Genomic DNA, 287609 nt, shown 5'->3' on the forward strand with positions numbered 1-287609 from the left:
AACAAGGAGTGTAACATGTTGGTTTGTTTTTAAAACGCTATTTTGATGACAAAAGACATAGCAGCATTACTCCTGCAGGTGGACAAACCGTGAGCCCAGGGACACTCTAGGGCAATTTCAGCGATTTTAAGAGGAGCAGAGAGAAAAGTGGGGTGTTCCCCATTCCCACATCAAAACAAGTGTTTGGGAACGTTCTTGAAGCCCACATCTCCGTCTTCAGTGAGGAAACGTTTACAGACTAGTATTAAGTCAAAGTATCGCTGGAGATCTGACAAAGGAGCGATTTCTGTGCTTTCTGTCACTGGGTGAAACCTCTGCTTTCAAATATTAAGTGCCTGCTTTACACTTGACATTTAATCAGATTTAAATAACATCATAGTATGGAATAGTTTATAAATGTTTATTAAACGCCCGTAATTTTTACAAAGCAAATATTAATAGCAAGAGGCAAAATTTTTGCAAAATATGTACAAAAGTAAAAAGCCTGGATGACTAGCAACTCATTTTATCAAATCAAACCATTCTTTCCACTTTCAGACCTCCTGTAGAAATAATTTATTGCCAATCCTGAACTAAAGCACTGACAGAAAAAAAATTTACAACAGTATCAGATAATGTGCTCAGTTCTGGGAAAGTTATAAAAAGATATATGTATAAAAAATCCTAAGCCACAAATACTTTCATACAGAGCTAATACAAATCATGTTTTGTTAGGTACAGTATCTATGAGGTTGTTACGAAATAGACTTTTTGATAAGGCTTCCGTGGTAAATGAGCTCCACCTTTAGACTAGTAAAGCCATTTAAACATTTTGCGATTCTGCTTTCAAGTAAGAGGTAAAGAAAGGGTAAATGGTATCGTCTGTTGCACTGTTACATATACTTTCCAAGAATTAACCCCTACCTGCCCCCTCTGTTTTTTTCCTAGAGCCATCAAATAGGCATGATTTGAGAACAAATGCAGCCCTTTTACTATGGCAAGAAATATTATAAACAAGCTTTCCAAAGACAAACCCAAATCAGAGAACAAGTAAGTAGCATACTTCTATCATGACCTTCACTGATTGATAATGTATGCATACTGGGTCCCTACTTCCATCCATCTGGACATTTTCATCATTATCAAAGGTAATGTGGTTTTGGAAAGGTCGCAGAATCTCTTATCAACCCAGAAATTACTGCCCTATCATTAACACTTTTTTGTTCCATACGAGCTCTGGCATTTGAAATCAGATGGTTAGACCTCGATGTCACAAGAATGAACAGAGTTATTTAAATGCTAACTATACATTCAAGTACAGACAGAAGAATGCTAGTGGTACAAACACTGGTACTTCAGATTATGTTAATAATCACTTATCAGCCTAAGGCTAGTATCAACTCGATGGTACTTGAAAAGGCCATAAAGTTCAACTTGTTTAAAATGTTCTGGCTTAGACTTATACTTTAATCTCTCTATAAATTTATTAAGCCCTAACCTCGTACCATAAAATAATGGGTATGTACTATCACTTGCTTTATTTGGAACAGGGGGACATGTACACACCACTCACGTACAAGTCCCTCCCTTCCTCATGTTTACTACACTGAAAAGCCAACCTGTGTCCTATCACTAAAAAAAAGAAAAAAAAAACACAGTACTTTTTGTCCAGCAGCACAAACACATGGACAGATCATCTGTAATTAATGTAACTTTATGTACTGAAATGATGGGAAAGAGAGATAAAGTCAGACTTCCAACTGAAAAAAGACATGCAAAATTTATTCTCGATCCCTCAATTAAAACTAAAAGAAATGAAAAGGTAACAGAGTGACTGTCTCTAGATTTATTAGGGAGTTTATTACAAATGTTTGACTGAGCTTTACAGGCACGATTTCATGGATTCAAACAAGAAATTAAGAGTTAACACTGGTATTTAGCCTTCTCATTACATATACAGAAATAACATTGCTACAAATTGCAATGAAGAGAATCTTGTTTCAAATGGCTTGGTTTGGGGTTTTGTCTAAATGTATCATTATATAATGAAAGCACCAATTTGAGGGTTTCTCAAATAGTGATTTGAGTTTCAGAACATAACTTGGTAACTTTATTCTTCACATAAATAAGGCATAACACCGGATATGTGTACTAATGCTGAAAATACATTTTACCAAAAGCATAAATACAAGTATTGGGATATACATTGGAAGTTCAGATTTACTCATTCCCGCTTACAAACAATTCTGGGGCATATGATTTTTGTGAGTCTGAACCAACTCTTCTAATCACTTCTGGTATTAAGGGAATCTTCCTTTCTTCTGCTTTATACTGACCACTGCCAACAAATGAACAAGGGACCTCCCTCAACAACCTCCCTTGGGAGTTTAACCAGAGGACCTTTACCATGTAAAACACGTCAGTGCAGCTTCAAACCAAACCAAACCAAACCAAACCAAACCAAGCCAAACCAAGCCAAATCATGTTCACTCCACGATGCCTTCTTTGGTTGCTGCTGTGATCTAGCTGTCAAATGCCCTTTCCAGACAATACAATTGAAAAGAAGATTTCAATGCAATAAAATATTTGGCAGCAAGCAATGATACGGGTTATTAAAAATATCTGACAGAGGCATTAAATTATTTGGATCTTCAGAAAAACGTTTGACAAAACCTCTTCCCTATAAAATAATCAAGGCAAAAACCTGTGCTGTTCTTTGATTTATAAGGCAACTCTGTATACTATAAATTTCTTCAAGATCAATGAAGACACTTGTGTGACATTTCTTAAGAATTAATAAGCAAGAAGACATTCAGACTTAAGAGGAGAATGTAATAGAGAATTGGGCACATTTTATTCCAAATCATAACCATGAAGACTTAGAAAATCAAACACACTGAACAGCTTTAAATCCAAATTACATTTTTAGAGACTGGGGGGACACTGGCATAGGAAAAAACTATGAGCTCCCTTTCAGCTTTGTCACTGAATCTCATCTTCCTCTTCACACAGTGGTGTTTCAAAAGGGTCTGGTTTTCATGCTGTAGGTATAGGACTCCTTCAAACGGTTTAAAAGTACAGTATATAAAACATGTGGACTGAAGCCTTCAGATTGGAACTTAAAGTTCCACTGAGTGTCTAAACCAGCCTGCCATTAATGTAAGTAATTTACTGCCTCAAAATATAGGCTAGGTTTTATTTTAAAAGAAAGCTGACTTTGAGACTTCACACACGTCAGGAAAGGAAATCTCAAATGCCCAAAGTAATATCCTATCTATTTGGTGTTTTAACATTTCTTTGTGGTAGTCAAAATGGTGCTTTGTCAGGCAGTATTTATGGTTCATATCATATATTTCAGATCTGAAATATAACTTAACTGAGAGTAACCTTCCTCTTTATACGTACACTGGAGTGAAATGATGCTTTGGCCATTCAATAGGACCATTTGCTAAATTTACACACAGACTTTCCACCCAAAGTCTCCACGTTACCGTGCACATACTCAGATACTCCTCGGCCCTGAAATGGTTCTAACTCTGTGGATTAAACAATGCACTCTTTTTGGTAAGAAGCACTATAGACATAGAACTATTCCGACGTGCGTGAACTCTGCTGTACTATGGACGCCTGCATCAGGATGTAGGGCTACATGTCAATAGCTCAGGTGTTACCAAGACACGAAAACACTGGCAGTTATGGGTGTAATGATGGTGGAGTTTCAAATGCAAGAAAAGTCAGGTACATTGAGAACAATCCCTGGTCAGTTCACTGCAAAGCCCTATTCTTACTAGACAGCAAGACAGACCCAGAGCCACTGTCTTAGAAAGGCTGGGTGATCCAGAACGTTGACCAATCTTTCAAGGACTTTCTAGCCAATAAAATACCTGAGAACACAGTCAGCTATACAGTAAAGTGAAAGATATCACAGTCTTAATCACAATTTTCAGGAAAGGAAGAAAAGCCATCAGACTCTCCAAACTGTCACCAGTCTTGTCCATCTGTGTCTCTAATCCAATTCTGGCACTACACATAACCTACAGGGCAGTATTTTTAGTACTGCAGACCAGCCACTCTGATGAGCTCACTGTGGATGTATCTGTAATTGCAAAGCTACTTCATGGGTACATTTTAATTTGGTAAGTGGTGGAGGAGGTCAAATGTAATCACCTTTCAGTATGAACTAAAAAAATTACTACTTATTCTTGAAAGTATCCTTGAAACCTTCAAAATGTACCTCAAGAAAGCTGGAATTTCTTAAACAATAATGTTGCAAACCCATACATACTCTTTCAGAGACACACCAAGAATGAATAAGGATCTCAAATAAAAGTGAATAGTGTGACAGGAAAATACTGCCCTTGGCAAGCTCCAAAAAACAAAAAAAATCCCACCGTCTGGAGTTGATGGGAACAGACAGGAGAGCGAAAGAACAATGTTTGTGATGGTGCAGCAGTGATCCCACCGTAAGGACCCACATCAGCTGAGACAGGATTTCAAAGTCTGAGAGTAAAACACATAATATTCTTGGGAAAGGGTGTATTTATTTAGAAAGTTCTATTATCAGGTTCTTGCACTTTTTTAGTTGCTGCTATGGCCAGAAGGTCTCCCGTATGGCACAATGATTACATGATATTTAAATATGAAAAGGGCAAATGACATTTCACTCATGACTTTTAATCAAAACACTACGGATGGCATGCGCCTGCCTTGTGCTCCCCTGGACCATTTGTGAGCGTTCATTACCATCAGACCAGAGATCCTCATGTAAACTTTAAACACACCAGAATATTGCCTTCAGAAACCACAGAAATTTAAAAAACAAAACAACTGTTGTGTATATAGGCAATCAGAAAACCGTGAAGGCTAAATCTGGGTGAAGCTACAGAACGCCATTCCTTAGATCACACATCTTTCCAGTGGCCCTTTCAAAACAGGTCACCATAAAGCTGGGCAAAAGTGTGGCTGCTACCTGTAGGGCGAACAAACGGTATCTTACTCGTTCTAGAACTGAACATATCAACCTCAGACCTACAAATATTAAGGACACCTTCTATACTTGGCACTACAGGAGAATTCAGTTTGAAAAGTGGAAGAATTTAAAGCCTGAGGGATGCCTTGTCTGAGGTCTGGCAGGAAATGACTCCACTCCAATGGAAGCCGGAGTGAAAGAGATCAAAGCCAAGCCTCAGCAGATATTGGCCCCGTGTTACTCAGCGGCTCTCAGCCACAACCAAAGGCCGCAGAAGAACGACTAAGATTTCCAAGAAGTTAAACACAGAATCAAGATTTTTCTGATTCCTGTTGTAAACTTCTATTTTAAAAAGACAAAACAAACCGAAAACAATCAAAAAGACAAAAAGGTGCGCAGACAGCAAGTGTCCTGTGCGTCACTGGAGCATGAGCTGCTTGAGGTTGTCGTGAAGGATGGTGTCCTTCACGTCACGGAAGACGAGGCGGATGTTCTCCGTGTTGATGGCTGTGGTGAAGTGGTGGTACAGGGGCTTCTGCTGCTGGTCCCGCCGCTTGTTCCGGAAACACTCCACCAGGAATTTTTGGACGTCTCTTAAGCAGTGGGGATCCCCTTCGAATTCTAAGAAATAGTCTTTGATGCTCACAATTTGCACTTTCTCCTCAAGCAAATCTGTCTTGTTCAAGAAGAGAATTATGGAGACGTTGCTGAAAACCCGGTTATTGACGATGGTTTCAAAAATGTTCAGAGACTCTGTCAGGCGATTGGTCAGACGATCTTCCATAAGCACCTGGTCAAACTCACTTGAGGAAACAAGGAAAAGTATTGATGTCACGCTGTCGAAGCATTCAAACCAACGTTTTCTTTCTGATCTCTGACCACCTACATCAACCATTTTGAAAGGAACATTTTTAATTTCAAAGTCGTACTCGTGAATGCCTTTGGTGGGTCTTCTGGCTAGCAGAATGTCTTGCTGTGATGGAATGTAATCCTGGAAAAGAAAAAAAATCGTTTCCTACTCAGTAATCCAGGAGTAATGAGAATATTTAACATACTACTAACTGGGCTAGTGAATGGATACGTAAACAAAAGTATCTTTTAAATGACAATCCCCTGGTAACATTAAAGCATCAACGCTATTCTGATTCTCATCATAAAACAGCAAGATACGCTGCAATGTGAGCGTCCGCACTGGTTCGAAATTCGCTGCAAATGAAGGCGTCTATGATTTTTTCAGCCTGCCGGACGACCCGAGTGCCCATCCACGCGTGACGCCCACCGTGCCAGCAGCCACCCGCCGCTGCGTGTCCACGGCCACAGTCACGGCTCCTCGCCCCTCTGTCAACAGCGGCGGGGCCCCAAGTCAAGGTTCTCCGCCCCCCCGCGGCCCCTGCTCTGCGCCCCCGCCTGCAGGACCGAAAGCTCTACCCGGGTCGCCTATGTTCTCACGGCGGCAACGCGGCCTCTGCTCTGCCCCCTTGACGGAGCTCACTCTGCGGGGCTTCCCGGCTGTTGGCTGGGGGGCCGTTTCCGTGGCAGGACCCCAGCTTTTCTCCTCTGCGGGCACCCGTGCCCGGACACATTGGTGCCTCGGAGGGAGGGTACACCAAGACCCTGGACAGATGGATGGACGGACGGACGGAAGCTGCTGGCCTCCCGAGCCCCTGGCTGTGGCCGACAGTGAGTGCCCCTGGGCAGTGAAACCGGTTCTTTCTTCTCAGCTTAGTATTTTTCCAGAACTTTGATGGAGCTTTTTGCCAATACTGAACAGGAAGGCTTTAAATGCTCATCACCAAGGTCACAATTTTTTTAAATCAAGGCAAGGTTTTAAAACAATGCCAACTGTTACTCACAGTGCTGCATTTTATACCTTTCCAAATACTATGATTTTGAAATTTCATTACAGTGTGAATACTTATCTCCTTAAAATAGTGTAGCAAGAATCAAAAAAAAAGAAAAAAACCAGCAGTTCTCAGTTGTCTGCAACCCACAGCGATGTATAAAGTGCCCACAGGGCTCTAATGAAACACGCTGGGGTTCGCACGTGTCCCCCCAGCTCCCGCAGACACACACGCACCTGCCTCACCTGTAATCAGCACCACCCCGATTCTCTGCCCGGCCCCGGCTTTTGGCTGAGCATTTAATCATGAACTGTTTCACATGCTGATACGGTTGTATTTCATTTTAAAAGAGCATAACATACATCAAACAGATCAATGTGCTGTCATTTACATAAATATTCCCCTACTAGTGGTCATTTAGGTTGGTTCCAATTTTTTGCGTAATATAAATGCTGCAATTAAAATTCTCATGCACATCCTTCTTTCCCCCCCTTTTGGGCTGTTTCCTGAAACCGAATAACCAGGAATAAGATGGTGACGCAGCCGAGGCTTGTGAAGACTTTCACGACTGGGACTTAATGTCCACCTGCTCTCCAGAAAGGTGGGGCTGGTTCACGGCACTCGTGCGTGCCAGCCGCCTCAGAAACAGGCCAGCCCCGAGGGGCAATTTTTAATTTTCTAATTTCATAGAAATAAAAAGTTCTTTATTATTGCCTTAGTTAGGAGCTCAGGGCTAATTCACATAAAGCGCAAACACAGGACGAGGTAATCAAGTTCTCAAGGGTCTGGCAGAGTCATGGGGATTAGGACTGTGGATTCTAGAGCCAGCTGCCCACAGACCACCTGGGTGACCCGGGACAAGTCATCACTTAACCTCTCTGCGTCTCAGTTTTCTCACCTGTGAAAAACACAGACAACAGCACCCACGGGGTGCTGTGAGGACTAAACACGGCAAGTGGGTGAAGCGCTTAGGAACCGGGTTCGGCACACGGCCCGTGTGTTCCTGTCTAGCGGTTCCCACTGTCACCACTTCTGCCAAGAGAGGGAAACCAAGGCAGCGACGGCCCCCCTACTCGTGTGCACCTGACAGCCCTCCACGGATGCAGCCTCTTCAGTCCCAACACTCACCGTCTTCGTCCCCAGCCCCGTCCACCAGGACGCTCTCCTGCCCACGGCCTGCCCCTCACGGTGGACCTTCTCCATCACCTCCCACTTTATATCAAATCCCGCTGCTCCTTCTTTGAACCTTCCTCACCTTTTCTTTCCCCTCTTTATTTTCACCGCCCCCGTTTTTTTTTTTTTTTTTTTTTTTTTATGCGTTACGCGGGCCTCTCACTGTTGTGGCCTCTCCCGTTGCGGAGAACAGGCTCCGGACGCGCAGGCTCAGCGGCCATGGCTCACGGGCCCAGCCGCTCCGCGGCACGTGGGATCCTCCCGGACCGGGGCACGAACCCGTGTCCCCTGCATCGGCAGGCGGACTCTCAACCACTGCGCCACCAGGGAAGCCCCCGCCCCCGTTTTTTAACGTCTCAGCCTGGATTACCATCTTGCCCCTTGGTCCTCCGCACCTCCTGGGTCCACCTCTAAGCCCCCAGAGACCACCCCTCCTGCACCATGCCCTCAGAGCTGGCGGTGAGGCCCCTCCCTGCAGCAGACCGGACCTCGCTGACCCGGCTTCCATGACCCTCCTTATTCCTTGTTTTCCGGAACCGGCAGACTCTGCCCCACCTCGTCAGGCTCCCCAGAGCCCAGCGTGGAGAGCTGCACGAGCCTCACATCCTGAGACCGCCGCGTGTCCAGTCAGCGTGATGCGTGACTGTGCGACGAACGGCGCATCCAGACCCTGGTGACTGCCTTCCTGAAATCTGTTCTTGTACGTTAGAGCCAAGCACTTCTGTCAGACAGATGTGCCTCCTGGCCCCAGGCACGGCCCGCCGTGCGCGTCCCCTCGTCCCCCCAGCCGCCCAGGCTCACGTCCTCTCAAGGGCTAGCTCCAGCTTCTCCATCCATGAACTAACACCATCTTCACCATCAGTCTCATTTACTCGTCCTCTGCTTGTTTTATGTATGTTAGTTTTGTCTCTGACTAGAATGAGTTCCTTAAACATGGAGGTCAAAGAACCAAACAGCTAACGACGAGCAGATATTACAATTGCAAGGCACCAATCTGAACACCTCACTGGGTGCCATGGATTGAACTGCGTCCCGGCACCGTCCCCGCACACCCCGCCTGCATTCATGTGCTGAAGCCCTAACCCTCAGTGTGATTGTCTTTGGGGACAGGGCTTTTAGGAGGCGACCAAGGTTAAATGAAGTCATATGGGTGGTGTCCTAATCAGGTAAGTGTTGGTGGCCTTAAAAAGAAGAGGCCATACACTTCTTGCACGTGTGTGTGCTGAGCAAAGGCCACGTCAAGGCACAGCGAGAAGGCCACAGCCTACAAGCCAGGAAGAGTCCTCACGAGAAACCGGCCATGCTAGCAACTTGACCTTGGACTTCTAGCTTCAAAAACTGCAAGAAATAAAGGTCTGTTATTTAAGCCACCCAGTATGTGGTATTTCGTTATGGCAGCCTGAGCAGACTTTTGAGACATGGGGTTTATTTCATGTAACCGCCCCCGAGCCCGACGGGGATGGTTCTCTTACTATGCCCATGACGTGGATGAAGAAACTAACGTCTAGAGATGCCTAAGGCCACACAGCCAGTCTGCGGTGGAACTGGGATTGGAACTCTGGGGGTCTGGCTGCAGAGCCCTGTCCTTGACCCTGTGGTTCCATCTCCCAGAGGGTCATGGGGCTTGGCACATGGCGGGGATTCAACGGTCCCAGAACTTCAGTCAGAGATGGCGAAGCAAACGCAATCCCGTGAGCTGTCTGACGTGTACAGAGTGGGCGGCCAGTCTGCAGCACACCCACGTTTATTCTCCTCGCCTTGACAACTACCTACTGATCACAAAAACACTTTTTTGTTTTTATTCCAGATGTGGCCTCAAAACTGTTCTCAACGTAAGGCTCTAAGCAGCCAGTACAAACTGACTGGGGCTGGCTCCGAGTCACTCGTTCCGACGCTATTTGTTGAGTGCCTACGAGGCACCAGGCACTGTCACCGGGCAGCAAGAACTCAGCCCTTCACAACCAAGACCCGAGGTCCTTGCCCTCAGGGAAAGAGGCGGGGGAAAGACCAGCAAAACCTGTAAGCGAAGAGGCCAACTGTAAGAAGGACAATGGAGCCTGAGAAGCGCCAGTGCCGATGCTGGAGACAGCGGAGGGGACCCGCCTCGAATGGCTGCTCAAGGAAGGCCTGTCCGAAAAGGCAGACTGAGAAGAACGGGGCGAATGCGCACTCCTGGGATCAGAAAACGTGAAATAACTCTCAAAGAATTAGTTTACCTACTAAAGCTTCTCTCCATTTGGCTTATACGGAACTTTTTTTTTAAGGCTTATTGCAATCTGACCACACGGAAAAGTGACAATGAAATAAGTCTTAATACAAAGTCTCACTGATGTGGATTGAGTGAACAAAAACAGACAAATACAGAGACCCTAACTTCTAGAGCACCTGTGTCTACGAAACAGGTGGGAGAAACACATACTGACTGAACGGCAGACAAGTGTAATTTAGCAAAATACAAAAAAAGAAGGGAAAATGCAAAACAGCGTTCTAGACACACACATGCTACTTTCCTACTTGCCACAGGTTTCATTTTGTGCTTTCCTTCTGTTTTATTTTTAAAGTTAAACATCTCAAAGAACCCATAAAACCACATTAAACTTTACAACAGAAATCTGGTTTAAGAGGCGGCATACGAAGCTATACTCAATTGAATGGGTCACCACTGACGCTAGGGCAATGGTTTTCGAGCATTTTCTAAGCAGCACAAAGCTTCCTTCCAGTGAAGTCTCTGCACAAGTCCAACACGGAGAGCGGCCAGCACCAGCCCTCACCAGTCGGCCATGGCCTCAAGGGACGCACTACAGGACAGTCTGATGGTCCAGCTCCTTTGCAAGGGCGACTCCTCCCACATCACGGCCTTGAGAATCCAGCCTCCTACGCTCCAACCCAACACACGGGGGTCCTGAACTGGAAAATACCATTTGCTGAAAAGTTCTGAAATCAATCAGCCCACCGCGTTCTTTCAGTTTCCACTTACAGAAAAGCAAAAGACACTGACGTAGGCTAGTTAATGTGCCATCTCATTTTCAAGCATAAACTTCTTTCCATAAAGAGTTTTACTTTCACAAAATAGTGGGCAGGGCATTCCTCAAGGAACTGGCAGAGGTCAGGACAGGAGAGGGAGAAAACATGAAGCAGGAACAGTCGGCATACTGCCACTAGGAAAAAGGATACAGCTTAATACATCATTTTTCTAAGTTTCCTTATCCTAACTACTGCTTTCAAATGGCAATAAACACAAACATTCAGTCTGAAAACTTACTGGTTCTCCAAGTTTATCCAAGTTATCCAGGAAATATTTTACAGATTCACCCTGAAAACAAGAAGAAAATAAATAGTTATTAGGGCTTAGAAATGGAAGACTTTGTTACAACAGTTTATATTAAACTGTCCGGTTGTACACTTAATCCAAACCCAAACATACTTCGTTTAGTCACCAATTTCAGACTGAGCAGCTAACCCCACTAAAGACGCATAAAATGTCTGCCTCTGTCAAAGTGCTACAGCCTGGTGAGGCTCACAGAGTCTTTACAGAAGCGATACCCCAAGCACTCATCCATTCGGACAGGATCACATGTACGTGTTCCGATATATCTGTGTATCCAAAGGGAAGATGTAATTAAAAGGTGAAAACTGCTTTTGCTATACACATACAACTACAATTCAGGTGGGATTATTTCTGTCTACATTTTCCAATCACGTTTATATCAAAAGCGAAGCAGGGATGAGGTGAGAACACCTAACAGGCAAGTGCCTAGACAGACACGCCTTTTTGCTCCTGAACCCTGAATAATGCTGCAGGCTTCACCTCTCCAATCCAGGCTTCACCTCTCTTCCCTACCTGAGTGATCAGTCTACTCTCTCTGAGCCCAGACTTCTATCAGACCTCAGGCAATTTCCAACATCTAAAGTGCAGGAGAATACATTCCTAAGAGGAAATACTCGAACAAAGGACAGGCAGGGCTGTGCCTTGGAGTCTCCCAGCGTCCTCCCTGTCCTGCTGGGTTTCTACCAGTGCAGCACTTGTCCTGCCCGAGCTCCAGAAGGCAGTGCTTCTTTCACACAGAAGAGAATCCCCTGAAGACCTTGTCTGACTGCAGGTTCTGAGGGGGCATCTGAGGGGGCAGGGGCGGGCACGTAATTCCTGCAATTCAGGTCATTTCTGGGACCACAGTTTGAGTCACGAGGCCTTAAAGCAGCAGTTCTCAAAACTTTAGTCTCTGGATCCCTTCATACATCTTAAAATTCTTCAGGATCCCAAAAAGACGTTGTTTAAGTGGGTTATAGCTACCAATACTTACCACATTAGAAAGTGAAACTGAGACATTGTAACATATTTATTAATTCATTTAAAAATATCAATAATAAACCCATTCACGTTAACATATTTTAGTGTAGCTTCATAAAAGCCAGTGAGACACTTCTGCTTCTGCATCTGAACTGCTACTACAGGTCGTTTCCGCTGTAGCATATGAAGATCTGGCCTCACAAAGAATGCTGATTGGAAAAGGGAGCATTTTGATAACCTTTGTAACTGTAGATATTTTTGTTTCTACACCAGAATTTGACAAATGGTAGTTTCTTAAAAGTGATGTCCCTGTGGAATGGAAAGCCTACTGATGAACTTTTTGCACTTTTGTTACAAACACTAAAATTCGCTGGTCTATCTTGTACTTTGAATGGGTCTTTCACCCACCCACAATTTTGTAACACCAAGCGCTGATCACACGGAACATGGTGGGCAATTAAGTATACAGATCTTCCAAATGTTGGCATGTTTCATGACATAATATTAAGAAATCATATTCATTAATATCATAATGATCTCATAAGAAGCCTTAAGGCTTGGGAAGTTGACAACCTCACAGTGGTGGGCAGATACAAGTTTTCCTAAATTCTGATTTTCACTGGAAAGCTCAAATTTTATCAATGGCAACAAATACTGTTACTTTCCTTGAACTGGCAGGCTCAACTTCATTCATTTTCTAAAAAAATGCCTGTCAAATGCCCAAGTCTGAGTAAGTTGATTGTTTCTTTCCAGTAGAAATGATGTTCCACAAAAGATACAGTTAGTTCAGCTCACGTCACAACCAGTCACAAAAGTACTTTCCCTGGAGACCACGGTCCTGGGGCAGGAGCGTTTTCAGGGTGCCGCCCAAGCCATCATACAGCGTAGTACAGAGCTGCTGAAACTGAGATCTAAAACAATCTTTACTGCTTAATCAAGGATCTCTTCGGCGAACCTGGTGTGTGTGTCTTAAACTGCAGATGTAGAGCGGTGATGAATACACCAACTAGTGGTGTGTTTGGGGCTGATACCCCATCTGCGCTCAGGCACTGGCTGGCAGCTGCAGCCCTGCTGTTCTGTTCTCTCGGTGCGAGTGTCAGCTTAATGAAGGGAAAGAACATCTTAAGTGACACTCTCAGGAGTGCTGAACATGAAAGCTCCTTTTAAGGGTTCCTGGGATCCCCAGTGGTCCACGGACCGCACTTGAGAACTGCTGCCTTAAAGCACATGGTGGCGAGCGCGTACACGGGTGTGCGCTGTGGTGGGCGCGCTGGGGTGGGAGGCCTGGCTGCGATCTCCTTGTGACGCAAAGGAGCAGCGGCAGAGGAGTCTGCTTTCTTCTGGACCTGGAATATTCGTACAGTGTCTACAGCACCTAAAGATGATTTTTAAGAGAAGGGAAAAGAAAAAGCTTCCAAAAAATTCATTCTGGGGTAATGAAGAGATTATTTGGTCAAGCCTGTACAGGTACTTTGCGTTATTTCATCCATTTTAATGAAAAACATAATATTTTTGTTTTTATGATGGACAACATATATAGGCCAAAGGGAATTTGGGCTTAATCTTTAAATAACATCAATATTTACTTATTGAGTTGTCTGTACAACCCAAATGAGGCTATATATTTAAAGTACTTTAAAAAGTAAAATTCAAACGAATATTACCAATCCTGTTACACTGAAGTATACACGGTAGAGTCTCTTGGACAAATGTGATAAAAGGTAGTCACTCTGTTTCTGTATGAGTAAGACTTACAGAACTGCTACCCTTTCAGTAATGTGCATATTGAATACTTACATAATGTTAAATACCTTAAATGAAATTTAAAACATTTCAAAAAGGTGTTTTTTTGTTTTGGTTTTGGTTTTTTTTTTGCGGTACGCGGGCCTCTCACTGCTGTGGCCTCTCCCGTTGCGGAGCACAGGCTCCGGACGCACAGGCTCAGCGGCCATGGCTCACGGGCCCACCTGCTCCGCAGCATGTAGGATCCTCCCGGACCGGGGCACGAACCCGTGTCCCCTGCATCCGCAGGCGGACTCCCAAGCACTGCGCCACCAGGGAAGCCCCCAAAAGGTGTTTTTTGACTGGTGTTACATGTTGCATTAATTGACTTTCCCTGATTTTAGAATTAGTAAAATTCACTGTGGAAAACTTGAAAATTAGAAAAAGGAACAAAGAAGGAAAGAGGCAATAATCATTAATTCCATCGCTCAGAAACAACTACAGTTAACGCTTGAAGAGATTGCCTTCCAATCACTTTTTGTATATTTAACACTGTTGAAATAATATAGACAAATCTGCATCCTTATTTTTCACTTACGTAACTGTAAGTACATTTTAATGGTCAAAATAATTCCCAGTATTTATATGCTAAAAAGTTAACTAAAACCGCTAATCTAATGTTGGATATTTGAGTTATTTCCACCTCTTAAATAAGGTTTTAATATTTTAAAAATAATGTTGTGTAAACAGCTTTATGCGCTCTTGAATTACATTCTTAGTGATCTCAGAAGAATCACTAAAGGCAAAGAGATCCAACATTTTTAATACGCCTACTACTCACTGACACACAGGTCCTACTGATTCTCTCCTACACGACAGTTACAACACTGAGTAGATGAATAGTGAAACTATGAGGACGAAAAATAAGCCAAGATCACAGGAGAGTGTCCTACAGATGCTTCTGTACTAAGCTAGAAAGCAGCCTCCCAGCGGCCCCACACTGCTGCTGCTCATCACTTTAGGGACCCCAGAGCAAAGGAGCTCTGTGTAAAAGAGAAAAGAACACGCTCCATATCCACACTGACGATAAAGGTTCAACTACACAAAACTCTACTTCAATTAATGTTGCTGTTTAACTAATGGTCAGATAAACGAAGGTTAAAGTAACCCTAAGATGAACATGTTATCGAAAGCAGCAAGCCTCTTTCCCCCCTTTAAGAACTAAATGCTTACGCCGAACCCATCATTTCTGAGGGTATCGGGAAATTGGTATACTCATTCTAGCGACCTTGCAAATTCACAAACTTTTTAGAGAGTTACAAGTAGTACACTTCATAAAGCTTTTAATGAACTTTTGCACATTCTAAGGAATCTACTGAACATAAAACAACACAAACAAAACGATATTTTACTTGATGCTGCCTATAATAGCAAGATCCGGAAGTTTATTTTTCCACTTATTACGGGAATGAGTTAATACGTTTTGGCACACTAACGTAACAACATCGTATAAGTCATCAGGTAACAATTATTTCGATATAATCGCTACATGTGAAATATGTATGCCATTAAGAGCTAAATTAAAGCAGGGGCTGACAAAGCTAAGCTCCGCAACCCCTTACCCGACCCACACGCTGCTTGTATGCTCACCCCTACACTCACTTGGCAGCAAAACCTGACCTCAGGTGGCTGAGGCTCTTTATATAGTCTTTATTTCTCCCACTTGGTGAAACTGTTCAAACGTTTTGCTGCAAAAGAAGTGTGGAGGGACTTCTCTGCTGGTCCAGCGGTAAAGAGTCCGCCTTGCAATGAATGCAGGGGACGCGGGGAACTAAGATCCCACATGCCGCGGGGCAACTAAGCCCGCGTGCCAGAACTACTGAGCTCGCGTGCTTCAACTAGAGCCTGTGTGCCGCAAACAACAGGGCCCACGCACCCTGGAACCCATGCACCACAGATACAGAGCCCAGGCGCCATGGAGCCTGTGCAGCACAGCTAGAGAGAAGCCCGCGCACCACAACGAAGAGCCCGCGCACCGCAATGAAAGATCCCACGTGCCGCAACTAAGACCCGATGCAGCCAAAAAATTATAATAAAAAGTAATAATAAGTAAATAAATAGAAAAACAAAAGAAGTGTGGAGATTATGTAATAAACAGCACATGCATTATATTATCTATCTGTAATCCAAAAAATGTTTAATGCCATTAATAAATGTGGACTCGGGGATTTATGATAAGAATAGTTCTGCATTACATATGCTTTGATTTTCGCTATTTAAAATATGGACAAGGTAACTTTGCACTTCTGTGAGTGACTATATTCTCTTTTCAAAAAAGTAAAAAAGGAAAAATCATCCCTATTTGTTCTTCTCTTGGTATTACAATACAAATATAAAAAAGTATTTAGAAAGTTCTTTTCACTGAAGCTTCCTGATTTAACTGCATTCCCTAAGAGGGAAACTTAGATCTTTGGGGTTCAAATTATTACATACCTTTGTTTATTAGGAATTCATCATCTCACCAAAATCAAATAATATATAACACAAATATGCACGTGCTCCTGTTACTAAGTTTCAGCTTCTACTGAAGAAAGTTTCATCAGTGTAATTTACAAAGTCCTTTGTGCACCTGAGACTGTATAAAATCTAAATAAAAACATTTTAATACATTTCACACATTTAAATGCGTGGATTATCCCTAATATTTTAAGTCCTAAATAAAGTCCCCTTTGCCTTCTCCCCCATCACCCGGCCAGGACTCAAGGATTATAAATGCTTTAAAATATTATTCCTAAGAAAAACACATGTTGGTTTAAAATAACTCCTCAAAAAAAAGCTATTTACATCATAGGTGATACTACTAATCCTTGCATTAGTGAGGAAACTGAAAGTGGGAGACATAAGAATAATCTTAATCATCTTTTAATGCACGTGGTGGTAACTCTTACTGTTGAGAGATGAAGTTCTGAAACAAAACAGTTTTAAACACACGCATGCAAACGCACACGTGCATATGTGAACACACACATGCTATAAAAGGATGAATACTTTTCTGAATTAGGTAATTTAAGGGAAATTTCTTTTTTTTTTTTTGCTGTACGCGGGCCTCTCACTGTTGTGGCCTCTCCCGATGCGGAGCACAGGCTCCGGACGCGCAGGCTCAGCGGCCATGGCTCACGGGCCCAGCCGCTCCGCGGCATGTGGGATCTTCCCGGACCGGGGCACGAACCCGCGTCCCCTGGATCGGCCGGCGGACCCTCAACCACTGCGCCACCAGGGAAGCCCTAAGGGAAATTTCTTACAGTAGCTTTAAAGACCTTTTACTGGAAAATAAAAAAAAAAAAGAGAGAGAGAGAGAGAGAGAGAGAGAGAGAGCGAGAAATCTTTCACAACCTCAAAAAACAAAAACCCCCCACCAAACTAAAAAATATAAAATGTGTGTTATTTGCATCTGAACCATGAAGGACACAGAAAGTGAATAACGGCATCTCTGTTCTCAGTAACCGAGAGCTTCGGCCCTGGCCTTTTGTCTGAGCGTTAGGCCCTCATGCAAATCGGATACCTCGCTCAGTGCCTGGCACCTGGCGGCCTGGCTCCCTCCCCCCCAAGTGTCTGGTGAATGAAGTGTGAATAACCAGGGGGTGATTCCCCTCAAATCCTTTTCCCTAACCGGTTCAGAGGTGATCGAAAGTCTTCTGGTTGTCTAATATTAACACTAAATCTAGTCCTTTCCCTAACACTGAGCCATCTGCAAGTCTCTAGACTTGTCTGGGCCACAATTTAACCGTCAGTAAAACGAGGAAGTCGCGTGGTTCAACGCATAGTCACCAGAGCTCTGTCTGCCCTAGGCAACAATTTCAGTTTGTACAATTGATTTAAGTTCTTCTTTCCTTTATCTACGTGCCTGTCACCCTTAAAGTCACTTTTGTTGTGACTCATCATTCAGGTTGTGTTGCTTAGTCTCCTGGCTAACACAGAAGTAAACAATTTCATGTATCAGGCAAGAAAGACCACGGGTTTAAGACTCACTCTTCGTTGGTTATGACTTGAGAGCTATTGTAACTCTCCACAGTATGCTTTATGTTACGGAAGGGAATTTTTAATAAAATTCTAAAGAAAAGCCATTTCGCACTTACGACTTTTTAAGTTTAAGATGTTTTAGGTCATCCCTTAGTTCTTTTTCTCTGTTTGAAATACTGAGATAACTTTCTAGGTTACCGAAGCAAGGCTGAAGAGTCCACAGTGGCGCGGCACTCCTAAAGTTTCCATATTTCCTTAACCTGTGGATATTTGGGTTCTGCCTAAACAAGGGCAGAGCAGCCAGTGGGCCTGGGTTCTACTCGCAAGACAGGCTCTTCTATTGACAAAGCCAGGGAACCCTGGTGAAGTTAACGCAAGGATAAAATAAAATGACAGATGAAATTAATTTGTGTCAGCTTTACAGAGCTGAGCCTAAACTAGGAATGGCTTCAATGTCCTCCCCATTTACAAGAGTCATGTGTTAGAAAGACCGTCTTTGCTTGCAGAGACAAAACGGGTCAGGGGCCCTGAGTTTGAAGGTAACAGAAGAGCTGAGAACACGAATTAGAAAATAACTTCTATTCAACAAATGTGTAATTATAGGGATACCTGGCAGTTTATTGGCCCAGTTATCAAACAAGCGACAGATTTATTCAACACCCTCTTCTGCACGGCTAAAATATATACAGGACAGGATTTAGAATGCACTACTTTAAAAGGATGTGGGGGGGCTGCCCTGGTGGCGCAGTGGTTAAGAATCCGCCTGCCAGTGCAGGGGACACGGCTTTGAGCCCTGGACTGGGAAGATCCCACATGCTGTGGAGCAACTAATCCCGTGCACCACAACTACTGAGCCTGCGTGCCACACCTACTGAAGCCCTTGCGCCTAGAGCCCGTGCTCCGCAACAAGAGAAGCCACCGCAATGAGAAGCCCGCGCATCACAACGAAGGGTAGCCCCCGCTCGCCGCAACTAGAGAAAGCCCGTGCGCAGCAACAAAGACCCAAAGCAGCCAAAAATAAATAAATAAATTTTTTAAAAAAAGGATGTGGAATTTCAGCTAGATAGCCAAAGAATACACAAGAAGAAATTATCTGCTTTTTAAGAAGAATATACTCATTTACTGGCAGCTTTATAGCAACAGGAAGGGGACAACTCTACCTAAACAATATAGGTACAATCTAGAGGAGATTTTAACTTCAAAGTCTTATTTAGATTTCCAAAGTCTATAGAGATAAGGATCAACTTCAGATATTTTAAAAGCAAGGCATACATATTCTAGAAAGCAGTTTGGTAATCTGTAACAGGGGCTTTAGAAACGGCCCAGGCCCCAGAGCTGCCGGAATAGCACAGGAGCGGAGCGGATGCCACTGCGGCAGAGGGGGAGTCACTGGGGCGCCCCCTTCTTGTGTTTCATACATTCTAGACCAGGATCCTCCAACCATGACCTGTAGGCCAGACCCAGCCCACTGTCTGTGTTTGTGTGGCCCATCTAAGGAGTTTGGAAAAAAAAAAAAAATTAAAAGACTACTTCATGACAACTGAAAATGATATGAAATTCCAATTTCAGTGTCCATAAATAACACCGCATTGGAGCACAGCCGTGCTCATCGGTTTATGTCCTTACTGTCTACAGCTGCTTCCTGGCCGCCGCCAGGAGAGCAGTCGTGACAGGCCACGCGTGGTGCTCTTCACTCTGCACCACGAACTGCACGGACACAGTTATAACGTGAAAATGTTTCAAGTGTCATCAGTAGTGCAATACCACGACTTTTTGTTTTTTATTATTACTAGTGCACGTCCACCAAAACAAGCAGAAAAGAAGAGGACTTTCTGTGTCGCGCTTTCAAGGCACAATGGAATGTGGATCATTTTGATATCAAATGAGACGGCAAAGCCCTGTGTTTATTATGCAATGACCCCACAACTGCGCTAAAAGTACACACGGACATCAATACTACCAGACAAGCACTCTACAAAATAATGCCAACTCCTACAGAAAAGCAACAGTCAGAAAAATTACAAAATTTTAAATGGAATAGCTTATCACAGAATTTCTTCACAAGAGGAAAGAAATGAAAATGAGACTGCAGCTGATAGCTGACAAGTTTCCAAGGAGTTCGCATTTGTTAGCCAAGCAAGGACTGCCACGGACTGCTCAGCGGTTGTGTACTCAAGGGATCAATGCCAAGGGTGAAGTGACTGAAGAATAAGCCTGTATGAATAGGCTGTGTGGAAGAACTACAGATGAGGGTATTTTCAAGGAAGCTGAGCAAACACTAAATCAGCACAACCTGAACTGGGATGTGTACTACAACTGATGGTGGTAAAAATGTGTGGAGAAGAAAAAGGACAAATTTATGAAGACTGTGAAGATGGTTACATCACGTATTCTTCACCAGCAGGGACTCTGTAGGAAATCCATTAAATCTATATTGTTACTGAACCAGTATTGTTAACGACGAATTTAGTTCACTCTCGTGGACTTGACCATCACCAGTTCGTGAATTTCTGTCAGAAACAGAAGCTAAATATGCTGGTTTGCCCTATTACACCAGTTCGATGTCTTGGCAGAGGTAAGGTTTTACTGAGATATTTTGAACTAATGGATGAAATCGAATTTTTTCCGAACGAGAACCACCTTCAACTGCTAATGCAGAACACTGAATGGCTTTTCAAAATCAGCTTTAGGGAAGACTTGATTACATTTCATAATGAATTCAATCCAAAACTAACAGGCAAAACAGTTTTTTGCAAACTTTATACTGCGGTAAAATCATGTTGACAACTAGTGTCACTGGAATCATAAGCAATGTCCAACTGCTTTATACCCTTTCTTTGCTGTCAAGTTAAAACAGTAGGCCTCCATTCTCATGCAAACGTGCAGCAGATATACATTTCTAAAGTCAAACTATAGTTCCGGCAACATCTTTCAGACCGTAATACAAGTGTAAAAAAAAATCCATACTTCAAAATCCATTTAACTGTGCAACGACTGGAAATGGTAAACCTGCAATGTAAATGACATGCCCAGAGGCAAACACCAGGAACAAGCTAACAGAATTCTCTAAATGTCTTCCAAGCAAAGTCTATGCTCAATTAAAACCAAATGCTTGGGTTTCCCTGGTGGCGTAGTGGCTAAGAATCCACCTGCCAATGTAGGGGACACGGGTTTGAGCCCTGGTCCGGGAAGATCCCACATGCCACGGAGCAACGAAGCCCCGTGCGCCACAACTACTGAGCCTGTACTCTAGAGCCCTCGAGCCACAACTACTGGGCCCACGGGCCACAACTACTGAAGCCTGCACACCTAGAGCCTGTGCTCCGCAACAGGAGAAGCCACTGCGATGAGAAGCCCGCGCACTGCAACGAAGAGTAGCCCCCGCTCGCCGCAACTAGAGAAAGCCTGCGCGCAGCAACGAAGACCCAACATAGCCAAAAATAAATAAATTAAAAAAATTAAAATTAAAAACAAAACAAAACAAAAAACTCCCCCAAATGCTCACTTGGCAGTACCCATCTGTGTGCAAAGACACTTCCAAGGGTGGAACGTGTAAAATCGTTAATGGATGAACATTTGCACCTGATTGTGATAATAGGGAACACCAAAACCCTGAACCCTACTTAAGCAAAATGTTATCCCCTTCCAAAAGAATCCAATTCTTCTCATTAGTAAACCTATACTACAAAAAACCGTAGACAACTTTATTATGTTCTGAATTGCGTCAATAAAAAAATCTGTGCAAACTAGAATTCTCTCCTGTTACACTGATTTTGTCTCTTGGCATGTGACGTCTAAAATATCATACCACCTAGCCCTTTACAGAAAGTTTTCTTACTCCTGTGCTAGCCAAGCGGTCCTTAATCTTGGCAGTGCATCAGAACCACCTAACGTGCTCCTTAAAGACAAAGATCCCCAGGCCCACCACAATTCCACCAAACCAAACTTTTCCGAAGGCCCACGAGACATGGTTTTGAGGGGCCGGCTCTAGCATCAGCTCAGATCTGCACAGACAGCAGATTTTATTCAAAACTGGATTTTATATTAATTTTACCTTTTGATACTGATTATATCAAATCAGCTAGGGTTTTTTTTAAAAAGCTTTGTAAAAATGTCAAGAATATTAAGAATCCAGATCAGAAACTTATTTAGCTTCATCTTATTACAAAAGTAGGTTTCAAGCAATATTTACTTGAGTTCAACTAGGTCTCACATGAAGAGCATCAGGCCTCCATTTGACATATTTGAATTGTGACATAAACAACAGAATTAAGTCTAGAAGTAGCTTTCTTTCTCTCTCTCTCTCTCTTTTTTTTTTTTTTGTGGTACACGGGCCTCTCACCGTTGTGGCCTCTCCCGTGGCGGAGCAGAGGCTCCGGACGCGCAGGCTCAGCGGCCATGGCTCACGGGCCCAGCCGCTCCGCGGCATGTGGGATCTTCCCGGACCGGGGCACGAACCCGCGTCCCCTGCATCGGCAGGCGGACTCTCAACCACTGCGCCACCAGGGAAGCCCTCTTTCTCTTTTTTAAAAACTGATTTGGTGATTCAGACACACTTTATTTCCTGTGTTACTACAGTTCTAGCAGCCTTCCTCTCCATATTCCTAGAGCCCATTTTCAAATGTCCAACAGCCTTCAAAGCTGAACTCCCAGAGATGTTTGTGGTTAAACAGTAATGCACGTGGTAGTCCAGCTGTAACAGTGTTAAGCAGCTAAAAGCCGCACGAATGAGAACAAGTATGAGAACTGCCACTATATTCTAGCAACAGGGCCCTAACGGACGTAAGACCTCAATTAATCTTATAAAGTGATTCTGCTTCTGCAACAGACACTGAAACTTTGCATGACAGGTAAATAAAGCAATGCAAAGTGTTTAATAAGGAGCACTATCTTTTTACCTGGTAAACAGGTGAAAATTACACTGTGGAATGAAAAGAGGTAACAGAATTCAATCAAATGCAAACTATAAGTAATGCAGTGGATTTCAGTTTGCTACTAAAATGAACTACTGTTGCTTAATCTTGTAAAATGTCTGGAATTTAACTGCAGGCTTATTAGGTATGTCTATAAATGGCAGAAAATCCACTGTGAAGAAATAAGTCAATTAGAAAGAAATAAGTGAATTAAAAAGCATCCCGGGCTTCCCTGGTGGCACAGTGGTTAAGAATCCACCTGCCAATGCAGGGGACACGGGTTCGAGCCCTGGTCCGGGAAGATCCCATGTGCCGCGGAGCAGCTAAGCCCGTGCGCCACAACTACTGAGCCTGCGCTCTAGAGCCCGCTAGTCACAACTACAGAAGCCTACACACCTAGAGCCCGTGTTCTGCAACAAGAGAAGCCACCGCAATGAGAAACCTGCGCGGCACAACGAAGAGTAGACCCCACTCGCCGCAACTAGAGAAAGCCCGCGCGCATCAACGAAGACCCAATGCAGCCAAAAAAAGAAAAAAAAGCATCCCATTTTTATGTGTGGAGGCCCTTTTAGTTGTGAGATTAGCATTACCTAAAATAGTTTTTTAAGAGTAAACATATTTCTTGAGAGTATAAGAAATATTAAAATTCAAAGAAAATCTATATTACCAAGACAATTAAGCAGTGAGAAATCTTCTTTTGAAATCTAAGTATACATGTGATTCTGAAAATGATGGCATAACTCGAAGTTAATATCCAGTTTCTCTTTATATAGAGAAGCAACCACTAGCCAAGTACTACAAACAACAAACACTTCCTGAAGTACTAGTAAACTACAGAACAGAGGTCTGTGTTCTAAAATAGCCAAATGCAACGGTTTAAAGTGGTTCACACCCTTGCCATGCACTTTAAGTCCTTCCATTTGCAAGTCTGGAATATTCAAAGAGGAAAAGGAATCAAGACATAAAATTACAAATCTGTTTACTCTTTAAACTGGTTACAACTGTGAACTCAACTGCCGTATGGTGCTGCCTTGATCGCCGCAGCAAGGTTTCTGTATGCCTGTAACATGCCTTTAATTTTCATCAGTCTTATAATCCCAAAACGAAGCCAGGGAGAAATGTTCTCTGAATGTTCATTAGGCAGGCTTCACTATGCATATATTTGGAGAACATCTATTCAACAGGAAACTAATTAACTTGCCTTTAAAAGTGACCTAGAAGTACGGTTGTTGTTTTTTTTTAATCAATAATTCGTATTTTGTATACACTTGTAATTTCAGCCCTGCAAATATCCTGGTGAAGCCACATCTAAATAAGGAGGCTTTAAATATTCTATGAATAGACTCTGTGTAATATAAGCCTTTCCATCTAGCATTTACTTATATATAAGGTTTACAGCAAAAATTAAATGCCAAATAAGTAAGGTACAAAATGGAAATATTTGAGGTCAAAGCTGGTTAATGAATCAAGACTCCTCATTTCAATAAGGACGTGGCTAGTAATAAAGACAGAAGGTAATACTTCTTACTGGATGGGTTCTGGGTCTTTTTTCCTCCTTCGTTTTTATTTCAAAATAAACTACAATGGAGCGGCTGGCGAGCCCACACACAGGGTAGGCATGAGACTCTCCTGGTGCTCAGGCCCTCGCCACGAACAGCCTCACTTCTGCGTTCATCCGCCTGCCCTTCCAACATTCTTGTTTTGCCTGGTCTTCACAAAGGACCCATTTTACTATTTCTTATCTTTGAGATGACCTACCTTTTTTTTTTTTTTTTTTAAATGACTTTCTCTATTCATTTTTCTCTGGACAAAAACATTGTAAGGTATTGAAGTGACACGCAGCACATGTTTAATAAGGGGATACTGTCATCTTTATCACTGAAGCATAAAGTACTACCACTCATGCCTGTTCTTTGGTTCACAAGGAGAAAGACAGTATTTACTTCTATTCAAAGAAATACAAGCTATTTTCTTTTGCTCTGTAGATAGGTCAAAATTAAGTAGACTCCAACTGAATGCACTTCCAAATTTCTTGCTGGCATTTTCTATGTACATCACTCACAACTCCCAAAAGAGCCAAAATTAGTCAGTTACGTTAAAAACCATCCAAACATTTGAAAGTATTTTTCAAATTAAATACCTCTCCAAACGAAGATAGCTTACAACAGCCTAAACAGAACTTCAGAAAGAATACCTCTGAACAGTTAGTTTCCGATTTTTCTTGCATTTAAGCCGTAAAAAACAAACTAGTGCACAGTAGTAATGAGAAATCTCTGGAAGGAAGCTAGCACTTTATTTCGTAAATTGCCGTTTTCTTGCCACCGCTCACAAATTAATAAATTCCTTTTTATATCAAGTTTTCTAATTAGACTTATCACCAAAATGATTTAAAGCTAATGGTCCTAGTTTTCTAAGAGTGCTCCAGTAGTCCCACCAAATTCCAGTTGACACACAACACAAAAGGTAAATGCAGTTTAATAATTCTACTACGGATGTCACAAGAAAGAAGGCCTTTATTTTATTAAAATGCTTCATCCTGAAGAGACAGAAAAAAGAGTTTGGCCATATGTCTAATAAGCATTTATAGGTGTTTATGTCTTACACTTATATGCTGTTCAACTTTGTTATCTTAAAGTATCAATTATTTTCAAAACCCTATATAAGAATTACAGCCGCTTCTTTAAAATACAGGTTTCAGAGTGGCAGTCAGCATTTTATAAAATCTTATTCCCTGAAAAATCAGATACACATTTTAAGTGTGAGGAAGGAGCTGAACACCGCAGAGGCGGGCTAGCTCTGACATGGTGTACGGTGCCGCTCACTACGGCAGCAACGTGGCATGATTTACCGAATTATTTATTCCATGTTACTATTTACCACCCTACTATTCATAAATACGTATATGTGAAAGAATTTTCCATATAAGTCAAAAACGCACATCCATTTCTAGAAGAATGCCTTATCAGTCCTCTGAGAAAAATCACCTCCTCCAAGAAATGCTAATGGCACAACATTAAATGAACAGGATAGAAAATTGTACAGAAACTACAGAAAAGTTTAACTCAACAGCCAATATTGTATTCAAATACTGGAAGAAAATACACCCAACTGTCAACACAGATGTCTTGGTGTGGAGGTATGGTGGCTAACTAGATGATATTCTACAATGGGCATACACATGTTTCAAAATCTCAATTTAAAAAAAAAAAGCTAATTTAGATTCTGGAGCCCATTTCAAATCAAAAAACAAAAACAACTTCCCTGTTTTTCAGTTTTCACATAATGATAACACTAAAAAGCTTAGAGTTTTGAACCCTTAAAAATTCCTCAAAGTTAAAATACTTTTTTGAAAAGGGTCAATCATACACAATCCCAACAGCATATAAAGAAATGTCTCAAATTCTAAAAGAAATGACCTCAATTGTTAAAAAAAAAAAAAATGTGCAGTTTCCCAACATAAGATATAACTTCCCAAATATAGTTTCAATTCCCCTGCTATCTAAATAGAGGGGCTCATACAAGCACTTTTTAACACCCAGAAGTCCTTGTGAACAGACACCAGATGGAAAGCTCTGCTCTGGGCTGATGTGCTGCAATGCATCTTGAAATCCCCACAACTCAAACATTACGCAATAATCCACGTTAATTAACAAAGTAATTCTATGCCTAAGATCACACAGCAGGTGACAGGAAAACCCAGACTTCGATGGATTTCACAGTCAAGCCATCACCCCAAACTCTTGGCGGCAGCGAAGCTCCACACGCCACCCCTCACCTCCGATCAATCAGGTCAGACAGCAAAGACACATGCAGCCTGTGAATGTTTTACATGTTGATGAATGTGGGTAACAGCTTGTAACGTGTGCTGGAGTATCAATTCCTGTTTCTAAGTCACTACGGGGCTAAGTGTGTTATTAAGGGACACAGGGAAGCACAGCAGTAATTATGACTGTCACACCCAAACTAGCTACGACCTTAACCTTGATGGACTTGGGTTTTATGTACAAAGCGAAGCGAACTGGCCTACCTGCCCTCCTAGGCCTCTTCTCAGTCAGTGAACACTTGCTGATTCTGCAAACTCTCGGAAGAGAGGTTACCGATGCAGCACTCCACACCGTTTATTGTATCATTTGCGCTCCTCACTGGATCGAGAGCCTCCGTGAAGGCAGGCCAGCCAGGCAGCTCCTGAGTCCCAGGGCCTGCTCATCCCAGAACATGGTGTGGGCAGATGCTCAGCACACGCTTGCTGAAGGAGGGAAGGAGCAGCGCTGCTAAGTTACCGCCCTCACTGCATAAGCAATGGTCTCAAGTAAACATTATTTGTGTTTGCCTGGCCCAACAGATTAACACTATCATTAACTGATATTAACTCTTCTCTGAGAGTGAGATTCAAAGAAATTGGTTAATATAAATACAATATACTCTTAGACTTTAAAAAGGCTTGAAAAAACCCAACCTAGTACGTCAGGTGGGCTGAACGCGCTGCAAAAGGGAAATGAGAAGAGTAAGCTGGACTTCAAGAGAACGTCTCCACTTCCTCACATCACCTGCCAGCCAGCAGTAACCTTCCTGCTGTCCGGCATCAACGGACACGTCCGTCTTCACCTCACGAGACCTCTCAGGGGCACGTGGCGCTCCTGACCATTTATTCTTCTTTAAAACCCTCTCCCGGCCCCCATGGCATTACACGTTCCTGAACGTCTTCTACCTTTCTGGCCATCTCCACTAGCATCTCCTCCTCTGAACAGTCTCAAACAGTCTGAAGGCTCCTTAAGACTCTTTCCTGAGCCCTAACTGATTTTACGCCCTTTCCCTGAGTAACTGTACGCGTTCTAAAGACTTTAAATATCATCTGAACACAAACAGCTCTGAAATTTCTCCCTCTAGCACGAAGCTCTGTTCTAGATTCCAGACATATATACCCAACTGTCTACCTGATTCCTCCTGTATGTCTCAGAGAGCTCAAAACCCAATAAACCCAAACTAAAGCCGTACTCTTCCCCCTCAAATTTCCTTCTCACAGGGTCTTTTCATTTCAGCAAAAAGCATCACTGCCCACCTGGTTGTCAAACCAGAAATCCAAGTTCCTCTTTACTCATGCTTTTCTCCCTCCCCTCAGTCAATCCATCGGCAGCCCCGTGACTCCCCTACCAAGTGTCCCTGATGCATCTCCATGGCGACCACCTGACAAGGAGGGCTCCTTGTGCAGAAGCCTCCCAGCTCTGGGGCTGCTCAGCCCCCAGGACAGCCCAAAGGCTCTCCTCCTTCCCTCGGATTCCCGCACTCAGGCGAGCCCTGGCCCGCTGCAGGCCCTGCACACGTGGTGTTCCTTCTGCCTGTCCAACTCTCCCCTCTCCTGGCCTGGCCGACCCTTTCCCACCCCTGGGGTCTCAACTTCAGTGTCACCTCCTCTGACAGCCCTCTCGTTGCTTCCTCCTCTTCTCCTCCAGAGCATTTATCACAGGTGGGATTATTTACTTGTTTGCATCCAAGATCAACGAGAACAAAGATTACTCTCATGTGGTTTGCCAGCAAGTACCCAGCCTGCAGAAAAGCACCTGACTCATTAACAGGTGGCAGGTAACATGTCCCTGAACAGCTGCTGAAAGCTGCCAGGTACCATGATTTCACTAAGGCTTAACTCTTGTTAAAGAGGAATACGTCTCCTGAAATGTGCTACCCAAGGCCTTCTTGTTCTTTTACACTTGCTCTTCAGTTTTCACATTTGAGAAGAAAAGAATTCACATTATCATGATGAAAAACGGATACTTCTGAAGTAATGCCCTAAACCTTAATATCTGCACATAGTATAAAATACAGTTACATATAAAAATATCAAATGGATATGTATATATATTCCTATCAAAAGAATAAAGTTCTACAGAATGATTTTTTTTTAAAATAAAGCACCTTTTTCAAAAGAAAGCTATCTTACATTAAGGCCAAATGTGCAAAATACAAGAGATGGGAACCTTGGTTTCTTACTAGATTGTAAGGCCATCTTAAAACTGATTGTAGCATTTGATCATAACATAACAGTTTAAAAAGTCAAGAAAAAAGTTAAGTATAATTCTCTTTACCCTAGCCTAAGAGTTGAAGTGTATATAATCTATATGACGATTCAATGTCCCCACCATTTTTGAAGCTGTAGCTAATAAAGGCAGTTTTACTGCAAATGTGGCAAGTCAGTATCAGTTAAAAATGGGAAATCATTTGTACTGCAATATTTAACTCAGTAGGCTAAATCACATCACTCTTTTAAACATATTTCAACTAGGATATATGGTATTTGCAGCTTTGTGAATATGAAGCATTTAATTATTTAGGTTTTTAAAAAAATCACTAAAAATGAATTTAAGAGACCATCGGACATTTGAACAGCAGACAAGTTTACCTGTCTGAAGCACAGGTGTGTGTGCACCCTCTCAGCTGTGAGGCCTCGCGGAGCCAAGCTGGCCAGGAAACCCCTTGTGAGCAAGTCGCTAGCGACCTGGAGAAGCTAGAGCCACTGCTCACTGCCAGCGGCTTCCGTGAGTGTTTCTTTTACTTAATATCAATAAATGGAAACCACCACACTACACAGCGTGAAGCCTAAATGCAAGTCACATGATATAGGAGGACAGACTCTCTATACATTTCTATTGAGGAAGTTCATTCTATCTAACAGGAAAATAATTTTTAAAAGATTACCCAGGGATCAAAAAATGGTAACCAGGATATTGAAAAGGAAAGCGAAAGTCTCTCACCCCCATGACAGTACTCATTATCCCAGCACTTCTTGTTTAACCTCTCTAGAAGGGAGAAGAGAAATGTCCTATTAACAGACTAAATGTAGCTGCACTGGTTGGAAGAACCCAAAGACACTGGGTTATTTTGGGGGACGGGGGTGACAATACAAGAGTTTTGTTTGCTGGCTAACATTGTTTTTAAATGGCAAAATTAAAATTTCGGGGCTTCCCTGGTGGCGCAGTGGTTGAGAGTCCGCCTGCCAATGCAGGGGACACGGGTTCGTGCCCCGGTCCGGAAAGATCCCACATGCCGCGGAGCGGCTGGGCCCGTGAGCCATGGCCGCTGAGCCTGCGCGTCTGGAGCCTGTGCTCCGCGAGGGGAGAGGCCACAGCAGTGAGAGGCCCACGTACCAAAAAAAAAAAAAAAAAAAAAAAAAAAAGAAATTAAAATTTCATTTTCTTTAGGGGAGCAAAATTAAAATTTGTTTATTTTGCTCCATTATTCTTTTAGGCTAATGAAAGTTGGTTTTTTTTTTTTTAACAAAGTGGTCAGTAGCCCTAAAATCTCACAAAAAGTAACATGAAATCTTAAAAAAAAAAAGATTCAGTATTTTATGAATATAAGGAATTTTTTAGGTTGGAAAAGAAGTCCAAATACCCTCCTCAACGTTGAGTCCACACAACACCTCTGCCAGGCCACAGGCACAGGAAACGGCAAAAAGGGAAAGAGGATACATGTGTGCAGGGGGAAGGGCGCCAGAAACAACCGAGCAGGGAGAGGGAAAGACAGAAAGCGGCACATTTGGCGAGAGTCACAGAGCACCTGCGCCCATGCTGCGGTGACCTCACGACGCCGCTGGCAGGAAGACAACTTTGGCTAATTCAGACCACACATCTGAAGCGTCTCAGGAGCACGTTCTCCACATTAAATACTTCTGGCTAGAAATCTCACGGTGCAAATGGGAAAGATCAGTACTGGTGAGTTTTATCATACATCTATACACTGCCTTATTTTCAAAGCATTTTAATTATCATTATTACATTTGATTCCTTAGAATTGTGTTTTAAAAATCATTTACAACTATATACAAGGACTAACCATAAAGATATAGACCTGTCATTTATAAAATGTTTTTTGTTTAAAATAAATAAATAAGCAAAGGGCTTTCCGAACGGACATTGCTATAGCTGTCAGGAAGACAGATTAAGCAACATTTTTTAAAAGTTTGCATATCTGTCAAGGAAATGGAAACTATACAGTCAATACAGTGAAAGGTAAGGTAAAATTAGCTAATCTGGGTCAGTATGGTAATTTATGTACGAGAAAAACAGTCAAAATAAAATAAGTAGAGAGAAGACTTTCAAACGGACGTCGCGCTGGGTGGGATGCTTGGGGTTAATGTTTCTAATGTTAAAAGTTGAGAACATATCATCCCCATTTTCACAAAATGTTAAAAAGGTACTATGAAGAAATGAAGAGCCACATCATGAATTTTCGATCTGGAAACAAAGCACAGTGACGCTGGAAAGGAAACAAGAACTGACGTAGCAATGAAAACCTCAAACCTCTCCCTGGTGCTGCCTTCATCAGAGATACCAAATGGTCTAATGAGACTGTAAGTCATATTCTGCACTGTTTACAAGTCAGGATTTCTATACGTGAAATCAAGTTCACAGAGTTAATCAAATCAAAGTTTACAGCACTCTTAACTCGTAGGAAACTACTTATGGCTTGTGGATATGGCATATACTAGGGCTGTTAATGGTTAACGATAAGAAAATGATTAATGTGTGCCAGGCACTGTGTCAAAGGCTTTACGTGAATTACCTCATGTAATCCCTACGACGACTAACAAAGGTAGTTGAATCATCCCCATTCCACAGTCGCAGAAAGAGAAAGAGAGCCTGGGGGACTCGCTCAGTCTCACACAGTGAGAGGCAGAACCGACATGAGTTCCGTCCGGCCACCTAGTTCGCACAGCACAGCAGAAAACCACATCACATTTTAAGGTCCCCACGTTAAAACCATTTGTAATAATATTTTACAATATGGAAAATAAATGAATAGATTTGAACATGGTTATTTTCTAATTTGTTTGGAAGATACAAAGTAAAGTTCCATGTAGCAAAACCAAGTATACAAGTCTTATGACTTAGACCAAAAACCAAAATAAATCAGAGAAGGGTAATTCTACTAGAGTATTCTGCTTCTATTGTAGACTAGTTGTGTATGAAAAAGTTCACCCACTGCAGTGATTTAAAAATCTTTTTTATTCGTTTTGCCAAAAGAAGAGAGATTAAATTTGAAAGATTAAGACAAACAACTACCATCGCTGAAAGAGACTGGTAAATGTAGCCAAGGCCACTAAAGTCCAGTTTCCTTGATCCGTATCAGCTCATTCTAATAATGCTCTGCTAATGTGGATGTAACAAAATCTCTTTAAAAAAAGGCATCTCGTAAAAAAATAAAATGTTCACAACAAAGACTGAAGTGAATTGTATCATACAGCTAGAAAAAAACCAAAATACTTTCAAAAAAGGAAATAAAAATCACTGCTAATTTCCAGAAATAGGTACTTTCTAACTGGAACAAAAACTTGCAACAAACTACAATCTGGAATGCTCATAAGCAGAATGAAATATGTGACAACTACATGAGAAACACTGCAAAGGAATTCATAAGAATAACGAAGACCGCTCTGATTATCTCCTCCAAACCAAGAACAAATCTGGGCAACTGTATACCAGATACGTGCCCATTTCAAAACGTCACTTTCCTACAAAAAATATATGGCTGCTTTTCAGATAACTGGTTGCCATTAAACTTCTATGCTTCAGGGTACGTGAAAAACCATGTTGACTGATGAAACATCAGTTGAGGGTCACTAGCAGTTAGTTTTCAAGGAGGTGAACATTCAAACAGCCTTCACCCTAATGCAAGGTGGTTAGGATAAACCGTACCTCTCTAACTTAGTAAATTTACCATTACATTTAAGATTATTACCATTACCATTGTAACTATAATCTGAGTTCATAAAGTAAAAAAGGAATGGCACAAGGAAACTATGGAAAGTTCGGAATATTAAAAACAACTGTGTGCGTACCGGTGCAGTGCTATGTATCTGTAAGAAAACCTTACATATGTTTAAAATAACATGCTGGAACTTAACTAGGGGAGTGTTAACTATCAGTGCAGGGTGTTGCTCAGAAGAGGAAAGAGCCCTGGAGGGCTTGCAAAATGGGGCTCTGTGCACGGGCAGTCAGCAGGCTGAGGCTCCAGGGTCTATCCTGTCATCGCTGACTACCTCTGTGAGTTGAAGGAACCTCTCTGTCTCTGAATTTTTTAATCTGTGAAATGAGGACAACAGCCCACATTCCCTTTGTTTTCTTCTACTTAAGGATTAAATGATAGTGTATGTGGTAGAAATAATTAATGTACTCTGAAAAGTACAAAGCAATTTTTGTAAAACATAAGGTATTAAAAAGTGATGTAATTAATTATCAGCACTTGAGGTAATTTTCTGGAGAGAGAAGCTGGCACCTGTCTGGGGTTAACATGACAAGATACGGCAGACTGGATGCGCTGCTGCTTATCTGTGACAGACGAACAGGGACTGTGCAACGCACCAAGTCCTTGGGCCGTTATGCTTTTCTTAAAAGCAAGCTCCCAAGTCTCTCTCCTGAGTTAGGTCCACACTCTAGTAAAGAAGAGCAATAAAAGGTAATATAAAAAGCAGCACAAGGAGGTCCCTGGTGGCGCAGTGGTTGGGAGTCCCCCTGCCAATGCAGGGGACACAGGTTCGAGCCCTGGTCTGGGAAGATCCCACATGCCACAGAGCAACTAAGCCTGTGCGCCACAACTACTGAGCCTGCGCTCTACAGTCCACGAGCCACACCTACTAAAGCCCACGTGCCTAGAGCCTGTGCTCCGCAACAAGAGAAGCCACCGTAGTCGGAAGCCTGTGCACAGCAATGAAGAGCAGCCCCTGCCCACCGCAACTAGAGAAAGCCCGTGCGCAGCAACGAAGAAGACCTGATGCAGCCATAAATAAATAAATTAATTAATTAAAAAAAAAAGCAGCACAGTATTTTAGAATCCCTCTTCAGCACCCAGGGTTCGGACATCCCACAGCTGGTCAAGTTTCTACCAAAATAAAATCATGTAAACATGAACACACCAACTCGATATAACAAATCAAGAGATCTACTTAGGTGTGCATGTATATGTGTTACACACGTGCACACACACAAAATCTCACCGAGTTATAGTAAAACTATAAGCACAGGCCAAAGCAACCTCTTTGTCCTCAATGTAAACAGTAGTACAGCTCTGGGTTCCCAAGGCTTGGATAACACAAAACCATTGTGACACTGGATCAAGTTTACCAAAACCAAATTCTATAGACCTAAATGTAAAAAACTCTACAATTCCTAATGTAACATATAATCCTTGTTATATAGGCTGAATATTTCATCCTAAGCCTAGAATCAGGAGGTTTTTAGCAACTTGAAGTCAAAGTCCTTCTTTGATTTTATTCATAAAGAAAATGGACAAAACCCTTCTTCCAACAGAAAACTGAAAATAGTTTTACAACTGAAAGTAGTGATTCACCCTTTAAAGCAAATCCTATCTAGCGTTAAAGAACAAACAAATGCCTCTAACTCTACAGTATTTCAAATCCATACTGCAGTGCAAACAAAGAAGCGAATCCCTCGGCCCAAAGGGAAGTTCCTATTCTACTGAGCGCTCAGCTCCTTTTTGCAGGCCGCTGCGTGAGGCTAAATAGGTACTTTGTTACACAGACTGAAGGAAGAGCTGCTTAATGAAAAAACTAGCTCATCAGCTTGGAGAAGTGTAACTATCCTCAAGCACAAACTGTACTACTTGAGTAAGAAAAATTAAGTCTAACCCAAGGTACCACGATAACAAAGAAAATGGTTTCAGTGGCAGGAATTGCAAAGAAAAGCCCGGTCATCACAGGAAGCTGTATTAACGCCGACACCGTTACAGTATGTACAGACGCAGCAGTGCTCCTCCCAGAGTCACACACCTTCTTGTCCTGTGTAACCAGGTCTATGCGTTCTGCTTACATTCCTGAATAAGTAACTGTGTTACACAGTCCAGAACAATCTAACTGGCAGTGACTCCTGCTACATGTCCCCAGTTGCATCGCTTCCCAGCCATCTCTTTAGTCCTCTAAGTTAGCAAATTCCCTAGTTACAGTCACGTGAGTTTTTCTAAAGAGAGGGTATCTCCTCAGTACAGGGGCAGGCTATGGTGAATGTACAGCCAAGGCAGAGCATTACAGACATTTAATTGAGACCTAGAAGAGACCACTTCTTAGGATATACTGTCCTCAGTGTGCTAGCTTATACGAACGAGAAAGGCACCATAAGCTGTAACAACAACTTGAGTCTTTAGACTTTTCTTTTTCCACAGTAAGCTATTTAGCTTACCCACAATGAGACTAACCAGAAAAGGAAATGTTTGCCTTTGGGAACTAGGGAAAGAAAACATTCATGTTTGCACCCAAAGTTATTCCTAACAAACGAACAGCCTGCTAAAAACTAAAAACCAAAGCTGTGATATCACTACCCTACCCTCGTCCCCAAAACTGATTAAAGGGCTGTCATTCATCTTAAGCAAAAAAGCCGTAGGGAGGCTTAAAAACTGCCCCCATTTTTTTGCATTTGAATTTGCATTAATAAATTTAATAATCAAGGGTTAGTTGAAACCAAAAAGGCTAATTTTTCTTATTTTATCTGCTAACTCCTCTCATTTCCCCCATGACTACTTTTTCTATCCAAGATTCAAGAATATACTACATTGTTAAACATAACAAAAAAGAAAAATTGATTCTGTAATACAAGAACTTCCCATCTCCTGGAAAATTAACAAACTAGCATACAGAAACACTCATGTTTCCCAGGAAAAAAATGAGGACTGTTTCTTTTTTTCTAGAAGAATATTGTAATTCAGATCGTCTAAAAAAAATGAGGAAATGAAATGTGTCAGGCCCTATGTTAATGAGAGAAAAAGACCAAAAAAAGGCAGACCAAAGGAGATTCTGCTTTAGAGGGAGATGAAAACACAAACCAAAGAGCTGGAACACCAGGTGAGGCACCAGATGGGGGTCGAAACGCAGGCAGGCAGGCAGGCAGGCAGGCTAAGGAAAGGCATCCCCGTCCAGCGCGAGGCCCAGGGAAGGCTCCCCGCAAGAGAGGTCGGGCACGGTGGCCCCGGAGCAAACCCACCCCACGGCCTACGGCCTGCCACAGATACAAACCACGGGGCTCCTCCCAGGCTCCCCAGGCAAGGAAGGGAGTTGAGGAAACTGTTCTGTTCTGGTTAAGCAATGATTCCAGCTGACTCTGCTGCAAGGGGCCCATGGACCACATGCAGTCACATTAAAATCTGGTTGGCGCTGTTCTAAGTGAAGGGGGAGACCTAGTAACCAGCTACGGGCCTGAAGAACTCTGGCAGAGGGACTCTGTGAAGACGGCCACGGATGCAGAAGCCCAGGGCACGTGGGATTTGAGAGGTCGTAGGGTATGTGATGTGGTCTAATGACAGTGGAATCCTACTAGGCAAGCCAGTTAGAGTCCGGACTCACACGGAGAGGTTGCACTCTGTTCCAGAAGCTGTGGAGAACAAGCAGAGCTTTCTGAGCAGACCTGGCCGTGTCTGGACAAGATCACCTGGGAGTCCAAGCAGGAGGTACCAGGACATGGAAAGGTGGAAAGGAGGGACTGATGCAAGAGACTTTTGGGGGCAGAAAAGACAGGACTCGGGGCTTTGTGTGTGTGGGCGGGAGAAGGAACCAAAGAGGACCCCGAGGAAAAGTTGAAGTAGGCAAAAGTGCCTCCCCAGGGTCAACAGCACGCCGAGCACCACGCAGCATCCTGAAGTCTGAGAGCCACTGATCCAGCGCACTCACTGAGCACCTACCACCTGTGTCAGGTATACCATTAACAATGCCGAGGAGACACACGGGAAAAAATCCCTGTCCTCCAGGAGTTAAAACTAGATCTCTCCCTGCTCCTCTTTCCCTGTGTCTCTACCTTTCATCAGAAAAGAAGTATTTCTGGAACTCGTCTCTCCTTGCCTGTGAGGCCTTCTCTGCTCTGAAAGCATCAGCTGGCTCAAGTCAAGAACCTGGAGGTCCTCGGCCTGAGTGGTTTTACCCATTCGTTCTTAATGGCGAATAAATCCTCAGGAATGCCTTCTCCACAGCGATGGCCATGAGACTGTAAGATGTGAACGTTCAAATTCAATAAGTGTCACTGAGGTCCAACTTTAATTAAATGGACTTATGGAACTTTCCCACAGAGAACTTTACAGCACAGCCATTTGTTTCTTCACTGAATCAATATGTAGTGTGTGCTATTACAGATGGATGCTTTTTCCCTGACCTGGAAGGACGAATAACATCCTGAGAAAATTCATAGTGAAAAGTGTGGTTTGTTGAGAAAATGAATTTAGAAGAGAATAAGCAGCACTTAAAAACAGGACGGAGGGGCTTCCCTGGTGGCGCAGTGGTTGAGAGTCCACCTGCCGATGCAGGGGACACGGGTTCGTGCCCCGGTCCAGGAGGATCCCACATGCCGCGGAGCAGCTGGGCCCGTGAGCCATGGCCGCTGAGCCTGCGCGTCCGGAGCCTGTGCTCCGCAACGGGAGAGGCCACAGCAGTGAGAGGCCCGCGTACCGCAAAAAAAAAAACCCAAAAAAAGCAGGAGGGAGGGTAAAGGGAGATGAGAAGGGGTGTGTGGAAGACAAAAATTAACCCCAAGTCTGAGAATTGGATGGAGGTCACTTGTCAAGTTAATTCATAATTTTCAACATATAATGCTGCCAGCTACTCAGTTTTAACAATTATGTGAGATTGCCCTTGTCTCTCATTAATGGATAAATTAACAGACAACATACACACACTAAAGAAGAGAACTATACCAGACAACACATAATCAAGTGCTAGGCTGTATGTTACACACCAGGGCCATAATTCAGAGAAAGTAAAGATTCAGGTCTCAGTTTTATCAAGAGACAACGAGAACACTTTTCTAGAACTTTTCATTGCCAAGACTGCTGCTGAGTACAAACTGTAACAGCAAGGACTGCTGGCTGCACATCATTTTGCAGCCACACCCAGAAATGAGAATCGCTTTAATGCCAGTGACATCATCAAACAACGTTCTAAGCAGTTTTACTTTTAACTGTCACTTTATTTTGATCACATTACAGTAAAACACTTCAGATCTGAACTCCCTCCAAACTGCATACAGTCTAGATGGCTATCATTCCTGGGACCTTTCCGGTCTTTGGCAAATAAAACCCCGAATACAATCAAAGCATTCACAATTAAATTATAAAACACTTGATTAAAAAAATCTATTTCAATCATTATTTTTGTATCTTTAACCTAGATCAGATCCTTTTCCACTTTCTCTTCAATGTTGTATAATAGCTACAAAGTCTTACGGGAGTCTCGTTTAAGACAAAGTAGATATAATAAATATAAAATAAATTCTAGGTGCTTCCCATGTGAAACAGAGGTATAAAAAATAACAGATTATTTTTGTTTTTTAAGAAGGAACATTTTGTAAAACGTGCTTAGAAGCCTTAAAAAAACACAGCATGCAAATATACAAGAAGCATGACTGTTAAACATTATTAAGGACTTTAACCTCTTTACAGATTAAATTAATCTGAATCATGAAATAAATACCTCTAAAGACTAAAGATAAAGAGCACATCTGAACAATCAGGTTACTGAACTCTTAATCCAAGAGTAAAAGGTCAGTTTTTAGAAAGATCAGTATTGTTGCTGGAATTGAGAGATTACTTCTAAAAGGAGAAAAAAATTAATAATTTGAAAGTGCCTGAGAAAATCATTATGATCTTACTTTCAAAAAGGAAAAATGACCAACTAATTATAACAAATTCACCAAACCTATGGGGTTTACCTTACTTTTATCTTGCTCAGTTTAAAAAGTTCATCTATAGAGCAATCCAAGTTTCTGAGGCTAAAATTCTGGATAGATACATTATATTGTGGAAGTCAGTGAAAAAGGTGTGTTAGAATCAGATGTTAATAAATGCCGTTAAAATAAAATCACAACATTAAAAAAAAACCAAATCTCTTACCAATTGAAATTCTCGACGCCGGTCATAGGCATTCTGTATACCACTGTCTGCCCATAATGCTCTTATAGCAGGAAGATACTGTAAAAAAACTCGAGTTTCCACGATTCCCTGGGCCGTCAAGGGGGTCCGTGTATCAAACGCCATCAGCTTGTCTCCATTGAGGTGGTTTGAGGTATCCCCCCAAGGAATGTGAAGCTTCTCTCGAGCATCTACCAGCACCCTCATACCTTTGTTTAAAAAAAAAAAAAAAGTGTGATGGGAGTCATTAGATATTCTCAGAGATTTGATTCTAGTATTATTTCCTTAAACTTCTTAAGTACTCCAGGCCTGGTGCCTCCAAAACTGGAGACCAACGTCAAGACAAACAGGAGTAACTTCTCAGAGTGTAAAAAAAAAAAACTAACAGCTGTTCACAATCATAAAATTAGAGCCTTGAAAAGCAAATACAATTAACACAAGTGCTCCTCCTGAAGGGCTTTAACACGTTCTAATTTATAAAATAACTCCTGGGTAGAACGCCGTCACAAGAGAACCAAAACTAGCAAAGGAAAAAGAAATCAAGCTGCATAGCCAGAGGTCCAGGCCCCGAAGAAAGATCTGCAGGCAAGATTTTACGAGTCTCTCAAAGAGACGTCTATTTATGAGACGTCAAGAACCAAACTTATCACCCTGTGATCTGCTTGGTCCCTGAGCACCCTGCTTAACCCTGAGTCTTCCAGGATCACATTCAAAGCTCAGAAACTTCTCCCATCTCAAGCTTCAAATCAGTGTAACGCAGAGAGTGGAGTCAGACCTCCCTAGAAGGAGGAAGACCAACTGCAAAAAAGACGTAGAAGCTGAGATTTCAACTCACAGAGATTAAATCAAACCCATTATTTCTAACACTAGACTGTTACCTTTAGTCCCTCTTAACAATCACAGGACTATTAGGTCATCTGTTTGGTTAACTGAAAAACCGTTTTGCTGTCAATTTTCTGATCACGCCAACTCAAAAAATGCAGATGGCTAGTGACTGCATCTCATCATCAAAGCTCGAAGTAGGTCACACGTAGGAGCCCGTGCACATGAAGAACCAGGTGTTTACCTGGCTGACTATCAGTTAACATGCTGGCTCTATGCATTGACAGAATCCCTTCCGTTCAGCTGCATCGTTCAGCTGCATGGGGATACAAAGGTACCTTCGGTTAAGGACTGGCTAAGCAGTCTTCGGCCTTGAAAGAGACCTTAATTAGTTTGGTTCTAAACTTGAAGACAGGATAAATACAACCACTTTTTACAGCTTAACTTCAGAGGTACTAGGGCTGGCTGTGGTCTGTGAGCTCCTGGCCTAGTGCCCTTCCCCCCCCCCAAGCAGTTTTCCTCTACTCAATCCCGGGAGAAAAAAAGTGTCACCAAAGAGTGACTTAGGTACTTTCTGAACAACAACAAAAAAACCCTTAAAAAAAACGATGCTTGGAAAGGCCTGAAATCTATAACCAGCTCCTATATAACTGCTACCCAGATGCAATAGAGAACCCTCATGCACCTGAAGTACCAGGCTCTGTATCTCAACTCTGCCAAAATGCCTTTTATATAAAGTACAAAATAGGTGCTAGTAAGAAAAATGAGTGCTAATTATCGCTCCAATGACAAAAATAAAATACCCTCTTATGTAATTCTTTGAAAGCCCAGAACTAAAATTCTTGTGTGTTTTTCACCTGAGAACAAAGCTCACTCTCAATTTTAAAAATACCCACGAACAGCAGCAGAGCCTATGGTCTAAGCCAACACTAATTCATTGACTCAACCTGTACAGGCTCCGCATCACATTTAGGCTGAAGATTCTTTGTATCAACACACGATTTCATTTAAGTAGTAGAAACAAGTGTGGTACCCCCTCCCTCCCGCCCCCAATTATTAAGCAAAAGAAGAGTGGAACGTGCTGCATGGTGATTACAGGCAAACATCCTGCCCGACCGTGACACTGGGGCGAAAAACCACCGCTAACTTTTTTAGGCTGACTGTATGGTGTACTCTTTCCTGATAACAGCACAGTAAATAGGACACCCTCAAGTTTCATGTCCTTGCCCCAAAGAGCCCAAGAGCTGTCACACTTCGCCCTTGACCAGGGTCTCGGGCACAAGTTTCCTGACTGCGGCGGTTCCAGAACTCCCCGGCTCAGGAGTTGGGAGCAGCCCCGACCCCATGTGACTCGGGTCACCCACCAACCGGGGTGGCGAGGCTGGGCGGGCAGCGCCCCGGCGTGGAGTGAGGATGGACGGTCTGGGTTTGGCTCGTCCGGAGGGAGGACAGGAGAGGTCACCCCACGCTCCGGAGCACCCGGCTCGCCTCACTTCCCTCTCGCAGGGGGCGAGGCCAGCGGCGGGGTTGGGGGTGGGGGACCCGCCGCGCCCCCTGGCCGGGCGGCAAGGCGGGGAACGGGTCGCCCCCGGGCATCCTCTCCCCCGGGCCGCGCCCCCTTCCCGCCCGCCGGGCCCGGTCCTTCGCCAGGGACCGAGCGAACGAGGGCGGTGCCCGGCCCCGCGCCGCGGCCCGAGGCCAGGCCCAGCGACCCACCGGCCCCCGGCCCCCCGGGCCCGGGATCCCCGGCACCTTTGATCACGTTGCTGTAGATGGTGGGGCGGAACTCCTCGCGCGCGCGCTGGTCGAAGTCCTGCCCGTGGATGATGCGCATCTGCTTGAGGAAGGTGGACTTGCCGCTCTCGCCCGCGCCCAGCAGCAGGATCTTCACGAGCCGCTTCACGTAGGTCTTCTCCCGCGACAGGCATTTGTCGATCTCCTTGGACTTGCGCTGCTGCTCGGCCTCGCCGCTCGTCAGCACGCAGCCCGGGAAGCACACGGACAGCACGGACCGCGACGGCAGGAAGTCCGCCATCTTGCCGCCGCCGCCGCCTCGGCGGGCCCCTCCGGCTCCTCCGCCTCCTCCGCGGGCGGCGGGCGGCTCCGGCTCGGCGGCTCGAGGGCGCGGAGCGCTGCGGCGGCCCGAGCGCGCTGGGGGAGGGAGGGAGCCAGCGGACAGACTCGCAGGGCGGGCCGGGCAGGGCGGGCCAGGCTGGCCGGGGAGGGAGGGAAGGAGGGCGGGCCCGGGAGGGGCGGTGGCCCCGGGGCGTGCGCGCGCCCGCAGCCTCCCGGGGGCGCGCGCGCACGCCGCGGCCGCTCCCCCGACTCGCGCCCCGGGCCGGAGACTCACGTTCTCTCGCGAGCCCGCGACCGCCGCCGGGCGCGCGCGGGGAGGTGTCGGCTGGGCGGAGTCTTGTGGTCACGTGACCTCCATCGGGGCCGGGCGTCTCCGCCCGGGGCAGGCACCTGGGGAGCCGGACTTTCGGTTGCCCTTGAATTGGCTGCACCCACTTAGGTGCAGAAGGGCTACTTCCGATGGCCCGGGCGGCCGGAGACCAGGTCGCGGGCGCTGCCCTTTGGGCTCCCCAGCCGTTTCCGCCGTTCTTACTCCTGGTTACTCCCCGACGCCGGCTGTCACCTAATTTCGAAGTCTTTGGTTCGAAGTTATACAAACAGCGAGCGCGAGCTTGGGAAGTTTTTGGTGCATTTTCTTAAAGTGGGTTCCTTGACATCCTGCTTTCCCAAGCCCAGAACTGTGACCAGACGTCATCCATCCTCCTCCAGTCCCACCCGCAGCTCCCTTTGTCATTCTCAGACCTTGCCGTTCCTCTGAGATGTGCCAGGAGCGATTGTTGATGTTTCGTTGATGTGGGTTTCCACCCGAGCTGCCGCGCTGAAATCTGGACAGTAGCTGCCGGAGGGTGAGGTCATGGTGAAAATCCCCCTTGACCGGACACTGTGATACAGGCTCTTCCCTAGAAGGAAGCAGATAAGCAAACAGACCGAGGACAAGAGCCGGCAAATTTTAGGTTTCCTGCCAGATTGCAGAGGATATGACCAGCCAAGGGACTTTTTTTTCTATCTTAGTAGCGGATTCAGGCCAGGACACCTGAAGGGCTGCCAGGAGACAAGCGACAAGTGACAGCTGGCTTGGCAGAGAGACTGCATCGCAAGGACCCCGGAAGCCGACTTCTTCTCTCTTAGTATTCTAGTTTCAAGTGGAAAAAGGCATTTGGGTCGGTCTCTGTTTACGGCAGTGCAGCCCTAATGCTCCTCGATTGGGGCTTCTGGGGCTCAGAAACTTCTGTGTCAGGCACTGAGGTGAGAAGGAGGTCAGCAGTCTGAGAGGCTCATGAACACGTTTAAATTTAAAAATCAGTGCTAATCAGTTTACTGGCCGGGTTGGGTTAATGGCTGAGGAGCCTCATGACTTGGTAAATTGGCTGCAGTAAACAATACCTACAGTAGGATTATCTCCTGTTGTCCTGGCCGAGCCCACAGGGGTGGATAAGCTACAATATACAAAGTAGGGTCAGTTCAACTCCAGTATCTGTGGATTGATAGGGTCAGAATCACTAGGCCATGCCTTCAGGCAAAATCGATGGTAAAAGTCCACCCGGGATGCAAGATCTCTCTGTAGCCTCAGCTAGTGTTTGGGAAGTTCTGTTCTCCAACCATGAAAGGACAGACCTCTGCCCAGGACAGGGATATAGCATTGGCCCCCAAACACCCATTTCTACGTGGACTTCAGATGCTAATTTGAATTCTACAAAAGCAGGAAGAGAGAAGCCTATCAGTTAGTTAACATCTTTTTTTCTTTTTCCAGTAGTGTGTGCTACATAATTGGAGAACCAAGGATCCCTAGGAGGCAGGAAGGTATTCCCGCCCTGCCAATTCATGTTGTGACATTTAGACCAGCAGAGAAAGCTGTTCCAAGCCCTGCCTGTAACCTTCTGTTGGAACAAGCTTGGCTCAGATCAAGCCCAGCTGCTCTAATCAGTGTTTCCGAAAAAAAGAGACCTCTTTGGGCCCAGCCTGGAGTCTGGCTGCAGCTGTCCAACTGCTTCTAACTGTTTGGTCATCAAGCCACCTTGAAAACATGAGCATTAAAATGAGCTAGAGGTTTGGTGACTCCTCGGAAAGTTAAACGTAACAATTGCCCCATGACCCAGCAATTCCACTCCCAGGTATATACCCAAAAGAAATGAAAACGGGCGTTCAAAGAAAAAAATGTACACCTGTGTTCATGGCAGCACTATTCAGAAGAGCCCAAAGGGGTGAACAACTCATAGATCCATCGATGGATGGATGGATAAACAAAATGCAGTGTACCCATGCAACGCAATTATTCAGCCATAAAAGCAAATGAAGTACTAACACGTGCTACAATGTGGATGAACCCTGAAAACATTATGCTACATGAAAAAGCCGGTCACAAAAGGCCACACAGGTAAGGCTCCATTGATATGAAATGCCCAGAATAGACAAATCCATAGAAACAGCAGATTAGTAGTTGCCAGGGGCAGGGGGAGGGGGGAACAGGGAGTGACTACTTAATGGGTGTATGGGCTTTCCTTTTGGGGTGATGAAGATGTTTAGGAACTAGATAGCGGTGATGGTTCATTCACAGAACATTGGGAATGTACTAAATGCCCCCAAATTGTGCACTTTAAAATGGTCAAATGATGAATTTAATGATATGTAAATTTCACCACAATAAAAAAAATGAAGTAGGGAAAACAATAGTTTCCATAAAAGTCTTTGGATTCATTTAACATTGTGCAATATTCAGTGAATAGAAGTGTGATTATGGTTTTGGGTTTTTTTTTTTTTTTTTTGGCCATGCAGCTTGTGGAATCTTAGTTCCCTGACCAGGGATTGAACCTGAGCCCTCGGCAGTGAAAGCACAGAGTCCTAACCACTGGACGGCCAGTGAATTCCCTGATGATGATTATTTTAAAGTAGTGCTAACAGTTTAAATTATTTGTACCAGAAGCAAATCCACTCTAGCTGTTGCTTCAGGTTACGTTATAATGATATTAGTGATATTCTAATTTTCAGATAGTTTCATAACCAAAAATAAATTCTGAACTTTTTAAGGGAATATAGAGTTTGTTGGTTGGAATTGGATTGGCTGGCTACTCCATTTTCAATAGACCCAGATGTGAATTCATTGGAAACATCTGTATTAGCCAGTTAATCCATATGCAAATGAGGAGTTCAGATGCCCAGAGGAGCTGTGATAAAATGATTAAACAGTTAATTAGTTGCAGTGCTCTTTTCTTTCTGGAAACTCTAAGTCTAGTGGCAAACAGTCTTGCTAGATAAATAATGAAGGTGTGACTAAAATTGTAGAAATGCTTTTCCAGATGGCTTTTCTACTCTAATGTGGGCACCTTATGAAGGATCCTTTCTAGCAATACTGTCGATTCCTGAAATCTACTATTTGTGTTTTTTTTTGTTTTTTTTTTTGGCTGTGCTGCTTGGCTTGCAGATCTCAGCTCCCCAACCAGGGGTTGAGCCGTGCCCCCTAGAGTGGAAGCACGGAGTCCTAACCACTGGACCACCAGGGAACTCCAACCATTTGTAACTTGCTATGGGAACTGAAAGAAAGTTTTCCTATCTTATAGTCACAGTTTTTTAAAAAGTGGCATTACTTAGCCCGTTTACCAAACTCCATGCCAAATAACTTCGGGCTGTTTACAAAAATCAGTATTTTCCACAAAGGACAAAAATTTGTCACCCTCAGACATGTTCGAAAGAATGTGCCAGAGGCTCTAGGAACAATTCCAAAAGAAGAGTTAAAAACAAAAATTTTTTTTTTTGGAACGATGGGACATATAATTTAAATAAGTGTTTCACCTGCCAAGGCGACTACTCCCTACTCAGGACAGGACCCCACCCATTTAAATATGTTTATTTAAAAATCAGTCACATTACTGGATGGTGAAACCATGTGTTAATTTTCTAATAAGGATGACGACATATCCATGGTTCTCGTTACTGTACCGTCTTCTGTCTCATTATCAGTGTTACAAATAGGTGGGTTCTAGTTCTTTCTTACAGGTAAAACAGGCATGGGTTTTTCATATCTTCCTTTCTGTCCCAGGAAAGGAAGGGAATTCCCTAGTCCTCCCATAATACAAATCCCTTACAGGTGTGTGTGTGTGTGTGTGTGTGTGTGTGTAATGTTTTAACTGCCGCAAAGCACTTTGACCTACTTGATCTCATTCTCTGCTCACAATAGCCTGACAGGAACACCCAGCATTAAGGTCACTCCCAGAGCAGGAGGAAACTGAGGGAAGAAAGGTCTGAGTGATGTGCTACTCACAGCCTCCCTCAGCCTGGCTACTTGCGGAGCCAGAACTAAGAAATCCCCCCTTTTGATTCTGAACTCAGGGCTCTTTCTGATATGCCGAAAAGCGGTAGTTCCCCGAGTGCCCAAGTGTATGAAGATCAAATTTAAGGAACAAACAGTTAAATTTGTTTGTTTATTTGTTGGGTGGTTACTTGGTCTGTTTTTCCAGCCCCTTTCGGGCTAACTGCCACCTCAAAGTTTACCAGCTTTTAGGCTGATTCTACTAAGATGTTCTCTGATGAAGTTCAGGCTCTGGTTTGTAAAATGTTCCAGGTGGTTGATGTAGAAATAAGAAAAGAGGAAAAAAAAAAAAAAAAAGAAAAGAGGAGCCACGCTTCTGGCAATATTTACATGGTGGCGGAAGCCCCAGATGTTCCCTTAACGTGCGTTCCATATGAAAAGGCAACTTTTTTTGTTATGAAATGCAATGGTGCCCCTACCAGAATCAGCCTCTCATGGGGAAAGTTTTGTATGAAACGCGGCACGTGGAATTGCATTGTCAGTGGGTTTTGTTGCTGTTGTTATTAAAGGAGAACATGATTTTAATTACTGGTTGTATTTTTCTCAGCCTCCGAGAAAGATCCGTGAGCTGGTGTTGACAAGCTGTGAGCTCACTCAGCTTCTCCAAAGTCAAAAGCCTGTGTCTGAAAGACACACACCAGCTCTCGTAGAAACGCTTACACCTTGCTTACTGCATCGGACGCATTTATGGGCAGTCTATTTATATAACACTCAACACAAGGCTTTGGTTGGAAATCTGAAGCTCTTTCTGGGAAACTCAAAACATCCTAGCTCAATCTCTCACCTTTCTTTTCCCTTACAGCTTTTCAAGGTGAGGATGACTTTTTATGTTTTATTGCCTGTAAATGGGCTGCCCCTTGCCAGTAACAGGTAAAGGTCCTCTAACATAAGCTCTGTTTCTCCAAAGAAGTTTAAGTGTGCAAAATCTCAGCTGATTCCTCTAAATTAACATCCTCTGCCCCCAGTCCAGCTGCTGCATTGTTTTTTTTTTTCCCCTCGGAACATGGAGTAGCAGGAACCACGATCCTGGCTAGCTGGCTAGCCGGGCATCATCACACGTCATGGCCTATAGACCTAGCATTTGCCTCAGTATAAATGCCAGGACGTGTTGACCATCGTGCAGTAAGGGCCCACCCAGGGGCACTGAGAAACAGTCCACGTTGCCTTTGTCAGACTATGACAGCCTGGCTCTCGCTGGAGCAAATAATGTCATCGACGTATCTGTCTCCAAACTCCTGTGTCAGCTGCTAAGGAAAAGGAGGGCTAGCTCAGGGCAGGACTCAGGGAAAGGAACCCACTGCTGAATCAGAATCACAGTCAGAGGTCTGGAAAATGAGCGCCGGCCCCAGAGGTCCTTCCCTCGCTTCAGCTGCTGCCTGTACCCTGGCCGTGGGAGGGTTATGCCAGACCCACACACGAGAAGATGGAGAGGAGATAAAAGCAAGAGGGAGCATCTCTTTGTGTGGCAAGCAGTTTTGTACTGTGATTCCTTTCCCTTTTTCCGCTAATACACAGAATGGTAATAGGAAAAAGTCCCTCAAGCAGCAAGTTGAGGTCATCTGCTTTTCCGGTTAAACCATACGAAGCACATCAGATTGTTTGCTAGTCGTTTCGTTTCCCAGAGAGGGTGCAGGGTACGGGAACTTGGGGAGAACTCAGTTAACGTATCCGAGCCTTGCCTCTCCTATCTGTAAAATGGGAGTATTGATACCTAAAGATATGTCCTGAGGATTAACGTATAGAACAAATGCACTCCATCTCAGCCCATACATGAGAGATTCAGTTTTAGATTATTTGAGGACGAAGGTACCAAACTTCTTTAAAAACCTTCTGAAAGTTTAGCAATATTGTGCTGGTCAGAACGTCGTCCCAGGTATTTCCTGAGCTCTCCCTTCTATGGTTGAAACGTCTCTCTTCTAGAGAACCATATTCAATATCCTATGATAAACCATAATGGAAAAGAATATATGTAAAAAAAGAATGTATATATATGTATAACTGAGTCACTTTGCTGTAGAGCAGTAACTAACACAACATTGTAAACCAACTGCACTTCAATAAAAGGAAAAAAGAAAGAAAGAAAGAAGAAAACAAAAAAAAAGTCTCTTCTCTTTCCCGTGCTCAGATTCACTCACAGACGCTGATGTCTCTCTTCCCCAACAGGGTCTGTTGATAACAACAGTGAGAAAAATACATGCATATTGGATGTTGTCCCCCAAATCTGAACTCTGAAGTAGGGCGGGGTTTATTCGTTTTCAACAGCACCAGGAGTGTCAGGTAAGGAATCACCTCAACCAGAGGGCAGAGGTTCAAGTGGAGATGTCAGCACAGTGCATTCAGAGTATGGGCTCTGTCTTCTAATCTGTAAAGTGGGTGCAGTGATCTCAGAGTATTTGGGGGGAGTTATATAAAATGACAGAGCAGGCTTTTAGCCTGTGTCACCATGTTTCCTTCAGTCAAAAGTATTTGCTTGTCCAACTGATAAAGCAACAGCTGCGTCATCAAGGTCATGGGGAGCCCACACACCATGCTCTGTGCACACCCCTCCCTACAGCCTCCATTGGACACCCCTTGCCCTAGGGGTGGGTGCATTTGATGTGGGGGGAGCACAGGCTATGGGTGGGTCCCTTGGCCTCACCCTGTGAGTAGGGACTGCAGCAGAAGAGCGTCTGAGCAGGACCTTCTACAGCACAGGTCGGGGGCAAGGGCGCTTCTCTTGCCTGGAGCTAGGGCAGTACTGGCTGGGAGGGTATGATGAGATACCATCTAAATTGCCCCATTTTACAGACATGGGGCCTAAACTAGACCTCAAAAACCTCCAACTCCCCAGGCCCTTGAACTGGGTCCCCACGGGGAAACTTATGAATGCTCGGCCGAAACACTGCGTAGACGTCATCCCTTAGCCAGTCCCTGACCGGGGACTTCTGCTCCTCTGGCAGAAGCTGCCAAGGTTCTGGGGCATCGCCGTCCTTCCCAAGGTCACCCTGGGCAAGAGATCAAAGAGTGCTCTGTAGAACAGCAGACACACCGCGCGCTTTGGCCCAAACCTCAGTTATTCCCTTACCCTGGATTTCTGCTCAGGGCCTGAGGGGAAGCAAAGGAAGTGACCCCAAGTTAAACCCAGCTCCAAGGGGACATGGGGTTCCGTGGGACCACCTCAGGCAGGATGTGAGGCCCTTCAAGCAAAACTCATCCTCTGTAATTTAGGAGCTCTGTGTGTGCTTTTTGGAGGGCAGAAAGGGCGAAGTGCTCAGATATTAAAAGACTGACACCTCTTGCCGTAGATGCTTCTCTCAGTAAGAATCCTGGAGATCACAGAGACATTTGGATAATTTGTTATAATCCCAATTAAGGAATTGGGATTGGGGAGCTATTTAACTCCCCAGGGAAAGCACAGTGAGTTCTGTTGTACGTCCATTTATGTCTTGGGTTCCCAAAAGATTTGGCCCGCCCTGGCCCTATTCTTAACTATGTAATCTTCTCCGTAAACCAGGGAACAAATAGTAGCGGGCACTTTATCAATAGCCAGGAACTAAGGGGTGTTTCTGAAAAGCCTTCCCGCCGTCTCCCAGCATAATCCTCTCATGGAATAATGGCATTTTCTTAGGGAGATGTTTCTTCTGACAAATTACTCTCTGGGTGAATTTCATGCCCATCCCAAACCAGTGCCAGCCATTTTTCTCGATTGGCCGGCAGTGGGAGAAAACACCCAAAGTTCTCCCTGTTTTGCTTCGCAGCCTGTCTTCCTCTATCTCAGCTCTTTTCCTTCCCCTGCTCCCTCTTTTCCCCTGTCCTCTGTCCCCGGCCCATTATTTCCTTCCTCTCTCCCTCCCTCTCTCCCTCTCGCCCTCCCTCCTTTCCTCCCTCCCTCCTTTCCTCCCTCCCTCCCTTCCTTCCTCCTTCCTTTCCTCCCTCCCTTCCTCCCTCCCTTCCTTCCTTCCTTCCTCCCTCCCTTAACCCTCCCTCGCCCCCCCCCTTCCTTCCCTTCTCAGTCTCTCCGGGCTGATCGAGGTACCTGGCCTCTGAGGTCCTACAGCAACCTCACCCACCATCCCCATCCCAGCCTTGGTCCCAGTGAACTGTAACTGTCCCCTCCCTCACCCACTGCACCGGAATGTGGCCCCGAGACAAGGGACACAGCCAGCTTCCCTGGTACCCTCACGTCTAGCATGTGGTATGGTGAAGGCTCCCTAGAAGGAGGTGATTTAAGTCAGTAGAGGCACAACCTGCTGCTCCCAGATTGTTTCCCCGCATTTCTGAGGGCTGCCAGCTGGACTTGCAGCCCTCCAGGACTGGAGGGTCGTGTGCAGCGACTAGAGGGACTCATGGCTCAGCCCTGCTTGTCAGAAGCAGGGTCCCAGATCGCGCTACATGCTCTAACTTGGCACTGCCAGACACTACCACATTATGAGTTGTTAAGCGACTTGAACTAGCTGAACGGTGCGCATGGCGTGGGGTGATTGGGACACACCATCACGCTCTGCACTTCGATCACGTGGCCTGCTCACAGCCGGCAAGCAGGATGGCGGGTTTGCCTGTGTGGGCCAGGAGAAACTAGAACTTGAGCCCTCACCCTTCGCAGCAGCAGATCCTTCGTGGCTGCCCACTCCTATCAGTCATGAGCTGGGGCCGCAAAGAGCAGCGGCGAGAGGCAGGCAGGGGTGGGATCAAATCCCAGCTTTGCTGCTTCACGCGTCTGCCATGAGAATCCTGGCAAAACCCACCTAAACTCTCGGAGCTTCATTTTTGTTATCTGAAAAATGGAGCTAATTATGCCCACACCTCACGGAGTTGCTGAGAGGGCTCAGTATGATGGTAACATGTAAAGCACCTGACGGAGTGCCTTGCCCACACAGGTGTCAGACAATGTAGCGTTGGCTGCTAGGTGTTGGGGATTGAAGGTGGTCAATGATTTTGTTATACAAATATGGAGATTTAAAAAAAATACAAAGTTGTGTATGCTAAGTTTTAAATGTACTCTACTGATCACTGCTTCAGGAATCTAGAGTTTTGAACGTGGCTGTTTGATAAAAATATAATGCAAGGCACAGACGTAATTTTAAACTTTCTAGTAGCCACATTAGAAAAAGAAAGTGAAATTGATTTTCACGATAGAGTTTATTGAACCCACTATATCCAAAATATTTCAATACGTAATCGACATAAGGATTATTACAGACATATCTTACATTCTTATTTATTGGACTAAGTCTTCAAAATCCAGTGTATGTTTTTACATTTGCAGCGATCTCAACTCAGATGCTAATTTTTCATTGAGGACATCTGGCCTGTATTTAGACTTCATACAATTTACAGTTGAAAAAATAGAGTCACAAAACCAAATTGTTCCCAACAGACTTAAACATTTCCCACTACCTGAGTCGAATTTCTTTTCAGTCTTTCCGTTTAAATTAATTAAAATTTAAATAAAATTTAAAATTAAGTTCCTCGGTGTCACGAGCCACATTTGAAGTGTTCAAAAGCTACTTGGAGCTAGTGGCTGTTTCCTGGGCCAAACCATGGGAGGTGGACGGAAGCCTGGAATGATTGTTTGCAGAGGAAGGAAGGGCATTGCAGGCAGGTGCCCGGCATGTGCCCAGGACACCGTGGGAGCCGTCGGTTTGATCAGAATCAGCCAGGTTAGGTTGACGAGGCATGGTGATGTCAGGGCACAATGCTGAGATTTTATTCCGTCGCTGAGTAGAAAGCACAGTAACACTCTTGAGCGGGGGCGGGCGCCACGTGCAGTTTTAGTCTGATGCACCTGGCGCTGGTGCCCGTGAGGGGACGAGAGAGAGGGGGCCCAAGCCAGGAAGAGCAGCTTGGAGGTGGCTGCAGTAATTCAGGTGTGTAGCGACAGTACCTGGCTGGCGTGAGAGCGAACAGAACCGTCCGGAGTCTCCTCAGAGGCAGCCTCCACAGGACTTGGAAAGCCACGAGCCTCTTTAGTGTGAGGGCAAGGACAGAGGCAGAGATGCTAGGAGGCTTGGGGAGCGCGTGCCTGCTTGGGAGACTGGCTTGACCCTGAGAGGTTTAAGGAACCAGGGTGTTTCTGCCCGTCAGAAAGCAACTGCCCAAGACAGATGCCTGAGCCCAGGCCCAGGAGACTGTTGTTCTTTTTTTTTTTTATGGTTTTTTTTTTTTTAAGCAAATATATAATTTATAGCATCCACTCCACCCTCTGAATCACACGTTGACCCTGGACTTTGCCCAGAGTCTCTGAGATTGTGAAAGACACTCCTTAATTCTAGGAACTCCTTGAGGTGCTGGGTCCAGGCTGGAGCTGAATTAAAGACTTCAGAAGTTGGAGGAAAAGTCGAGGCTGCAACGGCTCCCTGGCTAGTTTTTCACCCCCCTCACACCCTCCCTGGGAAAGCATGACTTGTTTTTTGGGGTTTTTTTTACATCTTTATTGGAGTATAATTGCTTTACAATGGTGTGTTAGTTTCTGCTTTATAACAAAGTGAATCAGTTATACATATACATATGTTCCCATATCACTTCCCTCTTGCGTCTCCCTCCCTCCCACCCTCCCTATCCCACCCCTCCAGGCTGTCACAGAGCACCGAGCTGATCTCCCTGTGCTATGCGGCTGCTTCCCACTAGCTATCTGTTTTACGTTTGGTAGTGTATATATGTCCATGCCTCTCTCTCGCTTTGTCACAGCTTACCCTTCCCCCTCCCCATATCCTCAAGTCCATTCTCTAGTAGGTCTGTGTCTTTATTCCTGTCTTACCCCTAGGTTCTTCATGATATTTTTTTTTCTTAAATTCCATATATATATGTGTTAGCATACGGTATTTGTCTTTCTCTTTCTGACTTACTTCACTCTGTATGACAGACTCTAGGTCCATCCACCTCATTACAAATAGCTCAATTTCGTTTCTTTTTACGGCTGAGTAATATTCCATTGTATATATGTGCCACATCTTCTTTATCCATTCATCCGATGATGGACACTTAGGTTGTTTCCATCTCTGAGCTATTGTAAATAGAGCTGCAATGAACATTTTGGTACATGACTCTTTTTGAATTATGGTTTTCTCAGGGTATATGCCCAGTAGTGGGATTGCTGTAGTAGTTCTATTTGTAGTTTTTTTTTTGTTTGTTTTTGTTTTTGTTTTTGTGGTACGCGGGCCTCTCACTGTTGTGCCTCTCCCGTTGCGGAGCACAGACTCCGGATGCGCAGGCTCAGCGGCCATGGCTCACGGGCCCAGCCGCTCCGCGGCATGTGGGATCTTCCCGGACCGGGGCACGAACCCGTGTCCCCTGCATCGGCAGGTGGACTCTCAACCACTGCGCCACCAGGGAAGCCCTGTTTGTAGTTTTTTCAGGAACCTCCATACTGTTCTCCATAGTGGCTGTACCAATTCACATTCACACCAGCAGTGCAAGAGTGTTCCCTTTTCTCCACACTCTCTCCAGCATTTATTGTTTCTAGATTTTTTGATGATGGCCATTCTGACTGGTGTGAGATGATATCTCATTGTAGTTTTGATTTGCATTTCTCTAATGATTAATGATGTTGAGCATTCTTTCATGTGTTTGTTGGCAGTCTGTATATCTTCTCTGGAGAAATGTCTATTTAGGTCTTCTGCCCATTTTTGGATTGGGTTGTTTGGTTTTTTGTTACTGAGCTGCCTGAGCTGCTTATAAATTTTGGAGATTAACCCTTTGTCAGTTGCTTCATTTGCAAATATTTTCTCCCATTCTGAGGGTTGTCTTTTGGTCTTGTTTATGATTTCCTTTGCTGTGCCAAAGCTTTGAAGTTTCATTAGGTCCCATTTGTTTATTTTTGTTTTTATTTCCATTTCTCTAGGAGGTGGGTCAAAAAGGATCTTGCTGTGATTTATGTCATAGAGTGTTCTGCCTATGTTTTCCTCTAAGAGTTTGATAGTTTCTGGCCTTACATTTAGGTCTTTAATCCATTTTGAGCTTATTTTTGTGTATGGTGTTAGTATGCAGAAAATTATAAGACACTGATGAAAGAAATTAAAGATGATACAAATAGACGGAGAGATATACCATGTTCTTGGATTGGAAGAATCAACATTGTGAAAATGACTCTCCTACCCAAAGCAATCTACAGATTCAATGCAACCCCTATCAAACTACCACTGGCGTTTTTCACAGAACTAGAACAAAAAATTTCACAATTTGTATGGAAACGCAAAAGGCCCCGAATAGCCAAAGCAATCTTGAGAACGAAAAATGGAGCTGGAGGAATCAGGCTCCCTGACTTCAACTATACTACAAAGCTACAGTAATCAAAACAGTATGGTACTGGCACAAAAACAGAAAGATAGGTCAGTGGAACAGGATAGAAAGCCCAGAGATAAACCCACGCACATATGGTCACCTTATCTTTGAAAGCATGACTTCTAACGTGACTTTAGGCTTTGCTGTGTTGTAAGGGAAAGGACAGTTCCCCGACCTAACCACGCCCCCTCCACGCCCTCCTCCACGCTCCGCCCCCCCACCTCCACGCCCCCCGGGCTCCTCTAATCCTCCTGTGGCCTGAGTCACCGTGATGTCCAGTCTCCTCCTGCGATGGTCCAGGTCAAAAGCAAGCCTGTGGCTGCTGGCACACAGGGAGGGACTGACCTATAGAGGGTGAAGCCAGCCCAGCACTGCCTGGTCTGGACACGTGGGGAGCGTCTGCATGGGCCGGGCACTGTTCCGCGTGTTGTGGGGTACGAAGGGGAGGGCGTTTACGGGAAGGTTGCAGTGGGCGAGGCCAAGTGGCCAGCTAGCCAACTAGCCATGACAGTGCTAAGTGGGGAACAGGGACAGCTGATGTGTTAGAGCACATCTACCAGCCTGGGAGCTCGGCTGGGGCCTCGGAAAGCAGGTGAATGGGATCTGCATTGTTTTGAAAGAAGGGAAAGGGAAGAGGGAGAACGGGAAGGTGGGCGTTCTGAGCTTTTCTTGTTGTCCTGATGAATGAACCTAACTGGAGGGGCTGCAGGTAGTTCTGTGCGGGACACAAAGGGGACACGTGCGCGACCGTCATGGCCCCAGTGTGTGCAGAGCGGTCCTCTTCCCCAGGCGCGTCCAAGCAGCTTTGCACTCACGGGCTGGTTGGGGCTGGGCAGGCAGTTCCTCCAGGCACTGGCTGGGCACCAGATGTGGGTTCTTCTAGGTCAGGCGGCTCGAGGATGCAGTTTGTGTAAACTGCAGGCATGGCCCGAGCGCTGTGTAAACATAGACTATCTCCCACTCCAGTGTTTCCTTTGGGGAGGCTCCCTCTCCAGCTGGGATGCTCGATTCCAACTTTCTTATCAACTTGCGCTTCCTACCCTGATATAAGGAAGCTATTAAAGTCTGGTTCCTGGTATTGCCTTGACCCCCCAGGCCATGCTTGCATTGAAGTGAATGTCCCCTTAGAGGAGAACATTCTTCACCTTTGAAAATTCTTTAGCCTCAAATGTCCCACATCAAACAAGCCTGCAAGCATTTTGAAAACGTTTCTCCAAAGCCTTATGCCCTTAACGTTTACTTTCTACTCCAGCTAGTTTATGCCTATTTACTTGGCTTTTGCGACTCTCCTTGGCAAAAGGCAGCCCAGGCTGCCTCTCTCACCCTATTTCTGGAGTTTTTTCCTTCCCAATGTTAGTCTCCTTTTTACTATCCCTTAAATAAATCCCGTTCACCTCTTTTAAAATTTTCCTCCTACTTCCCCTGTCTCCCCTTTGCCCTTCTGATTATCAAAGTCCTACCCTCCTCTCTGTCCAAGTGCCACAGAAACGAGGAATTTGAGGAAAAAGAAGTGGCGACGGACACCCCTCAAGATCTAGCTGTAAAAACTCCACGCGTTGCCTAAGCCCTCTTACCTTCATTTTTCTCCCTCTCATCTGAACTCCTATGGAAGTTACAGTCTCTGCCACACAATTTAGGACGTGGTGGTGGTCAGCCTCCAATGCGTCTCTACTCCCGGTGTTCACACCCTTGTGTAGCCCCTCCCAAAATGAACAGGGTCACAACCCCCATAGCTAGTAGGTTATTGTGGCTCAATAGAAAACCATAAGAGACACTGTGGCTTCTGCCTCTCTTGGATTATTTTGCAGGCAAGGATCCAGCTGCCATATTGTGAGGACTCTCAAGCAGCGCCATGCAGGGGTCCACGTGGGAAAGAACTGAGGCCACTGCCAAAGGCCAGCACCAACTTGCCAGCCTCGTGAGTGAGCCATCCGGGAAGCAGATCCTAGTCAAGCCCCAGGTAATGGCTTGTCTGCAGCCTCTTGACAGATCCTGAGTTAGGACCAGGCAGCTGTAAGTGGCTGCCGAATTCCTGACCCACAGAGACTAAGAGTAAGTGAGATAATAAATGTTTCTTGTTGTATTAAGCTGCTAAGTTCTGGAGTGATTTGTTATACAGACATAGAAAACTAATTCAGAACGTAAAAATAAAAATGATAGTAATCATAATAGTAATAGCAATTAATATGACTGAGTGTTTCATAAATGCCAGGCACTGCTTAGCACTTTATACATAATATCTCACTTAACAGTGTAGTCAATCATAATCATCACCACCACAGTTAACACTGGTGAAGTGCTGCATGCATAGTCTATTCAGTCAATGAAGTGGGTACGGTGGTTAGTATCATTCCCATCTTACTTTTAAAGAACTTGAGACACAGAGAGGTTGAGTATGTGTCCAGGGCACACACAGCTTGGATGTGGCAGAGCTGGGACTGGAACCCAGTCTGGCTCTAAAGCCTGCGCCCCCAACCCCTCTTCCCTACACCGTTTGTGCTGGTCTGTGTGAGTCTTGGTTCTCTGATACAAGCTGACTCTTTTTTTAGTGACTGTGCCTTTTGCCTTTGATTCCCCACCACAGTGTGCAGATAATAAGGGCTCAATAAATGCATAAGGATCTATGGGATCCCCACTCAGCCCTCAGTCATTCAACCAGTCGGTGGTGGCTCTTACCACTTGTAAATACGGCAACGAACTTATCACATGTAAATACGGTAACGTCCTTATCACATGTAAATACGGTAAAGCTTTTTCCAGGCGGGAGCACAACTGCTGTCACACGGAGAGACCAAGACAAGGGCTCTGTATGGCCCGTGTGGGGATGTGACCTGAGGCCACTCATGTTCCTCGACCCTCCACGCTTCTGTCCCACCCATTGGGGTACTTTGCCCCGACTGTGGCCCTGGGAACATGGAAAGCATCTTGCATTTACCTGTCAGACGCTGGCTTGGAGAAGCTCTGACAGCCAACAGGTCACTTGAAAGCGCAGTTGCTCATGTCCCACATCAACATCCGTCCCCTCCGGCCCCGCCTTGGGTCTGGGAGTCCGGGAGGTGAGAGCTTGGGAGAAAAGAGGCTGTGGGCCTCCTGCAAAACTGTGGGATCCTTTGTTATCACACGGCTACTGCCAGGGGCTGCTGGCAGGAGCCTGATAGAACAGGTGGCTGGAAACCCTCCCCAGAGTAAAGGTCCTTTGTGTCATGTTGCTCCAACGTGGACCTGACGGATGACTCAACAACTGCTTTACAAATTCATTTTACCAAACACCTGGGGAGCTCCTCCTAGGAGCAGAGCCCCAGACCAGAAAGATGAATACGACAGGGTCCCTGCTTCCCAAGTGCTAACAGCGAGCGAGGAACACTGACTCAATATATAATTCAGACCTCTTTCAAGGCCTGGGGGGGAGGGACGGTGGGGAGATGGTGGGGAGATAGGGGGATGGGGAATTGGGGTTGGGAGGAGGCCAGTTGCCAGGCCCCAGTTTTCACATGAGGACATCGTGCTCAGGCCTGCTTAAATGTTAACCTGCTGGCCTGCCCAGCCTCTTGCCTCTGGAAGCAAGATGCCAGGCTGGATGGAAAGAGCTGTTTCTACATCTGTTCCAAGGGCTTCCTGGAAACACAGAAGAAAGGAAAAGAAAGCCCAGGCCCTTGAGTCCCAGCCTGCTTCTCTCCAGGGAGCTGTGAGTCACGCTTGGGAAATAGTGTGAAGAGCCCACCAGCGCATCCCGAACCTTTACCTGGCGGTCTTGACCGTGTCATGGCCTCCCCAGCTGTCTGACCTTCCCAGGGCTGCTGCTGTAACAAAGTACCAACACTGGGTGACTTCAAACAATGGAAATGCACTGTCTCCATTCTGGGGGCTACGCGTCCTAATTCAAGTGTGGCCAGGGCCACGCTCTCTCTGGCAGCTCTAGGGGAGGATCCTTCTTTGCTTCTTCCAGCATCTGGTGTTTGCCAGCACTCTGGGCCCCCCTTGCTTGTACACGCATCACTCCGCTCCCATGGCCATCGTCTTCCTTCCGTCCAAATTTCCCCTTTTTATAAAGACGCCAGTCAGATTGGGTTAGGGTCCATCTGACCTCATTTTAATTTGATTTTCTCTGGACAGACCGTGTTTCCTAATAAGGTCACATTCTCAAGTAGTGGGTGTCAGGACTTGGGCATATCTTTTCTTTTTTTTTAATATGCTCAATGTGATTCTTTTTTAAAAAATTAATTAATTTTATTTATTTTCGGCTGTGTTAGGTGTTCGTTGCTGCGCACGAGCTTTTTTTCTTTTCTCTGGTTGCGGCGAGCAGGGGCTACTCTTCGTTGCAGTGCACAGGCTTCTCACTGCAGTGGCTTCTCTCGTTGGGAGCATGGGCTCTAGGCGCGCGGGCTTCAGTAGTTGTGGCACGCGGGCTCAGTAGTTGCGGCGCACAGGCTTAGTTGCTCCGCGGCATGTGGGATCTTCCTGGACCAGCGCTTGAACCCGTGTCCCCTGCGTTGGCAGGCGGATTCTTAACCACTGTGCCACCAGGGAAGCCCTTGGGCATAACTTCTTTGGGGACACAATTGGAATCATATCACTGGTCTCACCAGGCTATTCTTGGCAAGCCCAGTAGCCAAGGGAGAAGGGGACAGGGAGACAGGGACAGAGACAGACAGGATGGAGCAGACAAGAAGGAGATAGCAGGAAACAGACTCAAGTGCACACACATGACCTATATGGGAATAGAATCTAAAAGAGAGTGGGTATATATGTACAGGCATAGCTGATTCACCGTGCTGTAGAGCAGAAACTGACGCAACATTGTAAATCAACTCTACTCCAATAAAAACTAATTTAAAAGAAAAAGAGCACACACAGCTGGAGGTGGTGGCCTTGAACAGGAGAAATGACCCCTTACCCTCTGGCAGAATCCTCCAGCCGCGTTGCCTACAGAAACGGGTGGAGGTCTGGTCGGACACTGGGGAAGAGCGCTAGCGGGGGGGGAAGGGTAGCAGAGGGATCCGCCAAGTTCAAGGGGGGACGTGTAGTTTGAGGACTCAAGTGAGCTGGCAGCCTCGGTGACAAGGCTGACGGGTGTCACAGCCGGGCTTTCCTCAGGTTCCCTTATGCTCTTGCATGTAGGTTTCCGCTCGCCTGGGGGGATGTGCAGGCACGTCTGTGGGCGGCAGGGCCCACGAGGCTCTGAGAAGTCAGTTCACCTGCTGACCTGGGGTCCCGTGAAGGAGGTGGGAAGCGTGGCCGCCGGGGCCCGATGACCCGAGGGGATGGGCGGGGCGTGCCCTGGCCTTTCCGGGCCTGGAGAGGGGAGCGAAGAAGGCAGAGCCGGAGGGCCCGGAAGCCGGCTCGCAGGGCCAGAAGCTGGAATCCAGGATATGGAGGCAAAACATTTCTGGGTGAGGACAAGGTCCAGGGTGTGGCTTTGCGGGGGGGTGGCCGGAACGAAGGGGCAGCAGGGGTCCTTGGGGGTCTGTGAGGTGGAGAAGTGCGATGGGTCACCCAGGGGCCTGAGCACAAGAGGCTGGACACAGGGAAGACACCTGGCGGCCATGCCTGGTACCTGCGTGGCTGGAAAGAGGCGGAGCTGGGTGGCGCGCGCCCCCGAGGAGAGGGGCCTGTACGTCTGAGCGCGGGCGTGTCCGGCGAAGCTAGGAGGGGCCTCTGGGCCGGGCTGGGCCGGGCAGGTGGGGAACCCCTAGGGAGTGGCCCCTCGAGGGCTGCTGCCTTTCAGGATGGAGTTCTGGGGGGCGGAGGGCAGTGTGTTTAGGAAGGGGGTCCCATGGGGGCGCGGGTGGAGAGTGTGCGATGCCGGGGCACGATGAGGGGTCTCGGGAAGCTGTCCCAGAGGGGCCAGGGTGCCCCGGGAAGCTGTGTGTCACATGCAGGCACGAGCCAGTCCCAGCGAAGAGGAAGGAAGCGTGGCTCCGACCGGGGCGCAGGGGGCTTCGGGGCCGCAGCAGCGGTCAAAGATGTGGACGTGCGGGCGGGGATTCAGGCCGAGGAGGAGGAAACCAGTTCAGCCAGGTAACTGGTTCGACGAGTGCCCAGGACAAAGCCGGCCGCCTGCAATGACCAAAGAACAGTGTGTTCGGGAGGGTGAGGGAGCAGCAATGGCTGGAAAACTAGCGCAGATCCCGGGATGGCCACGAGGGGGCGCCGGCTTCCTCCCGGAGGCACGGGATGCTAGCAGCCCCCGCGGAAGATAACTTCTGAGTTTGGATCGAAAAAGAGAAAAAAGTTTGGTGTCTGCAGGGCAGCCTTGGCGTTGATCCTGGAAAAGCTGCCTACCCAAGAAGAGAAAGGAGACCAAAGGGTAGGACTACTGCTTCCAAGGTCAAGGTGCCCACTACTGTCACTGGGGAAAGAGAGAGAAGGGGTGGAGAAGGGGGGAGAAGAGGGCAGGAACGGGAGGGAGGGAGAGAAGCGGTGCTGAGATCCACACGGGGAGCAAAGAGAAGTAAGGGCGAGGGAGGCGGGGGCTGAAACTCCGCGTCTAAAGAAAGAAAGTGAAACTGGTGGATGTTGAACGGAATCCTCGCAGGTGCCTCTGCTTTCATTTCCTTCGCTCTCCTGCATCAGTCAGCTTCCTGAGCCCTACCAGAGGGGCTCTTCCCAGGAAAGTCAGAGCCCGAAGGCAGCCGGGTGGGAACTGGAAAATCCCTGACTTGGGAAAGTCACAGTTGGAAGGACGTGGAAATAACACTTTTCTTTCTGATAGGGGCTAAGTTGGAGACCTGAGCTTCGTCTGAGGGTCAAACGGGCCCGCGGAAGCCACAGCGAGACAGGATCTCCCACCTGGTCCAGGGCAGGGCTCCTCAGGGTGGGCAACGCAAAAGAGATGCCGCCTGGATGGGGAGGCGCGGGGCGGGGGGGGGGCGGAGGGCGGGGCCGGGGAGCAGCAGCCCGGAGGGGAGAGGAGCCTTCTCCGTTCAGCTTCGCCTCGCCTCCTGCATCTTTATTCCACAGACATTTACGCCACACTTCACGAGGCGGGGGGTGGTGGTGGTGGTGGGGTGCCAGGCCTCACGGGGCCTCTAGGTTCTCCCCTGAACGGTGGGCAGGGTATCCAGTTGACATGAAGATTGTCTTTAAAAAACACACCAGTGCCGGGCTCACGATGGCTTGGCCCTATGAGTTTTGTTGTCATTACCATTACTATCATCTGCAAGGTTTCCAGGGGGGGTTCCGGCACTCCAGGAACAGAAAGGGCCTTGTGCCACCTTATGTAAAATGATTGCAATGACATGTCCGTGCATCCAAGGACAGGCAGCAGAATCAGTGGGCCTGTGAGAGCCGAAGAGACAGAAACTGAGACTCCTGGGCCCCGGGATCCCTCATTTCTGTTCTCTGTGAGTCTTTCTGAATCTCCTTCTTCTCTCACATATTGACTAAAAGCCTCCTCTACCCCAAGTGCTGGAAATAGCATGTGGATAAGAGAATCAGGTCCCTGCCCTCATGGGGCTGAGGGTCCAGTTAGGAAGACAGACGGTACCGAGAGACTCACATAATGATCAACCATGTTGGAGCACTTGCCAGATTTTCTTCCTTTTGAAGGCTGAATAATATTCCATTATATGCACGTATTACATTTTATTGACGCATTCATCCATTGATGGACGTTTGGGTTGTTTCCACCTTTGGGCAACTGTGACTGACACTACTATGAAAGTTGGGTGTGGGGGCCTTGCCTGGTGGCGCAGCGGTTGAGAGTCTGCCTGCCGATGCAGGGGACACGGGTTCGAGCCCTGGTCTGGGAGGATCCCACATGCCACGGAGTAACTGGGCCCGTGAGCCACAACTACTGAGCCTGCGCGTCTGGAGCCTGCGCTCCACAACAAGAGAGGCCGCGATAGTGAGAGGCCCGCGCACCGCGATGAAGAGTGGCCCTCGCTCGCCGCAACTAGAGAAAGCCCTCGCACAGAAACGAAGACCCAACACAGCCATAAATAAATAAATAATAAAGATAAAGAAATTCCCTTAAAAAAAGAAAAAAAGTTGGGTGTGCAAAGCCAACCTTTTCCTTTTACAAGTGAAAAGAATTATAGTTGTGGAAAGTTGACCAAGAAGAGGCAGAGTTGAAGGACCTAACCCAGTCTGGGGAGGGAGTCAGGGAAGGTTTTCGGCTGAGGAAGTGACATTTTGGCTGGAACCCCAAACATGAGAAGTTAGCCAGGTGAGAAAGTAAATGAAGAAGAGTTTTGGCCACATGTGACAGCCCTGGGACAGAAGGAGGCTTGGGTTGTTCTAGGAATGGAAAGGGGGTCGGTGTGCCAGGGGCATAGTGAAGAAGGGGGCGATGGGCGGGGTGCACCTGAGGGGCCTTGCAGCACTCATTACAGACGGGCTTTTTCCTAAGAGCCTGGTGGACAACAGAAGCCCTCGAAGCAGAGGAGTAAAATGTCCAGATATGGAGTTAAAACAAAAAATGGCTCCTGTCGCAGTGGGAGGAGTGGATTGGAGTTTGGCCAGGTAAGGGGTCAGGAGATAGCACCACCCCCTTAGACAGCGTCATAGTTGCCCAGGCAAGCAGCGCTGGTGGCCCCAGTCCGCCCTTTTCCGTCCTACCTCCCCAGTCACTCACACTTCTTTTCCCAGATTAGCTATTATCAAAATTTAAAAAATTCACTTCTCTCTATTCCCAGATTTTCAGTAGTGAGCATATATTTATAGTGGGAGAAAGAGACTTGTAAAAGCAAAGGCGTCAATATTATGAAGCAGAATCCACCTGACTCCTGTATAAGGGAGGTAGAATGTGATTTCTTATGGGGGACAGAGGCTGGGACAGTATGGCCCTATTTGTTAGCATCTAGCAAGTGTTTCCGGGAAATTTCCGCCCTGGACTCACTGCAGGGACTCTACTCCTTAGGATGGCGAGGATGGAGGGAAACATTCCTTATTAGGGGGGGATGAGCTGGGGGTGAATAGGAGGTCTCACTTAGCTCAGATGATTCTGTGTGAAATTCCTGCAGTCCTGGCAGCCAGCCACCTCCCTCCATTCCTCCCCGCTTCCTCCTTCCCTCCCTTGCTCAGCATCTCACCTGGAAGTTGTGTGGATGCAGGGGGGAGAGAGGAGATCTCAAGTTGCAGGAATGAGACATCCTTTTACTTCCCAGCCGAGCTGATCAATTTAGATGGACAGGCGTGATCTAATCAATTGTCTTGTAAGGAAAGCAAGGTGTTCATCAAATTCGAATACATTCTCACCACACCGTTCTCCCTCTCGCACGTTATCTTGGGCTCAAATTAAACAGTGTAGATTGGACAAATATTTGGATAAATACAGTCACTTATCTTGAAGACCCTTGAGATTGCACACTTCTTTCCTTTCTCCCCCACCTTGTCTCTCCCACTCATTACTCAGATACAATTTATGTAATTAATTTATATCCCAAGTCATTCCAAAAAGGAGTTGTTGTGGCTTACCAAATGACAAAACCCAGATAATAAAACCGATGATATATGAACTCAAATAGGAGAACAGATTGGAGAAAAACATTAAAAACCAAAAGTTCATTCCAGTTACTCCAAGGGACCCTAATGCCAGATTTGAAGTGTTTTGCTGATCAGGGTGAAAAAGGAAACTGGATACACATCTCTCTTGATCAGAGAAAAGGATACATTGTGATTTTCTTTTTCAGGAGAGACTTAGCTTTTCTTGGTGCTAAACTTGGAAAGAAATTTCTCCTACGGTACCTGGTAGAGAGACAGAATGGACACTATCTTGACAACCGTTTGGGGTCAAGTCAGAATTTTTTTCTGAAAGAAATTCATATGACTTATTCCAATAACGACTTTTGGTAAATAGTCAAAAACCCTAACGCTGCAGATTTACCCAGAGATGCTGATTCAGTGCGGGCATTTAAAAGCACACTGGAGGAAGCTCAGACTGCCAAAAATTTTTGGAGGCAAAGGCTATTTTCTAATGTATTAGCCATTCTTTTATTTTGCATCTTTGAAAATGTAAACATTGTGTCACCAGTGTTGTCATCCAAATCATTATGATTTTTAATAGGATGCAAGTTTGGGTAAATCCTGTGACATGCAACTATAGACCTATCTCCATGATTAAGGAAGAACTGGGGATTTGGTCATTCAGACACGAGTCCACTTAAGCTAATTCTCATCTGAACGATGTATTCATTTATACCATGTCTCTTTTCACAGTTGGGCCAATGGGGCATACAGGAGATGCGTAATATAAAATGGTCAGCTATAAATTAAAAATCAAGGCAAGGGAAACATTAACTATGGAGTCAAGACCAGGGTGGGTATAGGGTGAGGTTGGACAGAGGGCAGATATGATGGCAATACAATCCTACTGTTGCTACAGATTGGTTGCAAATTTGTTTTGGGCTTCAGGGGTCGGGCAGTGATAAGGTTCACTTTTCCCCTGTGGACCACAAACGTCTTGCTGAAACACAACTATACTGTATCTCCATCATTCTGATCTGTAGCCCATTACCTCCACGAAAAACTAACTAGAGACAGTGCAATTTGCTCTTTGCCAACAAGGCCCCCCGGGGCCTTCACTTACGTTTGTGAGAGCTCTTGGGGTCTCTCTGTCTTGCTCTGTGCTGCTGTTCCATTCTCACTTCTACCCCAGGCTTCCTTCCACTGCTCAGACTTTGTCCCCCCCCCACCCCCCCCGACTTTAGCTCATCTATGGCTTTGCCCCACCATGGGCCTGATTCCACCTCAGGGCTTCTTTTCAGATCTGGCCGCCTCTACCACTGGCTCACGTGGTTCCTCCAAGAGTGAAAATCTGGTTGGTTCAGTTCATCATTTGACGCTTGGCCGTGTTACAGGTTGTTGGCCTTTCTATGGACGGGTGGCCTGGGTCAGGTGCTCCAGTGCCCCCAGTCCAGTTAGCCATGGGTCAAGTCACATGGTCAAGAATATGAGCCAGGGAGTGGGGGGAAGGGATGTGGAGGGACCTGTAGGTGAAAGCATTTTCCTCGACGTTCAAGTCCTGCAGGCAATCAAAGACCCGCCCCGCCAGGTGGGCTGGCTCTGAACTCGGATTCGCCACTCACTCTTCCATCTCCAGCTAGTTGTGGAACCTTTTCCCCATCTTATCAATGAGGATACTGCACCCTCCTTGTGCTTCTTCTTTGGCGGGGGGTGGGGGGGTTGGTTTTGGTTTTAAGATTACTGAGCTACTACATATGATCTCACTTATAGGTGGAATCTAAAAAAGTGACACAAATGAACTTATTTAGAGAACAGAAACAGACTCACAGACACAGAAAACAAACTTGTGGTTACCAAAGGGAAAAGGGGTGGGGATAAATTAGGAGTTTGGGATTAACAGATACACAAGGCTATATATAAAACAGACAATCAACCAGGACCTACTGGATAGCACAGGGAACTCTACTTGATATTCTGTAATAACCTATATGGGAAAAGAATCTGAAAAAGAATGGCTATATGTATACGTATAACTGAATCACTTTGCTGTACACCTGAAACTAACACAACATTGTAAATCAACTATACTCCAACATAAAATAAAAAAATTTTTAAAAGCACTGAGAACCATGACTGACAAGTGTCCTAGATGAGGGAGACATTGTAGGGTGGGGGACACGAATATGACTGGGACTCGGGACACCTGGATTCTGATCCCAAATCCATTGCTGATCCACTGGGGGACGTCAGGCAAGGCACAGGTGACACAAAGTGATACAGGTGGACACTCTAGATATCTAAAGTTCTTTTCTAGTTTACAGAGCCCTCTCACATCTGTTAAGTAACTTACACAGCATAAATATCCAATGACTAGATGATCTTAAAGTTCTAGCTTTTCAATAAAATCCGATTCTCCAGTAAACACACACACACACATACACACACAATCTCATAATAGACAAATCACCATCTAACTTAATTGAGAAAAAAGAGAGAAAGCCCAAATCAACAAGATAAGAGAATGGGGAAACAATTACAGACACACATCAATTTAAAATGATTCTGAAATTACTTTGCCTGTCCTGATGAATTTGGGAACCTGGATGAAATGGGCGGTTTCTCGCCCTCTGTCACGCACCATCGCGGCGGCCTCGCCAGGGAGAGCGTTGCATCTCATTGCTTTCTGGCAAGTCATTTCCCTGTGAATCAACCAGACCTCAGAGTCTGGTTTCTGAAACGCTTATACTAGCACTTTAACCCAGAGCTAAGATGTCAGAGTGGCGTGGCAGGAACTCGGCTCTTCCACTGGGATGGGAACCTGATTAGCAGAAGACTTGTTTGCTGACTGCCCCTCTGACGGCAACTGCCCACCCGCCCTCTTCTGACGTCAGCGTTATCTGCCACGCTCGGGCGCCCAGCTCTACAAGGAAAAACAGTCAAGTCCCTGGTCCTGAGAATCCTGCCTGTTAGACCTGGGAGGTCTCACCCTGTCGGAGACTGGTTAGCTCTAGTCCCTCCTTTATAGATGAATAAAGTGAGGACAAGGGGAATGATGCAGTTGTCAAGTTGAGACCATTTTCATTCGTTTTGTGCTCTTTCTATTACACTATCTTTAATGATACTAATATTAATAATAGTAACAACTGATATCTATTGATTTGTGTACTCCTTTATCTCCCCTTAACAACCCTGTTATGTAGGCGGTCATTGTGCCATTCCCATTTTACAGAAACTGAAGCACAGAGGGATTAAGGAACTTGCCCAAAGTCACACAGTTTGTTCATTAGTAAATAGCAGAGTTGAGATTTGATCCCACGTAATCTGACTCCAGAGTCTGTACTCTTACCTCCATTGACTACTCCAAGACTTCTTGTATTATTCTGAGATAACGTAGGTCTCGGACTATGGGTATAAAGAAGACACTGGGAATGGTAATTTTTAAGAATCCCAAGAGACATAGGAGAAACTATGGTTTCTTTGACATTCACCGTGTGTCAGTCACGGTTCTGTTTTTTTTTTAATTTAATTTTTATTTTATATTGGAGTATAGTTGATTTACAACGTTGTGTTAGTTTCAGGTGTACAACAAAGTGATTCCGTTATACAGATACATATATCCACTCTTTTTCAGGTTCTTTTCCCATATAGGTTATTACAGGATATTGAGTAGAGTTCCCTGTGCTACCCAGTAGGTCCTTGTTGACCATCTCTTTTGTTAATATGTATAGCAGTGTGTATATGTTAATCCCAACCTCCTAATTTATCCCCACCCCTTTCCCTTTGGTAACCGTAAGTCTGTTTTCTGTGTCTGTGAGTCTGTTCCTGTTTTGTAAATAAATTCATTTGTATCATTTTTTTTAGATTCCACCTATAAGTGAGATCATATGATATTGTCTAAGTGCTTTTTACATGTATTAGCTCAGTAATGTTAAATCCAAATCAACCCCCCCACACACATAAAGAAAGAGCACAGGGAGTGTGCACCGTCCTCATTGACAAGATGGGGGAAAGGTTCCGTAACTGGCTTGAAACCGCACAGCCAGTGGAAATTCCGGGTTCGGAGCCAGCCCATCTGAGGAGCCGGGGCAGCATTCCTCCCCGCCAACCACACTCCACTGCCGGTTGGCCCGGTTACTCATTCCGTCCTCATAGTACCTGACACACAGGTGTCCCTTCCAACCCACTCACTTGCCTTTCTCCCGTGAGAAGAGGAGACCGACGCTCTTACGCAGTTTGCTAAGGCCCATGCAGGGAGCTGGTGGCAGCCCAGCCAGGGGGCCAAGGCCCGTGATGCACCGTTTTCGCTCCCCGGGCTTTGGTGCTGCGGCCCAAGCTCAGCCCCTGGCGCAGAGCCTCCCACGCGGGCCCCGGGCGCGCGGGGCTCACCTGCGGCTCCGCGGGCCCCGGCGGAGCCTGACACCGCCCCCTGGCGGCGGGTGGGCGCCGGCGCAGAGCACTCCCGGCCCGCGGCGCGGCGCGCTGATTGGCCGGCGCGGATTCGGGCAGCTTCCCGGGGGCGCCGCAGGCCGCACCACCCAGCCCTCGCACGGGGACGCCGGCGCGCTCTCCGGGGGCTTCCTTTTCCCTCCGGTGGTGTCCACGTTCTGCGTCCGCCAGGGTCCAGGATGACAATCCGACACCAAGGTCAGCAGTACAGGCCGAGGATGGCATTTCTGCGGAAGGTGAGCGCGGCCCCATCACCTGGGCCCGGGAGGGGCGCGGGGACCAACTCCGGGAAGTGCCGGCGGCGATGTGGGCAGGGGCGGGGGGCAGCCCTTGTGGTCTTAATAACCACAGGATCTCAGTTTCCAGGCTGCCTCTTGGTCCATGTAGGGCGGTGAGGAGCCCGTTACCAGAAGCTTCCTCCCCACTGGGGCCGCACTGTCCTGGGGGTGTTCTGCCCTCCATGCTCTTGTTCCCAGAGGCTCCCTGTAACCCCAGTGACCCACGGAGGGAGGGGGAGCCTGCACACCTGCACAGGAATGCACGGGGTATTGCCCTTCGTTCTTTCCCCGGCTCCCTTTCCAACCCCTACGGCCACTTCCGGGAGTCAGTCCTCCCATTGACACTACAGCGGTAGGTTTGACAGTGATCCCCATTTTACAGGTAAGGAAACTGAGGCGAGTAAGGACCAGCGCTGGAAGAACGGTCGGTGTGATACAGTGAAGCTGGTCTCGCTACGCTTCTAGGAACATAAAGTACAGAGTCTAGTGGGCAGGGGCTTCGGATTCTACTCCAGGAGCCGGGGAGGCCCAGCAGACCCTTGAATCTAAGACTGAAAGATGCTGCATCGGGGCTTCTGCTGGGCCCAGAAGAGGCGGAAGGAAGACCCAGGCGGCAGGAGCAGCGTGCGCCAGAGCAGAGGTGTGTGCGAGTCTGGTGTGTTTAACGCAAGTTGTTCCTTGTTGCTGAGATTTTTATACACGGGGAGTGTGAGGTCAGGCAGGCAGGCAAAGATACATGGTAAAAATCTCCTGTGCCTTTCAAAGGTGTCTGATTTTTTCCCAAAAGAAGCCGCGGAGGAATTTGGAGCAGGCAAGCAATGTCAGATTCAAGTTCAAAAGACCACTCGGCTGTGAGCCAGAGGAATGGATGGGGTCACTTTTCCCTGAGCTTAGAGAGTTTGCTCAGGGTCCTCCGGTGTCCACTCCAAGTCCAGCTGCTTAGGAAATGACAGGCTTGTGACAGGGCTGGGGGGAACGGTGCTGGTCAGAAGGGCCCTTCTTTCTCCTGTGGCTCCCAGGCTGCCCTCTCGGGCCCAGTGCCACCCCTACGTGGTCGTGACCACCAGCCCCACGTCTGATTTCTTTTTGCACAGCCTGGTGATGGGCGCCCACCACGGAGGGTCCTGGGCTTGTTTAAGATGTGGCAGAAAGAGGTGGGGCATCCAAAGCCAGGAGCTTCACCTGGTGGAGTAGCTGATGACACACAGTGTCCGAAGAATGTGGCCTCCGGCACCTTCAGGGCTCTGTTCCCGGCCCAGGCTGTCATTTCCTGTGTCCCGGCAGCCCTGACCATCTAGGGGGAGGTGGGAAAAAACTTGCTGCAGCCCTCCGAAAAGCTTTCCTCTTGATTTAGGGAAACAGGTGGTCCTCGGCGAGGACTGCAAGGAATAGGGGTCATAATGAGGCTTTTGGGCTGATTTATTTATTTACTTATTGAAGTGCAGGTGATTTCTAATGTTGTGTTAGTTTCAGGTGTACAGAACAGTGGTACATACATATAATATATATGTGCATATATATACACATGTGGCCTTTCTCCGAGCCCCCCATCATCTCTGTGTTCTGTGTGCATCCCTCCTGCGGGTCTCCTTTCATCAGACACAGGAAAGAACCCCTGGTCCTTTCCCAACACACAGACACACAGACACACACACACACACACACACACACACACCGAATTGACCCTGCTTTTTCAGATTCTTTTCCCTTACTCTGTAAAATACTGAGTAGAGTTTCCTATGCTGTGCAGTAGGTCCTTGTTGGTTAGCTCTTTTATATACAGTAGTGTGTATATGTTAATCCTAGACTCCTAATTTATCCTTCCCCCCCTTTCCCCTTTGGTGACCACAAATTTTTTTTCTATGTCTGTGGGTCTATTTCTGTTTTGTGAATAAGTTCATTTGTATCTTTTTCTTTATTTAAGTTTCCGTGTATAAGCGATATCATATACTTGTCTTTCTCTGTCTGACTTACTTCACTTAGTATTATCATCTCTAGGTCCATCCATGTTGCTGCAAATGGCACAATTTCATTCGTTTTTATGGCTGAGTAATAGTCCATAGTATATACATACACATATGTATACATGTACCACATCTTCTTTATCCGTTCCTGTGTCGATGAGCATTTAGGTTGCGTCCATGTCTTGGCTGTTGTGAACAGTGCCGCTATGCACGTTGGTGTGCATGTATCTTTTCAAATTATAGTATAGGGCTGGGCTGATTTAGAATTGCTGGTATGATTTATACAATCCTCCCACAACAAGCATTTATTAAGCACCTACTATGTGTCAGACATCGTTAGATGCTGGATAACAAAGACAGTGGGGCCGTGGTCCCTGTCCTCAAGTGGCTTCTAGTCTAGTAGTGGGAGGCGGTCACGTACACCAACTCTGTGGCACATCACAGGTGCAATGGCAAATGCCTGGAGGGTAGAGCAAGTGCCCTTGCAGGCATTCACCTTATCCTGGGTGGAGTGTCACAGAAGCGTTCTGGAAGATTTGGTGGTGGCTTAGCTGGAGCTTGGAGGATGTTCTTGAGGCCGGAAGAGGACCAGGACACAGGAGGGACGTGCATAGCGCCGTGGATCTGTGGCCTGTGTGTTGTTGACTGGGGCCCAATGGTGATGGCCAACAGGCAGTTCTGTTTCTAGAGGGAGGCTCTGGAAGACTTGACAGTGGTTCTCAGTGGTTATTGGGGATGTAACAAAAGTTATATCGAGGCTGGATGCAGCTAAGAGGCCACATGGTGGGGGGCTTGGGCATTCGGGCTGTGGACGGCAGCACTATAGTTGGGACACGAGCCCTTATGAGGAAAGAAAGATCACTGCTTACAGCTTTGCACAGCAAAGGGCGTGATGAGTCTTGTCGGCAGGGAGCCCTCTCTGGTTTATGGGAGCTCCGCTCGCTGAGATCTCGTGGAGAGTGACAGCCACGTAATGTGAGGAGAAACCATGACTGTGGGCAGACGGATGTTGAAGCCATGGCTTCTGATACTTTTAGTGACTGGGTTCCTTGAAATGCTTGATGTCATACCTCAGTGAGCTGGAATCTGAGAGTGGAGACGCTAGGCCTACTGTGGGGTCTGACAGGCCAGCGATGACCTCTTGTTACAGCCGGGAAGCTGAGGCTGTGGTCTGGTCAACTGTGTGTGTGTGTGTATGTGTGTCTGTGTGTCTGTGTGTTGGGAAAGGGCCAGGAGGTCTTCCCTGTGTCTGATGAAAGGAGACCCGCAGGAGGGATGCACACAGAACACAGAGATGATGGGGGGCTCGGAGAAAGGCCACAGCATCCTCCTTTCTGAAGAGCTTTAAAATCAAGGCAGGTTTTCTGTTGTTGGTGGACAGAGTTTCTGCTTAAGAAAAGGAGGTAGCTGAGGTTGCCTCTCTGAGAGCCTAGGGGTCAGTCATATTTTTTTTTTTTGCACTTTACATTTATTATAACTTTTTAAAAGGGAACCACTTAAGTGAATTTACCGAGGAAAATTATTCTGTGCCCTAACGGGAAGACTCCTGTCTGAGTCCATTGGAGCTGCTGTAACAAAATACCACAACCTGGGTAGCTTCCAAACAACAGAAATTTATTTCTCCCTCTTCTGGAGGCTGGAGGTCTGAGATCAGGGTGCCAGCAAGCAGGGTTGGGCTCTGGTGAGGACCCTCTTCCTGGTCGCAGACTCCTGGCTGTGTTCTCACATGGTAGAAGGGGCGAGGGAGCTTCCGGGTCTGCTTTTTACGGGCACTAATCCCACACATGAGGATTCCACCCTTGTCACCCCACCTACTGTGGGAGATGATTGCTTTGGGGGTTAGGTTGAATCTGCGGGGGACACAAACGTTCAGACCATGGTAACTCCCTAAGAACGTACATGGTGCACACATGTTCCCCTCTTCCTGGCAAACCCTTTGTGCAAAGTGGGCCCTCCCTGCTGGAAAGAAATTTGTCTTTGTTGGGTTTTTGAAAATAGCTCTTGTTAATCCCCTTTGAAGGGTTTCAAATTCTTTGTAGATTGGTTTTTTTTTAACACAAAGGGAAAGGAATGAGCCTGCTGTTTTTTTGTTTTTCATCAGAGGCGTTTACATTTCTAACTGGCAGAGCAGGTAAAACACCTAACTAGCTCCCCCTGATTCTCTGCTCAGAAGCTGGGGGCTTCACCCAACGAAGTACAGGATTTTCAGGAAGAGTTGCGTATAACTTGCAAAGCTGTGAGGGAGAGGATGGAGCTCTAAGCCCTGTCATCAGAAATGAGCGTAACAGGTGTGTGTGCGTGTGCGTGTGTGTGTGTTGGGGAAGGAGTGACCCCCGCCGCCCCTCGGTCCCCGCCCGCGTCCGGGGGAAGCAGCCGCCCTCCGGCCACCTCCTGGGGTGTCCCGCGCCCCCTTCTCCGCTGGGAGCCGCTCGGTGCCCCCGTGGCCCGAGACGCCCCCAGGCCCCGACCTTGCAGGAGGCCAAGCGCTGCAGCTCCGAGTGGAGCGGAAACGCGTCATTTCCGTTCCAGAAGGATCCCGCGAGCCGAGAGCGCGTCTGTGCGGACGGGCTCACGCTGGGTCTTGCACGAGGAGCCCCGGGCGGCCCTGGGCCCGGAGCGGCCGTGACCTTTGCCCCTGATCTCGGCCGCTTCTCGGGATTGTGGTTCAGCTCCCGGTGCCGGTTTTAGCAGGCAGGTGGAAATAGGACAGCCCTAGCCCTCGGGCGCTGACCTGGGGACGTCGTGGTCCCCCCTCCTCCCGCCCTGGGGGACGTGGGGGGGACTGCCAGCATCCGGGTTGGCGGGTGGCGTGTCTCCAGTTGGGGTCCCCGCTCTTTTGGCTTGTAGGCATCTGCCACCTCTCTGTGAGTTCCCAGAGAGAGAGAGAGAGGGAGAGAGCAAGCTCTCTGGTCTCTCTCCTCCTGAGCTCTACTTCTATCAGATCCAGGCCCCTCCCTTATGACCTCATTTCTCGTTAATAACTTCCGAGAGGCGCCACCTCCAAATACAGTCACATCGGGTGTTAGGGCTTCGATATATGAATTTGGGGAAGATGCCAACATTCAATCTGTAACAGAGGTAAAGCCTTTAAAGAGGTGATTAAGGTCAAATGATGCCATTCATTTGGGCCCTAATCCAATTTGTCTGGTATCCTAATGAGAGGAGATTAAGACACACGGAGAGACACCAGGGGCACGTGGGCAGAGGGATGTCCGTCTGCAAGCCAAGGAGAGAGGCCTCAGGAGGGAAAACAACATTGCTGGTACCCCGACCTCAGACTTTCCGGCCTCCAGAACTGTGAGAACATACATTTCCGAAGTTTAAGCCCCACGGTCTGTGGTATTTTGTTACGGCAGCCCGAGCAAACTAATACACCTATGAAATGATCGTCCAGGCCTGTTGGGTCCTAGGTCTCTTTGCTCTTACGTTGCATACCATGCATTTTTATCCTCTCATGCCTTTGCACATGTTTGCTCCTCAGTCTGGAACGCCCCTTTTCTCAGTGGCAGAGGCAAAAAATTCTCACCCAATATCCCATGTGCTGTCTTAGAGCCAACAGGCTACAAGCAGTAGTGATACGTGTGGTTTCCAGGCTAAAAGCATTGAAAGGCAGGTGCAAATTCTCCACTTTTGGTGTCTTCCCTGCACCGTGCTCGTGAAGGCATGTGGACCATGGATGGTAGCAGCCTGCATCCCTGAGTCATGGTGTTGAGGGAGTGCCCTGGACATTGCCAGGACAATGAATTAGCATTTGCATAAGAGAAACAAATCTTTGTTGTGTTAAGCCTTTGTTACTGCAGCATAACTCAGTCTGTCCTGACTAACACACCTTCATTCACTGCTGGTTAAAATTGTCGTCTTCTAAGTTCCAGTTTAAATGCTGCTTCTTTCTTTAAAGCTCTTCTAAACCAACCTACCCCCAGTCACATCAATCTCTTTCCTTTACACTTTCACAGCGTGTGTAACTCATGTCAATTTGACACTTAGAGCTTAGTGATCCACACATAGCGTTAGTGACACAGAATGAATAAGACTGTGAATTCGGGAGCCAGACTGACTGCGTTCATATCTCAGCCCTGCCATGTATCAGCAGTGGGACTTTTGATGAGTTACTTAATCTTCCAGGACCTTGATTGATATTTGTTTTTCTAGGACCTGCCAGAGCACCTGGTACAATAATTAATTGTTCAATAGTACCAGCTTGCTAGCCTCCTTCTGTTTTGTCTTGCAGACTGAAGCATCAGTAAAAGACATGCAGAACCAGAGATGGGGCTCAAAATGCAAAGCCAGAGGGTCCTGTAATCAGGGGTCCTTGTGACTTAACAGGTGATACAGCCTGTAGCTCAGGCCAGGCCAGGCCTGGAACAGACTGCAGTTTTCTCCTACAAATTAACTCAGACTGGAGGGGTAGGACTCAGAGTGAGGAAGGAAAGATGCATCTGATCTTACTTCTGGAAACCACTTTCCCTGAGGTCACCGTTTTTAGGTGTGCACCAACATGGTTGATGATTGTTTTTTCTACTAATGTGATGACTTACCTTGACTCACTTTAGTATATCGCATCACTTGCATTCCTGAAATAAACCCTAGCTGGATGCTTGATTTTATTTGCTAGTAATTTATTTAGGATTTTGTATCTAATATTCACAAGTGAGGTTTTTTTCCCCCTCCTGACACCAACCAGTTCTCTAATTCTCTGACACCAACTGGGTGTCTAACAATTCAGCTCAATTTTGACACTGTCGACTGAAAGGAAAAAACGCACAACCTAAAAGTTGTGAGTTATGTTTTATTCTGGGACCTTACTGAGGACTATGGCCTGGGAGACAGCCTCTCACATAGCTCTGGAGAACATTCCAAAGAGGCAAGGAAGGAGTCAGGATATAGAGGAGTTTTTGCTGAAAAAAAAATTGTGTAGTCAAATGTCAAAAGATTACTGCTAATCACAAAAAAACAGATGCGTCAAGTAAATGATTTTAGTCCTTTTCTATGTATGGGAAGATGCAAGGGTCTGGGCTCATTGAAATTCCTTAGATCTGCATCTTAACCCTCTGGGGCCAGTAGCCTGTTTTTCTGCATCCGGTGTTCCCCTCAGGGCAAACCACCAGGGTGGCGGCAGTGCCGCAGTGGCTGACGACTTGGCCGCGGGCACCATTCTTTGCTTGCTGAAATGGCCGGCCACTTTTTTTTTGTCTGAAATACTAATTACCTGGAGTTAGGTGTAGGGGGCTCAGTCCCACAAGACCACCCCCACTTCAGACACCAGTCCCAGGCTCAGGTCGCCAGTACTTCTGACCAACTGGCCGTAAACTGGGGGCTTCCACATACCTGCCCTCCACCCCACCCACCAAGTTTAGATGTTTCGTCAAACAACTCACGGAACTCAGGGAAGTGCTTTACTTACTGCTACTGGTTTATTGTAAATGATAGGGTTCTGTAATAGGCAAATGGAAGAGAGGCATAGAGCAAGATATGGGGGTGAGGTAATGCTTGGAGCCTCCATGCTGTCACCGGGCAAGTCACCCTGCTGGTACCTTGATGTGCTCACCAACCCAGAAGCACTCTGAACCCTGTCGTGTAGGAGTTTTTATGGAGGTCTCATGATGAAGACACGATCGATTGAATCTTTGGCCGTCGGTGATTAGCTCAATCTCCATCCCTCTTCCCTCCCTACAGTTTAGGGGGCTGGGCTGGAAGTTTCAATCCTCATCAGGCCTCTTTCTTTCTGGTGACCAGCCCGAAGGGCCTCCAGGCACCAGCCACCCCATCAGCATACAAGAGACTCGTGTTACCCTGAGATTCCAAGGGGTTCAGAGCTGTGTGCCAGGAACCTGGACAAAGGCCAAATATTTATTTTTTATTATATCACAACGTGAGTGACCTGGCCAGTGATTTTTCCTTCTTGTAAGATTCTAGTCCAATTTTCTATCAAGGTTATGTTGGCCACATAAAGAGTTGGGAAATATACTCTGTTTTTCTGTTCCCGGGAAGAGTTTGTGCAAGATTCGTGTTATTTAAATATTTGCGAGAACTAACTGGTGAAGCCATGTATGCTTGGAGTTTTCTTTGTGGGAAGTTCTTGAATAACTTCAATTTATTTATTAGATATTAGATATTAAAATGTTCATTTTCTTCAGTGGGCTTTGGAAAGCTGCATTTTTCAAGAAAATTTTCCTTTTCGTCTGAAATTTCAAAATTTTAGTGTGAAGTTTAAAAAATAATATGTTTATTAATCCTTTTGATGTCTGTAGGCTCTGTAGTAACATTCTTTTTCATTTCTAATATTGGGAATTTGTTTTGTTTTTGTAGGACGGTATTGTTAGTTTACCATTTAACGATATTTTCAAAGAGCCAACTTTTGATTTTGTTGATTTTCTCCGTTGTATATTTGTGTTCTACTTCACTGTTTATCATCTTTCTCATTTACTTCCTTCTATTTTCCTTATATTTAATTTGCTGTTCTTTTAATACATTCTTGAAATAGAAGAATAAATCACTGATTTCCAGCCTACCATTTTTCTAACGTGTACATTTTTTTTTGATGTCTTTCTTCCAATGAATTTTTTTTTTTTTAATATTTATTTGGTGGCACCAGGTCTTAGTTGCAGTTCTTGGGCTCCTTAGTCGTGGCATGTGAACTCTTAGTTGCAGCATGCATGTGAGATCTAGTTTCCTGACCAGGGATGGAACCTGGGCCCCCTACATTGGGAGTGTGGAGTCTTATCCACTGCGCCACCAGGGAAGTCCCTCTAATGTGTACATTTTTAAGGTTATAAGTTTCTCTCTGTGCCCTGCATTAGCTGAATCTTGTGAGTTTTTATATAAGTTATATCTTTATTATCATTCAATTAAAAATATTTTCTAATATCTGGGGGTTTTCTTTAGTTTATGAATTATTTAGGAATATATTTTAAAATTTCCAGACAATGCATATTATCTTTTTATTACTGATTTCTAAGCTTAATTCCACTGTGGTCAAATAACATTCTCTGAATGATTTCAATGTTTTGAAATTGGTTGAGGCTTTCTTTATAATCCACTATATGGTCAATTCTGGTATATGTTTCACTTACACTTAAAAATGTAAATTCTGTCATTGTTGAGTACAGAATTCTACATATAGCCACCAGGTCAAGTTTGTTAATTGTGTGTTTTATCTTCTATATCCTGATTGGTCTTTTATCTGCTGGTTGTATAAGCTATTGAGGAAAGTGTGTTAGTTTTTCGCTATGATTGTGGATTTGTTTCTTCTTTAATTTTTGCTGTATGTATTTTGAAGTTATGTCATTGAATATGTACAGATTTGTGACTTGTTATCTTCTTGTTGGATTGACCCGTTATGATATTTCTTTAGTTCTAGTAATGCTTCTTGCCTTAAAGTCTTATTTGATACTGGTATAGATACACTTGATATGTTTTTGCTAGGGTTTGTGTAATCTATCTTTTCCCGTCCTTCTACTTTAATCATTCTGTCTCTGTATATTTAAAGTGTCTCTCTTAGAAGTTACATGTTTTCTTTTTCTTTATCCCATCTGACAATCTTAGTCTTTTTCTTGTATTATTTAGTCCATTTACATATAAATAACTGCTGATATAGTTGGATTTATTCCTACTTTCTATTTTTTTTTTCTATTTGGCTAATCTGTTTTATGTTCCATTTTTCTTTTTTCTTGCCTTCTTGTGGATTAATACAATATTATCTCTTACTCTGTTCCCCACCCCAAACTTGTAGGTTATATGTTCTGTTATTATACATTATTTTCTTTTAGTTGTTATCCTAGAGATTAGACAATATGTAATCTTGTCTTATTTCTGTCTAATACAATTTATTACTTTTACCAGTTTCCCAGTACTGCTAGAACCTTAGACAACTTTAGCTTTCCTAAAAGTTTCTCCCTTTCCTCTTTTTGTGTTGTTTCATACATTTTTAGTTCTACACATAAATTTAACTCCACAAGACATGATAATTATTGGGTTGACATTTAATATTTATTACTAATTCCCCATATTTTTATCCTTTCTGGTATTTTTCATTCCTTCCTGCATTTCCATGTTTCTGACTAGGATGATTCTTTTTTTTTTTTTTTTAATGATTTTATTTATTTTTGGCTGTGTTGGGTCTTCGTTTGCTACGCACGGGCTTTCTCTAGTTGCGGTGAACGGGGGCTACTCTTCGTTGCGGTGCACAGGCTTCTTATTGTGGTGGCTTATCTTGTTGCGGAGCAGGGGCTCTAGGCGCGCAGGCTCAGTAGTTGCAGCACGCAGGCTCAATAGTTGTGGCGCATGGGCTTAGTTGCTCCACAGCATGTGGGATCTTCCCGGACCAGGGATCGAACCTGTGTCCTCTGCGTCGGTAGGTGGATTCTTAACCACTGCGCCAGCAGGGAAGTCCCAAGGATGATTCATTTTCATTCTGCAGACCTATTGACAATGAATTCTCTCTTGCCTGTTGTGACCAGGAAATTATTTTTAAAATCTTTGCTGGTTGTTCTATGAAATTAATTAGCAGAAAAATTATATTTGGCCTTTCTCTTATGCCCCTTCCCTATTCAGACCGTTCTCAATCATAAAATTGGGGAACACTGTAATGCCTCTTATGGGGTGAAGGTCAAGGGCCTGAAAAACATCAATTGAGAATATATCAACAGATTGAAGGTGAGGGAGATCTCAGTAAAACGCATTTTGATTAGCATGTTATATGTACGTATATTTTAATCGAAATGTAATATTCACTTAGAAAAGACAACATATACAGATCTTTCGAACATGTTTTCACAACCATGATTTTCACGGACAGAATGTGGTGCATATACTTTAAATCATTAAATTCTGTTTAAAGAAGCAGAATTTCGCATCGCAGGCACACGTTACTCACTGTTCAAGCAGATGGCTTCCGGAAGAAACCTGTGTGACTTTGCACTATGTGGCCCTCTCCATCAGACCTCCCTGACGGCCCCAGCTGTGATCTTGCTTCTTGTCAAGGTGCCCTCCACAATCCAGTTCACCTGTGCTTCAGGCAGACAGAGACAGGGTCTCCCAAGCAACCTTCTGGCTTCCTCTGCCCCCAGGGAGGAAAGTCTCTGTGTGACCACGCAGTAGCCTATCTTTCTGCCCCAGGTGCAACTTCACGGAGGTCCAGCTGGATGGCGGCTGTAAACAGAAAAGATTGAACCAAGTCAGTTGCGTTTGTACTCCAGCTCGAGAAAGAATATGGGGCGAGCATCTCTGAAAGAGATGTTCAAAGAGATAAAATGGTTTATCTTGTCTCTAGCACCATGGATGAGAGTGCTTTTACCCAGGAAAATGAAGATCTAGCTAACCTGACAGGTACATCTGTAGGGTGAAGACACCCAATGCCATTCAACTTGGGTATCATTCTTGTTCTGATTCCATGCCATGTGTCTCCTATGTGATATACCCATAGTATATGAATCTGGACTCCCATGTAGATCTTCTTTCAAGAAGGAACACACTGTTGGTGAATAAAGTTTGCCAGCTGCCTGATAGTTACATTTTTCACTAGAAAGGAATTACCTTACACGCCGGGCTTATACATTGGTCCCTTTTGAGTTTGGTTAGCATTAGTGTGTCCTCTGGAGCCTGGTTATCTCTGTGCGGACGGTGTAGGTTTCTGGCCCAACAGGACGGAGGACCAGACACTGGAACAAGGACACTGTAATGTCTTGTTACTGTTATGCTTAGGCGGGTCCTGCTTGAAACTGCAGGTTTAGTAACATACTAGTAAGTCACTTCAAAGCTCCCCTTGATAGAGGTTTGCACCAAACCCATGAAATTGCCTTAAGAGCTTCTGTTGTTACTTCAGCAGCTCAGTCATCGTGAACAAAGCTGAAGACAGTCCCTGTACTCAATTTTATTCTATAATGTTAGGGCAAGTTTCACGTGAACGTCACTTCATATATACATACAACATACTTAAGCGTTTCTTAGCTACATTCTATTTACAGCAGGAAATGTTAATCATGTTTTACTCAAGTAGGTCCTTCAACAAATGTCCAAGGTTTGTCATTCAGAAGCCCTGAATTGTAGAATTTCCACTTGGAACGATCTGTGTTTTTCAAAGTAATTATTCCTATTGCTTTATGAATAATATGCTGACAACACGCTGATAATACTGGCGCAGTGATGTTAAGATGTTATTTACTGTCCGTGATGTATGGAGGAGGAAGGGTGAGGAAGGTTCACTTCCTTTTCCAAATGTTAACAGCTTGTAGTACTTCATTATTTATGGACCAATTTCTCCAATGTCTGTAAAACTGAAACTATCCTTACTGAAATCCAGTCAGGTGATTTCCAAAAAGTTCTGAAATGTCTTTTGAGAAGTGAGAGTGACTCTTGCACAGGTCTGTGCTCACGTGAATGATTTATGTCAGCGTCTCCCAAAAATGTGTTCTGGTGAAAACCGCGCTGGGGAGATATTAATAGGGTGTTACTCAAGTTTCTGTGGTCAAATGCTTGAGAAACGCCCGCCTAAACAGAGCTAGGTGAGTTCCATTACTGCAACGCTTCAGAACAATGTAATATTCTATCAGTAACTGTGGCAAGAGACCGCAGTTCAAATCCCAAACTTGTCCATCTTTTATTTTCCCCTCAGGAACACACTGCGGTGAAAGTTTCTTTCTATGAAACATTCCCGCAACACAATCTTATAGTGTCAGAGAAGGTAAATCCGGTTCACTGAAGAACATATGCCACAGTAGTCACACACAGTAGGACAGGATCACATATGGTAGGACAGGATCACACAGTAGGATGGGATCCCACCCAGTAGGACAGGATCACACACAGTAGCATAAGATGATACATAGTAGGACAGGATCCCCCCCTGCAGGGCAGGATCCCACAGTAGAACAGGATGGCCGATACCATCCTCACTTTAAAATCGAGGGCACTGAAGTCAAAAAGTCTAGGCAGTCAGCACCTGTAGCGAGCGCGGTCCTGAAGAGGAAGAACCGCGGCCCATGCTCCGCAGGGATCGAATCGCCAGGCCCACTTCCGGGCGAGAGCTCGGTTCTGAGCCTCACCCACCCCGTCCCCCGCCCGGGGGAGGCCGTGCCGACCTTCCGGGCCGCCTTGTCCCCCGGCGCCCCGCTCCTTCCAGGGCGCAGGGCCAAGTCAGGCGCCCCAAGTCGTCCCCCCGCATCTGTACACGACGAAACACGAAGACACACTTCTTTGTTTTAGCTACTTGGCTGTTTTTCACACAGGCAGCCGGTCGTTCTCTCAGATACACCAAGACAAGCCTAAATCACGTATTTTTAGGGCGGGTTTCACCACGGCTCAAGGAATTATAACGAGGAAACAAGTCCACAGCGCTGGGGGTTCGAGGGGCCGACCCCGATGCCCCACTTCGGGGAAGGGGCCCCAAACTTCCGGGGTCCGCGCCCCCCACCAGCTCCCCGTAGGAAACCCACACCCAGCTGGCAGCCGGGCCCGGAGGGGCGGGTTCGGGAATGGCCGCCGGCGGAAGTCCGCCTCCGGGAGCCTGCGCTTCCTCCCTAGGACTTTGGAGGTATCCGCGCCTCTATGGTCTGGGCCGGGCCCGGCCCCTCTGCGGGAAGGGAGGGGGCGCTGGGGACCGCGGAACCCTTGACTGCCCTTTCGTGTCTGTGCGCACCTGGCAGCACCGCTAGCAGAGCGGCGGAAATTCCCCTTATCACGATGTTTAAAAATGGAGATGCAGGAGCACAGTAGGGTACCCCCAAACTCCCCATCAGTTTTCTAGCCGGTTTTTTTTACCAGTGCAGGTGCACATCCGTTTTTTAATGACGTGAAGTCTAGCTTTTATGCAATCACACGGCTGAAATGACGCTAAATAATTTTTTTAAAAAAAGGTTTTACACTGAAGTGCCTTTTGAACGTGAACCCCAGCCTGGGTGCTGGACCTGCGGCTCTTGTTTTCTTCTCCCAAACGCAGCCCTCTTCACCCCTAAAACAGCAGGGATGAACGGGCACACCTGTCCTTCCCTCCCACTGGGGCCCCCTCTGGCTCACCTGTGGATTCAGAGGGTCACCTTAACAACTTTGAGATAGTACCCTCTTATTTGGATGTTCTGGTCTAAAAAGGGAAAGCTATGCACGTACAAATACAGAATCTAGGAAAAATTAGAACTGTCTAGGTATAAGATATGTAATAGCACCCAACACAAACAAGGGCGTGATGAAATTAGTTCATTCTGGGCAAACGGAATGTAAATATGCAATCCTGCTGAAAAACTGCTTGGCCCTCTGTGTCAGAAGCCATTGAAGAAGTAAGTTCAGACTCTGACACATGAGATAACCATCTGTGGAAAACTCATCCCAGGCCAACAATCCGAGAGAGAGGAAAAGCTGCATTTCTGAAGTGACTACCATGGACAGCTGTTGATTTTGCTTGCCCAGCACCCAGTTTTCTCTGTTTCTGGTTTTAACACCATGACTTTTCTGTGGGAAACCAGCTAGCTCTCAGTGCACGACTGAGGCGGGCACAGGACGCAGTTCCTGGCTGATCCGAGGACCCTGGCATTGCATGGAGGTGAGGTGTGAAGTCAGAGGCCAGGCTGCCTGGGTCCCAGTCCTGCTCTGCTCTTAATGGGGCAGAAACTTCAGCTTGTTATTTTTTCTCTTTACTCATTTAAAAAATTTTTTAAAAATTTTATATTGGAGTAGAGTTGACTTTACAAGTGAGTCATATATGTACCTCTATTCTTTTTCAGATTCTTTTCCCATATAGGTTATTACAGAGTATTGAGTAGTGTTCCCTGTGCTGTATAGTAGGTCCTTGTTGCTTATCTACTTTATATACAGTATGTGCGTGTTAATCCCAATCTCTTAATTTATCTCCCTCCCCGCCTTTCCCCTCTCTTTACTCATTTGTTGCCTGGGGGTCTTAATAATAGACAGCTATTCCTAGGTTGTTGCGAGCCCTCAGTGAATGGGCAGGTACACTAAGGCCTGTTACGCGAAACTATTATGATTTCATCTGAGCAGGCTCTTACCACCTTTTCTGTTCTTTTCCTTTTCTTTTTTTGCCTTCCACATACTCCCACACCATCCACTGCACTATCCCAGAATTATATTTTATGTCTTTCTTTTCTACTGGAGACATCTTCAAGGCAGGACCGTGTCTTATTCACCTTTATACCATGGGTGCTTGACATGGTTCCCAGCCCAGAAACGGTGCTCAGTCAAGGTTTGTTGAACAAAACTGAATACTCCCTGACACAGAGCAGAGAATGCTGGAACAATGAGTGAAAATGTCATGAATCCTAGAGGAGAAACAAAAGGGAAATGGCAAAAACCACATGAAACTAGAACAGTTTTCTTAACAAAAGAGGTGTGATCCCTGGAGATGCAGACTCCATTTCTTCCTGGCCCTGGACTTGCTCTCTTATGGTGGGCAGGTGAGTTCCAGCAATAGACTGGTACCCAAGACTGACTTTCTGAATTCCTGCTTCTTTTTTTCTGCCTTAGAACCTATTTCTTCCCTTGGCGACTGGCAGGCGAAATAACCACCGCCTTCGAGGAAATCAAATCTACCCGCAAGATATCAGATACCACCCTGCAAGCCCAACATTCATGCGTAAAACTTCACACATACGATGCAGAGTGAAGAGTGTGCTTAAAAGGGCAGGCTTCCTTAGGTGCATGGAAGAGGTGGATCGGGGCAGCCAGAAAGCCCTTTCTAAGGGGTGATTGCCCGGCCTCTGAAGGTGATATTGGTTGAGTGATACCAGCCATACAAGACTCCCTTGGCACCACACCCATCTGAGACTCAATAATTCTCAGAGTCGGAAGAGATGCAACCACTGAGTGTAGTGTAGGTCTTGTCTACAACATCCTAGATTATGGCCTCTTAAGTGGCAAATATTCCAATGACTCCCCGTTCCCTGGTCCATGAGATTACCTCTGAAGTTTCTGGAACAGTTTTAGTTGCTATAAAGTTTTTTTGTTGTTGGTGGTGGTTTTTTTTGTTTGTTTGTTTTTGCGGTACGCGGGCCTCTCACTGTTGTGGCCTCTCCCGCTGCAGAGCACAGGTTCTGGACGCGCAGGCTCAGTGGCCATGGCTCATGGGCCCAGCCACGCCGCGGCATGTGGGGTCTTCCCGGACTGGGGCACGAACCCGTGTCCCCTGCATCGGCAGGCGGACTCTCCACCACTGCGCCACCAGGGAAGCCCCTAGTTGCTATAAAGTTTTCTGCTCAGTCTTTATGTAACGATGCTCCAGTTCAGGTTTTGCTAATCCTTAGCAGTTTTTGGTGCCGCCAAATGCATCCAACAGATACAGAAGGATCTGCACCTCCCGTCCAGTGATTCTGTGGTCACTGATGTCACATGTAAATAAGGAGTATTTACACCTCAGAAATTGGCAGTGCCACAGTCAGATCTACCCCCGCCAGAACCCAAACCCAAACCCAGAGACCGCTGCTCACAAGCTGCTGGCTGACCTTATTCTTGGTGAAACTCATCGATTAGCAGGGGATGTAAGATGTTCACCAATGATGTCCCACCCAAATTTGTGCGTGAAAAAATGCCACGGGGATGGCACCAACTCAGTGGTGAAGGAATGGGGAGGAGGGAGGTGTCAGCAGAACACCTGGTGGGAAAGACCTGGGGGGAGAAAATCCACCGCAGGCTGGTGAAAAAGCAGACTTCAAGGCTGGCGAGAGAAAGAAACTCCATGTTGAGGGGCAGTGACACTGCAGGTGACAGTTCACATCGGGCCAGACTGGGAGAGAATTAATTTTATTAGGGAGGCGATAGGGAGCCGCTGAAGATTTTTGAGAAAGAGAGGGGGCCTCATAATAGCAAAACCTGGGGAAAATTATTTCTCTGAGCTTGCGCTTTAGAAAACTGAGGTATAATTCCCATACCGTTACAGTTCACCGTTTTCAAGTGCACACTTCAGTCCTTTTAGTCTATTCACAAGGTCGTGCAACCATCACCACTGTCTAATTCCAGAACATTTTATTATCCCCAAGAAGCAACTCCATACTCATTAGCAGTCACTCCTTCCTCCCCTAAAGGTTTGCACTTTTTACAAAACACCAAATTTGGTTGTCTGTAAGGTGACTTGAGTTTGACCCCAGGAGGGCTGTGTACCAAACATAAAGAGGGAAAGGGAAAGAGCAGGACTGGCTTTTCTAAGGTTCAGGTGATGTAACCAGACATTATCTATCTATCTATCTATCTATCTATCTATCTATCTATCTATCTATCTATCTACCTACCTACCTAGAAAGAGAAGAGAGAGAGAAGAGAGAGCAGTATTAGACCCACACATGGGAGCCAAGAGCATGGGTGAAGTTGATCTTCAAATGCAGCATCTGGGTGATGTGGAAGCAATGGATATCAGAAGAAAATTCTTTTTTTTTTTTAACATCTTTATTGGAGTATAATTGCTTTACAGTGGCGTGTTAGTTTCTGCTCTATAACAAAGTGAAATCAGTTATACATATGCATATGTTCCCATATCTCTTTCAGAGAAACTTCTGTAGTAACGAAATATAGAAATGATCCCTGAAAGTATAGTCTTAGAAGAAAATTCTTGCATGGGCTAATATTTTTATTTCCTTGGCATCTCCTGTAGCATTCATCTTCCTGTACCCTTCCAGACATTGCTGTTCTGGGGAAACCAAGGGAAAGAGCAGAAAGTGCAGGAGCTTTGGAAAATCCCTTGCTTTGGAAAGCCCTAAGAAAGGCACTTGCTCTCCGTGGACAGAGGTGGCTGCTGGGGGCAGGACGAGGGGCTGGGAACCCAGGGTTTTGGAGGCTGAGCCACCCCACCGGCAGGGGGAGCACCTGAGCATCAGTAGAGGGCCCTCGCTGGCACGCTTTGGGTTTAAAAATCCTTCGCAGGATGGGCATGTTTGACAGAAGAGAAGGATTTCAGTGCGATTGATACAGATGGGGTGCACGAAGTGATACATTTTCCTGGGGTCTCTTCTCCTAAGGTGGGTCCCTCTTGCCCCTCTCCCCCAACCCCCCCCGATCACGTGTGGCAGGAATGGTTGGGGGCACGTCCATGGTGGCACCCAGCTCTTCGGCTCTTTTGAATGTCTGCCACGTGGGATCCCGTTTTGGGGTGGCTGGTCTAAGTCCAGAGAGGCCTCGCTTTGTAGGGAGCGCTAACTCCCAGCCTGCTAGGGCTTCTCTGGTGGCGCAGTGGTTGTGAGTCTGCTTGACGATGCGGGGGGACACGGGTTCGTGCCCCGGTCCGGGAGGATCCCGCTGGGCCCATGAGCAATGGCCGCTGAGCCTGCGCGTCTGGAGCCTGTGCTTCGCAACGGGAGAGGCCACAACAGTGAGAGGCCCGCGTACTGCAAAAAACAAACAAACAAACAAAAATCCCACCTTGCCAGCCTTGAGGCTGATTGAGCTGTGTATTTATTTATGTTCACTTATTAAAGTCATGTGACTTTCAAATTGGAGGGAAATTTTGAATTCATCAAGTCGGGCTCTTTCTTATTACTACTGAGAAAGTAGAGACTTGGAGAGATTAGGTAACTTGATCAGATTCACCCCTCCCACTAATTCAGGGCGACAGAAAGCAGGTCGGGGGTTGCCTGGGGACAGCGGGGGGCGGGGATCACAAAGGACATAAGGAAACTTCAGGGGGTAACAGATGTGCTCCCCGTCTTGACCGTGGGTGTAGTTTCACGGGGGTATACATGTATCGAAACTCATCAAATTGTGCACTTCAGATACATGCAGTTTAGTGTATGTCAGTTATCCCTCAACAAAGCTGTTATACAAAGTCTCACATCCGGTGAGAGGCTGAGCAGGGACCAGAGCACAGCCTGGAGGCCTTCACACTTCCCCTGAAGCCCTCAGCTGTCTTAAAACGAAAGCCTATTGCAAGTTGTGAAAACGCCTTTTCCCATAATGCCATTTTTCCTTTTTTGAATTAAAATTTTTTTTTTAAAAATTGAAGTATAGTTGCTGTACGATATTATGTAAGTTACAGGTGTACAATGTAGTGATTCACAATTTTTAAAGGTTATACACCATTCATTGGTAGTTATTATAACATTTTGGCTATTATAAAGTATTCCCCATATTGTACAATGTATCCTTATAGTTTGTTTGATACCTAATAGTTTGTACCTCTTAATCCCCTACCCATATTGCCCCTCCCCTCATACCCCTCCCCACTAGTAGTCACTAGTTTGTTCTCTGTATCTGTGCGTCTGCTTCTTTTTTGTTACATTTACTAGTTTGTTGTAGTTTTCAGATTCCACATATAAGTGATATCACACGGTATTTTTCTGTCTTTGTCTGACTTATTTCACTAAGCATAATGCCCTCCATGCCCATCCATGTCGCTGCCAATGGCAAAATTTCATTCGTTTTTAATGGCTGAGTAATATTCCATTGTACATATGTACCACATCTTCTCTATCCATTCCTCTGTCGATGGACATTTAGGTTGCTTCCATATCTTGGCTATTGTAAATAGAGCTGCTCTGAACGTAGCGGTGCTTGTATCTTTTCGAATTAGTGGTTGTTTTTCTTTTGGATAAATACCCAGGAGTGGAATTGTTGGGTCATATGGTAGTTCTGTTTTTAGTTTTTCTTTAATTGAAGCAGAGTTGATTTACAAAGTTGCAGCAATCTCTGCGGTACAGTAAAGTGACTCAGTTACACACATATCTGCATTCGTTTTTTAAATGTTCTTTCCCATTATGGTCTATCCCAGGAGATTGGATGTAGTTCCCTGTGTTATATAGTAGGACCTTGTTCTCCATTCTAAATGTAATAGTTTGCATCTACCGACCCCAAACTCCCAGTCCATCCCTCTCCCTCCCCCCTCCCCCTTGGCAACCACAAGTCTGTTCTCTCTGTCTGTGAGTTTGTTTCTGTTTTGTAGACAGGTGCATTTGTGTCATATTCTCGATTCCACATGTAAGTGATATCATATGGTATTTGTCTTTTTCTTTCTGTCTTAGTATGATAATCTTTAGGTCCATCCATGTTGCTACAAATGGCACTTCATTCTTTTTTATGGCTGGGTAGTATTCCATTGACTACATAAACCACATCTTCTTTGTCCATTCATCTGTCTTGGTTATTGTAAATAGTGCTGCTATGAACATAGGGTGCATGTATCTTTTAGAATTAGGGTTTTTTTTGGGTTTTATCTTTTTGTTTTTCTTTTTTGGATAAATACCCAGGAGTAGAATTGCTGGGTCCTATGGTAGTTCTGTTTTTAGTTTCCTGAGAAACCTCTATACTATTTTCCATGGCAGCTGTACCAATTTACATAATTGTCATTTTTAAAAGATCCATAGCTCCAAATTTTCTATAATGAAAAACAGTACTGCCCTGAACAAAAAAAGTTACAGATGCCATTTACTAGTTCCAGCCTGACCTGCTCCACAGGTAGACAGAAGTGCACCCCACGGAGTTGGGAAGAGGGTGGGGCCAGAGGGAGGCGTGATCTTGTTCTGTTTTCCTGTGTTTATCTCTAGCCATGCTTGTGAAAAGTATCACCTCTGGGTGCATCCAATTCATTTAATTTAGGAGAAAAAAGATAAGGATGGGATTTTTATTCCGGACTGTACTTGGTGGTGGTACCTGGTAGCCCCTGCTGGGCCAAAGTAGTTTCCGAACAATCCCCAGTTGATGAAGAAGCAGGAAACCTTCCAGAAAAGTTCCCCAAAGTTCCTCTTTTTCTCCCTCTCTCCCAGGTCAAGCACTCAGAGCCACACCAGGTGCGGTCAGCTTCTGAGGGTCTCAAGTAGCTTCTTGCGGAGAAGGTGAAAGGCAGGGAGAAGCGTAGGTGTGGGCTACGTAGGGCTCCACCTACACTTCCTTCCCTCTATTGCTGAATTGGTGCTGACCAGTGGGCGTGCAGAGAGGGTCTGTCTGCGGGCCCAGTGTGCTCACTGCGTGGAAATTAAGGCCCTCTGAGTTCCCTCCCAGAATATGTTTTCATGAGCTATTGCCTCTCTCAGCGGAGCTAGGAAGAAACATTCATGCATCTAAGATTTTTTTGTATATATATGACTTTTTAGAATCGCCAGCGTAATACACACTTGTGACAAAATGCAAACGAGACAGAATTATATGAAATGCAAACATGGCCCAGAGCACGAGCAGTGGCCCAGGGAGTCAGGTGAATTCAACTTGACTTCTGTCTGAGTCAAGGAGACGTCTGTGCGGGCTGGGTGGTGCCGTCACCGAGCTGTCCCGAGTGCTTGGCGACACAGAATCAACTCCAAGATCTGTGCTCTGGGCTTCCACGCTATCGAAGACATTTAACCCATGGTGCTGCTTCTTCACGATTTGCCTCCCCTAAGTCCTTCCCACCCCCAACCCTTTGCCCTTCTCTGCCTGGCTGTGTGCCCTGGAAGGCTGATCCGGACAGGCTGCATCCCCGGGCCTCTATCACCCTCTGGCTTCCGGTCAGGACCGACAAACGGGAAGCACTCAGAGGAGAGTCAGGGTATTTATTCCGCCAGCACCCTTTCTAGCCATGGCTGTGTCCCTCCAGGATGACAGCCCCTGCATGACAGCCCCCCACCAGGGCTCCGGCTCACCATCCCTCGGGCCTGGGTGAGGGCAGTGGTGTCCCACGGTTGCTCTAACCCTGACCCCTCTAAGAAAGTCTCTGCCTGCAGGCAGTCTGAGGCATCCATCATGGAGAGATGAACTGTGGATGATTCTGCCCCTCCTCCCAGTCTGGGAGGAGGGCACAAGGGCTGAGAGCAGGACGTTTTAAGTTTTATCTCCCGAGCACTAAGCACAGTGGACTGAACTTAATTGTTGAGTTGACCAGAGGTGTTGGGACATTTTCCTGGGAGGTGACCTTGGAACTGGGGTTTAAAGGGCACTGCTGTGTAAATGACCATATCATTGTGCTTGGATGAGGTTTATCCTACAGGGGCCAGGCTCATGGAGATCCCATTGTATGGTATCCAGGGCAGCTGGACCCCCATATAGGTCCTGAATCACACGTCTGTGTTGATGAAGGGGAGGCTGCAGATGACCATAGTGGTGACGATGGTGATGGTGGTGATGATGATTAGATGTCCACTTACCTGACCGAGTCACAGGAGAATTTCATTTTAGCACGATGTCCCTCTGCCGTCTTGCAAGACAATACTTGCTTTTTTGGGTCAGTCTTTTTATTGAGGTATAGTTTACAGACGATCTCATGCTCCAATTTTAAGAGTACGGTTGGATGAGTTTTGACAAACATGATTACCTGTGTATAACCATCACTCCCATCCAGATATAGAGCATCTTAAACAACAAGGATTTACTGTATAGCACAGGGAACTATATTCGATCTCTTGTAATAACGTATAACAGAAAAGAAACTGAAAATATAGACCAGGCAGCTGGCCCAGCAGGGACTTCAACTTTCCTTCTTTATTCTTCACGTCCTTTCTTTTGTTAACCAACATCTTACCAATTCCACGTAGAATTTGCTTTTCCCCTAAACACTTCTAAACATTTTTTAAAATTTTAATTTTTTTATTGGAGTGTAGTTGAGTTACAATGTTGTGTTAGTTTCAGGTGTACAGCAAAGTGATTCAGTTATACAGATACATGTACTACCTATTCTTTTTCAAATTCTCTTCCCATTTAGGTTATTACAGAATATTAAGCAAAGTTCCCTGTGCTGTACAGCAGGTCTTTCAGGATTATCTATTTTACTTTATTTTTGCCATAAATGTCCTTTTTCTAAAAAATAATTTTTACTGGAGTATAGTCGTTTTATCTATTTTAAATATAGTGGTGTATATATGTTAATCCCAAACGCCGAAACTATCCCTTCCCTCCCTTTCCCGTGCCTGTCGCCCTTCCTAACCGAAGTCCCATCCTCCTTAAGGGCTCGCCCTCGGCCACAGACCCTCCCACGCGGGTCCCAGCCGCGCGGGGCTCACCTGCGGCTCCGCGGGCCCCGGCGGAGCCTGACACCGCCCCCTGGCGGCAGGTGGGCGCCGGCGCGGAGCACGCCCGGCCCGCGGCGCGGCGCGCTGATTGGCCGGCGCGGATTCGGGCAGCTTCCCGAGGGCGCGGGCGCGCGGGTCGGGGGCGCCGCGAGCAGCACAACCCAGCCCGGGCACGGGGACGTCGGCTCGCTCTCCGAGGACTTCCTCTTCCCTCCGGTTGTGTCCAGGTTCTGCGTCCGCCAGGGTCCAGGATGACAATCCGACACCAAGGTCAGCAGTACAGGCCGAGGATGGCATTTCTGCGGAAGGTGAGCGCGGCCCCATCACCTGGGCCCGGGAGGGGCGCGGGGACCAACTCCGGGAAGTGCCGGCGGCGATGTGGGCAGGGGCGGGGGGCAGCCCTTGTGGTCGGTTAGCGCCGCTTGATGTCATTAAGTGACTTATTTGCCTTGTGTTTCCGTCTGTCCGTCTTTTAAAGACTCTAACGATTAGGTTTCCTTGTTACCTGTTTATAGTGGAGAATCCGCAGGCGAGGGCGACTGCCGGCTGGAGGCTGAAAACAACCTGTTACTTGGGAGAGCAGGCGCAGGAAGGCAGTTCAGCGAGGCCGGGTTAGATTTGAGACAGTCTCCTGATACTATTAGAGGCTCCCAGATGTTAAATTACCATGTTTGCTGTTTTTCTGATTCAACACTGCAGTATTTTAAAGCGTGTGTGTGTGGTGAGTGTGTACACATAGACCGTGAAAGCGGTGTGATTTGCAGGCTAAAGGGACACCCCACCTGCAGCGCTCCTAGATTCCTTATTCAAGTGTGTGTATCTGTGGATCTCAGGTCTCTCTGTGCACAGCGGAAGTCAGGACCCTCCCCATGCAAAGGCTTTCTCAGAGCAAGTGGCTGGGCTCGGGGGTGTCCATACTGGGGACTTGTGCGGGGTGGAACGCACCTTGTGTGGTGGTGTATTTGGGGATGAAATGGCTCATTTTGTTCTAGGCTTTTGAGATGACCGGTATCAGAAGGGGTCAGCAGAGGATTAGGTCCTGGGTCACTTGCCCGCCCTTCCTCCCACTTGCAGCCACTTTTCACAGTGTGGTGTCCACCGTCTTAGGCTTGTCTTGAGTAGAATTAGCTGAATGCTTTGTGACAGTAAGAGCCCTGCCCTGAGCCCTTGGAGCTCAGCAAATTGGCGTAGTCAAGACTGTCCTGATTTGTCTAAGACTTTCCATGCTAAAACCTGGACAGTCCTGGGCACGCTGGGACAGTTGGTCACCCTTGGTCCACCTACTTCAGTAAGCTTGTGCGTATCCAGGTGGTAGAGGTGTGAGGATATAAAAAGAGAGGTGGAGTGTTGTCTCACTGGGAAGGAACCCTGAGAGCCTGTACCGCAGACACCACCTCCTAGAATCAGAGAAAACTGCCCAGACGGGATCTCTGAGAGCCATCAGTCATCTTCCAGGATTTCCCAGGACTGCCTCCTTCTCCCAGACAGGGCAGCTCGGGCGCTGAGGCTCTGAGAGCAATTGTCTGGAGACATTCTGTTTGTTTTTGAGCCTCAGACATCGTGTTTCATCATGACTGTTATGTGGTAGACATTCCTGTCTTTACCCGGGCCTTCTGACTGGTGTGTTGGTCTCCAGCCCATTCTCCTCCACCGCTGCCTCCTCTCTTCCACCCCGGACTCCTGTCTTCCACCCCACCTGCCGGCCTCCACAATACCATTCGTCGGCATGTTGGGTTTCTTTCGCAAACTGACACGGATCCCCTCGCCCTGAAACCCTCCGCTGGTTTCCCCCGTGCACAGGGTGACGTCCAGCCTTCCCAGCCCGGCCACTGAGGACCCTGCTCCCACTCACCCCTCCGGCTTGACCTCCCACTGGCCTCCCACACCTGCCCTGCAGGGACACAGAACAGAGCAGCCCCCCTCACTCAGGGGGGCTCTGGCCTCAGCGACCTCCTTGTCTTTCCAGGAACCCTGTGCCCTTCAAGCCTCAGATCCCGACACTGGGAAAGCCCTTCTTCCCCTTCTCACCAGCCGAGCCCTCGTCCCCCCCACTCCCGGGCCCAGCTCGGGAGCCCCTCCGCTGTGACGGCCGGCTCTCCCCAACCCCCCTGCCCTGCCCGCACCTCAGCGCTGCTCTCTCCCTTTGCCTTGTTGGATGGGGGGAGATCCCCGTCTGTCTGTGTCTTCCGAGGTCCTCGGTCAGATCACAGAGCGGGTCCCAAGAGCCTGTGCCAGGGGGCCCTCAACCGTGAAGCAGCTGAACGAGGTGCCCAGCCTTTGGAGAGGGACCCAGGCCTAAGGAATGTGGACTTGGGTGCAACTGTCACCCACCACTCAATGGATATTTTTGAAGTAGTCTGTGTCCCCAGTGGGGCCCTTACGTGCGTGTTCTCAACTATTCCATGAGACAGAGTTATCATCACCATTTTACAGAGCGGGAAGCTCAGAGAGGTGAAGTCACTCGCCCCAGTCGTAGCCGCTAAGTGGTGGAACCAGGAAAATACAGGTTGTCGCCAAACGTGATCCAGTGCTGTAAGCTTTCCTGTGATGTTGGGGGCAGGAGAGGCCGTTGGAAAGGCCTGCCCGAAGGTGCCTGGGGGACGCGGAGCTGAGAACTGAAGGATAAATGGGGGTTCTAGGCAGAGAGAAAGAAGGCTGTTCCAGGCAGAGGAATGGCGTGTGCTAAGTGTGTGCGCCAAGTGCGTGTGTGTGTGTGGGATGCCGCACAGCGGACCGCCTCCCGTGGCCCCTGTGAGCTCCTGTCCTAGTGCTAGCCCGTCCCCACTCCATCCCCCCCTCCCCCGTGACGTCCAGATCTCCATACCAGCCAGGAACAGCTGTTGCTGCGCTTGGGATGCGCCTCAGGTCTGACTGTCTTGGTGCCTCGTGGAGAAGCCTCGAGTGCTTTGCTTTCCCGTGTGGCGTCCGGCATCTCCTTTTGCTGCGGGGCAAGGGGGTGCGGAAACAAAAGGGAGGAGACCCGGGCAGAGCACGGGATCTTTCGCTTGTATCATTCTTTCATTCAACACGTGCACAGGGTCGTGTGCATCTGTGCTGGGCGCTGTGCCTGATGCTGGGGACACTGTGGGATTGGGACACAGCCCCTTCCTCCTGGAGCTTAGGGTCTAATAGAGAAGGACCGCTGTAGAAGTAAGAAGAATGTTCTGTAGGTCGTGGGAGACGTCATTAGAGGAGATGCACGTATATAAAACGCAGAGCAGGGAGTGGTCAGTGCCATCTGGGTTGGGGACCAACAGCCTTCACAGGAGGGCTTGTAACTGAGTGAAGGTGTGAAAAATTAGTAGGTGTTTTTTTTTTTTTGCCAGGAGGACGGGAAGATGAGTGGCATTTGGGGGAATGCAGAGCTTGGAAGTGTGGAATAGCGTTGTGCCGTGGGAGAGTCTTCAGGGGTTGGGGTAGCTGGCCGGGGGGCAGGGGTGGGCAGGAAGTTGGTGATGGAAAGGCTGGTAGTGAAGGAGGCTCCAGAACTGGGGGCTTCGCACATCCAGCCGGGGGTCTGACGCTTTCTGTGTTCGCTGAGAAGCCATTTGACGTTTTAAAATCGGGTACGAATAAAACGAGTTGGTTCCCATGTTAGAAAGATGATTCTGATTAGAGGGTAGGAGTGCTTCTCCACCCTGGCTGCACTTTAAAAAACATTGTTATCAGGGCACCTTCCTTAGAGTTTCTCATTTACGTAGGAGATAATTAAGTAGTCAAGTCAGATGGAGTCCAAACATTGGTTTTTTTTTTTTTTTTTTTAATTAATTAATTTATTTGGCCACACCGGGTCTTAGCTGCGGCATGCGGGCTCTAGTTCCCTGACCAGGGATCGAACCCCCTGCATTGGGAGTGTGGAGTCTTAACCACTGGGCCACCACGGAAGTCCCAAAACATTGGTGTTTTCAAAGAAAAGCTTCCCACGGACTTCCCTGGCGGTCCAGTAGTTAAGACTCTGCACTTCCACTGCAGTGGGCAAAGTTTCCGTCCCTGATCAGTGAACTAAAATCCCACATGCTGTGCGGTGCGACCAAAAAGCAATATATATATATATATATATATATATATATATATATAAAATCAAATACAGAAAAGCTTCCCAGGTGATTTGAATGCACAGCCCAGAGGAAAGCCCCAGGACATTTGGTGACATCTGGAGACATCTGGGGTTGTCCCAGCTAGGGAGGGGGCTGCCCCTGGCAGCTGGAGGGAAGAGGCAGGAACGCTGCTAGACACCTACCGTGCACAGGACAGCCGGCCCCAAATGTCAACAGCACCACCACTGGAGGGCGCCCTGGAGGCTGGGGACCTGCCAGGCCCAAGGCAGAGGCCGGGTGGGCCGAGCCAGATGGTCCAGGAGGGACGTGAGACGTGCCACAGAGGCCTGTTAGGAGACAGGTCAGAAACAAAAGCAGAGTCCGCAGAAGCTGACCGGGGTCGTGGAGGATGCTTCCTGGGCTTCTGGCTGGGGTGGCCTAAGCGCCGATCAGAGCGTGTGTGGTGCCCCCGAGGGTCCGAGAGGCTTCGGGGTGAGATGGCCCAGGGGTCCGCTGGCCTCTGGGCGGACAGGCTCCTTAGTGGGAGCCCCTTCTGTTTGCCAGACAACCCCGTGGTTCCAGGTCAGAAAAGTACTGATTATTATCATCCCCCTGGGGGACCTTCTCCGGCTCAGAGGAAAATCCCAGCCCGAGCTCTTGCACAGGGAGTGACAGCGAGGGGCAGCGTGGGCATGGAAGGTGGGATGTCGAGGCCTTCGGAGCCGTCGTTCCTGTTCCTTGGTGACACGCCTGCAGTCACGCAGAGGCACGTGGCATCTGACGCCCCCATCCCGCCCCCAGCTCGGCGTCACCCGGGGTTCAGCACCGCCTGGTTACCCCGCCGTCCTCGTGTGGCCCGGGATCGCGGGGATCTGAGTGTGGGAGACGGGAGGGTGTCTGACGTTTGGGGCGGGGGTGGCCGTGCCTCCCTGTCTCCGGGGGGATGCCCACCAGGCACGAGGAGGAGGGCGTGAGAGTTGGCAGCGGTTGGGAGCAGAAAGGCAAGGGCTTCTCACCCTCTGGGGACCTGGGGACACAACTCGGGTTGTCCCCTGTCTGTGGTGGGCAGAGGGGCTCTTCTGCTGGAAGCAGAGCTGGAGCCCAGAGCCTGTATGACTGGGCTGGGGCCGCCACGGCAGAGCACCGCCGGCCCAGGCACGGTGTGCGCAGCGTGCTTTCCGGCGGCCTCTCTCCGGGGCCTGCAGACGCCGCCTTCTCCGCGTGTCCCCACGTGCTCGCCCCCCGTGGTGTCTGTGTCCTCATCTCCTCTTCTTCAAAGGACACCAGTCACACTGTCACAGGGCCACCCTAGTGCCCTCCTTTTAACTCAGTTAAAACAGAGACGGGACCAGCAGCCAGAGTCCTACGGTTTCCTTGTTGGGTGCTTGGGGAGACCCCTCAGAGGAACTGATACAAGGAAAGTTCTGAGGAAACTGGATCCAAACCCCAATGGGCCGAACGCTCTCAGAATGTTCTCGAGGTCCCTGTGGTGTTCCCTGCTGCCCCCAGCCCTTCTCTTCTGTGAAGGTGACACACCTGCCAGAAAGAAATCTGACTCCCCTCATTGTGTTTTTAAAATAACTCTCATTATTCCTCCTCTGAAGGTTATTTTCAAACTCTTTATAACTAGATTTTTTTTTTTTTCTAATGCAGAGAGAAGGAATCAAACCCCCTGACTTTCTATTGGAGAAGCTCAGGTTTCTAACTCAGAGCGGGGGTTTCTCTTTCTTCTCCAGTATATGGGCGCCCTGACGCCATGAAATGCTGCTGTTTCAGCTGATAAAAGTTCTGGAGCAAATGTGGGCTTTCCTCCGGCAGTTACCCTGGGAAAGGGGAGGCCCGGGCTCCCACGTCAGAATGGCGGGCACTTCTGGGAGGAGCAGGTGAATCCCAGGCTCACGGTCAGCCAAGAATTCCAGAAAAGCATAACGGGAGAGGATGTGTATAAAAAAGAATGTCTGTATGTGTGTAACTGAGTCACCTTTTTTCACAGCAGAGGCCGGCACAACACTGCAAATCCACTGTGCTTCAGGTAGAAAAAACAACTCCAGAAAAGGTGACCCCTGCCGCCCGTGGCCCCTCGGTCCCCGCCCGCGTCCGGGGGAAGCAGCCGCCCTCCGGCCACCTCCTGGGGTGTCCCGCGCCCCCTTCTCCGCTGGGAGCCGCTCGGTGCCCCCGTGGCCCGAGACGCCCCCAGGCCCCGACCTTGCAGGAGGCCAAGCGCTGCAGCTCCGAGTGGAGCGGAAACGCGTCATTTCCGTTCCAGAAGGATCCCGCGAGCCGAGAGCGCGTCTGTGCGGACGGGCTCACGCTGGGTCTTGCACGAGGAGCCCCGGGCGGCCCTGGGCCCGGAGCGGCCGTGACCTTTGCCCCTGACCTCGGCCGCTTCTCGGGATTGTGGTTCAGCTCCCGGTGCCGGTTTAGCAGCAGGTGGAAATAGGACAGCCCAGCCCTCGGCGCTGACCTGGGACGTCGTGTGTCCCCCCTCCTCCCGCCCTGGGGACGTGGGGGGCCTGCCAGCCTCCGGAGTGGCGGGTGGCGCGTCTCCAGTTCGGGGCTCCCCGCCTGACCTTTCACCTCCAGCGCAGCCAGGTCATCTCTCGCGCACGCGCTCTCTCTCTTCTAAAAAAATATTCTGTTTTATTGTGGTGAGAACACATCACACAAGAAACTACCCTCCTACATTTCTCTAAGTGTATAATTCACAATGTTGTTAATTATAGAAACAATAATGCAGGGCAGGTTTCTAGAACTTACTTCATCTTCTTGACTGTAACCTCATGCCCAGTGATTGCATCTCCCTGTCTCCCCCTCCCCCAGGCCCTGGCAACTGCCCTTCCACTGGTTCCGTGAATTAGCCGATTTTAGGTAGTGGAATCGTGCAGTCCTTCCGAGACCGGCTTATTCACTTAGCATAACGTCCTTCAGGTTCATCCAGGCTGTCGGAGATTCCAGAATTTCCTTCCTTTCTTTAGGGCTAAGTCATAATCCCTGGATGTGCCACATTTTCTTTACCTGTTCATCCACCAGTGGACACTTAGGTGGTTCCACACCTTGGCTGTTGACCACGGCGCTGCTGTGAACCCGGAAGTGTCCGTATCTCTTCGCCATCCTGATTTTGATTCTTTTCGATAAATACCCAGAAATAGGATATCTGGATCATCTGGTAGTTCTGTCACTGACCAGGGTTCTTGGCCTCCTTGAGCAATAGAAATTGACTAGAGACCAGACAAGAGATTCAGGCAAGGCTTTCCTGGGGCCGCTGCGGCAGCAGGGGGAGCGAGAACAAACAACAGGTCCCAGCCTGTCTCAGTTCTATTTTTCACTTTGGGAGGAACCTGCATACGTTTTGCATTCCCACCAACCGTGCCCGAGGGTTCCAAATTCAGCCTCTCACTTTCCTGCGTCAGGCAGCGCGGGGGCCCTCGCCCCGTCCCTCCCTTGCAGTACGGTGGCCGGCTGGGAAAATCCTTCTCACTCTGTGTGATGTCTGGGGATCATCTCAGCCGTCCTCTTCTCCTCCTGGCTCTTACTCCCATCCCTGCTTTCCCTAGTTTTTGGTGCATAATTCAGTCTGCAGTTGTTGTCTAATAAATTCTTTGCGCACCGCATGGTATTAGGTGCTTTCGCTGCTTCATCTCCTTTGATCTTCACAACGTCCGTCTGACAACGTCGGTACTGTGCTCATCTCTGCTTTACAGGGGATGAGCCTTAGTGAAGTTTAGTGATTTACCTCGCCTGCTCATTGGAGGATGATTTGAACTGAACTTTATTCGCACCCAGATCCCTAGTGTTTACCTTAGTTCATTTGTTTATCTTCGTACCATATCTTCCCAACTCTCTGAGGCCCGGGAGGCTGTCTTTTATCTTCCTGTACCAGCCCCCCTGCCAGGGCTGGGCACCTAATACATGCTCAGTAAATATCTATATTTGGATGATTGGTAGAGCAGGGTTTTTATTCCCAGGCATCTAAAGACAGCTCTGCATGCAAAATTTTAAAGATGCACTGATTATACGAACACTACTGACGTTAATGATTCTAACCCACAAACACTAACAAATATCTCTCCTTGTAAAGTATATATCTTTTTTTGTTATCATGCTTTATTATTTGACCTACATGTTATTTATGATTGTATTGATTAATTTTAAATTCTTTTCCTTTTTTCTTTTTTAAACCCCACATTTGTTTATTTATTTATTTTTTGGCTGCGTTGGGTCTTCGTTTCTGTGAGAGGGCTTTCTCTAGTTGCGGCGAGCGGGGGCCACTCTTCATCGCGGTGCGCGGGCCTCTCACTATCGTGGCCTCTCACGTTGCGGAGCACAGGCTCCAGACGAGCAGGCTCAGTGGTTGTGGCTCATGGGCCTAGTTGCTCCGTGGCATGTGGGATCTTCCCAGACCAGATCTCGAACCCGTGTCCCCTGCATTGGCAGGCAGATTCTCAACCACTGCGCAAAGTATATATACCACTCAACAAAGCCCAAGTATATATCTTTCTGCTTATATATCTTTATATATCTGTCCTTACAAAGCATTTTTGCACAATTACTTAGATTCTAAGAGGTAACAAAATGCTATCAATTGTGAATATACAGTCATTTTATGGTAGAGGAAGGGAATTCAGAGAGGTTGAGTGGACTCCTGCAGCTAAGAGAGAACCTTGAGGACATGAGAATCTTGGGTTCCTTTTCTTTGGGCCACAAGCACACGCAAACTCTAAAAGGACTTTGGAAATTGTAAAGGGCTGTACAGTGTGAGGATGAGTTATTTTATGAAGCAGCAGGAGAGAAAGGATCATGTAACCAAGCTAGTTAAACCGGGGGAAGCAGTGGCGCAGTGAGCCGTTTTGCTTTGGGTCGTGGTTGGGACGTGGACAGGTTGGGTTTGAGGGGAGACCCTCCGTGAGCATCTGTCCAGCCGTGCGCAGCTGCCCTGACCTCAGGAGAGGGCTTCCAGCCGGAGGAGGACAGGAGAGGTCTTTGTTTCCACTTACTCGTTCGTATTCTGTGTTTCTGCTTTTGCTGCTCACTGAGCCTTAGGGTCCTCGCCTGCCATCCTTTGCCCTTTCTGCCTCCTCATTCCTGTTCGTCTTTTTATGACCACTCGAGGAGTGCCTCTCCCGGCCACCTCCCCCCTGGTACAGGTGTGTTGTCAGGACACTGTGGCCTCACCCTGGTCACTGTACTTCCCGTATCGTCCTGTAATATCCTTGCACTGGACGGTGAACTCCTTACGCTCAGGGACCAGAGCTCTTTATCTTTGGTTCCCTGAGTCCACCATGGCTGCCTGGTTGTTGAATGACAGACTGATCGTTTGCAGGCACCTGGGGGGGCTGGGGGTGTGCACGGTTTTCCCCTCGCGAGGAGTTTCCTGGAGCATGAACTTTGAAGCGTCTGCACGTGAGGCTTTGTCGATGCCTGTCATCAGCGTTGACCAGAGAAGTGCTTGGGTGTCTTTTTTCAATTGTGCCAATCCATCCAGTTTGTTTTAAAATATCCTTCAGTTATTTTACTCCTATTAATTTTTTCAAGTGGAAAAATGTTTTGTATTCATCAATGTTAAAAAAAATACTCTAACGACAATCAGGGCTGTCCTTGTGGGTGTCTTCCTGCAGTTCCAGCTTCCTCCGATGGTTCGTGGATTCTCTCTGGTGTCAACTCTCTCGTCGATGTTCATGAATCGAGTTCTTATCTCTGACTGTGGTGTCCTTTGAAGTTGGGACATTTCGTTTCCAATCCCCTTCCAGACGTCGTGGCTATCTCAGCAGCCCTTCGCAGTCAGCATTCCAAAAGCAGAAGTGTCTGCTCTCTCAAAGCGCTCCTCCTTTTGAAATTTCTATTTTTGTAACTGGCAACTCCGATCGTCTAAGTTATAAACTTTGCCGTTATTCTCTGCCACCCTCACTGCACCAGTCAGTCACTTGCACGCACGGTTAATCCTAGGTAATTAGAGTCAGAACGAGGGCTCTGAAAGCCATGCCTTCTTGTTATCTCCTCTGCCCCTGCCTTTATTTATTTATTAATTCATGCGCCGGCTGTTTACTGGGTACCGTCCACGTGCTGGGCGCTGTTCCCGGCAGTCAGAATACAGCAGCAGACAGCAACAGACAAAAGATTTGCCCTCGGGGCTTCCCTGGCGGCCCAGTGGTCAAGATTCTGTGCTTCCGCTGCAGGGGATGCGGGTTTGATCCCTGGTCGGGGAACTAAGAGCTCACATGCTGTGCAGTGCGGCCAAAAAATTTTTAAAAAAAAAGGAAGATTTGCTCTTGAAGAACTTACTTTCTAGGAGTGAGGGGGACACATGGCAGACGTTATGATCAGCAGGTAGATTACTGAGGACGTTGGAAGGTGAGTGCTATAGGAATGGTGGGGGGGAGTTCGAGGTTGCAGCACGAGGAAGGATGCAGCTGGGCGTGGCTCCTGAGCCTATTAGGGGGAGAGTCGGGGGGAAGTGATCCCAGCCATGTAGACCAGTAGGAGAACTTGGCCACTGACTGAGTGGAATGGCCCTTGCGGAGTTTCAAGCGGAGGAGAGATACAGCCTAAAATAATTGAAAGTCTCGCACGGGCTGCCCTGCTGAGGACAGACCGAGGGGCGGAAGTGGGAGGGGTGGAAACCCCATCTTCTCGTGCCCCGACGGTCGCAGTAGTGGTGAACAGGCCCCTGCTTTTCTCTGTTGGGGCGGGTTTCTTCATGCTTCGATGCTCCTCTCTCAGGTGCGGGCCCGATGACACCGCTCCCCAGCCAGAGCTGCTGGGACAGAGCCCACCCTCTGTGGCCCCCCGAGACCCGGCCCCTCCCCTACCCCAGTCCCGCTCCCACCCTGGGCGCTGTCGTTCTCCCGTGCCTTGTAGCTCTCTCACTTTCTATCCAACAAAACCCTTTTTTTGGCCAAGTCCCATCTTCTCCTAAAAGCCTCTGCAGCATCTCCTTGGCAGAATGAATCCGTCCGAGCTGTCACACCTGGGGAGGTGTTTGTGCCTCTGATGTGCGTGTTTAGTTCTCAGCTGCGTGCTGCCCACCTAGGCGGTGGGCTCCTGGTTATAAGGGCCCCGTGTTCCTCTTTGCATCTTTTGCTCCCTCGGTGCTGCCAGAAGGGCCTCACTCAGCCTTCGAGATGGTTCTGCTTAGCCAGCTTTGGCGGTTCTGTCTTGCAGATTGAAGCCCTCGTCAAGGACATGCAGGACCCAGAGATGGGGGTCAGAGTGCAGAACCAGAAGGTCACGGTCATCAGCGTCCCTCACGCCATGACGGGTAATGTATCTTGTGATTTGGTCTTGGCCTGGAACAGACCGTACACAGAGGTTGGCAGACTATAGCTCGTGGGCCAAATGCGCCCCGTGTTCTGTATCTGTGAATAAAGTTTTATTGGAACAGATACACATCCTCATTTATGTATTGCCTGTGGCTGCTTTTACTCTGCAATGGCAGAGTTAAGTAGCTGTGCAGAGACCGTGACGTGGCCCACAAAGCCGCATATACTTACTGCTTACTTGCCCATTCATGCTCCACAGGCTCCTTCTGGGCAAGGAGTCAGAAAGGAAAGAGAAAAGAATCCAGTACATCCCCTTGTGAAGCCATTCCTCCTCCCCAGGAGGTCATTTTAAAAACCTTTACAGTTGTTTTTTATTTGATTGTCTTGTTTGATTTGTTTTAATAAAATCAAGTAGCAGAAAAAATACTATTTGGCAAAAAAAAAAAAAAAGAATTGGCCTTTGTTTTCTCCATCCTTTCCTGTCTTCTAATTAACATTCAGACCCTTCTTGACTCCCCCAAGGGCAGGGCACCTTAGTCTCCTTTCTCTGGGGGTGGGATAAAGGGCGTCATTTCAGGATATCGGCAGAAGGGGCTGGACCCCCAAATAAGAATGCATTTTGATCCGTGCGTTGCGATGATTTTGTGATTTGGGTAAAATCTGTGCGTTGCGTTTGTTTGGTGATTTTTGCAGTAAGGAGTCCCTTTCCCACCGAGTCGTGTTGTTGGCAGAGGGGGCCAGCTTCTCAGAGCGCGAGCCTGGGACTCGCCGCTGTGCTGAGTCCCCTGTGAGCCCTCGCTCTTGACCCCATCCATGACCTGAGTATTCGTCACTCAAGGCACTGGGGTCTCTGCAGAGGCAAAGCCGGCCAGAAGGAGGCGCGTCCCAGCCAGCGCGGCGTCTCTCGGGCTCCCTGAGTGTGACAGAAGGCCAGCTCCGGCTGGTGGGAGCAGCAGAGGAATGATTGGCATGCGACAGGCTAGCTCGCAGAAGAAAAGAAAACTCCAGTGGTCTAGACTTGGGAAAGACTAGGACCCAGAGCAGCCTGGGCGCCCCAGGACGTTGCAGGCTGCCTCTGACCCCTGACCCCACCCCCTCCCGGCTCCTGGTTGTCATGAATTCTGGTTGAATTCTCCACTGGATTGGGCAACCCTCGAGGGGAGAGATCTCGTCTAGCTCATCTGAGTAACCCCTGTGCTTAGTGCAGCCGGGGGTCAGGGTGGAAGTTTAACAAAAGTTTATTGAGTGTATGAATCAATCCTGGTCTCAAACTGTCCAAAGGGCGCTGGACGTTGAGTCAGGCACCCTGGGATTGAATCCTTTGGGTGCCTTTTTTTTTTTTTTTTTTTTTTTTTTTTGCCGTGTAGCCCTAGTCTCCATTTCCTCATTTGACAAGCAGAAGTAGTGATCCCTGCCCCAGGGGATGCCTGCAGGAACCAGACAAGGCTCTAGTGTGCGCGTGGCCGGTGCTCAGTGATGCTCCACGGGGCCCATAGCTGGCTGTGTCCCGCACTGTGTCACCCACGATAAGCGTAGGGAGAGATGTGACCCCCCCAGCCCTTTCTTGCAGCCGGGGACACGGAGACGCAGAGTTCCAGCATCTTGTCCCCAGGTCACTAAATGCATACAGGGCTGAGCGTGGGCTTGAGCCCAGCTACACCGCTCCAGTGTCCATGCTCTCATTCCCTGTCCGGGATTGCAAGCTGCTTTCCTTCCCGGCAGGTGGGGCCCCTGGTTCCCTGGATTTGGTGCGGGGCCGCCCATCCAGCCACGTGCTGCCTTGTTCATCCTACTCAGGTGAGTCCCAGCTGCCGTCGGAGCCCAGGAGGAGCCCTGTCCTGCAGTATCGGCCCTAATCAAAGCAAACGGGATCAGTGCCACCCGACTCCTCAGAGGGCAGGTGACTCAGGACTTAAGGGGACGACGGTGGCCGACGTGGGCTCTGAGCAGCCTGTGGTGCTGTCGGCACAGATCACGTGGTGGACACACCGGGGCCCCCATAACCTCATTCGACCTATTTCAGGAAGCGGTCAAGTGGATGAGAAAACCTTCAGCCCCTTGGTGGGGAGCGCTAACCTGTCTGCTCTCCGCCGGGGGCTCTCTTTCCTGGTCTGCACACCACCGTGTAGAGACTTGGGGTGGAAAGTCTAAAACACCCAGTCCTGGGATTTTTAAGTAGGGGTTTAGGTGAAGAATCTTGCTTTTGAATAAGCAAAGCGCTGACTAAAGCCAGGAGCCACAGGGGAGCCTCTGAAAGCCATTGCGGTGGGCACATGGGCGTGGAGAGCTGATAGCTGGATATCTGTGGCCCGGGGTGTGCGCAGGAAGGGCAGTTACAGGGGGTCCACCCTCAGCCACACTGTGGGCAGCTCCTTCAGCCCAGAGAGTGGGGGAGGGGTCCTAAGCCCTCCCCCCCCCCCCCCCCCGCGGGTGTCAGAAGAAACGCCCCTTGGCCACCCCCAAGCAAGCGAGGAAGTGTCCTTTGCGACAGTCCAGCTACAAGGACACAGGCAGCGGGGTTTCAGACGCTGACCCTCCTCCTTGGTGTGTTTTGTGGGCTGGTTTCCACGCAGGCAGGGGACCCAGCTCGGCCTCTGGAAAGCAGTCCGGGGTGGCTGGAAAATATGGTTGTTGGCATTTGCAAGATGACGTCGGAGTTGGGGTGCATCTTTCTCCCGAGATGATCCCGCCCGCCTCCTGCGAGGAGTGTGTTCTGCCAATGGGGCCAGAGGGCCCGGGCTGAGTGGGAGGCCACAGCTTCCCTGGGGTCCTGCATCAGCTGTGGACTTGGTATAGGGACCAGGCTTGCCTTGGCCCTTAGATCAATCTGAACACTTGCTGGGGGCGGAGGGGTGCACGTTCCCTCCTGCTCTTGTCCCCGTGTGCCTCCCCTGGTTTCTTCCACGCCGGCCTGCAGTCTGTGTTGCTCCCAGGCCAGCCCCTCGGCCTCGCAGTGCCCAGGGCGAGAGGGCGCACGGAGCCCGCATTCCACCGTCTGAAGTGGTATATCACCCCACAAAGTGTTCCTTAAAAAGCGGCTCATCTTAACCGCTTTGACAAAATCGTCTTTACAACGACCTGGAAAGCCAGGTTTCGCTTTAGAATTCTCTAAACTCTCTCAGAGTTCTGCCTGGGAACTTGGGGGTGTGGGAGAACCAGCCCTGCCCTTGGCGCACCCCTTTCGCCTCCCGTCCCTGGCTCTGATTTACTCCCCTGGGTCCGGGCTCCATCCAGAGTTCCACGGACAGCTTGCTTTGGGTCTGTTTTGTTTTTTTTCATTGTTAAGTCTTAGTCTGTTTACTTCCTACTCGGTGAATGACGTCCAGGCACCAATTATCGTAAGGAAAGAGAATAAGTATCACAAGAGAGGTGAAGCCTGAAGGGTGTAGGGGATGTTAGGCTGGAAACCTGGCCAGAGGCGGAGCATGGACGGCCCTGAGTTATGGGCTGCAGGGTTCGGACTGAACTTTGCTGGGGGGAGTGGGGCGGGGCATCCCTGAAGCTTTTGAGCAGAAGAAGGACGAGATCACGGCTGAACAGGGAGGAGGCCGGCTGGGCGACCGCGTGGAGGGGGGCGTGGAGGTCGGGGAGGCTCTGACGGTGGCCAAATGCTTCTGCTTTGCAGGGAGTGATGTTCTCCAGTGGATCACCCAGCGGCTGTGGGTCTCCAGTCTGGGTGAGAGCTCGTCTTTTCCTCCGAGACCAAGGGCTGCTGTATGCGCGTCACCCTGGGGGCATCTCTGGAGGGTAGAAGCTAAACGGGGGCTCAGCCCGCGTCTCTGAGAAATTGACATTTTAATTGGAGAGATGAGAACTTCATGGGTAATCAAGAAAGACTTCCTGGAGGGAGTGATGCATACGTGCCCTTGGTCCCCAAACAAGCGATGCCCGTGAATCCTGGAGGGAAGCTCAGAGGGTCTGTCTTCCCAGCCGGGAAATTAGCAAAGACGTAAACATGGAATGAATGAGGAATGGAGTGGTAACAGGGGAAATGGGGAGCAGTGACTTCAGCTGGGTGTGGAGGGCAGTGGACGGGTGGGGTGCACCTGGTACATTCTTGGATTCCAAATTTTATCTGGGAGAGAGGCAGTGTAACCCATGGAGGGTTTTGCAGCGTGGTGGTGTGTACAGTAATCAGGTTTAAGCTGGGATGTTAGGCAACAGTCTGAAGGATGGATTGGAGCAGAAAGCCTCGGGGACCTGACTTGCTGCTAGCGAAAAGGCTGTTGGTACAACGAGGGTCTGGTCTCTGATAGAGGGAGGGAGATATGAGGAGGGAGGGTGGGGAGGAAGCCTCCCCGCTCCTGGGAGGCTGAGCTGTGGGATAGGATGTGGGTTGGGTCGTTGGGCCTGCAGGATGGGAGGGCTGGGATTCTCTATGGTAGAAAGACACCTGCTCTCACTGGTGCCTCTGAGAATGGACCAGGACAGTTATCCTTTAATCGATGCAAATCTAGAACCAAGACTGTGTTTCTGAGCAGACTGGAGGCGGGTGGGAGTTGAAGGGACGTGGGGAGGAGCCTGGGATCTGGACCCAGGGTGCAGGCAGAGCTGAGCTTGGGGTAGAAGTTGACCATAAACACAGCCTCACCTTTCTGCCCCTCTCGGGATGAAGAGATGTCTGTTGGTCAAGCAGAGACGTTCTCTCCCTGCTCCTCTGGACTTCTCCAGACCCAAAGGGCCCAGCGATCCTCCTCCAGTATTTCCCCGCCTGTCACCCCAAACGCCTGCAGTGGATGACCTGTGGCACCGTCAACAGTGGGGTCACTGACTGCCCTTCAGACTTACTGAGTTGTCATTCGGGGGTTGGGCAGGGGGACCCTCCTTTTAGCCTTGGCTACCCAGTTGATACCTGTCTGCAACTAAGTTCAGGAACCACTGTCCCCACTTCTCGGCTGAAGTGCTGTTAGGATGGGGGTACCTGACCTGAGTTTGGGGTGCTCTGCGGGGGCGGGGCCGTGAGATTCTGCCCTTGGCCCCTGCTCTTAACTGCCTTGTCTCAACCGCTTCTCCCCAGAGGCACAGAACTTGGGCAACTTTATTGTCAAGTACGGCTACATCTACCCCCTGCAAGACCCCAAGAACCTCGTTCTCAAGCCTGACAACAGCCTCTATCGATTTCAGGTGAGCCTTGGCCTTGACCTTCGGTGTTAACGGGGTTAGTGTCATCTGAAAAGATAATTGGTTGGCTTCACATCCTCACAGATCTTTAGAAACCGTGGGGGGGCTAAGGCAGCTTTATGTTTTAAGCTAGAGGGCTGGGCGCCGGGGGTTCACAGCCCAGCGTGTAAGCCTGGTTCCCTGGTTTCTCTTGTAGACACCGTATTTCTGGCCCACCCAGCAGTGGCCCGCTGAAGACACAGACTATGGTAAAGCTCCGCCCCTCCTCCTATGCCCTGGGGAGGGCTTACCATGCCGCTTATTTACTTGCTGCGTTTTGGTGACACTTGTCTTGCTGTCATCACGACCTTTATGTCAGTTCTCATCTGTATTGGGAGTGATTCCCAGGGGAGGGACTGGGTCAGCTGAGTGTTCTCTTCACTAAGCTGAGCACGACAGTCTCACGCATAGAGGGGTTTTGAAATATGAGGATGATGGGAAATGTCATTGTTTTCTTTTCCAGCCATCTATCTGGCCAAGAGAAATATCAAGAAGAAAGGGATTTTAGAAGAATATGAAAAGGTATAGAGATGCTGTCAAGTATAGGTTCTTATAATTGAGTGGAATATAGTCTTGAGCTATTTTCCCCTGTTCCCCCCATCAATCGATTCATATGTACCCTCATCATCCATCCATCCCTCCATCCCTCATCCATCCATCCCTCCCTCATCCATCCCTCCGTCCCTCATCCATCCATCCATCCCTCATTCATCCCTCCATCCCTCATCCCTCCATCCCTCATTCACCTCTCCATCCCTCATCCATCCCTCCATCCCTCATCCATCCATCCCTCATTCATCCCTCCATCCCTCATCCATCCTTCCATCCCTCCATCCCTCATCCATCCATCCCTCATCCATCCCTCCGTCCCTCATCCATCCATCCATCCCTCATCCATCCCTCCATCCCTCATCCATCCATCTGTCATCTGTCTGTTGATCCCTCATCCATCCCTCCATCCATCCCTCATCCATCCATATATTTAGAAGCAGCCGGCTGAAGTGAATTCTCCTCCATGTTGAGGTTCAGCTTCTCCTGCTGTAACTTAAGCCCTTGCCTCAGTAACTACTGGGCACACAGTAGCTACCACTTTCCTTTTGCTGTCCCAAAATAATAGGACTTCATTAATATGTGTGATACTGCATATTACGGGATGGACACATCTGAACTTGAGTTTGAGATGGGGAGACACGAGTGCAGACTTTTGTTTTAGGCAGGATGAGTCATACTTCTCAAGGAGCACGCCCTAACCCTCACAAGGCTAGACTTCTGGGCAGAGAGCAACGATCTTGCTGTTTTTTTGCCTTTTACAAACATGTTTGCAGAAAGCCAGCATCACAGCAACGTTAGGGCTTAGCTTTGTGGATTTGTTGTGCTCTGTGGTTGAATATTAAGTTCCCGTATTCTCCTGCACACTACCCCCTCTTCCTTATCAGATTTGGGATACACTTATTAAAAAAAAAAAAAACCAAGCCAACTTGTGGCTTCTGTTGTGAAGGCTTGTGGAGAATTCGGTGCTACCCTTTGAATGACTGCCTTTGCACAGCTGGGCTGGGAGACCGTCTGGCTGGGTCTCGTTGTTGACTTAAGGCTTCCTGCCCTCTGCACACAGCATAGGTTGTGGGGCTCAGTGTTCTCATTTTGTTTTCCTCCTCTAGGAAAATTATAATTTCTTGAACAAAAAAATTAACTACAAGTGGGACTTTGTCATCATGCAGGCCAAAGAGCAGTACCGGTGAGTCAAAGATCTTGTTGGTCCCCTGGTTGTCTCTCCTCCCCCCTTCCTTCTTTGTTTCTTTTTAATAAAATAAACTTTTATTGAGTGTGTATGTGTTAAACAGTGGGTGAGGCATAGGGAAGGTAGAGGCGTTGTCTAGGGAGCCCGGCAGGCAAGCAGACAGGCCATGATGCCTCAGTGAGTCGAGAGCCCCACGTCGGGGTTTGGAGAAGGAGCTGCAGAAACAGCATTGAATCTGGAGGCTGCAGAGGGTGTATCCAGGTGAGGGATGGTGGTGGTGGATGGAGAGGAGAGAAGAGGAGAGGTGAGAGGGACGCTGCTCTAAGCAGACAACCAGAGTCTGGGGGCATGGCAGTGCCCGCCTGATGCCGTCCCTTGGAGCTGGCACAGAGAGTGCAAAGCCCCAAACTGGCGGAAGTGAGGCTGGATGTGTTAGCAGGAGCGGATCGGGAGAAGGTTTTGTGCTCAGGGCTGTGGGGAGCCATGGAAGGATCTTAAACATGGGAGAGCTGTCATCAGAGTCACCTGTTAGAGCCCACTCACCGCTCGCCCTCATTTACCGGTTCAAAACTGGACCTGAAGTTCCCCCTGGGGGCCCTGCCTTGTCTGTAAGGGCCAGCTGTACGTGTTGGGGAGCGTGTATCGGTCAGGACGAGGTTAGGCTGGCGTAACAAACGTCACCCAGCAATCAGAGGCATGAAACCACAAGGCTCATTTCTTGCTCGTGTCACGTGTCCACCGTGGGTCAGCTGGGGCCCTGACATGCTTGCAGCCACTCCAGGGCTCACGTCACTTCTGCTCACAATTCACTAGCCAAGGCAGCTCATGTGGTTATGCCTGCTTCAAAGGAGGGTGCACGGGGTGTGCAGTCCTCCTGTGTGTCTGAGATGCAGGAGAGTCAGGAATATCTGGGGACCAGTACCAGTGATCACCAGAACAGTGAGTCCGGCCGGCCCGGCCTCACTCACCCCGGCAGGTCCAGACCCCAGGAGGTCTAGAGTGGCTGGCACATGGTTGGGCTGGATGGTGGAGACCCCGTCCTCCTGAAGCAGCCCTGGAAGAAGAGTAGTGGTGGGTGAGTCACGGTTCTCCAGAGAAACAGAATCTCTGTGTATTGATCTAGCTAGAGAGGAGGTGGGGGAGGGGAAGGAGTGGGGAGAGAGAGTAGAGAGATTGAGATTTGTTACAAGGAATTAGGTCACACAGTTATGGAGGCTGAGCCGTCCCAGCACCTGCAGTCGGCCAGCTGGACCCCCAGGAGAGCTGGTGTTTCAGCTGGAGCCTGAGGGCAGGAAGAGACCAATGTCCCAGCTCGAGGCCACCAGGCAGAGGGCACTTCCCCTTATTTGCAGGAGGGTCAACCTTTTTGTTCTATTCAGGTCTTCAACTGAAAGCACCCCCATCCGAGGACATCCTCACAGGCACCCCCAGAATAATGCTGACCAATCACCTGGGCACCCCTGGGCCCATAAAATTAGCCATACCAAGCGGTGAGCGCCGTACACGGGAGTGCCGTCCGGGCAGACAGGAATCCGGAAGGCAGGATGGCTTTATTGCTCACGGTGGGGGGGGGGTGGTATTTGTTCTCAGGCCTGAATTCATGAAGAGGTGCATTATGGGGAGAGCTGGCTCTGCCCTTTCACCACGAAGGTGCCTCTGCCTGGGTGTTTTTCAGACAGAGCGGGGGCGGGGGGCAGTTTGCTAACCTTTTGTCACGTGCACTTGTGTGTGAGGCTCCACTGGGTGGGTTCCGTGCACTGTCTCATCCCACGCCGGGGAGAGGAAATGCCGGGAGCAGTAATTCTTGTCGCCTCTCACATCTGCAACTGGGGAAGCGGAGGCTTAGAGGGGTCAGAATACTTGGCCAAGGTCACTTGGTGAGGTCGTGGTCCAGCCTGCCCTAGTGTTACTTCCACTCAGTGGGCGGTTTTTAGTGCCTGCTGGGTTCCAGCACTGGGCCGGGCCCCAGGGACACAGAGCTGACTGGGACGTGCCCCCGCCCCGCCCCTGACCCCTCTGCAGCTTCCTCTGCCTCCTCTGCTCCAAACAGGATGAGCCCGTGACCCAGAGGACTCTGGACCCCCGAGCTGCCTTGCAGCACAGAGGTACCCCCAGTGGCCCCCGCAAGCCCCACCACTCGGGCCTTGGCCTCAGCCTGGGTAAAGCTCTGAGCTGCCCACATCATGGGGCAGCCCCTTGGCCATTCGCGTCTAGACGCCTTGGGATGAGCACTTCCTGAAAGCCACTGTCCTCCTGGGATGCTGGCTTTTCCCCACTGATTCTGTTGCTTCCCTCAAAGGCTGCCTCAGATTTCAGGTTTAGGATCTGTGATGGTTAATCTTATGTGTCCGCTTGGCTGGGCCACGGTGCCTAGAGAGTTGGTCCAGTACCCATCTCAGATGTCACTGTGAAGGTGTTTTTTAGGTGAGATTAGTATTGAATCAATAGACTTTAAGTAAAGCGGATGACTCCCCCCAGTGTGGGTGGGCCTCATCCAAACAGTTGAAAGCGTTACGAGACTGAGGTTCCCAGAGGAAGAAGCAATTCTGCCTCTAGACGGGCTTGGACTTGAGCTGCCGCACCAGCTCTTCCCTAGTCCTCCAGCCTGCTGGCGTGTCCTGCAGAATTTGGACTTGCTAACCTCCCCAGTCGTGTGAGCGAATTCCTTGAAATAGATAAATTCTGTCTCTGTCTCTCTCTATTTATCCTCCTACTGCTTCTGTTTCTCTGGAGAAGCCTAACTAATACAAGTACAGGATCTCACCACAAAATCAGGTGGCCGTGTAGTCTGGCTCACGAGGCACCCATTTTGTTCCCCCGAGTCTCTGCGCACAGACCTCTCTCCTGAATCCCAGACTCAGCATCTCAGCTAGAAACTCAACATCTCACGTTGACATCACACCTCAGCCTAACTTTGTCCATACTTGAATGTTTTCCCCTCGCTCCCCAAGCCTTCTCTCCCTTCAGCGTTACGCGTATGAGTACAACGAACCCCCATTCACCTCTCCCCGACCCATGTCCTGTGTTCAGTCATCCAGTCCCGCTGGTACTGCTGGCAGAATCCCTTCTGCCACACCTGTCCACTTCTGTCTGCTTCCATCACCAACCTCACTGTCAGCTGGGCCACGGCAGCATCCCCTGCTCCCATATGCCCCCAGTTTTGAAACACAAACAGGATCCGGTCCCACCCTTTCGAGAGAGAACCCTCAGTTCAAATGTCATGTGCTCAAAGAAGCTTTTCTTTCTTTTTTTTTTGTTTAATTTTTATTGTGGTATAGTTGGTTTACAATGTTTAGCTAGTTTCAGGTGTATAGCAAAGTGAATCAGTTAGACATAGACATATATACAATCTTTTTTAGGTTCTTTTCCCATCTAGGTCATTACGGAGAACTGAGCAGAGTTCCCTGTGCTGTACAGTAGGGCTTTATTAGTTAGCTAGTTTATATACAGAAGTGTGTGTGTATCAGTCCCAATCAAATAAGCTCTTCTGATTAGCTGTAATTCTGCACACAATCATCCTGAAACTCCATGGGCTCAGAGTGGCAACAGTATTTTATTATCTCTCAAGGGTTCTGTGGGTCTGGAGTTTGGGACGGCTGGGCTGAGCAGTTGTGGATCAGAGCCTCTCAAGTGCTTGCAGCCAGAGGGCTGGAAGGTCTGCCCTGGGCTTCCTCACAGCACCAGGCATATGACACTGCCTACAGGTGGTTGGAAGCCCCAAGGGCAAATACTTCACTGAGGAGGGTGGCAGCTGCCCCACCTTCGATAGCCCAACCTCAGAAATCACACAGTGCCATTTGTGATATACTCAGTTGGTCAACACAGCCACAAACCCCCCTGGTCTCAGTGGGGGAAGACATAGACCCACCTGGCAGTGGAAGGAGGGTCACAGGACTGTAGACATACTATTTAAAAAGTACCACACTGGCCATCCCTGATTCTGCACTATGGTACACTGAATGTGTCCTCAGAGCTCACGACACAATTTGTAATTTTATATTTACTTCTTGACTATTTGTGGAATGTTTAGACCTAAAGGTACTCAGGGAAGGGCAGGACGTATGTCTGTGTGTCAGTCTGCTCAGGCTGCCGTATCAGAGCATCGTAGACTGGGTGTCTTAAACAACAGACATGTATTTTCTCAGAGGTCTGGAGCGGGGGAAGTTCAAGGTCAAGGTTGTGGCAGGGTTTGGTTTCTGATGAAGGCTCTCATCTCAGCTTGCAGACAGCTGCCTTTTTGTTGTGCTCTCACATGGGGGAGAGAGATGGACAGAGAGCCTCTTCTGTTATCTCCTATTACCAGGGCACTAGTCCTGTCGTACGTGCCCCACTCTCAGGACCTCATCTAATTACTTCTAAACCCTAATTCCTTCTTAAAGGCCCCATCTCCAGATACTGTCGCACTGGGAGTTAGGGCTTCAACGTGTGAGTTTTGGGGGGATGCAAACGTTCAGTCCATTACAGTCTATTTGGTTCGCTATAAAGATCACAACATGACAAACTAAGATAATTCTTTGTTTACTGGTTCTCTTGAACGCCATTCATCACCACTCTCCTCCGGTAACCTCTGTCACACAAGAGCAAAGCCAGAAAGGGCATTGCAGTAAATTAGCGATCAACTCTATTGCCAAGGTGGTCCAGCATTATGGAAAGTCCACAGTGCCTCAGGCCACCTGCGGCCCATCTTCCTGAGGACACGGGGTAGTTAACCCGGTAGAAAATCCATTTCAGTTGGCAAGGGGGAAGTTGGAGTGACGGTGTTTATAGTTAATTTCCAGAGGATGTTGCCAAACACCCCCCTGGAAGGGCACGCTCCACCCACCTGGCTCTCTGGATATTATGTTATTCACAATACACGAGCTGGCACGTAAATCCGCCGGCTCTGTCTCGAGGAGGGCGTGTGCGTCATCCTGCCTTGCCTGGGCAAACAGGCATCGCCGAGCGGAGCGCACGTCGCCGTGGCAATGGCGCCGGACGGGGTATGATAATGAACACTCCCTCACCCCTGTCATTTCCTGCCTGTAGTGGGAAAGAGGGAGACTGAATAACCTTTCACAGAAATCAGCTGGGCTCAGAGAAACCCTGACTTGCTGCGAACTCTTTGAAGTGACAGAGTGGCACTGACGGCTAGAGAGAAACCAGAACTCCCCGGGGCCCGCGTTTTCCCCATCCCAGGCTGTGGCATTGCCGTTGCCTCCTGACTCCGCTGTTGATTATGTTGTTTATCAGAGCAGGGAAACATCCGGAAGCCAGGTGGGCCGAGAATGTCACCCACGCTCACTCCAGTGGAGACGCTGGGGGAGACGGTCTGATCCTCGGGCTGGTCGTGGTGGCACGATCGCATGACACGCTGGTGCTCTCGGGGGGAGCTGGACTCCGGGACCAGATCCCTGGTTCGGGTCCCACGTCTGCCCCCTGGTGACAGCACGACCCTCAGTGGGACATTCAACCTCTCTTTGCTTCAGCCCCTGAACTGCAAATTGAGAATTGCTCACTGGGAGGGTTCGGGTTAATATGTATAAAAGTATGTTGCAGGGTATCTAGCACATAAGGATGATATTAATGTTCGCTATTTTCATTATTCTCATTATGGCAAAAGCACAGATTACTTGGGCAGATTGGGAGAGTGGTCCGGAATGGGGTTCGGCAGGAAGGGGGTCCATCCGTGAGCAACAGACGCAAAACCTTACTGGCCTTTAACGTGGGTTTTGGCTTTTCAGGGCTGAAAAGGAAAGGAATAAAGCGGACAGGTACGCGCTGGATCGCCAGGAGAAGGCGTACTGGCTGGTGCACCGATGCCCCGTGAGTGCCACATCCCCCCTGGTTTCACCCGTCTCTTCCTGAGCCCGACCACTCCCAACCTTGCTCCCCATCCCCCTTTTGTGGCTCATCTCTGCCTGGAACTAGAATTGAATCTGCAGGAGCTGTTGCTCGCTGTTGAGTAACATCCACGGGCCTCTGGCTGCAAGAGGAAATTCACCGTCTGGATGGAGTCCGCCCGTGGCCCATCCGTTGCTGTTAGGACTGGGTGCATTTCCATAGCGGAGGGACCTGAATGAGTCTGCCTCGTGTGAGGGCTAGGACTCGATGCCTTAGAAGAGGAATGTAAGAAGGAAAAGGTAGGACACAGGCTCCACGGAAGGAAAAATCACACGTGTAGGGAACCGGAGCCGGCCTCGCCACGGCCGTGCCGTGTGTCTCTTGCTGCTGTCCTTTTCCTCTCTGGATCCGGTCCCTGGCAGAGATGGGGGCCGGGGGTAAATGTGTGCTCAGCCTCATGGCTTAGAACATGTGGCGTCTCTGGCTTTGGGACGTCAGGTGGCCTAGAGGCACAAGCTGGACATACGAGATGCGACTTGTAGCAGCTCGTTACCTGGGAGGGAAGTCGCATGCCCAGCGCGGAGAAGCAGGCTGTAACCGCCACCCACCGCGGGCGCCTCTGCCGCCTCGGTTCCCTCCCGCGTCAGCCCCGTGTGCTGCCTGCCGAGCACTGGAGGTGGGAGAAGCGGAAGGAATTCTGCGAAGTAGAGCATTCGGAACACACGTTCCTCGTCTTCCTCCTTTAGTTTTCTTGCCTGACCGGGAACCAAGTTCTCAGAACCGGAGAGTGAACTGCGTCCTCACGGGGCCAAAGCTTCTGGAGTTTTGAACTTGGAGCCCATCAGACTTGGGCCGTTTTGCTACTTTTCTTTCTGCATCCAAGACAGGCAGCCCGTAAGGTGTTCCAGCTGCGAGGACTTTGGTTCCGATGCCTTGTTGCCGGGGTTGAGGCGTGTTTGGTTTTGCTGTTTCAGGGCACCTCCTCCAGTTAGACCACTTGGCCGATGCCTGGCCCAGGTCCCCGGGGGCCTGAGCGGAAGGCTGCTTGACCGAGCACAGGGTCCTGGAGGTCAGAGCCCACACCCGCCGTCCCGCGGGTAGCGCAGGAGTGAGATCTTTGTGTGAGAGGGAGGCAGGCCGTGCTCAGCCCATATTGTCATCTGATCCTGAAGCCGGGGGGGACCCTTGGTGAGGAGAATGGCGAATGGTGGATAAGCCTCTCAGGTGGGAAGAGGCGCTGGTGCCCCGTGGCACCCGTGACCGAGGCGGTCCTGCTCCTTGCAGGGTGGAAAACGGCCTCTGTATCCCGTGTGGAGACTCCGTGCTGTGGGACGCCCGTGTGCCTGCATCCCCTGCCAGGTGACAGAGTCTGACTGTGCACGCGAGCTGCCCTGGGACCCTCTCCTCCCCTCTGTCCCTGCAGCCAGGAGGTCTACCGGGACACGACGAGAAGCAGCTTCTCCACGTTGTTCCCAGGCCTCCTGGGGCAGCTCTCGGCCCCGACGCCGGGCAGGTGGCCGAGTGGCTCTTCCCTGTGTGATACAGAAGCACAGACGTTCAACAGTGTGTCCCTGACAGTGGCTTCTACCACCACCTCCCTCACGGTCCCCACTTCCTCCACCTCCATCACCTGCGCTGTCACGGTCACCGTCACCGCAGACCTGAGTGGAGAACCTGCAGTGCCCCGGGCTGTGCGCCAAGCATCGTTCTGCACGCGCTTTCTCGTTCCATCTCTGCAGCCCTACCTGAGAGGCTACGTGATTAGTCCCGTTTTGCTGGTGAGGAAGCAGAGGCCCAGGGCTGCTGCTGACTTGCCAGTGACAGCCAGTGAGCGAGCATCGGGGGACCTGGACCCACAGACTGCAGAGCCTTCCCTCCCGGTCTCCACGCTCCTTTGCCCCCGGTGACAGTGTCACGTGATGCTGTTGTGCGTTCAAGGCCTTTTGTCACCTCCTTGGTCACTAGAGCATCACATGGTTTGCTGCCACTCTCGTGCACGTGGTGCTGGGTTCAGAGGTGCCTGTCCCTCACTGGCGGCACTGGGGGGCCACGTGCAGAAGGAAGCCTGCTGTGCTTGGAGCAGACATGAAGCTCCCCGGACACAAAACCTCTCTCCCCGCCCCGGCCCTCTCACTGCCGATCCCCTCGCCCCAAACCGGACCAGGAGTCGGGGCCGGGGCCGGGTGGCCCGGGCTCCTTCTCTCCCTGACTTTCGTAAAGCCTTCAGCCTCTCAGTGGCCCAAGAGCGTCAGGAAGACGGATGCGTCCCATTTGAAGAGCATCCAGTTTGAAGTCTGTCTCGGCTGGAAACTGAGCAATCTGACCGACAACGCAGCAGCCATCAGACTGTCCCCAGGGGCCCCAGACACACTGTCAACTGGGTGGGAAGGAGCCAGCCGGGCATACAAAGCATTTGGCTGGGTGGGGTGACTGTAGCCAACTGCCGTACTTCCTGAGCACGTTCATCCCCGTTCGTTTGTCTGTCCCTGGATTCGCGAAACCTTCCCGGGGCCCTGAGTCTGCACCAGCCGGGGAGCCGGGCGCCGGGCGTGATGTAACAGCCGAAGGCCGCTGAGCACCTGCCACACGCCTGGGTTAAGCCCCAGGCCTGGCTGATCCCAGGGACCTGACGGAAATGCTGTGCCATAGGGGTGTCATTGCCCCGTCGTTCAGGTGGGGAGATCGAGCCTCAGGAGGCCGCGGCGGCCTGGGCAGCGCCGGGACGTGAGCACACCTCTGTCTGACATGCTGCCATGGGAGGTGCGCCCACGGGTGGCCCTCTCTCAGCTCAGGCAGCTCCAAGTGCAAACTGCTGACACTGGAGAGCCATGTTCCTCTCACACTTTTCCCCAGCGGAACAGGGTACAGATCTGGGCACGATGCAAACGAAGGTTCATTGTGTAAACGGACAGAAGGAGAAACGGTTCCTTTAGAAAAGTCATCTCGGGGCCTCCCGTGCATTGTTGCTGTGCCATCTGTGGCATCCGTGTCTCCCCAGGATACAGGCCGCTGACACATGGACCATGGGTACAAGGAGGATGTGGTCTGGGGACAGAGGCGGCCTGTGGCACATGTGCTCTAAGGCAGGCGGTTGCTGGTCTGAGCGTCGAGATAAACGGCCTTTGTTTCAACCACAAGTGCAGACACTCACCCGAGAGGATGTCTGTCCTCCACTTCCTGCTGAGGGTGGACTGAATGTCCAGAGAGGGCAAAGTAAATTAAGTTATAGCTCCATGACCGAACACTGTGACACTATGAAAATAGTATTTTCAAAGGCCATTTATGAACCTAGGAAAGGGGTCTGACATACAACATTTTACCATTAAAACAGGATGGGAGAGTCCATCGACTCTGATCCAGATTAAGAAAAAAAGCCCCAAACATCTGTTCTGTGAGTTTCCACCCTGTGCCAGGGGCCTAGGAGGCAAAGGGGGTCTCTCCACTGGGAACCGAGACAGACGTGGCCCTCAGGGAGCTTACAGTCTGGTGGAGGGGCTGAGACTGGAACACACAGATGAATGTGCCCTGCACGGACGCGGGGACAGCTGTGAGGGCCGGGGTCCTGCTTCAGACCAGGGGTCTGGGGCCAGCTGTCCGCGGAAGTAACGTTCACGCCAAGATCAGGCTCCCCCAGCCCTTCCCTCGAATTCTGTGTCTCCCTGCGTCAACCTTATCTCTCTCTCTGTCCCCTGTTTTGTTTGGTTTTTAAAACCATCTGGTGTTTTATTTGTTCTTTGTTTTCTGTGCCGCGCACCAAAAAGGTCCAAACTGTACGTCAGGGGAGAGAGCAATGGTGAGAAGAGGGGAGAACAAGACAAGGGACGGGAGGGATGCGGTGCAGCCACGTGTCACCGGGACGTGGCACCAGCGCCCACCCCGGCCCTGCTCCGGATGCCGGCTCTGGGACTGTCCCCTCCTCGTGGGCAGCCCTTGGGGGTACGAGGGTCCTTTCCTAACCTGAGTTAAGGAGCCGTTAGCAAACTGTCTCTTCGGCTTTTGCGTCAGGGATGTTGTCGGGCACCACGCCTTGGCGCTCATACTTCCTCCGGCTGGAGGGGCTGGTGGTGGGCTTGGCGTCTCTGGGCAGGCGGGGCTTCCTGCACTTGGCCCGGGCTGCACGCGGCTGCACGGCTCCCTGTCTGCTGACAGCCCACCGCCAGGCCACCGTGGCCCTTGCGTCCTGTGCGCTGACGGTCAGCTCTGCGGTATCTGCGTTCCAGCTGCCTCTTGCATCCCAGAAACTGTGTCAGCGGTGGCTCTGGTGACTGTCGTGGAGAACAGAGACCCCCATGCTACCTGGTGAATGAGTGAGTGCGTGAGTGAATGCAGCCTGGGAGCCTCCCAAAACAGCAGCAGGAGAAAGGCAGCCCCGTGGAGAGTTCTGAAGGCAGGGCCCCGGGGCGGGACCGCAGCTCGATGGGAGCAGCTGAGGGGTGGGGAGGGCCGGCGGGGACCGGCCGCAGAACAAGGCCCGCGGGCGGCTCCAGCTCAGGGTCCTGCGCCGGGTACACAGGTGCACCATGGAGCAGCTGAACTCACGTCAGAGTGGATCAAGTTCAGAGCCCAGAGTCGGAGAAGGGGTCCAAGACACGAGCAGACGACTGCACGGAAGCCCCTGAGGCTGGAGGGCCTGCTGGGGGGCAGCGTGTGTGTGTGCGTGTGCGTGTGTGCGTGTGGCTGTGCCGGTACGTGCGTGTGTGAGCCGCAGATGTGAGCACGTGTGGCTGCGTTCGGGTGTGAGTGCATACCTGTGAGAGTGCGAAAGAGTGATGATGTGAGCTGTGAGTGGGCGGGGGTGTGCGCACGTGAGCGAGTCCTTGAGTGTGAGAGTGAGTGTGTACATGTGAGTAGTGTGGGAGTATGCGAGTGTGTGTGTGTGTGTGTGTGATGTCTGTCTTCCGTCACCCTGGGGGGATTTCTTTGTACCAGACGGGTGCCCGTACCAAACAGAGGAGGTGGAAGACTCGAATCGCTGGCCTCGAGGGGCTGAGAGACCGAGCAGGGCTGGCTGGGGAGGCCTGATGGAGACAGGCAGACACTGAGGCCAGCTTTGGGCCAGGTGTTCACACACGCGCCCTTACGATGCACACAGCCTTTGCTCGGTAACAGTGACGCTCTGCTGACAGCTTCATACTCCATCGTGTGCTAAACCCTCACAGGAACCTGACAGGCAGGAGGGATCGTCTGCAGTTCCCAGGGGTGGGAAGGGCAGAGGGGAGAAGTAGTTTCCAAGACCTTCCTCACAGCTGGGAAGTGGCAGAACCGGGATTGGAACCTCTGGGTGCCTGACGGAAGCCTGGACTCTCCAACACAATGAACTGTAGAGCGGGAAGGGAGTCAGGAGTCCCACGTGCCAATCCCAGTGAACTCTGAGTTTGCAGGTTGTTTATCCATCTGTGCACCCACCCTCTCATTCATCCATCCACCTACCCACCCCTCATCCATCCATCCATCCATCCATCCATCCATCCATCACATATCCATCCATTCATCTGTCCACCTACCCACCCCTCATCCATCCATCCATCCATCCATCCATCCATCTGTCCACCTACCCACCCTCCATCCATCCATCTGTCCACCTACCCACCCTCCATCCATCCATCCATCCATCCATCACTTATCCATCCATCCATCCGTCCACCTACCCACCCTCCATCCATCCATCACTTATCCATCCATCCATCCATCCATCCATCCATCTATCCATCCATCCATCACTTATCCATCCATCCATCCGTCCACCTACCCATGCTCCCTCCCTCCATCCCTCTCTCCATCCCTCTGTTTTAGGTTCTGGGAATGCTGTGGTGGTGCAGTAGCCCCATGAAACTCACCAGCTCGCCTGGAGAACCGTGCGCACCCCTGTAGCCCCCCACAGGCTGGGCCACGCCCCTCAGCTTCGCCTCACGGTTGGCAGCTTGACCAAGGTCCAGAGTTAATCAGAAACCGGAGACTCTCCCAGCAGCGGTTCTTATGTTGTTTTTCTTTTTGTTTCCCCACTCAGCCGGGAATGAATGACGTGCTGGACTATGGCCTGGACCGAGTGACCGATCCAAGTGAAGTTCAGGTAAAACAGGTAGGTCTCTGCTGCATATGCTGGGCGGGGCCTAGGTCAGGGTCTCAGGCTGGGAAGGTGTCCACATGTCTGTTGTCTGTTTGTGTCTGTGGGGCACTGGTACCTCCCCTTTGAGACTGCCAAAGAGGGGAGGCCTATGGGCTGTGTGGTATCAGAGCAGGGAGGCCACGGCAGGGCTTCTAGTCAAGAGAGACCGGAGTCGGCAGCGTGCAGGTCAGAGCCAATGGGATCTAGATGGCTGGTTTTCAGACTTTTCTGAGTCACTTCCCCCTTTGAAAACCTGATGGAAGTTATGAGCCCATTTCACCCAGGGGTGTGCAGACAGGCATTTCAAACACAATTTCTGCCAGTCCCCCCTCCCCCGCCCCGAAGTCTATAGGCCCCAGGCTCACAACCCTTGAATCAACTTTGGGTTTAAACCTTAATCCGTGTGACAGGACCTGGACTGTCCCACTTTCTTTTGCATCTCGTTGGGTGGGATCTTTGCAAAGATTCTCCTGTGCTTTTTATTTTAAAAGGACCCTTTCCCCCCAGTAGGCCACCATTGATGATGGATGGCTGATTTCCTAAGATGGGTTTTTATTTAAAGAAAGATGGTGCAGAAGCCGCTGAAAGAGTGGGCATCCCGGTTAGGGTTTCCCGACCATAGCACCGTTACTTGGGGCCAGACCGTGCTCTGGGGGCTGTCCTGTGCATTGTGGACTGTTCAGCAGCTCCCTGGCCTGAACCCCCTGGATGCCAGTAGCTCCGAGCCTTTCCCTGCCTGCCCCTCAGTCCCAACTATCAAAATTGTCTCCAGACTTTGTCCGGTGCCCCCCGGCGGGGCTGAGAACCACAGATGCCAGTATACCAGCCTAAGCCCACGTAAACTGGTGGTAGGTGGTTTCCTTGCTTTCTGTCTACCGTTGTCTTTGGGCAGCAAGGGGTCAGGGGCCTTGTTAGCCTAGTGTGTCATCCGTGAGCCAGTGCCTAAAGCCCTGGGCGGGAGCCGGGCGGGTGAGCCCGGAAAGGAGGAGGAAGGACGTCGAGGGGCAAGAGGAGGGCGCAGGCCAAAGCTGGCCAGGAGGCTCTGACTCGTGTGTGCTGCCCACCGGGACCTGGAACTCAGGATGGCTTTAGGAACCCCCCCAGTGTGTGGGCCGGAGGCCCCGGTTTCGGCTGGAGTCCACCTGGAGGGGACGTCGCGTCCCCAGAGGGCATCCCCCGGGGCCGTTGCTGGGACCCTCATCTGTAATTCAGAGTCACCCTTCCTTTGATGCACGCTTGGCACTGTCAGCCTTCAGCGGCCTTTCCTACGTTCCTCTCGTCAGATAACAGATCATTGCCAGGGCCTTGTCAGGCTCGGTTACCAAGGAAACAGAGTCATCAAGGAAAATACTGAACCCGGCTGGAAGATTTGCAGTTATTATGAATCAGGCAGCTGTGGAAACCTCTGTGGTGTGGCGGAGGGGGAAGGCCCATCGCTCGCTCGGACCAGGCGCTGCTCTGTGTGTGTGTGTATGTGTATCTGTGTGTATATGTGTGTGTGTCTGTCTATGTGTGTGCGTGCGTATGTGTGTATATGTATGTGTCTGTGTACGTGTTTGTATGTGTCTCTGTGTATGTGTATTCGTGTGTGTATGTATATGTGTGTGTGCATTTGTGTGTGTATGTATGTATGTGTGTGTGTCTCTGTGTGTGTCTGTGTGTGTCTGTGTGTCTGTGTGTGCGTGTCTGTGTGTGTACGGATGTATATGTGTATGCGTCTGTGTACGTGTGTGTATGTGTCTGTGCGCGTCTGTGCGCGTACGTATGTGTGTGCGTCTGTGTACATGCGTGTGTGTGTGCGCGTCGTATGCATGTGTCTGTGTGTGCGCGTCTGTCGTCTGTGTACGTGTGTGTGTGCGTCTGTGTATGTATGTATGTGTATGCGTCTGTGTACATGCGTGTGTGTGCGTTGTATGCATGTGTGTGTGTGCGCGTCTGTGTGTCGTACGCGTGTGTCTGTGTGCGCCTGTGCACGTGTGCATGGGGCGGGATCTCTAGCTTCAGCCCTGGCAGGACAGCACAGACGCTGAGTGAGCTGCTTCCTCTCGGGCACCATCTGGGGTGCTTTCCCAGGAGGGCGGCCAGGCCCCTCCACTGAGGAAGTGTATCCAGGCTCCCTGGCGGGCAGGCTCGGGGCCGAGATGCTCTCAGCCCGGAGTCCGCGCAGGGGCGGGGGGTGAGGCTGCGGCCGTGGCGCTGTGTGGCCGGGGCGCTGTCACTGCCGTTTACTCTCTGCCTTCTGTGTCTCTCTCCCACCAGCTCTCTTTCTCCTGTCTGCGCTCTGGCTGCCCTGGTGCATTAAGAAGAACAAAGAACCGTAATCCTCGTGCGCACGGGGCCCCTGCGTCCTCCCCTCGGCCAGTGCGGGTCACAGCCAGCTGTTAGGGGCTGGGCTTTACCTGTGTGACCTTCCCCACAGTGGGACCCAGTGTCCCCTGTTTATCTGGCCTGAGAGGAGAGGGTCCAGAGGACGGGGTGTGTGTCCAGGAGGCCTTGGGGGTGCAGAGGTGTCGGACTGCTGCCTCGTTCAGAGAAGATCTCTCGGTGCCGGTTTGAAGAGATGACCCATTTCCGAGAATTTGTAAATTCTTGAAAAGATCTCTTTTTTCCTTAAACAGGGGCAAATGATCCAAGAGCCATAAACACCATCGAGCACAGGAAGGAGGCTGTGGGGTTGGCAGGTGTCCACGATCCTGGGTGACCCACTTCCTCAGGCTGATGGCCGCTGGCCGCTGGGGCACCCAGCCCTGGGAGGAGCCCGCCAGAGCCAGGGTGACACATAGGGAGCGTGTCCTCTCTCAGTCCTGATGCCTGGAGGTGGGGGGCCACCTTCCCGTTATCTCAGAGGATTTGGCCCTGCAGGGAGGGGCTGAGTGGTGGCCGGGCCCCAGCCTGCTGTGGGCAGCAGTGCCCGGGGCCGGCCCTCCCTCCCCGACCCCGACAGGGTCACCAGGGTCGTTTTGTGACGAGGGCCAGTGCCTTGTGCTCGAGGGAGCTCTGACACCAGAGTGACTACAGCTCCGCCACCCCCTGGAGCTGTGACCTTGGACAAGCTCTTGAGCTCAAGGTCTCAGTTTCCTCATCTATAAAATGGGAATAAGAGTAGTTCCTTCTTCAGGGGCCTCAGCCAGGTCATTTATGTGAAGGGTCTAGAACGGGATCCGATGTGTACCCTGCAGCTTTCACTGTCATTACAACTGTCTCCCTGCTGCCAGAGAGCGTTGATGGGGTCTGGAGGCCCTCGACCCTGCTTGCGGGCTGTCCCTCGAGCGTTGATGGGGTCTGGAGGCCCTCGACCCTGCTCGGGGGCTGTCCCTCGAGCGTTGATGGGGTCTGGCGGCCCTCGACCCTGCCTGGGGGCTGTCCCTCGCCAGTTTCCTTCTTGTCCTTGTCTCTTCTCATCCTTCTGCCCTGGCTGGGGGCTGGGGGGGAGGCAGGCACACACCAGTGTCCACACCCCTGCCTGGTGCCTCCAGCGGCTGCTGAGAGCAGCACTGTTTACACTGGCGGCCACACCGGCCTTTGGGCGAAGGACAGAAGTGTGGCTGCCCAGTATTAAGTACTGTGCACGGCACAGCCCCCGCCCGGAGCCCTCCGTGAGCAATAACCCCTCCCGCCATGTATTCCCCCAGCTGGGGAAACGGCTGTCTTCCTGGGGCTCCTGCGTGACCGGTGGTAGCAGGGGGAGGGCTGAGGCTTGCCCACAGCTCCCTGTGTGCCGGCCACGGGGCCGGCCGCCTCACCCCCGGTCGGGGCTCTGTGCAAATTCAGCAGCTCATGAGGCAGAAGCTTTAGCATCTCTGCTCCACAGTTGAGACAGGCCGAGGGGCCAGGCAACGCATCCGAGTCACACGTCTCAGAGATTGTGAAGCTGGGGTTTGGCCCCTGAGCCCACTCCGTGTCCTGCTGACGGGCCCTGATGTCCATCACGCAGCTTCTAGAAGCTTTGCTGGATTTTATTACCTTCTCCCAGCAGCTTGGGAAGTGAGGCTCATATAAGTTCCCGTTTTCAGAGGACAAAACGGAAACAGACAGATTGAGCCGTTTGCCCAGGCTGAGCCAGCCAGGGGGACGTTTCGGTCCTCCGGGTACCACCTCTGCTCCCCGACCGCACCCTTCGGTCCTGCACCCAGGGCCCCTTTCAGGAGCAGACGGCCTGTGCTTGGGCCCCCAGCTCCACGCTCAGCAGCCCCGCACCTGCCTTGACGTTCTGCTGGCTTAGAATTCTTACTGCTTTTTCGGACCAGGGGCTGGGCGCTTTCATCTTGCCTTGGGCCCTAGAAGCTGTGTGGTCATTCCCCCCGGGCCTGATCGGGAAGGACATGGCAGGACAGACCTCGTTCGGAGGCTCACAGCCTCGGATTCTCGGCTCCTTGGCCGGCCGGCTGCCCCCATCTCTTTCCTGTGTCTGCTTTGCGTTAACGGCCTCCGTTCCCGGATTTCCTGGTTTCTGGCCTTTGACCCGTTCTCTGCTCTCCAGGCCTGTGTTCCCCGGTTCCCTGTGGTTCTCCCCGCCTTGCGTTTCACTCCATGGCTTGCTGGGCTCTCAGCCCTGTTTGCACAGATTCCCGCCTGACTGCCTGGCCCCTGTCTGGGGCTCCCGTGCCGCCTCTGTCCACTGTCACCCCAGGGTCTCCCAGGGCACGGCCTTGAGCCCTCCTGCCCTGTGACAGTCGTCTGCAGCCTGCATCTGGGTTTCAGGGCCGGCAGGAGCTGTGTAAACAAGATCTGGATGCGTCCCTATTTGGGCAACTCTGCGAGTGAAAAGTCCGAAGTCAGTACCCCAAGAATGCAGAGTATTTGACAGTCCCTTAGGCGAGTGTTCCTGTTGTAGCGACACCACGTGTCACTGGGATGAAGGATAGAGAAGTGAGTTCATCCCAGGTGGACCAGCTGCCAAGAAAGCCGGGGTTGTGCGTGCCTTCCACGGTGCGACAAACGCTTATTTCTTCTTTTACCATGAGGTGGCTTTCTTTGAATCGCTTAGAAGTGTGTGTGTGTGTATTTTTTTTTTTTTTTTTTGCGGTACGCCGGCCTCTCACTGTTGTGGCCCCTCCCATTGCGGAGCACAGGCTCCGGACGCGCAGGCTCAGCGGCCACGGCTCACGGGCCCAGCCGCTCCGCGGCATGTGGGATCTTCCCGGACCGGGGCACGAACCCGCGTCCCCTGCATCGGCAGGCGGACTCTCCACCACTGCGCCACCAGGCAAGCCCGTGTATTTTTTAATAACTGCACTTCAATGTTTCTTATGGCCTTTGGCTAGGTAATAATCATATTGAAAGTAGGTTGTGCGGTTTAGCAAGGAAGATACAGGATGCCCAGTTCAGTTTAAATTTCACGTAAGCAGCGAATAACTTGTTGGCATGAATATGTCCCCAGTATTGCCTGGGCATCCTGTATTTTATCCTGTAACTGGGGCTAATGCATACCCCGAATCTTCTCAGTATCTGAACCCTGATCGGTAGCCAGGGTACGTCGAGTCCCGCCTTATGCCAGTCACTTAAGGATTCTGTCATTTAATCCCCCCTTTTCTCTTCACTTTTACGAATGAGAAAACAGAGGCTTTGAGATGCCAAATAAGTCATCCAAAGTCGATTAGTGACAGAACAGGGATTTTGACCTTTCTGACCCCAAAGTCTATACTCTTTCTTACAAGGACTCCCACCCCATCAAATTCTCTCTCCGTCTTTCAGAAAAGTCCCGAACCCTCTCCCTCACTTCCCAGATACACATGCACTCTCTTTTTTTATTTTATTTTATTTTATTTTATTTTATTTTATTTTTTTTTATTTTTTTAACACATGCACTCTTAAAAGCACAGAGATACCCTATATGTCAATCCACAGGAGTCAGACCCTATGTACAGCTTTTTTCTTTTTTTTAGTATTTATTTATTTATTTGGTTGCACTGGGTCTTTAGTTGCAGCAGGTGGGCTCCTTAGTCATGGCTCGTGGGCTCCTTAGTTGTAGCATGCGAACTCTTAGTTGAGGCATGCGTGTGGGATCTAGTTCCCTGACCAGGGATCGAACCCAGGCCCCCTTCATGGGGAGTGCGGAGTCTTAACCACCGCACTACCAGGGAAGTCCCTGGACGGCTGTTTTTAGAAATGCTGAAATCCACACGGACAATCCAGGGTGGAGGTGGGCAAACTCTTAGACTCAATCAAATCCACTGCAGTCTGATTCCCAGGAGATAGCTGGTAATTTGGGGACCCAGAAAACCCACAGCAAACCACACCTTCGACACAGAGCCCTAAAAGGACAGCAAAGTCAAGAAGGGAATTAAAATATAAAAAATTTTAAACCCTGAAGCTTGAGATAATGACCCCAGAAATAAAGGTATTAAGCCGAAGTCAGATCACGCTAAGTAGACTAGAAATGGGTGTGCTGGTGACCGGTTTGCAAGGACAGCTCCCCGGGGAGCCCGGAGACCATCGGACAGGCTGAGAGTCTGCCTGTCTTGTCTGTGTTCGTCCACGCAGGGTCCCCGAGGCCAGAGGCCAGTGACCCACAGGACGGCTCATCCTGGGGCCTGGGCGCTTCAAAGGAGGGTGTTTATGGTGGTGCCTGCTCTATAGTACCAGCGCTCGTGCTTCCGGACTCCAGCTTCATGGAAGTATCGTTGGCGCATAACATATGTAGGTTTCAGGTGTACAGTGTGTGACTGGATGCATGTAGATATTGCAGGATGATTACCGCCGATAAGGTGAGGTAACACCTCCATCCCTTGACGTAACTGCGATTTTTGTGGTGATAACAGTTAAGCTCTACTTTCTGGCCAACTCACAAGTATCGTTAATTATAGTCACCGTGCTGTGCTTTAGGTCCCCAGATCTTAGTTCCCTTCTAGCTGGGAGTGTGTTTTACCATCACTAGTGTTAATTACTAGTGTCTTCTATGTGTGTGCGTCCTCTTGTGATTGGGGCCCCTAGCACTCTTTTTTGTTTTAATTTTAAACTAAATGGCCGGACAGAGAAGACATTTCATTCGGCGGCACCCTCAGCTTCAGGGCAAGGAGGAAGGCATTGGTGAAGAGAGCAGATCATTTTCTGTCTTTCCTGGATCACTCCTCGGCTTTGCAAAGGGCAGATCTGGGTTTGAATCCTGCCTCAGCCAGTTACTGACCAGGAGATGTCAGGGCCTTGGTTTCCTCAGCTGAAAATCAGAAAAATAAAACCTTCCTCCCTCAAACTCTGTAAGGGCTCAGAGAGGTGTAAACTGCTTTGTACTATTGCTTGGTGGTTATTGTTACACAAAAGTCCAGCTTCCCTACTCTGACCCCAGGGTTCTTTTCTACCTGAAACATGTGTCTTCTAAAACAGCCCTATGTTAGGGCTGTTAGAAAATTGGAACAGATAATCAGTGTGATTGCCAAAATATTTGGGGAGTGTTCTCAGTTTTTTAAGTGGAAAAATATTCTGTTAACCTTAAAATACATCTCCATTTTTCTAGGCCTCCAAGTACACTGCAGTCATCATTTGTTTGGCATTTAATGAGCATCTACTCTGTACCATACATTATGCTCAGGAAGATAAACATGGTCTTCCTGCTCTTAATGGTGCTTAATGGGTGATACATAGATTAAACAAAGAGTCACACAAACAAATATCTAATTATACTTGTGATCAGCGCTATGAAGAAGGAAGTTTGGGAAGGGGTGGCAGATTAGAGAGGCCTACCTGAGCATTACCTTTCTGAGTTAACTCTCCCTACCCCACCCAGGAAGAAGGATTTCCTGCAAAAAGCAAGCACATAAAAACAATCTAACGATGCAAAATGAAACCCAGCGTGGATTAGAAAGGAGAGACTTGCGTATGACGTTCCAGATCAGACCTTCCTTCGTTCCTCGTTAATGGGCTCTGGTCCAGTACTTATTTTACTAACTGGCTAAGGGAGATCGTGTCCTCCTTGGACTTCTGACTCTATTTCAAGCGCAAACCTGGCTGCACTCAGCAGCGTGGGTTTTAGCAGCCAGCAATTAGATGCTCAGCTTGAAGTGTAAGAGTCAGCACCAGGCAGCCCCTGGACCAGACCTAGGAAAGCTGAATTGGCATCACCCCCCATGCCCAGCCTCCAAGATTTGCATGGGGCAGACAAGTGGTACCAGGGAAGCATGTCAGATGGTAGGAGAGTTTAGTAGGAGACAGGTCTGAATGGTTTCCAGGAGCTTCCAAGACCCTAAACATGGCATCCCTCTCGGAGCCATCCTTCCTCGGCTATGACTCGAAAAGTCCAGAGAGGGGACGCGAACTTGCTTCAGCGGCTGCAGAGAGGATAGGGCCCGGTGTGAGCTCTTCCATGTTACAGCTCAGCTCTTGGACTCAGCTTGCAGTGGAGGCTTCTCTTGACTCTTTTAATTGTGTGCTTTGTTTTTGACAGGGTGGCTTTCCCCCTGCAACATATGGTATTGGTCAAGTCGCTAGTTTCTCCCCCCCCCCCCCCCCGCCCCCCGTTCCATTTCAGACGTTCTGTAGGCGCTACACTGGGTTGGGAGCAATCCCGAGCTTAGTCTTGAATTCATCTTGGCTTTTCGGAGAGTAGGATAAAGTTACAGTGGTAAAGCATCCCCTTCTTAGCCGGTCTTATTCTCTAGAAGTTGTGTAGAATAGGGTGGAAGGGCTGGTGATGGGGAAATTCTATCCTTTAAGTCAAAAGAGATGGGCAGTTTTCTCTTGGGGAAGGGTTTTTGTTTTTCAAATGGGTAATTGGACTGTAATGATTTCATGACATCTGTTTAATGGTTTTTGCTTCTTTGTTTTACAGAAACAAACGGTGGTTTCTGTCAGAAAAGAGGTAATTAGTCTCCCAGTTTCAAGGGAATCTGATTTTTAATCCTCTTACAAATCATATGTACTTTGGCTTCATGCTCTGCCCTCAGTGATGAAATGAAAACCACGTGTAACGTTCAAACAGCTGTTTCCCAATTAACGGACGGCACAGAAGCCAAAGCATCTCATGTAAGATCTGGCTGGGGCTGACGCTGAGGCTCAGGGTGCGAAATGCCCTCCGAAGGCACAGAACTGGGGGGCGTGGAGCGGATGCATCCACCCTGGTCCCTGCTGCTACAGTTACAGGGCCGCTCAGCATCTGTCCAGGGTGACAAGCGACCTGTGTTGGCAAATCTTGTATCCGGGGTGCGAGACAGAGAGCCCTGGGAAGTGCTGGCCGTGAGGTTAGTTAGATCTGCTTCTGTGAGTCAGAGGCATTTGGGGGAAAAGTTAAGCTTCTGTGTCTATCCCATGTCTCACTTTAACGCACCTTAGAACTTTTTTTCCCCCAGTTGGTGCCTTTTCCAACACTAACACACAATGAGATGAGTGAAGGAGGCTCCTTATTTGGAGTTGGGGGCCACCCATCTGCTGCAGACCTGAGCCCTGCTGGTCCTGGGGTGGCCGGCTTGAGGGAACGGAATGGGGTGCTTTGATGGGGACATGGCTCCTGGTTTGGAGCCATACGTATGTGTCGGCATTGGCGACACCCCCGTGGGGCAGTTGGACATCTAACGACTGTTTCTCTTCCAGATCATGTATTACCGACAGGCCTTAATGAGGTCCACGGTGAAGTCTTCCGTGTCCCTTGGCGGGTACGTCCCTGCTTTGTTGGTCTTGGTGAGGTTTGCACAATAGTTAGGAGGGGAACTGCTTCAAGGCGAACTTGACAAGTCATAGGTTGACGTAAGAGCCTGAAGGACTCACGGGGACAAAAGCAGTCTCTTGGGGGTTTAGTTCCTGGTTCTTCGCTCAGTGCTAGTCTTCAGGCCTCGGGCTAGGCAAAATCAGGGTTGGGTGAGGCCCTAGACAAGCCTGTCTGTGTGGATGGGAAAGTGGGAAGAGTCAGAAGTTCACCGGCTGGATTCTGTGTTCAATGTACTGATAAGTGTCCGTTGTTAATGTTTGATTTAAAATCCCGTTGGGAGAAACTGGAAATTTATGTTTGATTCTTGAACGTTCAGGCTACTTTGATCCAGTCTCCCAGAGGGCATTATTTGGAAGACATGAAAAGGTTTAGTGCCCCCCAAATGTAAGCAATTACCCTTTCAAAATGTGGAATTCCTTTGAGGCTCACCTTTCTAGCTCTGCAATTTTTTTGCACACTTGAAAATGGACTTGGCTGATTTCTGGGGACACACGACATGACTAGTCATTTATTCTGCCCACAGGTACCGATCGGGGTGGGAGATACTGTGTTTTGTCCAGTGCCTTTCTTCCAGGGCGGTTAGGGTTAGGCTCTTGTCAAAATCTCCAAATATCTTTTGACATCCTCCCAAACCCATAGTTTGCAAAACTACCACCTGCCCGAAAATACGTGCCCTGACCTCACCCACCTTTTGCAGTGACTTCTGTCTGCGGCTGCCGAGTCACAGGTGGGGCTGCACGCCGGGCGCTCACTTTGGGTTCTAATGTTCTGCGATAAAGCCAGACCCACCTGCTCTGATGTTGCAGAAACCCAGTTTCATGAAACCAAATAGAAAGTCCATTAGAGGAGGTTCAAAGGCTACACTGGATACTTCGTAGGCCCACTTTCCAATTTTTGTTTGTCTCATTACCATACTTTGGACATCATTATAGTGTTTGGACCTGTGGATGCATTTTTTCCCCTTCCCTCCAGCTGCTCCACTGTAAAGGTCTGATAAGAATAGGGAGGTCACGGGGCAGGTGGAGCCCAGGGGCTTGAGTTCTGCGCGGAACTGTGAACCGAGAGCTCTGGTGTATCTCCCGGGCACGGTCCTGCTCTATCAAACTCTCATGGCTGTAGGCAGACTTCGTGGCAGGTGCCTTACGTGTATACTACGGATGCAAGCCCCACCTGTAGGGTGAAGGCATGCCAGGTTTTTCCCAAACTGCCAGATACCAGGACGCGTGTTGACTCAGAAGGTCTAACCCGACCAGGAGGAATTAGCTCTTGCCCACGTTTGTCTCAGTGAGACCACCGCTGTGAATACTGGGTCTGAGTTCCCAAATGCAGGCATTATTTGACCAAGGGTGGACCCCAGGGTGGCACAACAGAATCTCACCGCGTCTGTGGCGACCACGTGCTTCCAAGATGGTGCCAAGACACCTGTTTGAACACGTGCAAAGAGTCAGCTTTGCATTTTGAAAACTCATGATCAAATGTAAAGAGCCTGTATTTTAATGAAATACGTACAGAGAAGTCACAAAGAACTGGTTTGGGAGACGACGTTTCACTTTACAACTAGAATAGGACAGATCTTGGTGAGGTTTCATTTCACAACTAGAATAGAACAGAGCTTGTTTAACACCTGCCAATCCCGAGGGCTGTTAGAGCGTTTTTCTAAGAAGACGGTAACAAGTATGTAACTGAATCCAACAAGTTGAAGGAGGGAAGGCTGGTCGATCAACCTGAGTGTTGATTTGGTCTCTGGGGTGTTGAACTTCTAGGAAATCGCTTTCCGTTTGCTTTTCAGGATCGTCAAGTACAGTGAGCAGTTTTCGTCCAACGACGCCATCATGTCGGGCTGCCTTCCTAGCAATCCTTGGGTAACGGATGACACCCAGTTCTGGGATTTAAATGCCAAACTGTATGTATTCGAGATATCGGGGTCCTTTTAAAAGTAACTTTTTGAGTTAGAATTCACACACCGTATAATTCACCCATTTAAAATGTACAAGCCAATGGTTTTTACTATATTCATCGAATTGTACAGCCATCACCACAATTTTAAAATATTTTCATCACCCAAATAAGAAACCCCCTACCCTTTAGCTATTACCCTCCAAATCCCCCTCCCCAAAACCCTCCAGTCCTAGGCAACCGCTAAACCTTCTGTCTCTACAGGTTTGCCTATTATGGACATTCATATCAATGGAATCACACAATCTGTGGTCTTTTGTGATAGCTTTTTTCACTTAGCATAATGCCTTCAAAGTTTATCCATGCTGAAGCAGGTATTCATACTCAATCCCGAGTTACGGCTGAAAAATATTAATGTATATGCACACGCCACATCTCGTTTACCCATCCATCAGCTGATGGCCGTTTGGCTTGTCTCTGCCATTTAGCGATTGTGAGTAATGCTGCTGTGAACATTCGTGTGCTAGTTTTTACGTGGACACATGTTTTTCAGTTCTCTGGAGTATGTACCTAGGGATGGAACTGCTGGGTCAAGTGGTAACTCTGCTTTAACAATACATAGATCGTTTTTTTTTCCGGTACGCGGGCCTCTCACTGCTGTGGCCTCTCCCGTTGCGGAGCACAGGCTCCGGACGTGCAGGCTCAGCGGCCGTGGCTCACGGGCCCAGCCGCTCCGCGGCATGTGGGATCTTCCCGGACCGGGGCACGAACCCGCGTCCCCTGCGTCGGCAGGCGGACTCTCAACCACTGCGCCACCAGGGAAGCCCATAGAGCGTTTTTGAAAAGAAAACAATCATCTTCATGGCTTCGCACTTTTGACTTCTGACTAGAGTAAAAATAAGTTCCTGGAAAGCAGAGCCCTAAAGCTGCCTTGGGGATTACACCACTTACTCCTTTGCTGTTTATGAAATTTGAACAGTTGTTGCTGCTACCTGTGCCTGCATAAATCTGTCGTCTGGAAGAGGGGGCAAAGGCCAAGATGCAGGGGGGAAAAGCCCAAGCTAACATAGGGGGGAAGAAGAGGGGGGCAGTTCAGAGGGAGCTGGAGCAGGAGAGGCAGAAGGGGCTGGAAGGAGCGTGTGGGGTGGGGTGGGGTAGCTGGAAAAACAGAGAGCGTCAGGTACATGCCACAGCGGGGTCAGCGCCAAGGCCGTCACTACCTAAGGCATGAGGAACACCCAGGTGGCACAGATCCGGCCAGGTGAGCAGGTGTACCTGCGGAGGCCTTTCACCCCTCCGCGTAGCCCGCTATGGGCAGCAGACAGGTGAAGGAGGGCGCTCACCTGGAGTCGGGGGTCAACCGCAGAGCCCAAGACTCTAGAACCATCTTCTGGGGAGTCTTCCGGGGCCTCTAGTTATTAGGACGGTTTTCTGGAGCTTGTGTCTCTGTCGCAGTTATCAGAAGGGAGAGGCAGCCTGTACCTCCCTGTGCACAAGGATGTGCAGAAGTCGGCTCTTGTGGGGGAAAAGGTGGGGCCACCTGGCCAGGACAGGGACCGTCCTGAGAGGGTTTGGGAAGGAGGCGTGGATGCTGCCGGATGCTACGTGCAGTGGAGAGTGGAGTATGGAAGCTTGAGGTAGAGATTTGCTGGTGAAGAAAAGAGGTGATGCTTATGTAGGAGCCCGTGATCAGAGGGTACTGGGTGGATGCCAGATGAGCCCCACCCCCCAAAAATGGGAGGCCTTCTTCTTAATGGTTTAGATTTTAGAACGGTATTAACATCACCTGGGAAGCTTAAAAACAAAAACAAAAACAGGGACTTCCCTGGTGGTCCAGTGGTAAAGACTCCGCGCTTCCAATGCTGGGGACGCGGGTTCAAACCTTGGTCTGGGAACTAAGATCCCACGTGCCGCGCAGTGCGGCCAAACAAACAAAACGTAGCAGACGAAAACCCAGTATCCAGCCCTTATCTCCAAAGCCTCTTAATTGGCCTGGCTCACCTCCTGAGCCCCATTAACCCACTGATTTCAGTGAGCAGCGAGGGTCCACAAGACCGGCTCGGAGCATCCGCTCCCAGGGTTGGCCATGGACCGGCCGCATCGACGTCCTCCGGGAACTCGTGGGGAATGCAAGCTCTGGGGCCGCACCCGAGACTGAATCAGGAAGTTGGGGGATGGCGCCCAGCAGTCGGTGTTTTAATGAGTCTCCCAGGGGATTCTGATGTCCGCTGAAGTTGGCACACCTGTTTCATGCCGGGCCCTGCTTCTTACTGTGTGGGCCCGGGCAAGGGTTTACCCTCTCTGAGCCTCCGTCGTCTTGGAAGTGCTATCCAGCTGGCCGTGTTCCCTTAGGGACCCAGCGATGGGTGTGTGTGTAAAGCACAGTGTGTCACAGATGGTGACTCCGTAAGTGGTAGCTGTTACTCCGGGATCCTTATTGTTCCCACGCTGACGTTAGGGAAGCGTAAGATCGCCTGACCGGCTTGAGATACCACAGACATCACTTGTACCCAGTCATGGTTTCAGCTGTTGCACCAGTGGGCAACGTGGTGTCTGGGACTTGGGAACCTCTGTTTCCCAGGGGCTGTGTTGGGTTACGGAGAATTCCATAAGGAATAGGAGAAAAGCCAACAGTTTTCTGGATTTTCTAGACCGTGAGACCCACCCCATGCTAGCTGGGCTCGCGTGTCCTTCCTGAGATCGAAGCATGTTCAGAATGAGTGGCGGTGGAGTGGGCCTGGCATCGTAGGGGAGGCTCTGGGAGAGGGTGCACGGCCGGCAGGGCCTGTGGGGTGTCTGCCTGGGGGCACGGGGCCTGAAGCAGGGCAGGAAGGGTCACCAGATGTTCCCGTGGGAAAGGGGTGTTGAGGGGCTGGCAGTGGCCACAGCACCCATCACCAGAGCCGTTCTGGGATTCTCTCTGGTCTGGTGTGGCAGGCTGGCCCCCTGGTCTCCACAGGCCTTCGAGGAGGCGTGCATGTCCCTCTGCCCTGAAGGGTTAGCGTGAGGCTCTCTGCTGGGGGCCTCCTTCCCCCCGCTGGGGAGGCCAAATCCTGAGACGAGGCCCAGGGGACGTGTCTGCATTTTCCAAGCAAGGGGTTACTTGGCTTGTTTGTGCGGGTATGGAGGAGGGGAGGGTTGGGTCGTGCCCTGGGCCGGGGGACTCGCAGAGGTTAGCAGGGGCTGAAGCCCCCTCGCCGCACGCAGGCCCCCTGGGTGCGGCCTGAGTGTCTGGAGCATTTACAAATTGTGGTCCTTGCAGGGTGGAATTCCCAACCAAGATGCGGGTGGAACGATGGGCTTTCAACTTCAGCGAGCTGATCCGAGACCCCAAGGGTCGACAGAGCTTCCAGTACTTTCTCAAGAAAGAATTCAGTGGTGGGTCTCTGAGTTTTTTAAATAAAACATTTGCTTTTAGAAAGATTCCTGAATGTCTAGCCTAGGGCTCCGAGGTTGCTCGGCAGGTGTTTCCATAGCTCTGCTTGGGCCGACTCTCATCCTGGACCCGGTCTCTCCATTGGCTCCCGGGGGCCCCGCGGTCGGGGGAATTGCTTTGCTCACAGAATCCACGTGGACATGACTCAGGTTTCCAAGTCTCCATGCCCTCTGGCTGCCCTCACTGGCTCACCCTGATCCCTGGGTCTCCCACCCTCGAGCTCCCGGGTCTGCTGCCGCCATGTACCTGGTTTTCTTCAGCTCAGGGCCCCTCTGCCGTGGCCGCCCATGCAGTTCACCTGGATCCCATCCCCAGAGGTTCCTTTTTAATTGGTTTGGGGCGGAATCTCTGAAGTCTTGAAAACTCCCCAGGTGATTCTGACATGCGGCCATGATCGAGAGCCACTGTCTCAGCTCCTGGTCTGCTTCCTTGGAGGATTTGAATGGAATGGATGGGGCCACATTTTATACCCCAGCCATCCGGAGGCCCCTGCAGCCTCGTAAATACACTGCAGTGGGAGACACCTGGGAAAAGCAAAGGCCAGATCGGGACCAGCTTCCCTATAGGCGGAGCATTCCATGGGCTTCACCACCTTCCCTGAAAAGTTTACTTTTATGGGGTTCCTTTATTTCTCTCCAAGTCCCCAGTCGTGGGGAGCATCGCATTTGAGCCTTGACACGGCCTGGCTCCCCAAGACCCACTGGCCTGTGAGGTTGCACCTGAAAGTATCCCACGGGACTTGCCATAAGCCTGTTTGACTGCCGGATGCACACATTACATGCTAAGATGGATTCTTGAAAATCGCTTTTTTCTGATTAAGCCTAATTGCCGCGAGGTGATAAAACCCAGAACAGTTGGATGGGAAAGGGAGCTGCTTTTAGGACAGGCCGGAAGCAACTGGTGAATAAGTGGATCCGGCGCCATCTAGTGGTCGGCTAACAAACTACACTCTGAGCTTATCCCACCCAGGCGTCACTTAGTGTTGGTAAGAATCCATCCCCAAGATTTCCCTGCGTTATTAAAAGAGCGCTATTGGTGATCTCGGGATGAGATTCCCGAGGCTTCCGGTACGAGCAGAACACGTAAATAATCAGTTCATTTAATTAAAATTTTAAAAATTGAGATATGCTTCACATGCTATAAATTCACAGACCGTATCATTCACATGCCCTTTTAAAGTGTGCCGTTCAGTGCTGTGTATAGATTCACAGAGTTGCACAACGATCACCACTATATAATTCTAGAACCTTTTCACCACCTCAAAAAGAAACCCCTGACGCATAGAAGTCACTCCCTATTTCTCTGTCTTCCTCTGCTCCCAACTCCCCAGCCCACACCCTCAGCCCTAGGCAACCACTAATTTATTTTCTATTTTCATGGACTTGCCTGTTCTGGACATTTCCTATAAATGGAATCATACCATATGTGGCTTTCTGTCCTCTTTCACTTAGCATAGTATTTTCAAAGTCCATCCACGTTGGAGCATGTAACGATGCTTCATTCCTTTTCATGACCAAATAATATTCCATTCTGTGAAGATACCACATTTTGTTTATCTACTTCTCAGGTGGTGGACATTTGGGTTGTTTCAACTTTTTGGCTATTATGGGTAGTACTGCCATGAACATTCATGTACACATTTTTCTGTGCTCATTTAATTTTTTTTTTACCCTGGTAAAGTATTCATAACGTAAGACTTACCATTTTAACCATTCTAAGTGTAGAGTTCAGTGAAATTAACATCATCGTGCACCTGTCACCACCATCGGTCGCCGGAACTTTTTTATCTTCCCAAACCGAAACTCTATCCCCATTAAACACTAACTCCCCACTCCTCCACTCCCTGCCAGCTCCTGGGAACCATTCTATTTTCTGTTTCTATGAACTTGACGACTCTGGGAACCACATATAAATGGAATCAGACTGTCTTTGTCCTGTGTCTGGCTTGTTTCACGGTGCATGCTCTCTTCAAGGTTCATCTACATGGTAGCTATGTCAGAACTTCCTTCCTTTTTAAGGCTGAATAATACCCACTGTATGTGTGCACCACATTTTGTTTATCCATTCATCTGCTGATGAACGTGTGGGTTGTTTCCGCCTTTTGACTAGTGTGAATAATTGCTCATTTAATTTTACCCTTCAGCAATTAACCGTCTTGCCGTGGGCAAGGTGGTCTGCAGGGCACTTGCTGTAAGACCAATGGCTGTCACTTAAGAGCACTGCTGGCCTGCTTACTCATGTTTGTGATCTCGGTCCCAGGAGCACCCTGAATTTCATGCTGAAGAGGAAGGATCTCTGTGGAGTTACGGGACAGAGGTCAACTAGTTTAGGATCGTGCAAACTTTTCCAGTCTAAAATACCTGGGAGCCTTCCAGAGAATACTGAGAATGGAGAGGAGGGGATGGTCTGGTCCATTTCCGCCCACCATGGCATTCTGTGATTCACCTCCCCCCTGCCCCCCATGCACACACAGGCACACACACACGTGCACGCACAACGTACACACACACACACACACACACACAGGCACACGTAAGCTCTTGCTCTCCCACTGGACTGACCCCGTTTATTGTCTCAGGCGAAAACTGGCCACCTGGGATGGCGCACCGAGGTGTTCCCACTACTGGGGGCTGGGAGAATCCCCCTTCCAGTTAGAGAAGTTGGAAGGAAACGGGGTGGGGCAGAAGCTGGCTTTCCTCCTGGGCCCAGAGGCGCAGACTCTCCGGCTCAGGTGACCAGGCCTTCCTGAGAGCCAGCCCGTCAGCATCGCTGCTTCGGCAGCGTCTCCGTGAGGGTCTTTGGCTGGAATACGCCCCGCGAGGAGCCCTAAGAGACGGGCTCTCTGTGCACAAAGGAGGTGGGAGTCACGTGCATCATCGACCAGGCGCAAAGTCACCAGGACCCTTCACGGAGAAAACCTACAGAGCAGCGACGCATGCGTCCCAGCCTAATCAGATGTCACTTGTCCAAGCAAGGTGTGCGACCTCCTGGATGAAGAGGAACGAGACCGCCTCTGGTGGTTCATCTGAGCTCTGACTTGTGTGCCCCGGGGGAATGCGCAGGTTCCCGGCAGACACGTGGGCTGCACACACAGGGCACGTGCCCCCCTGGAGCACGTAGGTGTGCTCACTGGGGTAACAAGCCTCTCCGGGCCCTGGACAGAGGACGTGTGGTCTCGGCCCCGCCGTAGTCGCTGCTCCAGGATGGGATGTACCCCAGCTGACCCGTTTCTCTTCTTTCCTCCCTTCCCCTCCCATCTGGACTCCTGTCCGGCTGTCCCCGTGGACCCTCCCCCCCTCCCCCGACCCCTCCCCCCTTCCCCGACCCCTCCCCCCACCCCCCCCCCCCCCCCCCCCCCCCCCCGCACAGGGGAGAATCTGGGATTCTGGGAAGCCTGTGAGGATCTGAAGTACGGAGATCAGTCCAAGGTCAAGGAGAAAGCGGAGGAGATTTACAAGTGAGGATGAGCCAGATTGGGGGGAGGTCTCCCCCCGGCACCCCAGCTGCGCCCCCCCCGCGGTTATGCTTGAGGTCGGAGACTGGATGGAGGCCCCCCACACCTCGCGTCCCCATCAGTCACCTCACCTCGCGCTGTGGACACCTCACCCCTGCTCCGGGAGGCTGGAGGTCCTGGGAGAAAGCTGGGGGAGGGTCAGCCCACCCACTTTTTGCTCTCTCTCTGCCAGAGGTTGGGAATTCCAAAGTCAAACACAAGTTCACATTCCCGATGCTGGCAGGGCTGTTTTCTTGTTTCTAAGAAATGTTGCTTGATGGCCTGTTCAAATGCTTTAGTGTCTCCTAAAAAAAGGACCACTTTCACCCCGGGGGACCCAACCCACGACTGTCAACCCCTCGCTCCCAAGCAGCTGTGAACTTTTCATTCACTGACCTGGTCTGGCTACTTTTGCTGACGTCTTCCTCCCCGTCTCAGGCTGTTTCTGGCCCCAGGGGCGAGGCGGTGGATAAACATAGACGGCAAAACCATGGACATCACAGTCAAGGGGCTGAAGCATCCCCACCGCTACGTGCTGGACGCCGCACAGACCCACATCTACATGCTCATGAAGAAGGTAGGTGCGGCGGTGGTGAGGGTGCACGGAGGCCTGGAAGCGCTTCCCTCCCCAGGTGCTGGGAGGGTTCTTTAGATGTGGGGAAAAGGGAGAGAATGCGTGGTCACTGCTTTGCGGTGTTAGATGCAGGGCTGTCAGCTGTCTCTCCCTCCTGCCCGCTGAGCTGGCCCCTCCTTGTGCTCCTGGGCCCTCTGGCCAGGGAGGGCTGCCTGCAGAGACTGTGTGCCCTGTTTTTTTTTTTTTTTTAATCTATTTTTTAAAATTTATTTATTATTTTTGGCTGTGTTGGGTCTTTGTTACTGCGCGCGGGCTTTCTCTAGTTGGCGGCGAGCGGGGGCTACGCTTCGTTGCGGTGCGTGGGCTTCTCATCGCGGTGGCTTCTCTTGTTGCAGAGCACGGGCTCGAGGCGCACGGGCTTCAGTAGTTGTGGCATGCAGGCTCAGTAGTTGTGGCCTGTGGGCTCTAGAGCACAGGCTCAGTAGTTGTGGCACGGCATGTGGGAAGCATGCTCCACGGCATGTGGGATCTTCCCGGACCAGGGCTCGAACATGTGTCCCCTGCATTGGCAGGTGGACTCCCAACCACTGTGCCACCAGGGAAGCCCCTGCATGCCTTCTTAAGGCTTCTCACTCTGCAGTCGTCGCATAGACCGTCATGACATAGTGGCTGCACCAATGTACATGCCCCCCACCGTGTAGGAGGGTTCCGTTTTCTCCACGCCCTCTCCAGCATCGGTTATCTGTAGACTTTTTGAGGATGGCCCTTCTGACCGGTGTGAGGTGATACCTCACGGTAGTCCTGATTTGCATTCTCTAATGATTAGCGACGTGGAGCAGCTTTTCATGTCCCTGTCGGCCATCTGTGTGTCTTCTTCGGAGAAATGTCTATTTAGGTCTTCTGTCCACAGTTCTCATGACTTGGACTGCTACTACTTAGTCTTTAGAATGGTACCGTTTCAATAAATTTTTTAAAATTCTCAATTGGTCGTTGAGAAATTCTCCTAGATGTTTCTGTGGGCTTTGTCCCATGTATGTTACGACTAGAGTTTGCAGTCGGCTTGCGGGGAGCAGGCGTTCAGGAAGTTCCCTGAACCTGCCGAGGGTCCCAGTAAATAGCCACACAAGAGGAGTCTGAGCCTGGGGCTGTTTTTGGTTGGGCTGGGTTTGGTATCCTCTTGCCTTTCTACGGAAATTCAGGGGAGAAGGGCTTGTGAGTGGGCTTGGAAGTGGAGGTAGCGGGTGGGCAAGGTTGGAAGCAAGGGTCTGCTGTTTCGTGCGTACTTCGCTGGAGAGCCCTCGAGATTCTTTGGGGGCGGCTGTGGACCCGGGTTCTCTAGTGTGAAGGGCGGCAGCATCTGGCCAAGACTCAGCATGTCCCACTCTCCGGGTCTCCGAGAATGTGCATTTCTAGCAAGTGGCCGGGTGAAATGGACGCTGCCGCATGGGGACCACACTTGAGCGCCGTGGCTTTAGACACACATCTGAATGCCTTGCACACAAGGATACAAGTCCTCTTAACTTTGCAATCTCACTGCCGAGGGAAGGCTGGGGAAACGGCCAGTGTATTCGTTTCTTTTTTTTTTTTTTTTTTTTTTTTCTTGCGGTACGCGGGCCTCTCACTGCTGCGGCCTCTCCCGTTGCGGAGCACAGGCTCCGGACGCGCAGGCCCAGCGGCCATGGCTCACGGGCCCAGCCGCTCCACGGCATGTGGGATCTTCCCGGACCGGGGCACGAACCCGTGTCCCCTGCATCGGCAGGCAGACTCTCAACCACTGCGCCACAGGGAAGCCCCAGTGTATTCGTTTGATGTGACACTTTCCCTCTCATAATAACTGTTTTTCTCTTGTTCCCGCTAGGACTCTTATGCCCGCTACTTGAAATCCCCAGTCTATAAGGAAATGCTGGCCAGAGCGGTTGAACCTCAGGAAACCACCAAGAGAAGGCAAGTGGAATGGGTTGCAGTCACTCATTGCCTGCTGCTTTGTTTACAGGGAAAGGAGGGTCTCTTTCAGCCAAACGGCTATTATCAAGGTATTTGCTGGATGAAAATATTGGGGACTGGGAAGTATTTCTCACCATGCTCAGAAATCATGCTGGCAAGATGCGCATAGTAATTACTGCCAGTGACTTTTGTTTCCCTAACACTGGTTTCAAAGAGTTTTGATTATGAGCTGGGATAATGACCTTTATTACAAATGGAAGCATCTCATTGGCTTTTTAATTGCTACGCTTCTCCACCTCCAAACCGATGTGTAGGAATTAATTTAGCTACATCCTGGTAATGTCCTTTGTAATGGCCTAAGACTGTGGAGAGGAGAGCAGATTGCACCCCAAGAAAAATATAGACTCTTAGGGAAAAGGTGCAGGGAAACTCTAAGTATTCCTGCTGAGCCAGGGGGACGGCCTTCTTCATTCTTTCTCACCTTCCTCATTGGAGATGTGGAGCATATCCCATCTGGCAGAGCCCTTGGGCAAAGGACGAAATGTTCTGAGGGGCAGTTTGGGTCCTTTTTTTGGGGAAAAAGAAAACTCAACAGGGACTGAAGATTCAAAAGAGTATCCGCACGGCAGCTTGAACAAAGACGCAGGACTTTGGCGGAGGTTTTCCCAGCACCAGCGCATGTCCTGTCCGCCCCTCCCCCGGCCCCCCCTTAGTAGATGTTCTCCGCCCCGTTTGCCAGCTCAGCCCACGCTGGGCTCTTTTTCCATAGTCTCCAGTCAATTCAAAAGAGGGGTGGTTGGACCAGAGCCTTTGTCAAAGGAGCTTAAAAAAAAACCCCAACTTGGTTTCATTCTTGAGGATAATGGCCCTGTTATGAAAAGGAGAGAAAGGAGGTCTTTGTGGTGCTATTCTAGGTTCACGGGGTAAGGAAGGGAGTTCAGTGTCCCTGGGGACTTGAAAGCTTTTCTTTAAGCCACAAGAAAGGGCCATAATAGCTCCAGAAGTTCTGCCAGAAAGTAGTGGGGAAGGGAGGAGAGCTTCGTATGTCTCTCTCCAGATGTTTTTTAAGTTGGCACAGACCTGAGAAATCAGCTGAGATCTTTTGTGGGGCATCCGGGTGCTTGGCTGGGGCGGCACTAGACCACAGGTGCAGTGCTCGGCTGTGAGGTCGGGTACCGCTGTCCGGTGATGCTGTCACCGCTACCGCGAGTGAGAACACCCCCGTGGGACGTGGGAAGCCCGGCCTGGAACTATGTGGGGATGGCAGGGCGGGTATGAGTTTGCCCCGTGACTCTCAGGCGTGAGACAGCGCACAAAACTTAATTTTTTCAGAACAAGTTAAATGGAGCTCCAGGCAGGCAGGGCTGGTGGGACCCCTGACTTACGGGTAGGGGAGCCCTCTTCCTCCCTAGGGTGGATGCTGGAGTTCCAGGGGCTTACGTGGTCCTGAAATTTGGGGGAGGTCCTAGGTTTTAAGTCTCCCCTTGCTGCTGAAATGCTCATTTTCCAAGCCTGCTCTCCATCACCTGCCTCACTCAGAGCTTTGTCTTGGCTCCCGAGGTCGTGGTGGAGAGTTTGGGGTCGGGGATCCACGACTGGCTTTTGTTGAAGGGGCTGACGATTCGCGCATGCGCACAGTGCTTTGGAGGAAGGGTCCGCCGGGTCTGGTGCGGGTGCACAGCGCACGCCTGCTCATCACCCCTCTTCAGGACCCGTCCCCTTGCTCTGCCCGTGCAGGCTCGCTCCTTGATGGCCCCGCTCTTTCCTTCCTTTCCAGAACCTTGGCTTTTGTGGGTTTTTTTTTTTTTTTTTTTTTTGCGCTATGAGGGCCTCTCACTGCTGTGGCCTCTCCTGTTGCGGAGCACAGGCTCCGCGGCCATGGCTCACGGGCCCAGCCGCTCCGCGGCACGTGGGATCTTCCCGGACCGGGGCAGGAACCCGCGTCCCCTGCATCGGCAGGCGGACTCTCAACCACCGCGCCACCAGGGAAGCCCCAGAACCTTGGCTTTTGAAAACAAGCGTTCCAATTCTCCCTGGGGGCCGGAGCCCCTGGGTTTCCAGTATCCAGACCCTCCTCGTCCGCTTCTTTCTGGAAGGGCCTCCAGGAAGATAAGATGCCTCGTTGACTTCTAAACCTCATGAACGGTAGTCTGTACTTGGCACCGTCTGAGTCTTCCTGGCCGCGTCTAAGCCTCAGATATGATGGCAGCTGGTCCTCAGTCTGGTCCCATCCTCCCAGCGGGGAGAAAAGAGCCACGGCTGGATGTGCCTCTGAGGGCCCCCCGTGAGGTTCCCCGCGGGGATAAGGGGCCGATACGGAGTCCGGCCTCACCTCCCGCCAGGTGTGCCAGTGTCGCTTCGGGGAGCGCGTGGCCCTCCGCCAGCCACTGTTCTCTCCTCCCTTTCAGCTCGAGCCTCCGGTTCATGCGGCGTACTCTGCGCTCCAGCCCAAGCCCCGTCATCCTCAGGCAGCTGGAAGAAGAAGCCAAGGCTCGGGAAGCGGCCAACACGGTGGACATCACCCAGGTCATGAGCAAACTGGATCGCAGGAGCCAACTCAGAAAAGAGCTGCCTCCCAAATAAATGCACAGTTACTTATTTATTCCTGGGGGTGGGGGAGAGTCTAGAGGGTTCTGCGCGGTGGGCCAGTCGGGTTCACCCCCGATTCCTCGGACCCCTGTCTTGGCTTCCTCTTACCCCTCCAGATCGCCAAGGGGCCGGGCGGGCACGGGGGAGGCGGGGAGAGGGGGGCTGCACCTGACTCCGTTGCTGTGACATCGCCTGTCTTACCCTCCGGAGTCCTTGGGGGTGAGAACCAGAGAGAAAAGCTGCTTCGTGAACCGCCATTGGCGAGAAGGGCGTGGTTAACTACCCCCAGGGCGTCGTTCCGCATGTTTGTTTCCAGTAGCGTCCAAAGCTCCTCCTCCCGTTTCTCCAATTTAGACTCTGCCTCTAAAGCAGCCGGGGACGGGGCGCCCCAACCAGGGGCTGGCTGCAGGGCTCCCCTGTAGATGCCCTTTCCTGGGGCCCCTCTGTCACACCTGCCTGGAGAAACTCTGCTGAGACATTTCTTTTGAGCTTGTTCTTAGTCCTAAGTTTTGAGGGTTGGTGGGCTCTCTCCTTCGCTTCTGCCTCCCCATCCCCCTTTTACATGATGCCAGGGGAATTAGTAGCTTGTAGGAATGAAGGACATAGGCCAGAGGCCTCCAGGGAAGTCCAGGTAAAATGGAGCATCTTTTTGGTTAAAGGACGAAGGTGCCGATGTCTTCATTCATGGGAGGAGGGATGGTTAGAGGCCTGTGACCTTTTCAAAATGAGTCAGGGTCAAAGATAGTACTCTTTGGGATATTATCTAGATGTTGGTGCTTCCCTCCTCCATAGCTTTAGATTAGGCCAGCCTGTGGTCAGGGGTGGGGGGTGGGGTGGTCAGGACAGTTCCAGCTCTGACCTTGGAGGCCTAAAGGTAATTCTTGAAGTTGGGTTTGCTCCTGTACACCTGTGTAAGAATGCAAAAGAGATAAAGCAAGTGGATGAGCAGGTACCGACCTTCTACATCAAGAAGACTCACTCAGCAAATTAACTGAGCACCTATTATGTGCCAGGCATTGGTGAATAAAATAGACATGTTCCCTGCCTCATGGAGCTTATAGTCCAGGACTGACAAAAAAATAAGGAAGCCAAGTGTATTAGGTAGCTGCTGCTGTGTAACAAACAAGCACACAACTAGAGTGGTAGAGAAGAATAAGTGTTCATGGCTTATGCATATAGGGTCATCTCTGAGGTTCTGTTGATCTTCGTGGGGCTCATCCCCACGCCTGGTGAGGGTTGATCTGTGGCAGCCTAGGCCGGGATGAGTTGAAGGATTCTGCTCACATGTTTCTTATCCTTCAACAGCCTGGCCTGGGCATGATCCTATGAGGATGGCAAAATTGCAGGGGAGTCGGTGGAAGCACGTAAGATTCTTGAGATGAAGGCCTGGAACTGGTGCCTCATCTTAATAACCAAAGCGAGTCACAAATCCAGCCTAGAATCAAGGGCTGGGGAAATCGATTCTTCCTCTTCAGTGAGAGAAATTTCAAAGTCTTCTGGCAAAAGACAGGGAGATGTGGAGGGCTGAAGAACTGAGGCCATCCTTGTAATCGGCAACTCAAACAAAAATATGATAAAACCCATAGAATGTGCTTTAATGCATATACAGTGCCGTAGTAGAGGACGCGGCGTGTGTGGACTCAGGGGGACTCTCTGAGGTGGCGGCGGGTAAGCAGAGGATGAAAAACATTTGGCCATAGAAGGAGTGCAGGTGAGGCAGGAAGAACTTTCCAGGCAGAGGGAGCTGTATGAGCAAAGGCCCAGAGGCGGGAAATGGCTCAGACTGAAAGGCCAGATGAAAGGAGCCTGGTAGACAAAGGGGCAGTGGTACAAGATGAGGTCCAAGAGGTGGGCAGGCAGGCCATCGCGGGCTTTCCAGGCCGTTGTAAGAGGTTTGAGGCTCTTGGTTTCACGTTAGCAAAGGGATTCTATTAATCTCCCCGTCTTCCCCAGTCATAGACTAGTTTACACTCTGGAAGAGCAACTACAGAGATGCTTTGTTCATCTCTCTTTTGAAGAATCTTGGAGTCCTCCAACGCAGGGGGAGCGCCTCAAGCAGAAATTTCAGGTGATGAGCCATTGTAAACTGAGTGACATGAGGGAAGGGACCGTATCTCACTCACTATTTGGAATCTGATGCTTTATACCTAGTGAATTCTGCATAAACATATTACACGGATGGATGGATGGATGGATGGATGGATAGATGGATGGATGGATGGATGGGTGGGTGGAAAGACCCCCGGGTTTGGACAAGGCCTCTTAGACTCTTGTCCTCATTCTGTCGCTAGCCATGTGGTCGTGAGCAAGTCACTTCACCTCTCTGCTTCATAATTTTTGAAATGAAGGGTTGGGACCAGATCCATGTTTCTCAAACCAGAGTCAGTGAATTCCAGGAGCATACCCAGCCTGGGCCATCAATTTTACTTGAAGATTTGCAATGGGAGGGAAGTTAGATAGTTTTTTAAATTTCACATTAAAACAATCATGAATATATTACGAATTAGACTGCAAGCTGTACGTGAATTTTTTAAGATAAAAGCTGAGACGTCAAAGATATCTCATGCCTGGCTGTGGCGGGTTCAGGCTTTTGCCCTCAGACTCCTGGGAGAGCATGGTTGCCCAGTTCTCCTGCTGTTGGGCCTACTTCTGTGGGAAAGTTTGAGAAGCATGGAACCGGAGGTATTTGCCCTCCATCCTAGTTACCCCTGTATGAGCTGAGGTTACACACCTAGCAAAATGGTGGTAGGGTGGTGGGAGAGTTGAAATGCACCTTGAATTCTTCAGGACACAGAGTATGTCTTGTTCGTCTTTGACTCAACGATTCACCAGCCCACTCCTCACTCATGAGACGTGTCTGCTTCATGTGTCTGTCATCCTCCTGCAGAGTACCCAGTGCTCTGTGTCAGACACATAGTAGGTGTGGCACACGCATCGATGGAAACCTTCTCAGTGTCAGACACACAAGAATCCCCAGTCAAAGGAGAGGCACAGACATGTCAACAAAGTAGGTTATCATTCCTCATTGGACGGATGAGTGCTTCCACATTACCCTTCTGAAGGAAGGGAGATGACACATGGCTTCACTTCTGGATGTGTTCCACAAGTGTATTCTATATATTTTTTTATTATTAAAGTATAGTTGGTTTACAATATTATATTAGTTTCAGGTGTACAACAGTGATTCAATATTTTTATAGATTTTACTCCACTTAAACTTATTATAAAACGCTGGCTATATTCCCTGTGCTGTACGTTACATCCTAGTATCATTTATTTTATACCTAGTAGTTTGTACCTCTTAATCTCCATCCACAAATGTATTTTAAACACCCGTTATGTGTGAGAGCCCATGGTGGGTGCTATGGCACAGATGCAAAAATGGACGAGGTGTTTTCTGCCCTCAAGGGGCTGACAAAGGTACATGGAGGCGATATAGGCTGGGTGGTGTGCAACACACTAGTGGAGCACAAGGATGGGGGAGAATTTTCTGGCCTGGGGGGTCGAGGGGGGTGCACCAGGAAATTCTCATGTTTGGTAGAAAGGATCCCTACCCAGTTTTGAGGTTTTGGAAGTGTGTCTGCTTCTAGACTCCAGCCACTGGTATCTGCTCCTGCCAGCTTTGATGCACTAACAGTAGCCCCACAGGGTCCATCTGAATCTCAAATGGTGTAAAAATAGTATTTATTTGGACAATAGTATTGATACATTTAAATTACTATGATATTCTCTATCCTGCCACGTACTTAGGCACCATCTTAATTCCACTAATGCCATATTGTAGACAGCTTGAGTTTCTCTACCCATGTGGTGTATATCTGATGCTAGAATATAAGTTATGCCATAAGGTACCAGGATTCATTTTCAGGCTTGGATTTTAGAGAAAAGACTGCTTTTGTTGTGAGGGTTGAGTGGAAATACAAGGGCTAGGGAGTAGAGTGCCTAGGAAAATGCCTGGCATATAAGTGCTCAGTAAATGCTAGCTGCCGTGATCGTCATCACAGCCATCATTATTATTACCATCACCACCATCATCACCATCATCCTTACCATCACCATCACCACCATCATCATCACCACCATCACCACCATCACCATCATCATCATCACCATCATCACCATCATCATCACCATCATCCTTACCATCACCATCATCACCATCATCACCATCACCACCACCACCATCATCACCATCATACCATCACCATCATCACCATCACCACCATCATCATCACCATCATCACCACCATCACCATCATCACCATCACCACCATCATCATCACCATCATCACCACCATCACCATCATCACCATCATCACCACCACCACCACCACCATCACCATTACCACCATCATCACCATCACCATCATCACCATCACCACCATCATCATCACCATCATCACCACCATCACTATCATCACCATCACCACCATCATCATCACCATCATCACCACCATCACCATCATCACCATCACCACCATCATCATCACCATCATCACCACCATCACCATCATCAGCATCACCACCACCACCATCATCACATCACCATCATCATCACCACCATCACCATCACCACCACCATCATCATCACCACCATCATCATCACCACCATCATCACCATCACCACCATCATCATCACCATCACCACCATCATCACCATCATACAATCACCATCACACCATCACCATCACCACCACCACCACCACCATCATCATCACCATCATCGCCATCACTGTCGTCATCGTTGTCATCAGTATCATCATCGCCAACCCTAGTAGCTTCATGGTCTTAAAAGTAAGCTTGTTCTTCCTTGCATTTGTCAGTGTTGCCCAGCACAGTGGTTCATTATTCTTTAGGGCATTTCCTGAGGTGTATTTAAAGCCTTGTTGACCCAAACCATCTTACTTTCTCTTCTCTCTCAGAGCCTAGCTCTCCAGGGACCATTAGGATATATTTGAGGGGAAGAGAGTGGGGAATTGATGGCACGTCGTATGTCTGCAGAGGGCTGACCAGCAGCAGTGTAGTGACTGGTCAGTCCATGGGTCCCCAGTTTTGTCTGTTCAAGATGGGAAGGTCTTGTGCTGGGCGGTGGCAGATGAGCTGACCGGTAGGAGAAATGGGGTGTTCGCCCACATGGATTTTTCCCCACGGGGCCAACTGTACTCATTTGCTTTCGGGGGCAGCAGGGAAAGGGCGAGTGAGAGGGGCTGGGAAGGGGGGACTGGTGCATGGCATGTGGCCCCCGGAAGGTGGCCCTCTCCACCTACCTGCTCCCAGGAAGTGGCCACAGGGTCTCCTGCAAATTCTCAGCCAGTTTCTGTACGGAAAGTGAGTCGCGTCTCCGCATCGTCTGCTTTGCCTTTCATTGAAAGCCTGTGCTCGTGTTCTCGTGCCACTGACCGCGCTCCGTGTCGTGCTCCTTCTGCAGCAGAATAAAACAGCAGCACAAAACAAAGCCAAGCACTGCTTCACTGTGTCTCTGTTGCGTCATTTCTTCGCCACGTGCCTCGCACACCGCTGCTTTGCTGCTTCACACCCGTGGTGGGTATGGGAGGGGCCAGGGTCGCGGTGGGAGTGGGTAGAAAAAGGCATCTTGCTCAGAGTGTCCAGGGCCAGTCGGGCTGATGCCTGTTTGCCCAGAAGAAGGGACTTTCTCAGGCCAGGTAAGTGAAGCAGGACAGTAGCCACCTTCCTAACGTGTCCTGTCATTCATCCTGGAATAAAGCAGGTGCTGGGCGGAGGAGTGGGGTGGAGAGGAAGGGCCAGAATTGGGCGGGGGGGTGTGGCGGGGCTTGGCTGTCCTAAGCTGTATCGTCTTGGTCGAGCTTCATCATCTCCATGAGCCTCTGTGTTTTTATCTGTAAAGTGAGGATTATAGCAGGAGTTGACCGCAAATTCTGAGTGAGTGGGATTTAAGGTAATGAACTGGGGGTGGGTGTGTCCTCGCTTAACTCGATGCCTCTCCATCTCTCTGAATAAAGCCTGGTTCCTAGTTTGGCGTTCTGGCCCAGGACCCCAAGTCCCGTACAAAACCCCCAGGCTATGGGCTGGCAGCGTGGATCAGTAGGAAAAGCAAAGCCTTTGGGGTTACACGGACCTGGAGTCAGAGTCTCATTTGGTCACTGTATTAGTTAGCGATCCCCGAGGGACAAATTAGCACCAACAAGCACCATTTACCAGCTCATAGGTGGCCAGGTGAGACTGGGCAGGTCTCTGTTCAGGGTACACAGTCAAGGTGTCGCGAGGCTGTGTGTGTTCTCATCTGGGGGCTCTTCCACGTTGTTGGAAGGATTCCGTCTCTTGTCATGGGACTGAGGGCCCCATTTTTTTTTGCCAGCTGTTGGCTGAGGGCTGCTCTCAGCCTCCAGAAGCCGCCCAAACTCCTTGCTGCACGTTCCCCACCCTCCATCTTCAAAGCCAGCCATGGAGAACTCCTCCCTCGTTGAATTCCTAACCATGCTCCGGACCTCTCTGACTTCTGTCTCTCTGGCTTCTAGACTCAGATTTGAAGGGATCAGGCGATGAGATCAGGGTCGCCGGGATAATTCCTTTTAGAGTCACCTATGCCGTATGCCATAGCCTGACCTCAGGGATGACTGCCCCGTGACATCCACAGCTCACACCCATCCTGAAGGGCAGGGGCAGGCATCTTGGTGCCACCTTAGAGTTCTGTGTTCCACACTCACTGGTTTGTGGTGGGAGCATGGGGACGGTACTGAACCCCTCTGGTCCTCAGTATTCTGGTCTCTAAAATGGGGTGGTAATAGATGCTTTGCGCACCTGGCACATCGTTAAGTGCTTCATAAACTGCAGGGCCGTACACCTGGCAGTCATCTCCCAAACCCTTCATCAGGGCCCAGCCATCCCTCTTGTTATTCTCCTTTGCAGACTGTGCCCTGTAGGACACAGGTGTCGGAAGCGCAGTGCACAGCTCCGCGAACTTACTGGGTCTTGCTTACTTGCAAAGCATCTCCTTCTCACAAGCAAAGTTTGTGAGACTTTGCTTTCCCTGAGTGCCCCCCATGAGGTTCTCCTCCAGTGGGTCTGGGGTGGGCCTGGGATCTGCATTTGTAACGGGCACCCTGCGTGATTCTGACCTGCAGCCTGCACTGAGACATCTGACTGGCGTGACACACGCAAACTACGGAGCCAGTGAGCCTGGTTTTGCAAAATCTGCTCACCGTTCCCCGCATTCTTGGGGCTTAGCTTCTAGAAGCCTTGGTTTTCCCATCTGTAAAATGGGCATAGTAAGAGTTGACTGCCTCACCGAGTGGCTCTGGGAGATAAATGCAATAGTCCACATAAAGTGCTCAGCCCAGAAACTCACATTTGCTCAGTTGTCACTGCATGTCAGCAATAATCACAATGATGATTAGTATAATAACCCAGTGGCCTCGGCTCTGGGCCTCAGCTCTGGTTTGTCGGCCTGTCTGAGCAGTGGAACAGCATCAGTGCCTCCGAGCTGCTGTTTCAGAACCGAGTGTTGCTTGAGCTTCAGGGAGCTGGTGGGAGAGTGGAGACCGCTCTCCCCAACCCCGGCGGCAAAGCTCCCTGTGGCCCCCTGGCCTTGCTTTTCCTCTCAGGGCTGTTCTCGGATGTGCCCTTCCCTCTTCAGGTCGGGACCAGCACACGCCTCAGAAGCCAGCAGACTCCAGCTCAGCGCCCGGAGCTGCCCTCCTTGGGCCCCAGGGCAGTGCCCAGGCCCCCGGGGGCAGGTGGCTCCCTCTAAGCGGGACATCTGTGTGGCTGTGACACTTCCAAAGAGGGTTTTTCTTCCCTGGAGGCATTTCTCTCTTGGAGGCAGTGTCGGTCCAGCTGTTCCAGGAGCCCTCTCCCCGCCAGGACCAGCACAGCCCCCAGCTCCATCCACACTGGGCTTTGATGTGGCACATGGCCAGGGCAGGCCTTCGGGGTGACAGGGGCACACAGAGCAGGCCGAGGGGAGGTGAGAGCAGAGAGCCTTCCTGCCGACGATTCAGGGTTCTCGCTTTCGCCGTTAGCTCAGATGAAGCTCTCGGGCTCCTTCCCGACAGCCTGCCTGACCCCACGCTGCTGCCCCCTGGTCGGCCCCCGTGGCCCAGGGAGGCTGATCTGCTGACCTACTTCCCCTTTCCCCACCGATAACCTCCTTGTCTGTGTTTCCAGGCTCCTTCTCCGCGGAAGGTCCAGGTCCTGCTGCGCTGCCTGCGGGGAAGGGCGTGGGAAAGGGTGGGCCCGGTCATCCCCAGGGGTGACCCGTGGACGTGGGTCGGGGCTCAGGACAAGACGGGTGGTCTTAGGCCTGGAAGGATCAGCTCTCCTCCTGGCACCTCCGCTGCTCTGTGAAAAGGGTGTTAGATGCCTCCAGTCTTTAGGCGGTCCCGAGGATGGAGAAGGGAGGGCATGATGGACGGTGGGTGCAGGCGTTGCTCGTTGGGGGCGGAGTCCAAGGCCGACTGGAAATCCAGCCTGGCCACACCCCGTGTCCCAGGCCGGGAAGAAGGGCCGTCTGTGCCCTGGGATGCAAACCCCAGCCCTGGGGACGTGGCCAGGGCTTGGGGACGGGCAGGCCCCTTGGTGGGAGGTCTGTGTGCCGCGTGCCGTCGGCCCAGGTGGCTGAGTCAGCCGAGCGCGGCCCGCGGGCCGTGGACCAGCCACGCCGCTCACTACGCGCTCTCTCTCCCTCCTTCTCTGCAGCCGGACCAGCGCGCAGCCCCCAGCCCTCACCTGACCGTGTACACCGGGGCCCCCCTGCCCTCCTCTCCGTCCAGCCCCCGCTCCCCGCGCTGCCGCTCGCCACGGAGGCCCTTCCCCTCGCCCAGCCGCTTCCTCCGGCGGCCCAGCAGCACCGTCTGCCCCTCGCCCATCAAGGTGGCCTTGGAGGGCTCCCCGGGCGAGGAGCCGGAGCGGGAGGCCGCCCGCGGGCGCTCGGATGCTGAGACCAGCGGGGCCTCCGCGGACCAGCCCCGGCCCCGGGCCCCTCCCAAGGCCGGCGTGGCCCTGTCCCTCGGCCGGTTCCTGAGACGAGGCTGTTTGGCCTCCCCCGTCTTTGCCAGGCTCTCCCCCAGGTGCCCCCCTGTGCCCCACGGGAAGGTGCAGCCGCTGGGGGAGGCGGGCCGGCAGCTGCCACGACCAAGGTCCCGGAGAGCAGCCAAGTAAGGATGGAGGGGTGTGTGTGTGTGTGTGTGTGTGTGTGTGTGATGGAGGGGGTGTATGTGTGTGTGTGATGGAGGTGTGTGTGTGTGATGGAGGGGTGTGTGTGTGATGGAGGGGTGTGTGTGTGTGTGCACGTGTGGGCGTGAGTGTGTGTGATGGAGGGGTGTGTGTGTGATGGAGGTGTGTGTGTGTGATGGAGGTGTGTGTGTGTGTGATGGAGGGGTGTGTGTGTGTGTGATGGAGGTGTGTGTGTGTGTGTCTGTCTGTGTGTGCACGCGCGGGTGCGCGTGGATGTCTGGTGAGGACCGAGGCTCTGTGGTCTGGGGGCTGTGGGGGCTGGGTAAGGAGGATTCTGGGAGAACAGACACAACCCACAGGTCCATTAAACCCCTCGGCCTCTGGGTAGTTTCCAGACACTGAGTGCTGCCCTCTCCTGTCTTTCTGAGGAAAAGGAGAAGAGTGTCTTTCTTTTCCATCTTCTTTTCCCCTTTTTATACTCTTCCACCCACCCTGCTCCACCCCTAAGACGTTAATCTAATGAATCCATCGCATTTTTTAAAGGGCCGGAAAGCTCAATGGCAGCAGTGGGACCCACAGGTGGTGCTGGGCCCCCGCACTCCCTCCCCTCCCCCACCCCCTCCTGCACACACCTGCCCGGTGGCTCAGAGGGGCTGCAGGGGTGCTGACAGTGTCCAGTCTCTGCGCAGGGGAGGCCCCTCTAAACCCCATCGTGGGTGCTGCTGTTCCCACCTCTGAGGACCCCCTGCCCCGAAGCAGCTCCTGGGTGCAGAACAGAGGCTCTGAGGGGCGCTTGATCACTCCCGGACCAGGGCAGAAAGAAAAGTTACAGACAATGCAAAACAGAGAATCAGCCCCCATCTTTATTTGGTCTGGGGGGGAGACAGCAGGTGGGGGGGCAACCTTGCACCAACCAACAGGCTCCTGCATTGGGCCCTGCCACGTCTGGTTGAAAGAAGGCGCCTGCTGGGGTCCTAGGTTGCCATGGATACCCAAGTATCCGGCTTCGGCCGTGCACTGTGCATCCGGGGATGGGGGAGGGGAGGGGTCAGGATCCACGGCGAACATAGCTGTTGATTCCTCCCAACTGGCTCTGCTGAGGGAATGTTCTAGCTTTGTGGCCACAGCCAGGCCACACATACAGGCTTGGGGCTTTTAAAACCTCTGTTCTCAGTGGCCACCACTTCATGAGAAGGCAGTTTAAAGGGGCTGAGATTAAGTCCTGGCATGTTCTATAGGAACATCCAGAATTCATCAAAACCATAAAAACTCAAAAGCCCCTCGAAAATGAAAGTAAAGCATTTTCTGAATTATTCTTCATTCAGCAAGAAAATAGGAGCCTCCCTCCTTCCCCAGTGAAAGGGATCCGCCCAGCCAGTCCCTGCACACACAGCCTTTGGCAAATGCACCTGTGTCCACACCCCTTCAGGGATGTCAGGGTGAGCTGGGGATTTGGTGACCTCCTATCCCCACCCACCTGCTTTCCTCTTGCGCCTGAAGCTTCTTCCAGATCAAAATGGACGTGCCTACGGGGAGCGGGACCTGCCTGGTGGACTCGGAGGACACGAGGACAGGAGAACGGAGTGACCAGGCCATAGAAAAGGAGGTCATCTGCCCCTGGGAGAGCCTGGCTGCGGGCAAAGCTAGCTGAGCCCGGGGCCTCGGGCTAGGCAGTCGCTCCTGCACACTCGGCTGGATGGGGCCGCGGGACATGCTTGCTCTAAACCAAAGTGCATTAAGATCGTATGTGGGGACTGGAGAGACAGGATGGATGGATGATGGAGAAGAGTGCTCTGGCAGGGCTCCCCCTGGCCAGCCCCTTCCCTCGACCCTGACCCTTGGTCAGAAGAAAGGCATGTGGACCAGAGGACTTGACTTGCCGCCTTAAAACTGATAAAAGGTTACCTTGTCAAAGTGTTTTTGGATTGGAATGTTAGTGTGTTTCTGGTTTTATTAGCTATTTATGAGATAATCTCAAGTCTTCTTTGGTTTTCTGGACAAAGGGAACTGAATCACTTCAAAGAACTCCCTCCCGGTCTAAACTGGTTTTTATGTGATGCTCTCATCAACGGAGCCCACCCCCCGCCGCAACCCCGGGAGGAAGTCCCAGGCTGTGGCATCACACAGGAAGAGGGGGCTGGGGAAAGGCATCCTTCTAGAATGCCAGGTGTGCTCCGATCCACCCAGAAGCAGAGGCCAAGATGGGATGAGGTGGGCAAGGGGATTGCTGGGGGAGACACCTGTGAAGGATGATGGGTGGAGGCTGGAGAACAGGGTGAGGGCTCTCGGACCACGGTGCGGGGCTGACCTCTGGGGAGGCGGTGGGCAGGGAGTCTCAGATGGCGGAGCATTTCCAAGAAAGTTTTGGCCAGGCTGCCTGGGTGTCCTTGAGCCCGTGTCTTGTGAGAATGGTTCTGCCTTAAGACCCCCACCAAGCAAGGTCATTGGCTGGGAGCCCCTGTGGGCAGCCTGGCCGTGGTGTGGACGTGCTGGGGACCCTCGGTCCATTTGCCCCCTGAGCGCACATTTTCACGTCCACTGCACGAACGTAGGAGGCACTTCTGGAGGTTTGAGCCTCGGTGCGCGCCGCCCACCTCTTCTCCAGTTATTAACACGCCTTCATGGAGCCCCAACAAGCATTGACGGAGCGCCCCCTATGGGTGCAGTCTGCGCTGAGCCCTTGCGGACTCCGCTGTGACTTCTCAGTTCGTGGAATTCATCTAGAGCACCGGTTCTCAGCCAGGGTCCAGCTCTGCCCGCAGGGAACCTTGAGCAGGGCCTGGAGACATTTTCAGACGCCATGACTAGGGCGGGGAGTGATCCTGGCATTGAGTGGGCAGAGGCCAGGGACGCTGCTAAACATCCTACAGTGCACGGGGCAGCCCACACCCCATGACAGAAGACCTTCTGGTCTAAAATGTCAATGCCGCCGTGGAGAAGCCTTGGAATAGGAGTTACGGGTGACGCCCTGTGCTGCTCGACACTGTCATTGGTTTCTGCCCAAAGCCCTGAAATGTTGCCCCAAAGGGTCCCGCTGGGCTCATACTTGGATTGGTCAGTGGGTTGAGATTAAGGGTTACATGGTGAATAAAACATTTCTTAAAAGTTGCCTGCAAAGTCCTCGTAGGAAAAAAGATAGTAAGTGATTTGCCAAACCCTCATGCTCTCTTCACTTTTAATCCTCAGCTTCATCAGAATCCATTTAGCAGGTAGGAGCCCCTCACTTGCTTTTAACCTCAGACAATTTACCTTATTTAGCCCATAAGTACTGGGGCCGCTGAGCCATCTCTCTGCACGCCTCTACAGATGAATGCAGGTAGGTGTGTGCCCAAGACCTCGACTCACTGCCCCTGCAGGGAACACAGATATTTCACCACTGAAAGAGTGTCTCAGATTCTACAGAATCCACTCTTCGGGGCTCACAAGAGTCCCTCGTCTAAGGGAAAGGAAACATTTCTCCCAGAGAGTAAGCGAAATCGGCCAGATCTTTCTTGGAAGGCGAGCAGGCCAATTAATTTGATGCCTTTACTTGCAAAGCTCGTCTACAGTGAGATTAAAGGCAAATCCATACCCTACCAGCAGCCAGTGTGTCTCGAAATCAGGAGGATTTCAACCCTGGACTTGCATACTTGTGTTAGGCGGCTGTACTCCTAGGCCCCCAGGGTCCCACGGAGAAACCAAGCCCACACGGCTCCCAGCATCAATTATGGGAGACTGGAGGATTCCCGGGTTGGACTAGGTGAGGTCCAGGCCAAAGAGCAGTAACAAAGAACCCTGGAAGGGAGGCAGTGGTTCACACGTGGAGGAGTTTCTGTCTCTGTCACATCCTTGCTCAAAGGCAGGAGGCGGCTCAGGTGAGTGGGCTCCAAGGAAGAGCAGAAATCCAGGGACCGAGGTGTTTTCACCTTGCTGCTCCACCCCACCCCCACCCCCGGCGCTGGTATGATTATTCTCTGTCTTGTCTGGACATTAGAATCTTCTGGTCCAATCAAGTCAGAATCTGGAAGTGGAGCCCTGGCATCAGAGGGCTGTTTTAGAGCCTTTGCCCAGGTGATCCCAAGGTCCAGACAAGGTGGACAACCACGGCCCTGGGGTAGTGACTGATGCTGATTCACCACCCCCGTGTCCACGGTCATGCCTGGGAAGACAGTGGGAAGAGAGGAAGGAGAGGGTGTCATTTCCACCCACCTCCCATTGGCCTGTACTTGGTCACGTGGCCACACCTGGGTGCAAAGGAGACTGGGAATTGTAGTCTTTCGTTAGTCCAGCTTGTGACTAGCTGAACTTCCGGAGGTTCTAATACTGGGAAGGAAGGTGGGGAGAACGGGTACTGGTGGACACATAGGCACTCCCACACTGGATGGTTACACTGGCTTGGTTGGGGGATGGGAAAAATGGGAGGATGCAGGAGGTGGGGCAGGAGTGCTGATTAGTTTTTATGTAGCCAAATAGCTTGCAAATATTTATGAAATGCAGCCATGCTCTATCCCATGACTGGGTGGCTTTTCATTCATTCAGATGGAATGCCTGTGTGGTGCCAAACACCACGAAAGGGGGGTAGGAAAGCTGCTTACCTATGGAGCTCTGTTTTTGCCCAGAAGAAGGTGGGGAAGTGGGTCTGTGGGTCCTTGGTGGATCGTAGGGTTGTGAGTTGCTTGAGCTCCCCCTGCCCCTTTCCAACTTGGGACGGCTCCTTGATTTCTGTGAACCCAAGGTGATCATTTGACCTTCTTCCTAGGGTTATTTGGAGATACATAAAATGAGGTGATACATATGTAACTTTTTGTCTGTTCAGAACTTTATAGGTTGCAAGAAGAAAACAACTGTATTTCCCCCCCAACACACACACACACACCCCATTCTCCCTTTAAACCTACACTGTGCATTCTTTCTTCTCCTAACCCTGAATGAAAGCTCTGGCGAGTCCCGTATCTTTTCTGGTCCCTTCCAGAAAACAAATACTCCAGGCACTGTCGGTGACAAAAGCCATCTCGATCTAATTCCGTTTGCAGTTCAAACGTTAGCGTAATGAGCAAACTCAGCACTTCGTCCAGAGGTCCAGCTCCTTCCTTCCTGCAGCCTCTGCGCTGCTCCGGGCTGGGCCGCCTGGGGTGCCCGGGCTGCGGAGACAGGGGTCAGCTTCTTCCCTCTTGTCTGCCCTGCGCTTCTTTTCCTCCTTTCCCGCTCACTGGCCCCTGGAGCGGGGAGGTGGGAGAACAGGGAAGCACTTAGTTGACTGACACAGAAACCACCCGTCCTGCCGACTCTTACTTGGGTGGGGGGTTTCCTCGATCCTTGAGGGCTTTCTGGCTTCGGCTTCCATAGGCAGAAGGGACCACGAGTCCCCTTGCTGGTTGCATGAGGACCTCTCTGGGCCCTTGTGCGTCCCCTGGTCCACATCTTAGTTGTGGTCACATCTCCGGTTGCCTGGGGCGAGATTCAAATGGCTGCAGCCACTCCCTTCAGTGCAGCCCCTCCGATGCCAGCATCCTTTTGCCCTAACAGGGCACCTGATCCTCCCTCCGTCCCCTCTGCTTCGTGGCCTCAACTGACCTTTACTTTCCTCCAGTCCTGCCCTTCTCACTCTGGAGCACAGCCAAGCCCCTGTGACACCCCCTCACTTAACTGAAGAGAGGGCACAACCGCTCTTCCCCAACAGGCTGGACTGCAAGGATGCCTTTTGGTCCACCAGGTGGGCACACCTGTCCAGCACCTTGTCTGGACCTGGGCGAGTGGTGGGCACCTACCGGTTTATTCTCAGTCTTTGGGGCCACAGTAGAAACAGAGACAGAATCCCGTTACCTTTGTCAGAGTTTTGGGAATGTGCTTATTTTCCTCCTTTTGACAATTGACCACCAGGGCCATTTCTCCAGGAGTCCTCAGGCGTTCGTCCCTTGGCCCTCTGGGGAGGGGACCATCAGTGGCCCCCTGGAGGCTGTGAAGTCGTTTATCCTTAGAGGAGACAATGCTGCCCGTTGCTAGTTTTAGGAAACGGAAGACGGACCGTGACGTCTGCATCAGCCGAGGGCTCTGGGGTCCCAGCGTGCAGAGAAGGCAAGCTGGGGGGTCTGTGTGTCTGGTGACACGGGGCCTCCCTCCCTCAGCCTCAGAGGCCCCGCCCTTCGCTCTGGGGACAGTCCCCTCCCCACACTTCACCAGAAGGGGGCGTCCCAGGCTCATGGCTCCCCAAAGAGAGGCGGCTGGGCTTTCCCCTTAGGGATTCAGGGACCTGCTGTGGAGAAAGTCCTTTGCTTGTCGGAAAGCCGGATTGGGGTGGCGTGGGGAGCAGAGGGGACTGGGCTTCCCCACGCACCCCGTCCTCAGCCCCAGAACCCCCGGAGCCGGCGAGGTGGGAGCTGATGGTGGCTGGGGGGTGGGTCGCCGCACGGTCTCCTGGCTGCTGTGCCCTGAGGGGATGAGGGGCCTGTGACCTGTTTCTAGAGGCTTCGGATAAGGGTTGAGACTCTGCCGAAAACCTCGTGCAGAAAGAAAACTCCCTCCCTGGCCTGTGGACCGCGCCAAGAGAATTCCTCCCTTTGAGGGTCATCTCTCTGTGTCCAGCTCCAACTCCTGGCACCGCAACCTGATTAAGCCCCCTTCATCTCCCCCTCCTCAGCCTGAGTGATTCGTCAGCTCCTCCGTTGAGCAGGTGAGGTTGGAGGCTGGGGCATCCGGAGGCGCCTGCGCGGGGTGATGTACAGGGGGAATAAATGGTGTCAGAAAACAAGTTTTTCCACTTCTGGTGGGAGGGCGCTGTATGGCCACACGTTGAGGACGAATGCCTCTGTCTTCCTTCACTTCTTTCCCTCCCATCCCTCATTATTTAATTAATTTATTATTATTATTGTTTTTATTTCTTGTGGCACGCGGGCTCAGTAGTTGTGGTACGTGGGCTCTAGAGCGCAGGCTCAGGAGTTGTGGCGCACAGGCTTAGTTGTTCCGCGGCATGCAGGATCCTCCCGGACCAGGGATCGAACCCGCGTCCCCTGCATTGGCAGGTGGATTCTTAACCACTGCCCCACCAGGGAAGTCCCTGCCTCTGTCTTCCTGATACCAAATGTTTAGGGAGAGGGGGCACTGCATGTGAGACAGTGTGCTGGGGTCCAGTGAGATTCAACTGACATGACCAAGCCCATGCTCTGGGCTGGTCCTGGGCCGAATTCCTGCAGGACTCTGCTCAGAACCTTGAGAAAGAAATCCTTTCTCCATCTTCTAACCGGCTCTTCTTCCTCAACCCGTAGGCAGCCACCAAGCTGTGTTGTCCTGAAGGTCCCTCTCTTGGGGAATTAGGGATTTGGACAACCACAGCTTCCAGGCTTACATTGAAAGAGTCCCTCCATGAATTCCTGCCACATTTCATTCTCACTACAGCGCTGTGGGGGGAGAGCATCTCTACCTTCATTCTGCAGGTGTGATTTCCCCAGTTGTAACAGGTAGAAGCACTCCAACGGAGTCTAATGCACCTTATTTTCTTTGTGGGTGTGTTCATTAAAATTCAATTTTGGAATTAAAAAATCCATAAAAATACAATGAATACCATGACCAACAGCCATATGCACATCACCTCGAATTAACTCATGTTAACATTTCGCCCAGATTACTTCTAATACTTAATAAAGAAGCAAAACAATATTCCTATACTCCTCCCTGCATCCATCCTCCCTTCCATCTTGTCAGCAAAAATGAACAGACAATAAAGATATGAACGGATGCTTAACATCACTAATCTTTATGTAAATGCAAGTTCAAACCACAACGAGGTGCCACCTCACCTCTGTTAGGAGGGCTACGATCAAAAACCCCGGAAAACAACAAGTGTTGGCAAGGATGTGGAGAAATTGGAACCCTTGTGTATTGTTGGTGGAACGTAAAATGGTGCAGCCGCTCTGGAAAACAGTAGGGTTGTTCCTCAAAAAATCAAAAACAGAAATGCCTATGATCCAGCAATTCAATTTCTTGGTCTATACCCCAATGAACTGAGATCAGGGATGTGGACAGATATCTGCATATTCATGCTCATAGCAGCTTTATCCACAAGACCCAAAAGGTGGAAACAACTCAAGTGTCCATCAGTGGAAGAATGGATAACTGAAATGTGGTCTACCCATACAGTGGAATTTTTTTTTCTTTTTGCGGTACGCGGGCCTCTCACTATCGTAGCCTCTCCCATTGTGGAGCACAGGCTCCGGATGCGCAGGCTCAGCGGCCACGGCTCACGGGCCCAGCCGCTCCGCGGCATGTGGGATCCTCCCGGACCGGGGCACGAACCCGCGTCCCCTGCATCGGCAAGCGGACTCTCAACCACCGCGCCACCAGGGAAGCCCAGTACAGTGGAATATTATTCAGCTTTATGAAGGAAGAAGACGCTGACACAGGCCACAACATGGATGAACCTTGAGGACGTTACACTGAGTGAAGTAAGCCAGTCGCAAAAGAACAAATACGGTATGATTCCAATTATATGTGGTCCCTGGAGTCGTCAAATTCATAGAAACAGAAAGCAGAGGGGTGGTTGCCAGGGCCTGAGGGTCAGAGGGGAATGGGATAGAGTTCCAGTGTGGGACGATGAAGAAAGTTCTGGAGATGGATGGTGGTGATGGTTGTACAACAACGTGAATATACTTAATGCCACTGAACTGTTAAAAATTGTTAAAATGGTAACTTTTATGTCATGTGTTTTACCACCACACAAAAAATGGAAAAACCATTTGTACCACAAGGGCCATATGAAAACAGGCTGTTGCTGGATTTAGCTCCAGGGTCAAAGTTTGCCAGCCTTGATGTTATTATTAGTACCATTACGGTTTTAAACAAATGAGTCCCTGTGATTGTCACTATTGTTTATTATAGTCAATGCTGATTTAGCTTCAACTGCATGTTTACCCAGCTCTTTGCTCACCGTCACCCCTAGGATCCCACTTCCTCTTTCCAGGTCCACTTTCTTTTTACTGGAGTGCATCTTTCAGTGATCTTTCATCAATGGCTTTGATTAGGAAACTGAGTTTTTTGTCTGAAAATGTCTCTGTCTTACCCTCATTCTTATTGTACCCTAACACTGTTTTTTTCTTTGAGTATTGCTTTAGTTTTATTTATTTCTTATTTTTATTATTTTTTTATTGAAGTATAGTTGATTACAATGCTGTGTTAATTTCTGCTATACAGCAAAGTGATTCAGTTATGCACATATATATATATATTCTTTTTTTCATATTCTTTTCCATTATGGTTTATCATAGGATATGGATAGAATTCTCTGTGCTATACAGTAGGACTTTGTTGTTTATCCATTCTATTTGTATAATAAAAGCTTAAATCTGCTCATCCCACCCTCCCACTCCATCCCTCCCCCAACCCCCTCCCCCTTGGCAACCACCAGTCTGTTCTCTATGTCCACGTGTCGCGATTTTTATCATTACCATTAAATGATTATTTAGCGGAATAAAGAATAAGTTGAGAGTAATTTCCTCTCTGCATTTCAGATATTATTTCATCCTTCTGCCCTGTCTTGCTGCCGCTGAGAAGTCCAATTGTTATTTTATAGATTTTCTTCCCCATTTCACCTCCAAGAAGAGGTCTTTATCTTGAGGGTCCTGCAGCTTCCCTGCCGTGTGTCTAGAGGCGGGCATGCTTCTGTGTCCTGCTCAGGACGATGTGTCTTCAACCTGAGGACTCATGTCTTGTTTCCATTCTCAAAATTCTCATCCCCTGTCCTTTGAATAAGGTTCCTCTGTCCTCTTTCAGCAGCTCCTATTATATGTTTGTTATACCTTAGGGAGAAGTTCTGTCTTTTATCTGATCCCCCTTTTCGTGTCCTGGGCAGCCCTTCAGGTATTCCAGCTTGTTGGAGGGGACCTAGGTCTGATCCGCCAAGTCTCTGAGCCTCCTATTGTTCTCCCCCAGGGCCTATGTAATTGTTATCTTCATTTAGTATTATTTCTGCATTTTATAACAGAAGGGAGTCCGTGTTAGCTCAGCTGTCCTGTTGCTGGAGCTAGAAGTTCATCCGGGGTCTTCTTTTCCACTGCAGCACAGCTGTCTGACATATATATATATATATATATATATATATATATATACACACATACACACATATAGACAGATATGTATATATATTATATATATGTATATATACAATATAACATTTATAATATATATTATTATGCACATATATTTATAAGTATACATTTCGTATAAATTCTCAAATTATACTATTTCCCTCTCTATTGTAGCTCCGTTTAAACAGGGATCTCTGGCTTAAGAAAATGCATCTCCAAACTTAGAACTGTAGGCACCTCAGCAAGCTGTGGATGCGATTCGGTGGCGGGGAGATTTATACGGAACGTCTTGGGAGGCTGACTGTGGCTCTGGCCTTGCTGTAAAATGCCTCTTTACTCTCCACCCCAAATGCACAGATGAGTTTATACCATCCACTTTCATCATTCCATCCACCCATCCATCCACCCACCAATCCACTCATCCATCCCTCTATCCAACCATCCATCTGATAGCATCCACTTGGACCCACCAATGTGAAATGAAACCTATGTTAAGCTGAAAATATCCGAACAAACAGCAGTAGCGGCAAAAACCTCACCTGATTTTTTTTTTCTTTCTGACTTAAACAAAGCCTCAAAAATACAGCTGCCGTAAATCCCCTCCCTGGGAGATTTACAGCCAGAAGGGAGATGGACCACTTGCACCTACATGAGAAATTACATAAACAAAGCCTTATCAAAACTTTCCATACCCTTTGCTTGTTTCTCCTATTTGTTTCTCGTTAGTTTCCCACCATTTGCTTTCCCTTGAAGTCCTAACCTCCCTTCTGATTAAGATGACATATAGACCCTTAACTAGTTGCTCAGGAGCCATTCCCTTGGGTGCTCTCATGCTCTGTGAATAAACTTTGTCTTTTCTCTGTCAATCTGAGAATGAACCTCCCTTAATTAATCTGTTAATCTGTTCTTTTGTCAGTTAATTTGCAGGCCCCCAAGCAATGGACATAAATTGGTAGAGGGAAAAGGTTTTTCCTTCCTATCATTTCCATCCATCCATCCATCCAATTTCATAGAAGGCCAACTAGGCATTTGGTATGTTGCCATGAATAAAATTAGGTCCTGCTCTCAAGAATTTATAGTTTAGTTGGGAAACATACTTTTAAACTAAGAATTAGAATACACTCTATTAAGGGGCGGGCAGAGCATGACAGCTAGAAGCACACTGCCTGATGCACAGCACCTCGGGGCAGATCCAGGTTCTACCCTTTCCTAGCTGAGTGACCTTAAACATTTAATAAAACTCTCCAAACTTGGTTCTCTCATCCATAAAATTGGGATCTGTGTAATACCTGCCTCATACAGGGGTATGAAAATTATGGGAAATTTTATGTAAAAAAAACCTCTGTTCAGTGCCTGGTACCTAGTGAATGCTCGATGACTATTTGCAATTTTTACATGCAAGGTTGTACTGACGCAAAGAAGAGCCTTCATAAAGTCTTTCTGACCCCAGAATGTGGCTCTCTGTGAGTTGGGCTTCTATGGGGAAGGATTTCGTTCCCTTCAGGAACATGTGAAGCATATCAAAATAATCTCAGAGCTCTAACCTTCAATAAAATTCAAAACAACGTGGTGAGATGTTATCCATATAAAACGAGAAGGCATGGAATGAAGGAGACACCCATCTCGGTGAGGAGCTGGCATAAAACACCTTCTGGGATCCAGTTTCTAGAAGCCCAGGGAATGAGGACAGACCAGAGCCTATTTCAGCCATCAGGGAAGCATGGCTACCTATTCTGGGAGGAGAGCAAGCTTCATTCCCAGTAGGGCGCAAACCTTTGACCCAAGCCGTTAGCTTCTAGTATGTATTGATACGTTATTAATTAGATGTTAGAGAGACCTAGGTTATGGGTTTCTACTTTCCTTGCAGCATCCCTGGTGCTGGTCCTTCCCTGTATTAATCCTCTATACTCTCTCATTCTTTGGCTTAGAGGCAAGCAGAACTTGAAGCATTTGTACTGCATACTACTCTCACCTCAATCAGTTTCAACAAAGGGAACTTCTCCAGGGCAGGAGTCACGTCTGTAACCTCATCTTTGTACAGACCCCAAGGCAGTACCACACTTAGTTTGGGGTTTAGGGGATTGAGGATGTCGGGTCACCTATTAAAATAAAAATCTCCTGATTACACAGCAAATGTCCAGATACGTCACTAATACTGTGAATTGGTGGCCCTATTATTACCTCACTTTTACATCTCATATTACTTTCTATTATTTTTGTTGAAATAGGTGAAAAGTCAATGACTTCACAGCAGTTATGGGTGTCCAAATTTTTATGTCTTAAAAAAAAAAAAATCCCGGGACTTTCCCGGTGGTCCAGTGGTTAAGACTCTGCGCTTCCAATGCAGGGGGCACTGGTTCGATCCTGGTCAGGGAACTAAGATCCCAAATGCTGTGCCATGCAGTCAAAAAAACAAAAAAATCCCTAATGGTGAATTTACTGAAACGTTAGTCATGCTGCATTCGGTTGGGCTCTAAATCCAATGAATGGAATCCTAAGAAGAGGAGATGATACACAGAGACACACCGAGGGAACCTGAAGACAGAGGCAGAGATTGGAGCTATGCAGCGACAAGCCAAGGGATGCTGTGAATTGCCAGGGCAATCAGAAACTGGAAGAGGCAAACAAGGCCACTCCCCAGAGCCTTCAGAGGGACACTCCGCTCTGAAAACAAGGACACTGCCCTGCCTGCACCTTGATTCCAGACTTCTAGCCTCCAGAACTATGAGAGGATGCATTTCTGTTATTTTAAACCCCCTAGTTTGTAGTACTTTGTCACAGCAGCGCTGGGAAACCAATACATTTAGTTTGTATCATGGTTTGATTATTCTCCTGTAGATGAACTTTAAGTTGTTCCCAAGTTTTCATGAAAACAAACAATGTTGCAACCAACACCCTGGTGCATTCCTCTCTGGGCACATCTGCAAGTACCTCTCCAGGACAGAAACAAAAAAAGAATCCCTGGGTTAAAAAGTATGCATATTTTAAAGACCAGTCCACCATAATCTTTTTTTTTTGGCTGCAGTGGGTCTTCGTTGTGGTGCACGGGCTTCTCATTGTGGTGGCTTCTCTTGTTGTGGAGCACGGGCTCTAGGCGCGCAGGCTTCCGTAGCTGGGGCGCACATGGGCTTAGCTGCTCCGCAGCATGTGGGCTCTTACCTGGACCAGGGATCAAACCTGTGTCCCTTGCATTGGCAGGTTCTTAACCACTGGACCACCAGGGAAGTCCACAAATTGGCTTCTTAAAACTCTGTACTAATTCAGATTTCTACCGACCTCAAGGTCTGCGGGCAATCATTTCCTTGCATGCTAGCCAGAGCTGTTATTGACACTGTTACATTGTCTGTGCTGCATCTACTCAGCGCTGAGACCACCTGGGCTCCAGCACTCGAGTCTAGGGCACGAGGCCAAGTGTGCTGGGGCCTCAGTCTCTCTGAGCACCCCTGACCCTTGGGGGACAGGACAGTGGGGACGGTCACGGAGACTGAAGGACATGTGCCTCCCTGCCTGTCCTCTGGGGCATCCCAGCCTCCCTGGGGCTGTGGGTGTTTGTTGTTTGGTGTCACTGTCACCCGGGGCCCCAGCCTACAGCTTAACAGGAAGTGGAGGAGCCTTTATTGTGACCTCAGTTACAACGCATTTTGTGTTGTTTCAATACGTGGTTTATTTTCCCTAGAAGCGGTGACGTCCTTGGGATCACGTACACGTCAGTCATCTTTGCATGGATGCAAAAGATACAGAAAGGTCCGGTTCCTGGAGGGTAGAGGAGTGAGAATCTGTTTCCAGCCCTCTTTTGGGTGTGATTCCCTTGAGGCTGCTGGTGCCTCCTCATCTTCCCCAGCAACAAACTCTATGTCTGGAGACGTAAGTGTGATCCAGACGTCACACTTAAACAGGTTTCAGGATATCAGTTACCAGGTTGGGCCGTCCTGACCCCAGAAAGTGACTCAGGTCCCTCGAGTGCACCCGGCATGCCCATAGTGGCAAGACCCACCCAGGAGAGGCTGGCTCCAGGGTTGCTGAAACAGGAGAGGCGGGTTCTGCGATGACTGCTTAAAATTCATGTTGCCATGGCAGCGTGGCATTAGGCCACGGGTGATCCTGCTGCACAGAGCTTTCATCTCGGGGAAGGCAGGGTTTCTTTTGCTCTCGAGCTGGTTCCGAAGGGACCCTGCCTTGGGGTCAAGCTTTGGCTTTGCTCTTGCGCCTGGGGGTTGTCCCAGAAGTGAAAAACTGGGGACGAGAAGACAAAGAAAGAGGCTCTAAGAAGTCATCTAAGCCCTGAGACTGAGATTCTAGTCTGGGGGTGTTGGCCGGAAACCCTCAGGGCAAGAGATCTGGGTCTGAAGAGAGAGCAGTTGGGCGGGTCTGTAATGAGGGATGCGTCTGCAGTGCTTGACTTGTGAGGAAACGCCAGTGAGCTGGTGTGTGTGTGGGCTTAGCAGCAGAGCCAGGGAAGAGTTCTTTTTTTTTTTTTTTTGCGGTACGCGGGCCTCTCACTGTTGTGGCCCCTCCCGCTGCGGAGCACAGGCTCCGGACGCGCAGGCTCAGCGGCCCTGGCTCACGGGCCCAGCCGCTCCGCGGCACGTGGGATCTTCCCGGACCGGGGCACGAACCCGCGTCCCCTGCATCGGCAGGCGGACTCCCAACCACTGCGCCACCAGGGAAGCCCGGGAAGAGTTCTTTATCCACACATGTGGCCTGGCTCGGCAAGTCTCAACAGCCTGAGTAATTTAAGGGTTCACTGAACACCCGTTACGAGGATTTACTGCATGGCTGTTGCTGGAAGGTGCGAGAATGGATCGCATGGCCTCAGCCCTCGAGCGCTTTCTGGGTAGTCAGAGCGCTAAAACCTGCATTAAAATGATACAAAGCAGAATGTGATCAATTGCCTAGAGAGTACAGAGCTGCAGAGAAGGGAGAATCACCCCACTGGTGCCATCAGCGTTTCCATAGATGAGCTTAGGTTGAAACTTAAATGATGGGAAGAGGAGAAGGAAAGGGTTCCAGTTCTAGAGGGACCCACAAGGACAATGCGGTGGCCAGAGGGTAGAGGGGGGAAGCATTCCAGAACAATGAGGAGCTCAGTTTACTGAAGGGCCAGGAGGAGATGATATTGTAACTTAGTTGGACCCCAGAGCGGAGCTCAGGAGGATGGACTTAACTTGATAGGTGATGGGAGAGTCACAGGAAGCTTTTGAGCCTGACAGTGGCTGATCAGAGCCACACTTTGGAAGAATAAATCTGGGGACAGGGTTTGAGATGGATAGAACCACAGCAAGCTTGTGAAATCTCCATAGGGCTGGAGAGGTAAGGGGACTGCACAAGGGTGACAGCAATGGGACTAGAAAGGAAAGAGCAGCCCAGAGGTCAAACAGGTGTGAAACATGTCATCAGGGGAAAGGAGAGGGTGAAGGCAAAGGCGCTGAGACTGGGGAACCCTGTGAGTTAGAGAACGGAGCTGCCTTTGATGGGACCAGGAAACCAAGAGGAGGAAGTGGTTTGGGGGAGATAAATTCATGACGTTGAGTCTGAAGACGCCGAATGGGTTCCTGGGAGAGGAGACGGGAAGGGTGATGTAGCTTTTGTGGGCTTCCTCAGAGACATGACGGGAGAATTGAAGGCCTGGTGTTCGAGGAGGATATTGAGGGACAGAGAAGAGGGAGAGAAGAGAAGAGATTCAAGCACAGAATCTGGAGGAGAGTGAAGTGAGAAGGGACCAGAGGAATGCAGAGGGTGCCTGGCAGCGTTGAGGACCCACTGGTGGTTAGAGACCATGAGTGCACATTGATGGTGCCCAGGGAGGATGTGTGTTGTGTGGCCACTCGATGTCACAAGAGTTTTCATAGGCAAATGCCTCAGCCCCACCACTTACTTATGTGTCTAAATATGTGTTCATTAGTCCTTTCTCCCTGTAGGCTGACTCTACATATTTGACCTCATAAGCACATTTTTGGTGACTTTCAACTCTTTCTTCTTTATCCCAAGACATAATTGAAATTCCCTGGTGTTATCACTCGTATGTAGAATACAGAAAAAGATACTTAGTCCTCAAACAACTTTTTCTTTCACCTTTCTCTTCACCCACCTGACCCACCATGTATGATGAGGGGTATACAGGTAATAATATTATTTTTTCCTTCCCTCATTGGTATTTATGATCATCTATGTTCTGTGTGTATCTCAGTGGTTCTTAAACTTGGCACTAAAGACCTTTTTATTATTCCATCAACATCCTGGTGTCCATCAACAGGAGAATGAACAAACAAACTTTGGTATATTCATACAGTAGAATGCAATAAAAAAGCAATAAAAAGAAATGAACTATTGATATATGCAACAGCATTTCTAAATCTTGATACGAATTTAGAGCTTAAAAAAATTTCTTACAAAGTAATTCCACACCTAGGAGTCTAGTTGGAGTAAATTATCTGAAATGCAGTGTTATTTCCTAAAGTAAAAACAAACAAACAAACAAAAAGCCCCAAACAAACAAACAAAAACTCCCTAGCACTTTAAGTACTTCTGTAATATTGCCATTAAAATTATTTTCATAGGGCTTCCCTGGTGGCGCAGTGGTTGAGGGTCCGCCTACCGATGCAGGGGACACGGGTTCGTGCCCCGGTCCGGGAGGATCCCACATGCCGCGGAGCGGCTGGGCCCGTGAGCCATGGCCGCTGGGCTTGTGCATCCGGAGCCTGTGCTCCACAACGGGAGAGGCCACAACAGTGAGAGGCCCGCGCACAGCAAAAAAAAAAAAAAAAAGGTAAATTGTGTGAGGTAGTTTTTCGGTTGGCTTATTTGAAGAGCATGCCTGATTTTTCCCTTTCTCTGCATTATTTCCCCCCATAGAACAGTGGTGGCAAATTGTTAGTCATGGGTTGAATTTGGCCCACAATCATATTTGTTTGGCCTGGTGTTTCAAAAACAAAAAAGATCTCCAGTATTTAAAAATTGAGATATTTTACATATAAATTCTGATTTTCAGGTCCTCTTGAAGATCTGGCAACAATGTTCCCACCTGGCAGCTCCTCATTAGAGCTGTGTAGTGGCTCCCACAGGAAATGTGCCCTCCGATCATTTTTGTTCTCACTGCTGCCTCGTTTGCACCACCTTGCCTCCACAGGCGTCTGCTCATGCCATCCCTGATTACATGCTGACTTTAAACCTTGGGTTGTATCAGAGCATTGTTTCCTCAGCCACACCACTTCAGCCCTTTGCCTTCAGCTATGGACTTTGTTACTGTAACCACTGCAGGCAGTTGTTGAGAAGGTGGCTGTCTGCAAGTCACAGGGTAAATGTTTCTCTGCACTCAGTGCTAGAACATACCTCTGCTTCTCTCCAGCTATGCTTTTGTTTTTTTTTTTAATCCCATGGATGCCTTGAATCATGTGACCGATCATGGCTCTCTCAGCGCTGGCTTCTGGGAAGATCAGAGCCAAGTTGTCCATAAAGTACAGTGTGTCAGAGCCGTGCAACACGTGTTGTATGTATAGAGAAAAGAAGGGAAGGAGGTCCATTTGAGCATCAACAGCAACAACATAACTGTTTTCCTAAAAGCAGACCCTGAGATGGAGATGTGTGTGCAGGTGATTTACTACAGAAGTGCTTCCAGGAGAACCTGGTCGGGGAGGGGGAAGCAGGATAGGGATGGGGAGGAAGCCAAGTCAGAATGCAGTCTCAGTATAGTTAAGAGTAGCTCCAGTCTCCTCCCACAGGGAAACTCAGGAGTGTAAATGATGCCTCACCGCATGTTCTACTCCTTCGCATGTAGTCTGCCCAGCCACCTCTCCCTCTCTGCACATTCGGGCAAAGCAGCTCCAGGATTCTGAACGTAGCCCTTCAAAGAGAGTCACAGGTGCTGGTGGTGAGAAGCAAAGCCACACTGGACCCAGGAGAGGAGCTCCAGAAATGGTCGAAGGAATCTGTGGGCTCTCAGTGGAGCACCAGAGTCCACTCCCCAGTGATCATTTCTGAGAAGCAGGCTTATGTGTGATGATTACACTTTTTGTACATTTTAGTGATGTTCAGATTTCTACAGGATTAGAATATATTATTTTAGAATTGGAATAAAGACTAAAATAAAATGTTAAACCATCTCTTGATACTATTTTCCTCTAGCTACTGGTCTTTCTTCTTCCCCTCTTTGATAAGCTCCCTTTAAAGAACATTTAAGATAAATTTAAGATAAACTTTATCTTTCATATTAAAAGCGTGACAAAAGTACTCCACAGTCATTGTAGAAAAGATAGAAAATACAGATAAGTAAAAAGAAGAAAATAAGTGCCCCTGATCCTACCACACAGAATAACCACTAGGATCACCTTCAAATATATTCTCCAGTGTGTACGTCACATATCAGTACAAATAAGACAGTGCTGTAAATATCTGGCTTTTAAGGTATTTAGACAAACTTTTACATTTGAGAATAGTCTTAGATTTACAGAAAAGTTGTGAAGTAGTACAGAGAGTTCCCACGTACCTTTCAGCCGGTTTAATACCTACTTTTTCCCCTTAATTTGTCATGAACACTTTCCCGTGACAATAAATATTCATCTCAACATCATTTAAAATAATCAGATTGTATTCAATTGTAGGGAATACAGCATATTTATTGAACTTATCCCATTTTGTTGGCTATTTGGGATATTTCTAGTTTTTCACTTTTACAGGCGTTTCTTACCAAAAAATTCCTAGAGGTACTGCTTGTCAAGTGAGCGGAAAAATTCAAATGCTCTTCATACCTCTTGGTCATTTGCCTTCCAGGAAAATATTCTCAGCAGAATATGTAAGCACCCATTTCGCCTACTGTGGGTACTACAATTCTAAACGTACACCACTTTAAATAGAGCTTGGTTCCCTAAACCCATCATACCACTTCCTTCTTCTAGAAAATTTCTCACACTCTTTTATCATCCTGCCTGGTAAACACTCATCCATTTTTCCAAGACTCATTTCCAGCAGCACCTTCTCTAGGAAGATCTTATGTACCCCTCTTCTCCCCCCTTCCAGCCCCCTACTTGGCCTTCTTCTCCTTCGTGCTCAGCTCTTGAGGTCACCTTAGGCAAGGTCGAGTTCTCAGCTTCCAGTATGCCAACATTTAACACATGTGCCATAGGTCCCTAAGGTGGTGGGAAGACAGAGTCTGGTTATGTGTTGAGTGCAGTGATCCAGGTAAGAAGATGGCGTGGATGGGATGGTGTGGGTGGGAAAGAGGGATTGGTTCTGGAGATAACAGAGGGGTGAAAGCAAAGAGTTTGGTGACCGGGTTGTGGGGGGTTGGGGGTGAGTGAAAAGGGAGAATTTAGGTGTCATTAATCAGTGTTCTCCAGAGAAACAGAACCAAAAGGAGATACACAGATAGGTGTGTAGGTAGGTAGATAGATAGACAGATATCGAGAGAGAGATTTTAAGGAACTGGCTCACGTGATAGTGGAGACTTGGTGAGTCTAACATCTGATGGGGGAGGGAGGCTGGGGAGAGCTGCAGTTTGAGTCCAAAAGCTGTCTTCTGGCAGATTTCCTTCTTGCCCGGGGGAGGTCAGCCTGTTCTTCTGAGGTCTTTGATTGGATGAGGCTTACCCACATTATAGAGGGCAATCTGCTGTACTCAAAATCCACTCGTTGACATGTTCATCTCATCCCCAAACACCTTCGCAGAAACATTTAGAATAATGCTTGACCAGATACCCAGGTGCCGTGATCCTAACCATCACACAGGGGCAAGTCCTGCTTCCTGCCTCGGTCTTTGGCTGCACGATGTTTTCCAGCTGGTGCTTTTTGCTTAGCCTTGTCTTCCGATCAGATCATCAGTACCTCAACGCCCTGACTGCCCACAGCACCAAGCGCCATGTCAAGCATCCAGTAGGTACTCGGTGATCCCCCTGCCCCTGTGGTTCATAAACTGGTTTCAAATTCAACTCACCCTTTGTTGAGTAGCCATTCCAGACCAGCACTCTGCTGGGCTCGTTGACCTACATGGGCTTCTGCTGTGCCAACATCACTAACTTGTAAGGTAAATGTAGTAAGTCAGTGAATGTAGTTGATCCAGAGCTTTCGAGAAAAGTCTAGAAGGCTTAAAGAATACTCCAGGGGTATGGGTGATGGATCTCTGACCTTTATCTTCTAGGGCAGGGATGTTCAGACTGTTCTGACTGCCATCCATGATACAAAATACATCTTACGTGGTGGAGCAGATGAGGCTGTGCTCCGTGTACATTCCCTTGGTCTCCCCTAGCGTCATCACAGACAGTTTCTCTCCACTCTGTCCCATCCCTCTGCCTGAAGGGGCTCTCTGGCCACGGGGGCATACTTGGTCTATGTACGGAGCCTCCTAGAAGCGACAGGGAGCTAATATCCAGGCGAGACCCTGACCGATGGAGGACAAGTATTTGTGGACCAAGGTTTCAGCTCCCTCATTTTTGGTGGGACAACTCAGACTGTCCCCAGAGGGACGGAGCTCCAGTGGCCCATGGTGGCAGCCCAGTAATTAACTTGCAGTTCATTGGCTTTCTTCCTTCTTCTCTCACTTACCCCGCCTAGCACAGAACTTTCTGGAATCACCCCCGCCCCCCAGATAAGCAACTTGCCCCCAGATCCTTGTCTCAAGGTTTTTCTGGTGAGGAAGTGGTGGTGGTGATGCTGTATGTTGACCCAGGGCACTCAGATCTGAAATAGAGTTTCAAGGAACAATACTTAGCCTAATACATCCAATGCATTCTGATCTCTCCTTTTCTTTTCTCTTCAGTTCTGCTGGACACAATCCACTACATTGATTAGATGACTCACTCATGGGTCTCAGCCTGCAGATGGAAAAATCACCATCCCAGAGGGCGGGTGTATTCAAAGGAACTGGGTCTTGATCAGAAGGGCGGTTTGATAGCTGACCTCTTCCTTGGGGGGTACAGCGGGCAGCTGAGGTCAGCCAGGGCGGGGGTGTTCTAACAGCCTGGGGACGCCTCCATTTCATCAGATTTCAAACCAACACTTCTTGTCAAGGGGCTACTTCATTAGCCTCTGCTGACCATCCTGGCACGAAGCCAGATAGAAACAATGCCCCTGTTTTCTCTGCAGTCCTCCGGGTCACCTCGAAGAGGACCAGGGCTCCGAGTGAGGGTGGGGAAGCAATTAGTGAGGAGGAGATGTGACCTTTCAAAGGTCATCAGCTGGGGTATGATTAGCAGACGCTCGGAGGTTTATTCCAAGGGCCTTTCCTGACTGGAAAAACAACAATAAAAGAAAAAAAATGCCCCAATCCCACAAATGGGGTGGAAGTTGAACACTTTAATTCATAAGGAAAAGGACTTGAATAATTGATGCTGCCACATGCCAAAGATAATTTCAGCTCGCTCTCTATCTCACAAAGACATTTAGCACTGATTGAGATCAAAGCACCTAGAACCCCTGCTGCTGGGCTGAATGGCAGAGCTCGCCGCCGCCTTTCTCCGCTCTGATAATGTCGTCTTTATGTAGTTAATAAACCGCACACTTCAGTCAAACTACATCATTCCAGAAGACTTAGGGAGCTAATAATTTAAAAGCAAAGAATTGCCTCTGTTCCTCACTTTGAACTAAACAACATTCTGTTGAATAAGGAGCACATCAAAGTCTTGTCACTATTACCAGTGTGGATTGAGCAGAAGGCCATACAGAGTGGGTACTTCAGTCATCGAGGGGGAGAGAGACAGAGAGAGAGGAGACAGAGAGAGAGAGACAGAAGGAGACAGAGAGAGAGAGACCGAGACAGAGACAGAGAGAGAAACCGAGACAGAGAGAGAGACAGAGAGAGACAGATAGAGAGAGACAAACGCAGAGAGAGGGACAGAGAGAGAGAATAAAGATATTGGCTGATCCACCCAAAGGCAGTGCCAGGTGTTTTCTTATTATTTTTCCTACCATGCAAGCATCAGGTGGCTTGCGTATTCAATGAGCATCTTCGTTGCACGGGTGTACTTGAACGAGGTCACAGTGCCCGCTTTTCACCTCGGCCCCATTCTGGACTTCGTCTCAGCTGCCTCAGCCTGCCCACCCCCTCACCGCTCCTGGACCCCCGGGTTCTGTTTGCTGGCTTCCTCGGCCTCTCTCCGTGAAGGGCAGTGAAGCTCCACGCTGCCTTCTCGTAGCGCTGGCTTGTTTGTTATTGCATGGCTTGTCCGTTCCTACTTCGCCTCGAGGCTCACTGGCTCGCTGGGGGAGGGCAGCCCGCGCGCGTGTGTTTGGGGAGACGCGTCCATTCAGAGCAGGGTGTCCTGGGATGGAGACCCCCCTTCTACCAGCACACACGCTCGGGCAGCCTAGCTGTGCGGTCACGCGCTTTAAAGAGTGACACCACACAATGCACCTAAGACCTCCCACCCGACGCCCCCCACTGCTATTGGATGGGTGTTTCAAGATGGATTCTCCGGAAGGGATTCCCAGGGAAATGATCTACTGATGGAGGAAGGCTCTTAGGAGAAAAGCCTTTAAGGAAGTGAAGAAAGCGGCTAGAGCCACGATGTGGTTCAGCTGAAGTCTGGTCTTAACCTGATCCCGTGGGGAGCTTGGGAGCAGGAACGGAAACACGGGTTGTCCCACCTTGAGGCCGGGGAGCTGGCCTTTGCACCCCGTGTCAGTCAGCCGCTGGCTGCGGCCTGCCCTGGGGGCGGGCTAACCTGCCGGGCACTTCTCACGTGGGTGGCTCCCATAGGCCAAGGGCGACGCTCCAGATGACGGTGCAGCTGTGAGCCCTTTGCAGTCAACGCGCCCAACAGGTGGGAGACAGGTGCACCAGGCTGGCAACGGGGTTCTGGGCAGGGACCATGGAGGGTAAATCAAAACAGTTCTCAGAAGATTTTAGAAAATGTACTTATCGTTTAACCCAGCGCTTTTGTTTTCTTGGCTCTTGTTTATCTATTTTACATATAGTAGTGTGTGTCTGCTGATCCCAGACTCCTAATCTATCCCTCCTCCCCTCTCTTTCCCCTTTGGTAACCTTAAGTTTGTTTTCTTTTTTTAAAAGTTTATTTATTTTTGGCTGCGTTGGGTCTTCGTTGCTGCACGCGGGCTTTCTCTAGTTGCGGCGAGCGGGGGCTACTCTTCGTTGCGGAGCATGGGCTCTAGGCGTGCGGGCTTCAGTAGTTGTGGTGCGGGGGCTCAGTAGTTGCGGCTCACGGGCCCAGCCGCTCCGCGGCATGTGGGATCTTCCCGGACCAGATATCGAACCCGCGTCCCCTGCTTTGGCAGGCGGATTCTCAACCACTGCGCCACCAGGGAAGCCCCATAAGTTTGTTTTCTATGTGGATCTATTTGTGTTTTGTAAATAAGTTAATTTGTAACATTTTTTTTAGATTCCACATATAAGTGATATCACATGATTTTGTCTTTCTCTGTCTGAGAAAGACAAAATTCACTTCACTTAGTATGATAATCTCTAGGTCCATCCATGTTGCTGCAAAGGCATGATTTCATCCTTCTTTATGGCTGAGTGATATTCCATTGTATCTATATACTACATCTTCTTTATTCCTCTGTTGATGGACATTTAGGTTGCTTCCATGTCTTGGCTATTGTGAATAGTGCTGCTGTGAACACTGGGATGCATGTATCTTTTGCAATTAGAGTTCTCTATGGATATATGCCCAGGAGTGGGATTGCTGGATCATATGGTAACTCAGTTTTTAGTTTTTTAAGGAACCTCTAACCCAGCAGTCTTGTTTTTAGGTTTTTATCCTGAGAAAAATAGAGATTTGTAAGAAGTTGTGTGACTGTCATCATCACCATCTTCATCATCCTTGAACGAACACGTTTTTGTTGGGCACTTTACATCTTTACATCTACCGTCTTATTTAATTCTTCTAATGACTCTGTGAGGTGGTGCCAGTGTTTTATAAATCAAGACACTAAGGCTTAGAGAGATAATGACCCTTGTCTTAGAACCCACAGCTGAGAGTGGCCTGCCTACGGGACGTGCGTGGCAATGTTATTTACGGTAATAAAGATTTGGAGATTCAGACAGTCCCCGACTTACAGCGGTTTGACTTGTGATTTCTCAACTTTAAGGTGGTGCGAATTTGGATCTTTTCCTTGGGCTGGCGACGTGAGGTCCGATCCTCCCTTTTGAACCTGCACAGAGGCAGCCAGGCGACCGTGAGGGTAAACGGCCAACACACCGACAGCCACACTGGATCCAGACAACCATTCTGGTTTTTGCTTTCAGTCCAGGATTCAATAAATTACATGAGCTATCCAACATTTATTATAAACTAGGCTTTGTGTCGGATGAGTTTGCCCAACTGCAGGCTAACGTTAAGTGCTCCAAGCACTTTTAAGGTGGGCCGGGCTAAGCTATGATGTTTGGTAGGTGAGGTGATTTAAATGCATTTTTGACTTAAGATGTTTTCAATTTACAGTGGGTTTATTGGGATGTAAACCCATCATAACTCAAGGAAGATGTGTCATGTATTTCTCCAACACTGGGTGCACTAAGGTAAGTGACTGCACCCCATGCAATGGCACAGCATGAAGTCAATAAAAATGCCATCATGACACAGGCATGGGTCCATACGGCATCGCTAAATGGAAAAATTAGGCCACAAAGCTGCGTCCTCCTGGGGTGCGTGTGCGCGCGCACGTGTGTGTGTAGACAAAATCTTTTAAGCATTAAGGGATACTTTTGTGTCTCCAGTTCCTTTTACCCTTTGCTGAGCCTCCTCGCAGACACACTATCTCGGAATTAAAGTTCAGCTCTTTGGTGCTTCTTGCCTCGGGGAAGGGATGTAAAACAGGAAGCAGTGGAAAAGGAGAGGTTCAGGGTTTGGGGCTTGAAAAACAGAAGGGTCTTGAGGGCTGCAACAACAGAAGGCATGATGGATAAACTTTCCTCCAGCTCCACCCCAGAAAATGTCCTCTGGGGTTAAGATTGGAGTGGGGGAGGGACAGAGGGATGTTGGGGAGAGAGGCTGAGAATTTAGAGGCTGGAGGGTTCCTGAGAAAAAGTCTTGGGACTTCCTCAGTGGTCCAATGGTTAAGACTCCGTGCTTCCCCTGCCGTGTGGGCACAGGTTCGATCCCTGGTGGGGGAACTAAGATCCCGCCCTGAGGCACGGCCAAAAACAAAAAAAGAAAAAGCCCTGAGCCTTGCTTGTCGCTTAGGCGGAGGCTGCCGGGGGCTGCAGAGGTGGAGTATCCTTCAAAGGCTCTGAGAACCAAGGGCATCGGAGGCAATTCCTCTGAGGCCTTTGACCCCAGAGAGAGGGTGCTTTGTGGAGAGGATCCTGTGATGGGACCTCAGACCACCTCTGTGGCATGCCCCAGCTTGCCGCCAGCTCTAGGGGACCTGCGGGGCCTGCAAATGGGAGTGAGGGGCAGTGGGCAGCAAAGCACATAGACGGATGCCCAGACCCATGGACCAGACCCCCCGGCCCCCAGCTCCTCCTCATCTCCCTCCTTCTCTCCTCCACCCACCCTGAGAATTCGGATACGACGCCAGGGAAAAGAAGGGGATTGAACTGATGAAGTGAATTCCTGCCTGCAGGGGGATGGGCTCATAACAGAATTCAAGCTGAACTAGAGGAAATCAACATCTATTTCTTGCCCACCTGAAGCTGGGGACCAGGGTGTATGGACAGGAAAGGAGTAAGAGGACACACCACAAAATTACAATTTGGGGGTTATATCGCTGAGCGATTTCTGTCTCCTTCTGGGTGCTTTCCATGTGTTTGGCAACAGAACATCCTTAATTTTGAAATTAGAAAAAAACTTATTTCAGATCCTCCTCCAACAACAACAGTAAGAGTTCACATTTACTCAGGAAGTTCAGTATGCCGGCATGGGGCTGGCTACTTTATGTCATCCCATTCATTCCTCACAACTGCCATGATCCCATTTTACAGTGAGCAACTTGAGGCTCAGGGAGTTTAAGCAACTTACCTGAAGCGGCAGAAATGTGTTAATCGTCCAGATCTGGCTCCACGGAAGCAGATCTGGTTCTCTGCTCTTTCCACCGTACCCCATTGTCTATCAGACAACTTTTTTCCCCTGCTGAACGCAAAATTAGCCAAAGCATCTGGGATGGGGTTAGAGGTTCCAAGAGAGCACAGGTGCTGAGCAGAGCTGGCCGTGCCAATAAACAAGATGAGTCCGCACAAAGGGCCGACCAGCATGGGGCCTGAGGACACAGCTGTCCGTACAGTGTGAAGGGAAAGCTTGCCATGATGAATTATATTGATGCAGCAATGAAAGGATCGTTTTTGAAAGAATTGAACTGTTTTTAAAAGACAAAGGCACATGAATCACATCAACACTGATCTATTCAGTGTCATCTTTGAACCAGGCAGTCTTTTTCTTTTTTAAGGTACATTCTCATTGAAGTTTGACATAAATAGAGAGGCTCACACAGCGAACCAGGGTACAGCTTGATGGATTTTCACAGGCATTTCAAGAGCCCCAGGAGCCTCCCTGGTACCCCCTTCCAGTTTCCTTCCCCTTGATAAAGATAATACCCACCCTGACTTCTAACACCTTAGGTTAGTTTTGCCTGATTTAAACTTTATGTGGGTGGAACTTTCTGAACATTATATAAATAGATCATACAGTATGTTTATGAGATTTGCCCATGACGTTTATCTAAAGTTTGTTCAAGCTCATTGACACACAGGATCCACCGAGTAACTACATTTGTCAACTGTGAGTCCACACAGTAGGTTTTACCCCTCCTCCTGCCGATGGGCATTTGATTGTTTCTAATTCTTTTCATGTTGTTTGGTGAATGTGTTTCTTTGGGGCATATACCTAGGAGTGGAATTGTTGGGTCATAGGGTCTATGTGTGTTCCGCTTTGGTAGATTCCACCAAACAGTTTTCCAAAGTGGTTGTACCAGGTTACATCCCATCTCACAGTGTGTAAGAGTTTCTCGTCCTCTGCTTCTTTGCCAACACTTGGTATTTTCTATTTCGACGGGCACGTAGTGGTATGTCATTGCCTTATTGAAGCTGAGTACCTGGATGCCTCTTCATGTGTTTATTGGCCATTTGGAGATCCTTTTTTTGTGTGTGAAGTCCTGTTCAAGTCTTTTGTAGAGAGTAGTGCTATTTTAAAGAATAACTACTACAGTCCTTTGTGGTATAATTCTGGTTCTGTCGATTAAGTTGGACACTGTGGTCTGTGTGGTATGATTTTTTATGTTTCCTTAACTTAAAATATATGTACCAACTAGTCTTTTCACTAATGCCTGAAATGTCTACATCAAACTTTCTTTTGAGGTAAGACCTGCACATGTTAGGCAGAGAGAAAGGTATGATAGGTTCTTTTAAACTGTATGGAACAGGGGTGTGCTCAGGCTGTGTTAATGGGGTTTATAATAAGGGGACCCGGGGAATCTAGAGAGATAGCAAACATCTTAGCAGCTGCATAGCCATGCCCCACAAAGAACGGGAACATCTTATACCATAACAGGAGTTATGGGTGTTTGATAGCCAGGTTTTTCAATAGGGCATTTCAAGAGTTAGGGTATTTCCATGGCAACGCCGGTCATCCAGCAGAGTGACCTGGTCCTACTATTGCCCTTTGAGCAGAAGGCATCTGTTAGCTCCTGGCCAGTAGGTCCCTGCTGCTATTGACATAGTGGCATCAGATTTCTTTCTTCCCATTTCCTGGATGTTGCCATGTTAATTTTCTAAGTCTCAGACCATCTCTTGTCTTCTTCTCTCTGTGTGTCTTTCAGTGGCTTCCCCCACCCTATAATCACACCTCTCTCTCCTTTTCTCTACAAGCCTCATTTTTCAGTGAGGGAATCTGATTGGACGGCCACTGTAGGTCACTTCTGGTGAGTAGAGCTCGTCCACCAAAGCACCGCAAGGGCCACTGGCCAGCCAAGACCACTGCTCATGTCAGTTGGCTGTGCCAGCATCGGTTGGTTCAAAACACAGCAACACACGCATAGGCACCACTTCTGACCACTCTGCTTGGAAGGAGATGGTGGCGGAAGATCCGGTACACACAGATGCCTCTCCCATAGGCCAAGACATCACAAGGCACGGACGCTGTTCCAGTTAGTCCGATCAGCTGGGCCCACAGGGAGAAAGACTGGCAGAAAGAATTCCTGTGAGGCCTTTGAGGCTGGGAGACTTTTCATATATGTTTATGTTATTTCTAATAACAATTACAGGAGGGAAACAGACAGTGTGTTATTTCCATTTTAAAAAGGAGAGGGTTAAATTCCAGTACATTTCAGTGGCTCCTGTAATTTGCATCTTATAAACAGTAGATCTGGGATTTGAACCCACCTCTGTCGTATTATCATCATTCATTCTATGGCATCCTTGCAATGGCTCGGGGCACCTTTCTGGGAACTGGACACATCAGTGAACAAAGCTGACCTACTGGTTTTCAAAGAACTGAGCCCTGCGGAGGAGGCCAAGTCTAGACAGGGGGCTGTATTAGTCAGCATTGTAAGTGACAGAAGCTAACTCGAACCAGCTTAAGGGAAAGTGGGTCTTGATTCGAAGGATACCGAGAGGGTAACAGGGCAGCTCTGAGGACCTCAGAGTCACAGACTCTTCCTGCTTCTTCCTGGGGGGGGGGGGGGCATCTCCTTCCTCTCAAGCAGAGAGCACGGCTGCTGGTAGCTCTGGGGTCCCGTTTATCACCATGGTGTGGGGTGTATGATTAGACCATCCTAGCAAACGTGTCCATCCCAGCAACCGGGGAACTGGCATTTTTCGTGAGAAGTTGCAGGTAGGGAACAATGCTGAGAAGACAAAAGCTAGTTCCCCAGGTGCCTCGGAGGGGCCCCCCTGAGTAACCGGGAGTAATAAGAAGATGGGATTCACAAGGGATTTGACTCCGAGATGAACTTGGTCTATATTCACGCAATATTCATTGAGTTCCTTAAAATATCAGGCCCTGGGTGTGCTGCTCCCAACAAAGGGGTAAATCAGATATCGTTCTTATCCTTGACAAACTCAGTCCGGCCCGGAAGATAATGATATTTGTCTCACATAAGTGATAACAGACAAAAAAACTCTGTTGTGACCACAGGGTCAGGACAGATGGGCCCCTCTCAGACCCAAGGGAGAAAGCATGATTGGACGAAGCCAAGTGTAATCCCCGGTTCTACGGATTGGCTTAGGGGGTGATCACGTGACCAGATTTGGCCAACGAGATGTTAGGAGAATTTCGTGCGGAGCGCTCGCGCATCTTTGTGAGGAGAATGGTTGTGTGTAGAGACGGCATTTGGAGAGGTAGCAGCTAGATTGGGATCAAACCAAGGATGGAAAGTCAAATGCTGGGTTTCACAACATGGAAAGAGAGAACCTGATTCCTAGAGGGCCTCGTAGAAATGCTGTGCCAATCCCAGAAGCACCTCGCCCTGGATTTTTTCTTGGGCACGGTGATCAGATCCCTTTGGCCACGGTCAGGGACTGTACACTTGGGAGCAGGACAGATCACGGACAGCTTCTTGGGGAGGAAATTTTTGAGGTGAACCCCGCAGTATAAACAGATGTGTTAGAGAAGTGTGGGCTGGGGGAGGGGAAAGAAGGAGCACCCCAGAAGAGCAAAAGGCAGACTGCACGGCATTTCCATGACTTAGCCTTTGATATCACATGGTGTCACTCCTACATCCTCTACTGGTCAGGCAGCCCTCAGGCCCACCCTGGTTCAAGGGCAGGGGGATGCCAAGGTTCTAGAAGAGCATGTGGGGAAAGAAGACATTATTGGCTTGAAGGCTTCAAGATTTGGCTGGTCACCCCCTTGGTCCATGGTTATCCAGCGTGAACGCACCACGCTTGTCAGTTTGGAAAGGGGACGATGTGTCTGGCTGAAACTCACATAACATTGTAAATCAACTGTACTCCAATATAAAATAAAAATTAAATTAAAATAATAACACTTAAAAATAAATAGCCGGCAGAAGGTGTTGCGAGGGAGAGGCTCGAAGCACTAAGTCCCAGTCAAATAAGCCTTCCGTGCCTGGAGGCTGGGACTCAGTCAGATGCACGCTTTTTCATTAGAAAAATGAGAAAATCTAAGTAGATACCTGCTCACGTCCCTTTGAGGCTATTCCGCGACGATTCAAATGTTTTCAAAATGGATGATAATTTAGAGTGTTATCTGGCCCGATTTTCTCACGTCTGGGGCGAGAACAACCAAACTTTTGGAACCCAAAGACCTGACACCCACTCCGCTCCCTCAAGACTCCGTCACTTGCTAATGGCTGGTGGGCGGGGAGAGAAGAAAGACTGTGACAGAACCGCTGTTGGTTACAGGCAGCAGGGCTGGTTAAAGACCAGTGGCAGCAGCTGTTGTGATGGTGCGGTGAGGGGCAGGGGGGGAACCCGCCCAGGCAGCAAAAGTGGAAGAAAAGAGCTGGGAGCCACAGAAAAGCTGCTTTGGGGTTGTTTCCCCCAGCAGTTGAAACACAGAGCATCTCTGCCCAGACTGGGAAAGGAAACAGGCCCAGCTGCCTTGCGGGACATGATTTCTGAGCGGTGGCCCCGGGAGCATGTGAAATGCCACTCCGGGCAGGCTCATGGGGATGCCAGGCTGCTCTACCCAATAGCTGTTGCCCTGACTCCCCTCCTTCAGAAAGGAAACGGCAGGCTTGTTACTGCTTTGCTCAGGACCGGGGATTATGGAGCTTAAACTCTCTCCTTCAAGCCACGTTCAAGTTTTTGACTTAAAAGGGAAATGTTTCATTTTAGGCCAAATGCATCCCCCTCTTTCCCCCTTCCTGGACCAAGAACAAAGCAATTCAGATCAGAAAACAGAGGGAACTCCGTGTGCACTGTCCACAGGGACCCGGCTCCCAACTGGATCTGACGGAATTTGATTGAAGTACAACTGAACCCCTCCGCGTTTGTTCAAATGTCATTTCAATAGAAACGTTTCAAATCTCTGCCAAGGAACTGCCCAGGGGGTGGCGGGCAGCTTGGGCCGGAGACCGCAGGGGCGGGACACAGGCGAGGCTGACTCAACCCAGCTCAAAAGGGTGGGGGGGGAGTAGTGGGAAACGGGGAGGAGGGGAAGGAAGGAAGGGGGTAGAGGTGGGCTTTCTGGGCAGGTCTTACACTGCAGAGGCAAGATATAAATGAGACACGAGATGCCTGGATTTTGGCAATGTATTTTCCTCTTTTTTTTTTTTTTTTGATACAGACAGATTCAAAGCCTGGAAGGATTCATGATCAGAAGACGGATGAGGCTTCAAGATTTGGCTGGTCACCCCCTTGGTCCACGGTGATCCAGCGTGAATGCACCACGCTTGTCAGTTTGGAAAGGGGACGATGTGTCTGGCTGGCCTGGGCTTGTCAAGGCAACTGAATAGGATTTGGTTTGAGGTTGGGGCGAGGAGGTGGCTCTTGGTTTCTTACCCGCGTTTTTGGTAAAGGCGGCCGAGGTCAGGGGCTTGATGGACAAAACAATCTTTAAAAAGTAGACCTAGGGGCTTCCCTGATGGCGCACTGGTTAAGGATCCACCTGCAAATGCAGGGGACACGGGTTCCAGCCCTCGTCCGGGAAGATCCCACATGCCACGGAGCAACTAAGCCCGTGCGCCACAACTACTGAGCCCACATGCCACAACTACTGAGCCCATGCGCCACAACTACTGAGCCCACATGCCACAACTACTGAAGCCCGCACGCCTAGAGCCTGTGCTCCGCAACAAGGGAAGCCACCGCAATGAGAAGCCCGCGCACAGCAACCAAGTCCCAGTGCAGCCAAAAATAAATAAATAAAATAAAATAAAAACCAGACCTAAGTTGGAAGACTCATGCTTTCTCGATTTCAAAACATAGAGTAAGCTACAGTAATCAAAAATGTATACAAAGCTATAGGAATCAGGACTGCTTGGTCCTGGCATGAGGATAGACCTGTGGATCAATGGAATAGAATTGAGAGTCTAGAAATAAATCCATATATTTCTGATCAGTTGATTTTAGACAAATGTGTCAAGACAGTTTGGTGGGGAATGAATAGTCTTTTCAACCAATGGTGCTGGGACAATGGGACATCCACAAGCAAAACAATGAAGTCGTACCCCTCCCTCATACCATATACGCATATTACCTCAGCATATGGGCAAAGACCTAAATGTAAGAGCTAAAACTCTTAGAAGAAAACATAGGTGTAAGTCTTCATGACCTTGGATCGGGCAACAGCTTCTTAGATATAACACCAAAGGCAAAGGAATCCCCCCAAAATTGATCAATTGAACTTCATCAAAATTAATTGCTTCAAAGGACACAATCAAGAAAGTGAAAAGACAACCCACCGAATGGGAGAAAATATTTGCAAATCATACATCTAATAAGGGCTTCATATCCAGAGCTCTTGTAACTCAAAAACAAAAAGACCACTAACCAATTTTAAAAATGGACAAAGGATTTGGACATTTCTCCAGAGAAGATGTGCAAGCCAGTAAGCATATGATTGACGGTCAACAACAGTAGCCTTTAGAGAAATGCAAGTAAAAGCCACAACGAGGTAGCCCTTCACACTCACTAGGACGGCTGCAATAAAAAAGACAGTAACAGATGTTGGCAAAGATGTGGACAAATTGATGAAGAGATACAAATTATTCCTACGAGGGAATGTTTTTCAGCCATAAAAAGGAATGAAGTACGGATACATGCTACAACTAGGATGAACTTTGAAAGCATTATGCTATCTGAAAGAAGCCAGACACAGCAGGCCACATAGCACACGAGTCCATCTATGAAATGCCCAGAATAGGCAAATCCGTAGAGACAGAAAGTAGACTAGTGATCGGCAAGGCCTGAGGCTTGGAGATGGGGTAGGAAGGACCGTGGGTACGAGGTTTCTTTTAGAGGTGATGAAATTCCTAATTTTAGAGGAATTATATAGTGGTGATGGTTGCACAACTTTGTTAACATACTAAGACCACTGAATTGTCTACTTTGAAAGAGTGAATTTTGTGGTATATGAATTATACCTCAATTTTTTTTAAAGGCCATGGGGATGAATTTGGGGGGTGGCTTAGGAAAGCTAAGAGAGCACGTGAGAGCTTAGGAGGTAACAAGACTCACTTCTCTTGGCCACACTAGGGTTTTTCCTTAACTATCAGATATCAGTGAGGCATGCAGGAGGTCACTCACGCGTAGGGACAGCGACCCAAACTAAGTGACCGAGACATGCGTGTTTCGGTCTCATTTCTTCCACTGCTAAGGGACTTTAATCCGGTCATTGGACATCTGATTTTCTCTTATACACGTAGGTGGCTCCGTACAGAAGAAGGAACTAGAGCTTCAAAGCCAGGCAAGGTTGTGTTGCATCTTGGTCCTGCCCTTTGCTCGCTGGGGGACCTTCGGCAGGTCACGTGGCTGCCCTCACCTGCATTTTCTCATCTCCAACGTGGGTTGCTGGGAAGATGCAATGGCAGCTCTGGGCACCTGCTGCATATACCCAACATGCCTTGCTTGTCCCTCCTCCTTAACTTCCCAGAGTCTTGTTTACTCGTGACAGAGCATGAGTACAGGAAGGCTGGGCGAAGGGACAAATTATACTCCCCCCGACCTCACGCACCCTCTCCAACAGGAGGGGAAGCTGATTACAGCCAAATCCCCCAGGTCTACATTTTGTCTGAGGGCAATGTCAGAATTCAGCTGACTGTGCTCTCTCTCTAGGGCTGCCCCCAAAGGATGGTGGACAATCCCATTCCAAATCCCTCAGGTGTAGACTTTGAGGGCAACTTCCCATGAGCCCTACAAGAATTCAGCTGGACCACAAGGCTCAGGGCTGGATGCAAACCACTATAAACTAGATAACACCCATGAGTTTTCAGGAGCCCAAGCTTCTGTTGCCCCCTCTCCCCACGCCCCTGGAGAAATTCAGATTCCTTGTCAGGTTCCCAGGTGCCTGCCATGCTGTCATTGGACTTGCCCTCGTGGCCTCCCTGCCACCCCCTCCTTAACACCAGACAGAGCCTTCGGTGGACGTGGAAACTGAGTCAGACGGTTCCTTCCAGAAGCCACTTCCGCCTCTCCCCACCCTCCCTCCCCACTCTCTGACACGCAAGCTGGTTTTCCTTCTCCATCTCTCTCAAGCTGCGAAGGGTATGTCTTCCTAACACTTGTCAAAAATTAAAGTGAGACCTGCTTTCAAACGTTCTGTCTGTGCTTGCCGCCAGGAAAGCACGTCCGTCTCCAAAGAATTTGCATCTAAGGTTCCAAATATGCACTGGTGCGTAGACGAAAGAATGTCCTCCCGCTTTCAAGCTGGGTTTGGCGTGACCTCTACGTTTTAATATTTTCAACAAAGTGTCATTTGACAATGCCACCACGCTCAGCAACAGGAGAAAAGTGAATGTCCTTTCGTACCTGTGTAGCCTGGCTTGAGAGTCAGACGAGAAGAATTAGCCCAGAGCCACCTACTTGATTTTATCGTTTGCTTTCACCCTTTATTTAATTTGAAAAAACCTGCACAGAAGCATTATTGTTTTCATTTCTGGGTTTTAACTGCTGTTTTGGTGAAGGGGGTCAACGCGAGTTTTTTTAAGAAGCCCGAGGTGTCTGCAATTCCTAACACAACAGCGGCAAGTCAAGCCCTTTCTCCTGCGTCTCCATCACCACCCTCACACCCAGCCCCCTGCCACGCACCCTCTCCCCAGCTCCAGCAGGAGGGGAAGCCGATCACAGCCAACCCCCGCCAGGTCTAGACTGTGTCCAAGGGCAACGTTGCATGACTCCTGCAAGAATCCGGCTGCCTGAGCTCTCTCTAGCGCTGCCTCTAAAGGATGGTGACCGGGGGAGGGGGGTTCCCACTCAGAGTGGTCGGCTGTGGCCACCCCCAGACAGGGAGCCCCACAGGGGCTGTGACAGGCGCAGTCCCCCGGGTGGCCAGGAGGAGGCCGTCTTGTGCTTCGGAAGGTCCTCCTTCAGGGCCATGGTCCCCGGCTCTCTAGCTCTTACTCCCTCTACCCTTCATGCACAGAAGGCTCCACCTTGACAGAAGTGGCGGCCACCGCACGGCTCTGCCCGTCCATCAGCTTGTCAAAATAATCAGCGCTGCCCCAGGCCACGCCGCCCAGTTGGACTTAGAAGTCGGCCCAGCGGTGGGTTTCTCAGCTTCATTCAACACCCCGACAGGCCTGGGGGCCCAGGATGGGCAGGTTGACACAGACGTGAGCCTCTCCAGCGCCTGAGCAGGTGTCCGATAGCCCCACTCACCAGCCTCCCGGTGGAAAGCCCCCTCGTGCTGGACGGAGGAGAGGCCAGTCTTTGGAGAAGACTCGGGGGGACCCATCCGCTGCCTGGCGCTACGGGCTGGCTGTGGGGAGTGGGAACTTGAGCTGAGGCTGGGGGCCATGGCGTCCAGTCCAGTTTCGGGAGAGCGCGTGCATGCTTTCCATAAACCCTCCATCGATTCATCGTGGCCGCCCTCGAGATGTTAGTTTTCCCATCTACACCCCCGAAGACAGGCTCAGATTCACGAAGTTCTTCGCCAGAGGTCACAAAACCAGGGGGTCTGGGAGCTGGGCCCGACTGGAGGCCCTCTGAGCTCTCGGCCCAGGCCTGTCCTCCTGCCCCACCTGTACAAACAGACGTGACCCTTCGGAGGTGGAGGAAACAGCCAACCATCATCACATGCTTTCAACCCGTAAGAGCCTTTCCACATCTACTTCCATGATCTTGCGTGCTTCTCCCGGGAGATCTCTGATGCAGGGGTTGGGGGAGACGCCAGTCCTGGCTCTGCCTCTCCTCCCTGCTGACCTGTCCCCCAAGGGACCCCACCCATCGGGTCGGGCAGCCTGTTCCCCGGCGCCCTCTCCTGAGAAGCCCGCTTGGGCGCAGTGGCCTTCGTGGGCCCCATGAACCGAGGGGACCCGCCTCGACCAAAGAGGAAGGAGAGGACATGACTCCCTCAGAGCACCTGGGACGGCTACCACGTGACCCTGGATGTGCAGTGCTTGGGGACAGCTTCCACCCACCTGTGTGTCCTGAGCAGCAGAGGAGAGGGAAGATGTCTGAAAGTTCATTGAAGTGTTCTGTTTTCTCTAAAGAAGAAATTTCCCGGAAAATTACATTCAACTTCATCACCTATCTGCTTCTCTTTTTTCTTTCTTTTTTTAAAAAATTGTAATAAAACGCATATAACGTAAAATTGACCATCTTAGCCGTTTTTAGCTTCAGCGGCATTAAGTACGTTCACACTGTTGGGAAACCAGCACCATCACTCACCTCCAGAACTTTCTTGTCTTCCCAAATTGCAACTCTGTCCCCATTAAACACTAACTCTCCCCCTCCCCCTCCCCCCAGGCCCTGACAACCACCTACTTTCTGTCCCCATGAATCTGACGCCTCTAAGTACCTCACATGAGTGGAATCATACGGTATGCGTCCTTCTGTGACTGGATTTTTCACGTAATGTCCTGAAGTTTCATCAATGTTGTAGCATGTGTCAGAATTTCCTTCTTTTTTAAAGCTGAAGAACATTCCAGTGTGTGTGTGTGTGTGTGTGTGTGTGTGTGTGTGTGTGTACACACTACGTGTTATCCATTCATCTATATCTGTTTCTTTCAAATAAAATGTCTTAAAATTACTTACTGGTTAAACAGGTTATTCGCACCGTAATAAAGCCTGGCAAGTAGGGCCAGGGCTGAGCAGACATTTCCTTAGCAGCCAGATAGTAAATGTTTTAGGCTTTATAGACCATTATGTTCTCTACCACAATCACGCTACTATATAATTGCTGTGGTGGTATGACCACCATGGACCAAGCAGAAATGAATGGGGTGGTTTGTGTTCCAATAAAACTTTATTTACAAAGGCAGGCAATAGGGCGGATTTGGCCTGTGGGTTATAGACACCTGTTCTGGGGGTCAATACGGTGTCTCATTGAGATCACAGGTGAGTGGGATGATTGAGTTCACACAAAAAGCTTCCCTCCCAGGCTCACATGGTCAAGGCCCGGCCAGCACGCTCCGTCCCAAGCCACGCTCAGCCCTGATCTCCAGGTTCTGTGGCCACGTCTGCCACCCTCTGGCCAAAGTCCTTTTCCCAACGCGACTGATTCTCAGATGACCCAGTCCTTCCCAGCACCACTGCCCCATGTTTGCCAAATACATCTGCCAATGACTGTATGACAGTTGTGTACAAGAAGATTTTCCCCAAGAGGCCCTCAGTCCCTCAGGTCCCAGATGGAAATAGACACCTGTGGAGTTGGGTGTTGTAGCTCCAGATGCCAGGAGAACCTGATGCCCAGCACTGGCCCAAACAAGAGCCCTAAGTCTCTCTGTCCCAGTGAAATCTTTGTCGTTTCTTGCCAAGTATCCCTGTCTGTTTTCCCTTCCTGGGAGGGGTTTCACCTGGGATACTCGGCCCCCGGACTGGGCCTCTTAGAGATGCTCTCTCTAAACCAGGAAATGTCTCAGGAGCAGAACACAGGAGCCTGGGCACCAGGTAGAGTGTGCAGCTGGGAAACAAGATTCCAAGGGGAGACTTTCTCCTCTGCCTTCTGGAAAGCCTTAAGATATATATGTATATATATATTTTTTTGTGGTACGCGGGCCTCTCACTTTGTGACCTCTCTCGCTGCGGAGCACAGGCTCCCGACGTGCAGGCTCGGCGGCCATGGCTCACGGGCCCAGCCGCTCCGCGGCACGTGGGATCCTCCCGGACCGGGGCACGAACCTGCGTCCCCTGCATCGGCAGGCGGACTCTCAACCACTGCGCCACCAGGGACATTTTAAACAACAGCGTTCTTAAGGTGTAATGGGCATATAATAGGCTGCACATAAAATGTACAATTGGACAAATTTCGACGTACATCTATATCCATGAACCATCACCACAACCAAGAGAGTGAGAAGCTCTCTGTCCCCCTAAAGTTTCTTCATGCCCCTTGTCAATATTCCCTCTCTCTCCTCCCCACACCTTTCTCCCCAAGTAACCATGATCTACCTTCTGTCTTTATAGATTAATTTGCATTTTCTGGAGCTTTATATAAATGGATTCATGGACTTCTCTGGCGGTCCAGTGGTTAAGACTCTGCACTTCCACTGCAAGGGGCGCGGGTTCGATCCCTGGTCAGGGACCTAAGATCCCACATGCCGTGCGGCGTGGCCAAAAGATTTAAAAAGAAAAAGGATTCATAAAGTATGCGCACCTTTTTGATTCACTTCTTTTGCTAAGCATAATAATTCTGAGGGTCATCCATTTCATTGAATGATTCATAGTTTATTCCTTTTTGTTGCTGATAGCATTTCACTCTAGGCGTATAGCACAATTTGTTTTTTCATTCCCTGTGGATGAGCATTTGGGTTACTTCCAGTCAATTAGGTCAAGTTGGTTGATAGTGTTGTCCAAACCTACTACATCTTTGCTGATTTTCTGTCTACATGATGTATCAATGATATAGAGAGGAGTGCTGGGATCTCCAACTATACTAGGAATGTGTCTACTTCTGCTCTCAGGTCTAGCAGGTTTTGCTTCATGGATTTTGAAGCACTGTTATTAGAAGCATAAATGTTCAGGACCGTTATGTCCTCTTGATTCACTGATCCGTTTATCATTATGAAATGATTTTGTTTATCTCTGATGCATGGTCCACAAGGCAACATTTTTGTTGCATAAACTTGGTTTCACCAATCAAGGCTGCAGTGACTGAGTCAGCCCCTGATGGGAGGCTGATTCAGCCCTATACTTGGCCCGCCTGGATGGGCTGTGCGAGGTACCATTTCCAGTTTCCTTCCCGTGTTTCTCCACTGGGAGGGGCTTCGTGAAAGCCAGACCCAGGGTGGGGTTGGGTTAGGGCTGGGGGCCCAGGACTTGGAATTTCTTGGTTTATCATGGCACGATCCCCAACCTGATGACGTATGAAGACCCGGAGGTGGCAAAGAGGTTCTGATGACCCTGTCTAGACTCTGAATTTATTTTTAAGAGACAGTTTTGTTGGAACCAGGTCCCAGACTGTTCCGTGTGTTCTGAGACGGTGCTCAAAGGACCTTCTGTACGGGGCCATGTCCTAGGTTTACAGCTTCCTGACTAAGTCCGCCATAAACTTAACTGTCTTTTCTTGGGCTTTGAAGCCCTAAGACTCCCCTTTTGGCACGGGGCTCCCACCCCCCGCACACACCCAGATTCCTGGCAGGAAGCACCGGCTGAGGATCCAGTGCCAGGGCGTTGGCACCCTTCCTCTTCAGGAGGTGACGTCAGGGAGAAGCCACGTTGCCAACAACATGCTAGAGCGTTTGGAAGCAAGTACCCGGGCGTTGCTGCTTCTAGGCCCTGTCCCGAGTGCTGTCTTGGGCAGCAGGGATTCCAGCTCATCATCTCGTCTGCCCAAGCCCACCCTTCTATGGTGTAGGAGCTCTGCCGAGTCTGCCAGGTCTTACCCGTGTTGTCTTAGATCTCGTGTTATTCTCACTACAGCTCTGGAAGCCAGGTATTAGTGTACCCATTCTACAGAGGAGGACACTGAGGCCTGGGTGAAAGGAAAGGAGTTGAGCGAAGATACACAGCTAGGAGGTGTAGAGCCAGGGCTCAAACCCAGGTCACCTTGTTCTAAATTCAGGGTTCGTTCCGTTATGCTGCACACCTGTATCTGTTTCCTACGGCCGCCATGAAAATTATCTCGAAACTGGTGGCTGAAAGCAACAGGAAATTATTCTTTCTATGGTCCTGGAAGTCAGAAGTCCAAAATCAAGGTGCTGGCAAGGTAGGCTCCTTCCAGAAGGAGATTCCACGTCTCTCTCCAAGTTTCTGGCGTTCGATGGCTTGTGGGTGCCTCTCTTCAGTCTGTGTTTGTCTTCACACGGGTCTTGACATGACCTTCTTCATTGGATAACAAGGAAATAAGTTGGAGAGTTGGAGGCCCGGTGGGAAAGGTAGTCCAAGACGGAAGGAGGGTATGGAGTCAGGGACTTCTAGGCCTGGGCAATCAACTCATGCTTTCCACGCCTGAGCCTCCTTCCTCATCTGTAACGTGAGGCTAGTGGTCTCACACCTCAGGGGCTCTTGTAAGAGTTAATTGCATGCCAAGTGCTTCGCCCCAGGCCTGGCACCAATGAATATGAGTTGTGGGGAAAATAGGATTGATAAGATGGGTCCTATTTCACTGCAGATAAAGCCCGCAGTCTTTGCCGTGGTCAACAAGACCTTCCATGATACGGACCCAGTTCTTTCCGACCTCACTTCTGACCCCTCACCCCTCTGTTCTTGGCATTTCAGCTGCTCTGACCTCACGGCTGTCCCCTGCATCTGCCCAGGGGCTTTGCATCTGTAGCTGCTTCTGCCCGGCTTGAGTCTGATCTCTCTTTAAAGGTCATCTGATCTGAGACCTGCCCTGGTGTCCCTATTTAAAATGCTACCCAATCAATCAAATTCCACCCTGGTCCTCCTATGTGTCCCCGTTTCCAGCTCTCTGGCCCCCGTGGGCTGCTTTCTTTCTTCTTAGCACTTAGCATTAATTGATGTATTAAATACTGTTGACCCTTGAACAACACGGGGTTTAGGGGTGCCACCGCGTATTAACTTTGCAGTTGACTCTCCATAGCCTAGGTTCCTTATTTGCTGACTCAGCCAACTGCGGACTGTGTTGTACCGTAGTATTGACGGAAAGAAAAACCCTGCATACAAGTGGACCCACGCAGTTCAAACCTGTGTTGTTCAAGGGTCTATCGGATTTATTTATCTGATTATTTATTTCTGTCTTCCTCCAACAGAGTGCAAGCTTTTAGGGATCCTGTTTTGTTCACCACCAAATCCCTAGTGCCCATGACAGTGATTGGCAGGTAGTAGCTCTCAATCTATCTGTAGTGTAATTCACGTATACAATCTTGCCCCACTAGCCATCTTTTGAAGAGGAAAATGACACTGAGCATCTACCACCTACTCCAGGCTCTATACTCAGTGTCTCAATCTACTTTTATAGGTGAAGAAACAGGATCAGAGAGGTTAAGTCAGTTGCCTAAGATCACACAGTTAATCAGTGGAGAGATGGAATTCGTGCTCGTGTCTGCCTCTTTCCTGCCCCCGGCCCCTCAAGCTGAGATGTCCCTCAGCTTTGGATTCTAGAGGAAGAAAATGGGGAGAGATGGAATCTGCCCCTGAGAGGGGGCTCCCTGGGAAACTCTCCAACCTCGGCTCCCAGAAGAGGGTCCTGGCCTCTGGAATTCTTGGCAGGAGGCAGGAGATGTGCCTGGACCCTCCTGTCACTGACCTTGAAGAAGTGTCTTCAGAAACTCTTTTAATCTAAAATCCCCTGCAGCTTCCAGCCACCCACATCTTAAGTCATGTCAGCAGAGCCTCTCATATTTGAGATTCTTTCCCCGAGTTCCTGACCCCAGCATTCTCCAGCACTGCTCTCCTCTGCTTTCTCCCCTCCGTGGTTACTGGTGCGTCGGGGAAGGAGGGGGGAAGCCCGGGACGGACCAGACGTTAGCGCCCCGCCCCCATGGGGGACGGGCGGGGGAGCAGCAGGTCGTCTGGGGCTGTGCCTCAGAAAACCCATCTCTAGGAAAGTCTCCAGAAGCTGCCGTGAGAGGCTGGGGTCCTCCAGGGGATGTCTGGGGTCAGGGGCCATGGGACTGTGGCTCAGCACGTCCTAGTCCAACGTCAGAGGCACGGTCCCACCGCACGCGGGCCGGCAGAGTCGTCCTCAGACAGCAGGACCCCGCACCCTGGGCCTCCGAGGCCACCCCGCACAGCTCCCTTCCCGCCACGATGTCTCCATCCGGACTGAACCGAAAACGCGCACGGAGCCGACGTACAACGTGTTTGGGGCTCTGGGCCTTCCGTGCCCACCTCCCTCCCCATCCACTGCCTGCTCAAGACCTAGCCCAGATCTCAAAACCATCCCGAAGGCTCCCCAGCTTAACCTGCTCCAGATTTTGACACCGATGCCAGGATGTGGGGTTTTCCCCCAGCCACAACCAAGCAATTCTCTGCGACACCAGCAGGGTGTCCTACAGTTCAACTCAGCTGTGACACGGTCTACCCGGAAACAGCATCAGATCCCACAGGCGAAGGGCTCGGTCCTACAAGACTGCCCCTTGCCCTTCAGACGCCAGCTGAAAGTCCAAATTGTGGCCCACGTGTCTGACCGAATTGCTACAGATCCGAGGGTCCAACGACCCCCTCCTTGTGTTCGACTAATTTGCTAGGGTGGCTCACAGAACTCAGAGAGACATTTCACTCACTAGATTACCCGTTTATTGTAAAAGGATGAATTATGAGCAGACAGATGGAAGAGGTGCAGATGGTGCAAGGTACGGGGAACGCTTGCGCGCCCTTTCCAGGCACGACGCTCTCCTCAGACCTCCACGTGCCCTCCGAACCCGTCCTTTTTGGGGTTTTTACGGAGGTTTCATTACCTAGGCAGGATTGATTAAATCATTGTCCACTGGCGACTAATTCAACCTCCAGCCCCTCTCCTCTTGGGGTAGGGGGTGGAGGGATGGGATTGAAACTTCCAACAGTCTAATAACTCGGTTGGGTCTCCTGGCAACCAGCCCCCATCCTTAGGTGCGGGTCCAAAAGTCATTTCATTAACATAACAAAAGACACCTTGATCGCTCTCCATTACTTAGGAAATTCCAAGGGTTTTAGGAGCTCCGGGCCAGACGAGGGACAAACACCAAATTTACATTTCTTATCATAAATCATCCCATCACGTTGCTCGACTCAGATCCCTTCAAACTGCAGGCCACATGGGGCCCAGGTTCTCTCTAGAGCAAAGTTCTGATGAGAAGGCTCACTGCTGGGTCAGGCTAAGCCCTGGAGGCACGCCGCCGCTCCAGCCGCTTTCTGTGGCCTGGCTTTCCCTTTCTTCTTCCTGCCTTTTGTGCGTGCTGTCCCTCCTGTGGGCAGCGTTCCCCCCAAACTTGTGTCCTTCCCAGAACGGCAGAATGTGAACTTCTTTGGAAGTAGGGTTGTTGCCGACGTAATTGGTTAAGCTGTAGGCCTACTGGAGTAGGGAGGGCCCCGAGGAGACTCAGAAACGTTTGCAGAGGAGAAGCCAGGTTAGACGCAGGCAGAGATTGGGGTGAGGTGGCCGCAAGCCCAGGACCTTCAAGGCTCGCCTGCCACCACGACAAGTGAGGATAAGGGCAAGGAAGTCTCCTCCCTTCGAGCCCGGCCCTGCCAGCACCTTGAGTTTGGACTTCAGGACTGTGAGAGAATAAATTTCCGTTGTTCCCAGCCATCCGTTTGTGGTGCTTTGTGACGGTGGCCCTAGGGAGCTACTACTTGCTGCGTGGACACGGCTTCTCCCCTCCCGCATCACACCTCACTTTCCGACCTCACCAGGTGGGGTCCTCCCGAAACGAATCATGTAATTTTCCTATTGGAGCAATTTCCTTGTGGTCCCTGGAGGGTCAGATTCAGGACTGTGGCTCTCTGAGTCATTGCAGGCAGGTTGCAGCCTGTTTCCCAGAGCATCTACCAAGAGAAGACTCCCCCTGAATGAGCTCCGTGGTTGTCCTTGCCATGAAGCCGTGGGCGCGCTCAGATCCCCTTGCCTGTCTTCGTCCCCGCTCTGGGCTGGCATCCTCGCTCTTCTTGAACACTGAGACGGAAACTCACACCTCCGGATATGGAATCTGGAATCGCTGCTGAGGGGTCTGGAGAAATCCTGTGAGCCCAGCAAGCACGCCTGCTGGGCAGCCTCGTGGTCAGGTGGTACCCAGGGAGATGACGTATCGTGTGATTGTGCTTTGCACCTCTCCTTGCCCCCTTTCTCCTCCCGTCATCCCTGCTGCCTTTATCCCCACAAGTAAAGCATCAGCATTTTCTCCTTTGTCTCCTAGAGGGCCCAGTCTAAAAGGGCGGTCAAATAAGATCAGGAAATACTATCTATTTTACCCCACTCCCTGCCTCCGGAGTCACATAAGCATGTCAAAGACTGAGCAATTCTGCAGTAAAAAACAAAAACAAAGAAAACACCCCAAAATCTGTTTATCTTCCAGGCTAACATTTATTGAACACTTACTCTGTGGTAAACATGACTCTAAGTATTTTACATATATTGACTTGTTAAAATTCCCATGGCCACCTTCTGAGGTGGGTATTATTATCTTTCCATTTTACAAACAGGGAAACTGAGGCACGGAGCATTTAAGTAATTGTCTAAGGTAGCACAGTGAGCCAGTAGAGAAGCCTGGCCCGGGTGCCTATGCATAGTCATAATGCTGTATATACTCTTGCTTTCAGTCAGAATTGCCTTTGTTTTTGGATGATGGATTTAAAAACAATCATATCACCTGCGAACATCTACTGAGCCGGTACCGAAAACAGTTTGCTCCAAGTTTATCTTAATTTCCTGCAGAAATGTCGTTGCAGCCAGCAGTGATCCTTCTGCCTTGATCTGCTCAGAGACCTAGCCCAACCCCCATGAGCTCACAACTTTGCCCTATAATAAATGTTTGTAGGTAGGGAAGGAAGGGAAAAAGGAGGGAAAGTTGTCCTTATAAAAAAAAGCAGGGGGGCTTCCCTGGTGGCGCAGTGGTTGAGAGTCCGCCTGCCGATGCAGGGGACACGGGTTCGTGCCCCGGTCTGGGAAGATCCCACATGCCGCGGAGCGGCTGGGCCCGTGAGCCATGGCCGCTTGGCCTGAGCGTCCGGAGCCTGTGCTCCGCAACGGGAGAGGCCACAGCAGTGAGAGGCCCGTGTACAGCAAAAAAAAAAAAAAAAAAAGCAGGGTCCCTGTCTTAAGAGAAGGAATCCTGGACAGAAAGTCAGTGGTACTTTCGATTCTCAACCGTGGCTCCCACATGGACAGAGAGAGTCTTCTTCTACTACATAGATCATCATCAGTTGCTCTATTACTTTGTGGCTTCTAAACGTGGGGATGGCAGAGAAGAAAACCAGAAGAGGCTGCTGCAATAATGAAACACAGTTCCCTGGTTTCTGGAAGTGGAGCTGTCTCGTACAGTCGTATAGGTTGCACACTGCACAACTGTAGGGGTGGCCATTCCCATGATTGTCCATTGCACGGTTGCCCTGAGCGGGAAGCACACAATCCAGTAACCACAATGCTGAGGGTTGGGCAGGGTGGGGTGAGGGTAATTGCAGGACTATAGGCATTCCAAACACAATCTGTCTTATCTGAGTGGCTCAGGGTGGAGTCCATGCCGTATCACAAAGCACCAGGAAGGCCTGACACTGGCGCCTGGAAGCCTGCCCGGTCTGAGGCGAGGCCTGAGCTCTAGCGGGAGTGTCTGCAGTGGCATCGCCCTGACAACCTGGCCCTGAGTGCCCACTTCCGCCCAGTGTCCTGTGGCCCCTATCAACGGGTTGGGCCGGGTCATTCTTTGCTGTGGGCGTGCTGCCTGGTGCCTTGAAGGATGTTTAGCACATCTTTGGTCTCTACCCCCAGATACAACCAAAACTGTCCCTAGACATTAGCAATGTCCCCTGGGGAGGAAGGTCACCTGGGATTTGCAAAACAATGCTTTCGAGGTTAACTCAGTGCTGTCTAGAGGTAGCAGCCGTGGCTCTCAGAGAACTTGGAATGGGACTGGTCCACACTGAGATGTGCTCTGCAGGTAAGATACACACCAGATTTCAAAGAGTTGGTATCGGGTTGGCCAAAAAGCTAGTTTGGGTTTTTCTAACACAGCTACGGACGACCCCGAGCGAACTTTTTGGCCAACTCGTTACAAAACAAAACAAACTGAAAAGAGTGTCAAAGATCTCCATAACAATTTTAAAGCCTCGATTACACATGAAAATGACAATATTCTGGATAGGTGGGGTTAAAATATAACACTCTTTTCATCTATTTCTTTTTACCTTTTTATTTTAAACGACTGTGTTTTCTGCGGGAGAGCGCGAGGCTAGCTGCGCCGCCTCCCCCCACCCCCCACCGCCCCGTCATCTAGGACTCAAGGTAACATTATGGAATGAATGTCCTGGGCCTGCCTCTGTCTTACCCTGGGCCCCCTCCTGCCCCATCCCAGGGAAACTCCTGCTGCATCGGAACACCCAAAGACCATGCTCAGGCCCAGCCCCTTTGAAAACACCCGATGGATGAAGTGAGAGAGCGGCATGGACACATATACACTACCAGACGTAAAACAGACAGCTAGTGGGAAGCAGCCGCATAGCACAGGGAGATCAGCTTGGTGCTTTGTGACCACCTAGAGGGGTGAGATAGGGAGGGTGGGAGGGAGACGCAAGAGGGAGGGGATATGGGGATATATGTATACACATAGCTGATTCACTTTGTTATACAGCAGAAACTAACACACCATTGTAAAGCAATTATACTCCAATAAAGATGTTAAAACCAAACCAAACCAAACCAAACACCCCGTGCTTGAAACTTCACCTTGTCAATAGCTCCAGGGAAGAAGGACCCAATAGGCCTGCTTCTCTATCCCAGCTGGGCATGCAGGGACCTCCCCCTACCCTCAAAAGCAGCTGCATTCTTGTGTCCCCCAGTCATGGGGTTCTACTGTTTTTCCCATTCTGGAGCCATTCCATCAGTAACGCTTTTCCTGCTGCGGTCGTCCAGATGCATTGCTCTGATCCTGTCGATTCCCCCGTTTAAGAACCGTCAGTGGCTGCCTCAGGACACGGAAGAGCCCAGACCCCTTAGCTGGGTGTTCAAAACCTGCTGCAAACTGGCCACAATCCACTTCAGGGGTCGGGACTTTCGGTCACAGGGTTTCCTTCCTGTTCCAGACAAATGGGTTTACTTCCTCGTATGTCCTCTGCCCTTGGCATTGTCTCCTCCTGCCAAAGCCTGTTTATCCTTTAAGACCCTTTTCAATCTCTCCTCCTCTAAGAAGCCTTCCATGTTTACACCATCCATGGTCACCTTTCCAATTGTCAGACCACATCTGCACCAAGTACTTGGGAACAGTCATCTGACTGTCTTGAGGAAACCCTGGTATCTATTCTTAAATGATTGTATCACTCTAGCTTTTCCTGGGTTTAGATCTTCTTTAAGCACAGAGTTTGTAAATTCCTCGGACTTGCTTTCTAGGAATATACTCGTGAGAATAACTAGACCCGATATTTAAATATGAAGGCTCTCCCTCTTACATTGGAGAAGGATGGTGATCGCGGTTAAGCCTCTTGCCATTTCCTGAAACCCAGTACTGTGCAAGGTGCATCTGAGTATTCACAAATGTTGGCTGGAGAATAAGGCCCCCACTCAGAAGGACAAATCAGCTGGGAGGGGTTCAGGCAGGAGAGAACCTTGGAGATGCTTTGGGTGCATGGGTCGCCACCTCTTTGCTGTGACTTAGATATGCGTGTGTATTCGCCCCACCTCTCATGTCCTTCTCTGAGCAGGGAGAGGGTCGGGGGGCATGGCTGGCAGCGGTGTCCCGCGTTCTTTGACACAACACCTGAGGTGCAATCTCCCTGGCTGTCTTCTCGGTCAGTGATTTCCTTGGAAGTGGCCATGCTCTGCTCCTTACAGCCACCTTACAGCTCAATATCTGAACAGGCAAATTATGGCAATTAACCAGAACGGTGGCCTCTTCTCTCTGCATCAAACAGTGCCGGGCCCTGGAGATGGGGTTGTAAACCCTGACTCAAAGGGAGACGGCCAGCCGAGGAGGACGGTCCTTCCTGAATAACACACTTCATGTACAATCGACCTGCGAGAGCTGTTACTGTCCCTCCATTTATATGACGGAAAAACCACCCTTTGTTTATCTGGCTCTAAATGGCTCTGTGCCGTCTTCTTTCTGACACCTAAGCTGTGAGCAGCCTCTCATCATCAGGGACTGATGCTTTGCCATAAAAGTGACCCCTTCCCTTTGGCTTTGTCCTCAGAGCAGGACAAGAGGAAGAGAGCTGGGTCTTCCCGGGCCTTCTCGGGGAGTCTAGCCTGGCCCGGGAAGGGGCAGAACAGACAGAAAACCCTGCCAAGTGACTGTGTCCATCTGCCGTCTCAGGCCTGAGCCTGTTCCAGGGCCTGTTCTCAGAGCCGCCGGTAGGTGGCTCTGTGACACACTGATCACGTCCCCTCGGGTCCTGCAGGAGGATGGGCACCAGAAAGCAGATGCTGAGAGGCCTTCCTCCCCCTTGGCCGAAACTGCATCACCCACCTTGCCCAGGGACGTTCTGGGGGCTCCTCAGGTCCTCTCTTCTTGGCAGGAAGCAGGAGAGGGCATTTTAGGGACTAAGAGAAGGCTGGGAGGACCAGAGCAAGTGTGACTCGATGGAGAGACCGGGGAGAGTGAGGTTTGTGCAGAGTGGAGGAGAAACTGGGGGCGGTGGGCGCACCCTCAGTACCAGGCGGGCAGGAAGTGGGGGAGGAGGGGAGGGGCCCGGTGGGAGCGGGGTGCTATTACAGAGGCGTTAATCGCACAGCCCCTGGAGGAAGGGCTGAGTCTGGGTTTGTCTCTGCTCGAACTCCTACATGCTGTGTGGCTTTAGGTAAATGACTCAACCTCTCTGTTTCCATGGATTCATCCGTAAATTTAAGAACGCTACCTCATAGTGTTCTTGAGATAAGAGCCCACATGAACAGTGCCTGCCACGTAGTAAGCACTCAGTGAATCTTAGCTATTGCTTTTTTTTCTTATTTTTTTTCTTTTTGGCCACACCACACAGCTTGTGTTCAATCCACAACCAGGGATTGAACCCACGGCCCCCTGCATTGGAAGCGCAGAGTCTTAACCACTGGAGAGCCAGGGAAGTCCCTTAGCTATTTCTTATTAAATAGAATAGGCAGGCTGGATGGCTGGTGCAAACTTACCCTCCCCCCACCTCTCACACACACACACACACACACACACACACACACACACACACACACACAGGCACACACACTCCCCTTAAAGACAGGAAGGGGAAGGCAAGAAAATAGGGCAGTGAACAGGAATGATCCTTTCCCTTTGGCGGTACAGAGAGCTGATACCACCAGGGGATTAGACGAAGTCTCCGTGATAAAGGAAGGCTCCCTTGGAGACGGGAGAAAACAGGGGAGAACTTGGAGGCCAGATTTATTCAAACCAGCAGGACCTGTGGAGGTGCACCTGAGGGATCCCCGAGGGACTGCTGCATGCCTGGGTGGGCCTGTTATCCCAGTGGCATCACAGAGGACGAGGGGGCCCCAAGAGTGGGACGTGGCAAATGACTACTCACCTCTGAAGAAGGAAAAGAGCAGAGAAGTCCTGTCACCCAGTGAGCCGCAGGCTGAAGCTTTCCTGGGAAGATGTTAGAACTGATCAACAACCATCTGGGGGGAGGAATGGGGTGGTACGGCTTAGTGACAGGAGCAGGGGCCCTAGGTTTCAAATCCTAATTCCCGCACTGATTACGTGGCCACCGGGCAAGTGCATTAACCCCTCCAGTTCCTTCTACCTGCCCCAAGGACCCAGTGAGCTAACCTATGAAGTGCTAAATAAAGGATGCCCGTTACCGTGAGACGGAGGAAATAACCAGGTGACGCTGTGACACACTGATCGTGTGCTGTGAGGAGCACATGATCCCAGAGTGATTTAACTTAATTCATCTTCACTTTAAGGCAAAAACAGGGCACATTGGGGTTAACAGGGAAATCCAAGCATTTTGCTAAACCAAGGCTCAGACAAAAGTAACTTATCCAAGGTCATAAGCTCATTAAAGGCAAAGGTGGGATCTGGTCTCCTGACTTTAAGTCAAGTGCTTTTAAGAAGTATTATCGGGATTCCCTGGTGGCACAGTGGTTGAGAGTCCTGCCGATGCAGGGGATGCGGGTTCGTGCCCCGGTCCGGGAGGATCCCACATGCCGCGGAGCTGCTGGGCCCGTGAGCCATGGCCGCTGAGCCTGCGCGTCCGGAGCCTGTGCTCCGCAACGGGAGAGGCCACAACAGTGAGAGACCCGCGTACCACAAAAAAAAAAAAAAAAAAATTATTATTACTCTTCGTCCTGATGTCAAGACTTAATTGATAACAGCATTTCTACAAATGTTTCTTGAAGAAATAGTAATAGGTGTGTCTAGAAACAGGGTTTTATAGATAATTAAATTTGGGGAATGCTGAGTTTGAAAAAAGTACATAGGATTTTTCTTTTTTTTTTTTTACTGCAGAACTTCTCAGAGCCTTTACTATGTGTACACACATTGGGAATCTCCTAGAGGCCAGTATAGTGAAAAGCCTTTCTCAAAGGAATTAACAGTGCTACCCTTGTTTTCTTGGACCATTTCATGGAGGTATTCATGGAGTATACAGTTAACTCTTGAACAAGGCAGGGGTTACGGGGTGCCAACCCACCATGCAGTTAAAAATCTGAGTATAATTTGAGGTATTCATGGAGTATACAGTTAACTCTTGAACAAGGCAGGGGTTACGGGGTGCCAACCCACCGTGCAGTTAAAAATCTGAGTATATTTTATAGTTCATGCTCCCTATCTGTGTCTCCTCCGTGTCGACGGCTCCTCTGCATCCCGGGGTCCTCCCATCCGCAGATTCAACCAACCACAGATCACATGGTACTGTAATGTTTACTACTGAAAAAAACCCTTGTCTAAGGGGACCCATGCAGTTCACACCCGTGTTGTTCAGGGGTCAGCTGTAGTTTGGGTTGCACTCGCATGTGTGCTTGTGTGTACACATTACATATAAAAGCTTTTGATTTGGGCATGTCCGTGTAGTAGCTGAGTGTGAATAGTAACTAGCTCTCAAGTCATACGTTCAAGTTCACAAATAAACACAAATGTGTATCGTTTAATCCCCGTTGATTAATGTGTGTGTGTATACATATATATTAAACAAGAAGGACTCACACCAAAAGACAGCACTTACACCTGCATGGTGGGATTACAGGTTATTTTTATTGCCTTCTTATGCTTATCTGCACTTTGTAAATGTTCTACAATGAACGCACTTTCTAGGGCCAGCAAGGGAAGCCACGCTTTACTGCAAAATCAGTGCTACGGCATCGGCTTGAAAGGATGCCGCCCTCTGGGGATTAAGTGCCGTTCCTCTCTTTACTAATGACCTAAACAAAAGGATGGAGGCTGTACTCATCAAATCCTCACACGATGCTAAACTTGGTGGAGTGGCTCCCGCTCAGAAAGCCAAGAATAAAGTTCAAAACAACCACGACAAATTGAAAACACGACCCTACAAAAACCGGATGAAACTCAACAGTACAATTAGACAGGGATCTATTGCGGGCTGAAAGCGGCCATCACATGTGGAGGATGAAGACAGGACCAGCTCCCAGTGGGTCACCGACACCAGGTGAGCACCCACTAGGTGCTTTACCCTGAGCTACGGATCAGGGCCAGACACGGGGATGGAGAAGAAGGCCCAGTGGGGATTGCTGTCCAAGGGACCACACTTTCTGAATACAGACTCCCAACAGAGTGGTCTGGCATGAAGAATAACTCCCGGTTTGCTACAGGGAAGGGTCTTTGAAATCTAGTACCGCCACCATGTGACCTCGCCACATGGGGATGTCATCTGTCCCCTGCCAGGCTGGGGGACACTTCAGTGTCCCATCCCTGTGTAGGAGGGGCCTGCAGTGTGGAAGCAGAAAAGTTAGAAGTTCTAGGACGTTTTACAGGTTTATGGGGACCATCAAATAGAATATTTGAATCTGAACCATCTCCAAAAAGCCCATCCTGGAAAGTCCGGGGCATCTGGTCGTAGTCAACAGAGCACCTTGCCTTCTTCAAAGCCGGCTGGATTCCACACGCATAAAAGGCCCGTGACATGCCCCGGCCCCCAAGTTCTCCAGCTTCTCGGGTCCGCATTCGTCAGCACCTCATTAGGCCGCTGCGTTGGGCCTGTGTCACCCTCCTGAAAGGGCTTTGGGGAGGTTGGAGAGTGTCCAGCAGGAGGCACAGAAGTGATCAAAGCAGTGGAAACAAGGGCCTGTGAGGCAAGCTTAAAGGAATTGGAACCATTTCTCTTGGAAAAAGCCAGCGAGAGCCTGAATAACTCAACTCCAGAAACAAACCGCAGAAACCCCACGTTAGCCTGACAGTCTTCCATCGATGGCTTTCATCCAAGGGCCCGACCGGAAGCAATCCCAAGAGCTCCTAATCCCAAGTAATCCCACGACTAGAGCTCCTGGTCATGCACGTAGATGCTCCAAGCTTTCTGCTAAGAGCTTTGCGTAGTCATCATCTCATTTCATCATCGCGGCAGTCCTATGACAGCCCTGCCTGTAAATGAGGTCCAGCACAGAAGTTATGTAACTTGCTTCAGTTCTTGCTGGGATCCAGCTCCAGCAGTCAGTCTCACGCTGTTTCAGACTATCTTCCAATAGCAAAGGTTCTTTCTGGTGCTCTTTACGAGAACATCCTCATTCACATTGTATGGCATGAAACGTGTGGGTGACTGCTAGCGAGGAAAACTTGCGAAATGACAGAAGGCACTGGGCTGTCACCAGATTCGGTTTCAACAATGCACGCTATACAACCACGTGATAAATACAACCACGTCCCCCTACGCTACATCTGGAGTTACAGACCGAATTGTGCCCCCGTCCCCCTGCCCACAATTCGTATATTGAGGTCCTAACCCCCAGGACCTCAGATCGTGACTGTATTTGGGGACGGCTCCTTTAAAAAGGTCATTAAGGTAAAAGGAGGTCATTAGTGTGGGTCCTAATCCAACATGACTGGTGTCCTTCTAAGAAGAGGAGATTGGGGCACAGACACAGAGGGACGACCACGTGAGGACGCAGGGAGAAAACGACCATCCGCAAGCCACGGAGAGGCCTCAGAAGAACCCTGGTGACACCTTGATCTTGGATCTCCAGCCTCCAGAACTGCGAGGAAGAGGAAACCTTGTCTTGGAGGATCCGTGTCCACTGTGATGGAGGGAGCCTGCGGGGGAAAGAGATCAAGCCCCTTTCCGTGACCCGGGTCCCGTATTCTTTCCAGCATCCCCAGGAACACGGAGGAGAGAAAGAAAGCACGCAAATACTACACAGCACACACCAGGTGTGGATGGGGGAGGGTGTCAAACCTCGACTGGTCCAGGCTGTATTTCGATTCCACACTTCAGTGGATTCGTGCAGAGTTTTTTTTTAATCAGTATATATCTTTAATTGAAGTATAGTTGATTTACTATGTTAATTTCTGCTGTCCAGCAAAGTGATTCAGTTACACACATATATACATTCTTTCTTTTATATTCTTTTCCACTATGGTTTATCACAGGATGTTGAATATAGTTCCCTGTGCTCTACAGTAGGACCTTGTTGTTTATCCATCCTGTATATAAAAGCTTACATCAATTTGCAGGGAGTTTTAATAGCGAAGTTAAACATGGGATGGGGCAACCCTGTTTACTGAAAAAAAAACCCAAAAAACAAACAGGGGCCAAGGACCTGGCAAGGCACACTTACAATGTAAGTCTGAAAAAGCTTCCCCGGCTCCTCTGGGGAGGATAATAAAACAGATCAGAGTGTGGAAACACAAACCTGGCCCATCTCAAACTCCAGCAAATTTCTTGCAGATCAAAGAAGGACGCGCTGGCTATCGTCCTGTCAGGGAAGATGTGAATTAGGTGCTGGTAACTAGGCCTCCACTTAAGTGCAGGGCAACGATGACCACTGAGTAAAGAGCAATAGAGGATTAATCCGCACACCCCAGCTTGGGCTCCCTGGGCCAACGTGGGAGATGGGGCTGGTGGGGGACAGTGGCCCAGCGGGCTGGGGGCTCCAAAGGGACCAAAAGGCAACGAGGATCTGGCTGCCCCAGGAGGAATCTGGCTTCTGAATGGGTGTTGGGAGGCGGCTGGGGGATTTGCTCACAGACCCTGGACCAGAGCAGCCGAGTCCTCTGATTTCTGCCCACTGAGGGTGCGGCCTATACATGACATAGTGATGGCTACCACCTATGGCACATGTGTGAGTACCAAGTACTTTATATCTGTTTTATCTTGAGGCATCCCTGATGTTCCAAGATATCCTTACTTTACGCGGAAAGAAACGGAAGCACAGAGAGGTCAAGTAACTAGTCAGAGGTCACACAGCTCATAAATAGCAAACCCAGGTCTTGAACCCTGGTCCACCTTGTTCCAAGGGCCCTGTCCTCTCCAATACGCTGTGGTTTCTCTTTCCCTACTGTCTCTTTGCTTTTCAGTCTTCCCAGTGTTCAGCCTGGTACTTGGTACTGAGCGTGGGGCTCCATTCTGCCGGATCAGGTAATAGCCATGGTGAAACACGAACCAAAGCATCCAACTCCCCTTTGGACCAAAGTATTACTGAGTGTTCCTCAAAGTATCTGTTTTGGCACACTGCTCCTCAAAGAAAGGTTTCTGTGGTCAGATAGGAGCAGGGACTACGCCTTTGAAGGCACCGTCTTTGAGAACCACAAAGCACTTTAAAGGTAAAAGGCACAGAGGATGCCTGCCGTCCCGGGTCCCAGGGCCCAGCCAGGCCCCTGACTCCAGAGGAGCTCAGCCAATACTATACAAGTGAAAGAAGGAGTGACCGTCCTACTGGAAACTTCCACGAGGTTTAACACGGTAGGTTGGTCTGCTCAGGCTGCCGTAGCAAGACATCACAAACTGGGCAGCTTAAACGACAAAAATTTCTTTTCTCACTGTTCTGGAGGCTGGAAGTGCAAGGTCAAGGTGCCGGCAGGCTTGGTGTCTGGCGAGGGCAGATGGTCAGGTGGTGGTGGGAGGGGGAGGTGGGGGACAGTGGAGAGAGAGAGAAGGACAGAGACAGGGACAGAGAGACAAAGAGAGACAGAGAAGGAGGGAGCAAACCCTGTCACGTCTCTTCTTCTAAGGGCACCAATCCCATCACGAGGGAGCCCCCTTCATGTCTTAATTCCCTCCCAAAGGGGCATCTCCAAGTGCCTTCACACTCCAAGTGCCTTGGACGTGAATTTGGGGGAGACACAGATATGTGGTCTATAACACAGATTGAAAAGGATTCTGTTTCTTTCCCGCCCCCCCGCCTTGGAAATTGAGAAGAAGGGGAGAGAAAGAGAGAGAAAGAGATTGATGGAAGATTGAATCAGCTCAACTTGCACACCGAGGGTAGGCAAAAAATGACCTGACAAGGTGGCCACCTCCAACCTTGGCCACCTCCAAAGATGAGGGCAGGAACGAGGGAAAGCCAGTGAGTCCCTGTAAGGAACGAATCCCGCTGTTGCCCCATGCAGAGCCCATGGAGGGATGGCGGGTTCCTCTGCGGCAAACTTGGCGCCCCTTGTGCCCACAGAGGTTGGCAGGATGGGGGTTCAGGTCGTGGAGGTGCCCACAGTGCCCTGGGTGACGAGAGCTACAGGATCCTCGGGGAACCCCCATCTCTGGCTGCTGTTTCCCGGGGTGGGGAAAGCCTGGGATACCTCCCCCCAGAAAGTGCACTCAGGCAAGAGGAACAGGGTTCTCATCCCGCTTCCATGAACTTGACGCATCATGGATGCTCTGTCCTCAGAATTTCATCTGCCAAGTGACCCCCCCCCCCCAATAAGTTCCCTTCAACAGTGGCATACGATTCCATGATTCAGCATGGATCTAGGCGGGCTTGGAGCCCATCTGCCTAGAAGCCAAAAGGTCTGGCTCAGTGGGAAGGAGAAACCCACCTGGCCTCGCCTCCCCTCTCCGAAGCAGGAGCCCCATCCCGGTGGGCCCACGGCCTCATGGCAGAGCCAGTTTGGAATAATTTTGTTCCATTCATGGGCTTCTAATGGAGCCAAGACCGGGCTATTTATATTTACAGATGGTGCAAACTTCAGTGAAACATCAAATGTGCCAGACTTTGTCAGGACAGAGCAACGTGAGGGAACTTGGCTGAGAGAAGTCAGAGCTCCCCACTCAAGACTTCTTTCTGGACCCAAGATGCACAGGACCCTGAACAGGCAGGTGATGAGAAACGCCAGGATGCTGGACCCCTTGGACGGAGGGCGGCCCCTGCGACCTGGGGAGGAGAGCTGGTCCGGGCTTGTCTTGCTGGAGGACAAAATGGAATCATTGTCTCTTCCATCGTTCCTTCCGAGACAACTCGGGGGACCAGGCAGCAGGCGTTTTATCTCCAATCATTTTCAGCCAAGGGAAAAAGACAGATGGTAAATAGCACTGGAAAAAAAACTTTTTTGGAATTAATATTAATAAAAGATATGTGGGCGGCTCTGGCTGAATCCCAGGGAACCAGGGGATGAAGGGAGAAGGAGGCAAGGGGTAGGGCCAAGCCGACCGCTCCCCAAGGGATCCCCAGGGGGCCAGAGGGCAGGGTGGGTGGCGGGGCACCCTTGGGAGCCCAGCATCTGGCAGGGGCTGGAGCCCTCCAGCCATGAGGCGCCTGTCGAGGCCCTGAGCTCCAAGGAGGGGGACAGGACTGCCTGGTGCTCACAAGGAACACTGGCATACCTGGGCCCCGCTTCCAGGGTGCAGGGGGGGCACGCGGGGGTCCTCACCTCCCCGGCCCTCGCCAGCTCCTCTCGGCCAGTCCCCGCATCCACCTGTCAGCAAGTCCTATCGGCTGTCCGCTGGCTGTCCAACTGTCTGTCCTCTGAGAGTCTGGATTCCACATTCAAGCAGAGACACTGATCGGGCTCCTTCAGGATTTGTAGGTTTCATGGGGGAGGAAAGAGTGACAGGCAGTGGGTCCTGGGTGCGGAGGGGGAAGGGCAGGTTCCTGGGGACACTCGTTTATTCCACGAAAGCTCTGGAGCACGGTTAGGTGCTTGGGATTGTTCTAAGGAACAGAAGAGATGAGGGCCCCACCCTGCAGGACCTTCCAATCCAGCCAGAGAGAAGCAATCGTCAAGCAGTGCACACTCACGTATATGTCAACGACCGTCAAGTTCGGTTAATCCATAGGAAGTGACAAATGATGACAGTGTCGTGAAAGAAAGAACAAGAATGCTAGGACAGCTTCCTGGGGGTGGGTCTGCATCGTGTTGATTAACAGTGTCTCCAAGCTTCCTTCTCCCCTTCATCCCAGGGTGGTATAAGCTTGGAGAAGAAGCTGGAAGAGGGTAGGCACCATAGGCATTAACACTGAAAAAATAAAGTTACCCAGCAAGACAGAAACCTCCACCTGGGACCACCACCTGCTGTCCTGTCTCTCTGATCTTGTTTCTTTCTTCGTTTTGGCCTATAGAAAGCTCAAGATGGAAGCATGGTTCACCTCCAGCGACAACCGTGAAGGGTTTCACGCGATGTCTCTTTCTGAAGTAATCTTGTTCCCAGCTCTAGCGTTTCTTCCCTTCTGTGTCATTTCCCTCGTGGGATATTTTTAATTTGTATTTTATCTTATTATACACGTGTGCCCCCTTTTTGGTATGCTGCTTTGAAATCCTTTCTGAAACCCAGCAGAGAAAATATAAACAAAACAGGATGCATATTGATGGGGTTCAATTAAGACCAAAAAAATCATCCTTGTTTTCTGTGATTCGAGATGGATCATAAACCAGAAGGTAAACGTTGCCAGAAAGGACATTATTGGGAGAATTGATGAAATCAGAATATGGACTATGGACTGTAGATTGGGTAAAAGCCTTGTTTGAATGGAAATTTCCCAAATTTGGTAATTTACTGTGGTTACAGAAGAGAATGTCCTTGCTCTTGGGAAATGCACCCTAAAAAGGGTAAAGAAGTATGATATCTGCCACCTCCTCTCAAATGGCCCAGAAATGGGGAGGAAAAAACGTATATGTATTTATATACATTTATATACAGACGTCTTTTTGTATGTATATATAAATGTATATCTATATATAGTGAGAGAGAGAGAAAACAGGGAAAGAGGAAAGATTACAATCTCATCCCTGAAAACTGAAAGCATTTGTACATCTAAGTGAATTTGCCTCGCAATTTTAACTACGGTGGGTGTCCTTTTAAAAGGGGATCTCAAAAGACAGATTTCTTCTTGCTTTCAACGCTGCCTGTCTCCTTCTGCCCTCTCCCTGAGGACTCTCACCGCCCCTACCCACGAAACGCTAGAAGAAGACTGCATTTTGGAGCGATTCCGGGAAGAATTGTTTTCAGATAATTAGGCATGAGCTGCAGTTGCCTCTGGCATCGGTGTAGATACAAAAATCCCATCTGGATGATCAGCAAGTGTTTAAGCTTTGAAACTTTTTCTTCTGGAGGCTTTTATTAATCCACTAGGGAAACGCCTCCACCTTTCTCTCCCAGCCCCCACTTCTTGTCATTTGCAATCCAGCCACTTTGGGCTTCAGAAGAGAGAGTGTTGCCGGCGAGGGTCATAGCAGGCTTTCTCGAATCGGAAATCAGCCCTTTCCACTGACTCAGCTGCACTCCAGCCTAGCACCCCCCTCCCCCCACCCCTCCCCCCGCCCCCCCGCACTCCAGGCAAGATGCGCTTGGGTGGAAAGCTCTGGCAGACACTGCTGAGAGCCCACCTGTACCTGTTATTCAGGAACGCTCAGAGCAGGATGCTGTGGACCTTCTCTTCACCCCCTGCCCCTACTCCTGAGCCATCAAGACTCCAAGACAAGGAAACGACCCTTCTAAGAAGAACTTCCGGGGTTTCCCTGGTGGCGCAGTGGTTGGGAATCTGCCCGCCAATGCAGGGGACACAGGTTCGAGCCCTGGTCTGGGAGGATCCCACATGCCATGGAGCAACTGGGCCCATGAGCCACAACTACTGAGCCTGCGCGTCTGGAGCCTGTGCTCCGCAACAAGAGAGGCCACAAGAGTGAGAGGTCCGCGCACCGCGATGAAGAGTGGCTCCCGCTCGCCGCAACTAGAGAAAGCCCTCGCACAGAAACGAAGACCCAACACAGACAAAAATAAATAAATCAATAAATAAATTTATAAGAGGACCTTCCGCTCTGGCGATGTCCCTGCCATCTTATCCTGTCTTCAGACCACGGGGCGGACACCCAGCGCCCCCCAACGGGGCTCAAGCCCAGTTCAGGGACTTCAGCCTGCGTCCAGCCAGTGGAAGTGGTTACACTGGCCCCTCTCCTTGGCCAAGGCTCGGCAGGGCAGCCTCCTTACGTATCTGCCTTCCTCTGACCACGGACCCTCTCACCCTCCTGCAGGCCCTGCTACCCTGCACTTACCGGGTGGATGGTGGGGTGGCTCCCATTCAGTGACCGTCCTTCTCTCCGAGTCTCCAAGTTGTGGGCAAGCTGTGAACCTGACTTGTTTAGTCCGCAGCCATGCCCGTGTGATCTGATCAGGGGTCAGTATAGTCCACGTCTATGGGGAGGAGAGGCAGAGAAAACATGGTGATGGCAGGACGGCCTCCAGTGAGTAAAAACCGTGATGCGAGCACAGAGACACAAAGCGATTTTTCTCTCAGCGCCCAGCAGCGTCTCTTTATCCCCGTGGCCCATTCCTTTGCTCTTTTCAGCTCTCTCCTTCAAACCCTCTCTTTCCCACAGCTCAAAGTGGCTTTCGAAACCGGAGCTCTTTAACCCTGACAATCAGGCAGCCAACGATGACCATGATCAGCCCCAGAGCAGAGGAGCTGAGCCCCGGCCAAACCAGGGGCTTGTGCCTGGGACACGTGGGCCCCCCGCCCTACGGGAGCTCCCGGCAGGGGTGGGAGGGAAGCCCAGAAGCCCGGCTTCCGGTTCGGGTGGAGAAACTGGGGCAGAGCCGGTGGGTCACCGGGGCTCAGGGGTTCTCCAGCCAGGAGCAGCGATGGCCGTGGGCCAGGGTTGAGACCTTGAGCTTTGCTCCATCTCCTGGCCCAGCCCCTGGCTCTGTCCTCTCCCCACCCACCCTGCCCCTGACACCCTCACGTGGCCCTCAAACTGCCCAGGCCCTCCAGCAGGGAACAGAGGCCCGGGTTCAAATCCCCTCGTAACCACCTTCCAGCTGGGTTTACCTGGATGTCTCTGGGCAGGTGGGGTGTCTGACCTCATAACGTGGTCCTTCCTTCACCTGCCCAAGCTGGTCCCGCTCTTACTCTTAAACCAGTGGGTGTTTATTTTCCCTGCAGCCTCTCTGCTCTCAACCTACAACCTAGCTTATACTGAGGTTTGTGTAGGCAAAGGATGACTGTGGTCCCCCTTCCAGGGAAAATGTTTTCTTTTAATTTAGACCTTGTGGCGGTATGTAAGGGGCTAAGGGGATGACAGTCGCCGTTTAGGAAGGGGGTTGAAGGATGTGTTAGGACAATCCACTTCCCCACCCCATCATCACAATGGCGACCAGGCCCACCAGAGTGATTACAATTCACTGCTGGGCGCCAAGCTCATCCTGACCCATACCATTTAAGATAGGTTGGCATTTCCCATGTTATAAATGACGAGTCTGAGACCTGAGATGTTGCAGTAACTCCCCCAAGCCCCCGCTGCTCGTAAGCAGCCCAGCAGCATTTGCGACCTCCAATCTGCCCTAATCCTCCATCCTGAATTCAAGGTACTTTGCAGAGCTCCCACAAAATAGTCCAGGGGCAGCATTTTACCCATCAATTAAAAAATGTATATGTGCATATGTCAACAAGTGCCATGTCCTGTCCTGGGACTTGGGGAAGAGGAGGGTGTCAGATGGACGCAGCTCTTGGGGAGTTTGCAGTTATGTTAGTTTCCAGTCCTGTAAATTGGAGTTTGCAGTGCAGATGGTGGAAAAGGCCCAGAGTGAAGAGAGAAGAATCTGGCAGGGGAGAGGCCACTTTGGATCAGGTGGTCCGGGAGGGCTCCTCAGAGGAGGTGACTTTGGGTGGAGATCTGGAGGGTCGAAGGAACTGAGAGAAGCAGAATCCGGGTGGAGGGGACCACAAGGGCAAAGGCTCAGAGGCAGGACCCAGCCTGGCAAGTCAGAGGATCTGAAAGTGGCCTGTTGTGGGTCAGAGAGACATGAGCATCGAGGTGGGCTTTGCAGGTTGTAGGAACATGTTGGGATTGTATCTTATTGGAGGGACTCTAGCCGGGGGGGGATGCTCTGACTGGTGCTCTGAATAGATGGTTCTGGCTTCTGTTGAAGGGTGGACCCCGGTGGGGGCAGTGGAAGCTGGGAGACCCTCCAGGAGTACCTGGGAGGAGGCCAGCATGCCTCACACCGGGGAGAAAGGAGTCTGGAGCCACAGACTTAGGAAAAAGAAATAGTGAGACCCCAGCACGGGCGCTGCCGCTTTGCTGAGGCCGAGAGAGGATGGACCGAAGGTATGAAGGCCCTTGGGATGGGGCTCCCCCTGGGGGCTCTAACTCGAGGACAAGGCGCCTTAGAGGCACGTTCAAAGGGGTCAGCTCAGAGCTGGTGCCCGCCCCAGAGTCACTGCCAGAAGCAGCCGCTCGAGCAGCACCCAGGCCCTCTGGGCAGAGACAGAGGCGGGCGCCCCAGACGGTGCCCTGCCTGCGACAGCTGCAGAGCGAGATGTCCTGTTTCAGCTCCACTTTGGGCCCCTGGGCTGGGGGCCTTTGTGAGCTCCTGCCCCGAATCACATGGTGGCCGGTTCAGAAGGTGAGCAAACCCCTCACACAGTTGTCAGGGGCACCACCCGAGGGGCAGAGCAATGACAGCTAAGAGTCGTGCAGAATTTACCAAGAACCAGACAAGTCCTGATTTGAAGGCCTTCACGTGCATTAGCCCTTGACCCATCCTCAAACAACCCTATGAGGGGAGCACTACCGTTACCCCTACTTTACACTGAGGAAACAGGAAAGTGGTGCACCAAATGGCTAAGCAACTTCCCCCAGAGAGACAGAGACACAGAGACAGAGAGACAGAGAGACAGAGACAGAGAGAGAGACAGAGACACAGAGACAGAGAGACAGAGAGAGAGAGAGAGACAGAGAGAGAGAGACAGAGAGAGAGAGAGACAGAGAGAGAGACAGAGAGAGGGAGAGTCAGGGGCCCAGGCAGCATCCAACCCCCCGTCAGCTTTGGAGTTCTTGCTCTTGAGGCCGGCCCTACCCTGCCTCTCAGAAAGTTCCTCGAGGTGCTAAGAGCTCACATGTCCTTCAAGGTCCAAGCTCTCCACAGTAGCTGACAGCAGCCCAAGACTTCACTTCACCAGAAGACCATGGGGCAATTCAGCCTCAAAAAATAGGTCACCCACGAGTCTGTTCTCCGTGTCTGTGAGTCTGTTTCTGTTTCGTAGATATGTTGATTTGTGTCGTATTTTAGATTCCACATGTAAGTGATGTCGTATGATATCTGTCCTTCTCTTTCTGACTTAACTTTGCTTAGTATGTTAACCTCTAGGACCATCCATGTTGCTGCAAAAGGGAAGGAGGTTTGCGGGAGGGAAGCATTGGGCGTTTGGGATTACAAGATGCAGACTATTATATAGAGGATGGATGAACAGCAAGGTCCTGCTGTAGAGCACGGGGAACTATATTCAGTATCCTGGGATAAACCATAGTGGAAAAGAACATGAAAAAGAATGTACATATATGTATTCCGTGTAACGGAATCACTGTGCTGTACAGAAGAAATGAACGCAGCACAGTAAATCAGCTACACGTCAATAAAAGTACAAAAAATAAAGATCACATAAAAAGTGAAAAAAAAAGAAGTCGGTCAGAAAATGAAAACCCTTACAAGAGAGAGAAAAAAGCCGGGAATTCTGAGAACCCGTAATGGGCTCTGTGGCTTAACTGGGAGAGTCCTGAGATGGTCCGAAGAGAGATGCTCCTGGGCATCCGTGGCTGGGCCGCAGCCTGGCTTCCCTGGGGAGACGAGAGCTGGGCTGCAGCCCCTCCAGGGCACCCCCGGTGCTGAGTGGCTGACACCAGGAAAGCCAAGTCCTTCTGTGGGAAAATCAAGGATGGCTCTGACTGTCCACCCTCACTCCCAACAAGCCTATACTTAAACGTGATTAAGTCCGCTCTGTGCAAAGGAAATGCCCCACCGTTTAGCCAAACATGGGGGCCCCCTCTGTCTCCCCAGCACCGTTAGGGTGGTTTATGCGGCGGACTCTGTTCTGAACCAGGGCCAAGTCCATCAGGCCACGTTCCAAGCTGGCTTTTTTCCAGCAGCCGGGGCTTCCCAGACGCCAAGGAGAAGGCTCCATCCCCGGGTCATGCTCACAGCTTGGGGTGAGGATGGGGGAACAATGCTCACGCCAGTGGGGTCCTTTGTGCCTCTAAGCTCCAGACGGGCTGCCCTCCCAGCCGGCCTATCTGAGCCTCAGAAACATTCGATTTCCCTTCTCCAGGGAGAAGCACTGGGAAGAACAGAATCTTCCTAGGTGAGGGGAAGAAAAAAAACGGAATATATGTTTGTCCCTTGGTCATGTCAATCAATTAAAGGAATTTGTAGGTGACTTGGTAAAACCAATCCCCTAGAAATAGAGATTATGGTTTCCAAAGTGGGCATTTTCCCTCTGCAGTGCGGTCAGAGGCAAGGCACTTCATTCTCTTAACCCTACGGACACCCACTCACATACGTAAATACCCGTACACGAGATGATATTCCTGTGCGGGTGTGTGTGTTTGCACACCCTCACAATCTGCTCCCAGAGTCCTGTAATTAGCAGCCCGTAAAGGACAATCCTACGAATTAGAAGCCCCCAGCCTGGATCCCGGGTGACTGACGAGCCAGAGAACTTAATTTCCCTCCTCGTAGGCGAGACCTTTGTAGCTACTGTTAGATCGCCTCGACAGATCGGGTCAGTGCTGCACTGCTCTGGAGAAATGTGTCCCTTTAAAGCAGCTCTCCCCACCCGCTGAGTGATAAGGCATCTGTAAACAGTCTCTGAAGCTCTCTCTCCAGCCTTCTTGGCTTTGCCACTTTGAAGTTGAACTGCAGGAGGGCCTCTGTTCGAGATGAAAATGTCTTGCCAACCGATAAAGAAGTGCGGACCCAGCTGAAATCCACTCGGTCACACGGATTAGCGAGCCTGAGAAGGTTTGTTTGGGTGGAAGGCTGAGTTCAAAACTGTGAGGATTGGATTCAATCACAAACGAAGGCAGACCCCAGTCACCCGGCCCTCACCCCATCCCACCATCAGGGGTGCCCAGTCAGGCGCTGGGAGCACACCTACCTCCCAGGTCACAAAGTCCTTCACGCTCATGGGACTTTCCCCGTGCACAGTCGCTCTTAAGTTCCATCAGGCGTGCACATTACCAAAAAGCGGAGTCCCATTTGCATGGTTGAAGGTGGGACTCGGTGAGCTGGATTTTTAGGATGACCCCGGGGCTTCTAACGCAGGCGATGACTAGACTCTTACAAACACTGACGGTGGTGATACCATATAGGCAGGGACTAGGTGTATCACAGACTGTGATACCCTTACAGTCTGTACTGTACGGGGGGTGAAAATATGGAACCCTGGGGGTAAAAGGTGATAAACAGCCCCAGCCTCTAGTCCTCTGGGTGCCGCCGGCTGCCCCGATTGCCCTCCCTTCCCCCCCGGGACCTCCTGGACTCTGCCACCATTCAGGCACCAAAGAGTTCACGCCTCCTGAGCCTCCTGTGATGGGTCAGAGTCTTGTCAGCGGCTACGCGTCTTATCCTCACACCCAGAGGGCCTCCTGGCAGGATCCTACCCAGCCCTCCGTGCGAGGTGGCCATTTCTCTCAGCGGACCCCATCGGGGCAGCACGAGCCACTGTCTCCTGCCGGGAGCATCTTCTGCCCCTTCCCTGATTGCTCTCCCGTCCTCTCCTTGCCTTTGCTGCTCCCTTCCTTGGCTTCGCCCTCTCCAGGTTGGGTCCCTACTTCCGTCCAGCCCTCAGTGATGACTTAAGTACCACCCACAGGTCAGTGGTAGCCAGTGTGTGGTTACCTCTTCCTGGAACCCCAGGCATGTTTCATCATTGCTTGATACATCCACCTGGATGGCGCACCTCCGGCTTCACAAAGCAGAGCCCCGACCCCTCCCCTCCTGAAACCCACCCCGTCTCTGCCGACGGCGTGTCTACACCCATTTGCTGACTCCTCTCTCTTCATCATCGTCCACATCCAACCCGCCGGCAGTTCCCGTCAACCTAGTTGGGATCCACCTACCTGTCTCTACCTGTCCCTGCCACCTGGGTCCACCACCTCTGCTTGCCTCCCGTGTCATCCCCCCTTCCCCCATTCTTGCCCTTGCAGTCCATTCTCTGCCTGCCGGCAGGGTGGTCACACCAGAACAAAAGCAGATCCTGTCACCACCTTGCTTAAAGCTCTCCGTGGCTTCCTCTTGTGTTTAGAATGAGACCCAAATTCTCCACCGTAGGACACACAGCACCTGCACTGCTGGTCCTCTGAGTTCACGTCGCACCACTCTCCCTCTGGGCCATGAAGCCTGACCTCTCTGGTCTCCTTTCCCATCCCCGGAACGTCCTCAAGCTCATTCCTGCCTCAGGGCCTTTGCCCTAGATGTGCTGTTGACCTGGGATGCTACATCCCCGTGGCTGGTTTCTTCTTGTTCAGATCTCAGCTAAACAGACGTCTCCTGACCCTGCAAACTCACGTAAGTACCCACCTACTCTCTGCCCCCCGATTTTAGTTCTCTGCAAAGTGCTTACCACTAGTGGAAGTTTTATTATTTTTTTTTTAAATTTATTTTATGTATTTGTTTTTGGCTGCATTGGGTCTTTGTTGCTGAGCACGGGCTTTCTCTACTTGCGGCGAGCGGGGGCTACTCTTCGCTGTGGTGCGTGGGCTTCTCATTGCGGTGGCTTCTCTTGTTGCGGAGCACGGGCTCTGGGCAGGCGGGCTTCAGTAGTTGTGGCTCGCTGGCTCAGTAGTTGTGGCTCGCGGGGTCTAGAGAGCAGGCTCAGTAGTTGTGGCGCACGGGCTTAGTTGCTCCATGGCATGTGGGATCTTCCCGGACCAGGGCTCGAACACGTGTCCCCTGCATTGGCAGGCGGACTCCCAACCACTGCGCCACCAGGGAAGCTCCTGTCGGACATTTTAATGTTTTAATTGTTTACTTCTTCACTCAGTTGTTTATTGTCTCTCTGCCCAACTCTTCCTAATGAGTGCTGCGCTTGGGGAATTTGTATCTGCTTTTTTAAAGTAACTTGTCTGACACCTCCGCTGTATGGATCATTGTCACATTTTGCTGTACTCGGGACTCCCATCTCTGCCAGCCACCCTGCTGGTGATATGTCCTGAACTAGGAAAGCAGTTGGTGTGATCATCCGAGTTGTCTACAAAGTATCAGTTATCATTCTGAGCCGGGCAGAGACTCTTTAAAAATGAAGAGATGGCTTTGCTTCAGTGTGATGCTTCCCAGATGCTCACCGTGGATTAACGGCATCAGAATTACCTAGGGAACATCTGAAACGATGTAGACTCCCGAAACTCCCTGCTTGGAGGACCTGTTTCAGGAGGTGTGGAGGGGGGTCTGAGAATCTCTACTTGTCAAAAACTAGCCCGGGTGTGCACACACTTTGCAAGCTTGTAAGCACTAGCTTAGTGCACGGGCATGGAGACACGTAGTTCAGACGTGTGGGGAGAGACCTTCACTGCCTGCTCCTGGGACAGGGTTTAAGTGCATTGCTATTGACATTTGGGGATGGATAACTCTTTGCTGGGAGATGCTGGCCTGTGCACCCTAAGATGTTTAGCAGCATCCTTGGCCTTTCCTTCTAGATGCCCTGGCACCTCTCTTCCAGCTACGGCAACCAAATACGTCTCCAAACATTGCTTCATTTTCCCTGGAGGACAAGACCCACTGCCTCAGGGTTTCAGCTACGTTTTCGATAGCCTATAGGAGACCTCTGTAGTCAATGGTCTAAAAGATTCCGTCACCCAAAGTCTGCAATAACATAGGCAACCACTCAGAAGGCCAACTTTTGTTATGCTAAACAACTGCCTAAACCTATACATGCTTATGTGCCGGCTTCGTGTACCTGGAAGTCAAGAGCAGCTTTTAACTAATCCGAAAGAGATGTCCTGGTCACAGCGTATCTGAAGACTGCCATGTTTTAAAACTCGACGTGACTTAAAACCGAACCCTATAAGTTCCTCTGCTAAAATACTTTCAGGATATATTAGGTATAACAATAGTTTGCTACATGAAAATGGCTTTGAAAATCTTAAAAGTGTTTTAAAAGAAAAGGGACTTTTTTTTTTTTTGGTGCAAGGCATTAAACTGGATGTGAATATGACAAATTTCAAAGACTGTCAAAATAACAAATTTGCATCATAAATGCACCAGCTTTCTCTTTAAAGGCTTTCCCACCACTCAGGAAGGCATTTAATGGTGAGCAGGTTCAAAATGTCGCCAACTCCCACTGGTACAAAAGGGAGGCGATCCCCACTAGTCTCCGGGATTCAGATAATGTCTCTGCCTCTTTCCAACTTAATAAACTGCACTCCTGTCAAAATGCAGATAAATGAAAGAGACGGCACCATTGTTTTCTCCCACATCTTGCTAAGAAAGATATCCCCCAATATTTCGGGAGGACCAGTATGCCAAAAAATAAACCTGAAATAAATCCACCCCGCGGTGACTTTACCAGATCAAAGACAACAGAATTTCCACAGAAGCACTTTTCTGAAGTTTGCAGTGCTTCAGTTCAGATAGCGGCTCGTTAAGAAGTTTCTAATGCGTTTGATTGTTTCAAAGTTAGCCATCTAAATTTTTAATCATGTGTGGGCGCAAGATAGTCCTAGGGTTGTACCCAAACACTGCAAAGCCTTTATATTCTAAAGAGTCGTGTCAATATCATATTTTCCCGAATCATCAGCAGGTGGGCTTGGGGAGAGGGTGGCTTCAAACAGCTCCCTTCTTTGATGGAAGGGTGGACAGTTTCTGAAGTTGCCTTTGGAAAGAGAAATAAGTCTGAGTGTTTGGAAATCTGGATTCCTTTCTTTTTTGAGGGAGTGAGGCTGCCGCTCTCTGTTCTCCCCTGTCTCCTTTTCTGTCCGCAGAGATGAAACTGCTATTCGTAATAAGGAGGAAAATAGGGTTTAGCTGGGAACCCAGCCTCTCCACCTAGAGTCTCCTGGAAAAGAAGCACATTCCCTTGTTCAGCACACTCGGGTTAAATCTCTTCCAGTGGGAACCACAGACCGGTTTTTGTTGCTCCCTCCTCTTTGGGGACAGCCTGTTTTTCCTTCTCAAGAGCCTGGTATTTGATGGGGGACATGCAAGGGCCTGGGGGCAGCTGACCACAGCCCTTAGCTCTCGGGTGGCCCCGGGTACCAGCACCTCATGCTGACGGAAGCGGGAGTTGTACTTAACTATGGGCAAAAGGTGAAGGAGAGGAGAGGCTGGAGGGACCCTGCTGCAGCCACCCTGGAGAAGAGAAGGCACAGCTCATCTGGATGGGAAGGAGCTTGGGAACCCTTGAGACAGCTCTGAATCTGCTCCTTATTTCTTGAGCGTTTACCCATCTCTGTTCTAAGCTCTGTATTTGGAGCCTCACATTTAATCATCAGAGCAACCCTGGGTGGTGGGTTCTTTTATGATCCCCATTTTACAGGTGAAGAGGCTGAGACACAGAGCCAGTGAGTTGCAGAGGCAGGATTCGAACTTCGGTCCTCGGGGTCCAGAGCCTATGCTGCAAGTAGCTTCCTTGTAGCACCATCTGTAAGAGTGAAAACTTCAAAACAACCTGAATGTCCAAAAAATGGAATATTGCTTAAATAATTTGCAGCAGGTCCACACCAGTGAATATTCTACGATAAACACGTTGCAGCCATTATATGTGACATGTGAAATAATAATGACATACAGCAGTAATTAACACAACACTGTAAATCAACTATAGTTCAGTTAAAAAAAAGTAAAAAAATTAATGACACAGAACATACTATATAGTTATAGTATAACTATATAACTATATAGTATAGTTCATACTATATAGTTAACATAAGAAAGCAAATTAGGTGAACTTATCTACAGAACAGAAATTACAGATGTAAAAACAAACTTATGGTTACCAGGGGGTGGGGTGGGATAAACTGGGAGCTTGGGGTCATCATATGCACAGTACTATATATAAACTAGATAACTAATAAGGACCTGCCGTACAGCACTCAGTACTCTGTAATGACCTATATGGGAAAAGAATCTAAAAAAGAGTGGATATGTGTGTATATGCATAACGGACTCACTTTGCTGCACACCTGAAACTAACACAACATTGTAAATCAACCGTACTACTCCAATAAAATTCTTAAAAAAGAAAGCAACTTAGACAGATATATATAAGATTTTCCGTTTTAGTAAATAAAAATCAACTTTCACAGAGAAAGAAGGGCATTGAGACTGTGTTAGTCTACCAGGTTACCAGAACAAAGTATACGACTGTGGGGCTTAAACAACAGAAATTAATTTTCTCACAGTTCTGGAGGATGGGAAGTCCAAGGTCAAGGTGCCAGCTGATTACGTTTCTGCTGAGGGCCTCTCTTCCTGGCTTGCAGACGGCCACCTTCTCTCTGTGTCCTCAGGTGACCTTTCCTCAGTGTGTCCACGTGGAGGTGTGTGAGAGGGGAGAGGGCTCTTTTCTTCTTCTTATAAGGCCACCAATTGGATTAGGACCGGCCCTTATGACTTCAGTTAACTTTAATTACCTCCTAAAAGCCCCATCAGAACTTCCCTGGCGGTCCAGCGGTAAAGGATGTGCCTTCCAATGCAGGGGACACGGGTTTGATCCCTGGTTGGGGAACTAAGATCCCGCACGCTGCGAGGCGTGGCCTGCCCACCCCCTCCAAAAAAAGGCGCCATCTCCAAATGAGTCACATGGGGGCTTGGGGCTTCAGTACATGAATTTGGCGGCTGGGACACAATTGAGTTCACAGTAGAGACCAAATCGTTAAGAATAATTCTATCCAAGTGATCGTGATAGGAGTGATTTTTAGTTCTTTTAGTTTTGAATTTTTTTTTACAATGAACATAATTTACTTGGTGTAATATTTTTACAAAAACGGTTATAAACATCAGATTTTTGGTCCAAGGTGATTTTAATCCATTCCGTACAGATGAATCTTGAAAGCCTCACCTCTAGCCAAGCCATTGACCCATTCCCCCCAGGTCTGGGATTATTTTATGACGACACACAGCCCGTCTCTCTCTGACCTGGAGGAGCCTGAGAAAGGCCCAGACCTGAGCATCTTCGAGGCTGGCTCCCAAGCAAGCCCTGTGTGTGGTTGGCACAGTCGGCCCAGGCAGAAGCGGGCGGGAGCTGAGCATGGCCGGGACCTCTGTAGATGGTGGCTTTTCTGCAGCCCTGTTCCTTGGAGGTAGAATGAAAGCACGTTAGGTAAGCAGTAACGTGAGAGACAAAGCCCCAAACCAAACGTTTGGGGCTTTGGCCAGAAGGACACCAGTGACTCCCTAGCACGAATGTCTGGGAGGAGAAATTCACTGGACTGGAACAAACCACTAGGCGGAACGGCCATGCGGGAGGCCCCGGCTGCAGCCCTCCACTTAACACTCAGTCTCCACACCCCCCAAGCCTAGAAGCCGGGGGTGAAACCACCCTGCCAACCTAACGCAGTATCAGGGGCGAGATCTAGATTTCCATGTTTCTGAAAGTGTTTCTTTCCCCAAAGTTGAGTTTCTTTCTGATGTCCGTCTGGCAGACTCGAACTCGTTTGCACAAACGTGCAGAAAGCATGAAAGCTAACCCAGGTACGTGCAGTGGAAAGCATGACCTAAGCTGAGAGACCTGCACCCCAGCCCTCGTCTGCCAGTGAGGGCAGGTGCAACTTCGAGCAGGCTGTTTGACTCGATTTTCACATGGGAGTACAGATGTGTGCCCTGTCTACTTGATGGAATTACTTTGAATGCAGGCTCTCTCTCTTACCACTGTACCCCCTGGTGGCTTGGGCAGAGTCTGGCAGCAGGATGGATTTGGGGGAAAAGAATCCCATGATTCAGAAATCGAAAGCCCTTGGGTAGCAGTGCAGAAGCCCAGCCAGGGGGTCTCTAAGTTGGACAAACATGACAGCAGAGAAGCACCCATGGGTGCTTCTGGGGGAAAGATGGGGCTTCAGAAGACCCCTCACATCTTAAACTCTTTAACCCCCATTGAGGGCTCAACAAATATGTTCAGGGTGACCACATCAAGAAAGATTGTGCGCCAGAAAGAACAATACTACTACAGAGAAGTACTGAGATATGACGATGAAAGAATACTAAACGAAAATAACGAATACACAAAGTAGTATTATGTCAAACACTTCTCAAATTCTCTGGATGATGGGGTTGTAAACTTTTCTTTACTTTCTTATCGATGTTCTAAAAAACTAAATACATTTTTCGGAACCCTGCCAGAAAAAAAAAAGGAAAAATGTGAGTTAATCTCTATGAAAGTGGTTTTCAAAGTACAAAGAATATTACACTTTTTTTTTTTTTTTTTTGCGGTACGCGGGCCTCTCACTGTTGTGGCCTCTCCCGTTGCGGAGCACAGGCTCCGGACGCGCAGGCTCAGCGGCCGTGGCTCACGGGCCCAGCCGCTCCGCGACATGTGGGATCTTCCTGGACCGGGGCACGAACCCGCGTCCCCTGCATCGGCAGGCAGACTCTCAACAACTGCGCCACCAGGGAAGCCCGAATATTACACTTTGTGACAGAGATGGACGCGCTGCTTACTGACTCTTTTCTCCCTGGGTCCACAGCTAGAAGACATCTCCTAGACTCTTTTGTAGGTCAGGCGATGCAGGAGCAACGGCCATCGAAACATCTGGAAAGCCAGGTGTTGAAGGTGGTGCAGCCATAAGGCGGAAGGAGACTGGATCCCTGAATGAGAGGAAAGAAAGCCTGTCTCCCATTAGGCAAACCTGTTTTGACTTTATGTAAGTAAGTCATAAACATCAATTTTGCGTGAGCCCTTGTACATCTTCGGGGTTCTTTAGCATCTGGTGCTATCCGAACCAATATACAGTCTCTGCTATAATTTATATCCAAGAAGCTCTTAGAGGCTGTGTGATGTTGGGAACAGAGTCCAGGTGCTCAGATCTGGAGTCTTGTACACAATTCCACTGCAAGGGCTGTGAGAGAAACAAGCTTCCAGAGAGTGGGGAACTTGCAAAAATGTCGTTCTGACAATGCAATTTCAAGGGGTCCCAGTGAGGAAGCAGAGTGGGCGGGGGCAGTCTGAGGAGACTGGCTGCAAAGGGGGTGTCAGGAGAGCCGAGGTTCTAAAAGGACACATACAACCGAAGACGGAAAGCAGTTCACCAGGGCAAAGATACCGAAGTGGTCTAGAATTCGAAAAGTGACGTCTGCCAGCTGAGACTTCTGAAAGGTGCTCGGGATGACTCTATCAGTTAGGGCAAAGCTAGCCGCCCAAACCAACAATGCACAACATTTCAGTGGTGAGACATCATCCAAGCTAGCTTCTCACCCGTGTGCCAGTTTGACGAGGGTATCTTGGTAGGCAGGTGGCCTTCCACACAGTGATGCAGAAATCCACACCAGGAGTTGGTGGAAGTGGGCAAAGCAGGGTGAGGAAGACCACTCATATCCTGAGCTCTTCAGCCCGGAAGTGATGTTCACCCCTTCTTCCGTACCCCGCTGGAAGCAATTAGTCATACAGCACGCCTGGGTGCAAAGGGGGCTGACGATGTGGTGTCTGGCAGGGCAGCCCTTCCCAGACACAACCCTACAGTGTGAAAGGGAAAGCACAGGAGTTCCCTTGCGGTCCAGTGGTCAGGACTCAGCGCTTTCACTGCCAGGGTTTGATCCCCGGTCGGGGAGCTAAGATCCCGCAAGCTGTGTGGCACTTCTGAATGATAAAAATAATAATAAATAAAAACTATTAAAAAAGGGAAAGCGTAGATGGTTGGTGAACCTCTCACTGTCTGTACTACAGCAGTATAAAGGGCTTTTCTTTTTTTAAGTGATAATTAACACGAGAAGATGACAGGGGTGGACCCGCTTTTTCAGTCTAAGGGTCCAGCACTTATGCTGGAAAGGAAATGAAGTTCCTCCTCTCCTCTTGCTTCTCCGTCTGGATTTCTTTGGGTAGAGAATAAGCGGACTGAACAGAGCAGGATGGATGCTGGTAAAAAAGGAGTGAAGCTCTGGAAGTGTCACTGGCCGCTGTGGCCTGGCCGGTTCTCCGCCAGAGATCACAGGACCAAGACGAGCCAAGCTAATCCCAATTTCACCTTCTTAATCTGGTAAATCAAGGAGGTGCAGGAAACCCTGAAAATAGAGTCTGGTACAGCATTTGGCAAGGCCTCTCATAAAACCCGAGGGAGACTCTATGGCCTGGGAGATGGTACAACTAGGTGGACCTATAAGTAGCTGACTACCATACTCAAAGAGCGCTGGTAAAGGGGGAGTAGGGGCTGCCAGCAGAACACCTGCAGGCGTAAGACAGATGTCATCATGTAGTAGGACTGTGCAGGGTGCTTGATAGTAGACAGTGATGGGGACAGAGACACAATGGAGAGCCTTTGTGTTGACTAACGGCTGCAGTAGTCCCTACATACATCCAGGTGGGACGTGCAGTCCACAGCCCACAGAGCTACCCACAGCTGCCTCAACCACGCCAGCGGGCTGTTGCCATGCGGGCCCAGTGTTGAGATATATTCAATCTTTGAGGAGACGCCGAAATCCAGATGTTGGCCACTGAATCAAAGTTGAAAAAAAAAAAAAGGAAAGAAAATACCATGCAGACCAAACAAAACACATCTGCAGGCTGCGTTTGGCAGCTGGACCATCCCTATGTGACCTCTGACCCCAAGAAATATTTCTAATAGCACAGGGTTATATCGTTGGTCCGGTTCTATTCGACATTTTTAACCAACGACTTGGACTAAGTTCCAGAAAGCATAACCTCAGCCTCAACAGGCTAGGACAGGGCCTGAACCGCACAGAAGGAGCTCTTGGGTAGATATATATGTGATCATATCCTTGGGCCCCCGAACGTCCACCATCCAAGTACAGAAGGGCTTAACAAGAGCACACGTTAAGAAAAACACGCTGTAGAGTTTCAGTTGCTTGCGGATCAACGTGAGACAATAGTGCTCGCCAAGAAGCAAAGGCAGTCTTAGCCGTGGCATCAAAAGCAGCAGATCCTGCCCAGCTCAGGACAACGGCATCTGGAGCTCCGTCTTGGGTTCTGGGAAACACTTGAGGAGGGACATGGAGAAACTGGAGCACATTTGGAGGCCATCAACTGGCCTGGTGAAAAGACTGGAAACTCTTCAAATGAAGAAGAGCTACAGCTGTTAGGGCTACTTTGCTTAGAGAAGGAAAGCCTTGAAGATACATACGTGCTGGGTTCCCACATTTGGGGGGTTCGTCATGCGGATGGGGAATTAGGCTTTTCCCTTGTGTGTAGACTAATGGCGAGAGGGAAATGGTACAGAGAACCAGAGTTCAAGTCAATGTTCAAATGCCTTTCAGACACATCTCTGGTGAGGGAAAGGGCTGTTGTCCAGAACAGAAGTTGGCCCCTACACTATCCCTAAAGATAGAAACGTGGAGGCAGAGGGTGCAAAACCTTTGGGACAAGGTAGCGGGAACTGGACCATTATAAGCGTGGCCATTAGAACAGTGATGGGCACAGCTGAGATGGAAAGCAGACAGGGCCCAGGTGGGATATAGGGTTTTCCTAGCTCTTGCTGCAAAGAAACAGCCACACAAACTTGTGGCAGGTAGAGCTGGCGGGGAATAGAACATCAAAGAAACTTACTGGGGTGGTCGGGGGGGAAGCAATGACAGCAGAGATTTAAGAGAAATCTAAGTGCCTCAGTGACAGAAAGATAAATCATGGTACGTGGGGTTGAAGATGACAGATCAGCCCTGCGGGCAGGTTTGGGGACTAAAGTTTAAGGTGAAATTTTAGTAATGGTCGTGAAAATGCTGGGTCTCCTCTTGGTGGGTATGGTGTATCACCAGTTGAACCACAAGTTCTAGAACAAAGGTTACTTGGATTCTTAAGCCAGAACCCTTGCATATGAACCAGTTCAATCTCTTTGCTGCACAGGTTAGGAAACTGACTCCCCAAAAAAGGAAGTGACTTGTCTAGGTGTAGCCAAAAGTGGGGTCCAGCCGCTCGCTGCTCAAAAGCCAATAAAGAGGCCAGGTTGGTGGAAAGGATAGTTTGCTTGTATTTTGAACGCCAGCAATGGCGGGGGGGGGGGGGGGGGCAGGGGAGGCGGTAGGGTGGACTCCTGTCCAAAGGCCAACCACAACCAGTGGGCCAGAGCTTTTAAAGGTGGAGGGAAGGGCCTACATATAGAAACAGCACAGGCAGCTCTGACCGTCATCTTGAATTTGGGCATGCGGCGTCTGACCAGCATCGTCTCAATTGTTCTAAGTAGTTACTCTTCAGTTCCAGGGTCAGTCTGTTCTCATTTCCTTGAGGCCAATTCTCAGAATTGTGGCAACTTATGTCATGGCTACAGTCTGGTCATCGTGTAGTTAACTTCTTCCATCTGGTGGGGTTTCAGTGTCTACAAGACAGCTCACAGGACATGGCTCAGAATATTATCTATAGCCCTTGAGGAGGAACTAAAAGTCCTTGACGATGCTTAGTGACTAAACTATTATTATTTAGTCTCGTTGGACAGTTTCCCTTTGTTTCTGCATGTTTTCACCTTCTGATTAAACTTATTCTTTGGCTAAAGTTTTTCCACAGACAAAAGGCAGGTGGAGGACATGGGGGGGAAGGACCTTAGGGCCCTGCTCCGTTTCATAGGGTCTCGTAGCTGGTAAATGACAGAATTGCAACTCGACTCAGGTTTCCTGACCTAAGCTGTTCCCATGATGGTCATGCTCCATGGACAAATTAAACTCGGAATCATCTTTATTCTCAGAGTCACCCCCCTCCCTGCCTTTGGTGGCTAAAAAAATGGTCTTGGTAGTCATTGTAACGGTCTCCAGACACAGAGCCCTCTAGAGCCTGAGAGCTGACCTTGACACACCCGTTTTGGTTCCCATTTTTTTCCCCTTAGGTAGGTTGGTTCCAAGATTCATCATATTCTTTCTATGCCACAGCTCACTTTTACCTGTGGCTCCTATGATATCTTCTTGCCAAATGCAGGTTCACCAGGGCCCCTGGGGAGAAGCTGGAGTCTTCTCACTCCATCTGTAAAGACCAATTCCCAAATCCCCTTCATATTCTGTCTCTGAAGTCCAGCAGGCACGACAGGGCAGGCGAGGGCTGCCAGTGCCCATCCTCTGGCCTGTGCCTGAACATAGCCCAGTGGTACAGACTTTCCCAAGCTCATTGCTGGGCCAATCACATCCCTTGAGCTCCTCAGAAACGCTGCTGAGCTGCCTACTCAGTGAGAGATGCAGAGGGGGACGTTGATCAGGGATGAGCTTCCTCCTTATTGAGGTGCCATCCCAGTTCAACAGTTCTCCATCAGCTCCCCCAACCCCGCACTGTGGCCAGAACGGTGATGGAGCAATGCCCCACTGGGGAGCCCATGTGCCGCCAGACCCAGATCCACTAGATAGAACCCCTGTCTTGGAGTCTTGGGGCTGAGGCAAGGCTTTCTGCACAGACCTGAAGTGGCATTCATGGGGTTCTCCTCCCAGCAGATCAGCAGAGCTCTTGTTTCCCTCCACTGCCTTTCTCCTCTGTCTCACTGCTGCTCAGGGCTTTCACGCTTTGACAGTTGTGATTTTCTCAACAAGTTCTTAAGAGAAGAACTCTCTCCCTTCCAAGTTCTGGAATGCAAGAAATCTGCTCCCTTCCCAGAACAGGCTTGGTCTGGACCCTGTAGGCCCTTGAGGGTACCAGGCAAGTCTAACCAAAACCACAAAGCCTGAGGGGTCAACTACCTTTTAGGGACAGAAGGAAATGTACATTTCACTGTAGCCAGAGGAGGAAGAGAACCCCTAAGGTCCTTGTGTACCACACTGCTGCAGTATAGACACCTCCCAGAGCAAGAAGTGAGATGGATTCTAGGTGAGATAGGGAATCTGAGCTACAGACCCACCTCCTGCTTCTCCGGTGTGTGCTATCCCTTCACACCAGCTGTCTTGTGGTAGGACAAGGTGGGCCTTCCATTAAGGACCGACTTGCTGCGGACCCTGAGCCTGAACTTGATTCTGCCCAGCAGGGACAGCTGTGCTTATCAGAGCAGTAACGCTGGCTCACAGTGAGCAGGGGGGTTTCCGGGCTGGGACCAGCCCCCTTTGGCCACACCTTTAAGGTGACCTTCAGCCAGAGCTTGAGTGTCATCACGACTGTGTACCTCCACACCACAGTCCTTTTCCTGGGTGTGGGACACCTCATTTGATTTCTACCCTTAGCGCTTGGCCTGGCTTGTTACTCTGTGAAAACTGGGCTCCATATGGTCCCCAGTTTTCCTCATCTTCTGGTATTCACAGCCTCGTGCAATTCCCTCCCACGTCAGTTAGAGCTGACCTGATTAGGGCTGACCCACCGCAGAAAAGACAGAAAGTGTGACTATTTGGGCTCGGTCTTAAACAAATTACCTCTTTCTCGTCCGCCCCTCTCTGATGACTCACTCTAAAGGAAGCCATGGGCCATGCTGTGAGGATGCTCAAGCAGCCCTATAGACAGGTGTACTTGGCAAGGAGCTGAGTGAATGAACCACCTGGGACTGTATCCTCCAGGTCCAGCCTTCAGATAACTGTAGCCCCAGCCAACCTCTGGACTGCAACTTCACGAGAGACCCCGAACCAGGACTCCTAGCTAAGCTGCTCCTGGATTCCGGACCCACAGATCTAAGAGATACTACTTGTTTGTCGTTTAAGCTGCTAAATTTTGGGGTCACGTGTGACAGAGCAATCGACAACTGATACTCCATCGATGTTTGGTGAATGAATGAGTGAGCAAAGGAAGGAAGAAATCTGACGATGCCTGTACATGTCATTGCCACCCACTCCTATGGAAGAAGCAAAATGGCCATGTCCTACCACAAAAATGCCTCAATCAGTACAGGGGGAAGGAAGTTGACAGCTTACCAAGATTCCCATTCTAGCAAAAGAAACTCATTTCCCACTAAATCCCATTGGGTAAGGGATGTGCTAGTCCCCTAAGGTCACCCTAGATGCTGGAAACCCATTCCCTCACCCCTCTGCACCATCGCACGGGCTCTTCACCCTCCCTGGGATGGCTTTCCTTAATTCCTCCTCTGAATAGCTTCTACTCACATCTCACAAAATAAGAATACAAAAAATTAAAATTCCTGGAGGGAACATATGGTTCCCTGTGAGTCCTCAGGGGCCCGTGGACCCCGGTTTAAGAAACCCAGAACAGTGGGACACCCATGTGATGGGATGTTATACAGTCTCTTACAGGAATGCGGGAGGAGAACAATTCATGGCCAGGAGAGCTATTTATGATACGCTGCTATAGCTGAAAAAGGAAAACAGCTTACAAAGCAAGCACACTTGAGCAAATCTATTATGTAATATTTAGTATCACTTAGAGGTATGTGTTATCCAGTTGTATGTATACATTTGTCCTTCCCGTGTAAACACGTTGAGAGGGAAAGAAGAGAATATACGTAAAATGCTGACAGCTCTCTTCTTGGGGTGAGGCATCACCAGTAATTTTTGATTTAATTCTTAAATGTTCTGTATTATCCACATTTCCACATTGAACATGTGTGCCTTGCTTATAATTAGAAAAAATGAAATCTTTTCCAAAAGGGAGGAAAGAGGGCACAGTTGGCTTAGGGCTGCCTCCTCAGGCTTGGCGGGGACCGGAAGAGCAAAGAGACTCCAGGGCCCACGGGTCCTCCGGGATCTCCTGCAACCACCGGGTCAGGTTTGAAGGGAGCTCGGGCTTGGCCGGGCTCCCACCAGCATGAAGAGCCAGGAGCGGCCCAAGGGCCACCATCTGGGTTGGAAGGTCAGCGTCTCTTCCTTCCAACACAGCAGGAGCGAGACAAAGGAGTTGTTGGGCAATCAGGAATAAAGAGCAGGGATGAGAATGTAGGTCATCAGGAAATCGAGGAAATAAACAAAGCTTTCCTGCGAAGGGAGGGCTCGCTTTGATCCTGGGGTGGGAGTGGGAAGGGCTGCCCCTGGGAGGAGGGACCGGGTTTCTGAGACATCCTCAGCCGACCTCAGGTGGACGTGGTTAGAGTCTTAGCGCAGCATAGATGGATGGGGAAAGGGCTCCCGAGTCCAGCCACCAGCATCCTCGCGACGTCCACGTCCCCGCAGGCCACACGGCAGCTCCGCAGCGGGTCTCCAGCATCTCCGCTCTGACTGCCCACGGCCGTAACCTCACGCATCTCTTAACGGCGCCCCGCCTTACACCCCGCCCTGGCACAGGCTGCCCCTCTGCCCAGACTCTTCTCCCTCTTTTAAGAGTTAATTTAAAAAAAAAAGGGGGGGGGCTTCCCTGGTGGCGCAGTGGTTGAGAGTCCGCCTGCCGATGCAGGGGACACGGGTTCGTGCCCTGGTCCGGGAAGATCCCACATGCCGCGGAGCGGCTGGGCCCGTGAGCCATGGCCGCCCCTGCGCATCCGGAGCCTGTGCTCCGCAACGGGAGAGGCCACAACAGTGAGAAGCCCGCGTACCACAAAAACAACAAAAAAAGAAAAGTTAGTTCAGCTGCCCATTCTCCACAGCAGAATTATCTACCCTCATTGCCCTGACCACCCTACCTGTCTGTCTTTCCCGGTGGGCTGTTGACACCCCTCTTATTCCTTTCCTGTCCCTGGTACCCAATGGGGGACCGAGTACAGCGTCCATACTCCCTACACTGCTTGCCTAGATGTAACTGATTTCCACCTCTCCCAAGGCCTTGGCCAGCCTGACTTTGCTTGGTGTTCGGAGCAGCTTGTCCTGGGGAGTCGAGGTCACTCTGACATCAGGGCGTTTTCCCCAGGCCGGGCAGAGCTGCCAGCTGGGGCAAATCACAGCTCATGGTTTAAATTTCCTGCTGGTGTATGTCTCAGGCACAGAAATCCATTATTTTAACGTGTACCCAAGTCTCCCCTACCCCAACACATCTTCTGATTGTTAATTTTATGTGTCAACTTGACTGGGTTAGGAGATGCCCAGAGAGCTGGTAAAACATTAGTTCTGGCTGTGCCTGTGAGGGTGTTTTCGGAAGAGATGAGTGCTTGAATCCGGCTGAGTAAAGAAGACCATCCTTGCCAAGGTGGGTGAACATCACTTAATCCACTGAGGGCCCTAATAGAACATAAAGGTGGAGGAAGGGCAAATTCTCTTTCTTACTGAGCTGGGACATCCATCTTCTCCTGCCCTCAAACGTAGGCTTTCAGGCTCAGATCACATCATTGGCCCCTCGATTCTCAGGTCCTTTGGATTTGGATTGCATCCCACCGCCAGCTCTCCTGGTTATCCAGCTTGCAGATGGCAGATTGCAGGACTTCTCAGCCTGCTAACTGTGTGAGCTAATTCCTATCACAAATCTCTGTCTATCTGTTTATCTATCTATCCATCCATCTATCTATCTATCATCTATCTATCTACCTATCTATCCACCCCTCCATCCATCCGTCATCTATTCTACTGGTTCTGTCTCTCTGGAGAACCCTATATCCCAAAGATGTATCCATTAGATTCAGGAGGCTGGTAACATGTTGGCTTTCAATGCATAGCATCACAACTGTTTTTAAGAAAGAAATCCAGGAAACAAAAGCCAAATGCTGCCCTCGTCTATCCCTGAGCTGGATTGACAAATAACAAAATTGAGAATAATAAGCCTTCAGACTTCCTTTTTCCTTCTGAGACTCACTAAACACAAACATCTGGGCTTATTCCGTGGACCTGCAGAGTAGAATCCCCCTGGACTTGGGAGAGTGCGAAGAGAAGGAGCTTTGAAATCAGACAGACCTAGATCCCAATTCCCTGCTCAGCCACCAACCGTGGCTGTGAGTCTGTGACTTTGGGCAAGGACGTGAGCCTGGCTGAGCCACCAGGTTCTCATCTGTCAAAAGGGATGATGTGATTTATGTCTTGTAGTGTTGGGAGCGTTCGAAGAGCTAACAACTGTCAAGCACAGAGCACAGTGCCAGGTACGGCGTAGGCGCTCATTAATGGCGACTTTTTTGGGAGTCCATCAGCATAGCTCTAGTCTGAGCTCCAGTTGATGAACTTCTGGCTCTCAGTGGCTTTGTCGGTGAAGTGGGAGAGGAAGGGGCCAGACTCTGCCCCCGCAGACTCTGCCCCCGCTCCTTGTATGCAGGCATTGCTCCCTCGTTGCGGGGACTTTGTGATATAGTTCACATTAGTTGGGATTAGACTCGGCCGCATAGAGAGAAAATCCAAAGGAGGAGTGAGTTAATGAGATAGGAGTTTCTCTCCTGTGAAAGTCCAGGTAGACGGTCCAAAGCTCGTCTGGTAGCTTTAAGACAGTCAAGGCTCCTTCTATCTTATTGTTCACCATCCTCAACAGTTGCTATTACGTGGCTAAGATGGCTGCTGAGTTTCAGCAATCACGTCCACATTCAGTCAGCAGACAGTTGCAAAGACAAAGTGAAGACACATCCTCTCCCATTAAAGACATTTCCTGGAATGTGTACACGGCACTTCCACGTATATCCTGTCAGGCAGTACTTGGTCACGTGGCCTCACCCAGCTGCAAAGGAGGCTAGGAAATATAGTATTCATCACGGAGAGCCGCGTACACAACTACAATTTGTTAAAACTTTAGATAAGCTGAAATTTGTTAAATACCTTCTTTTCCTGAAGGAGAAGCAATAGATATACCAGATATTGGGGCAACCGTCTGTGAAACGGTTTCTTCTTCCCTTCCCCTCCCCCTCCTAGTAAACTCCTACTCCCATAGGAAGAATTACATCCTTCTCCCAGAAGCTTATTCGTTTCCTTTAGAACACTTGTTTTGGGTGTAATTACACATTTTATTGTGATTGATCCCTCTCTCCTCCTAGAGTATAAGCATGATGGGAACAAGAATAGTGTCTAATTTTATACACCTTGGTACCCCCAGTGCCTAGCTTAAAATCTAGCATGTAGCAAACACTCGATAATGGCTGAGTTAAATAATGATGAGTCGTAAAGACCCTCCAGCTCTAACTTTCTGTGGACCTATGAGGTTTCTCACATCAGTGCTAGAGACTTTCACCTAGACGTCTCCAGGGAAGTACTTGAATTTCTCCTTCAGGGGAGCATACAGCCTTCCACGTTGTTCACACCTCATCCTCAGGGCATACTATAAAGCTACAGTCATTAAGACAGTGTGCCATTGGTGTAAGGAAAGATAAATAGATCAATAGGACAGAATAGCGAGTCCAGAAATAGACCCATGGATGTAAAAACAACTGATTTGAGCAAGATGCAAAGTCAATTCAGTGAAGAAAGAGTAGTCATCTCAACAAATGGTACTGGAACAAATAGATATCCACATGCAAAAAACAAAGAACTTTGTGCCTCCCCAATACTGTGAAAAAACAATTAAACTGGATCATTAACTTAAATATAAAACCTGAAATTATAAAGCTTCTAGAAAAAATATCACAGACAATTTTTGTGACCTCAGGTTAGGCAAATGTTTCTTAGAAATTACACCGAAAACCCAATCCACTAGAACAAATTGTTAGGTTGGATTTCATCAAAATTATAAACTTCTGCTCTTCAAAAGATACTGTTAATGAAAAGGCAAGACGGGGAGCACAGAGAGGGAGGATAAAGGTGGTCAAAAGATACAAACTTCCAGGGCTTCCCTGGTGGCGCAGTGGTTGAGAGTCCGCCTGCCGATACAGGGGACACGGGTTCGTGCCCCGGTCCATGAAGATCTCACATGCCGCGGAGCGGCTGGGCCCGTGAGCCATGGCCGCTGAGCCTGCGCGTCCGGAGCCTGTGCTCTGCAACGGGAGAGGCCACAACAGTGAGAGGCCTGCGTACCGGGAAAAAAAAAAAGGTACAAACTTCCAGTTATAAATAAGTGCTAGGCATGTAAGGTACAACAAGATAAATATAATTAACCCTGCTGAATGTTATGTATAAGACACTGTACTTATTCATACTACTCACAGTACCTGGAGCTCATGCAGATATGCAGCTGTTGAAATAATTCCATCACCATTAGCTGTCTGATGCTAACAGGCTGGGATCCACCGCCATAGAGGATTATAACCTTTGCAGTTAGTTGGACCAAACATTTGTCTCTTACATATTTTAATTCCTCTATAAGAGTGTGTCTTCTTTTCTTGCATTAATAGTGAGGCAACCAAAGCCTCCTGTAGACCTCGGAGAGTCACAATGCTTATCTCTTGGATGAGGTATATGGTAGGTGGCAAGATGCATTAGACGGGAAAAGGCGGAGTCTTTAGATCACAGATACTGCTTTTCATGTTCACAACAGCTGTGTGAGGCAGGGACTGTTATTACCTACGTATTACAGTTCAAGAAACTGAGTCACACGTGGATAAGTCAACTGGCCCGAGGTCTCACGGCTACAAAGAGATGGAACCCAGATTTAATCCAGGCCTCTTTGACCCTCTCATCCAAGGTCTTTTTATCCTGCTAGTCTGCATCACAACAAAAAGATGAGGATTTACTTTGTTTTCCTTGTTGTTTTTTAAAGATCTTGAGATTACCACACTAAACAAAGAAGACAGGCAGATAATTCAAATTGGTAGATAATAAAAACTCAGGGTGTCTTGAGTCAGACAAGGTTTGAAATCCTGTCCTGTCATTTTCTACCCGTATGATTTCCACAAATTTCTTAGCTTCCCTGACCCTGTTACTTCATTTATAAAATGATAATTATAATAACATCAATTTTACAGGGTGGTTCTGAAGATTATTGGCTCATTAATTTATGCGACTGACGTTTGTTGAGCACCTGCTATGTGACAGGCACTGTAGTGCTAGGGATTCATCAGGACGGACAAAAATCCTGCCTTCATGGAGGCTGGAAGTAATGATACTTCAGTAGCCATGAGCACAGCAGCACCCAGGTCTTAGTTCCAGTACCATTCTCCAATAAAGGAGACCAGGGCTCCTTGGAGAAATGGCTGTTTCTAGGGCTTGGGAAGGGAATGGACCAGATGAGCCTGGCACAGCTTGTAGTTCCAGAAACTGAAGAAATGCTCAAAACCCAAAAGACGGGGACAGGTCCCAGGTGTGTAAGAGTCCAGCGGAAAGAGCTCACAATGGCCAAATCTGGAAAAATTTGAATAACAAGGTAAGTGACGTCATCAGATTACGATCTAAGGTACAAAAGAAATATCCATGAGCCCATGAGTCCATACTAATATAAAAAAAAGATTAAATAACTAACTAAGTGAGGGAGAAGAAACAAAACCCCATGCAGAATAACTCCAAATAATTTAAGGAGGTACTCACTCTACTCTCAGAGACTAGAGGCTGTTGCTTTCATTTTCTAGGGCTGCCGTAGCAAAATGCCACAGACTGAGTGGCTTAAACAACAGAAATGTATTTTCTCACATCTCTGGAGGCTGGAAGTCCAAGATCGAGGTTTGGTTTCTTCTGGGTCCTCTCTCCTTACCTTCTTGCTATGTCTTCATGTGGTCTTCTCTCTGTATGTGTGCGTGTCATGTCCAAACGTCCTCTTCTCATAAGGACGCCAGTCCTATGAGATTAGGGCCCACCCTGAAGACCTCATTTTAACTAAATTGCCTCTTCAAAGACCTTATGCTGAGGTACTACGGGTTAGGGCTTCGACATACAAATTTTGGGACAACACATGCGACCCATAATGGCTGTGTTTAGAGACCTGCTTCCGAAGACTAGACTATAGGAACAGAGAAAACTGTAACTTCACAGTAGTGACAGCTGGCAAACCTTTTACTCCAGCAAGAGGATCAAGGTCAACTTCATCAGTGCTAAGTCATGCTGATATCTGACCCTTGGTAGGACCGCACTTTACCCCCATGGTCTTCCTCCCCAAACCCATCGTCCTGTTTAACCATGAGCGAAACATCAGGTGAACCCAGACTGAGGGGCCGGTTCACCTCAAAACTGTCAAGGTCATCCCAAACAAGGAAGGTCTGAGAGACTGTCACAGACCAGGGAGGCTAAGGATGTGTGATGGCTAAAAGCAACGTGGGATCCTGGATGGAACCTTGGAACAGAAACCAGACATTTGGGGAAAATTAGTGAAATGTGGATAAAGTCTGCAGTTTCATTAATAGCAACCTACCATTGTTTCCTTAGTTGTGACAAGAGTACATAGTAATGTAGAAATTACCAGTAGGAAAAACGGTGTGGGGTGCACAGGGCCTCTCGGTACAATCTTTGCAACTTTGCTGTAAATCTAAAAGTATTCTAAAATAAAACACTGTCTTTGAAAAAATAGCCCACCTTTGTGGACTTTCATTCTTTTTAGTTATTTTTATGGAAGTGTAGTTGATTACAATGTTGTGTTAATTTCCGCTGTACAGCAAAGACATTCAGTTATACATGTATATGTATACATTCTTTTTTCAAATATTCTTTTCTGTTCTGGTTTATCCCAGGATATTGAATACAGTTCCCTGTGCTCTACAGTAGGACCTTTTTGTTCATCCATCCTCTATATAATGGTTTGCATCTGCTAACCCCAAACTCCCAATCCATCCCTCCCCCAGTACCCCCCATCCCCCTTGGCAACCACAAGTCTGTTCTCTATGTCGTGGACTTACATTCTGATTGTGGGGTGGGACAACCAGCAATAAACAATAAATAAGTACATTAGTAAGTCAGGTGGTATGTTTGAAGGAAATAAATACCCTGAATAAAAGCACAGGGTAAGGGTGGGAAGAGCAGGCCAGGAAGAGGCTGCTGCAAGCTTAAATCCTAAATGGAGTGAAAGCATATAAAGGGCTGGCCCAGGGTTGCCTGTAGTAGGTGCTCAGTAAATCAGGGCCATCTTTCGCTTTCATATTATCAGGCCTGTGGCAACCCCCCCTTGCAAGTATTTTTGTTAAGGTGATGTTCAAAGGAATTGCATTATCTAAAGTATGAAAAACAGAGGACAAAGAAGAACAATTCTAAAGCTCTTTGGCAGCAACATGGATGGACCTGGAGATTGTCACACTGCGTGAGGTGAGTCAGACAGAGAAAGACGAATATCACATGATATCACTTATACGTGGAATTTTAAAAAATGGTACAAATGAACTTATCTACAAAACAGAAATAGAGTCACAGATACAGAAAACAAACTTATGGTTACAGGGGGGAAGGAGGGGGAGAGATAAGTTGGGAGATTGGGACTGACATATACACACTACTATATATGAAATAGATAACTAATAAGGACCTACTGCACAGCACAGGGAACTCTGCTCAGTACTCTGTAATGGCCTATATGGGAAAGAATCTAAAAAAGAGTGGATATGTGTACACGTATAACCGATTCACTTTGCCGTACAGCAGAAACTAACGCAGCATTGTAAATCAACTATACTCCAATAAAAATTTTAAAAACTAAGTTATATACCTTAAAAAAAAAATAAAGCTCATTGGGTGTCAAGCGGAAGTCAGATAATCCACAAAATGAGAAAGTAGAATTTAGCAGCACACCTAAGACTTAAGGCTGCCTGTCCAACTAAAAATCTGGGAAGCAGGATCATAAGAGCCCTTTCCATTAGCTCAGAAGCCCAAGATTTGAGAGGATCGAGTTTAACATCCCCGTTATCAGTGATAAATAATTACAGGGGGAAGAAAAAGAGCAACAACTACTTCTGGAGTCCCTTTGACACGCAGGCTGGGTGTCATCATCCTCAGAATTAATCCTGCAAAGGAGATGCTACTATGTCCGTTTTACAGGTAAAGAAACGGAGGCTCAGAGCGCTGAAAGGAATTGCCCAAAGTCACAGGATCTAGCACCAGCCAACCCTCCCTGCTACTCCTCGACACTGGGGCAACGTCAGTCCGTTTGTTCTGTTCTTCGCAGCCTAGGAGCCTCAGCGCCCCACGCTCCCTTAAAGCAGGCTGGCCAGACGCTCCCACCCCAGCACAGGCCAAAGAACCAAAAAGGCCCCATTCATGTGGTCCCACAGGAAGCCGGCGTTGAAAGCAAACACACACGGAGCGGGTGATGGTGACTCACAACTCCTAACCCTCCTTCTAGCCAGTTGCATACACTTTTCCAACGTATTGAAGTCTGGTAGAAATCGCGCTTCCTGGGAAGATATCAAGGAAAATGTTCCAGGAACGAACCCGCAGGCCCTACTCTGAGTCCTCGGCCCCCTTTTTGAGGTTTTCCTTTTTTTTTTCCCCTCAGCAATTCCTTTCAAAAAAATTTTTTTTCCCTCACCATTGACCTTGTTACAGTTGCTAGTACTTTTCCCCCTTACACTGTAGCACTTCTGTAAATGTTTTTGTTCTTTCTTCTACTTCCTGCGCTCTTTGAGCTTGGCTGTGATGTCTGTTCACTGGGGCCTTTCTGATCCCATTGTCCCTCGTCTGTACATCCTCTCCCCAGGTATCAAAAATGAGGGCAGCGGGGACTGGGGGGGCCCTCATTAGAGGGAGGAGGCCCGGGTCTTCCATCAGTCACAGCAGAGAGGGCAGCGCCAACTCCACGAATGACCAGTGTTGAAAAGAAATCTCCAGGGGTGAGAGAGAGACACCGACTGGCAGAGTCAGAAGCAGAAGGTTAAAAAAGACAAGAAAAGCCAAAAAAAAAAAAAAAAAAAACCCAACCCACAAAAGCGTCCTTTCTGACTGCCTAAGTGGCTCCCTTTCAGGACCTTAAGCTTTCCAAAAAAACGTCCTGTGAAGAATAGGCCATTTCATGCTGCAAAGTCTTCCCTCTGAGGGCGATGCCTCGGGTCCGTCGGGTATGCGTTCCCAGAGCTCTTGGCCAAACTCAACTGTCTGCTCTGGAGAGGAGGGGTGTCTTTTATCTCAGCCAATTCTGCCATGGGGATCAGAGGGGAGGTTGGTGGCCAGCTCCGACGGGAGCAGAGTCCAGGAATTTTGCTGGGATCCACATGAGTCAGCCTCCTTGGAGGGAGGAGCGGGGGTGGGCAGAGGAGCCCTGGAGAGCTGCCACTGGTGAGCGGGGGGTGCAGAGCTCTGGGCAGCGCTGCGGTGGTCAGCGGGGGCACTGGCTTTCCACAGGTTCGCGGAGGCTGGCCCTCTACAAGGGGCTCTGCTTACTCAGGTAGTGGAAGTGGTATTGGCCTTGGGCGTCAGAAGACCTGGCTTTGAGCCTGTCTGACCCAGTGTGACCTTGAGCAAGCTTTCTCAACTCTGAGCTTTCTTTCCTTTTCTCTGAAATGGTGACAGTTTCTTGTCTTCGTGCAGCATCGAATGTGTTTTCTTGAGCACCTACTATGTGCTGGTTGCTGGAACTGGAAAGATATCGAGACGGTAAGATGCCTGTGGGCAAGGACCGCTCACTCTCCCGGGGAAGATAGACACACGAACCAATGATTAAAATCCGGTGTGATGGGGAGAGTGAGAGAGGTACCACATGGGGAAGGCAGTCATTCTTTCTGAAGCTGCCTTTAAGCTTTGAAAGATAACTTCCCGGTGTTATAGGCAGGTGGGTGACAGAGAAAGTGGCGTGACAGGCAGAGGCTGTCCTTGGTGATAAATGCTGTCGTCCACATTTGAATAATCTTGATGGAAACTGGATTGAGGTGATGCCATATTGGTGATGTTCCCAGGTACCTTGTTGAAGAAAATGAAAATTCTCTCTGGAAAAAGATAACCACGCAAACACGAAATAAGAGAAAGCTCGTATAACTATATTAAAACAAGGTAGATTTTAAGGGGAAAAGAGCATTACTACAGACTAAAAAGTTGAAAATACTAAAAGTTTCAATTCATAACCAAATTATATAAGAATTCTAAATTTCCATGCCGCAAACAGGATAACTTCAAAATACATAAAGCAACAGTCTTCAGAACTGCAAGGAGAAATGGATAAGTTCATAGCCATAAAGGGAGAGTTTAATGTCTTGAAGTTACAGTAAAACAGACAAATAATCAGTAAGAACATAATAGATTTCAACAACATGAGCAGGAAATTTGACTTAATGGATAATGTATGAAATGCTGCAATCAAAGACTTGAACTACACATTTTTTCCCAAGCACTCATGAAAAAAGAGATTTAAAATGACTGTATGCTGGGTCATAAGACAAATTTCAACAAATTTCAGACTACTGAAATCACACATCGTAAATTCTCTGACCACAGTGCCATTTAACTAAAAATCAATAACAAAACAGTACGCAGAAAATCTCCATATGTGTATAAGTTAAACAAAATATACTTCTAAATAACCCATAGGTAAAAGAATAAATCGCAGTGGAAATAATAAAATGTATTTTAAAAGAATTATAATGAAATATAACAACATTTGTGTGATGCAACTAAAGTGATGCTTAAAGGAAGCTACATAGCCTTAGTTTCATACAGTGGAAAAAAAGAAAGCCTGAAGGGCTTCCGTGGTGGCACAGTGGTTGAGAGTCCACCTGCCGATGCAGGGGACGCGGGTTCATGCCCCGGTCCGGGAAGATGCCACATGCCACGGAGCCTGCGCGTCTGGAGCCTGTGCTCCGCAACAGGAGAGGCCACAACAGTGAGAGGCCCATGTACCGCAAAAAAAAAAAAAAAAAAAAGCCTGAAAATCAGTGATCTAAGTACCAAACTTAAGAAGTTAGAAAAAAGAACAGTAAATCAAACCCCCCAAAAGTAGAAGGTAACAAGAAATAGAGCTATTTGCAGAAATTAATGAAATAGAAAACAAACATAAAATAGACTCAATAAAGCCAAAAGGTGATTCTTTAAAATAACTAGTAAAACTGTAAAATTAATCAAATAAAAAAGAGAAGGCACAAATAACCAGTATCAGGAATTAAATTTAAAGGAAGACATCACTACAAATGCTAAAGACATTAAAATTTTAACAAAAGAAGATATTGTAAAGAATTTTACGCTGATAAACTTAAATGTAATGGACAAAATTTTAGAAACATTTAACTTACCAAAACTGACACTAGAAGAATTGAGAAATGTGAATAGTCTTAAATCTACTTTAAAAAATTAATCTGTGATTTACAAATTTTCCGCAATGAAAGATCCAGGTCGAGATGGCTTCACTAGCAAACTCTTTCAAACAACTGAGGGAGGAATAACACCAATTTTACATAAACTCCTCCAGTAAATGGGAAAGATAAAATGCTTTTCAACTCTATTTATGAGGATAGCATATCCTTGACACCAAAACCTGAAAGGAAAATTACAGGAAAGGAAAGGAAAATTACAGGAAGGAAAGGAAAATTATTGAATAAAGATGCAAATTCTAAACACAAGATTGGCAAGCCAAATTCTGAGATATAAGAAAGGATAACATATCACAACCAAGTTGAGTTTATTCCAGTAGTGTTAGGTTCATTTGATATTATAAAATTAATCACTGTAATTCACAATACTAGCAAAATAAATGAGAAAAAATTTATTATTGTCTCAAAGGATGCAGAAAATGTACTTGATACATCTGTATTCGATAAAATTTTGTAACCATTAATGGTTAAAAAATGGAAGTCTTCATAAACTAGAGATAGAAGAGAACTTCCTTAACCTGACAAATAGTATTTACAGAAATCAAAGCAAAACAAAAAAGTCTCTCAACTTATCACAAATATAATCTTTAATGGTGAAATGTTAAAATCACCCCCTGAGATCAGGAAAGACACATCAGCTCCTAGTACCAACACTTCTATTCAGCAATTTACAGGAAGAACTAGCCAGTGCAACAAGGCAAGAAAAAGAAATAATAGTATAAGGATTATTATTCACAAACAATAAAATTGTGTATGTAGAAAATCTTTAAAAATTACTGATAAACTCAAATAAATCATAAGGGAATTTAGAAAATTATTTGAATATATGAATTCAACGTACAAAATCACATAGATTTCTATATGAGAACGTCTAACAATCAGAAAATAAAAATTTTTAATTGCACTTACAACAAAATGTAAAATCATTAAATATTTAGTTAGGACTAAAACTAGTAAAAATACTCAAGACCACTTAAAAAGTTACGAAAGATATTGAGGGAAATTGAAGAGGACTTACTATATGGAGAAATATACTCTATTCATATACTGAAAGAGTCAATACTATAAGAATGTCAATTCTCCCAAAACTAAGCTCTAGATTCAATGAAATCCCAATCAAAATCTCGACAGATATTTTGTGTATTTGTGTGTGTGTGTGTGTGTGTGTGTGTGTATTGACAAGGTAATCCTAAAATTTATATAGAAATACAAATAGCCATGAATAGTTAAGACAATCTAGAAGAACAATGACAAAGTAAAAGTACTTGCTGTACCATATATGAAGATATTAATTGCTGTAATTAAGACATTGTGGTAAATGTAAGATTTTAGCTAAATAGAGCAAAATAACAAAATAGAGTCCAGAAACAGAAACAGATGTCTACCTGTATGAAAACATGATTTCTTATAAAGGTGGCACAACAGAACCATGCAGAAAGGATAATATTCTCAATAAACAGTGTGGGGTCCATTGGACAAACATATAGAACAAAATTAATCTTGATATTTTTTCATACAATGTACAAAAATCAGCTCCATAAAACTAGGCTCTTGCCTCACACCATATTATTGAAATATGTGCTGTGCCTGGAAGCCTGGGCTTTTGAGGACCCCTGTGTGTGTGTCTGTATGTGAGTGTGTCAGGAAGTGTGGGTCTATACATGGGTGTGACAGTATGTATATAGGTGCGTGTGAATGGACTGAAGGAGATGGGAAAAAGTAGCAGGAAGCACATGACCTGGGCTGTGCTGTCCGGGGTGGACGGACCACCTCACCTGAGAGCTACAGCAGTGAGGCCAGGCCCAGCCTCAGGTTTGTCCGGGGATCCTCAGGTGTGTGGCCCCCAGAGAGGAGGTCTATGAGGCTGACTGGGGAGGGGTCTCCACCACCATGGAGCCCCCTGGAGGCCAGCACAGGGACGTCTGGAACTGGGTGGGTTGCATTCTGACGGCCGCGTGTCTGGGGAGGACTCTGCATTTGGTGGAAAGAGGCTAGTCCCGTCCGGTAGGCCAGTGGAGGCTGGGGCCTGAAGCCCCCATCTTTAAGTGCCTTCCCTGGATGCTGGGACATGGGCCCCGCCTTTGGGGCTGCAGACTGTGTCCGTGTGCAAACCCAGTGTGCAGGCAACCCACCCGACCCCCATCCGCTTCTCCAAGTGCGAACATCCATGAACCTGGGGACACACGCTGGGAGTCGGGTCACCTCTCCTGGCTCTATCTCACCCGCATCTTCCCCGACCCACCTGAAAGGAGGGTGGGGCTGGCCCGGGGGCTGGGAAGGGCTGGGGAGGGAGGAAAACGGGGCTTTTCTTAAAAGGGGCCGGCCCTCCCCTCTGCACTGAGCAGGCCCTTCCTGGGGGGAGTCACCCCTAAAGTGATAAGGCCTCTCCACAGGGGGGCTGGCCCCCAGCTCCAATCCGTCTTTGAAGTCGGCCCCCCAGTGCTGGGAGGCCTTTGCAGGATGCTGCAGCCCCTTGGTGGGGAAGCCTTTGAAGTGTCTGGTGAGACAGGCGGGGAGGGGAGGGGAGGGGGAGACTGACAGCTCCTTGTCTGCGGTTGAGCCGGAGCTGAAACGAGCCAGAGGAGAGCCCTCCGCAGGTCCCTGTCCCTGCCCTGGTGGGCAGAGCGCCCAGGCCCCACCTGCCATCAGGGGCGGGGACCTGCCCCCGCGGCCCCCTGACCCCAACCCAGCCGCCGGGCCTGGGCCCAGCGCCCAGCATCCATCCCTCTCTGTCTTGTACAGAGAAAACCACTTCAGGGGTGGGGCTCTCACCAGTCAGACGGTGTGCTCCACTTGGGCCTCCACCCCAGGCTTCCTAACAAGGACCCCCGTGAGCACGGTCAAGGTTGAGGAGCACTGTTCCACGGGGATAAATAACCAGTAACCCCCTTGCCTCTCTCTGGAATACAGCTGCAGTGGGGAAGGGGAGTAAAGGGGGCGTTCACGGGCACAGGACAAACACTGTTTTACAAAACACCTCGAGCCTCAGGACTGTGAGTGAGAGTTAATATCATGAGTCCTGCCGTTTTGGAGACAAGGAAATTCATCTGGGCTTGTGCAGGGAAAGGTTTACAGATGGGTAAACTGAGGCACAGATGTAGGACTGGAGCTCAGGCCTCCTCTCCCTGGATGCTACCTTTATACCTGGGCAACCGTTTAACTGGCCTGACCCCGTGGAAGGATGTTGGACGGGATGGGGAGTCCGGAATCCGGAGGTTTATCTCCGTTCGGCCTGGGCTTGGCTGTGTGACCTTGGTCAGGTTGCTTAACCTTTCTGGGGGCCTTAGGCCACATGCTCTCAAAGAATACTTTCTGCTCCGCAAAGAAGAATTCACCAGAGGATGTTCTCTTTGTAGATTTTAGAAGGCGACTCAAGAAGGTCAGTAAGAAGGTGACTTATTAAAATTCTCTTTACATCCATCCATTCCGTAAAACAGGGCACTTATTTTATGCGAATGGGGCTTAGACTCTGGTTTCAAGTATCATTAACAGGGAGGTGCCGGGCACGAAATGCTCAAAGCAAGGTCAGGAAGAAGCTGGACCTGAAGGAAAGGAGGTTTCACAGGTACCCACGGGTTTACACTGTGGCAGTTACCTACAAAATAAACATCACAGGTGGGAGGGAAGGCTCATCTCGCCTCTCCTGCTTCTGTGGCTTTTGTCTCTGTGTCCTGCTCTTAAATTAAGAGACTATATTCTTTAGAGCAATTTTAGATTTACCAAAAAAAAAAAAAAAAAAAAAGTGGAAACTACAAAGAATTCTCCTATTACTCTCCCTCCCCCACTGTTTCCCTTATTATTAATATTTTGCATTAGTGTGATATATGTGTTATACTTGGTGAGCCAGTATCAATGCAATATTAGTTATTTTTATTTATTTATTTTTTTTGCGGTATGCGGGCCTCTCGCTGTTGTGGCCTCTCCCGTTGCGGAGCACACGCGCCGGACGCGCAGGCTCAGCGGCCATGGCTCACGGGCCCAGCCGCTCCGCGGCATGTGGGATCTTCCCGGACCAGGGCATGAACCCGCGTCCCCTGCATCGGCAGGCGGACTCTCAACCACTGCGCCACCAGGGAAGCCCTCAATGCAATATTATTAACTAAAATCTATAGTTTACGTCAGAGTTTGCTCTTGGTGGTGAACGTTCTGTAGTTCTGGACAAACGTCTAATGACATGTGTCCACCCTGATAGTATCACACGGTAGTTTCACTGCCCTAAAAATCCTCTGTGCCCCACCTGTTCCTCCCTCCCCTAACCCCTGATCCCTGGCAACCCCTGATGCTCCCACTGTTTCCGTAGTTTGGCCTTTTCCAGGTCATAGAGTTGGAATCACACCGTAGGCAGCCTTTTCAGACTGGCTTCTTTCACTTAGGAATCTGCCTTTACGTTTCTTCCATGTCTTCTTGGAGTTGCTAAGACCCTTTCTTTCCAGCACCGACCCTGTGACCTGACATGAGGCAGGAGATGCTGCAGGCTGGGTCAGCATCTTCCCGGAGGCACCCCCAGAGCCTGGCGCAGGCCGGGAGCCCGCCCCTCCACCAGGCGTGCCAAGAACATGGATGGGGGGCAGGCTATCGCTAGCTCCCACCCCAGACAGGTGGACGTGGCTCCGGAGAGCCCTGCAGACGCTCTCTGGCTTCCTCAGGTGCGTCGCTGCCCTCCCTGCGGGGAACACAAGCCATCACCTGAATAGGGGGTGCTGAGTGGTGGCAAGGTGACCACTTACCACCTCGCTGCACACCCTGCCCAATCCCGCCCCCCGCCCGGGCAAGGAAAGACAATTCTGGGAGGAAAACGTTCACCTTCCCCCTAGCCAGGAGAGCCACCGGCCGTCTCCTGCCCCGTCCACGGGGGAGGGGGGTCCGAGGAACCAGACCGCCCCCCAGACTTGCCCAACAGACGCAGAGTCGGCTGGGTCTCGTCCGTCTGCCCCCCTCCTGGGCCAAGACGGAAGTGTCTCCCTGTGTCTGACACCGGGCCCGAATCTCTCTCACCCCTGCGGTCCCGTCAATGAATCCCAACCTTCTGGGCCGCCTTCCTAGCTTTCTTCCTGGCCTGGCATCGTTTAACCCCGCAAAAATGAACAGAGGAACGAACTTCTCACTCTGGCTTCCCCCTCTACCAGAAGAATTCATGCAAAGTTTTGCAAAACTCGGCCACCCTCAAGCGGCCACCCTCGAGGTCTCGCCTTGAATCTCGGTGAATTTCTGCATGATGGATGGGGGGCTGGGTAGTAGGTGCTGGAGAAGAAACACGGGGCATATGGACCATCCCCCAAAGGAGAAAAAGCCCTGTAAACAGCCTCAGACACTTCCTCCGTAAAGGGCTTCACGGAGCTGTTTTGAAGGGCTGCATTTCACCACACGGGGTACCCAGGCCTGTGTGTCTCAGGCATCACGTCTGAGGCAAAGGCTACAAAGGTCTCTGATATTTCTTCTCGCGGACTTTTTCTTCCCCACGGTCCCCCACTTTCCAGTGACCTCGCTCCCGTCTCTTTTCTTGCTGAAGCCGCCCATGCACTCAGATGGCGGTGTGGAAAAAGCTAATTAAATTGCCGACGCTCGGCGGGAGGTGGGCAAGGCCTGCCGAGCACACGACGAGATTGATTTGCACTGTCACGCGGCTCTGCTGGGTGTCATAACTTGGTGACAAATCAAGGCTTCCAGAGGCCCAGAGGAGCCGGCTCCCTTTGTTGTTTGGCAGACATCAAAGCAGCTGGGTATATTAGGGTTTCACATAAGTCAGGAGTAGCTTACAGTTTAGAATTTGCGTACAACTCAAGGTGTCGGGGCGTGGGGGTGAAGGGAAGCACAACCCACCCCCCGCAAAATGATTTGTTGGCTGAAAAAAGATAAGAAAACCAAAGCAAAGCAAATGCGAAGGAGGCTGCGTGGCAGGAGCGCATTCTTAGCAGGGTTGTTGGAGAGTTTGCCTTATTTGTCTAAGCCACACGGGGGTCTGCGGGGACGAGGCACACCTTCTGGAAATTAGGTTTTCTGGGGGGGGAAAAAGTGACTCTACATGCTACAGGCCTGGGGGCTTCCTGAGCAAAGGGCTTTATTTTCATCAGCGCAGGAGGAGGCTGGGAGGGTCACGAGGATGCGTTTGAGGGTGAATATCGTTTTTTCCCAACATTTAGGGTCACGAAATGTTTGGGGCACGCACCTTATCTTGAACGTGCACAGATCCCTGAAGACGGTTGCGGTCGATGCCGGGTATTGACCTTTAGCAAGAGAGCACAGACCTGGAAGTCAGAGCAAAGTGCGGAAGTTGCCATCCAGGGTTTCTCTCAATCCCTGGTTTCTCCGGGGCTAGGACTGAGCCCCTTGAGGACACTGCTGAGGCCCCTGACAAGGCTGGGTGGCCACCGTGCTCTGCGGGGGGCCAGTTCTGAGCAGATGTAGCCCCCCGGACAGGGAGAAGCTCTGCCGCAGTCCCACGTGGACTCCGAAGGTGCACGGGTCAACACCCAGCCCATGTGGCGGGGGAGAGGAGCGAAGGCCCGGCTCTGCTGTGTGACTCTGGGCAAGTCTGTCAACCTCTCTGGGCCTCTGTTTCTTCATCCTGCGGGATGGGAAATAATCCTTTCTTCCTCACTCAGTGGGCTGTGAAAATCTATTCAGCAACGCTGATGAAAATATTTCACAAATTCCCAAGCATTAGGCACATGGATCAGGAAATGGAAGCAGGGAACGGAGCCATCTTCCCACGTGCAACGGGAAGTTGACACGGGTGAAGGAAGGCTATCACGGCATCACCCATGTGGGCGCCCCCGGACCAGCGTGAATCTCCAGAAGCATTCACTTCGGTCTACATTGTATGGAGCACCCATCTGCAGTAAACAATGGCCTTGATTTTCTTTCGTGTGTACGTATGAGTCTAGGTATTCCTATTTGCATCCTGATGGACAAAAACAAGAAAAGTAAAAATCACAGTAGTAGATTTAGTTTTCATTGTTATGAACAAATGGCTGCAGGGAGAAGAGGGTGAGGGTGCGGGAGGTGGGACTCCGCACACAGGGAGGCCCAAGCAGGTGGTTCATAGGGCAACAGCTGTCGTATGCCGTGGCCCCCAGAGCTGGGTCTTAGCCTGGTGGGCGCCGAAGTGAAGTTTGGTCAGTGTGCTCAGGGGTCTGCTGGTCCCTCAAGCAAATTCATGCTGACTGAGCGGCCAGGATGCCCGTCCAACGTGGAGACCCCTTTCCTCCTGAAAACTGGGCCCCAGCTCTTGCTTAGTGTGTGGGCAGCCCAACGGCAGCCAGCGTCCCCTGACTTTCTTTTTAGATCATAGACCAGCTCCTTCACTTTTTGGCATTATCTCTGACACATTGCAATTAAGTGCGTCACAGTTTATTCTCCTTGGGGGATTCTAGTCTTTGATAGAAGTACTGAATGAATAAGTACATCCTGCAGAGTGAGCTCCTTCTATGTACGTCCAAGTGCATCCTGTTATATTGATTCTTATTTATTAAAATTGCACAATTACTTTTAAGAAACGGATAACTGCCTTTGTAATGATCACAGAAGTTGCTTGAGCCTCTCTAGACCTGGGTTCTGCTTCTCCAACTACAGAGAGCTTTCTTCAGATGAAACGTCCTATGGAATAGAGCTCTGTCTTATCTAATAAAGTTGAATCTTGCCCTAACGCTCTGAGCCAGCAATGCCACTCCTCCGTATATATCCTAGAGCCACTCCCACAGGAGACAGGGCCAGGAATGGTCATTGCAGCATTTTTCACAAGAGTCAAAGATGGAAAACTGCCTTAGTGTCTACTGGCAGCAGAAGAGACAAGAAATAATATCAAGAAATGCTATTGGTTAGAGAAAATGACTGAACCACGGATGTGGGCATGAATGCGAATAAACCTGAAAAACATAAAAAATGATGAACAAAGAAATGCAAGTCACAGAGGACAGCATGGGTGTGATTTTGTTAATAAGAAGTGCCAAAGCAGGCAACAAGCAATACGCTGATTAGGGATATACACATAAGGGGAGAAACTGTGAAAGAGGAAAGAAGGAAGAGGGAAGGAGAAAGGGAGGGGCGGAGCTGGGGGAGGGGAGGAAGAGGGGGAGGGGAGGAAGTGGGGGAGGGGAGGAAGAGGACGCTCTCAGTTTTGAGAGTGAGGCTGTGTCCTCCTAGCTCAAGGAGACTCAGACAGGCAGTGTGTGGGGTTTGGGGGTAAAACGACTGAGATTATCTAGGATCTCAGAGTCTTTACTAGCACAATCAGATGGTATTTAGATACATAGATAGTAGGTAACAAGTGTTTATATACCAGAATGCTCACGGGATTGGCATATTTTCTTCTACAGTCTTCTGGAGAAACAAAAGAAGACAAAGGTAGCTCCCAGCAGGGATGTACTAAACACAAATAGCACCCTGTATGTCTTCTTTAATGAGGTGTCTGTTCCGATCTTTTGCCCATTTTTAAATTGGGTTGCTTCTTTCCTTATTGCTAAGCTTTAAGAGTTTTTTGTATCTTTTGTATATAACTCCTATATCAGATATTTTTGCAAATATTTCCCCCTCATCTGTGGCCTGTTTTTTCCTTCTCTATCACAGACTAGATATTTTAATTTTAATAAACTCTAATTTTCACAACAACAGCAAATAGCATTTAGAATTCATAAAGAAGAACAATGGAATATTACCGAGCCATAAAAAAGAACAGACTAGTGCCATTTGCAGCAACATAGATGGACCTAGAGATGCTCATACAAAGTGAAGTAAGTCAGACAGAGAAAGACAAATATCATATGATATCACTTATACGTGGAATCTAAAAAAATAATGCAAGTGAACTTATTTACAAGACAAAAACAGACTCACAGGCATAGAAAACAAACTTACGGTTACCAAAGGGGGAAGAGGGAGGGATAAATTAGGAGCTTGGGATTAGCAGGTACAAGCTACTATATATAAAACAGATAAACAACAAGGTCCTACTGTATAGCAGGGAACTATATTCAATATTTTGTAATAACCTATAAGAGAAAAGAACCTGAGAAGGGTTATACACACATAACTGAATCACTTTCTGTACATCTGAAATGTTGTAAATCAGCTATACTTCAACAACAACAGAAAAGAAACAAATAGCATCTAGAAAATGGTCTAGGGCTGGCAGATCTCCAGCTCACATCACACACTTTCTGTAGTCAACACACTGCTCAGGAACTCCTCAGACGGGATGAGGGCCTTGTGGAGAGTCTAGGGGGCCTGAGCGGGTCTTAGTTCTGTTACAAGGAAGGGCGTGGGAGGGAACAGGAAGCGACCCAGATGGTGGGTGGTCTGAGTCTGCCCCCTTGACGCCACGTGTGAAGGTCAGTGTGTGACCGTGGAAGAGAGAGGAGAAACACACCTGGCGTCAGGGCAACTCTCAGCATCAAGTACCGTGAGATGCTGGCAGGTTGACAAAGATGGAAGCGGTTTGCAAGCTCCTCCTGTTTTCCGCCTTAAAAGCCACCTCCTCAGAGGGACATGAGGATGACCACCCAGTCACTCTCCAACACTTCACTCTGCTTTAATTCTCTGCAGAGCACTTAATAGAATCGCCCAACTTGAGGATGTGCTGTTGCGTTTGTTTGTTGCTGCTCCCCTCCCTCAACCGTCCCTGGGGTCCCTGCCCCTGGGGAATAAGCTTTGCTCCCTTAACATTTGAGTTGATCAGAGTAGCATATCCTTTGAAGGCTCCCTCCACCTGGGTAATATTCAGACATCCAACACCATAACCTCACACACACCTGTAAGAAACAGCTTGTTATAGTTACCCAGTGAGCGTACCTAAGATACTGGTAACTGTATTCTCTCCCTCTCTTTCTTTCCATCTCTCCATCCCTCTCTTATTAGCCAGAATAGGCATTTCAAACTGCCTCAGGTGAAGTTTCTTGGTCCTGACTAATAATGTTTCAAAGGTTCACCTTCAAGCCTCTCCTGTGCGTTTGGAATTTAGACAAAAGATGTGGATATGTTCTTGGATGCTTAGAAAACTTCCCTTTCTTTTCCCTGGAGGAGTCAGGAGAAATTTCCAGAGGAATCTTGGAAATGATCTGCTCGTCTGCACACAACCCAGAGTGATGGCTGGACTTTTCAGGGCACTTGTTTGCTGGGACGGCGGGGCCGACCACTGCAGGATGAACACAAGCTTCCTCCTCTTACCTGCCGACGTCCTGCCGGGCACTTGGGCATCTCAGCAGGGCCTCCCCCCAGGGTGTCAGCGCCACCCCCCCACCCCCTCTTTGAACCAGGAAGAGCTTCACTCCCACAGGAGGGACCAGGTAGAAGGGGTGGCCCATCCCCCGGGCCAGCTGGCTGAGTTCCTCTCTCAGCTAAACCAGGAAGCTCATAAAAAGACTTATCTCTGGGTAACCTGTGCCTCCCCAGTTTCCACCCGCCTGGCGCCTGGGAAAGGACAACAAAGGGGTGTCGAGAACAATGCCCTTCTGTGAGGCTGAGCCTACAGCAGAGCCATGGGAACCCCAGGGTCTCCGTCCCCCCCTCCCTTGGCCCCGTGCCCGGGTGGCCAGGCATCCTCCTTGGTCGACCAGATGGCCCTGGCGGCCATTTGCGCTCCAGGCTTATAGCTTTACCCACACCCTTTCGTACATGTTAGAACTCTTCTAAAAGAGCCTGGTGGGCGGCCCGGTTTTCTCCTTTCATTTCTTAGAATACACCTGGTGCCATAACTCCAGCATAACGGTTCCATTTCGTTTCTTGCCACCTCCCCCCTGGACGGAGCTGAAGACCAGCCCCGTCATAGGTCACATCCTGCCCCTCACCTCCATCATTCTTCCAAGGGGGCCCCCCACCCACCCAGGTGGAACCCTCTGTCCAAAGACTACCGCCCAGGGGTAGCAGGTGGCCATGGTCCGCTCTGGCCTGCCCGTCAACACCCATCCATCGCATCATCTCTCCCACGAGAGCCAGTCCTGACAGACCCCCCGGCAGGTGCAGTGCCCAGGTGCTTCCCTAGGTTAGCCCCTCCCTCTCCCCCCACCAGTCCCATCGCACCTCCGCTGAATTACCTGATATTCTTTTCTTTACGTTTTCCGCCTGCCGTTTCATGGGTGTTTTGCCACCCACCTGAGAAGTACGCAGATACGTTTTTTTCTGTCTCCTTTATGGCCAAATGAACTGAGCTGCAGGCCTGTCTCAGGCCGTTATTGGTCACTGGCTGAGAGCGCCTCCTGTCCTGAGGCTGTTTCTGTTCTATTACTGTATCGGAAACACCTCACAAGGTTTCGGGTCCCGATCCATTGTGAATCCCCATCACAGATTATTAGAGCTGAAAAGGGCATCTGGTGTATCCATGGCCCGTCCCCTCACAGGAAAGTGAGCTCCCAAGAGGGCCCCCAAGATTACACAGGTAGGGTGGCCCCAGACCTGGGTGACGTGTTTGGGCGGGCGCCCAACTCGGTCTCACCCCAGCCCTTCCCCTGTTCCCAGCGCCTCCGGTGCTGGGAACCCAAAGTCCTTTCTCCCTAATTTCTCTCCTCCCTGCCCGGTGATCAGGCAGTCCCCGTGTCCCGGCTCTCAGGTCCTTCTGCCTGGCTCTCGTATCTGCCGGCATCCTCTGAGGAGGGCGGCCGCAGGAAGAGGGCTGAGGAACTCTTGCGCACAGACAGGATGGATGTGGGGAAGAGAGTGACGTGAGAGAGGGAGAGGAAAAAGGCGAGAATCCCCGTCTCCAAGGACACGGGACCACAAGAAAATCCCCGTCGTTTATACTGATAATGGATTCAGTCTGGAGAACTAATAAAGCGAGAAAAGAAAAAAAAAGGTGTTGGTTCAGTAACGTCACCACAAATTACAGTTGATTAAGCAGAATGCTGTCACCTGGGTCTGATGACCACGTGTCTCCTTGACAACCCAGAGTGTCATCAGGAGTGCGGCAGAGACGGGACCTCGCTCCTCGTTACACTTTGTGAGGACAGGTATCCTGTCTGCTCAGTCTGGGCAGTGTGGCCAGAGCTTCAGCGTTAGAAGGGACTCGAAAAGACCCCTATTTATGGCAAAACGAAAACATAATTGACACTGTTATTTGTTCTACAGGAAAGCTGTTAAGACAGTAAATCCAAAGGGTTCTCATCACAGGAAATAATATACTATTTTTCTTTCTCTTTTAGTTTGTATGTATATGGTGATGGATGTTCACCACTAAATTTATTTTAATCATTTCACGACGTAGTTAAGTCACATCATTATGCTGTATGCCTTCAACCTATACAGTGCTGTAGGTCAACTATTTCTCAGTAAAACTGGAAGAAAACACACACACTCAAATGTAAAGTATAAAAGCACAAGCCATAGACTCAAAAAAAAAAAGAAAAAAAAACCTAAAAGAAGACAACTGTGTCTTAAGTCCTGCCCGTGGTCCCTCCGTTTCCGGTTTCTAATGTGAGGTCACACCAAATAGCCACAGGGGCTGCTGAGGTAGCTGACCAGCCCTGGCCGAGTTCTAAAGAAGCTGGAGCGAGAAATGAGATGCTCACTTCACTTCCAGGACGAGAGTCGAGGGCCATGCTAAACCAGGCCGCAGGGGACAGGAGCCCCCACCAGCCAGGGCAGCAACGCTGTGGAGCTGGGCACGTGCAGGAGGAGAGCTTCCGGGCTTTGGCTTGGAGGGTGTGGGTTTAGTGGAACTGTGGACTTGGGATCTCCTGACCTCCCTTTGATGGTGGGTGTGAAGTTGACATCTCCCAATCTCCAGCACTCTTCCCCAAAGCTCCCCAGTTATACCACCACGTAAACACACACGCTTGTTTTGCAAACACAGCTTCAAAACACCCTCCAGCCTTCCCTTCTGCCAGAATGATGCCCCGAAGTTCCTCCCATGTGGAAAACTGGGAGGGACCCCATAAGTAGTGAAACGTGTTTCCCTGTAGAGAGGGGGAAACAACCCAACAAAATCTATGCATTAAAAAAAGCTAAACTTGGGGATTCCCTGGTGGTCCAGTGGTTAGGACTCGGTGCTCTCGCTGCCGAGGGCCCAGGATCAATCCCTGGTCTGGGAACTAAAATCCCACAAGCAATGTGACGTGGCCAAAAAAAAAAAAAAAAAAAGCTAAACTTATGGTTGAACAGGGGTAGGGATAGATTCCGAGTTTGGGATTGACATGTATACACCACTCTATTTAAAATAGATAGCCAACAAGGACCTACTGTACAGCACAGGGATCTCTGCTCAATACTCTGTAGTAACCAAAATGGGAAAAGAATTTGAAAAAGCATAGATACCTGTGTACATATAACTGAATCACTTTGCTGTACACCTGAAACCAACACAACATTGTAAATCAACTACACTTCCATATAAAATAAAATTAAAAACAAAAAGCTAAACTAAACGGAAACACTTGAATGATTAACTGTGGTCATCTTTGGTTGGTGGGAAAAAGCCTGAGCTTTTTCTCATGTTCTTTTCTTCAACTTCCAAATGTGCTCTAACGCATGTACTGTATAGTCATTTTATGCTGAGAAAAATATGAACTAAAATCTTTAGAGACACTGTGGCCCTCAAAAGCAAGCTGCTTTGACTGTCCTCCACAAGGATCGAGTGGGCTGTCTCTGTGCAGACAGAGTCCCCGGGAGGAAGCCCGGCCTCCACAGAGGGCAGGTTCCTGCACGAGTCCCAAGAAGACTTCTGCGGGCACCTCAGCTCTGGCCCCTCCAACACTCCCTTAAAGAGCTCTGCATTAAAAAACAAAAACACGCTAAACGGAAACAGACAGGGTCATGTGAAAAAGCCAAATCCCATTATCCTCCAACTCAGCTAAATGGTGGGAAAATAGAGACACATCCAGGCATTCTGTGTTTCACTTTGAAGTCTGAACCTGTGCTTCTGAGTCTCTTTCTGGGTCCCTTGTCTCTCCCTCCTGTCTTTCCCACCAGATACAAAATATCTGCCGACTACAAATACGTATCTTGTGAGGCAGCTCAGATACAGTAGACGGTTTTCACCATCAGTGCCTTTCACAAGCTCTGATCTTTGTGTCTTTAACGCATTCAAAGCTTTCGTGACCACATGAGCCAGCAATTCCACTCCTAGGTATAGACCTAAGAGAACTAAAAACATATGTCCACATAAACGTTGGTCCATGAATGTTTATAGCACCATTATTCATAAAAGCCCAAGGATGGGAACAACCTAGATGTCTATCAACTGATGAATGGTTAAAGGAAGTGTGGTATATCCATACAATGGAATATTATTTGGCAATAAAAAGAATGAAGTACATGACAACATGGACGAACCTTGAAAACACGATCCTGAGTGAAAGGAACCAAACACAAAAGGCCACTTAACATATGATTTCCTGTATAGGAAATGTTCTGAATAGGGAGATCTACAAAGACAGAGAGTAGATGAGCAGCTGCCAGGAGCTGGGGGATGGGGGCTAGGGAGTTTCTCTTTGGAGGTGATGAGAATATGCTCTCATATTAACCTGTGCTGGTGGCTCCACGGCTCTGTGAACGCACCAAACGTCACTGAACTGCTGGCTCTAAATGAGTGGATTGTATCGTATCTGAATTATATCTCAGTAAGGTTGTTTTTGAAAAGCTTTAGCTATTTTATTCATAAGTAAATCAATAAACCTCACACACGCACATACACGCAGACGGTGTGGCCGCTCTGGGCTGGGGCAAGGATGGAAGCCAAGGCTGAACCCAGCCAGGCCTGCAATCCACGCGGGAAGGCAAACATCCGGGTCTGGAGCGCTGGCGTCCGGACAGGACTGCCAGGCAGTGGGCGCAGGCTCAGGACGGCCCTGCTGACCTCTGATCTCTGGTAACAGCCACTCGCTTACGTGCCTGGGAGCCAGAGGGTCGCGGCGGGAGCTGGACTCTGCCCTCGGGGGGAAGCAGCTCTGTCCTCTCGAGCTGGGCTGGCCCCTCTTTTTCCCCTGCTGCAGCCCACCCCCGAGCTCACTGCCTGCTCTGGGGCTGTGCCCTGTGCCCTACCTTCCCGGCCGCCTGGGTGGCTTCCCTTCCCCCTAGGTTGCTGACACAGAAGAAGGTAGAACTCTCCGATCACCTGGGTAGAGTTTTGTCAGCGAGGCTCTGCTTTCTGGACTCCGAGCCCTGTACTTTGGGACATTTTAGTTCTTGAACTAAATTGGAAGCAGGGACTGGAAGCCCTTTGTACCCGCCAGAGGCTAATCTGGAGAGTCCCTGTTTTCCTTCAGAGAAAAGAAGGAACAGAATCCCCTAGTGCATCGCCTCCGCACACCAAACCACCTTTGCATGCAGGTAGCTGTGATGGGGGAAAAGGTCAAGGGTTAGGATGAACGCGAACGCTGCCGTCTATGCTCTTTATCGATATTAACGTATCTGAGCCTCCTAATCGCTCTGTGAGCCTCCGTTACCTCACCTGTACGGTGGAAACCAGCCCCCAACTTACAAGTTATTTGAAAAAGTTAAGTGAGGTAATAATACCCGTGTGAGTTTCCAAAACTCTTAAAGTATCAGCCGTTTTGGGTCTCACCATCATGACCATTCTTTTGTAAGCTAATGTGGATGCTGTAAGCATGCTCTCATTTAACCCTGGCTGGATGGTATTGTTATCCCCATTGTAAAGATAAGAAAACTGAGGTCAAGGAACCTGCCCACAACCGTACAGTAAATTGACAGATCATGGTATCAGCAACTCCTCACCTAGTGTCTCTCATTCCCAGGGTCTCAAAGTCTGGATGCACTTGAACCTCTCAGGCAAAGTCAGAGGCACAGAATCTACCCCAGACTCACAGAATCAAATTCCACAGGGTGGGGCCCAACTATGGACATTTTAAGTCGCCTTCAGGGGATTCGGGTGCACACCAGAGGTTGTGAATCTCTGCACTAAATCAAGAAGAGCTTGGAGAAAGGAAACCTAAAGGAAGAGGAGACATGTAACTAGAAAAATCAGAGGATAAAGAAAGAAACTAGAAAATACGATCGGCCTGTGTCTTACAGTGATAGCTAACTTTTACAGAATGTTTCCCTCAGGTAGGCACTGTAGTAAGCGCTTTTTACACTTCACATTTCTTCATTGAATCTCGGAGCCACATGAGATAGGGGCCATTGTTATTTCCCATTTCACAGATGAGAGAACTGAGGCTCAGAGAATTTAAATTGAATTTAAATTGTTTGCCCCAGTGTCACAGAGCTAGTAAAGGGAGCCAGGAGAGAATCTTCACCACCTTGACATACTTTTAGAGAGGGAAATAGGCCAGGATAATGAAAAAGAAAAAACGGACGAGGCAAGAGGTACCACAAAACTCTCACGTGAAACAAAGCTGTCTCCAGGTTGCAGTAAGCCTCCTGCCTGAGTGTGCTGGCAACTCTGAGAAAGGAAACTTGGGCACCTGTAGGAAAGTCCTCTGTATGTGGAGGTAAAGCCAGTCCAAACGCTTCCCTGCCCTTGACAGGGCACCTCACACTGAGCGTAATGGGTTGAATGGTGGACACCCCCACCCCCAAAGGATATGTGCAGGTCCTAATCCCTGGACCTGTGAATGTGACCTTACTTGGAAAAAGGATCCTTGCAGATGTAATTCAGTTAAGGACCTTGATTTGAGATCATCCTGGATTATCCATGTGGGCCCTAAATCCAACAACAGGTGTCCTTATTAGAAGAGGGGCACCAGACAGAGAGGAGGCAAAGACCATGTAGAGACGGAGCAGAGTTGGGAGTAAGCAGCCACAAGTCATGGAAGGCCAACAGCCACCAGACGCTGGAAAGGGCAAGAAAAGGAATCTCTTCTAAAGCCTCCGCAGGGAGCATGGCCCTGCTGACACCTTGATTTTGGACTTCTGGCCTCCAGGACTGTGAGAGAATAAGTTTCTGCTATTTCAAGCCACCCAGGTTGTGGTAATTTTTTCCAGCTGCCCTAGGTAACTCTACACTGGGGAATGGATGACCAGTTTAATGGACGTACTGTTTAAGTCTGCTCAGCGGCCTTTTTTCTTTTACCCAGGTTACAACTCCTCACTTCCTTTACAGACCTGCTCTCCCAGTCTCCTGCCATGTGCTTCTCATGGTCTATACTAACCCCAGACACAGGGAAGTGCCTAGCCTCCAGAACTGACCAATCAGAGAGCCGCATCTCCTCATCTGCCGGTGATTGGTCCAGGTGTGGCTTGTGAGCCAAGCCTGACCAATCAGAGTCCTTCCCTAGATTTTTGTATTACTGAGCCGGTAAGAGTCACACTTCTCTTTCCACTGGGACTGCTAACTTGGTGTCTGAAGAATCCAGGGCACGGAGGGACGTGCTCTTGCCGTGTGGAGAAAGAACACGTACGGTAGGAAAGAGGCCAACGTGTGAAAGGAAATAGAAGCAAGAGGTCAAGTTCAGGGGTGAGGACATTCTGAGAGTGTTTAAATTTCTAGATCCAGTTGACCCTGGGGCCAGCTCCACTGTCCCTATGGTTTGTTATGTGAAGCTTAATCTTTCTGCCCAGGCTAGCCGCAGTTGGGTTCTGGCCCTTGCAAGGGACAGAGCTCAAAGTACCACAGCAGATTTAGAGCAAGTGCCGTGTCCCCAGGCCGAGCCAAGCATCTAGGAACAGGCTTTACTGCGTTGCTTGCCTTTTTTCCATGTCAGCAAACACTTGAGGACAAGATCAAGGGCTAGCCGTGTTATGTGTTGAAGAGAAGAAGAGAAAGGCCCGTGCTTGAGAAAATGCGTCTCCTTGATCTTTGTAGCATCAGTTAGAATGTCCAAAGGACGCAGTGGAGACCATTCCCAGCAGGAAAATGTTTATTCCTGTTTGGTGGAGCCTGGGGAAGAGGAGAAAAAGAAAAAATTCAGACAGGGAGCCAAGTTGGGGTGGGCACAGAGGCCCCAAGCTCCTGTCAGAACCACACGAAGCCACGGATCCATCCCAACGCTGATCCCGGATCACAGTGACATCTGAAATTTCCTAAGGCATTTCCTTCCCTTTCAGGTCTTTTTGGGTTCTTCAGCCCATATGTTGCTGATTTTCCATCTTTTCAAAACTCTCCGTTGCATTTCAGGTCAGAAGGCATCTTATTCATTGCTTCTGAATTTGAGGGGGAGGAAATCACCGAGGTCAGCAGGCCTTTCAATACAGAAAATAAATGAGCCAAGCTGGGCGTGAATGTGTGAGTGCATGCGAGCACACACGTGGCTTGTTCTTTCCTGCCGTTGTCTACGTTTCAGCTCCATCGTGCAAGATGACGGGGGAGACTTGGGCAGCACCGCTTAGAAAGGCTTCTCAGGTCTCCTTCGAGAAAGAAGCTTCTTCCCCCAAGTTGCCTTTTGTAGTTCACTGCGTCTGCTCTGCAGCCCTCGACCACGTTAATTACTGGTCAGCGAGTGGCCGCTTTGAACTGGTCACCCACCAGAGGCACTCTGAGGCCCCTGTTTGCTATGCGACTACTTTCTTATGCTTCTTGTTACGTGTCCAAGTGGCAGAGGGCTCCTCTCTTGCCTGAGGTGGAGCAGACAGGAGGCCTGGCCAATTAAAGCAGCGCCAAAGAGATGGCGGAAGGCTGGTCTTCCAACAAAGTTCAACAGCAAAGTTCAAAGCTCATGAAGAAATTAAATTTGGCTGAAGGAAAAGGAAAAGCTGATTTAGAGAAAGAGAGAACGTGTGGGATGAGGGGCACCGTTGGATTCCTTCCCGCGTCACCATGAGGTCTCCAACCTGTCATGGTCCCCAGGGAGTGGTGTGTAGGCTTGGAAATAGACATGGATCCTACTCAAAAAAAGGTCGCTTAGCATGGGTGCTGGGAAAACAGAAAGGTAGCAGGGGTCATTCGTTTTCCTAAATAGGGCCTTTTTTAAAGTAATACAGAAGAGAAATAAATAACGGACCCCAAAGAGTTGGTGGTGCTCAAGTCCAAGCAAAGTTAACAAATTCGTCATAAAAATGACGTTAATTTCTGAACCCCAGACGGGGCAAGTGGTCTTATGACCACTTGTGTACTTTCCATGAGTATACATGGAAACTATGCCTTAAATCCGACTGTCCCAGATATGATAAGATAGCAGTTTCTCAACTGAGGACAGTTTTGCCCTCCCCTCACTGAGGAAAACTGGCAATGGAGACGTTTTTTATTGTCATGAGTCGGGGGAGGTCATAGAGGGAGGGAAAGTGTGGTACCGGCATCTACTGGATAAGGGCCAGGGGTACTGCTACACATCCTACAATGTACACACAGGCTCCAGCAACAAAGAATTATTCAGTGTAAGTGTCAATAGTGCCACTGTTGAGAAACCCTGAGTATAAGTGATATAACTGGCACACCCATCGTCACCATCCTGGGCTACTTTAACCCATTGGCAGGTTAAAAGTGTTCCCCTTTCCTAAATTACGACTGCATATCTCACTGAAGAGCGTGGATACCTCTTCTCCTAATAGGAATATTTCTCGCTACAAAATCTCCTTTCTGAAGTAATGAAGGCAAGTCCATCTCAATCACGATTCATCTCTAGCCTCATTACAGCTTATTGGACCGGAAGTCAACAACTGACCCAAGCCAGGCCACTCAGATTCTTCTCCCAGCAATTTACAGTTAAATAGGAAACAGTCTATTAGTCAGGAAAGGATAAGACATGACACAGCAATAAATAACGAGAATCTTCGCCGATGAAAACAACAACAACGTACTCCTTGCTCACGTACTCATTCCTAGCATTACGTGCCCGTGTCTGTCGCCAGCGGCAGGGTGGGGCAGGAGAATCCTCCGTTCCACGGAATCTCTCAGGCCCCAGGCTGGCAGAGGCTCATCCATCATATGACAGAGGGTCACTGTCATCTCCACGCGAGGCTTTGGGGCTCACCAGGCAGGGGGAGGACCCCCTGAAGAGGCTCACACAGGCTTTTAAATGCTTTGACTGGAAGGCGACAACGGCTGGGTTCCTCCCACAGCCAATTGGCAGGAACGAGTCACATGACCCTACCTGACCGCAGCTCATCGGGTGCATCTCACAGCCAGTTAGGTGTCAGAAGCTGGGCTGCAAGGCCACGGAGATCAGGGCTCCACGCGGCACTCAGACGGAGCCAGAGCTGACGTTACCAAGAGCAGATCTCAGGGGAAAACAGAGGAGGACGGCCAGAGAAAAGTGAGGTAGATGCGGAGAAGGAAGCAGAGGGCGGGAGGCTCCTTAGGGGCTAGAAAGTAGGTGCCTGGGTCCTGGGCAGCTTCCTCCGCCCCAGGTGGCTCCACCGTGCTCTGTTGCCATGAGAACTTGGGGTCAGCACATCAAAACCCTGCTCCGCGCTGGTGTGAATGGATTTCTGTTCCTTGCTACCCAAAGAGCTTTGACTCATGCTTTGCCGGCTGTACTTCTTGAACGCGTAATTCCCTGTGAAGTTTGTGGAAGGAAGCTGGAGCTGCCCCAAAGATAATAAATCTCCCAGGGTGAGCGCTTCAGAAGAGCCCAACTTTCCACCAGCCCTGACCCAACACGGCCAATGACGCAGGGTGGCCCGGGCAGGCAGGGCCATGGATGCAACTTACGAGGCTCAGAAAGACCACCTCTGTGTCCACATGTCACCCAGCGATGCTGACACAGGGGGTCTGAACTGCTTTTGTGCCACGGAGTCCTTCTCAGAATACTGTTTTTAAATGCTTTAACTATATTTAAAGGCAGAAAGTAAAATACATAGTATTGCAAAGGCAACCGATGACATTGAAGACCAGTCATCAAAATATTTTTAAATGGAGACACAGTACTCTGTGTACTTGTTATTAGCTCCTTAAGACACTCTAGTGACAGGTTTAATACTTAACCGTAATTTCAGAGTAGTGATGGGCACAAGTAACACTGAAAGATATTTGCTACAACTGTAACATGATGTAAAAGTATCTATTCATTTTGGAGGCAGCAAAGTAACGGATACCACTAATACTGCTATGGTTTGTTGCCTACATTTATAACTGAAGGATGTGCCGAAGGTTTGTGAAAAGAAAGATATATTTTACTCTTTAGTAAAAATAAACACAGATTTTATCGTTAATGGAAATAAAAACATTTTTCCCAGCCATGTTCATGGACCCCTTGAATTCTGTGATTTGCTCAGTGGTCCAATGACCACAGATTATGAGTCTCTGACCACCAGGTCCCAGGCAGAACCCAGTTAGGTTTCCTGAGTAGGAAAACAGCTGGCGAAGAGGAAGCAGAAATCTTTTATTTTTCTAAGGCTAAGCAATGAACAATGATACATACTCGAGGCAGATGAGCTTATTGGCTTCGATCTTATTCCTGTATAGCACCCGGAGCATGAAAAGAAGAGGGAGGTTTTGACAGAGAACTCGAAGTCTGAAGAGGGTACTGAGTCAGAAACATGAGCTTTGGCTCACTGGAGTGGAACAGCCAGTGCCCAAGGGAGGAGCGGGGATGCAGAGGCTCTGTGGTCAGAGCAAAGGGAGAATTGGTCACCAACGCCCACTTGAGGGAAAGGTCTGAAATCGTCACCAGAGATTAAGCTGAGGACTGAGAAGAGAGGAAATGGGGGTCGGGATGGATGGAATTCAATTCGTGGAACAAACCTTGTGGGCGGGGGCCAGGAGCTGCTGTCAAACACCTCTGTTACTGTAAACCCGAGTCCTAGATTCTTCCTAGGGCTGAAGGTGCTTGAGAAAACAAAGGTCGTCTGTGTTTGGAGCAGAGCCACAACTGTCTAAACACGCTACGGTAGAAGAAGCAACAGATGAAGACCGAAGGCCCAGGTTCTCATCTCCATTTTGCCTCACTAATCTGCTGGGCCGCCCAAACCAAGTTGCTTTATCTCTCTGGGCCTTGGGTTTCTCATCTTTAAAATGAGAGAGTTGGAGTAGATCATCTCATAAGCAGACATCTTACAGTGTCTGATCAGCCGTGAATACTCACACCAGCCCTGGGATTCCCAGTCCTGGCTGCACATTGGGATCTCCTGGAGAGCTCTAAAAAATACTGATGCCTGGGTTCTATCCCCAGAGTTTAAATGGTCTGTGGTTTGAGCCTTCAGAGTTTTCAAATCTCCCTCCAAGTGAGTCTAATATGCAACCAAGGTGGAGAACTACTTTCTAGCACAAATTAGTTTTTTAAAAAAATATTTATTTGTTTGTTTGGGGCCCTGTTGGGTCTTAGTTGCGGCTCACAGACTTCTCTCTAGTTGTGGCATGAGGGCTTAGTTGCCCCGGCATGTGGGACCTTAGTTCCCCGACAAGGGATCGAACCCACGTACCCTGCATTGGAAGGTGGATTCTTAACCACTGGACCAGCAGGGAAGTCCCACACAAATTAGTTAATCTGATTAGGGGATCAGATTCAATAGGATCTAAGAACTAAAAACCAGAGAGCTGCCTCAGGCCATGGGAGGACCCAGGGAATGCGGTGGACGTGGGGTAGGAGTGCGCAGGGAATGAGGTAGTTTGGCCTGGAGTACAAGGAGGAATTCTATCTTATTAGTTGGGAGAACTTGGGCCAGTCACTTCCCCTTTCTGAACCTCAGTCTTCTCATTTGTAAAATGAGTCCTGTGTAAAGGAAAGAGAAAGAAACCAATATGTACTGAATGCTCCTTTGGTGGCAGGCCTTACACTAGGCTCCATACACACGTTAACCGATTCCCCTCTCACACTGTACTTGACAGACGAGGAAACCACTGTTTGAGGGGTGACCTACCCTCTCTTTCTCTACCTCACTGAGTTACACCAGGGCCCAAATGAGATCATGTGTCTGAGACAGAGCTTCTAGCTTTAGCAGATAAAAAGAAAGGGTGCCCAATTAAATTTGAATTTTAGATAACAAAAAAAAATTTTCACTGTATGTCCCAAATATTGTTTTGACTGACAACCCCAAACTGAAACTCTTTTGTCAACCATGAAGCCTGATACACACATACAGCTTCATTGGGTTGTTTAGTTTCTTATTAGTAAGAGGTTTTTCTATATTAGGAATATTAACCCTCTGACGTGTGTCCTAAATAGTTTTCCTATTTGTGTTTTACTTCGTTTATGGTGTTTGTCATACAGAAGTTTTTAATTTTTACGCTGTCACATGTTTCAATCTGTTTCTTTATTGTTTATAGCATTTGTGTCATGCTTAGAAGTTTCCATCCAAAGATTTACAAATATTCACCCATGCTTTCTTCTAGTTTTTTTTTTTTTTTTTCCGGTACGCGGTCCTCCCACCATTGTGGCCTCTCCCGTTGCGGAGCACAGGCTCCGGACGCGCAGGCTCAGCGGCCACGGCTCACGGGCCCAGCCGCTCCGCGGCATGTGGGATCTTCCCGGACCGGGGCACGAACCCGTGTCCCCTGCATCGGCAGGCGGACTCTCAACCACTGTGCCACCAGGGAAGCCCCTCTTCTAGTATTTTTATAGTTTTATTTTTTACATTTAAAGCCTCTGGAATTTATTGTGGGGGGGGATGATGGCATTTTTTTTCCCCCCAAATGGCTAGCCAGTTGTACCAATAGCATTCAATAAATTATCTTTTCCCCATTTGTTAGAAAATGTCCTTTATCATATTTCTGAATTCTGAAATTTACATTGGTATACTCTGGAACCTCTAATCTGTTTCACTAATCTGTGTGTCTTTTCTTTTTCCTAGTATGATGCGGTACTATACATCACTATAATTTTATAATGTGCTCTATATATCTAGGAGGGCGAATTGACCCTTTTGATTTCTTGTTTTCTTTTGAAGGATTTCCTGATTATTCTCATCTTTCTGTTCTTCCTCATGATTCAGGAATTATTTATCAAGTACCCCAAACTCTTACTGAGCTTTTAATTAGTGTTAAATTTCAGAATAATTTAGGGAGAAAGGACTTCAGCAGTATTGTGTCCACGTGTCCAAGGACAAAGGCTGTCTCTCCACTTAGTCATCCTCTTCAGTAGAAGGTAAGCATTTTCCTCCTCTAAGTCTGCACGGCTCTTGTTAAACTTTATCGCCAGTATTTCATATTTCACTGATATTCATTATATTTTCTATTTGATTATTGTTTGTATGAAGCATTTTATTTTTTATTTTTTAATAAATTTATTTATTTATTCATTTTGGCTGCGTTGGGTCCTTGTTGCTACACGCGGGCTTTCTCTAGTTGCGGTGACTGGGGGCCCCTCTTCGCTGCAGTGTGCGGGCTTCTCATTGCGGTGGCTTCTCCTGTTGCAGAGCATGGGCTCCAGGCATGCAGGCTTCGGTAGTTGTGGCACGCGGGCTCAGTAGTTGTGGTGGCACGGGCTTAGTTGCTCCATGGCATGTGGGATCTTCCCGGACCAGGGCTCGAAAATGTGTCCCCTGCCTTGGCAGACAGATTCTCAACCACTGTGCCTCCGGGGGAAGTCCCCTGAAAGTATTTTATTAAAAGGATGAAGACAGGAGTAAAGGAGAGAGAAAGAGACAAAACCAAATTTGATCATCATGGTTTTCCCTGAACCTGTCTTCCTAAGAGATTCAGAGAAGGGTCAGTTCATTATGGTGACGTCCCTAAAGGAAAATCATATGATCAAGGACACCAATTTCAAGATAGGAGAGATGGAAGAAGCAGATACAACTCTCCCCACCATTCTAACTGACTGTTCTTCAGAGGACGTGAGACCTGGACCAAAGGACACTGGCCCCACCTTCAGGAAGTCCTCCTTCTTTGCCCGGGTAAGCCAAGCCTCCCATTGGCTCTCAGGACAGGCCCCACCCTTCTGGTGGGAGGGGCTTGCTGTTTGGAAATTGCTCTCTTCTGTTTTCCTCTCTGGCTATCTTTCATGATAATCTGCTCCTTTGAAGGGGGCCCTGACAGCTCTCTGACACACACGTTTGCTTAAAGATTTACATTTTCCATCTCCTTGCCCATTTTCTGACTGCATAAAAGAGAATTGTAAATGTTTAGAAAAATCAAAGTTCTTCTTAGACACCTGCAGTTTCACAGAGATAGTAGTCCCTAATTCATGCCAAGAAGAGGCTGAAGAAATGAGGCAGGATCACCTGGCCATTTTCTTCGCTGAAGCTTTATTTCCTCTCAGTCTTGGGGTAGCTTCAAGTTCTCAGGGCGTGGTGGAGGCTTGGGAGCCGAGGCAGTGCAGGGAGCCCACGCTGGACTCAGCTCACGGAGAGAAGCGCTAGGGAAGGAAGGGCAAGGGCAGCAGACGCTGCTGAGGCTGGGAGGGCATCGGTCTGCCCGATGTCGGGGCCAGACGCTGCACAGTTCACAGACATTCCGCTCCCACCACCCACCACAGCACAGCCCTCTTTGCAGACCCGGCCTCTATCCTTCCATCCGTCTCTGCCTGTCCCCTCTTTTCTGCCTGTGGGGTGACCACGGCTGCGCATAGGTCGTTCGGGGCTGAGGCCTGCCAGCTCTCGACAAATAGCAAACATTTAAGTGTTCATTAACTCACACCCAGAAAAGCATGACCTGCGTTATTGTTTCCTTTTTTTGAATGGGCAAAGGCAGATGCAAGGAATCTCAGGGCTATCCCCGAAATAAAATGTGGAAGTGGGTGTGCACTTAATGATCGCAAGTAGGACGGTCTAGACCCATGCTCTTGGCTCATGAGAGAGAAACTTGCTATGTGATAGATGAAGACAGACCGCTAGGCTGACTGATGCTTATCCGTGGACCACTGGGGACAAAGCCATAGACTCACATCAGCTGACCACACATCCTTCACAGGTTCTCAGCCACTGACTTTCAAATGACCCCAGCCAGATCGCTAAGAGAGTGGCCCTCCTAGGGTTTCAAGTTCACATTTCTTTGCCTGAGAAATCTAGGCTTTTCCATACCACACCCAACACTTGCCATTGGAAATGGAAAACTCCGTCCCATGAAACAGTTTCCATCTTTAAATGCTCCAGCAGACCCTTTCTGAACTGTCTAAACTATAAAGGATGAGATTTTTCCTGCCTCTCGCTTCCAATTGCAAGGCAGCGGGTCCACTCGATCTCCCTAGAACTTATCTGACGCATCCTATGTTTTGCCTTCTTTGTCAAGAGAGGACCCTAGATGGCCATCTTCATACTCTAGGATAGAAGAAAAGACCCCTCCTCTCGATTCTTCTCCCTGTTAGACACAGTCCTCTTGACTGTTCCAAGAATGTATACGGCAGAAAGTCCTTTCGAAGAACTGACTTTGAACCCTGATCGCTTGTACTCTGAGAAGCTGCTGGCATCCTCATCCGTAGGATTCACTGACCAGTTGCTCCCCGAGACCCTGAGCAAGGACCTGGGATGGGTTTGATTGTGTGGGGAGTTGGGTTGTGTGGTTTGGGATATAACAGGGTCTCACCAGGGCAGGAAGTTTGGAAACAGGACAGTGAAAGAGAAGGGAATTCTGGACAAGGTCTCAGCTCTCATTCCTGGGACAGTTCACAGAGCACTTCCTTTCTGGGCCACTGGCACACCACTCACGGATCCCCATTTAGGGGTAGCTTCCGATCCTGCAACCCAGCCGATAAAAATGAGAACATCTGGGAATTCCAAGGCGGAGCGGTAGGGGAAGCGACTTCACGAGCCCTCTCTCTCTCCCAACCTCGTAACCTTTTATTGCTTCACAGTTCATTGTCTCACTCTTCCCCCACCTCTCACCACCACACTTTTGCTCGCACACGTCCTGTGGGAAACTTCCTGTGGGGAGGGCTTCGTGTGCTTTGGGAACGGCCGCTGGACAGGGATCATCTCCAAAACCGCTCAGCTGGAACTATCGACGCCCACCGCCTGGAATATTCCTTTCTCTGGCTCAGTGTGGAGTGATTTCCAGCCTTGCCAGGGTGTGGGATCTTCCCTTGATTTCTGCTTCTCATCTATTGCACTTTTCCCGGAACCATCTGGGGATGAGAGTCAGGTATAGAAACAATGCAGCGAGTTTCTGAGACCAAAAGATAATTGAAAAACCCCAGTAAGTCTGTTCCCTTTGGCCCCAAGTTCACATATGGTCAGCATATTAGGAACCTTGTCCAAAAGATCAGTTCGGGACACCAGGTGGGGGCCTGTCATTAACTCAGACTCCCATCCCCCAGGAATGGGGCAGTCAGCGCTCTGTACACCTCTGGTCTGTTTCAGGTTTGACCATGTCACTGGTTTTAACTCACGCTGAAGTCCCTTCTAGAATGCTCTACACTCTAGCAGATAAAGTAGCTGTCTTCATGAGTGATTGTTTCCAGACCCAATGAAGAGAAACTCATGTGTTTGAAATGCTTGCCGTTCTTCTCCATTTCACCATAAAGTAGCCCGTTTAATTTTGCACAATACTGTTTGATAACAACCATGTGTGTGTCTTCCGTATTTGTACACTCAGGAAAGGACCTACTCGGTCAGTGTGAGATAAGTTCGCAAGAAAAATGGAACCAGATGTGATTCCTTTTTATTTGACTCTTCAGACTCCAGCAATCTAATTCTCAGGGTCAGTCTTTACTTGGGTTTTCAGTTACCTTGCAGGAGAGGATCCTTTTACACTACAGTGTTTGCTTTTCCCAGGTACCTGACAAGCAGGAACGAGCAAAAGATTTTAGGGAGTTGGTTCTCAGCTTAGCACTTTCCAACATTTCCAGACTAGAGATCCAGTGGGATGGAAGTTTCCTCGTTTGGAAGAGAACATGTCTGCCCACCAGTAGGCTGATACACTTCAATTAAACCATTCTTCCAACTACCCAGAATGTACAAGTACTTTGGGCCTGAAACCCAAGGTCAAATAGTGCTAAGATCACTCATTTGAAACTCCAGAGCAAAGGAATTGGGCAAGACTGACATTACAGAAGGGCAGATTTTTCTCTCTTTTCACCTTATTTCCTCTTTTTCTTTTATTTCCATCCCAACTTGTCACTAAGTCTGCCATGTACAGCGGTACAATTTGTGCACTGTGCAAAAGTACTTAGCCAAGGGAGCAAGTGGAGGCTGAAATCCTGTCCCCGAATGCTATGTTTGTTAAGTCATGGACCCCAGCGTGGTGTACATCTACCCAGAGGAAGAGACACCTTTTTTCCCCCATAAAAGGACTAACTGCTCGGGCTTCCCTGGTGGCGCAGTGGTTGAGAGCCCGCCTGCCGATGCAGGGGACGCAGGTTCGTGCCCCGGTCCGGGAAGATCCCGCATGCCGCGGAGTGGCTGAGCCCGTGAGCCATGGCCGCTGAGCCTGCGCGTCCGGAGCCCGTGCTCTGCAACAGGAGAGGCCACAGCAGTGAGAAGCCCGCATATGACCAAAAAAAAAAAAAAAAGGACTAACTGCTCACCAAGTTGGTATCCCAGGGGCTGCATCTGTCCAGAAGAAGTACATGACGTACATTTTTCTAAGAAGGTGGATGTGCTACTGGTGCCCTTGCATGCATGATAGCCCAAAAAGATGAATATGCAAACGTCAGAGTATGTGTCGTGTGTTCCTACCTGTGTGTATTAGTACTTTTCAATAGGCCACATTCCATGTTCCGCCCTGTCTTTGGGAGGCCCCAAGGCAAGTCATCAGAAGAAGCTTTAGACCCATAGTAGCTACGTGGCCCTTGTGCCACTGCTTTTCCTATGGCAGACATCGCTAATCAGTCCTGGAATTCTTTCACACTAAACCCTGATTGGTCTCACAATCCTTCTCCACTGAATGGAACACTCGCCTCAATCTCTACCACCTGAACGGAGCTGATGTACAAAAGGAAACCTAACTGCCATCTGTCTCAGCTAGCTATTGCCACAATAATGCTGCATAACAAGCCACCCCAAACTCAGAGGCTTGAAGCAAGAACCATTTATTCTCGTTCACCCACCTTGGAGGCATCTGGGATTCGGCTGGTCTAGGGTGAATCAGGCCAGCAGTGCTCTCTCCTTCAAGCTGAGGTCCGGGCGTGGCTTGTCACCCTGGGCTGGGCTCGGGTCTGTTCAGTGTGTGTCCATTCTGGGGCCTGCGCTGACCAGAGGTCACTCTTCTCATGTTGACAGCACAGGCTCAAAAGGAGAGATCAGCCACACAAGCACATTTTTAGTCTCTATTTACGTCACATTCAGTAACGTTTCATCGGCCAAAGCGTGTGATGTAGCAAAGCCCCAAATCAAAGGGCGGGGAGGATGCCCCTCCCACACTAAGACCAACACAGCACTGTGACCATGCACTGGAGCTACCACATTGTCTCTGTCCTAGGCAGAGGGGCGGGGGTCGTGTCAAACCACATCTGGTGCGATGTCCCCTGCTTGGCTGGTGCCCCTTTAATACCATCATTACATCCACCTTCCCTAGCCAGACAATCCACCCGTTGTCCCAGGTGGGTGGATAGAAGGGAGAGTTAAACTTCAGAGCCCAAGATGCAGGGAGAGGGTGGCTCTGTATAGAGCCTGGCCGGTGAACCTGACGATGAATGGTAGTTACGATGGACCCGAGGCAGATGCCGACTCTAGGGAATGGGTGCACATCAACAGGTGACAGGTGGGTGGGTTCAAGGAGCCTGGGCTTCAAGACGGGTGATTCGGAAGAAACGAGAGAGTGACCGAGGACCAGCGGTGGTGGCGGATCAGGACAGAGGTACCCCAACCGGAAGTAACCACGGGCGTGGAAATCCCTGCTTTTCATTTTTTTTTGTTTTAGATACTGTATGATATTATTTGTTTGTGGAATCTAAAATATAAAGCAAAGGAATGTATATAGCAAAACAGAAACAGACTCACAGATAGAGAAAACAAACTAGTGGTTACCAGTCGGGAGAAGGAAGGGGGAGGGGCAAAATAGGAGTAGGGGATTAAGAGATACAAACTACTATGTATAAAATAAATACCTGCTTTTCATTTTCACTCATCAAGAACAAAGCACCCCTTTAGGCCACAGCATCTTATCCCCACCATCAAAGGTGAACCCAGAAAATTACAGAGCCCAAGGCTCTGCCCTCCAGGAGTTCACGGTCTGAGACACACAGGAAACAACTCTAGGAAATAAAATATAAACAAAGAACCAAGATGGTGTGAAGCAGACAGGTGGCCAAGGGAGTTCCAACTGTAGTTAAAGGAAAGCAGAGATCAAGCCAGGCAGGCTCCCTGGAGGCGTGGGCATTCAGGAGTTTCTTATGGAGGGGAGTACTGTCAACCCAGCCAAACGGCATGACTTCATGGAGGCTGTGGAAGTGGAAGTGGAGTGTGGGGAGAGAGGTCTTTGGCTGCGGGATAAGCTGAGGGGAGGGGAGGGCTGGGGGGGGGCTGCGGGATAAGCTGAGGGGAGGGGAGGGCTGGGGGGTTGCATGGGAATGTCTGTGAGCAGTCAGGCTTGTGCGGCTCAGGGGACGGTTTAGAACGTTGCACCGGCTTGACAAGAAATCTTTAGAAAGTCTTGTAAGGATTCCTCTTTAGAAAAGTATAGCGGCCTCTTTTTTTTTTTTTTTTCTTTTTCTAAACTTACAATGGTGGGTGTAAAAAGAAAGAGGCGATGGGAATAATTGTGACCTCCCAATCACACATCACAGTTCAGGGAATTAGGAAGAGGACGGGTCACCAAGTCTGCGTGCTCCCCCGCAGCCAAATCCAACTCACCTCCCCCGCCTGAGTCTCCAGTCCTGTGGACGGAGCTCCTGCCGGGCCAGGCGCTGTAAGTCCTTCATGTAGGACGGCAAACCTGTGAAATCAGGACTATTATCAGCCCCTTTCCCAGAGGAGGAGACCGTGTTGATGAAGCTGAATTCCTTGTCCAAAGTCCCATGTTTAGAAAATGACAGAGCTGGACGTTGAACGCAGGCCTTCTGAGTTTAGAACCCACATCCTTCACCCCTTTGAGCTACTCTTTCTAAGAGGAGTCACTTGTGTTAGAGACGCCACCAACATTCAGTTATTTTGGTCAGGCCCAGACAGTGACTCTGGGATTCATTGGCCAATCAGGCTACGAAGGCTTCAGCTATCCAGAAAATTGGCGTGGCCTCATTTTCCACATCGTACCAGAGAGTATGTGTCCCAAAGCATCCAAGCCCCTTGGGAGTGCTCTTTGATCAAGTGGGTCCCAGGATCTTCCCTCCGTGCTGCAACGTCCTTGGCATGTTTTCTTTCGGAGAGAAGTAAAGTGTTAGTGGAAGCCAAGGGGAGCCTGAGAGACATGGGCTCTTCCCTTTCAAGCCAGGTTAACTGAGTGTGGCTTGTAGGCAGGTCAGCCATTGATTTTCCTCTCTTCTCTGGAGAGCACTGCCATGGTTACGTGGATAAAAGCCGAGGAATAAAGCCAGACTTGAATGGTCCAGGTTGAAAGGAAAGAGGTTGGAAGATGCCAGTTGGGGGTGGGTTTGTAGTGGGAAATGCCTACTACCTGAGCAAGACGCCCACGCGGTTCAGATGTGCTTGAGGAGGAGGGGGGCAGTCTAATTACCACTCCTCCCAAAAGCCGAAAGGAAACCGCTTGCTTTTGTCTTCCTTTTTGTTTCTTGCGGCCTGCACCCGCTGCTCTGAGAGTTTGACTTTGAGCTGGGACTTTTCTAAAAGCATGTCAAGCTCAACACGGCCCACACTCAAATCGTGTTGATGCTAAGGCTTCAGTCTTGCAAAAACAAACAAACAAAAACTGGCTCAAAATCATCCCCTAAGGCCTATCAATGCTAGGACGGGTTGGTGGAAAGGAAGCAGCATTACCTGAACGTGTGCCATAAGCCTGCCCTGCTCTGGGCCCCCCAGGGACCATTCCTGGAAGATTGTCTCCCAGTAGAAATCGGCCCAGAGGTTCAGGGATGGTAACTCCTCTTTGGTAAAAAAGAAAGTAGAGGAAAATGGTAGAATTGCAAAATAAGAAATTCACATCCACACGTACTCTTTAAGTGCCTCTAACGTGCCAGCATGTATGCCAAATAATGCGAAGAACCATGTCCTTTTAGCCTTTTATTTCTAACCGAGACGTAACATCAGCAAAAGGAAAAAAAAAATTGGGCAAATGGGGCTCTTTTTCCAGGCCAGAGGACTAAAGGCCTTGAATAGGGTCCGTTAGGAGAAAGAGAATTCTATGTACAAAATCTTGTGACAGCTGATACAAGCATCCTTGTAGCCCCGTGTAACTTCCGGAATAGACTTTCCAGTTCACTGGTACTGTCAAGATAAAGGCCATTCTAAGGACCTACCATCAACAGAGCCAGACTAGGAGCTGATTCTCCAACGTGGGAAAGGATTGAAAGGAACCACCAGTCTGTCTTGTGATAAACCGCAGCAATTTGCAAGGTGGGCGATTGATCAAATTTAAAGATTTAGTCTGAGCAAAACGATCTAGTCCATCTGGGCCAAGGCAACCCCTCCATCTCGGCCTCCTTAACACTGTTCTCTCCTGTTAACCAGCTCAGGCACTAGTTAACTCACTGTTTTTTTCTTCCAGGTTTCTTACCACATAAAAGGATTTTCACTCCTAGGTCTTTCTCACAAGCTCCGTCGTGACCCCCTTTTGGAAAATAACAACTCCTTTCCTGCCCTTACTGAGCTGGAGAGACTCAGCGATGTGTCCTAAATCACAAAGGTCCCTCAAGCTCAGCTTTCAAGACCATCTCACAGGTCAAGCCGAGTTTTAGGGGTGAGTGAAAATTAGAGCAACATGTGCAGCCAAATGTGTGTGGGGAGGGGGGGCGGGCTTTGAGATACATGAGAGTCTCCAGGACCATCTGCCTGGTGTGGAAGGAAGGCCATCTGTGCTCTGCAGATGGTATGTCCACAGCAGCTCAAGAGCAAGAATCTTGTTTTTGTACTTTTCACCTGTAGCAGAGGCTACTAATAGCCTTCCTTGCCTACTTTCTCAGGCATAAGATCCTCTCCCCACCCCCTTTTAAACTGGGCTTGTAGCCTAAAGACTACATCCTCCCTTGCAGTTGGCTAAGGAGTAGTAAATGAGGTACAGGAAGTGATATATGCTAATTCTGGGAACATCCTTAAAGGAAGAGACTAACTCTTAACCTTGCCCCACCCTTTTCTCCTTCCTTCTGGCTGGAATGAAGATGTGATGGCCAGAGCTAGAGCAACACTTTTGGTCCAAGAGGACAAAGGCCACACCACAGGGCAGTGGTCTTAAACTTTTGGGCCACAGGACCCCCTTTACACTCTTAAACAGTCTTAAAGATCACTCAAAAAGCTTTTAATTGTGTAAGTTATATTTCTTGATATTTACTTGATTTATTTAAATTAAAACAGAAACATTAAAAACACAAGTATACACAAGCATAGAGCCCATTAGCCTTCAGAGCAACAACATCATTACACATCACGTAGCTTCTAGAACCCTCACCCTTGATAGAAGGAGAGTGAAAAGGCAAGTAACAACTTAGTATTATATAAAAATAGTTTTCATCTCAGAGATCTCCTGAAAGGGTCTTGGGGACCCCCTAAGGGATGGCAGACAGTGAACTTAGAGGAATTTGTGGAGCAAGTGACCACTGTACCTGACATGAACAGTCAACCTCTATACTCTTCATGTGAGAAAAATAAAATTAAGTTTCTCCATCGTGAAGATGCTGCTGTTCGGAACCTTTTGCCCCTTCGCGGGGACATTCTCCTTGAGGGTTTAGTGGGATGTTCGCTGTGACTCTGGTCCTATAGCCTCTGCTTTTCCTCTCCCCAGAGGCTAAAAATAGCACTTGCTTTCTCATGGAATCTGAGCAATTGTTTGTAAAGGCCAGCATTTTCTGGAAGGCATTCCTCTTTCTCCTTTGTCAGTTTTATAGCGAAAATATTGTCCTTGCTTTAACCTACACAATGAGGGGAGACATAAATGAAAAGTCCGGACCATGGGTTCATCTTGACACTACTTTGTAAACATTCTTCCTGAATATGAAAGCACAGAGCAGGTCAGAGTTAACATTGATCTCCCCAACACCCCAGTGAGATGTGTGTTATTATCTTCGTTCTGTGGATGAGGAAGCTGAAACATGAAAGAACTTGCCAATTATTATGATATAATGTTTTCCATTTTCAAAGCATCCTCGTTCATTAATTAGCACATCCACTCAATAAGCCTATAAGGTAGGTAAGTGCGCTTTGTATGCACATCCAAACATCCCTAAGTCCTTTATGGATCCTAAACTTATTAACATTCTTCTGACATCCCCTGAAGCTTGCTGTGTGTGTGGAAGAGAGAGCAGGTAGGTCGGGGAGGGAAACGGCTTCCTCAAATTAGAATGTCCAGCGGGGACCCTTTCTCCCCACACCTCCTGTGATATCAGTTATATTCAGGGCAGAATTCAGTGCGGTTATGTCCTCTGGGGTGTGTCTCACAAAAAGGTCCATGAAACGTGGCTGCCAGGCCTGGTAAGCTTCCAGCCTTGTCCTGTATTGCCGTGGAAGCACCCTTTCTGAAGAAGTACTAAGACCATTCGGTGGCCCCTCAACCTCTCAGCAGGTCTGATCTGGACCAAGAGGAGGAAGAGCTCTCAAGCTATGTCAACCCTTCTGTTGGCCCCAGGTGGTCGGGAAAAGGACTGTCCCCAAATCCAGTGCTGGATCCTGCTGCAGACCGTGACCTGACACTTAGAACGTGCAACACACTGCCACGGGGAATGCTCAAGTGCTACCACCCCTGCGTGCAAGTTCACTTTTGTAATGTTGGCGGGAAAGAAAGAGAAATAGGGCAGCCTTTGGGGGGCTGGACATGGTATTTACGGAAACATTTTATAAGTCTGTAAGTAATGAAATAGTCAAGTTAAAGATACCAAAAGTGGTCATTTTCCAAGGGGAAATGAATAAAGTAGGCAAACAATTTTTCAGAATATAGAAAATTTTTTTAAAATAAATTTGTTTATTTATTTATTTTTGGCTGCGTTGGGTCTTCGTTGCTGTGCGCGGGCTTCCTCTAGTTGTGGCGGGCGGGGGCTACTCTTCCCTGCGGTGCGCGGGCTTCTCACTGCGGTGGCTTCTCTTGCTGCGGAGCACGGGCTCTAGAGCGCACTGGCTTCAGTAGTTGTGGCGCGTGGGCTCAGTAGTTGTGGCTCGCGGGCTCTAAGCGCACGGGCTTCAGTAGTTGTGGCGCGCGGGCTTCAGTAGTTGTGGTGCACGGGTTAGCTGCTCTGCGTCATGTGGGATCTTCCCGGACCAGGGCTCGAACACGTGTCCCCTGCATTAGCAGGCAGATTCTTAAACATTGTGCCACCAGGGAAGCCCTAGAATACATTTTAACGAGTACTGATTTTTCTCCCCCGTATCACTACTCCACAGATAATTTCAGTAAGGCGAAGATCATTATTGAAGAACAAGCAAAGATAAACTTGGTATTTTGGCTTAAAATAATGCATAGAATTTACTCATTTTCAACGTGATATTAATACAAATAACATCATTCTTGCTCACACTTTCTTCCTTCATTCCTTTTCCTCTTTCTAATTAAAAAGATGTGGTATATATATACAATGGAATAAAAAAGAATTAAACAGTGCCATAAAAAAGAATGAAATGATGCCATTTGCTGCAACATGGATGGACCTAGAGATGATCATACTACATGACGTAAGTCAAAGACAAATAACATCTGATATCGCTTATATGTGGAATGTAAAACAAAAGTGATACAAATGAACTTATATACAAAACAGAAATAGACTCACAGACATAGGAAAACAACTTATGGTTACCAAAGGGGAAGTGGGAGGAGGGATATATTAGGAGCATGGGATTAACAGATACATACTACCATATATGAAATAGATAAACAAAGGTTTTACTGTAGAGTGCAGGGAACTATATTCAATGTCTTGTAATAAACTATAATGGAAAAAATTTACAAAGAATGTGTATATATATATGTATATATATATACATATGCACATACATGTATATGTATAACCAAATTAATTCACTGTACACTTGAAACTAACACATTATTGTAAATCAACTATACTTCAATGAAAAGAAAGAAAATATACATTTTAAAAATTATTCACAGGCAAAAGAAAAAAGAAAAACAGCTCTGCCAATCAAAATCACAACCCACGGGCTTCCCTGGTGGCGCAGTGGTTGAGAGTCCGCCTGCCAATGCAGGAGACACGGGTTCGTGTCCCGGTCCGGGAAGATCCCACATGCCGCGGAGCGGCTGGGCCCATGAGCCATGGCCGCTGGGCCTGTGCGTCCGGAGCCTGTGCTCCGCAACGGGAGAGGCCACAGCAGTGAGAGGCCCACGTACCGCAAAAAAAAAAAAAGAAAACAGAAAAATAAAACTAACCACAGAAAGTTCAAGAAGCACCACTGCAGCCTATTTAGTTGTGGAACCAGCCCCAGTCATTTATCTTCTATAAAGATGACTATTGTTGCTGCTGGACAGACTTGAGTGGAGAGGTTTGAATTCCTAATTTAAAAACCCTGTTGGGTGAGCAAGTCCTTCCAACCTGGAAAGCAGGCATTTGGAGGGAATTAGAGTTGCTGGGGGAAGAGCAGGATATGAGCCCCTTGCCCTGGCCATTGCAGGTCAGCAACTAGAACATGAGTGGACTCCATCCCACACACTGAACACTAGAGCTGACAAATCTTCTTCTAATTCCCTAGCTGCATGCAGACTGCCAACTTCCCACTTCCAGAAAAGTCAATGCAAGGCCAAACCTCTCCCTTTACACAGCTCTTATGGGCACTGTATTTGATCAAGGAGTAGATTGAGTCAGTCCTTTTGTCACTGAGTTTCTCAAGACCATCCGTAACTGGCTTGTTCCCCTAGAACAAGTACCTGAGGTTCTTGCTGATGCTGTTGATGTGGTGAGGATGGGCACGAGAAGATCCCCATCTTCCTGACCCCCATCTTAGTCAATGGATTTCTTTGATTATTTCCTAGGTTTACATTTTTAAAGGTGAGCTTTTGCCCGTATGGTCCTCTGGAGAAAAAGTGACAAAAGGGTGTCTGGACACTGTCAGTGGCTGGAGGTATGGTACCTGGTGCCATTCTCTACCCCCTCCCTTGGCCTTTGCTTTCACCCCTGGGTCTCCGACCAGCCAAGTTGGAATCAAACACCCAAGAAAGAAATATTCTAAACCACAGTTCCAGAACAGTATGTCCATAATTAAGAAAAGGGTTTTTGATTCTTAAACTGAAAATCCAACCCATGTGAAATGCATGGAGAAACAGACCAAAGAAAGCTGAACACATGAAACGTTCCATTTTTGAAAGTATGCAGATTTCTAAGAAAACGTCCCTGCTGTGGGGACCTTAAATACTTTGCTTAATATGAATTGACAGTCATGTTAGAGTGAGAAGAACGGTCTGAGAAAGATTTCTTCGGCCAAAGCACTACATGCTTTTTAGTAATTGTGAAAGAACAGTTAAGTATCCCTCGGTTTTGAATCACGATGGAAAGAATCAAACTTCAAGAATTATCTTACAGGCAAAAGTTTGGATATAGCTCTGCCTAGAAGTGGGGCTGACCCAGGAGATAGTAGCTCAGCGTCCTTCAAAGTTTAAACTCCCGGAACGACTAACTTTATTTATTTAACATCTTTACTGGAATATCAGAATAACTAACTTTAGATGAAGGATAAGTCAACTGATTGATTCCGATAAGGTTAATTAAAAATGCTTTTCCTAAATGTTCTTTGAACTTGAGTGAATTTTGCCAGATGCTTCCTTGGAATTACTTACCAGCGTGCAGGGCGACAGAAATTTCCTCCCCTCCCTCCTTCCCCTTCCCTGTCCTTCTCTTCCCCAACTGTTTCCTTACCTTCTACTTTTTTTTCTTCCTTTCCTTGTCTTTCCTGTTTCCTTCCCTTCCTTCCTTCTTTCACTTTTGCTTTTCTTTGCTACTCTCTTCACTCTTTCCTTTCATCTTTCTTGTCTCTGTCTTTGCACCCTACTTTCCCTCTGTTCCTCCTTTTTTAAAACTCTTCCTTCCTTCTTTCTTGCTTTCTTGTCTCTTGGCTTTCTTCTCTCCTTTTTGTTCTTTCTCCCGTTGTTTCTATCCTTCCTGCTTCTCTTGAAAAAAATTCTGTCTTTCTCACCTTCGTCTTTCTCTCTGTTTCTTTCTCGTAAGTCTTTTTCTTTCTTCCTAATTGTCTTTCTTTTATCCTTTCTTCCCTAGTTTAATTAAAAAAGAATTCTAGGCATGTGGTCAAAACTCTTTTCCCAGATTATTTCCATCCATTCAGTACTTACTCATTAACGTTAAGTTCTGAAAATGAAGAAACACAGAAAGCTTACGATCGTTCCTTATTTCCAAGGCAATAAAATGTCTTGATAGAACATAACTTGGTAAAATGAGTACAAATGTTCAACTTTGCCCCTGACTAGTGTTTCCTTTGCAAAGTCGTTCTGTGCAAGTTTCCTTAAAATCTCAGAAACATTAAATCCTCATTAATAGAAGCCCAATGTATTTATGGTGTCAAAATATGTTTCAGAAAAGCCAAAAGCAACCGTTACACCAGTTGCCTCATTATCAATAATCTAGTGTCATGCCTTTTGTGTGTCATTTCTTTATACAATATACTATCACCGATGACTTTCAGCAAATACATCATGGTAAAGGATTACTCTCATCAGAGGCGGACTTTGGAAAGGATATGCTAATTTCTAGGGAGAAAGAAAACATCAAAACAGTGCCAGCAAATAGCCAAGGGACTTTTATGTCTTAATATCCTTCAGAAGTGCTTTATCTCCTAGTGCAACATGTATCATAGTATAAACAGGAAATGAAACAGCCACAGCATCAAAGAAGCACTGCCGTGGCTGTAATGTCAGATCAGGTTTAATAAAGGTTATCTACAGCAGGCTAATCAAACCAAAGTGTGCATGTTTTAAAGACCCATTTGATAATTTCCATTGAAGGCGCCCCATCCAAGCGACCCGACAATGTCCCACACCTCCTGCTGACCTTCTGTACCTTCTTTCCAACGGGACCCCCTTCGTTAGTTGCAAGGCTGTTTTGATGTCCTAATTTTTAGATGCTTCTAATTTGGAGGTGATCAGCTTATCAGAAGTTGGCCTACTTTCATGCAGGCCTTGATTTCAAATATATATGTATAAACACAGGAATCCAACACGGAAAAGGGTCTGGAAAGGCACCCAGCCGTTCCATCCAGGTCTGCAGCAAGCAGAGGTAAGTCTTCCTGTTCTGATTTGGCAAATGACCAAGTAAAGGAACCCAGTCTTCTCCCTACACGCTTCTGACAGTCATGAGCCTGGAGAGATACAGACAGAGAACAGAGGGCAGAGGCTTCAGGGGCAAACCCAGGCTGGTGCTGGGGGCCACTGACTTTCATGATGCAGCCCTGTGCCTCCGACACACCACCCTGGGCCTGCCCATCCCCTGTCCACACCCTTCACCTCCCAGCTGGGAGGAGACCACTCCCAACTTTTGCAAGTCAAGTGTAGCCACCTGGCAAGTGTCTGTGCCCCTCCTTCTCACCAGGCAGGGAGGGGAAAGGTGACCGCCCAGCCACCGGGCCTCCCTTCAAGCATTTTCGACAAAATTCAGTAAGTAGCGGCTGCCGGCGCTCGCAGTGTGCACGCCCCGCCCTCTTCCCCAGGATCCCAGTTCCCCAGCTCCCAGCCCTCCAGTGGGGAATTCCTGCCTTTCCCCAGGCCTTGACCCCCAGGGCCCCACAGACCCCGGGGGAGAAGTGGGGAAGGGGCCCTCTGGCACATGGCCCCTGACCCATCCATCTCAGCCCTGACGGGCAAGGCTGGGGCCGCGGCTCCCCTGACCTCCACAGCTGCCGCCGTGACAGGCACTGGGGATGCAGGCGAGCCTGACGCCGGCGGCCGGGGCGAGGAGGGTCAGAGCCGCGGCTGGGGCGATGCCATATGCCAAGGCCACCGCTCGGGGCGGGACCAGCCAGCAGTGGCCCAGCTCATCGTGGAAGCAGCTGGGGGGCGGAGGGCGCTCTGTGCTTTGTTGAGAGAGACCCTGCCTCTTTCATCTCTTCTCTGGTCGTCCGGCCCCCCCGCAGAGGCCTGGCTGCCCAGCCCAAGGGCACCGCATGGCTAGAGCCAGAGCTGCTACGTGAGAGGCGTGTGGATGAGCTCATGCCACACAGCTGGGTCCCCCGGTCCCCACGAAGGTCCACACCCCCCCGCCCCTCCCAGACCCAGAATCCAGCCGCACCAGCAAACTCCAGCTTGCCAACTTGCCACAAGGCCAGCAACCCAGCCCCTCCGAATTCCAAACCTGCCTTGTAATCTCTCCACCCTTATATTCTGTGTGTAGGAATCTGATAAAAGAAAAACTCCATCCCTCCCACGAATAATGCGGGCTGCACCGTCCATTCAGGATAGCAGAACAAAGGCACCAAGGACGGGCAGAGTCGTAAACATCCATCTCAACCCCCCAAGACCCTTATCCATCGATCTGGATCCCACCCATTCCAAGCCAAGGAGCACATGTGTCATGTGCAGACTCTGGGATGGCTTTCAGGACAAGTGTCATTCCCATCTGTGAAAGCCAGCCATGGGAAAAGTTCAAGGGAAAGCAAGCTGGTCCAAGTCCATTTGTAAAGGCTTGCCTGTAATTGGAGTTAAGCTTTCAGTTTTTTCCTTCCTTGTAACTTAACTTTTAGCCGATAGGCAGGTAGCCTGGCTAAACGGGCAAGGTTTGGGGGGCCGTTAAAACCACAGGCCACTGCCTACTACTATTATTGTTAATTTCATTTACTCAGCGAGTGTTTATGGAGGGACAGACAGACACTAACGGAGTTCAGAACCCACCTGTTTTATGTGAATACGCTCTTCTTCTCCCCAGACGGTTATACTGGCAGCTGATCATTCTCTAAGCTGTATCGCCAGGTCAGTTTCTTTGGGAAGTCAAAGTGACCCAGGAGAACTTGGATAAACCACGATTTGGGTTCAGCTCTTCCATTTATTAGCTGTGGGAGGCTTGACTTCCTCTTCTGTAACCCTCATAGGATTGCTCTGAGGATGAAGTTGTCAAAAACTATAATGGCGGGACTTCCCTGGCGGCCCAGTGGTTAGGACTCGGCACTTTCACTGCCGGGGTCCAGGTTCGATCCCTGGTCAGGGAACTAAGATCCCGCAAGCCGTGCGGCACGGTCAAAAAATATATATCATGATGGTAAAATTCACTGAGTATACGGTATAGACCAGGCATGGTGCTAGGAACATATGCTTTTCTTATTTAATCTCTCAAACTACACTATCATCATTTACATTTTACAAATGAAGAAACTAAGGCACAGAGAGGTCAAGTAAGTTGTCCAAGGACACACAGCTACCTGATGGTGCAATTGAGATTTGAACCCAGACAAACATGCATAAATATCAAATTATAATATGGAAGGGCAAGTAAAAAAAATCTAAACCCACGCTGTCCAGTACAGCATGGAGCCACAGCCACACGTGGACAACACGCACAGAACATTTCCACCGCTGCAGGAAACTCCACTGGACAGCACTAAGCAGCCGCCGTCAAACACTTTTAGCCATGGAATATTTTTCTCTGATAAAATCTTGCATGAAACCTCAATGTATCAAATAAACAAAAGTGCCATTGTAATTAAATTGGTATTAATGTATTTTCTAAAGTCAAATTAATAACACTAGCTAATTACACAATCAGCGAGAACCCTCATGTTTGTATGTGTCAATTTATATGTCATTTACTTTCAAACATTTTCATTGTAAAGTGTTACCTATGGACACTCAAAGCAAAGGACATAAAGGTACAGTTTAATGAATAACTGCAGGATAGACACCCATGTAGCCACCACCCGGATCCAGAGCTTGAACTTGCCAGGATTTGAGACACGCCCTCCCCTTTCCGATCACAGCCCCTTCTACCTCCCAGGGTTTACCACCGTCATGAGGCTGTTTCAATAGATGAAAACAATATGAAATTGAGGGTTGTAGATATGAGACTGGCTCATGAGTTGGGTGATTTCTACATTTTTAAATGGTTGGAAAAAATCAGAAGAACGGTATTTCATGACGTGAAAATATATGAAATTCAAATGTCAGGGCCCACACATAAAGCTTTATTAGAACAAAACCATGCTTCTTCTATTTATTATCTGTGGCTGCTTTTGTGCTACAAGGCAGAGTTGAGCAATCGTGACAGAGGTTGTATGTCCCACAAAACCAAAAAGATTTATGATCTGGCCTTTTACAGAAAAAGTTTGCCTACCCCGATCTAGATGACAGTTCATTCTTAAGCCAGCCTCAGCGTCCAATGTGTAAATGACTTCCGTATTTTTGTTCTGGTTCTACAGTAACACGAAACTTCTGATTCACACAGATAAGAGGGTGACAGAGGTTTGTCTTTTTACACAACCCACCTTGCAATTTCAGAATACCGTTTTTTTTTTCTTATTGAATTCTTTCATTAATTTAAGGGAGAAATGATACAAATATTATATAAATTATTTCAGAGACTAGAGGAGGAAGAAACTTCCCAACTCATTTTTGAAGCAATCATAACCTTAATGCCAAAACCTGATAAAGATTTTATTTTATTTTATTTGTTTTATTATTTATTTTAGTTTTCAAAAGAAAAAAAATTATACAGTTATTTCTTATACACATCCATACAAGAAAACCTCTACAAATACTAGCAGATCAAATCCGGACATATATAAGAGGTATAATACATCTTGACCAAGTCTGATTTATTCATGATTGCAAAGTTTGTTCAACATTTGAAAACCAGTGAATATAATTCAGTCTATTAGTAGCAGGAAGAAAAAATTATACAGATCATTTCAATAGATGCAAAAAAAGCGTTCAGCAAAACTGAAACTCACCAGTACTTTTAACCAGAATACTCTATAATTAAACTAATCTGAAGACTCAAACGAGAGGTAGCTTGAAATCTTATTTCCAAGCTGAAATGCATGCAAGATCTAACCCTGGCTTCCATTCCTTACCGTAGATACAGACGTGAGAGAGGAAACGCTCTCAACTTAGAATAAGTGCAAAAAAAAAATCCTATAATATAACACTATCGGGATGACATAAGTTTACTTATTGTTTGTGCAGCTGAAAATAAGGAAGTGCCAAGAACACGCGCAGAGCAGACGTGGTTCAGTCCTATCGCCATTTGCTGCGGTACAATTTTGTGTCAGCAATTTGCCAAGCTTGAATTTAGAAAAAGACCAGTTCGAACATATGCCCAGAGACAATCAGCTAAGACACTGCTGGTTTCTGATACGTTACGATTTGGTAGGGAATGCCAGTGAGCAGACCTGTTGGTTTTAAGGAGGATTTTTAAAACAGTCTTAATTCTTTTTAAAATTGAAATTGAATTAAATGGTTGGGAACCCCCAATCCCTCACATACACTCCACTAGAGTGTTCCTAGGATTAGGGGAAGAGTTGGAATTTGTTGTTAATGATTCTTAAGCAGTAATTTGCAAAAAGTACAAAGGTAGAAGTGGATCTGCACATTAGAACTGGGAAGGGACACATTCTACTCATAACACGGATGACACAGAGTCAAGTCCAACAAAGCCCTGGCTTTTTCTCAACCGAAAAATGTTGAGAGGCTCTGCCCCGGGGGTTGAGCCAGGCTGCAAGCTTAACAAAGGCGGGATAAATTAGCGCATGTGGGCAATGGTTTCTTCACCCTCCTCGAACCTTTGTGAGCAAATCCCAACACTCTGTAGTCTTCCTCTTGTCAGCGTCCATCACCGTCACTCTACCCTCTTTCAACCACTACATCTCCCCAGACGTCCAGCTTCTCTTCCAGGTCTCCTCCCAGTGGGGTCGTGAGGATGGAGCCCTCGTGGATGGGATCAGTGCTCTCTCTTATGAAAAGGCCCCCAGAGAGCTCTCCAGCCCTCTTTGGACTACCAGAGGACAGGACACGAAGTCAGCAGTCTGCATCCTGGAAGAGGGCCTTCCCCAGAGCCTGACTGTGCAGGCACCCTGACCTTGGACTTCCAGCCACCAGAACGGTGAGAAATCAATTTCTGTTGTTTATAAGTCACCTGTCTGTGGTAATGTGTTACAGCAGCCCAAACTGACTAAGACAGGCGTCTTTGGTGGAGGGTAGGTCCCTCTCACTGTAAGAAAAGTTCACCACCTCCCACCCCTCCAGGAAGTGGACTCCTCTGTCCCAGCAGTCCAGGCAAGGCCAGAGAGTCACT

The 287609-nt window shown here is 48.9% G+C and overlaps 2 protein-coding genes, 1 long non-coding RNA gene and 1 pseudogene across 7 annotated transcripts; 1 reads left to right on the forward strand and 3 right to left on the reverse strand.

Annotated features, from left to right (window-relative positions):
* Nucleotides 1-383: 383 nt before the first annotated feature.
* On the reverse strand, nucleotides 384-41840 carry GNA13 (G protein subunit alpha 13). The gene is made up of 4 exons (XM_032616053.1): nucleotides 41371-41840; nucleotides 38779-39005; nucleotides 11225-11275; nucleotides 384-5939 (listed from the first exon to the last, which is right to left on the reverse strand). The coding sequence occupies exons 1-4, from the start codon at nucleotides 41651-41653 to the stop codon at nucleotides 5367-5369; spliced, it is 1134 nt and encodes a 377-aa protein (XP_032471944.1). The 5' UTR covers nucleotides 41654-41840; the 3' UTR covers nucleotides 384-5366.
* A 26375-nt stretch (nucleotides 41841-68215) lies between these two features.
* RGS9 (regulator of G protein signaling 9) lies at nucleotides 68216-155988 on the forward strand. Of its 5 annotated transcripts, none has more exons than XM_032617219.1 (21): nucleotides 68216-68343; nucleotides 68768-69025; nucleotides 91477-91557; nucleotides 102445-102541; nucleotides 106168-106218; nucleotides 107560-107666; nucleotides 107860-107911; nucleotides 108166-108224; nucleotides 109361-109437; nucleotides 115161-115242; nucleotides 121268-121339; nucleotides 130131-130160; nucleotides 130889-130950; nucleotides 132793-132906; nucleotides 136162-136277; nucleotides 139705-139792; nucleotides 140267-140405; nucleotides 142261-142346; nucleotides 144755-144872; nucleotides 153612-154069; nucleotides 155589-155988. In XM_032617219.1, the coding sequence occupies exons 3-21, from the start codon at nucleotides 91501-91503 to the stop codon at nucleotides 155737-155739; spliced, it is 2016 nt and encodes a 671-aa protein (XP_032473110.1). In that variant the 5' UTR covers nucleotides 68216-68343; nucleotides 68768-69025; nucleotides 91477-91500; the 3' UTR covers nucleotides 155740-155988. The 5 variants fall into 5 exon arrangements, with proteins under 5 accessions (XP_032473110.1, XP_032473111.1, XP_032473112.1 ...); XM_032617220.1 differs by having other exon boundaries at nucleotides 121268-121330; XM_032617221.1 differs by lacking the exon at nucleotides 106168-106218.
* Nucleotides 85800-85881, reverse strand: LOC116746534 (annotated as a pseudogene).
* A 114173-nt stretch (nucleotides 155989-270161) lies between the features above and the next one.
* Nucleotides 270162-272545, reverse strand: LOC116746226. Its single transcript, XR_004347646.1, has 2 exons — nucleotides 272391-272545; nucleotides 270162-270467 (listed from the first exon to the last, which is right to left on the reverse strand). It is a non-coding gene; the product is annotated as an uncharacterized LOC116746226 (long non-coding RNA).
* Between the last annotated feature and the right edge of the window lie 15064 nt (nucleotides 272546-287609).

The sequence above is a fragment of the Phocoena sinus genome, chromosome 20 (genome assembly GCF_008692025.1).
Source record: "Phocoena sinus isolate mPhoSin1 chromosome 20, mPhoSin1.pri, whole genome shotgun sequence".
Classification (NCBI taxonomy): Eukaryota; Metazoa; Chordata; class Mammalia; order Artiodactyla; family Phocoenidae; genus Phocoena; species Phocoena sinus.

What these genes read in the sequence shown, in the direction of transcription:
- GNA13 (XM_032616053.1), bottom strand. Translation starts at nt 41,653, where the DNA reads ATGGCGGACTTCCTGCCGTCGCGGTCCGTGCTGTCCGTGTGCTTCCCG. An exon ending in GGCGTCGAGAATTTCAATTG is followed by an intron (nt 11,276 to 38,778) that starts GTAAGAGATTTG and finishes TCTTGTTTTCAG; the next exon opens with GGTGAATCTGTAAAATATTT. An exon ending in TGGATAAACTTGGAGAACCA is followed by an intron (nt 5,940 to 11,224) that starts GTAAGTTTTCAG and finishes TTTCTTTTCCAG; the next exon opens with GATTACATTCCATCACAGCA.
- RGS9 (XM_032617219.1), top strand. Translation starts at nt 91,501, where the DNA reads ATGACAATCCGACACCAAGGTCAGCAGTACAGGCCGAGGATGGCATTT. An exon ending in GGATGGCATTTCTGCGGAAG is followed by an intron (nt 91,558 to 102,444) that starts GTGAGCGCGGCC and finishes TCTGTCTTGCAG; the next exon opens with ATTGAAGCCCTCGTCAAGGA. An exon ending in TGGTTTCTGTCAGAAAAGAG is followed by an intron (nt 130,161 to 130,888) that starts GTAATTAGTCTC and finishes TTTCTCTTCCAG; the next exon opens with ATCATGTATTACCGACAGGC.